The sequence below is a fragment of the Lissotriton vulgaris genome, chromosome 11, assembly GCF_964263255.1.
Source record: "Lissotriton vulgaris chromosome 11, aLisVul1.2, whole genome shotgun sequence".
NCBI classification, from domain to species: Eukaryota; Metazoa; Chordata; class Amphibia; order Caudata; family Salamandridae; genus Lissotriton; species Lissotriton vulgaris.
This window is the reverse complement of record NC_141699.1, coordinates 171,188,771-171,477,128: the sequence shown is the minus strand read 5'-3', so window position 1 is coordinate 171,477,128 and position 288,358 is coordinate 171,188,771. Positions and strand designations below refer to the sequence as shown.

The 288,358-nt window shown below is 46.2% G+C and overlaps 1 protein-coding gene across 1 annotated transcript; it reads right to left on the bottom strand.

The window, feature by feature from the left end:
- Positions 1-57,576: 57,576 nt before the first annotated feature.
- Positions 57,577-243,909, bottom strand: ALDH2 (aldehyde dehydrogenase 2 family member). The gene is made up of 13 exons (XM_086943067.1): positions 243,704-243,909; positions 189,130-189,234; positions 158,211-158,351; positions 146,477-146,556; positions 137,784-137,895; positions 129,092-129,220; positions 128,552-128,665; positions 95,159-95,261; positions 84,658-84,842; positions 83,789-83,953; positions 81,690-81,847; positions 62,455-62,569; positions 57,577-58,116 (listed from the first exon to the last, which is right to left on the bottom strand). The coding sequence occupies exons 1-13, from the start codon at positions 243,827-243,829 to the stop codon at positions 58,084-58,086; spliced, it is 1,566 nt and encodes a 521-aa protein (XP_086799193.1). The 5' UTR covers positions 243,830-243,909; the 3' UTR covers positions 57,577-58,083.
- Positions 243,910-288,358: the final 44,449 nt, after the last annotated feature.

Genomic DNA, 288,358 nt, shown 5'->3' with positions numbered 1-288,358 from the left:
CCCCATTGATAAAGAGGGAGAACAATGTCGGGGCTATCATGCAGCCCTGGCGTACCCCCCTGTTCACAGACACCCTCCCTGTTAGCTGACCCTGTCTTCCCAATCTAATCCTAGCATAGCTGTCCTCATGGAGTTGGACTATGATCTCCAGGAGGTAACGAGGGAACCCCATATCCTGTAACACCCTCCAGAGTTAGTCACGAGGTACTAAGTCGAATGCACTTTTGAGGTCTATAAAGGCCAAATAGAGATTCCCCTTCATAACAGTTACTGTTTTCCAATATATTGCCCAGAACCTAAAAACCTGGTCCATTGTTCCCACGTTTTTACGAAAGCCCGCCTGGAAGTGGGAAAGTATATTCCCCTCTTCTAGCCATCTGTCCATTCTATTTACAATGACCCTGCCAACTACTTTCTGTATAGCGTCGATTAAACTAATCAGCCTGTAGTTGCCAGGGTCCTCCCTTTCACCTTCATATGTATGGTAACCACTTCCGCACCTTTCCAGGAGTCGGGTACAGAATGACCACTGAGGATTAAATTCATAAGGGGGGCAATAAAGTCCGACCATAACTTGGGATCACGTATATATAAATCACCCAGGAGCCCATCCGGGCCTGCCGCTTTTGCGGGGGTTATATTATTATAAAGGCTTTTGTAGCGCGCTCAATTACTAAGAAAATAGTATCCTGGCGCGGAAGGGAGAGAGGGCAAAGCAGAAAGGTTCCAGGGAAAAGAAAGGAGGGAGAGCCCTACACAGTGATGTTAAAAAGGTGGGTCTTCAATCCTTTCTTAAAGACAGTGATATATTTCTAATAGCATCAAGAACTTCCAGGGTTGCAAAGGGTTCTACGGATACAGACCCCTCATTACTATGGTTATTTTGTGCCCTACAGGGTGGGCCTGCCTTATCTTCACCACAATACAGATTTGAGAAGTGTGAATGCCATTGCTGTTCAGTTATGTGGTTGGCGAGGGGCTCCATGTCTCTTTTGTCTAATTTATTTATCAGGTTCCAAAACAGAATTGGGTTTTTTAAGCCAGCTGCGACCTTAAGTTCCTTCCAATATTCCTCCTCCCAATCCCTCTTGGCCCTTTTAATACACAGATTGTATTCCCTTATAGCCAACCGTACAGCTGTAGTATCCTTTCTTCTAATAGCATTAGCTATAGCCCTTCTCCTTTCCCTACATTGTCCCGTGTACCATGGAGTTCTGGCTTTTACTGGATATTTCCTTTTTGATCCCCCTGTGTTTTTTATTGTAAAAAAGGAACCACATTTTCTTCATTAGGGTATTGTAGGAGTCTGTAAGGCTGAAATTTTGATTGGTGCGATAGACACAAATTTTAGATACAAGTTCACAGGTTTCTAATTCCACCAGATCTTTGCTACAAAGTAGACTATCTTCTTGTCACAACACCCTGTTCCATTTAAACCTGCGGTTGCAGTTGGATGGGACTAATTCTTTTGTTATCATTAATTGATCATCTGAGGATTCCCTCTCCACCCCCATTTTATTTCCATACAAAGCGGGTTGTGATCGCTATCCTGTATGATTTCCATATCAATTAGTCTGTTCCAAGAGCCAATGTCAAGCAGAATATAATCAATTTGGGATGGGCAACTAAGTTTATTGTAGGTATTCGCACCGTTTGGGTCCGCGGTTGTCCTACCGTTCAGGGCACGCAAGTTATATTCTATTGTTAGGGCATTTATTTGGATCGCTCTTGGAGTCCACTTTTTGATTGAGACTAGGGTCAAAGGCGGGATAGACTTTTTCTGTTCAAATCTGTTTTTATTGTGAACACAGCGATAAGCCTACAACCCCTGAACGGGGCCGGCCGCGCAGAAAAAAGAGAGTCAGCAGGCATAGGCAACTAGGGGAGATAGGGTCTTTAACACAGCGTACTGCCCACAACCCCCGGAGGGGTCGGCTGCGTGATTTAGGGGGAAGATAGAGCAAGAGGAAGCCATATGCTGACAATGTGTTGCTGTACGGGGGAGGCGCGCAGGGGAAAGGGAGTAGTGGTGTCACATTTTCAAAGGTCCAACAGGGACCGAACTGTCCCGAGAAGGGGCGAAAGCCAGAGTGGCAAGTAGGAAAGTAGAAAAAGTCGGAGAAGAAGGGGCAAGGGCGAGGCGTAGAGGGGCCAGGAAGAAGCGTCTGGGGGTGCCTACAGGGGGGTCAAAACACAGGATAGCACCGGGGAAAGCGATTTAAGAGCCTAGTCTGCTTGGATCTGCAGGGAGGAGGGCGTCTTCGAACAACTGCAGAGCGCGAAGCCTGGGGGGCATTTGGCGGGCATAGGTAATGGAGCACAGGTGACGTACAAGAGGTTCCCACACCGCCTTGAAGCGCACCCCCCTCAACTGTATCCGCGCTGTGAGCAGCTCCATGGTCAGGACCTGCCAGAGGCGCACGAACCAGGAAGCTATCGGCGGAGCCTCAGCCCGCTTCCAATATAGAGCAATGAGCTGCTTGGCGGCTCCTAGCATGTGAAGGGTGAGGATCCAGTCGCTGCGCGTGAGGGCTCGAAGTGTGGGGGGTCGAATGCCCAGCAGGAGTGTGCAAGCCTCTTCGGGGATGGGGAAACCCAGCACCTTCCTAATGTGGCTGAGGACCTCCTTCCAAAAGACAGCCAGGGCAGGACACGACCACCAGATATGTATGAAGTCGCCAGTCGCAGTACCACATCTCCAACACAGCGGCGAGGACGCAGGGAACATTTTGCTGAGCCGCAGGGGGGTGTAGTACCATTGCGTCAGCAGCTTATACGCGTTTTCCCTCTGTGGGATGCTGCGGTATGTTTTGGGGATGTCGTTCCAGAGCCTAGTCCACTGGGAGGGCGTGATGTCGGTGCCAGTCGCCGCCTGCCACTGCCTCTGGTACGGATGTGCGGGCGGTGTGGAGGGATGCTGCACGATGTCGTAGATTTGGGAGATGAGTCGCTTCAGACCCCCTAGGGAGCGTGCCAACTTTTCAAAAGGGGTAAAGGCCCTGGAAGCAGCTTGGTACATGTCGTCTCCCGAGAGCTAGTGGCGCAGCTGTGCATACTGTAAGCTAGCGGTTAAAGGGAGGTCAAATTCCTCCCTGCAGTCCGTCCAGGACTTAGGTGACCCACCGAGAAAGAGGTCTCCTGCAACCCTGCAGTCACCTTGCGTCCAGTTCTCAAAGGCGCGGGTCTGGGCAGCCGGGGGAAAGTGTGGGTTGCCCGCAATGGGGGTATGCGGAGAAGGGAACGTGGTTAATCCCTTAGACACCGCCACTCGGTCCCATACCTCAAGCACCGTCCTCGTGGGGACTGCCATGTATGCGCTTCTGGAACGCGCCACCCGTGGTAACCAAGGCAGGTCCCATATGGTGCGCCCCGTAACCACTCGGTCCATATGGAACCAGTGTTTGTCGCTCTCGCGCACACCCCACTCGATCACAAACCTTAGGTGTGCCGCCCAGTAGTAGTGGAGAAGATTCGGGCAGGCGAGACCACCCCTGTCTCTCGGTTCCATGAGGACTTTCTGCGAGAACCGGGGTCGCTTACCCCCCCATATGAAGGACGTGAGGTCGCGTTGAAGGGACCGGATACAGTGGATCGGGATCGGAGTGGGGAGGCACTGGAAGACATAGAGGATACGGGGGAGGATCGACATCTTGACCGCGTTGAGCCACCCCAGCCAGGATATCATCAAAGGCTTCCATTTCCGCAGGTCAGCCAGGACTTCCCTGCGGCAAGAGGCCCAGTTTCTGGAGGACCACGAGTCAAGGTGGGGTGTAATATCCAGACCCAGGTAGCGAATGTGGTCATCCGCCCAGCGGTAGGGCGTCACCCCCTTCAGAAAGGAGACTTCCTCTTCAGGGATGGTGAGGTTGAGGGCCCAAGATTTGGTGTGGTTACTTTTAAGGCCGGACGCCTGCCCAAACAGTGTGAGTGCTTCGTGCACCGCCGGGAGGGAGACCCGAGGGTTCGTGAGTGTAAGAATCAAATCGTCCGCGAACAGCGCCACCTTGTTGGAGCGTCCCCCATGGGGGATACCGTGAACGTCAGGGGCGCGCCTAATCAGCTCCGCCAGCGGCTCAACCGCCAAGGCGAACAGGAGCGGCGAGAGCGGGCACCCCTGCCGCGTGCCCCTGTGGATGGAAAGCGGCGACGTCAGTTGGCCGTTGACTCGAATTCTGGCCTGCGGTCCGAGGTAGGGGGCCATGCACCTGGATATCATGTTAGGACCAAGACCAAGTTTCTGAAGAACCGCACGGAGGAAGGTCCAATCGACTCGGTCGAAGGCCTTTTCCGCATCCAGTGAGAGGAGGCAGGCCGGGATGTTCCAGTGGTGCACTTTCCCCACGAGGTGTGCCAGTCTGCGAACATTGTCAGCCCCCTGGCGATCCCGTATAAAGCCCACCTGGTCCGGGTTCACCAATCCCGGCATGAGCGGGTCCAGTCGTTTGGCCAGGATTTTAGTGTAGATCTTGAGATCGGTGTTAAGAAGGGCGATGGGGCGATAGGAGGCACAAAGGTCAGGAGCCTTTCCCGGCTTGGGGATCAGGGCGATTTCCGCCAGACCCATATCGGGGGACGGGCCAGTGGTATCGGAGAAGGAGCTATAGAGCCGCAGCAGGTGCGGGCGAAGCTGGGTCAGGAACAGGCGATAGAAGGCCAGCGGCAGGCCGTCCGGCCCCGGGGTTTTCCCCACGGGGAGGTCTTTGACAGCCTCCGTCACTTCCTCCTCCAGCAGCGGGCCCTCCAGCGCGGCAGCGCACGCCAGGGACAGTGGGGAGCCCTCGAAATCCGCGAGGACGTCCTCCCCTGCCTCCGCAGAGGTAGGCTCTTCGGTGTACAGGGAGGTGTAATACTCGACGAACGCAGCCTGTTTGGCCTTTTCAGCGGTGGCACTGGTGCCATCCTGCCTCTTAACAGTGGCGGTGTGGGCCCTAGCGGCGCGTGCCCGCAGCCTGCCGGCCAGCAGGCATCCAACCTTGTCCCCCCCCTCGTAATACCGCTGTTTTAGCGCCAGCAGGGAGTGTTCCGCCTTGTTAGTTCGCAGAGTGCGGAGTTGTCCCCGTAGGATGGCTAGAGTCCTCTTGGACGCCCTCGATGGGGAGTCCCGGTCGCGGGCCTCCGCTAATTTGATGTCAGCCGCCAGATCGGCTTCCATCTTGAACGCTTCCTTCCTCCGCGCCGCCGCCAGGGAGGTGATGTGGCCCCTTATGGTGGCCTTGAAGGCATCCCAGACCGTGTGGAAGGGTACGTCAGGGGTGTCATTGACAGCAAAATACGAGTCTATGGCGTCGCGGATGCTGGCAACGTCGTCCGGGTCCCGAAGGATCCTCGGCGGGAGCGCCCACCTGCGTTCACGAGGGGCCCGGGACAGGGGATCCTGCAGTAAGAGCTCTACGTGAGCGTGGTCCGACAGGGAGATGTCGGACATGGCAGCAGCCAAGGAGTCTCGGGCCAGTTCAAGGGAGGCGAAAAGATAGTCGATCCGGGAGTATGTCCGATGGGAATGCGAGTAGAAGGAGTAGTCCCGGGTCCCCGGGTTGTGGTAACGCCACATATCCACAAGCCCCAGATCGGTAAGTTGCGCTCTAAGGGTAGAGGACATTGCTCCCGCACCATTGGAGGGGGCTCCCGCACGATCTAACTCGGGGTCCCACACAAGATTGAAGTCGCCGCCCAGGATTACGTTGGGGTCGGCCGGTGGGAGCTGAGCCCGAAGTAGCGCCTGGAGGTATTTGTCCTGCGACTGGTTGGGTGCATACACACATCCTAGAGTGAGCCGTGTACCTCCCATCTGCACCTCGGTGCGGAGGAAACGCCCATCCGCGCTCCTGAAGGGTTTCGCGGGTCCCCGCCTAATGCCAGCCCTGCAAAGGATTGCCACCCCCGCTGTATTGGTGTCAGAGGATGCCCAGTATTGTGTGGGGTATCTAGGGTGTGCCATGCGTGTGGTGTCCCCCCTAAGAAGGTGCGTCTCCTGGAGGAAGACAATGTCAGGGGAGTGATGCAGGAGGTAGCGCCATACTTGCCGCCGCTTGTTAGGGGAGTTGAGCCCTTTGACGTTGAGGGAGAGGACCTTCAGGGGCGCAGGGATGTTCGCCGTCATAGCACTAAGGGGGATGGGAGTCGCGCAGGACCCAGCGCAGCAGACCCCCCCCGCAGGAAGGACAGTGGCAGCCTCGTCTAGCCGCCGGCGCACCAACCCCCGCCAGGCCCACCCCACCACCCCTCCGCGAGCGCAGGGAAGGAGTAGGCAGAGAGGAAAGCGTGAGAGAAAAGTAGGAAGAGGAAAGAGAGGAAGAGGAGAAGAGGAGCAGAGAAAAAACAGAACCAAAAGAGGCCAACAGGGCCGGTGTACAATGTCCCAGGTACCGGACATCCTCTACCCGAGGGTTTGGATGGACTCAGGAATGTCACTTCCTACGGGACAAAGGGAGGGAGCAGAGAGTCTGGTAGAAAAAACTGAAGTCAGGTTGTCTCGGAATCCGCCCACCCCGCTGCCTCCAGGTAGTCCGGGGGTGTGTCGAACTGTGGGGTCCACATAGTCCACGCAAGTGTCTGTATGGCACTGGGGCTCCGTGACGCGGCACAAGGCCTGGCACAGGCAAAGGGCGCTGTCTAGTCTCTCCGGTCCCCGCCAATGAGGGTGGGGAGGACCCCATCCCCGAGAACAGTGGGGCGAGTTACTTTGGTGCGTGGGGACGGGTCGGAGGGCCCAGAGGGCCAGCGTGCATGCAGGGCAGCTTGAGTACCAGCGGCACAGGTCAGCAGCCGTCCGGGGTAGAGGGGCGATCTCCACCCTCCGAGCCAGCGGCGTTGGGCTGGGAGGTCTGCTCCTCGCGGTCGCCCTCAAGGGAGCGGATGTGGGCGATGATGTCCTGTGTGGCCTGCGAGACAGAGAGTGCGTCCACCGGAGGAGAACGTCGACTTCTGCGCACAGTGGACCATCCCGGGCGTGGAGGTGCCTTCCCTGAGCGGGGAGGACGAGCCGGGCTGTGGTCCGGGGATTCCGGCATGCCTAGTAGTTGCGCCGCCTCCCGGTAGGATCGGAGGGCCCTGCGCTTGCCCTCCCACCTGAAGATGAGCGCGAAGGGGTGACCCCACTGGTATGAAATGTTCAGGGTCCGGAGCTTCTCTGTGATCGGACGGAAGACCCTTCGCCTGTGGAGTGTGGTGGGGGCCAAATCCTGGAAAATCTGGATCTTGTGACCCTCGTACTGCAAATCAGGGTTGTCTCTAGCCGCCTTCAAGATGGCCTCCTTCTCAGTAAAATAATGCAGTCTGGTGACGATGTCGGGAAGGAGGCCCGCTTTCCCTCCCGCTCCAAAGACTCGGTGTGCGCGGTCAAGGCGCGGCGGGGGGGCGTCCTCCTCGCCCCATACCTCTTGCAGGAGTAGGGCCACGTAGGCCATGGTATTAGTCCCCTCTTCTCCGAGTGGCACACCCCGAATGCGGAGGTTGTTGCGGCGTCCTCTGTTTTCCAAGTCCTCCTGCTTGATCTGGAGCTGGATGTGCTGCTCTTCAAGGGTCGCCACTCTCTGCCAGATCTGCTCCAGGTCCTCGGTGCGGGAATCTACCGTCTTTTCCAGGCCGTCGACCCGGTCGCCAAGGTCGGTGACTTCTCTGCGTAGCTCTTTGACGCACGTGTGGACCTCCGTCCTGAGGGACCCAATCTCGCTTTTCAGATCGGCCATGAAGGAGGACATGAAGGCCTGCGTCACCGGCGGGGAGTCAGCCTGCGGTGAGGGTTTCCCCTCGGATGTCGACGGGGGGCCCCCGGAGGATGATGGCGAGCCCGCCTTGCCCCACATGGAGGCCACCGACGCCCCCCTGGCCGTCGTGGATGGGGGGTCCGGTTTGTTCCCCTTGCCGCGGGTCATGGTCCACTCAGGGCGTCGAAGGGCAGCGGGGGTCTGCGTCTGCCGCTGTGCACAACTCCTGGTCGGCGGCGTAGGGTAGTGCAGGAGAGGGTGCGCTGGCGCCTCGGTGATCAAGCCCGGGTTCCACGGTCAGTAGCACAAGACCACAGGGCTGGGGTCGGCGGTGCGCTCGCCGGCAGGGCGCGGGGCGCGTGCAAGCAATAATCGTCCAGCAGTAATCCGGGCCGTGATGGGGCTCAGCCCGGAGGACAAGGTGGCGCGTAGGTCGGGGAGGCGTCAAGGAGGCGACGGCCGCAGGTGTTCCACGGCAGGTCGGGTGCAGGTCCCACAAGCGAAGGGCCCCCAAAGGGCCGCGGCCCGGCACAGTCTCGAGGTCCCGCCTGGGCTAGGATCCACCCCCCAGCGCGATGTCCAGGCGACCGTGTCCAGGAGAGTCCCCCCGAGACGTCCAGCAGCGAAGAGCCCCGGGCCAGGGGAGGCAGAAGGCGGGGACCCCTAGTGTCCTCGCAGTTGCCCAGCCGGATCTTCAGGGCTGCAGTTCCCAAGGGTCGGACTGGAGTGGCAGGGTGGTCAGGGGTCGTGTCCAGCAAAGCCCGGGCCCCCAGGGTACAAGACTGACCCACACGCAGCTTCAGATTCTCTCTCCAGGCCACCGCCCACGCGCCCCAGGCTGCAGGGAGTGTTCAAGCAGGGGCCGCCAAAGCGCGGGAGCCGGCCCCCCACCAGAAGGGCAAAATGGCGGGCAGGTCAGTAGGCAGGCCCCGCAGGCGCCGGGCCCCCGCAGAGAGGCGGCAGGGGAGGGGGGCGTCTCACCTCGGTACACCGGGGCGTCCAGCGGTGGGCGGGGGAGCCGTGGTCCAGGCTCGCGGGCGGGGGGATCTCCAACAACCCCTCTGGTCGGGGCCCGTCGTCGCCACCAAAGCCGGGGGCTCGCGTAGGTGCGGTGCCCAGGCCGCTGATGGTGGGGGTCCCGCCGGCGATCGCCCAGCCCCGGCAGCTCCGGCGCGGCTCCGCCGGCGTCAATCAGGCTCCGCCGATGTGGTGCAGCCGCCGGAGGGGTAGGAGCGAGTCGGTGCCTCACCCAACCCGCAGCAGTGGTCCCTCTCGTGGCGGGCAGGCAGGTCAGGCGGCTCGGCAGAGGGCCCCGCTTGAAGATGGCGGCCAACAGTCGAGCGCGGGAGCCCCGGAGCTCGGAGCAGGGGCCTCGGGCGGGCTTGCAGCCGCGGTCCGCCGAGGGGGTGCAGCCACCGGAGGTGTAGGGGCGATGGAGAGCCTCACCCAGTCCGCAGCAGTGGTCCCTCTCGAGGCGGGCAGGCAGGTCAGGCGGCTCGGCAGAGGGCCCTGCTTGAAGATGGCGGCCAATAGTCGAGCGCGGGAGCCCCGGAGCTCGGAGCAGGGGCCTCGGGCGGGCTTGCAGCCGCGGTCCGCCGATGGGGTGCAGCCACCGGAGGAGTAGGGGCGATGGAGAGCCTCACCCAGTCCGCAGCAGTGGTCCCTCTCGTGGCGGGCAGGTCAGGCGGCCCGGCAGAGGGCCCTGCCGAAAGATGGCGGCCAACAGTTGAGCCCGGGAGCCCCGGAGCTCGGAGCAGGGGCCACGGGCGTGCCTGCAGCCGCGGAACGCCGCCAGAAAGAGCACCAGCAGGGTCAGGACAGCACGGGGGGTCCCCAGGAGCAGATGCCCCCCAAGAACCACGCTGGAACAGGCTGATTAATGCAGCGGGGCGACGGAGCTCGCTCGAGACACGTCAGGTTACATCGCTGTCTCGGCCACGCCCCCCGGGATAGACTTTTTACAATCATCTTCATTCATGTCCATAATATCATCTGCACTTAGGGGTTCATAGGTAGAGTTAAAGTCTCCCCCTATGATGACACTGGACAGTAAAGGAATATCTGCCAGTGCCCCCTCAAGTAAGGCTATAGTGGATGAGGTTTGACCTCCCGGGGAACCTTGGGCATACACATTAAACAGCTCAAAAGAGCTTATCGAATGGTTGACCTTAACAGAAATATACAGTATATCCTGCGATGGCAAAGAGGGAACAGTAACCACCAGGTTAAGAGCTACTTTAATCCAAATATGTAAACCCCCCGAAGGTCGACCTCTCCCTGTACTGACGGCCGGAATAAAGTGGGTAGAATAACCACACTTATATTGGGGAGATATGCTCCATGTTTCATGAAACATGCAGATATCAAACGTATCTATTAATTCGCTCCATTCAGGGTTTAACATATTTTTCTGGAGGCCGGCTATATTCCAGGAAATCAGTTTAATTGTTTTCGTGTTTGGATTAATGTTGCTGGTAATTATATCTGAAGCTATTCCTCCTACAGCTGTAGTTAGGGGCCTATCAACTATGGGCACTTCATTGGAACTTCCATCCCTAGGTGGAGTAGCCTCATCATTAACCACCCTACCCTCTTTGTCTACAATGTTTGCAGAACAGTTGGTCTGATGCTCAAGATTATGTGTATCATATTTTAGAGTTGCACTATTCAAACAATCACCCTTTGGTGGTCAATCTATATAGTTAAGGCCGGATTGATCCTCTGGCCTATAGTTAAACCATAGTGGTGCCGGTCTAATTTGAATATTGCAATTCCTGGGGGGGCAAGTCCTATGCTCCAAGGCTACTAAGTTCTCAGCAATTGTTTGATTACCAAACACGATCTCAATGCAGTCTGTTGCCGAGCTGGGCAAGGAAAGTCTTTTAACATTGATCATGTCCTCCCTAATAACTGACCTGCACCCTCTAACATGACGAAGCCAATGAATGGCCTTATTACGTAAGGAATCACTATTCTCATAATTACTGGTAGCTTCCCACTTAGTAACCACAGTCATGTAAACAGTGGCACAGGGGAATTTTGCCGCTGTGCTCATTGTAGATAGTCTATCCCTATTTCCATAGTGAGTGTCATGGCCCTGCAGGTCCCTACGTTGTAATGTTAAGTCCCTCTGTTTTGCTACTGTGGGGATTGAGCTTGAGGTGTTGTGCCTAGCTGTTGTTTTAGCAAGAGGTGATTGTGCTGGATGCATGGTACGTAAATTTCCTACAGTTTTGCCGACTGGCAGTGGGGCAGTTCGTGGTGTATGTTTAGGTGATGCCACCTCTGCAGTCTGAGTTGTTGAGATCAATCGTGGAATGGGAGCTTTAACAGGGTTAGGTACTGGCACTGAGTGTGGGGAGATTACTTTATGTGGAGCCTTCCATTTTATAAGGTCCGTCATCATTTCCTTAATTTGGGCTATGTCCCTTTCCAGGCTTTTTATTTTTCCCATTAGCCTATGATTAAAGTTCAAGCATCTAGAACATCCATCGGGACTATTCCTATCCTTCATATCCTCCCCCAACTTTTGCGTTTAAACCTCACCTATTTCCCTTGACTACCCTTCCAACACCGCAAATCGATTGGTACAAGTAATACCCACTTCCTTTTCTTTGTGGCACGGGGACCTGTCTGTGTTCTCATTTGACATTTCAGTGATAGCATTAACATTTACCCCTTTGTGTGCCTCTATAACATTTACCTCTATGGCATTAGGGGAGTTAGAGTGTGTATTATCCAGTGAACACTTAGATTTGAAATTTTTAGTGAAGATAGCTGGAATGACTTTACTCTTTCTCTGAAATAGACTTTCCACCAAAGGGTCAGAAATATCCACATTACTTGAGGCAGTAGCAGTCAATAAGATATTCTCAAAATCTTCAACAATAGTTTCAATACTTGACATTACACAGTTAGTAGCGGCATGTGATGATTTCTTAGACTTCTTCCTTTTTTTAATTGTAGTAACAGGGGCTCCCACTCCCTCCATTGCCTTTCTTTTCCCCATGATGATATAGAGATATTTTAATAAGGAAGGGGTTGGAAAAGCACACTCAAAGATGGTCCTTCAATGTATTATGCAACCGATATATGATCACTGTACCTTATTGATTTCTGATGTACAACAATGTCACTCGTTAGAGGGGGGGCCCTGCCCTGCCTCGGTCTGCCTAGGACGGCCCCGCTCTTGTCCCGCGCACGTCCCGCAATGCGGGGGCTGTGCTCAGAGTTTGTAGCGCCTCCAGACACGTGATTGGCTGCAGGTGGCTGATGTCACTGCCGCTGGGAAGTCTGGGGGAGGTAGTCCTCTCCTCCGCTCGGCGGCCGCTGTGGAGGGATAGCAGCGGCGGGAGAGAGAGTCTGGTGGCAACAAGGGGTCAGGTAGCTGTTAACTGCAAAGGATTTTCCCGCAAAAATGGCTGGTACAGTATTTCAGTTTAATCCAAACACAGAGACATTATTGGATATATAATTTGACTGAGGCTGGTTCAGATCTACTTCACACTCCAGCCCAAACAACCAGATCCACCTTACAACCATCAACCATTTTCTTTGACAATGAATGTTCTCGAAATATTAAAGGAAAAACAGACATTAGTAAGCATGAGGGAGGAAAGCAGACAATGGAACTAGCACACCCTTTGAAGTGGATAGGGAGTTGCTTTTTGTTTGAGAGTGGAGTTTGGCGGTAATAAATCCATCTGCCACCATAGATTTTTAGGGCACGATTCCAGACGGAAGAGCTCTGAACGATGGTCGGAGCCCTTCCGCCCGAATTGGAACGTGCCTGCCGGATTCTTTTCCGACTGAGCCATTCCGATGGGCTCGGTCGGAAAGGAATGCAACACAGATTTCCGGATGGCTTACGACTGGCTCAGAACATCCGGAAATCCTTCAGTACCCCCCTGGTTGCCTCTTTACGACAGAGTACGATGGCAGTTTTCCACTGCCTTTTCGTGCCGGTGTTTCTGGCATGAAAAGGCCATTATCTTTGGGGGCCTCCATGGGTGCGAGGCCGCAGAATGGTGGCCTGGGGGGCACCTATGGTGCCCCTCTGATCCCTGCACACGGCAGGCACCTTTGCGTGCAGGCCAAAGGGTGCAGGGATGAACTGCACCCCTCTATTTCACAATGCGGGCCATGCATGCCACTCTGAATGCATTCTCCCATTGTGAAACATACGAGTGCGACCGAACAGGGTTTGGTCGAATCATACTTGCAGGGCCGTAACCGAGGACAGTTGGTTGTTCGATCATGGTTCCTGCCGATGTTGGACGGACTCAGGTCCGTCAGACATCGGAATCGGGCCCCAAGTACAGAAACCGCACAAATACTTTTGAGTTATGTTATGTTATTATGGGTCTTCTATAGCGCACGGCTACTCCAAAGGAGTGTCCCGGCACTTTGTGCTCCATACCCAGGAAAAGGGGACAGATAAAACATAACAAAGAGAGATAGAAAGGCAGAACCAAAGGATGGGACTAAAAGAACTCTAGCCAGTAAAGAGCCAGGTCTTTAAACCCTTCCTGAAAGCGAATAAATTGGATGTGGACCGCAAAGACAAAGGTAGGGTGTTCCACAACTGAGGGGCCAGCAACCTGAAAGACCGTCCTCCGATACGGGCTTTCTTTATACGGGGGACTACTGCAAGTGCAAGCGACTCCGATCTTAAAGATCGTGCCGGCAGGTAAAAAGCCAGCCTCTTTTGTAAGTATTGGGCACCCGTGGCATGTAAGGCTTTGTGAGCTAGTGTCATGGCCTTGAATATTATCCGCTTCCGGATGGGGAGCCAGTGTAAGGTTTGCAGTAAATTCAAGGCACTTGTCTTAGAAACTGAATCCCATGAAAGTAAGTTTACTTGGGGGGGTATGGGGAGGGAGGAGTAATAGGATGCTAGGGAACGTTTTGTAGATTTGTTTAGGGTGAGACAAAATGGTGGTATATTTCCCTTTTAAAAACCCTTATTTGGCCCACTGACACTTCAGGACTTACTTGGAACATAGTCACATGCTTACATTTTTGTGATTATGTGTGTATGGGAGAGCGGTTACTGGAAGGAATTAATTTTGTTCAGAAGCAGTGGTTGCATGGGGGAAGGAATGGCGTGATCTGTGTGGTGATGAATGTTATGAGGTTTGTAAACAGTATGGGGCAATAGTTCAAGTACGGACAGCGGAGTCTGGGTGGTCCTACCTGCAATAAAAACAAATGAGTTACTTTCTCTGCAGAACTTATCCTGGCAACTGTCACACTATTTTTTGATTCCTTGTCACCAACATCCACAGGGGCAACAACTGGGAGCAGCTTGAAGCAGCCCGGTGTTGGAGTGTCGGTGCTGTAAATGGAAATAAAGAATTGAAGGAACTTCACTATCTAGAGTATCCATTTGCTCTTGAAAAGTGAACATACTCTATTTCAAATTAAAGTGCAGGTACTCAGTACAGGTCATTATCTGCCCATTTAAAACACGGAGTTCAGATATCCTTTGTTTGTGGTCCCTGAAACCAAAATGTGGTGTCCAGGCACAGCAGTATAATATGGTTTGGCAGATACTAGTAAAGCACACATGATGGACGGAATGTTGCACAATGGCAAAACATTCACCCCCAGTCACGAATCTTGTTTTAATCCATCATTATTTTGCTCACCAAGCCACCCCAGTTCAGACATGGCCATATGCAAATCAGTCTTGACCCTGTGCCTCGTGGGAACAGTCCAGCCTGAAATGCCAAGCCATGTCTTTCCTGGACCGGAATCAAGCATCCTAGGACCGGTTCCTGGCTATCAGCCTCTTCAGCCAGTATAGCTTGACTTCAGTGGCTTAGTGAGCAAGGGACCCACGTCTGGGCATTCAAACCCATCGTTATTTTGCTCACCAAGTCACCCCAGTTCAAACATGACCATATGCAAATCAGTCTTGACCCTGTGCCTCATGGGAACAGTCCAGCCCGAACTGCCAAGCCATGCCTTTCCTGGACTGGAATCAAGCATCCTAGGACCAGTTCCTGGCTATCAGCCGTCTTCAGCCAGGATAGCTTGACTCCAGTGGCTTAGTGAGAAAGGGACCCATGTCTGGGCATACCCTTCCCACATAGGGCGAACAGCAAAGCACACAAGATGATGGACGAAATGTTGCACAATGGCAAAACATTCACCCCCAGTCACAAATCTGGGTTTTGCTCACCAAGGCACCCCATTTCAGACATGGCCATATGCAAATCAGTCTTGACCCTGTGCCTCATGGGAACAGTCCAGCCCGAACTGCCAAGCCATGTCTTTCCTGGACTGGAATCAAGCATCCTAGGACCAGTTCCTGGCTATCAGCCGTCCTTAGCCAGGATAGCTTGACTCCAGTGGCTTAGTGAGAAAGGGACCCATGTCTGGGCATACCCTTCCCACATAGGGCGTACAGCAAAGCACACAAGATGATGGACGGAATGTTGCACAAAAGCAAAACATTCACCCAAAGTCACGAATCTGGATTTAATCCATGGTTATTTTGCTCACCAAGCCATCCCAGTTCAGAAATGGCCATATGCAAATCAGTTTTGACCCTGTGCCTCATGGGAACGGTCCATCCAGAACTGCCAAGCCATGCCTTTCTGGACCGGAATCAAGCATCCTAGGACCAGTTTCTGGCTATCAGCCGTTCTCAGCTAGGAAAGCTTCACTCCAGTGGCTTAGTGAGCAAGGGACCCACGTCTGGGCATACCCTTCCCACATAGGGTGAACAGCAAAGCACACAAGATGATGGATGGAATGTTGCACAATGGCAAAACATTCACCCCCAGTCACGAATCTGGGTTTAATCCATCGTTATTTTGCTCACCAAGCCACCCCAGTTCAGACATGGCCATATGCAAATCAGTCTTGACCCTGTGCCTCATGGGAACAGTCCAACCCGAACTGCCAAGCCATGTCTTTCCTGGACTGGAATCAAGCATCCTAGGACCATTGTTTACAAAGCAGAAGACGTTCCTGGGATTGTTGCCATGGTGGTTGATGGAGAGGACTTCAAGATTTATTTCTGAAAAGTTTGTGACAAATGAAGCTCTCATGGTTTTTATTTTTATTCATATTTTTACTAATGTGTGTTGCACGATTTTCATGTTTACTGACTCAACCTAGAGTAATATGCACCCTTCATGAACACGCGGGTATAACTATTTGTTTTCTTGTTATGTTTGTCATTTAGCTTTGATTAATATATTTACTTTGCCTTTCGTTTGTCATTTATTAACTGCAGCTGTTTTTGAAAATAATAGCATGTGCAATCTTTTAAATGTGCTTTTGTTTATGTATTGTCTCATGTGTATGTGTTTGTTATTTGTTTGTATGCAAAACTAGGTAACATAGCTAATGGGTTAATTGTAGTGGTGAGGGTGGGTAACAGAATAATTATCATTTCTTGAATTAATTATTGTCTTGTGTTTCTTTGCATACTAGACACCCTCATTGCATTGCATTCTATGCGAAAAGGCTTGAGGCCTACTTCTAAAAAGGACATCTGAAGCCTGAACAGAGTGAGCCTTGCACAGCTACGCAGAAAATATAAAAAAAATATATATCTTTCTACATTAATTCTTGGAGAGTGGTTTGCAAACAAAGGCTGTGTGGAAGCTTAGGACATTTGGTTCAGTTTGTTCCATGGTCAAGGCCGTACTTGTCGTTCGGCAGCGGAAAGACAGAAAAGCTAAGCGGACGAAGGAAGCTTTAGCTCTAATTAAATGTTACTTTCTTCGGAAGCTGCTGGTGTCATACTCTTGAACAATAGTACTCTTGAAAAGTGACTTTGGCCATGTGAGCAACGGATGATGACCGCATCGTATGACATCTAACAGCCAATGAGATTCAGTTCTGCTCGAATATTTGTATTCTTTTAGTTAGTTTTAGATGGGGAAAATACTATAAAAATTGCCCCCTTGCTAAGAGCACTGTTCGATCGATCCTGTGCTCCAGAGACGCTGCCAGATTTCCCTTTCACGTAAGACTCTGCAATTTTGCTTACTTACAGGTCTTTTCTTTTAGCTAAGTTAGGGATTTAGGCTATGGAGAAATAAATAAATAACTGTTTGAGCAATTCTCATGCTGATGTTTGGTTTTGAATTTTCATGACCGTTTTGTGCCAATAATGATTAATGTTTGAAAATAAAAATTGCTAATAAAAGTTTGAGCTTTCTTTATGAAATAAAATTAATTAAATAGGTTTTTTTAAAAAATGACAAGCTTGTCTTGATCGTTTTCTTATGTTACCATTAGTTATTCCATTGCCTTTAAATGTGGCTTAAAGTGAATAATAGATTGGATTAATTAGGTCATATGATTCAGTAGGTCAAAATACAGATTTCTGCTAAAAATGGGCCTAGTGATAATTTTATAAATAATGGTGAGTATTATGGTGTAGAGTTTATATGTATGAGACTAAATTTCTTTAGACCTGCTGGATCAAATCTCTGGTAGCAGAGTTTGGTTACTATGGTAACATACATGTTACATGGTAATTACATAGGATACATGTTTAACACATGTTAAGTTTTGTCCTGATGTCATATGTTTGTTATCGGGTTTTTCCAGCAGTGTGGAAAGCCTATGAGCCGGCCGGCAGAGTAGTGTGACAGGTGAAGTTACACAGTTCATTTATTCCGTTTCAAAATAGTGGTACAGAATTATCACTAAGTGTTGTGGACGTACAACACAAGTTTAGGGATTTAGGTTTGACAAATCGAGTTTGCATGAATAGTAAGGAATAACTATGAAATCGTAACATTGAAGTATAGGGACTTGGAGCCCGATTTAAAACTCGTTGTGAAAAGAGTAGTAGGATTTTTCCGAACTTGTGTGAAGGGTAAGATAGCCTTTTCTTACTAACGTAAGTAGGGATTCTATTGGTTGGTTAAAGTCCGACCAAAGAATTCATGTATAAATGGTTAGGTTTCTTTTTGTATGAATGCTGAAAATTTGTTTAAATGAAAATAGCGTTGTCTATTTCATGCGAATGGAATTTCTGAATGCTTGGTAAAACTATTGCTTTGTTAGCGAAACGGACAAATTGTTTGTTTAATGTAGTTATTAACTGAAACTCTTCGAAAAGAATTGTTTAAAATGGCGCTGTGAAAATATTTTATAAAGGAGGGGTGAATTTACGGAGTGACACTGACAAGCGCAGCTTCTCTGCAGCGGCAGTGTACGTCACAGGGTTCGCGCTGTGATTGGCTAACATACGTCACAGCGAGCGCACTGATTGGTTCACATGATCAAGTTGAGCTGTTAGCGGATTGGTCTTTTCTGAAAACTCGTTTCTTATTGGTTGAGCAAGGTGGTGACGTGGCTTAACCTCATTGGCTTGTTGGTGAGTTTCGCGCACATATTGGTTGGAGCAGCGGAACCACAGAAAATTATTTACGATCTTTTCTAAACTTTACGAATTTATTTTAAAACATGAGTTATTGGTATAAAGAAGAGAAGAAGCCTTCATGGGTTCAGAAAATTAAAAATGTATTTCATCCTGATAAGAAAATTAAAGCGCGTGGTGGAAAATTGCTTCATAAGTATAAAACACCCGCGGCATATATGGAAGGAGAATATGGATATCATACCGTTCTCAGGTTTAAAAATTGGATGCAATATACAAGGGGAGATGGAGTTTTAGCTTGGCTGGAGGATGGGTCATTTAATGTTAAAGTTTTAAGAAACTTGAGAGATAGAATGATGGCTCTTTCACCTAGACCCAGACCCACTCAATTTGAAGCATTAGTTGAATGGGAAATTGAAATGATGGAGCTTGATCGAGAAAATTGGGGAACACCAAGGAGTTTATATAAAGAAACTCATCAGGAAAAAGTACGTCGTTGGAGGAAAGGAGACATGCAGGAAGGATTATATCCAGTATTAGAAATGGTTTTAGAATCAGATCAAAAGAATTCTCAAGAGAAAGGTGAATTAGATCAAGAATTTGATGCAGTTTTAGAGGATATGTTAAACAGTCCTCCGCCTTATCAACAACCAGGTTGTTCTCATTCTACTCCAAGAAGATTTTCAGGCACTTCTCCTTCTGCACCAAGGGAGGAAGTTGAGGAATCACCCAGATTCATGAGACTTCCTGATAGAGAAAGATCGAAAAGCAAAACAAGGTCCCCAATGGAAAATTCTAGTTCCAGAAATAATGTTCAGAAAAATGATAAAAAGACTCTGCCTGATTTTCCAAATATTACTGATTATTTAAAAGCAAAGGGAGAATTAATTCAACAATTGACAAAGGGAATGGAAGCAGTGACAGTACCAGTTACAATTGGTCCTGTTGTGCCAGTTTTTGATGAAAATAAAACAAGCTAATAGCGAATCCTTTGAATGTGGAAATCCAGAAGGTGGCTGAAAATGTTTATTCAGACTTAACGGAGATTCATAAAGATAAACCAATGCCAAATTTAACTTTAAATCAAAGTTTGTCAAATGTTACACCATCGGTTGCAGAATCAGATTCTGGCTCTGTAAATAGGACCGAGTTAACGCAAATTCCTGAAGCAAGACAGCTTGATATTGCTAAATTAAAAGCAGATTTGGAGGAGTTGATTATTGGCACAATTGGTACGGATTGTTTGAAGCAGTATCAGGATGATGAATTGCTTTTTATATGTAAAAGCATTCAATGGAAAACTAAGAATAAATATGATCAGTTTGAAGAGGTGGCTGCTGAATTAAAAATAGATTTAACTCGTCAGAAACAATTACAAAAGTATTACAGAGTGGATTTTTCTGAAATAGACATAGAAAATCTTAACACTACAGGAAGAATAGCTCACATAAAAGAATTAATTGTGTTCTTAAAAAGATTAGGTGATATAAGTAAATGTAGAGTTAAATGGACAAAGAAGAGAGAAGAAGAAAAGGACAGGGGAGACGTTTTGGTGAATTTCCAATGAGAGAAATAGCTGGTGGAGGTTATGTTCATGTTCCTTGGACACGACAGGATATATTATTATTCACAAATGATTTTCCCAGACTCGGAGAAAAGCCAGTGGAGTGGTATCGGCAGGTAGATAGGTTTATTAAAGTCTCCAAAGTTCTGTGGGTTGATTTTGATGGCTTCTTGGACATAGTTGTTCCGTCAGATCTCTGGACAGAATGCAAAATTTCTGTGGGTTGGCCAAAAGAGGAGCCACAAAGACAGAGTAACAGGTGCTCCTTCAGACATTATCATGGATTATTATGACAAGGTAATTGTTTGGTTAAAAGACAAAATTCCTGCAAAAGAGTGGATTGGGTTCAAATTGACAGAACTAATCAGGAACCAAAAGAATCAGTTCACGCCTATTATGAAAGATTGCTTCTGGTATTTAAACAATACAGTGGCTAAGAAAAATTAAGTGAACGTGCTGGTAAATGTAAATGTGCTGGACTTGTAAAGCGCACAGCTGCCCGTAAGCGTCCCGGCGCTTGCTTAGGGAACCCGTCCTGGTATTCCCCGGTGAGAAACCACGGCAGGGTGTCCACAAGGTGAAAGCCAGGCATCCCGCCGCGAGGGGCCGTAGTGGAGGTTAAGCAAGCTATTGCCCAGAGTCGCAGAGTGTGACCCCGTGAGTTGAGTAGGCACCAGAGCGAGAATTGTCGAGTCCGTGGAATTTTGAGCCCGAGACCCGCCGAGGCGGGGAATCGAACACTGGTCCACGGTCGATCTCAGCTTCCGGGTCTGCCGTCTCTAACCACTGAGCCACGCTTGAAAGTGACTTGAGCCATTTTATTTATAGATTTGTTTATGGCCTGAGACCTGAAATAGGGGACATGATTAGAACAGGAATTGTAGGTTGGCAAGCACTTTCAGTTGATGACATCCTGAGAAAGGCAAAATATTGCAGTGATGAAATAGATGCTAAGCAAAAGAAACTGAAGGAAAAAGCAATGTGGGCACAAGTGAAGGTAGCTGAGCAGCAGATAGCAGCTTTAGAAAATAAAAGTTTTTCAGCAGAATCAGAATCCTGGCAAGTTTAAGGGAAATTTTACAAATAAGCCAAACTTTAATATAAACATTGAAGAATTGAAACAAAAGCTGCCCTGTTTTAATTGCGGGGAAATTGGACACTGGAAGCAAGAGTGTAAAAATCCGCCCAGAAATTTAAAGAATTCATCATTAAATCCACAGATGCAGAATGAGTTAAATCAGCAGCAACAGCTTCAGCGACAGTTAAATGAAATAAGTCAGCAGCAACAGCTACAGCGACAGTTAGTGAATCAGCAGCAGAATCAATTCATTCAGCAAGGCCAAATTCCACAGCCACCTTTGCCAAATTGTGGGAATTATCAGAAATTCAATCCGGAAACAGTTTTCTGTGGAGCTGAACAGGTAAAAAGATCACAAAATGTGTCAAATGTTTCTCATCAGTTTTGGTTTAAAGAAAATGAGAGCAGTGGTGTGGAAGATTACTCATGACGGTGCCTGAGAGGGGAAGAAGAGTGTGTAATTGGAGCCACTCTTGAGGTAGACCAGTCGGGTCCATTTGTAAATGGTAAAGTGAATGATAAAGATATCACTTTTCTTGTGGACACTGGTGCTACTCGTTCTACTGTTAGATCAGTGGAAATTGAAAATCTTCCTCTCTCGGGTGATACAGTCCAAGTTGTTGGTGTAGCTAATCAGCATATTAAAACCAATTTGACAAATCCTGTAGATGTAGAAATAGGAAATTACAAAGACAAACACAGATTTATCGTCTGTGACAGCAGTCCTGTTAATTTATTGGGTCGGGATTTGCTGTGTAAAATGAATTGCAAAATATACTGTTCACCTGAAGGTATTGAGCTTCAGTCTCTTGAAGAAGATGGGTTGTATACATTAACATTATTAATGGTTGATGAAGAAAATAAAATGTTTCCTGCTTTTGATAAAAATAGTTTACCGGAGGAATTGAAAGAAACAGTGAATCCAAAAATGTGGGATTTGACAGGTGATTAAATGGGTTTAATGAATGATTTTCCAAATGTCCCTCAGTACAAAATGAAACCTGAAACAATTGAAGGTGTAATTCCGGTTATTGAAAAATTCATTAAGCAAGGAGTCTTAAAAGAAATTGAGAGCAGCCCATGTAATTCACCGATTATGGGTATTAAAAAGCCAAATGGAACATATAGAATAGTTCAGGACCTGAGAAGAATTAACAAAATAGTTGTTCCTTGTTGTCCAGTTGTACCAAATCCAGCAGTAATTTTATATCAGATTCCACATGATGCAGAATGGTACTCAGTCATTGACCTGTGCAATGCGTTCTTTACGGTTCCATGGCATCCAGATAGCCAGCACATTTTTGCATTTCGGTTCCAGGATCAAATATTAGCATGGTGTCGTATCCCTCAAGGGTATACAGAGAGTCCATCTATTTTTAATCAGTTATTGAAAAAATCTCTTGAAGATTTAAAATTGCCTGGAGAATCAACATTAGTTCAGAATATTGATGACCTTCTTGTTGCAGGAAAAACAAGAGAAATTGTGTGACTGACACTATTACACTTTTGAATCGTTTGACAGAAGAAGGACATAAAGTGTCACCTGCAAAACTTCAGTTTTGCAAACAAGAGGTTAAATACCTAGGTCACAGGATTGCAAAAGGCAGACAGGTGACAATTGAAAGAATAAAAATGATTCAAGCAATACAGATACCAACAACTCAGAGACAGATCAGGATGTTTCTAGGAATGGTTGGTTATTGTAGACAATGGATTTGTGGGTTTTCAGTTATTGCAAAACCATTACAGAGATTAACAAAAGCAGACATTAAAGATTCAATCGTTTTGACAAAAACAGAACTAGAGGCTTTTGAAAAGCTAAAGAAAAGTCTTTGTGAAGCACCTGCACTGGGTATGCCAGACTATGACAAGGAATTTGAGCTTTATTGCAGTGAAAGAGAAGGTTGTGCATTGTCAGTTCTCATACAGAAACATGGGAACATGAGAAAACCTATAGCTTACTTTTCAGCTGTCCTTGATCCTGTTGCAAAAGCTTTGCCAGGTTGCTTAAAAGCAGTAGCTGCAACAAGTGCAAGTCTTGAGCAAAGTGAAGGAATCATTATGGGGTTTCCTGTAAAAGTGTATGTACCTCATTCAGTTGAAACACTTCTTACTAGAAGTAAAACACAGCACTTGTCTAGCAATAGATTAACGAAATATGAAAAAGTTATTCTGGGATCAGATAATGTATCTATTGCGAGATGTTTGAATCTCAATCCAGCCACACTTTTACCAGATGTAATTCCTGATGATGATGATGTAGAACATGAATGTCTGGATGTTCTAGAATACTGCACATTAAATATGTACCTTTACCAGAATCAGACATTGTTTACTTTGTGGATGGCTCTTGTTTAAGAACAGATGAAGGCATCCTAAGAGCAGCGTACGCAATCTGTACAGTTTCTGAAATAATTGAAGGTTCTACTCTTGAAGGAATTCGTTCTGCACAAATAGCAGAATTGGTTGCTTTAATTTGTGCCTGTGAAAGAGCTGAAGGAAAAAAGGTTACCATAGTGACGGATAGTCAGTATGGATATGGAGTGGTCCATGATTACGGACAACTCTGGTCTCAAAGAGGTTCTGACCTCTGCAGGGACTCCAATTAGAAATGCGAAATTGATTAAAAGATTAATTGATGGAATCCAATTACCAGAGAAAATAGCGGTAGTTAAATGTGGTGCGCATAAAAAGGGACAAGATTACATCACTAAAGGAAATGCTTTTGCAGATGAGACTGCATGTTACTGTGCAAAGAACAATCTTTCACTCAATCAGGAAAAGAACAATGAGCATGTAATGAATTCTCTCATGCTAATATCTGTGGTAGAAACATGGCAGGGAGTAAAAGATTTACAGGATGAGGCTGAAGATGAGGAGAAAAACATTTGGCTCAGGGAAGATTGCAGACAGCGAGAGGAAGATGGAATTTGGGTTTACAAGGATGGAAGACCTGTAATGCCTAATTGTATGATTGCTGACATGGCACGAATGTACCATGGACCAGGTCATTTGGGAAGAGACACAATGATTAGGCAGTTCAGAGAGACTTGGTATAATCCAAAATTCAGGATCATTGCAGAGTCACTTTGCCAGCGTTGTCTGATCTGTCAGCAAATCAATCCTAACAGAAAAACTGTGGTAAGCATGGCAACCATAGGTCGGGAGGGTGGTCCTTTTACCAGATTGCAAATGGATTTCATTGACATGCCTCAACAGAACAATCTCAGATATGTGTTAGTAATTGTCTGTTTGTTTTCAAGATGGGTTGAAGCTTTCCCAACTCGTCACAACGATTCAATCACTGTGGCAAAATTGCTTTTGAGGGAGATCATACCTAGATATGGGTTTCCAGTGACTATTGAAAGTGATCGCGGAAGACATTTTGAAAACAGACTAATTGAATTGATTTGTGAAGCATTTGGCATCAAACAAAAACTGCACTGTGCATATAGACCAGAAGCATCAGGTGATGTTGAGCAAATAAATGGAACAATTAAAAACAGAATTTCAAAAATGTGTCTAGCTACAGAAATTAAGTGGACGGATGCTCTTCCACTTGTTTTGATGTCATTGAGAAGCACTCCAGATAAAAAAACAGGTCTTAGCCCTCATGATATTCTTATGGGAAGAGTAATGAGACAGGTTCATGTTCCAGTTGGAAAGTTGCTAGCAATAAATGACAGTGCAATTTTAGACTACTGTAAGCAACTCTCTGACGTGGTAACCGCTGTATTCTATCAGGTGGGAACAGATGTGATTTCAAAAGAAAAGGAACAAGCTCATGATCTTTTGCCGGGAGACTGGGTGAGAACAAAAGTTCATCGAAGAAGGAACTGTTTGGTAGCCAGGTGGCAGAAAGCAAGCCAAGTAATTCTGGTAACAACTAATGCTGTTAAATGCAGGGGCCTAAAAAGATGGTTGCATCCTAGTCATACCATTCGTGTACCTGCACCAAATAATCCTGAAGACAGTGACAAGACTACATCAGATTCAGATTCTGAAGAAGAAAATCCTGAAAATCCAGATTCTGAAGATCGACACAGAAGTGGACATCTGGAAGAATCAGAAGCAAATCAAGCATCTAATGAGAAAGATCTAGACATTATAGTTGTCGATTCAGATAATGATGAAGATGTTCTAGAAAAAACAAAGGAAACTGAGTATGAAGAGATTGAAAATCAGGAGAGTATTGAAAAGCAGATTGGAAGCTCTGAAGGCAGGAACGAAAATTCTGAAACTGGGAAGTTAGAAGTAATTCCAGGAAAAGAAGAAGACGAATTACCAAGTACGAGCTACAGAGATGCTGTTCCTAACGGAGTAAAACTGCAGAGTAAAGAGGTTCCTAGATACAGTATTGAAATCTCTGAGACTGATTCAGAAAACAGTGATGAAGAATCAGAAATAAGAAAATTCAGAAAAAGAGCTTGGATAGCTGAAAATAATGAAGTAGAGCCGAAAAAGAAGCCCCTGAGAAAAGGTGATCTTTGGCCTAATGAAGATATGAAATTCAAATTGGTGAATAAGTCAAAGGAGCAAGTTGATGAAATCTTAAGTCAAAAGGGTGAGACAAACAAGAAAGATCAAGTTATAAGAAAAATTGAAGTAATAAGCAGGAAAAGCAAAAGACCATTGAAGCCTAATCAAAAGTATAAATCTCCAAAGTGGGCGTATATTATAATACTACCAGTAGTTGAGGTCAGCATCAGTAGTCAGGAAGATTTGGAAGAAAATAGTGACAATGATTGAAGTTTAAATTTCAGTTAAGGATAGGTTGATTTTATTTCTGGCATAAGGCTGAAAAAATGGTTTTAGGTGACACAAGGTCGAAGAAATTGTGTTAGCTGAATACTTTTTATGGACGTAAGGTCGAAGAAAAGCTGTTAGAAAGTGCTTTTAAAATAAATTTAAAAAAATTTAATAAGAGGAGGGTATATTTCATATTTTTTATTTTTATTTTTGGTTTTTATTAAGTAAAATGCCTAACGCTGATAACTCTAGGTGTGCTATTTTTAGAAGATGCTGCAAAATGTCTTCTATTTGTGTTATTCTGATCATTTTAGTTTGGTTAATTTTAGCAGTTATTTTCCCTTTTGGTATTGATAAAGAACATTATAGAGCTAATATAACAAGTAACGCTGAATCAAAACAAGTTAATCATGATGTTGTAGGCAAAACTAATCGAATCATTGAGCATAAACCAGATTTCCATCAGGACAGATCAGTTGGGGATTTTTCTCATGGATGTTAAAGATTGTTACGTCTGTGTTAAGCTTCCTACATCTGTTTCTGAAGGGGTTAAGTATAATATGCTTCCTCTTACTTATGGGATTACTTGCAGTGTTATATCAACCTTGTTTTATCAAACTGGACGTCTGGAATACTATTACTCAGACTATGATGAGGCATTTGCAAATTTGAAGGTTGTGAACAGTTTGAACAAAGTTAAGCCTGCAAAACAGATGAGGGAATTTTTCCTGGTTACTAATGAATTAACTTATAAATACGCGTTTAAGAACAATTTGACTTGCAAAATGAGAGATGAAGAAAAATCTTTCCTTGATCAATTTGAGGAGAGGAGAGCAATATATAAGAGAAATGAAATGCTGAAACAAACTAAATTAAAGTTTTGGCAGATAGACGATGAAAAACTGAATGGAGAAAACAGATTTGCTGCCATCCAGATTGATGAACCAGTTAGTGGAAAGCTTTGTATCAGAAGAGATAATACGTTATATGATAATTATTTTGTTGGCGCTAGTCAATGTGAAGACACCTACCGAATTATTGGGGGTTGGAGATTTAAAGGAGGCAAGGACCCAATTTTCCTGGGAATCTATTTTGTCTGTGGGAATAAAGCATATTTCAGTCTTCCTGACCATTGGTATGGCACATGTTACCTCGGTCTTGTTTTTCCTAAAATTTTCCATGTTGATAGAAATGATGAAGGATCATTTGAAATTGGCAAACACCTGAGTAGAATGAAAAGAGAAAGTTTTTCAGAAATCATGGGAGATATTTTTGGTGCAATAATTCCTATGGTGGGAATTACCCTGAATGCAATATAAATCAGAAAGGTATCAACAATTGTTGATAGGTTGTCCACTGATACTGCAAGCGGTTTCCAGTTGGTTAATACGGAGCTTATTGCTACCAGAAGCATGGTTATGCAAAACCGGCTTGCCCTTGATATCCTTTTAGCAAAAGAGGGAGGAGTCTGTGGGATTTTGCATGTTCAGCATTGCTGTACATATATCCCAGATAAAAGCCAGAATATTGAATCGTTAATTAAGAATATAACAGAATTCCATGCAGAAATTGAACCAATGGAAGATGACAGTTTTTCTGAACGTTTGGCAAAAAGATTTGGGGCAATTAAAGAATGGTTCGCTGACATTGGCAGTTCAATTATTGGCAAAGTACCTGTTATTGTTACAGTGACACTTCTGCTAAAAATCATTTGCATGATTCACAAAAGAAAGAAGCATGAGAAGGAAAAGAGAAGGATTTATAAGCTCAGAAAAGCAAATTGAGTTGGATGAGTTTCGCAAGGACTCAGAATGATAGACCAAGACAAAGACAGACTGATGAGACAGGAGTTTAGATTTACTAATACTGAGAGAAATCATTATATGACATTATGAAATTTAGTAAAAGTAAAATTTAGTTTAAATGTTTGGGTTTTGTTTGGTGATTTTAAAATCACCAGAGGAGGGAGTGGATGGAGCGGACGTTCAGATTTATTTCTGAAAAGTTTGTGACAAAGGAAGCTCTTGTGGTTTTTATTTTTATTCATATTTTTACTAATGTGTGTTGCACGATTTTCATGTTTACTGACTCAACCTAGAGTAATATGCACCCTTCATGAACACGCGGGTATAACTATTTGTGCTCTTGTTATGTTTGTCATTTAGCTTTGATTAATATATTTACTTTGTCTTTCGTTTGTCATTTATTAACTGCAGCTGTTTTTGAAAATAATAGCATGTGCAATCTTTTAAATGTGCTTTTGTTTATGTATTGTTGTCTCATGTGTATGTGTTTGTTATTTGTTTGTATGCAAAACTAGGTAACATAGCTAATGGATTAATTGTAGTGGTGAGGGTGGGTAACAGAATAATTATCATTTCTTGAATTAATTATTGTCTTGTGTTTCTTTGCATACTAGACACCCTCATTGCATTGCATTCTATGCGAAAAGGCTTGAGCCTACTTCTAAAAAGGACATCTGAAGCCTGACCAGAGTGAGACTTGCACAGCTACGCAGAAAATATAAAAAAAAATATATATATCTTTCTACATTAATTCTTGGAGAGTGGTTTGCAAACAAAGGCTGTGTGGAAGCTTAGGACATTTGGTTCAGTTTGTATCATGGTCAAGGCCGTACTTGTCGTTCGGCAGCAGAAAGACGGAAAAGCTAAGCGGACGAAGGAAGCTTTAGCTCTAATTAAATGTTACTTTCTTCGGAAGCTGCTGGTGTCATACTCTTGAACAATAGTACTCTTGAAAAGTGACTTTGGCTATGTGAGCAACGGATGATGACCGCATCGTATGACATCTAACAGCCAATGAGATTCAGTTCTGCTCGAATATTTGTATTCTTTTAGTTAGTTTTAGATAGGAAAATACGATAAAAATTGCCCCCTTGCTAAGAGCACTGTTCGATCGATCCTGTGCTCCAGACGCTGCCAGATTTCCCTTTCACGTAAGACTCTGCAATTTTGCTTACTTACAGGTCTTTTCTTTTAGCTAAGTTAGGGATTTAGGCTATGGAGAAATAAATAAATAACTGTTTGAGCAATTCTCATGCTGATGTTTGGTTTTGAATTTGCATGACCATTTTGTGCCAATAATAATTAATGTTTGAAAATAAAAATTGCTAATACAAGTTTGAGCTTTCTTTATGAAATAAAATAGTTTTTTTTTTTAATGACAATCTGGTCTTGATCGTTTTCTTATGTTACCATTAGTTAGTCCATTGCCTTTAAATGTGACTTAAAGTGAATAATAGATTGGATTAATTGGGTCATATGCTTCAGTAGGTCAAAATACAGATTTCTGCTAAAAATGGGCCTAGGGATAATTTTATAAATAATGGTATCATGGTGTAGAGTTTGAGACTAATTTTCTTTAGACCCGCTGGATCATGGTCTTCTTGGCTACGGAGAAAGGGAGTCCGAGCTGGGTTGAAGCAGCAGCTCTCAGAGGTTGAGAGGCCCAGTACACAGTGACAACGTACACCCTGCAAGTGAAAGAACAAAGGTAGTGCCATTGTCTGTGGCAATGTGGAGAGCGTGTGTGGTGTTACATGCGGACACTGTGTCTGTACATCACAGGATTGGATGCAAACCTGTTCTAGCCACTACCTGGTGGGGCACGACAGACTGTGCGACCTGAGGGAAGACACAGCATAGCCTCTTGTGTGAGCTGGGTGGTATATGTTCAAGGTGTGAAAGGCTTAGATGAGTGATCACAACTTAAGAATATAAGCAGGTACAATGTTCTAATGACCAACAAAAGCAAGCCAGTCTACGGCAACAAACTGCTTTTAACACAGACAATTCATTTGGTTCAGAGAGTTAGATTGGTACGTACCACAGGTTAAAAAGCTGTTTGAGACAATCAATCGATGAATAAGTACACTATCCAATTACAAAAAGAACAGAATTACAATACATTTTGTAATTTTGTTTGGGCCTAAATTTCACTAGAATTTTTTTTAAAGAATTGGCTACATGAAGGTTCATGCAGTCTGCCGATAACAGTTCGACTTGCTAAGTTTGGTCATTTTTTCAGGAAAACAAAATATTGTTTACTAATAGAACCTTGTAGAACACTGTTCAGTACATTTTGGTTGTCTATTTAAACTGTCGGGCACAGTCCCACCACCTTGGTTTCTTTCGGAACCTGGTGATATGTCAATTGAATAGGAGATGTGGTTGGGTTTATTGAAGGCACATGTAGAAGTCTTAGAGGGGAATATTTATCTCAGAGACGGTTATATTTGTTATAACATGGTTTGGAAGCTGTGGGATTAAGCAAATTTAAGGATTCTAGTTAAACAGTTGCAGGACCGGTAACTGAAGTAAATATTGTGCTGGAATCAGAGGTAAGAAGAATTAATCAACTAGTATGTAGCAATGTTAAGGGCCTTGGCAGTCACTTGTGATAGATCACATGAGCATGCGTTACCTGACCAAATTACACTCCGAACTAAATCAGCAAGTTGTGGGCTGGTTTTGGTACCACACTGGGTGCTATGAGCACAGAAGTATTGAAAACATATGTAAGAGATCTGCATAAGGAGACCACGAATTATGCTAATCTAATATCTCACAGTAAAAGGAGAGAGATAAGAAAGAACATAAGTATTAAAATTGTGTAGAAAACAATCATGCCAAAAGAAATATAATTGTTACAGATGTGTTGACATTTCAACCAGAAAATCCGTTCAGCAATGGATAAAGGTTACAACTCATGCAAAAGGAAGGGCCACTTTGGAAGGGTGTAGAGACAGTGGCAGATGGTAAAGTAAATGTGTGGTGGGTATGATTGGCAGAGATGAACAAACACGTGGACTTATGCGTAGGTGAATATGGTCTCAATGAATAAAGGAGCAGAGAGTACAATAATTTTGTTGTAGGCATTGATGAAGTTGAAGTCTACGTGTTGGTAGACTCATCCACAGGATACCATTATGGACAAATGTTTTTTTGAATTGTAGCAAGGAAGAACGATGTTAAACACAGTTTAGATCTTAGAAATCATGCGTGATAGAATTAAGACGGCTCATTCATATGGGCAGCTCTTAATTTCAAGGCAAGGAAGACTAGTGATAAAGTGTTTGTCGTTGTGAAGGGGAAAGGCAGTTTTGAGTTGGCCACATCAAGAGGAGTTATTATTATTTGGAATCTTGTATAGCGCGCGGTTACCCTCGGGCATCCCAGCGCTAGTTCATGACTCAAGGGTGTGGAGCTAGGAAGACAGCTTTAAGCGGGGAACAGGTGGGTCTTGAGTAACTTCCGGAACCGAATAGTACAAATCTCTGTCCGTAAATTCAAAGGCAGCGCATTCCATAAATTGGCTGCGTTCACAGAGCATCTTCTACCGCCCGTCCGGGCTCTTTTCACTCTGTCCACTTGTAACAGCAGTTTGTGGTCAGAGCGCAGGGCTCTAGTAACCTTGTAGGGGAGCACCATGTTACCCAAGATGGGAGTTGGGAATAAGACTTGATATAGAGCAGATAACCCTGTTGAATCTAGAAAATAAGTGTTTGGATGTAGAGACTACGAATGGCAAAGTAGGATTTGAGAATTAATTCCCAAACAATTGGTGGTTTTAAGGATTTAAGCATAGAATTATTGTGAAGCAGAATGGTGTACCCATAGGAAAATGTATGAGGAATGTTCCTTTGCCTTGCAAAGGGAAGTTTAATAAAAGCTTAATTACTTTTGCAAAGGATATTATAGAGCCTATAGAGAGCTCAGACTGGTTATCACCATTTATTTCTTTAAACGGCTCGGATAAACTCCGACATAGTATTGATTTATGCTCTTTAGACAATGCTATATTAGCAGGTAGCTTTCCATTAACACATCTGAAGAGGGTGTTGGCCACAGTTTCAGGTGCGACCATGTTTTCGACAATCACCTACCTAGTGCAAACTTACATTGTAGGGGAGTCACACACACATTTAACCAATGCCTAATGGCAAAGCTCTGGAAAAGCCAGTAGGTCTCACCTTTGGGACCTACTTGCTTTGCCAATGCTTTTTCAGCTTTGCTGTACGACATACCCAGTGCGGTGCAGCATGGCTAAAACTATGGTGTTGTGACACGGCAGTCGTGTCATTCTGTAGGCATGCACACCCCAAATGCACATGCCTACAAAATGACGCAAAACAAAAGGGGATGATGGACGGAGCGTTTGAGCAAATCAAACACTCACCCCCAGTCAACTGATCTGGGTTTAATCCATCACCATTCTTTAGCCCACTCAGCCACCCCAGTTCAGACATGGCCATATGCAAATCAGTCAGGGTCAGACGGATTTGCATATGGCCATGTCTGAACTGGGGTGGCGGAGTAAGCTAAAGAATGGTGATGGATTAAACCCAGATCAGCTGACGCAAGCGTGTTTTTCAATTTATCGATTTGATTGAAAAAAATTAAATTAGTGCAAATACATTTATTTTTTAAACAAGTTGGGGCAACACAGCAAGGTGGGTCCGAGAGGCGGGGAAGCAAAACAGAGTGCAGATTTGGTTAAGAAACGTGAGGGGGAAGGGGCAAAGCAACATAGAGGGCAAGGGTGCAGAGGAGAAACAACAGGCAAGAAAGAGTGAGTGGAGAGAACCAACACAGAAAACAGGCGACAGTAGACCGGTGCGAGTGGGGGAAAGAGAGGGGCAGAGAGAAGCAACATGTGACAGAGGAGGGTGACGGCAGGGGAGTAACAAACTCCCCCGCAGCCACCATGGTGCGCAGGGGCTCCCCAGTCTTAAGTATGTGAAGAGGGGCCCCCCCTCAGCTCATCGGTAGAGAGCTGAATGTCTCTTGCTCTAAGCAGCTGAAGTCTGCTCTGAGCACCTCCGCTTCACCCAGGACTGAAGAGAAACAAAGTAACAAGTTACATTATTTCTCTTCAGTCAGAGCCAGGCTGGAACAAGGATGGGGTTGGGGTCCCTCAGAGGGTTACAGAGACTTCAGCAGAGCCAATTTGCCGCACATGGTAAAGAAATTCACCGTGCATTGAAGGGTGGTTTAACAGTAGAAATCAGTTTGCACATCGTTTCTGCCAAGATCTCGTGACTTCATGGCGCTGTTCTGTAGCCAGTCTCCAAGAGTCCAATTTACGGCTGTCGGAAGCTGACACAAGAGGAGGTGACAAGGAGAGAGAGAGCTGGCCTCATGGCTGGGGGAGTGGCGGTGGGACGGGGAGCGGTGTCGCTTTAAAACCCCCACACTTCAGACAAACTTCACTGCGCTGTCTCGGTGAAACGAGTCAACTGCCACCGCTTTTCACAGACCGACAACAAAATAAAACTAGAACTACAAACAACATGAGAACATGGATTATTGACGTTTGAGGCCTGGCATCCAGATTCCCCAATGGCAGAGACGACGAAGCAGTGCAGCCGGACAGGCCACCAGTGCTCTACAAGCAGGTACTGCATTTTGGACAGATCTTAACAAAGTGTGGTTCTTTCACTGCCCCTTTTTAGGTTTTGCCTGGCGATAGCTGCGCACTGCGCAGCTTTTTCACGCAGGCGAAAACCTAATGACTATAGTATGGGGCTTGGAATCCGCCCCCGTCTTCCATTGGCTAGCTCCATAAATGGAGGCTAGCCATTAGAAGACACGTTTGTCCGTCAATGCAGGACCAGATTCGGGGGCGTTCCCAAGAATTTTTGGCTTTTGGCTACGTCACGCTACGTCAGCCGAAAGCCAATTCTCGGGAACGCCCCTGAATCTGGTCCGGCATTGCCGGCACCTGCCTTCCTGCTCTGGACGCGCTGCTATTGGCGGAATTTTGATCCTGCCGTGACTTATTCAGGTAAGTGCGACTCGTTGTAGATAGTTTGGAATGTATATATATATATTTTTTTTACGTCCGATATTAATCACTCTTTTTTTAAAAAAAAATTGTTTCCTCGTGTCGGGTCTCCGTGGCGTGTCGGGTCTCCTTCTCCGTGGCGTAAGGACTTTCCCTCCCGCTGTCCATTTGCCCGTTACCGCACTGCGCCCCCCCCTCCCCTCCCCTCCCGCTGTCCGTCCGTAAATGCTTGTTTTCCCAAGCTATGGGTTTTGTGAATCTTGTGACCTCTGCTGAAAAGAGAAGTGAATGTTCCTCCCAACTGCAATATGACTCAGCTCTGCAAAAACCGGAGTTTCAATATAAGCCAATACAAAACTTGGTCTTTCTTTTGAAAACCGAAGATTAACTTAGGTGGGCTTCAAACACCAACGTCAAATGTGGGCAATTTGAAATACGATCAAGCAGTGTAAATCAAAAGGGTGCATTTAACAGGTTAGACTGCAAACACAAGTAAGGATTTTCAACATCAACAAAACTTGCGAAACCATGTGTAATCGCAAATGTTGAGGGTGTGTTTAAATTAATCCTTGATGTACCATTCCTGCTTTGACGATCAGAGAACTAAATATTAGGAATATATGCGTGTCATCATTGGTTACGTAAATGAAAAGCGGCTCAGTCTCATATCTTTCTCTCCAGACAAAGCCATGAATTGGCTGTTTTTTTTCTTGCTTTTCTTGTGCCCGTTCCCGCCCCCCTCCCGCTGTCCGTTTCCCCGTTACTGCCCCCCCTCCCACTGTCCGTGTGCCCGTTACCCCCCCCTCCCGCTGTCCGTCCGTAAATGCTTGTTAGTTTATGTAACCTTACAATTGGTGTGTCGCGACAACGTGTTTCCTATGTGGGCACTTTACTTCTGGACCATTAGTTATTTTCTAAATGCCTATTTCGTATAATTTTTATCATTGCTCTTACAATAAATGTAATATCGCAGACCTCCGTAAAACATCTTTTGGCTGTTGGTGGCAGGCGCTGGGGCTGAAGAGAAGACGAGCTTGATCTTAAGTTTATCTTTCATTGGGAGCCTGCCTAAGTTACTAAGAGGCCAACAATTGTTAAAGGGTCGTATGTCTGCCCACCTGCACAGCTGTACCCTGAAGTTATAGATGCACATGGTATGTTCCTAATAAAATGATATACTGCTAAGTCTGTTTGCCCGTTCCCGCCCCCCCTCCCGCTGTCTGTTTGCCCGTTCCCGCCCCCCGCCTGTCAAACTCTCTTCAAAGGGGGCCCTATTTAGCCAAAGGCCAGATATGGGAGACCCGGGGGCTGCTCATCCCATTGTGCACCAAGGGGAGTAGTTAGCATGGCAGCTGCAAGTACAAAAAACCTTCACTGAGCGTTTGAAAAATAGCACACGCTGTAGTGCTGGGAATTACATTGGTGACTGCGTGTTTTACTTCCGGTTTCTTTTCACACTCAGAGCCGCAGTTCAATTGAGATGTGGCCAATTTTTGTCCCAACAGCATTAGATTATTACCAAAAAAAAAATAGAATTCAAGCAAAATATGACATTTACTTTAGCTACACATATGCTATTCTTTCTCAAAACAATCTTCAACCATAAATAGCTTGCACTTGACCCCTGCAGTGAAAAACTGCACATGTCTCGGTGATTATGTGACGGCATTGATTAATTTAAAATGCCTTATCAGCACACTGCAACGACGAGCTGAAAGAAAACTAAAATGTGTACGTTTTTAGGACTTTGAATTTTTGTTTACATAGATATTGGTCTCTTCCTACTAGTCGAAGTGCTTGAAAATAAGTCCCACGGAATCAGACAGTTGTTAGTATTTTAGTGTCATTCAAACCGTGATTGGGGGGGGGGGCTGATCCATTCCTTTTAATTTCAGTGTATTGTCGTATTTGTGAAGTCGAACTTGGAAAGCGACTACCCCGTGACAGTTCCACAAAGCACAAAAAGTAGACTTGTTATGGGTGAGCTACTGCACCATAGAAACTAATCATTTCAGAGCTGTGCATTTTGCACTGTCAGGGGATCACAATCATCACATCAGATACAGAACAGGGTCTGTGCCTCCAGGGCTGGCACGGTTGTGGGAGGAGGAACGAGACTGGGGGTCTGCTGATGTCTGTGTGGAACAAGCAGGGTTGCCTGAATGAGTGCGATCTTGCCAGGACCTATGGGAATGGGTAACCTATCCGTAGATAACTTCTTTCCATTCAGATCTTTCATTGAACACTTTCTCAGCGCTTTGTATTCACTGCAATTGATTCTGTTCGTATTAGATCAACGGCGCTTGGTATGTAGGATGGATAGTCGAACCAGTGAGCTCATGTCTAAGCGTACTTTTAAAAATGTAAACATTCATGACATTTTCGAATTCACTTGGTAGAAAAGTAATAGTTTTGGATGGGAGTAAATGTCAGACAGATACACTTACCTGCATGGTTAGTTCTTAGTTCAGGGCTCACTTCTGTCCTCAGACTGAGTACCTTTCTCCCTAGCAGTGGGACGGAGATCTTTTTCTCTAAACTTGACGCTGCTCTGTACGCCACCTTGGGTGACTTCACCTTCATCCTCACAATATCGATAGGATAAGTGCTGTCCAGTTGATATTAGCATATGATATCACTTGGTGGTGACTAGTGCGAAGAAGGAGGCGGAAAGCACAAGTTGAAATGTATTTTCAACCTATCCGTATCCATGCCATGTGTAATCTTGGGCTAAACAGTTTGTCAACTTCCTCCTATCTCAGTAACATTGGTAGTGCCAATATGGTGCTGCGAGCTATATGTACAATTGCACATCAGTTTAACAGTGAATCTATATTCGGGTAAACTCTGGTGGGTATAAAAAAAAAAAGTTCCTAGTTTTATAAAAAAGGCACGTCTTAATAAAAGTACTCCCATCGCCGGAAAGTTTATTTCCTGTAACGGGGGGGGGGGGGGGGGGCTCCCTGAGTGGAAGAGACCTCTGCTGGGGGGATTACCGTTCAGTGCAGCCGGCACTCTATGGGTGTGTGTGTGTGGCATTTGCGAGAGATTAAGCTATTGACATTGTAAATGACAATGCCATTTATTTATCTGTTTTCAAAACCAACACATAAATAAAAATGTTGTCATTTACAATGCCAATAGCTCTAACTTTTGCAAAGGCGAAACCGTTGCATTGTAAATGCTTGTTCTTGACGAATGGTTTGAATTTCAGATGTGCTCAGTTACTCGATTTGACTTTCAGGGGTGGGTGTTCTTGAATTGCAGAGTACAGTTAGGAGGCCTGTTTGTGTGTCAGGGTTGCCCCAAAAGGTAGGCCTCCCTCTCTTTCTTTCTCTCTCTCTCGCTCTGGTGATCTTGTAATTCGAAAATTCCATAATTGAGGGGGAAATACAGAATTCCTCTAATTATGGATGCTAACATATTGGAGGGCTTGAATTGTGTTGTCTTCTTTAAGTTGAAAGACATGGAAGGGATTGTTTTTGCTTCAGGCCACCCCCCCTTCCTGGGTCTGCAGTGACTCGTTTACAGGGACAGTGACTATGATGGCGTCAGGATATGTTCCACCTCCTTTGTCAATAAATGTTCAACTTCTATTTTATTTGGATGGGATGGGGCCACAGGGTCAAACCGGGCAGTGACTAGACTAGGGACAGGAGGTTAACTGACGGAGTCATATGACTTGGGACCATACAACAGACATGGAAGGAGGGGGGGGGGGGGGGAGTTTAGTTGGGGGAGGAAGGGGTAGCTGATAAGTTCGGAGACAGACCACAGTAGTTATGCATGGGATTCACAATGTAGAGGCACATGCATAGGAGAAAGGCCTCAGAGAGAACAGATGCCGATATACTGTAAATAGATTATGGACTGTTGTGCATGTTCCCTTGCTGCTCTAGAATATGTGAAAACTGAATATACCCTGATTGTTTTTAACATTTATTATAAATGCCAATAAAAGATATCTAAAAACTTCTATTTTATTTGGTTATTCGTGTATTACTCTTGGTGCGTAATAACCATGTAAACATCAACATATCTAGACAGTATAAAGTAGTACTCCGGGTATAAAACACAGGTTTGTGCACCATGTCTGGTGGGTCTTTCCTGGTGGAGTGAGGTATGATAAACAGATATTTGGGCTTCGGTATCCTCACTTTGATGGTGTGAGACTGTTGCCGCACCCACACCTACCACCATTGGTGAAGTTACCATCTCATGTTTCCAGTACCAGCTCTTGCTACCTGCACTTTTGTAAGGCTATTTGGCGCTGCCGGTGCTTCCTGTCATCGCTGCTGCACTTAATATGGTGCAGTAGGGACACTTCTCAGCAGGACCACCGTACTGAACCAGATTCTGGAACACAGCACCAGTGCCTCTCAGCTATTATTTTATTGGATGGATGCACCTCAGCTGTACACCAGCGCCGCATTATTTGCCCATTTTTCGGTGATTAATGTTTTGCACGCGCTCAGCAGAGCGGATTTGATAAGTGCCATTGAGCGCATCTGCCAATTTTAAGGCTGTTATTTCTGTTGCCTGATTTACTGGTACTAGAGTCACCAACCTTGAAAGGAGGAAGAGCTGTGTAGGCCATGCCAGCATTGGAATGACACAACTGGCGTTAATGGTTGCTATCCAATGGCGAGGGGTCAGGTCAATAGAGGATAGGGCCATGGGTTGGCATGAGAGACTGAGCGCTCTTGTGAGAGGCGATACACCTAGTCAGTTAAGGAGGGTGAAAGGGGGAGTCTGGTTCCTCTATATCATCGCTTGAGGCTGAAGTTGACTGGTGGAATTGGGGGAATCTCATCGAGCACTCGAATGATAGAGGCATGCTCCTAGGTATTTCAACTACTGCAGACGTATTTCTTATTATATGGTATTTGACACAACTAAAGCCACGAGTGAGGAATACGCAAAGCTTCCGACGCAAGAGGGAGTGTGTTGTGGGAGGGTTTAGAACATGGGTACTCACAAACTTTCTCTCGAGGGCCAAATTTACAATGTGGTTTGTGGCCAAGGGCCACATAGATGGGGGCGGGGTCAGTGGGGGGGAAGGAGGCGGGGCTAGAGCAAAAAAAAATAATTCCCGTGACCATGAGGTTGAACACAGGCCCCTGCAGCGAACGCATTCGTCCACTGTGCCACCAGACCTGGTATACACACAGATCTGTGTCTGTCTTGTCTGTCTCTCTCTCTCCCTCCCTCTCCATCACTCGGTCCGTCTCTAGCGGTCTGTCTGTCCCCGTCTCTAGCGGTCTGTCTGTCCCCGTCTCTAGCGGTCTGCCTGTCCCCGTCTCTAGCGGTCTGCCTGTCCCCGTCTCTAGCGGTCTGCCTGTCCCCGTCTCTAGCGGTCTGCCTGTCCCCGTCTCTAGCGGTCTGCCTGTCCCCGTCTCTAGCGGTCTGTCTGTCCCCGTCTCTAGCGGTCTGTCTGTCCCCGTCTCTAGCGGTCTGTCTGTCCCCGTCTCTCTCTCTCTCTCTCTCCCTCTGTCCCAGTCTCTCTCTCTCCCTCTGTCCCAGTCTCTCTCTCTCCCTCTGTCCCAGTCTCTCTCTCTCTCTCTCTCTCTCTCTGTCCCAGTCTCTCTCTCTCTCGAGGTCCCAGTCTCTCTCTCTCGCTGTCCCAGTCTCTCTTGCTGTCCCAGTCTCTCTCTCTCTCAGCTGTCCCAGTCTCTCTCTCTCAGCTGTCCCAGTCTCTCTCTCTCAGCTGTCCCAGTCTCTCTCTCTCAGCTGTCCCAGTCTCTCTCTCTCTCTCAGCTGTCCCAGTCTCTCTCTCTCTCTCAGCTGTCCCAGTCTCTCTCTCTCTCAGCTGTCCCAGTCTCTCTCTCTCTCAGCTGTCCCAGTCTCTCTCTCTCAGCTGTCCCAGTCTCTCTCTCTCTCAGCTGTCCCAGTCTCTCTCTCTCTCTCAGCTGTCCCAGTCTCTCTCTCTCAGCTGTCCCAGTCTCTCTCTCTCTCAGCTGTCCCAGTCTCTCTCTCTCAGCTGTCCCAGTCTCTCTCTCTCTCAGCTGTCCCAGTCTCTCTCTCTCTCAGCTGTCCCAGTCTCTCTCTCTCTGCCCCCATCTGTCTCTCTCTGCCCCCATCTGTCTCTCTCTGCCCCCATCTGTCTCTCTCTGCCCCCATCTGTCTCTCTCTGCCCCCATCTCTCTGCCCCCATCTGTCTCTCTCTGCCCCCATCTGTCTCTCTGCCCCATCTGTCTCTCTGCCCCCATCTGTCTCTCTGCCCCCATCTGTCTCTCTGCCCCCATCTGTCTCTCTGCCCCCATCTGCCTCTCTCTCTGCCTCTCTCTGCCTCCATCTGCCTCTCTCTGCCTCCATCTGTCTCTCTCTGCCTCCATCTGTCTCTCTCTGCCTCCATCTGTCTCTCTCTGCCTCCATCTGTCTCTCTCTGCCTCCATCTGTCTCTCTCTGCCCCCATCTGTCTCTCTCTGCCCCCATCTGTCTCTCTCTGCCCCCATCTGTCTCTCTCTGCCCCCATCTGTCTCTCTCTGCCCCCATCTGTCTCTCTCTGCCTCTCTCTGTCTCTCTCTGCCTCGGTCTCTCTGCCTCTATCCGTCTCTGTCCAAACAGGAAGCTTCCCAAAACGCCCTTTTAAAAGTCAGCTGTGAAAGCACTTACAGCTGACTTTTAAAGGGCCTTTTGGGAAGCTTTCCGAAGGTGCCCTGACGCCACAGAGGCCGACAGCAAACACAGAAGATGGCCACAGGAGGATACATAGTGAATACCTATTGAATACATATTCACTAATATGCTCCTGCGGCCATCTTCTGTGAATGCGGGCCGTGGAAACTGCAAGGCAAGGTCGTGGCGGCCAATGAAGCCCTGCCAGGCTGCTGACGGCCCGCACTAAGAGTACCACAGGTTCAGAATGTCAGACTCGCAGCTGAGGGTGGGGGTCTGTGTCATTCAAAATTGTAAACTCGGCATGTGTAAAGTATGGGCGTAGACCTCTTAATGCTCAAGTTATTTATTGGCAACTCTGCAGTCAGGGGACATCAACATCAACCTCTTCAATCCCTGACTCCTCAACCGTCTCTCTAGCCTCCCCGTACATTCCACCCTCAACACTCCAGATCCCCAGTCATGTCCCCAGTATTCTAACACAGAATACTCCGACATCACACATCTTCCCCCTTAGAAAATAAAAAAAACTATATGCATTTCCCATTTTGGTTTGCTGCCACCCTTACTTTTTACATCCATTATAAAATCACTTATTATAAATGTATCATCATCTTCTGACTCTTCTTCTTTTCTTCCTTCACATCCATCTCCTTCTTCCTTTCTAACATATTTTACCCTAGTAGTTTTTCCTCTCCTGTAACATACTCTCGCAAAATGCCCAATAAGACCACAAACAGTACACTTCTGGTCTCTCGCACTGCAGTTCTTACTATCCTCTAAATGTGTATAACTTCCACATCTGAAGCATGCCAAATTGGGTTGACTTCCTCTCCTTACGACGCCCACTTCTTCCAAAACTTCCTTTGCGGATCTGATAGATACTTCCGCCTTTCTTACTACAGCCAGAATTCCGTTTAGTGTTCCATCTCCCATAGACCATAACGTTCTTGTACTCCTTTATTATTTGTCAGCATATTGGATTTGGTCCCTTATTAACTCCTTCTTCCTGTCCCAATCTAAATTTTTCTGCCATTTTTTTGTAAATAATCATCTATCTTCTCATTCTCTTTTTTTCTTCCTCAAAAATTTCTTTGTCAACCGCTACGCAGACGGTTCTCTTTTTTTTTTTTCAAAACCGTTTTTATTAAGAGTTCAAGCAAGATTCGGTACAGCCCTCCACAGTCAGGAGGAGACTGTCAATGACACATACGTAAAGGCACAGCATTGAACCCAGAGTTTTAGAATGACATACCCCAAACCTCCCCCATCCCACCCATCCCCAATAACGCCCTCCAACCCCGTACCCAAACTACCCACCCCTTATCCCACCCTAACCCAGTGCACGTGATCACAGCTTAGCAACATGAGATGAAAAGCAAAGGCGGTGTCGGCCAGCAGCCTAGGGTACAGGATCCACATCTGGAGGCAGTACATCGTCAATGTCTATCGGAGGGTCAAGGGCCAGGCCCCTGTAGTCCGCCCACAGTTTCCAGATTTTGTAATGTTTGCGGGGACACCCCCGGGCTTCAAATACAGGCTGCTCCAGGCCCATGAGAAAGTCCAATCCTGCCTTCCATACACTAAGCGGGGGGGGCACGTTCACTCTTCCATGCCTGGGCCAGATCCCGCTTGGCCACCACCCGCCCAGCAGCAACAGGTGACGTTTGTCGATGTTACCCCCAACGTTTTCAAGGACATGAAGAAGGCCCAGCCTAGGGGTACGGGGCAGATCCCACCCCAACACCTCCGACAGGCAGTCCCAAACCCCAGCCCAGAATCTAGTCAGTCTCTCACAGGACCACACGGTATGGAAAAGCATCCCCCTTTCAGTACCACACCTCAGACACTCCGGAGCGGCTATAAGACCCGCTCGCCACAGACGGTCCCTAGTATAATATGCCCTGTGAAGGTATTTGAATTGGATAAAGCGAAGGCGAATGGCTATAGCGGCACCACAGGGAGATTCAAGGGCCTCACGCCAATCATCTTCATCCAAGGGGCCAACATCATTCTCCCAGGAGGCCTTCAATGTCGAGCGGGAAGGGGAGCAGTGCGTAACCAGGGAACAGTAGATCTGAGAGACCTTCTTGTCGCCCAGATCTCCCATAAAAAGTTTTGCCTCAATGGGACTAAAGTCGGGGAGTTGCTCCAAGCCCACCAGGCTAGGGGCAAGGGCGTGGCGGAACAGGAGGTACCGGAAGAATTGGGACCTGGGCATGTTAAATGCAGAACTAAGGTCCTGAAAGGACTTAAGCGTAGTGCCAGTGAGGACATGGCCGAGGGACGAAATCCCGATCGCATACCAGCCGCCAAACCCGGACAGAGACGCCAGCGCCATTACGCCATAACGGAGTCTCGGCCGTCAGTCTACCCCACCAACCCATACGGTGCAGGGCTTGTCGCCAGACCGCGAAGACCACCTCGGTGACCTTCGGCAGCAGGCTCCTCCGCCTGGCCGAGTACAGTAAGGTGTGGAGGGAGGCACCACCCATCAGAGAATGCTCCAGAGCATAGGCCGGATCACTACGGTCCCCATACCACCACTCGTTAAGCACTAGGAGGTGGGAGGCCTGATAATAAGACAACAAATCCGCGGACGCCAATCCACCGCAGTATGTAGAAAGAAAGCACGTGCGCAGCGCAACCCTGGAGGCACCCCCGGCCCACAGAAACCGGCCCAGCACAGAGTTAACACTTCGGAACCACTGCGGGTCGATCTTAAATGGATGGTTCTGCAGCTGGTAGAGAAGCCGAGGCAGGGCCACCATCTTGAAGATGGCCGACCGGCCATAAATATTAAGGGGCATACGCGTCCACGTCTTGACGTCCATCTGGACCCGATCCCACACCGGCTGAACGTTCCGTTCCCACGCCACCGAGGCAGAGAGGAAAACGCCCAAGTACTTCACGCCATCGACAGCTACCTGAAGGGACGCAGCCCATGGGCAGCACACTGTCACCCCCCCAACACCCATAGGGTCGACTTGCGGAGTAAGAAAGAGCCCCGACGCCTGACCAAACTCTTGCATTAACTCAAGGATACGGGGGCCCGTACGCTGCAAATCAGTCATGAAGAAGAGCACGTCATCGGCATACAAGGCTATGCGGTCCGAGTGATCTGCCCCCCACACAAAGCCTCGATAAAGCGCGTCCCGGCGCACCCGGGCGGCCAGCGGCTCCATAGCTAGCGCGAATAGGTACGGGGAGAGGGGACACCCCTGATGAGTGCCCCTAGTCACAGGAAACCGAGCGGATATCGCCCCAGAAACACACACCGAGGCGGTGACATCCGTATAAAGCAACTTTACATAGGAGACAAAGACCGGGCCCAAGTTCAGTAGCGGCAGAAGAGCAAAGAGATAGGTCCAGCTGACCGAATCAAAGGCACTGTCAATATCTGCCAGCAGAAGCGCCGCCTGATCCCCGGAAGACCCAATCGCGTCGACCGCGGCCTGCGCCCGCCGAATGTTGTGTCTCGTCGCCCGGCGCGGCATAAAGCCCACCTGATCCGGGTGGACGAGGGCCGAAATGTGTGGAAGCAGGCGGTTCGCGAGCGCTTTGGCCAGGAGCTTGACTTCAAAATTAATGAGGGATATGGGACGATAAGACTCGTGGCGATCAGGGGACCTGCCTGGCTTCTGGAATACCACGATTTCGGCATGACGCCAGTCCGGGGGGAGGCTGCCACGCTCCCGCGCCTGCTCTAACGCCCGCCTGTAATGTGGCCCAAGCTGCAGATGAAATTTCCTATAGAATTCGCTGGGGAACCCGCTCGGCCCAGGTGCCTTACCCACATTGAGTTGACCCAGTGCGTCGCCCAACTCCTCAGCCGTCAGGGGGAGATCTAAAGCATCACGCACCTCATCGGAGACAGCCAGCGGAGGGACTGCCGCAAGGTATCCCTCGATGCTGTCGGGGGAAAGGCTCTCCCGAGAGGCATACTGACGCCCATAATAGCGCGCAGAGCTCGCCGCAAGGATCGCAGGGTCCGTTCTCCACCCCGGCGTCGTCAACAAGCCCCGGCAGAGTAATTGGCTGCAAAGTCTGCTGACAAAGCCTGTGGAGCATGGTGCAAGACTTGTCACCCCACTGGTACACCCCACTGGTACACCCTACTACGCGTAGCCAACCACGCCTGGCGAGCCTCATCTAATAAGACCGAGGAGTAAGACTGCTGCGCCTGTAGAAGAAGCCGCAGCGTTATATCATCAGCCACTTCCCTGTGTTGTGCCTCTAGCTCCTCCACCCGCGCCGCAGCGGTAACAATGCTTTCCTGCCGAGTCCGGCGAGCAGAAGCGCACCAGGCGATATCTACACTCCTCAAAGTGGGCTTCATAGCCTCCCAGACCGTCACCGCGTCCACCCCCCCCCCGTAAGGTTGTCCTGCCAATAGCGGGCAATCGCACCGCGCAGATGCTGGGAGTAATCCGGACGCTGCAGGTGCCATGTAGACATCCGCCACCGGAACGGTTGGCGCGCCTTACAAAGATCAATTTGGACCGCCACGGGGGAGTGGTCAGACAGCCCGCGAGGCCGGATCGCTGCCCCTTTCACTCTGTCGAGGAAGGCCCCCAGTACAAACACACAATCAAGGCGCGAGAGGGAGCCATGCACAGCCGAGACATATGTGTATTCCCGCCTCTCCGCATGCAGGTGCCGCCAAGCATCCACCCATCCAAGACCATCAATCATGGCACCCAACCGTGTAGTGGAGGCCACAGTCGCAACCCCCTGTCCCCTCTGCCTGTCCAACGCCATGTCCACAACATCATTCCAGTCGCCACCAATCACAGCCAGGGAACGGGGGAGCTCAGTCCATAGGGCAAACAACCGCTCCGCAAGGGTCCACTGCAGCGGGGGAGGGGCATACACACTACCAAACACCACAGGCTCTACACCAATCTTCCCCTGTACAAACACAAATCGGCCCTGAGGATCGAGCCACTGACGCTCATGAGTGTAAGCCAACCGTCTGTGGATAAGAATGGCCACCCCCCTCGAGCCCCTAGTAAACCCGGCATGGAACACCTGGTGAAAGCCAAACCGCTGCAGACTCAATGCCTTAGTGCCCAACATGTGAGTTTCTTGAAGAAGGAGCACATCTGCCAGGTCCCTCTTCGCCCAGCGAAGCACAGCCCCCCGCTTAATCTTGTCCAGGAGCCCCCGAACATTCCAGCTCAGAATACGCATGGAAGCGCCAGGAGACGCTAGCCGTGGAACATCAGCCATTGTCACGATGAGCCAATTCCCGCAATCCCCAGCTTCCGACCCAGGCCTCCAACACCCCAGTTGCAAAGATCACAAAAAGCACGTGCACCCCACAGAACACAACCCCGAACCCCACAACCCCTCGCAACCAGACCCACCCCATAAGCAACCCAACATCCCAATACCCCCCCCACCCCCACCCCTATACCTCAAGAAACAATGAAGTATCCGTCGCGGCATACGGTACTTCAGGCCCAGAACATAGCGCCGAAAGCCAGCCATGCCAATGAATCCCAACTAGCCCCCCTGCAACCAACCAGACACTCCCAAAACCACCCCCCAGCCCCAACAGGAGGAGGCAGTCCATAGAACGTGCCCCAAACCCCCCCTCAAGCATACATCAAGGTCAGAAGCAATGCATCACAAAAAAAAAAAAAAACATTCGTCCGCAAGGGTCCCAAGCATTCCCCAAAGAACAAGGTAATACTGCACCAGCCAATGTCTGTTCCACCGACCAAAGTGCAGCCGCCGCAGTGCACGGCCACAGATGAAAGGCAAGGAGTAGGCAGTCAGCGGACGATGATCAGGGGTCCTTGCCAGAGTGATAGGTATCAGGCTGTGTGTCCCCCAAAAGGGGGTCTCGGGACAAGGACCTCCGTCTTGAGCGAGACTTGCGATGCAGTTTCCCTTTGTTCGGCTGATCGCTCCAGTCCGGAGATGAGCTGCGCGATGACCCGGAGTGCAACCCCGGTTGGACGTGTGGTCGAAGTCTGACCGCCTCGTCGGTCCATCTGAAGACGGCCTCCGGAGTATCGCAGAGTTGAAGATCACCCGGAGGCGGGCCGGGTAGAGCAGCGAGTATTGAATTTTCAGGCTTCGCAGCTTGGCCTTGGCTGCCAGGAAGGAATGCCTCTGCTGCTGGACCAGCCTGGTATAGGCCGGGAAAATCATGATCTTATGATTATCATAGAGCAGAGTGTCCTTAAGCCGCGCCTCATGGAGAATGATGTCCCCGCCATGGAAGTTGAGGATCCGGGCGATGATCGGGCGAGGCCGCTCCCCGGCCGGCGGCTTCTGCGACGAGGCGCGGTGCGCGCGCTCCACCACAAAGCAGCGCGACAGGGTGTCCGGAGGTAGCCAGCTCTCCAGCCACCGGGATAGGAAAGCGTCCATAGGCCCCTTCTCACAGTCCTCCGGAAAGCCAACAAAGCGCAGGTTGTTCCGCCACGCCCGCCCCTCGGCGTCTTCCACACGAAGTGCTAGGCCCCGCTGAGTCTGCTCCAGGTCGGCAACCTTCTTCTTGAGGGCGCCAACGTCTCCTTCCACCGCCGTGACCCTGGTCTCCGTTTCAGTGATGCGGGCGAACGCATTGCGAAGGTCCTGACGCAGCAGCATCACATCGGCACCCACCGCGCCGATCTTCGCATCCAGCATGTCACGGGATTGTGTAATGGCCGTCAGCAGCGCCGCGTTGTCCGGTCCAGCATTCTGGCCCCCACCGGCCGCCCCGGCACCTCCTCCAGAGCCAGTGAATTTATCAATAGGTCCCGTCTTAGTGGCGGCTGTGCCACCCCCGCCTCTAGTCATGGCGGCGGCAGCAGCAGAGACAGCCAGGCAACACGCGCCTGTAGCAGGGTCGCCCCGCGCGACTTTCTACCACTTAGGCCCCGGCCGGGGCGTCCGGAGCACACCAAGCCACTCGGTATCCACACGCCACCAGTCCGCCAAAACACAGGCCGGGACCCAGGCAATGTCACTCCTCCAAGGCGCAGTAGTCGCCAATCACAAGCCCAGAACGGGGCTGCCGAAATGGCGCCGCCAGTCTATCCGCTCCAGTCGGCTCAGCAAGCCCCTCGACGCCGTAGAGCAGTATGAACAGGGCGATTGTCGGATCCGCACTGTCGCCTCGTCGGGACACCACTCCGCCGGACGCAGCAGCAGGGCGCGTCGTCCCTCCACCTCCGGTGACTCCGTCCCGACCTCGGCTCACCCTCCAACTGACGCGCCAATGGAGGCCCGGAGCTCCAACGACCACACCACCGTGCTCCACCGGCCACCAGCAAGCACCTCAACAGCAGTAGGTGAAGGAAGAGGGCTCAGGGCAAGGATAAATTAGCGGATAGTGATCGGGCCGGCAGGAGCTCTACAGAGCCGCGTCCGCCATCTTCGCCCTCGAAGCCACGCCCCCGTTCTCTTTTTTTAACTTGCAAGAAATCCCGTGATGTTGCTGAAAAGCTTCTTTTAATGCCCCCTGGATTCCGTTACGTTCAGCTAAATAAGATCAATTGTCAATTTCTTCCAAAATGGCGTTATGCATTGCACGCAGTACCGGATGGTTCTCCTCACGCACCGCTGATAACACGTGTATCAGCAGTGACTCACGTGCCACTGAAGACTGTCAAGTAAGTAGCGTGTGTTGTTTTCCTTTTAAAATGTCAACTGTTAGGGTTTTCTAAAGCACACCCTCTGCTTTTCCTCAAATTAATTATCCTCAGTGCATCCGCTTTTCTCCTAATAACAAACGTGTTCCTCTCACCGTCTAATAGTAACGGTTGTATTTATTTCCTTTTCACCCTCATGGCATTGACATTTGCTCCGCTCATATGACATTGTACACACTCTCTAGCATGTCTATGCTTCTCACTCTTAAAGCATTTTCAATTGCTCCGCCCATACAGCATTCTTCCCTCAGCCGTCTTTCTACAAATTTTTTAAACTTGTTGCTTTGCTCATCTACAGAAATAACTGCAGTTCTTTCTTTGTCACTGTTTCCATCTCTTTCCACCCTGCGATAAATCACATGCTTTAATAGCGCGTTGTTCACTTTTGAAAAGGCAGACTTGTGCTCTCCTTCACGCTTCACTACACAGTGTGTTTACATAGAAAGTGAATACTCTTCCTTGCCTTTGCGCTCCATTGCACGCAACGTGTATACTAAACTCGAGCTGCCTCTCGCCTTCACTGCGCACAGAATATTTCCTTTAAAACAACTGTCTCGAGCTGCAGTTCGCGCTCCCTTCACGCACTTTATTTATATTCAGTTAACAATGCCGCCGACTTTCCTCCTCTTCCTGCTGCTTGCCTCGCGCAGTTGCACATGCGTTCTTCCTTCTAACTCAGATACGTCATAATGCCTTTGTCCACAGCCGCTCCGCTCCGCCGCACTGCTTGCACTTCCTCACGCGCCTGGCTCACGCTCGCAGGTATTTTTAAATTATAATAAATTCCTTCTGCCTCCAGCTCTCACCTTTTCCAGTCAAAGTTCATCTTTTCTCAGCTACGTCAGATACGTCTCCTCCACCGCTCCTCTGCTCAGCTCGTACTTCCTCACGCGCTTGGCTCACGCTCACGGAAAACTTGTCACTATTCAAATTCAACTTGCCACTCTCACCTCTTCTAGCCAAAGTTCATCTTCTCTTGGCAACTTCATTCGACAAACTCCTCTGCCGATACTTCACAATGCTCACTTCCTTCTCCGCCTCACCCCGGTGCTTTGAATCAGACTTTAAGCTCCGTGGTCTTCTCACAAAGTCCGTGGGTCCTCACACAGAGTTGCCGATCCTCCGTCGCCAACTTGTAAAGTATGGGCGTAGACTTCTTAATGCTCAAGTTATTTATTGGCAACTCTGCAGTCAGGGGACAACAACATCAACCTCTTCGATCCCTGACTCCTCAACCGTCTCTCTAGCCTCCCCGTACATTCCACCCTCAACACTCCAGATCCCCAGTGATGTCCCCAGTATTCTAACACAGAATACTCCGACATCACAGCATGAACTGTGTGTGGCGTGTGCTGTCCCAGCCCCGCACTGAGTGCACTGACTCTTACTAGTCCACAGTGGAAACTAATACCAGGGAGACGCGCAATGAACATGTGGGAGATGAGTCACCCTCACGCCCGCCTGTGTTATGCGTTAATACGTTATTCTGAAGAAAAAACACTTCAGAAAATATGAGCCAACAGTTAAGATTGTAGCCTGCGGGTCTGTGGAGGAAGCCAGCAGCGCTGTCGAACAGCCCTCCCGCCGACGTGCAATCAGAGCACAGTGAGTGTATCGCAGTATAAACTCAATTGCTTGCGAAGCGTGATGCAGGTGCAGTAGCTGAGCAGGTTGAGTGCCAGCTGCGGAGATAACTCAGGGGCTCTAAACCTCTTACATTCACTCTACTGCAGTTCATAAAATTATCATCTTTTATTTAATTGAAACATATACTGAAACACCGACCATCACACTATTGTGTCTATCTTCTCTACCCCTGCTCAGTGCTTTGGGATGATAGCTAGTGACATGGAAGAGAGTATTGTTAGACCTGTGACCTTTTTGAATGGTCTCCCCCTATTTTGGTCCCTTTCTGCCTCCTATTATTTTTTTCCACCAACCCTTTTTGTGTGGCCTTAGGTCTCCGGTAGCCCAACCACTGCTACCCAGTGCTGAGGTACAGGTGCTCCTTCCTAAAATGGTGGATAGAGGGTTCCTAAGATGGACGTCTGCTAGAGTTACCTCAGAGCTCTGGCCCATAGGATAACAGAGGGTTCCAGCACCTTCCAGTCCACTCTAATGACCCAGGCCTAGGCTATATAAGGGAGGACACTGGGCGGCCATTTTGTTCATGACTGGGCTGGCTGGAGTGCAGACTAGTAGGGGGATTGTGACTCAGGCTGATTTGATTGCTCTTAGGGGCTGCTACTTAGTGGTGATCGCTTCCCTCCTTTCTACTGATCTGGCCCTGCCTGTGGAAAGTTGCCAGAGCTAAGCTCTACTGTGGCCACTCTTAAAAAGGAACAACATTTCTTTAGCATCCGATGAGTAACCTGGCCCCGACCCTGGAATTCTGGAAGGGTGGTACTGTGGGATATAGAGGCCACGTGGAAGGAGAAGACTTCTAACCTGATCTCTGGAATAAGGTGAAATCTGGAGTGGTGACTAGGGTTGTTGATTGACCTGTATTGAGAGCGTCAACCTTCCTCGAGGTCGTAACAGCCCAACTCATTCATAGTTGTTAATTGTGCCCGTGATAAACCCCCCCCCCCGCCCCCTCTTTCTCAACCTACGCAACCTGGCTGAGGCGCTGGGCGCCAAGGTAGCCGGCGTCACTGCGCCCGAAATCAGATGTGGAGATCGCCCAACTAAATTCCGTGCCATGCTTGAGGAGAAGGTGCGTCGCCGGCTTGAGGAAAGAGATGCAGGGCGGGGTCGCTTGGCAACCAGACTCCCGACCGGCGCGTCTCCATACTCCCTCAAGCCGGAATTTCCTGGTGTGTGAGAGTCTGCTGCGGCCCTGTAGAAGGCCGGGTCGTCCTCGGGAAGGCCAAGGGCAGAAGAGCCTCCGGGAAAGCACATCCTGCGGATCGGCAGTAGCCTCTTCCCGCCTCAGGCATAGTGCCAGTCCTGAGCAGGAGGGGGAAGATCGGCCCGCGGACAGCCCCAGAATCGCTTAGCGCAAGTGCCGGTCGACCTGAGGTATTCGGGAACCGGGGAGGGCTGAGAAGGGATTATATTGGAGCAGAGAATTCAAGAGCTAGTCCCCCAAGGCAGACCCCTCCTCAAGCCAACTTGACACTCTTAAATGAAGGACGTGGGTGACAACCTTATTCTCCCCCCCGCCCCCCGCTCTTTGGAAATAAGATCTCCTGAGTAATGATTCAGGCCCAGGAGTAAAGAAGAGTCAGCACCCTTTGACTCAGTAGCCTTCTGATGTTTAACAAATGCCTTTCTGAGCTTATTTAAGTTGATGAAGAAGTCAACTACACTAGAATATCAGTTTATCTCTGAATGAACTAAGGGACCAATTGTATGTACTACAGTAACCTTTGATGTAGTTACCGGTTTAAGTTAACTGGAATTCGGTCACAAATTAACTAGGAGTGTTATTTCTACCTATTGTCTACCAAGTTAAATGTAATTGAAAACCAGGTGGCTAAACAACCATTGTGGAGAAATGTAATGAGCTGTGTGGCTAATGGATGTAAATCCCAAAAGGGAATGTTCAAAGAATTAATTTCTTAAGCAAGATGTTTTCACTCATTTTTCCTGTATTCATTTACCACATATAGAGATAAAGCTAATCTATTCTCTATTTTACAGATGGTGTGGTGTCATTTTTGGTGGGTATGCGCTGGGGTGTTGTAGTGTGTGTGATGCAAGCATGTCACGTATGCCTTCTAGATTTAGCCTTCCAGCTAGTGCCATGCTAGCGTAAGTGGGCCGGCAGCCCCGTTTCCAACAAGTATTGTAAAAGTAAACAGATCAAAAACAATACATTTCGGTAATAATATCGCTACAAGCCCAATATAACTGGTATGTTATTTCAATCCATTTCACCGGGTCTGCACCGCAGCAATGCCTGGCAAGTAACATATGAAGGACTGTGCTGTGCCTGGCTCGAATAGAATGTCATGCTGTGGTCTTGGAATCGATTATGCCATGTTCCCTTCACACCGAAGTAAAAATTGTTTATCACTTTGCAACTTCCCCTCACACCCTTCCACCAGAAAAAAGCGGACTCGTAGGTCTTGCCTCCTAGAGACAGTGCATGTACTGCCTGTTATGAGACATACTATGGGCCTACCAAGAACATGCAGGTGCCTGGAGTCCACCTGTTGCTTACCATTGGTTGGCTTTACTGTCACTCATTTGCCTGCTTCTTGTCCCAGTTTGTCTATTTTGTGTTTGTCCCTCCAGTGCAGCCTAGCCTCTTTTCCAACTCTTTGGTTGGTTGGCTTCTAAGCATCCACTGCTTGCTTTTAATGCAATACTTTTTCTTTTAGGTTCAGCACTTAATGGCAGTGCATGTATTTTTCAGCAGTTTCCCTCAGAATTCCGTGTTGCTCTCAGGCTCCATGTGCTTCTGTCCACCTCCCACCTCCATGTTACGTTTAACCTCATGTACCGCCTCCTTGCTTTCTCGTTCAAGTGCTTCTCTCCTGCCCACTTCAAGTTGCTCTATTTCACCTGTTTGTTCCTCCCGTGCTCAACTTTGCTTTTTGTGTCATCTACTTTCCCTCACCCAACCTCTGGGTTCCTTCTGCCCTAGTTGGATGCATTGGGGTTTATGACTTGGACACATTTATACAGCAATTGAGTTTTTATTGATAAAATGGATGTATAAAGTTGAGAATGTATGATAATGAGAGAAACTCTAATGATTTATAAAACAGAAGGAAAACATAAAATCTAAAAATAATTACATTGGATACACTCTTGTTTATTTGGGTTAACCTCTTTCGATGCTCATGACGGCTCCCGGCTGTCATGAGTCACGGTGGGCGTGTGCTGATGACGGCCGGGAGCCGTCATGACCACGCCCGCAACCGGAATGCTCAGCACTGCGGCTGAATTTGTGCCGAAGTGATGAGGTTGAAGTGCCCTTCTGAGGCAGTACTAGCCTGTGCACTTGAAGACAACACTTGAGGAAATACAGTGATTGTGCATAGACAACTAGTAAATACATGCGCTTAAAATGAGTGCTTAACCCAAAAGAAAAAAAAAATAGTCCTTAAAAAGCAAGGTGTGGAAGCATTGAAGCCAACCAATGAAAATAGATGGTAAAGAGGAACCACCCCATCAATGTTCCCTCTAATTTTTTTCCTGTGTGTGCGGCAGTGGAGGGTCTCTGTGCGCTGCAACCATGGCTATGTGCACCAGGAACCAGACCACCCGCGTGTGCAGTGCCAAATGGCACTCCAAACGTTTACTTAAAAAGGTGAAAAGATGGTGCATTTTCACACATACAGAACCACGTTAAGGGCTTTAAGGTTTCTTTCTTTCTTTTTTGAAACCATGACTGGTTTTAAGGTTTATTTATGATCATGTGCATTGTAATGTTCTCATCAACTGTTTTTTGTCAATTGTGTTAATGTACATTCACTGTTTGAATTGTGATGTCTCCCCTTGTTCTGAACATATGTGAATAACTATGCTCAATAAAAAATATTGAATAATTGAGTAGATAAATACTCCAAACCATATGATTGTTTCTTGGTTTGCCATATCATAATTGCATAACATGAATGTGATGACTAGATCCTCTTTGTTTTTCTAATAGTAGGCCCTTTCTAGTTGTCGATAAGGGCCATACCCCCTTTGATATAAATACTTTCTAAAACTGGCAATTTCAGAGTTGTGACGTAAAATATGAATTTACCATTGAAGAGTATTTCAAATTACAATTATGCAGACACCAAACAAGGCATTCCTACCTGCTCCAAAACAAAATAAATCATTTATTAAATATAATTAGGTAGTCCAATGTTATCCTCTGGGAGAGGTTGGCCTTCAAATAGTGAACATTGGATTTGGAATTTTTTCACTACCTGGGTATAAGCAGATTGTGAGGCCTAAGATTCTATTTAATTTCAGTTCAATAATCCGGTTACTTCCTTTGTACACTTGACTCGCCAAAGAGAGCAAAATCAAGCAGAGAAGGCTTACCTCAGGGTGCAGGAGAGGGATCACGATTCAGATAGAGCATAATACAGTACTATCAAATGTGTGACTCCTCTAGAAACTAGGAGCATGGTTTAGAGGGCAGTATAGATTGAAACTCTCAAAATAACTCCATACCTCACTGCCCATACCATGTACATGCCTCGTTTCCTGTATGCCCACCTTACACTCACCCCTCCTATCACCACCCTGATGGCCTCAATGCTGCCCTCGGTCACACCAGACTATTCATTTTGGCCCCTAGTAAAACATTTGCGACTACACATAGTGTACACTAAATAAGCTCTTGTTGTACCATGGGTACATTTACCCTATAAAAGTATAAAACATACATTGCACTGGGGCCTGACAGAGACTGAACTAATAGTATTTTCACTCATAAGGAGTGCAGCCACATTACCACTAGGGGATGTGAAATCAAGCCGAACATCTGGCAAAGTTGTGTATTGTATCCCTTGGGAAAGATGACGATGAAGGTCTAGCAATCATAAAATTTTGTCATTGACCAGAAAAAAGATGATTGTCTACATTATGGTGGTCTGCAGTGGTTGTAATTCAAATCCTTAGGAGAACAGAGACACAACACAATCCCAGGTAACATAAAAAGATCATAGCTATGTCTCCATTCATGCACAAGCATTATTAAAGCGGGAAGCACTATTGGGGTTGGGTCTCGATATTAGGCAAGAACAGCTGACTGTATGCACTTATGGTTATAATTTACACATAGTGTAGTGTTTGTGTGTGTGAATTCCTTGGTATGCAAACCTCACACAGCCGCATGATAAGCAGATGCATGCTTTAATACAATCCTGCACATGCGATTTTAGGCACTGCCATCACGTGTGTGGTAATGGAGAGCACTCTTGCACTGTGCAGATTAGCATGGCTATATTCATCCCAGACAGGAAGTTGTTTTGGGACTCCAAGTCCGTTGTGCTGCATGTCATGATTTATGCTTATAACACTTTATCCAAAAAAACTGTGCATGCTTATGATAATGTAGGGATGCAAATCGCATCTCATCTTTTCTGGTAATGGCAGTATCATTCATGCCCATGGTAAGGCTTCCCAGCTCGACACGCTGATGTGGATCACCATGGCTTCATGGCTCAAGCCCCCTGAGTGCCTACATTATCCTCCACAAGCCATGTGCAACCAACCCAGCTGGCAACTGGTCCAGCAGTGCTGGCACACATTTCACAGTCAGTGCACAAGCCTCCGCCTTGTTCCAGTCACTCTCTCTGTGATAAAGGCCTTCAGGACCAAAACCCCTCATATGTTTTTTTTATTTTAGTTGAAAGGTTTTATATAGCGCAGGCTAGACCCGGAGGTATCAGAGCGCTTTACAGGAGTATCAGACCATAGTTGTAGGTAACATCGTTACAAAGGTTATATAGTTATTAGAGCATAGCAACATAGTTACATGCTCGGTCGAGGCAAACAACAAGGGCATATGAGTAAGGGAAAAAGTAGGCAAGGGGAGCGATTCAGGGGGGGGCGGGGAGGGGGGGAGTGGTAGGAGCAGGGGAAGTAGACAGTGTATAAAGGAGGGAAAGAGGAGGGGGAGGGTGAGGTTGAGAGACACAACATGAAAGAAGAGGGGGAGGGTGACAGGGGCACAACCTGGTAGACGAGTAAACGCTGCGTCCAAAGTCCAGTAAGCTGTGATCCATGGGGAAGTGATATCATTCCCCCAACTCAGATGCGAGTTCCCGGCCCTAACGGCCGTCTGGCATGGATATCTCTGCTGTGCTCTGGGGCAGCACACTCAGTACAAGCCGACAGCCTCACCGAGGCGTGACACAGACTAACAGCGTGGGGGCTTGTGTGCCTTTTAACAGTGGGTAGTCCTGCTCCCTATGACAGAACCCCCTTACTTGCAACACTCGACCAGCACATACCAAAAAGGTTTAGCTTCAGCGCACCCCAATCCACACAATCCCTAGGGTATTCCCCTGGCGCCAGCATCGCTGCCAGGGAAACACCTGGTGTAAACCAAGCTTTTAACAGAGCCAGGAGAGGGCATGCAGGAATGAAAACCTTACATAAATACGAACATATTCTTAGCAAGGGCACCTACATGGCAAGCAGCGGTCTAGAACTGCAGCAAGCAAAGATGTTTAAAAGAGGAAAGATGGGAAAGGGTACCTTCCAGCCGGCGGAGCTGTTACTGTCCCCTTTATCTTTGAAGAAGGGCACGGACTTCACCATCCACTCGTAGATCTGGGACAGGGTGAGCCGCTTCTCCGGGGAGTTCTCGGTGACCTGGCTGATCAGCTTGGCATACGACTGATTGCCCAAGGCGTTGCGCTGAGAGCCGCCCTTCCGAGGGGTCGTTCCCCCAACCCCTGCCATGCCTCTGCCACGGCCCTGCTTTCCAAATTATTCTGCGGGTAGAAATCAGCCTCTTGGCCATCGCACCAAGCTTCGTGCACTGGGATCCCTTCGGACGGAGGTTCCTGCTTCACAATGGACAAGTCCGGCCTCGGCAGAGGCCATGTACAGGACCTGGGCCGGCTCTGAGGCTCGAAGTCAGGTTCAATGTCCACCTCGCCCTGCTCCAGGGCTTCCTCTTGAGAGAACGTCAGTGAAACCAAGGGTGCAACAAGTGCTTGTTTTCAGCTCGATACTCACCGCCCCGTTAACTTCACCGATGGCAGGTGGCTGGGCCCACCATGGCAGCAGAGAGGAAACTTCAGTCCACTTGAGGCAGGAGGCAAATTAAATCCTGCTAGCCTGCCTTCGAAAGCATGCTCACAAAGTTGTAGCCGTTCACAGATTTCAGCTTTCCAGGTGTATTGCAATCATACTGAAGAATAACTTCAGAAACTACACAAAGAAAGCAAGTTACTGTAGATGGCGAGCACAGGACGGATGACGTCACCAACAGATAATCCTTACGGTGGCCGAACGCTGTCAGACAAAATAAAGCACATGCATCCATGTTAATTCCAGCCTGTTTCATTAGGAACGCGAGGCTGCGGGGGAGATTGCCTGTCTCTATCTCAGTATCCATTTCAATTGCAGCCCCCTCACGAGGTGCGACCAACATGGGCACCCAAACAAAAGCCCTCAATCACCCCCGCAGCCTCGCCCCACTACCAAACCATTGTATTGTTCTGATAGTAAAGCGAGGCCGCGGGGGAGACCGAGTGCCCTCATTCAAACATCCATGTTAATCGCAGCTCGCGAAGGGGCCGCAATTAACATGGACACCTAAACAACGGGAGACAATCTCCCCCGCAGCCTAGCGCTCCCAATAAAACATTACAACAATAGAAAAAGCACACGCAAGTGGCCCAAAAATACTTACCTCCGCAATCTGGAAATGCCCGTTCTTCGCACCACGCGCCTTTTAAAAGCGGCGGCGGCGCGAATATTCTCACGGGATGTGCCCTCTGTGCGCGCTCCACACATGGCACTGCGCGCTCGGGGGTAGAGAAGTGCGCGGCCGCGCGGCTTATTGGGAACATTGCACCCCATGGGAGGGACAAACAAGACTGGCAAGATAAAACACAAAAAAGAAGGCCAATGAAAGACAGGAAAGCACACCATGGGTGGGGCTCCAGGCCACTAAGTTCTTGGTAAGGTTACAATATGTCTCGCCAACACAATGCATGCCAGTCTAGTGGGCTCAACCTAAAAACTGTCCTATGCTTTTGGCGAAGGGAGCCAATGCAGAATATGCATATGAATGTAAACATTTGATTTATTGGGAGACCTGTATGTGGTTTTCCTAGTTATGGCAAAGTTACAGGCTTATCACCCGCATGATGAAACACGTTTTGGCAGGGCAGAAGTACATTTTAAAGGAATAAAGCTTGGAATTAAAGGCTGCAATGATGAATCTCTGACCTATATGCCATTTATGAGAAAGATTTTGGTGCGCAAACATTCGTATGCATTATTAAAATGTATTTGTTTGTCACATAGGGATTCATTTTAGTGTATGAAGCGATAGGAGGAGAGGATGGATACACATTTGTGTGCTCTATATAGACCCTTTGCCACATTTCCCACAGAAAGTACCAGTGCCACAGTTTTGTAGCAACACCTTTATTGTCGTACACAAATAAAAAAAGTTCTTATGTTACAATCAACAATCAGAAGTTTGCCACAAGCGTGACAATCAACTGTGGCGCTGTCCTTGTTGGCAACTTGTGCAATTTCTTGGACAGATCAGCACACCGCTTGAACCAAAACTGGTTTTAAACATAAAGCACAGAACAGCACTCTCCCATCCCTTCCTCTGTATGCATCCCCTCTCAAACCCGATTTAGAAATCTAAAGGCCAAGTTGTTAAAACAGTCACATGATTAATAACATTGGTGTGAAAGATATAAAATAGATGGAACCATGGGAATAACAAGTTGGAAGATACAAAAAAAATCTTTAGAACGAATAGAATATATAATTGCTCTTCAGTAAGTGCTTCTTTCTTTGTACATGGACTGGTCTTGCATGTTCGTCCATCTTTTGTCCACATCCTACACCGTTGCATGTACTCAACAATTCAAATTAGTATAGGACAACAATCGACCTTCCATCTAGGAGTTCTTCTGTAAAACCTTTGTCGTAACCTGCACAGAAAATGACAGAATTACTCCAATCCTAACTTTACACGGAACCTTTGAAAGACATCACCAAATTGTAAATACAGGTCTCCATAAAATAGAAGAAAAAAAAAAGGTAGGCAAAGTACTGTTTTGAATCTATCAGAGTGAGCTGCAGACTCCAGCAATAGCACAGTTGTGTCAGTTATGGCGTGGAGTCCTTTTCGTCCAAAGGCCTGCTTGATTTTCTCAAAAGTTGGGTGGGTATGAAATTACAAGATCGTGTGCTAAACTATAGCTTAAAATAATGCTAACTACTTAAATAGGTTTTTGATATATTTTGTAACCTCAGCACTAAGCATGCTTGAGTCTTCTAAAGGGATAAGGTACACTGAGTCAATTCACAAGTGGATTTCCATAACCTCATAAGGTACTTCTTCCAGTAAACGGACTATCCGGATGCAAGAGCAGCACTGATCTCAGTTTGGATGGTCAACGCACCACAGGTTCTTAGTGGCTCTTTCTAAATGGGACCTTGCTAAGTAGTGAATAGTAAAACCACCTTTGAGTAACACATTCTGGATGCTAGCACTCTCCTCATTGCAGGGGCTCTTTGACTGTATAATGCTTCAACAATGAGGCATGTAAATAAAAGGAAGAATCTTTGAATGTCTGCCCACTGCAACAAACTCCATCCGTATTGTAACAGGTTCATTGCGACCCTACTATAATACCAATTGGTTACCTTTATAGGACACATCACTTAAAGGCTATTTACATAGAGTAAAACAAAACAGAATGGTGGAATGCTTGAATTGTTAATTTCAACCATTGGTAATTATCTTTGGACACATTCCAGTAGATCATTTTCTGCCCACTGTCATCTAAGGCACAACCAGTCATATGAAAATAAGCTTGGAATCTAATCCAATTGCTGAGAAGGGACGGATTTGGAACAGGCTGCCAATCTATCCTTCTTAAATGTAATCTCCCACACAAATGCACACTTACCCCACTAATCTACGCACTCCATGGACCAATCTCTACATTAGCTGTTAAGAATAAATCACAAGCACTTTGATAGGCTATGTCATTGTTACATGGGTTGCATCACCTGCTCAGTTTTGTACTGTTACGTCCCTCTTAGGGGAGCGGAACGTTTGATCCTAACATATACTGCTGTAATGTGACCATCAAGGAAACAATCAATAAAATAGGTTTAAAAACAGACTGATCACAAGCATGATCTTAAAAACCAATGCCTTCCTACCAACTTCAGCAACTCTATGAAGCTTGGCCAAACAAATCATCAGCTGGTACAAACATTCACAAACTAACACCTCCAGAAGCTCAATATGGAATCCATTCTCATGGAGCCTGCAAGCTAAAGGTATTATTTTCACCACTCTGCTCAGCACCATTCCAGCAACCCTGGAATCCTCAATCATTGTAGAGGAGAGACTTGTAATCCTCTTTCACATACCTTTTGCTCACACTGTCCCAGGTAGCCAGGAAGAGTTTTGTAGCTTTCTTTATTTGCCTCTGATTCAAGATATTAAATATGTACAAAAGTCCAATAGTATAATAATCCTTAGAATCCAGTCCTTACTCCAGCCCCACCAGGAGCAGACTGCCTGCTGCTCAGCCCATCTCCAGCTGTCACCACTCATCCACACAGGCACCCAGGCATTCCACGCATCACAGGCACACCAACATTCCAATAGCAACTCTCAAACTGGCCTTAAAATTTTACAGACTGCATTAAAAAATTGGGGGTTCATGAGGAAGATATTCAATATTCCCTATTACCACACACACTCCCCGATATGGGACTCTCCTGGTACACCTCAATGCCTCCAGGATCAACTGTCACGACCCTTGAAAACAGCTGGCTTTAAAAAAATGGGGAGATCTCTGGGTAGATTTGGGCCTAATGAGTTGGAACTATGTTGGTACAGTTTACAGAGGGACAGTTGACTAGGTTTAAGTACTACCAGTTGTCTGCCTGGTGGTCCAGTCAAAACATGCAAAGGGAGGAAGATACAGATATTCTTGATGCAATCGGCAGAAGGGGGAAATGGGTAAAAGAGTTATCATTTTGGTACAATTTAATGATCAAAGAAGAGGAGAGTAAACTGTACATGGAGATAATAAAGTTATGGGGAAACTGTATAGCTGAGCCCCCTGAAGAAGTCTGTAAGGCATGGTTAGACTCTTTCTCCCTTTCACAGAGGCTAATTAAACCTGCTAATTTAAGGCGCAACCACCTGTTTACGGCTCAGAGTCTATAGTACTCCGGCCAAACTGCATAAGATAACTCGAAACAACTATTATTGTCCCCGTTGTAATTATAACGCCGCTGATGATATCCACATTTTTCTGGAATGTCCAGCCATTCAAAACTACTGGAAAGCGATAATGGATTTTTTGGGAGATGTACTTTCCATAACTATTACATGTTCTCGCAGATTAGTCTTCTTTCGTTTACCGGAAGAATACAATATCAAGAATTTGGATACTCAATTCATTTTTTACACAATAGTTATCGCAAGGAGACAAATCTGCATGGAGTGGAAGTCAGCGGCTCCCCCTAGATTTGCAGTATGTTTGAAGTATTTAATGGAGGTGTGTAAAATGGATCAGGCTGGCCGTAGCGAGAATTCGGAGAATGTCTGGTCTAAACTGATGGTCTGGGTAAATAGGTGAGTAGTCCTGTGATTATGCCAGAGGTTGTGTCGGTCCTGTCCTCCACCAGGCCTGGGGTGCCTAAAACAGGCCTGGAGGAGTAGGATAAGGAAAGCAGCCTACCTCTGGGAACCCCTGTCTGCTATGATACCGTTTTCCATGGCGGACTCGAAAAACAACAGTATAAGAGGCAACAGCGAGACCCATCTAGAGCATATATATTCTGGTGGCATATATGAGGACAAATATTAACGAATTTAAAAAAAAAAAAAAAAAAAAAAAAAAAAAAAAAGTCCAATAGTATGATAATCCTTAGAATCCAGTCCTTACTCCAGCCCCACCAGGAGCAGACTGCCTGCTGCTCAGCCCATCTCCAACTGTCACCACTCATCCACACAGGCACCCAGGCATTCCACGCATCACAGGCACACCAACATTCCAATAGCAACTCTCAAACTGGCTGAGCAGCAGGGAGACAGCTAGGCTGGGTAACATGCATTAACACAAAGAGGATAAAACAGACTTCTTTTCACCACTCTGCTCAGCACCATTCCAGCAACCCTGGAATCCTATATCATTGTAGAGGAGAGACATTTAATCCTCTTTCACAAACCTTTCGCTCCCACTGTGTCCCTTCTACCACATCCCACTTGTCCACCAGCAGTCCACCTTTGTAGACCATATGCATCTACAAACTCCACAGGGTTCAGATCCAGCTCTATCCAGAGACTGAACCAACCTCCACTTTCTCAACGTCTTCAAATGCATCACATTCCAACCACCAAAAATACCTCAAGCTGGAAAACTAGCTAAAAAAAAAAACATAAATGCATGCCCCAATGATAGAAAATTATTTACTACCTGAACACCTCCAAAAATACAATATGCTTAAGTTATTGATTGTTTCAAAGGGGAACCTAACTTGTACCACTTCAGCTGAACTTCAACCATCCTAACATTGCTCTGGCCAAAACTTAAGAAATGCGCCAATCACCACCATACTATTCAAAATCTTCCTAATTCTCAGTTGAAGGCAGTACACAATATCACACCACCTCTACCCGAAGGTATTGTCCCGCTTTACATGAGCACCAGTTGCATTACACACAGACCCATTCATTTGTTTTTTTAGGCAATGGGAGATTTCGCGATTTTACTAGAATCACGTATGATTCGTGAGCCTTCCTCCAGTCCTGCACCTGGTTCCACAGCTTCAAATTTGGCCGCTCTGGCCGTTAAGCCACAGCCTTCTGGAAAGCTCTCAACACTGGACTCTTCCTGTGAGCTGCTTTGTGAACATGCAACATTACTAGAAACCTACGTGTCCAGATTTGTGGCCAGTTGACTTCTAAGCACTTTTATATATAAAAGAACATGACAGCAGCTTTGTTGCAAAACATTAAAAAAAACACTGAAAGCAGTGATCATCCAAAACTTCTGATATGCCAGTTTTGTATTTTACATACTGTTTAAAGTGAGTTTCATCTACTTTTGATAACGGTTATTCCCAGGATTCTTTCTACATCTGAGAAAGTTATAGTCAGTTACATAAGAGCTCTAAAACACTGCAAGATTTGGGAGACCAGGCAGGACTATCAACTTTAGCCAATGACTATGGTAAAATAAAAAAAAAGAATGGTATAAAGCTGTGACACGAAGAGAATATGAGGATATACTTACGGTTTTTACTTCTGTGTAAGCCTCCAGGCCATACTGTCCGAGCTCGCGTCCAGTTCCTGAAGCCTTATATCCACCAAAGGGGACTTGAGCACCAAAGACATCATAACAGTTAATCCTGCAAAACATTTTTAAAAATGTTAATGTGAACCTGGATAAGTGGATTAGAATAGTCCAGTAGTGCTATGCCTGTATGCTCATCCAGCCGCACACTAAAGATGTTGGCTACATGAAGACTGCCAAGGAACAGTGCGCCAAAATGCAGTGCTGCATGGTCTGGATGAAAATGCCAGTCACCAGGTAGTGCCTCCGGTGAAGACTGATCACCACACCAGTGTAGTTCTGAAAGTGGTATGGCAAATATAGCATCCCCTTCTTCCCTTCCATCCTTTAAAGACATCAACAGAGTAGGCTGGCTGATCGTGCTTCCTTCTGGCCCTCCTCGGCATTCAGCAGAGGTGGCTAAGTAAGGGAGGGAAGCCAGCCCACAGCATATCTAGGTAGCACTGGAGGCAGCTAGGTATGCTTCCTAAAACTGAATAGTCTGCTCACTTTTCCAGATGTGTGGGGGGCAGAACTAGGAGGGCCCTTCCCCCATGTCCCTCAAAGATGCTCTACCAGATTCCATTAATCAAGAAGAGCTAGCTAAGCCCAAAATAATCAAATATACCTCACCCTATTGCAGCTGAAGACCCTTGCCAAAAAAGAAAACGTTTCTCTGGACAAGCTAAACAAGATTCTGGAAGCCACCTCAGCCACTAGGGGGGCACTTGGAATTAAAGTGGGCTCAGTGGCTGTGGACTTGGGGATCCTCAGGGAAGCCAAAAAAACTGAATGTTCCCTTGACCCACTATATTATAATGTTGGCATGCAATGAACCATATACCGATAAAAAAAACTTACATTTTATTATCACAAAAGCAATTATTTTAGAGCTCATTATACATCAGACATTTAAAAAATGCTTACACAGTATTAACAATAAAAACGATATTATAATCAAAGAATAAAATCTAAATCACAACAATACAAGCAGTTCCTCAGGGAAAGACCTATGTGGGCTAACTGAAAGACTGACTGAAACAGACTCTCCTGAAAGTACTGCAGCCCAAGATGAATGGCCTACAGAAACTGGTTCACACTTCCCCCCCCCCCCAATGCTTTGAGGAGGCGATTTAACAGTGTCTCGAATGTCGAACAGGGCTACTCCAATTCATTATTCCCACACTTCAACTTGCATGACAGCGATGACGCTAAAAGATGGTCTGGTTTGCTGGTCACTGCTGGATTCCTGGTGCTGCGGAAAACGTACAGCGAGAAAGTTGTAATATTTAATCTAGGTCTCTTTTCCCTGGCTGGGATTTCCCTGTGGCTCACAAGGTATCACTGCTAGAATGCTTGGTGACATCGTGGAATGTTGGGGGGGCTTGGCCTGTGTCTCAACTGGCAGTTGGTACCAGGCAGGCTGAGTGACAGGGAGGTCACTCCTGGTGGGGTTTTGTTTTTCCATCTTCATAACTTGACCTGCAACTCAACTTGAATAAAAGTAACCTGATTATACACCTGGCTCAAGGACTTCTATTTACAACATTTTGGCGACAGTTTTGGAGAACCTACAGCGTGCAAGAAAGAGCCTATGTACAAGAGAACTAAGGAACAAGAGAACTAAGGAACCTACAAGAAGGAAAAACTTCAACCTAATGGGAAATTAAAAGAAACTGGACAGTAACAGAGGACTCTTAAACAAAAAAAAACAAAGGTACATTACTCTAAAATTTAAAGATTTGCTTAATTTTTGGCACCATAAAGCCCCACCAGTGACCCCGAAATCGGTCACCCTAAACATTAAGAGTGCCAGATTAAGCATACATGTTCAAGGTGAAAGTCATCTTTACTGGCGTTATGAACAGAGAAGTGCGATTTTTTTTTCTGCTGCCTGCTCGTGTTTGAACTGGAGCTGTGCTGAGGAGTGGAGCTGCAAGCTGTTACTGAGAGCAGCGCAAAGAAGTGCGATGTGGCAGAGAGGAGCTGAGAAGAGGGAGGCCTTTGATTGCTGGAGCATAGATCGGCTGTTAGTGGCTAAGGAACAGCTGTGTCGAGGTGAGGAGCCTGCTGTCAGCTGTGTCGAGGTGAGGAGCCTGCTGTCAGCATGTGTGCTTTCATCGACGTTTATCTGATCTACGATGAGGTGAGGAGCCGGCTCTGGTGGTTCCCTGCTCTGATTACCCTCGATCAATTGTAGGTGAGGAGTATAACTTCAGGGTGCATTTTGGTACCTCTTATTTTTTAAATTGAAATTTAAACTGTCACCTACATGCAACGGTCTCTCCCCGCTCATGGGCTCTGGTGCGAGCCCTGTCTTCTGCTCGTGGAATGTTCTACTGCCCATGCTTTGGCCCAGATCTTTGTACTGGGGTGAATGTAAGACATTGTTCTGCATTCTGTCCATCAACTGTGTTTTTTGCAATTTTCACCCCGAGTGGGCTGGGTATGCTCAGACGTGAGTCCCAGGCTCTCCACATCACTGGAGTCAAGCTATCCAGGCTGAAGAAGGCGGATAGCCAGAAACCGGTCCTTGGATGCTTGATTCCGGTCTAGGAAAGACATGGCTTGGTAGTTCGGGCAGGACTGTTCCCATGAGGCACAGGGTCAAGGCTGATTTGCATATAGCCATTGTCTGACCTAGGGTGGTGTGGAGTGCAAAAAAACGATGGATTTAGGCCCAGATCTCTGTACTGGGGTGAATGTAAGACATTGTTCTGCATTCTGTCCATCAACTGTGTGTTTCATGCTTTGTTGAGCACACATGCCTGAAGCCACCCGGTACGATCTTGATGTACGTGCCATCAGTGTGATGTCATCTTCATTACGGGCTCTAGCTGGATGGTGTTGGATATTTTCCCTCAGCTGTGTGTTTGTGATTCATTAAGAGTTTATACTTTACATTCCGAGTCAGCATTGGAGAAGATGCACCAGCTGCGTTTTCCGATGTCCTGTTTTTCAAGAATTTTCACAGTTCGTGTTTTTGGTTTGAGTAAGTAGTAATTCTGGGGGGATGCATGATTGAGCGCTGAGGCGGACGTGAGAACACAGGGGAATTGTAATTAAGGGGAACAGGCAATCGGGAACCACGCAAAAACGCCCATCGAGACGGTTAGAGGCTGCACCCCTGCTGCTCTGCCATGCACGATCATTATCCAGCAACCTGCTATGCACACGGAGGATGTTTACACTCTGGCTAGTCATGTGATAGATAACCTTACTATCAACATCGACGTGCTTGCTGAGTAGCACCCACAAATAAGGTATTTATTCTCCCCATTCGCTTGCACACATTTTTGAAAAACTTCCTTTGTTCAAAATGGCTGGAGCCATAAAACTGTAGTCATAAATCCCATCCTGTACCTTCTTTTGGTCACGAGGCTCCGCAATTTAACTCCCCCACACAAGACCTCCATAGCAGAGATAAGACTCCCTCCAGCAAGCTAGGGACTGGACTTGCTTGAATAGAAACTGAAACTGCACTTCCCTGCTCTCAAAGCAAAACAACAAAAAGAGGACTAACTATCTATCTTCACTATTTGGTGGCCATTTTAGATTGGTCTCTCTCCCTCTTGGGCGGCCATTTTGGACTAGTCATTCTCTCTATCCGACCATTCCCTAAGACCTGGCCTTGTTAGATAGCACACTTTACATAGCTTTGTATTTAAACCCTCATGTGACTAAGAGTCTACCTTTTATTGCAGTACTATACCTCTACTTGTATTTTGTACATTTTGTGTAACCTGCACAAACCTCACTCTTCTTACTAGTAATGTACAGTTCGCTACCTCAATTATTTCTGGCTGCTCGCTAATGTCATTTCTGCTTCATGCAGCTTTTGGTTGCACCGGTACCTTGTATCAGTATATCATTCTTTGATTTGTTTATTGTACATTTTGTAAGCTGCACCTATTTCACTTTTATGCCTGGAATGCAACGACTGATACCTCACATATACCATCATGCAGCTTCTTGGTTGCACCGGTATCCTGTTCTCAGCACATCATTAGTACCATTCTTGTAGTTGTCTATTGTACATTTTTGTAAGCTGCACCTATCTCACCTTTATCCTGGAATTTCTCACTTTTATCCCGGAATGCACCGATTGATACCTCATATATTTACGTAGATTTTTGTACATTGTGTTAACTGTATCGTGTGCTACCTCATATACACTTGCACCTTGTACTTTGTAATTCACCGTATGCTACTATTGTGTATCAAGTGCACTTGCACCTATTGACACTATGGTTTTAGGGCATGTGAGTCCCCATCCGAAATGGCCAGCTGGACTAGGAGTCTGCAAGACTTGTAGGGCGCCAGGCCAGTAGATATTTGTTGGTGTTGGAAATCGCTATGCATATAGTATATTCTCCGCACCCTGCCCTGAGGGCCTCTACTGATACTCTTAAGATGTTGAGGCTGGTTTGCACACCTAGGCTTTGCTAGTCCCAAACGGCACATTAGCTCTGATATCCTCACCTTAACGTCCGGACTATGTGCCCCCTTTATGCCCTTCTATTTCTCTTCTCCACCGCTTTCCCAGTAACACCTTCCGCTTATCCCCCCCACACTCCTTCGCCACTTTTCACCATCATGGCCACCCCCCGAGTTAAGGCTGGAACTAATTGCTACAAAATCATTTATCCTCCTAGCCTGTCTAAAGCCGCAACTAAACGATAGAAACATAACACTATTGAACGTTTCCCAGATTCCCTTTTTGTGGATCAATTTTACAACAGTCGTTTTGGGAGGCTAAAAAATGATTTCATTTTCTTTACTCATGACATCCCCTCCTGGTCCAACAGTTTTTACTATTCCCTCAACGTCACCTCCTCCTCCTCTATTCCCCCATGGCAAAAAACTAAAAATTTCCCCCTCTGCTTGCTTCAAAGGTAACCTCACTATCTCACTCTACAACAATGGTACTGTCCTGATCCAAGGCACAGACAACTGCCTCTCGCTCTTGGACTGCCTCTTCCCCTCCTTACTCCCCTCCTCTGCAACCGGATTCCGCCATCACTCTCCTTCCAGCTCCACCCATTACTCCCTTTCTCCTCCGCAGACCCCACCTCACTCCAATTGGCGGCTCCCTCGAGGAGCACAGGTCGGCCCCCTTCCCTCCCTCCCCCCCTTGTGACCTCCCCTCCTATTCCTCCCCCCTCACAGTATATCCCTTCACACATCATTTCAACCTTACCACAAGCCAATACGCTCCTCGTCCCATCTGCACCATCCCGTTTCTCCAATCTCTTCTCCTCCCCCATCTTCCTTCCCATTACCCCCCTTTTTAGCCCACCTCTCCTCCGTCCCTCTCCCCAAGTGTACTTTCCTTATGCTCCCCTCACCCCTTCCATCCCTCCCCCTTATCCCCTCCTCCCCTCGTTATTCACCCCGTCCTCTCCTCAATCCCACCGCATCTCTCTCCTCCCTCCTACTCCGCCAGGAATGCTGCACTACTCCCCTTCCCCGCCCGGTAACCCCCTCCACTTCCCTCCCTCGGGCCCAGCAGAACCACTTCCTCTCTTCAACTCCCCTTTCTCCCAACACTCCTCACTCTCCCTGATGCCCGTTCCCTCGCAGCCACCTCTCCTAGCTGACAGGTCCTCCACAACCACCTCACCTCTTTTCCTCCCAAACCTCCTACATTCTCATGACGCCACACAGGCCTCCCCTCTCATTCTACCCAACTGCCGAGTTCCGCACACCTCTCCCCCTAAATTGGTCCTTAATTCCTCTCCCTCTTGCAACACCAACATAGACAACTCTCCCTTAACCTCCGTTTCACTAACTCCCGCTCTCACCCACTACCCTTCCCCACTTATGAACCCCACACCCAAAATTACCTCCTTTCCTGCCACCTCTCCCTGCCTGCCACCACCCACTCCACCCCCCCTTGTTTCAATAGAGCCACCCAACCTTCCCCAACCCAACCTTCCGTGCTCTGCCCCATTCTCACTGGAAAACACACTAGGCTCTCTTATCACCTCCATCTCCCAGCTTACAGCTGCCATTTCACTTTTATGCTCTAAGATGGTCACCCCTTCTTGCACCGCTACTCCTTCCCAACTTCCCACGAGATGCACCTCGCCCCCTCACCCCAGTACAGCCAAGCTTAACCTATCATCGGGAAACTCTGTTAACTCACTCAAGCCCTTGAGCGCCACCCCTCCTCAACCGACATACCCTAGCAACCCCACTATCTACGCCATTTCGATCATCACCTCTGTCAGAACAAAGCATCCACCTAAACCCCCCCCCCCGAGCACCCCCTCATAAGTACAATATCCCGATCACCCTTCAGAGCCCTAGTGCCCCCGTCACCAAAACAGTCTTGACAGAGCTGCGCTGCATGCTTCACAACTGCAGATCTGCAGTAAAACACAAACTTGAAATCTCCGATACCATCACCCTTCATAATATTGACATGCTCTTCCTCACAGAGACCTGGTTCAAAGATACATCTCGCTCTATATTTGATCTCCTATTACCCACAGGCTACTCTTTACTTAGGAGAGGCCTTGAGTTGGAGGGTGTTTCTAAAGATGACTGCAACACCTCCCCCCGTGTTGTCAGTTCTGTCATTCCTAACAGCTCCTCCAAAACCTTTGAATGCCTTTCTCTTGAGCTTCAATTACAACACCGTTCACCCCTCAGATTCCATGCCATTTACCGCCCGCCTCGTAGTGGCCCTTCGTTTATGGATGAACTCACCGGCTTCATCAGCGACCAATACTCGCGAAGTGACAATCAGACCTTCGTGGGTGACTTCAATCTCCACTGGGGAGTACCGCAAGACTCCTCTGCGAACTCACTGGCCACTTTCCTATCTACTAACGATCTTATCCAACACTGCACTGAATCAACCCATTCTAAGGGCGCAATCCTGGACCTTGTTATATCTAAAGCAGGCATGCTTTCTACCACTACCCCAATTCATGTAGATTGGTCTGACCACCTCCTCATCCCATTCTCTCTTCAACTTTCACACTCTATAACTCTTGGCCAACCCAAGAGGGCCATCTCATGGTTCCGGGATGCTAAAAATATTGATGTCGGTCCCCTCTGTGAATCAGCTTTGCTATCCCTTCCAAGGCTCGACCCGAACCTAGATGTTGACGAACTCACCTCTCAAAGCCTCACAGTTCTTGCAGCTGAAATTAATAAAGTCGCTCCACTCAAAAGCAAAAGGTTAAGGCCCACTCCCTCAGCACCTTGGTTCAACAAATCCCTTTATGAGGAAAGGAAGCAGCTAAGATCCCTGGAGAAACAATGGAGGCAAGTGCCCTCCTCCGACAATTTGGCCAAGCTTCGCTCAGCAAGATCCAAGTACCACAAGCACATCTTCCTTGGGAAAGCGACACTTCAAAACCCTCCTCGACTCCGCCAAAAATAGACCCAAAAAACTATTTGATCTCATCAAAATGCCTAACTGCTCTCCCCCAACCTCCAAGGTGGATGATTCTACAAAGAGAGCAGCGGATTTTGCTATTTTCTTTGATGAAAAAGTGAAATCACTTGTGGATCAGGTCGCTCATCCTACCCCTCCAGAGGAGCGCAAATCCTTAGCCATTTGGCAGAGCTTTGACCCTATATCTGAAGATGCCCTTCTCAAGTGCATACGAGAAACGAAGCCATCCAACCATTCTCTTGACCCTATCCCCAGTGCCATTGCCATTGACTTCTATACCCATTCCCTCTCCTATTGGACCACTCTGATCAACCTCTCCCTCTGGCAAGGCTCCCTTCCTGCCTCCTTCAAAACTGGGCAGGTCACCCCTCTTCTGAAAAAACCCACTGCTGATGCGAATGACCTCAACAACTTCCGCCCCATCACTAACCTTCCCTTTCTGGCGAAGATCACAGAAAGATGTGTAGCAAAACAACTCTCCTGTCATATCAAGGACAATGACCTTCTAGACCACTGTCAGTCCGGCTTCATCCAAAACTGCAGCACTGAAACAGCCCTACAGCAAGTGGTTGATGACGCGTTGAGGATACTCGATTCAGGGGGGTCCTGTCTGCTAATTCTCCTTGACCTTTCCGCAGCCTTTGACACTGTCAATCACAATACCCTCCTCAATATTCTTCAACAGAGAATGGGCATGGAGGGCACTGTGCTTAAATGGTTTGCATCCTTCCTTTCTGGCAGATCCCAAATGATCAAAATAGCGAACAGTCTTTCACCTCCTGTGGCGGTAGGTCAAGGTGTTCCCCAAGGCTCGATACTTGCTCCCACACTGTTCAATCTCTATTTAGAACCACTGGGAAATCTCCTAAGTAAATCCGGGATTCACTATCATCTTTATGCTGACGACACTCAACTCTACCTCAAGATTGCCTCTACTCACGATCTTTCCATCCTAAGCTCCACTCTCGACTCCATTCAAAACTGGATGTCAACTCATCAACTGATTCTGAATCCCTCCAAAACTGAATTCCTCCTCTTCTCCTCCTCACTCTCTCCTCCCCCGGTTCAATCATGGATGGATCAGATGAATCTACTAAACAATAAACCCATCATTGTCGACAGCACCAAATCCCTTGGTGTCATACTAGACAAAAAACTTAATCTAATTCCCCACATCAATTCCATTGCGAAATCAGCTCTATACCAACTGCGCCTTCTTTGGGGAATCCGTTGCTTCTTCGCAGAGCGGGACCTTATAACCCTGGTGCAAGCACTGGTCCTCTCCAGACTCGTCTACTGCAATTCTCTTCTTACTGGCCTCCCCAAATCCCACGTGTCCCCACTTAAGTCTGTTTTCCACTCAGCAACTCGTCTCATTTATGGGGCCAAAAGAAGCGATCACATCACACCGATGTTATCTACCCTCCGCTGGCTTCCCTTTGAGGCTAGAGCTATCTACAAGACCGCTTGTATCACCCACAAAGCCCTGCACTCCTCTTCTCCTCTCTACCTGGCGAATAAACTGAAACTCTCTGGAGGTTCTAGACCTTCACGCAATGCGGAGAATCTACTGCTTGAACCTCCCACTTTCAAGAAGGAAAGAACTATGGCCCAATCATTTTCAGGCAACGCAGTGAGAATCTGGAACTCATTGCCGCCTCAGCTCCGGACCACAGCCTCCTCCCAGGCCTTTAAAAGAGACCTCAAAGCTCTCCTCCTCCAGAGACACCTCCAAAAGTAACTCTTCTGTCTGAAGGAAGATCTCCCACTACTGACAATTTCTACTTCTCATGTCCATGGAAGTGCCTTCCCAGTGTGTTCTTGCGGTTAGAGTGTTTGCCTTTAATTGCAGTATTATCCATGTACTTGTGTTTGGTACCCTCTTGCAACTTGCACTCACCACTTTGCCCCTGTAACACACGGTTTGCTTCCGCTCACAGGTTTTTTACCTTTGATACTTGCACAAGTGCCACTTTTGCCTACGTAATCGTTTGTTCTTGTGCTTGAGTGTGTAACATATATTGCAGTATTATACCACAAATTATACTCCATTTTCTCTTGTAGCCTGCACACTTCTCATTTCCCTCCTGAGCACTTTTTACTACCTCATGTATTTTTGGTAGCCCACATTTTTACTACCTCATGTATTTTGTTTGCTCACAAGTGTCACAATTACCTTGTCTACCTCATGTATTTTTGGTTTCTCACAATTTTTACTACCTCATGTATTCTTGGTTGCTCACAATTATCACTTTACCGTATGTAACATAACGAATGCCTCTGCAATCTGTTGCTCGTGTAACGTTCTCAGTTTGTATCTATTTTCTGTTCCTATTGTGAAGCGCTCTGACACCTTCGGGTAAAGTCCGCGCTATATAAAATTGCATAAATAAATAAATACAACAGTGCCATCTTGAGGCTATTTGGCGTCATTGCTCCTCAACAAGAAAAACAAAGGCTCACTCGTAAATGTCTTTCTTTGTGAAGTTTGCCTGATATGTTGAGAAGTGACCGTCATGGGCATGTCACCAAGTTGACTCCAAGAGAAAGGAAAATAGACAAGACAAGGGAGATTTATTCCAAATTAATTTAGGGAGAGCTGCTGTGAGCCACTTTGTTTCTTGAGGTGTTCGGTTTCGATGATTTTCTTCTTGGCACAAAACGAACTGAACATTTTAGAGAGACCCAGATGACTATTTTTATGGTGTTTTCTCAGATCGGAGTCCATGCTCTACATCACCTTGGATCCCAGCTGCCACAGGAGCTTTGATGTTCCCATCGGGTGAGAGATCGCTCAACGGAGCAAGACACATTCTATTTCTTATTTATTTCCAATTCTTTTGTTGTGATATTGTGTTGTGGTGTGACTGCAGGGTTTTAAGTTTGTCATTAGGGAGGTATTATGTCCTCATTATTTGTATCCTGCGCTTTCCATACTCAAATTGTGTCTGCTGTCTGGTAACCTGTTATGGCTATGTTGGGCGCTAACTTTCCCTAGTTGTTGCATGATAATGTTTCATTGAGTGGCGATTACCTGTTCTTTTTGGTTATGGGGCAGTTTGTGTCCCAATATTGGTTCACAGGATGATAAGTATCCTGTTATATATTGGTTATGGTGTGATAAGTGCTCCAATTAAGTTCACAGGGTGATGTGTACCCAGTTACATATTTCTTTAAATAAGGTGAGCCTCTGTTGCTTCCCTCCTCCTATTTACAAGTTACTTTCTTTTTCTTTGTTATATATTTCAGTCTTTTGTACTGTGCATGATTATGGTTATCATATTATCAAGATGATTGATCAGTACCTTGTATTATTCTAATACTATTGTTCACTACTCTTATTCAAGCATGTGAATCCATGAAAGACCCCCCTATACTTGAAAAGAACAAAAGTTACTTACCTGTAAACTGTGGTTCTCCAGTATTGGTGTCTTTCATAGATTCACATGCGACTCACCCTCCTCCCCTCAGAGGCGCTCTCTCTCTATCTCCTGGCTCTATATTACTCTGTGCTATGAAAATCTGAGGGCCTGAGCCTCTGGGGAGAACATTCTAAGAGGGTGCTGGCGCCCGATGGCCGGAATTTTGACCAAAACATAATGACTAAGACATATCATAGAAGTGATATGTTGTCGATCTAGGAAAAACTATGGTTTTTGCTTTCTCTATGTATATAGACCTGTGTTATGGCTACATTGCTATGTTATTTACCGTGGGACTCCCACTTAGACGACGGGGAATATTCAAGCATGTAAAACTATGAAAGACATCAATACTTGAGAACCACAGTTTACAGGTAAGGAACTTTTGTTCTTATGCGTGTTTACACGTAGGTTGGTGGGAGGAGCAGGTCGTGGGTCGCGCCCTAGGCTGCAATGGAAACGAAGGCACTGGGATCATTCACTTATGGTGTTTCATTAGCGATGTGTTTTTAATCTGGCAAGGGTCTAGAGAAACTGCGGAACAATTTGTGAGCAATATCAACAACAATATGCTCAATTTAGAATTTACGGCTACCATTAGCAATGAGAGACTTTAATTTTTGGATGTGGAAGTATATATTTCGGAGAAGGTCATTCCATTGCTCGTCAGCCAAACTGAGTCAACAACCTTCCCATGAGATCAGGCTTGCGCCGGGAGCTGAACCCTGTATCCCAGTTAAAACCGTGCGCAATTTAGGGGTACTGTTTGATGCGGATCTCCAAATGACCTCTCAGACCAATAAAACCATCAGTGTCTCCTTTGGATTGTTGAAAGCACTCAGACAGATTTTGCCCCTTCTGCCTGATGAGTCAAGGCCGCTAGTAGTTAGGAGTGTGATCCTGGCCAGACTGGACTACTGTAACTCTATATCTAGGGGCCCCCCTATACATCCTACAGGGGCTCCAGAGGGTCCAGTCTATAGCGGCCAAGCTGGCACTTAAAAGACCTCGCAGTTCCTCCACTACGTTGGCGCTAAGAGATCTACATTGGCTGCCAATCGGGAGTAGAGTTGTTTTTAAATCCCTATGTATTGTGTACAGAGCCCTGCACAACATGGGACCTATCCCTCTACAGGAAAGGCTTTCCTGGTATAGGCCCTCCAGATCCCTTCGCTCCTCTAGCCAGAGTCTGGCAGCTACTACCAGGATCAGGAGGTCGAGGATGGGAGGCAGAGCCTTTTGCATCTCTGCCTCTAGGCTGTGGAACGAGCTTCCCCAGAACATCAGACAAATTGGCACCCTACTGGGTTTCAGAAAGAGCCTGAAAACATGGCTATTCGCCAAAGTCTAATCCCCGTGACTTTATTTAATAGATCCGGCGGCTGTTCTATATGTCTTGACAGCTAATGTAGTGTAGTACCATCTGACTACTTCCTGTTGGGTGCCAGGATACCCGTAGGGTGACAGTTGCGCGTTACAAATAAGAAATACATACATACATGCTAAGCTACATAGGAAAAGTACTGCTGGCAATTCAACTCTATGCTTCTTGTGCCCATCCCCGCCATTTGATTAAGAGCATACCCTATGGGGAGTTTTTAAGAATCCAACATATTTGCAGCAATGAGAGTGATTTGGAATTTTGTTTAAATTGATTGTTCCAAAGATTTTTGGTTCGTAGTTAGAGAGATTGATCTTAAGAGTGCATTGAAGAAAATGGTTTTAACTACTAAAGATTCCCCTCAGATGAATACTGGAATTGTGCCTCCTACTAGTGAAGTGGTTCCTAAAAATGAGGATATGACGATCAGACTGATTACTACTTCTAGTAGTTATGATAAAAAAAAAAAACAGATTCGTAATTCCTCAATTCTAACTTGCCGATCCTAAGGACAGATATCACCTTGGCACCACTATTAAGTGAGGTTCCCTGAATTACAGGAGAGCTCCCTCTATGAGGGATGCTTTGGTTAAGACTAGTCCAGACGTATTTTACAAGGTTTCCAAGGTATTAAAACAGTCGACCATTTAGCTACTCAATACACAATAAACAGCAGCTATATACAATAATACGAGCTGATGGTTTGCTGTCTTTTGGCAACAAAAGAAAGCGAACCATTAACAGCACGTATTATTGTATATAGTTGCTGTATATTGTATACGAGTTGCTAAATGGTCGACTTTTTGAATACCTTGGAAACCTTGTAAAATACGGTCACAATTAGGTCACCAATATTTTAGGTTCTTCTTTCTCACTGGGACACTACACACATTTTTATTTTTCATTGTATATATAATTGTTTGTGAAATATAAAATACGATTGTATCAAACCAAAATCATAGGTATATGTGGTTTCTTCGCCCTCTGACATTTTAACCCTTCCATTGCGATTGTGTATCTTATTATCTATATATGAATCAATCCACAGGAACCACTGTTTTTGACAATAATTTACCCACCTAGGTTCCTTAGTGAGTTGGGTTCCCTTGTCCTTTTCTTGGCAGTGATAGTTTAGAGCAGATGACAGTAAACAAGTGCACCACCCGTGGAACACGTTTATCAAGAGCTAACTGCTGTGGCTCCCCAGCCACAGAGATACCTGTAAGCTAGTGCCCACTGCCTGGAAGGGCGCGCACGACCATGCAGAACCTGTGGACGTGTGACCCACTGGGTTAGAGGCGCACTAATCCCCTACCGCGACAGCAGCCGTCCTCTGCCCTGATCTCACTAACCTCCTACAGACACTCGCTGCCCAGCACTCCTCAATACCGTCGCTCCCCAGGTAGTCGGCACCCTCCTTTACTCATGCCCCCTTGCTGTACCATGGCTTCCAGCCTCCACCCGCTCCGTATGCCCCATGCATTGCTGTCTGTGGTGCCAACTTCGCCCTGCTGTAATCTAGTACAAGGGCATCACGAGACGTGGCAATAGGTGTCTCTGGGCTTTGCGGTCAGTTTTCCATTAACACTTTTAAGTGGTTCAGTGTCACTTATTTGGTCGCAGGGACGCTTCCCTTCCAGACACCCCACTGTCCGCGCGCTAGTCGTGCTGGGTGCTTCAGTGCCTCGCTAGGGGTGGTAAGATCTTTATTAATGCCCATACCATAATGAGCTGGTGTCAATCTGAGAAAAACCGAATTCCCACTGAACAACTACACAGTAGAAAAGTCTCCCTTTTTTGCCCACACTGGATGCTGCGCACCTGATCATGTTTGTAGTTCTTGCTTTACTGAACCGGTCGAACACAAGGGCTAGTCTGAGGTGGTAGGGGCAAGTGGGACTTCTTGGCGCTAGCTAATATGCAGCATATGGTGAACAGTGTACAGGAGTCGGCATGGCTCTTTCCTTGCCTGGAGTAGCACGGTGTTACTGCATGTGATCTGGCCATAGTAGAGGGGGTCTCTTCAGCAACAGGCAAAGATTAACAGGCAGGCCCGCACATTCTGTGGAAGGGGTATTCTAACAGTGAACCCTTATCCCTTTACGGGGCGCTCCCCTCCTTTTATATAAAGAAAGTAAAAAAAGGTAAAATGGTTCAGGCCCTGGGAGATGGGGTCTCCGGAGGGCGGGGGCAAAAGGGTCAAGGGGGCCACACAGCGCCCTTCCTAAAATAAAAAAATTAAGTAAATAAACCAGCAACTCACTGGAGGCCCCACCCCTCCCTGCACAACTCTGCAAAAACACTCCTCTGGCGTGCTCTGGGTTGGGGGGGATTACGTCCCCTTCAATCTTAAGAGTCCTTAGGGGCCAACTAGCCCAGCAGGTACCTCTAGTAAGCCCCCACACAGTGGGACTGCTGAGTGGTAGTAGGAAGCCACGCCCCTTTTTACACCACTCTGCAAACACGCTTCTTGGCGCACTGCTGATGGGGGGGATGAGGTCCCCTGGTGTCCTGAGGACCTCAGGACTAAAGTGGACTTCATCCCACAACCAGCAGTGCACCAGGAGGCGCGTTTGCAGAGGGGTGTAAAAAGGGGGCATGACGTCGGACCACTTTCAGCAATCCAGCTGTGTGGAGCTTACTGGAGGTAACAGGTAGGCTAGTTGGCCCCTAAGGACCCCCAGCAGCGAAGGGTACTTCAATCCCCATCCAAGAGCGCACCAGAGAGTGCGTTTGCAGAGTGGTGGGGAAAAGAGGCGTGCCCTGCAATGAGAACTGAGCAATCCCGCTGTGTGGGACTTACTGGCGGTAAAAGGAGGGGTAGTTGGCCCCCCAAGGATGTCCTTTGGGGCCAACTACCCCTCCTGTTACTTCCAGTAAGTCCAACACAGTGGGATTGCTAAGAGTTCTTCGGAGGCCAGGCCCCCCTCTCTCCACCACTCTGCAAATGTGCCTCCTGGCACACTACTGGTTGGGGATGAAATCCACTTCACTGCCGAGGGACCTTGGGGGCCACGAAGCCCTCCTGGAACCTCCTGTAAGTGCTATGCATCAGAATTCCTGAACGATGGTCAGATGCCAGGCCTCCTTTCTCCATCACTTCGCAAACGCTACTAGTTAAAGAAGCATTTAAAATGTAATAGCTCTTGCATTTGAATAAGTTAGGGCTATTGGCGTTGTAAATGTAAAACATTTTTACTAATGTTTTTGGGAGTGAATGTACGTTGTGTGTAGTGGAATTATGTGGTATGTTGTGGGTAGGGAAATCATGTGGATAGAAAGTATGTGGTATTTAGTGTATAGGAATTCTGTAGAGTGGTACTATGTAATGGAGAGTAATTATGTGGTATGGTATTCTGTGTTGTGGAATGGTAACCTCAGGTTTTAGTCTTCCTGGTTTCCATAGAAGCTAAACTACAAACTTCATGAGACAAAAAAAGAGAAGGAGCCAATGAGGAGCACTTCTGAACCTAGTCTGAGGTATGAGCAGTGACACTGGAATTATTAGACTGTTTGGCTGCACCGATTTTCGCATAATTAGACATTGACTGCATTGCCACATAATCTATCATCTGATCTATAATCTGCAGATAACAAAAAAATAGTGCCAATTATGTAAGGAAATCAGGCAACACAGCTCAAGCATACAGTGCTTGCCAGGGCTGTGAGTCTTCCTGAAAGATATTAACCATGAAATGGCTCTGGTGATCGCTGCAAAAATAGTCATGGCACTGGTGTCTCTTGCATAAGCTCAGCAAATCACTGTCACTGCTTTGTCCTACCTGCCTCTTACAAATCCTACAAATAGCTGATCTACTGTTGTGTGTGGTGAATGTAGCAGACACTACAAGCCTGGAGTCCAAATTGTGGAGTAGTTCCTCCTCTTTTATGAGACGAGAAGTAGGAAGGAAAAATGAAAGAATGATGGACTGGTCCATGTGAAAGGCAGATACCACTTTCAGTAAGAATAAGACAGCTACAAAGGACCAAAATAAGATTCAAATCGAACTGAGGAAAAATATATAAAATGTGAAGAAAGAAGAATAGTCAATATTTCAGAAATCAATAATGGTGACAAACAAATAAGAAAGGTGGACATGACATTTTACAGTAGGCACTTCAAGGCAAGATACAGACTATGTGTATACTATTAGCAAGGTGTGATAGAAGAGTTTAGATCTCCATCTACTGAACAGACTTGTTGTAATGACCCTAAAAAATTATTTTTTGTGCCGATTTCCTGGCAGCGAAAATTATGTCTGCTACTTTAAACAAGCAGAAGGACTCTGGTTGGTACAGTTTAATTTCCACGTGTGGGGCCACTTTGCTTGCAATCTAGCTATGTTACCCAGTAGTCCCTGGTGATTGCCTCCTAATCAGTGGTGAAATTGAACACTGGTGGTGTTGGAACTCGTGAGGGTTTTGAGGCTGCTTGCAAAGTACAACCAGCAGATAACAGAAGAGTCCGAAGCTGCTGCTGTTGGTGCCGATGACGCATATGGCTCCGCCCTTGCCCCCAAAGGAGCAAAACAGTTGCAGGGGTATTTGGATCATATAGGAAGGTGGTCAATGCCGGGGTGATTGTGCCATAATCTTGAAATTATCTGTACAACTGGTGTATTTGCTTAGCTGTGGAAGCCAGGCCCAGTAAGGAATATCAGACGTTACAACACACACCAATACATTGAAATACAACTTTTAAACAGCGGTGTACCTTTACAAAGCGTTGTTTGGCCATGTCCTACTTTACATCGCAAAAATGCTCATAAAACTAACTATCTCTCCCTTAAAAACTAATTTCTACCCCCTTTAACTAATCCATTCCTAAACCCTGAATTGCCTTACAACCCTTTACCTCTACCCATCCCTTAAACACCAAACACCCCTTATTATTCCTTACCCTACCCACCCCAAAAACCGAAAATCCAATACCACCCTTTACTCAAAACCTCCCTTAAACCAAAACAAACCCTTAGTACCCTTGACTCCTATCCATACCAGTACTTAAAAAACCCTTCCCTACTACCCAGTCGCCACTGTGTAGTTATAGTTAAGTCAGTTCCCATATGAAGAGTGTTTTTTAGTTTTGCTAATAACTTTTGTGCCATTTGACAGATCTTCATTAAACCTACAAATAAAAGTTCATCCACCTCAGCATCTTCCTGGAAAGTTCCATCAAACAGGGGCTTAGAAAAATGGGGTTTCCAAAACAGGTTTACACAACGCAAATTCTCATAGGAAGTTTAAGAAGCAATAGAGAAAAAAATGGCAGACCAAAAATACTCTAAATGTGGCAGAAAAGTAGATGTTTACTCAGAAAGTGTGCTTTTCATTATTTTGTGTAATCTGTTTAGTTATTTTTGAGAAATTAAGCTTAAAAGAAATCGAGCATAAGTGGACATAAACAGTCCAGCTATCACTATGATTGGCAACTTTAAAGGAGATTAGCCATCCTGATTGACTGATCACAACCTGAACAATATGTTCTGACATGGTCCCTGTGTCCTGAAACTGAAGTACGACAACATATATAGGTAGCAGGGTGAGCACACTTTGACCCCCAAAGAGCATGTGAGGTGGTCCCTAATTGACCCTCCAAACCCCTTGATTGGCTGGCCAGAACATAGTATGGCAGCCATTACTGGACTCTGGGACATGGTACCCATTGAAATGCATTGTAGTTAAATAATGTTTTGAGGATCACAAAAAAGATCACATACAGAAGGGGGTTAACAGATTTTATGCATAATATAAATTTGTTGGAGGCACCATATTCATTTTAGGCATTGTAGTGTTCAGAGGCGATTTTACCCGGTGTAAAATGCTGATCCTCTGCTGTGATTTTATGAACTTTGATAGAAAACTGCTTTCTCTCCTGATTTAAGAGTTTACGGAAGGTGCTCGAGAAGCCAATATGGCAGCACACTTTCTGTGACTTCATACTATTTTCTCAGTCAGGTAAGGATAAAGTCTGATAGGAGTAAAATATGTACTTACAACAGCAGCATGTCAGTCGATTCGCCAGTGTTCCACTACAGCCTCCCTACAGTGTTCTAATGAACAGGTAGGACACCGAAATTCTTATTTATGACATTGAAGCGATCTTGATTTAATCAAAGCTAAAACATTTCTTCAAGAATGAACAAATGAGGCTTCATTCTGTCATTTATGGTTTGTGCTGTAGAAAGCACAATTGGAACACATTTTCTATTAGTTCTCAGATGGGAGGGGCACAGGGAAACAAGCCAACCACAGGGAAAAAACTGGAGGAGCAGTGGCAGCACATCAGACCACATAGGGCAGGAGATAGGGGGCAGATGGATGGAATCTGACAGCAGAGGAGAGGGAGAGAGTAGAAAAGGGCACCACGATTAGCACAGAGGATAGCATGAGGGCAGTGGCAGCACAAAAGCCCATGCAGGAGGGAGGGAGCAAGGCACAGACTTTGGCAACGGCAGGCAGGGAGGAGGGTGCAGGGGCAAACACACAAAGAACAATGGTCAGGGAGAAGGGGGCAGCAGCTGACCACATACAGAAAGCCAACATGGGAAGTAAGCGGTCTACAGAATGCTGGTGAGAGGGGTAGGGGCAGGGTCCCCGTCACTTCTTTATGCATATACCATTCCAAGTCTTACAACTGTTCTGTTCAAACCTTTTCATTGAGCGTTTGGACATATATCAACTGCATAGTAAGAACAGCATAAACCAATGGAAAAAACACTAGTAATAAGTGGACTTGCCACCTACAAAACAAACCTGGACACACACAAATACACACAGTATATTAGGTTTAGTATCCTTTATATATGCAGAAAGCTCTAGACATTTCGAAAGTTGCTTCAAGGTTACAGCTATTTTGGGGGATGATCACTTGTCTGATCAACGCTTCAAGTCAGCTCTTCTAAAATGAAGTCATACACGCCATGTTATTTTCATAATATATTATTGTAAGTACAGTTCTCGGACTCCTATCAATCCTTACCATACAGTTCCAGCTCTCACTCCTTGCGCAACGTAGTTGGCCTTATCGAGATCCTTTGTAAACACAGCTGCCGCCAGGCCATATATGCTCTTATTTGCCCTCTTAACAACCTCCTCAATGGACTTGAACTTTAAGATAGACATCACGGGCCCAAATATCTATTGGAAATAAAACAGAGCCTTCAAAGCATTGCTTCCGGAACCTGCATTGGAATTTTTAGGATTTCTCCTAATAAAAGAAATTCTTATAAGTTATTTCACCAACAACACTGACCTCTTTAGTTTGAATCAGAACATTTTACTTCTGAGCACATCACAAAGCAGCATGAAAAGAATTAAACAGACAACATTTCTATAAGATAGCTTACTTATTCAATTGAGTTAATGTGTCAATCGAAATTTTAAAAAAATTTAGTGACAGAGTTCCTTGAATTTGCATAATTCATATAAATATCAGTGTAATATACATCAATGACCTCACAATAGCCGGACAATTATTTTTAGTTGCAGTTTTTTTTTTTAAGTTCAATAATTCATAATTTTCTATTTTTATCCTACTTTTTTTTTTTTAAGTTGACAGAGTTTCAAAGTAATAATAGTGGCTTGGTGTCTGGCGAGTAAGTGAGTAATAAGTAGGCCTGGGCGGTAAATTCCGTTCCGCTCGCGGAATTGGGGTAATTTCGCGTTCCGCTAAATTGCCAAAAATTCTGCGATCTGCAGAATTTTTTGCTTGTTCGCGCTTTCAAAATGCGAACAGGAAAAAAGCAACGCGAACGGGCGGAACAAGCAATTCTGCATGTTCGCAGAACTATTGCGTGCAGAGATTTTTTACCATTTCGCGGCGCTTTGCGTAGTGAGACTACACAAATTCGGCCCACCCCTAGTAATAAACCCTCTTGAGTAACACATTGGTGTCCACAGAGACATTAGAGGAATGAATATACAAGTAAAAAACATGGGGGACATGCCCACCAAGAAGGAGATCGAGTGAAGGGAGTGCTCAAGATAAACTAGGTTCCATAAAGATAATATTCCAGTGCAGAGTGCCTTATGTAGGTCCCAGAAGCAGATTCTCAGTATAGTCACATTAAATACATACACATTTAATGAACAGAACTGAAATAATTTGCATTATTTAGAGTTATCCTGAATTCTGGCACATTGGCCTTTGGGAACCTCATGGTGCCAGGTGTCTATAAAACATGTAATCAAATTCTTTCAATTTTCACTTGGTATAAAAATAATTTATCTTCAGATTTCTTTTAATCTGGATTTCTTAAAGAACAGTTCAAATTTCTAATTCTAATGTAACAAACATTGTATACCCATCAATGCAATTTTGGGCACCCTCGGTTTATTTCTTTAAGGACGGTGGTGGGGAAGTGCATGAAAACAGTATATTAAACACAGGGATTATTAATTCTCACAACACCAAACTCCTCAAGAGTCTTCGGAGCAGTGTCCTATACAATGGAACGGATATCTAGGTTATATGTTAGCGCTGTATAACAGAACAGTACATCACCGGGCATGAATCATCGACTCCGCTTCTGTGGTAGTACTGGGAGCTCTGAGATTTGAAGAATGTAATGTTTTTTTCACTATGTATGGCGCAAGAGATAGAGAATAAACCAACAATGTACGTTTTTGTACCTATAGTCACACACAAGTCTTCTCTCACTCCTTGGAAAAGCGAACCCATAAAGCTTTGAGCTCACGAACCGATAAGTAGGAAGACCAGAATGTCCATCAGCCTTGACAGATACATTACCCAAGGGAGACGTTTTAGCAATTGACTTGGTGGGGACACGACTCAATACTTGTGTGCAGGATGAAGAGAACCATAAAAAACTCAAACTTGACTCATGACCGCATTCCAGTGCTAGACTACTCAAAGTCGTCAAAGCTGAAGAATAAGTGTGGTCATCCAGCATCTCCCAATTATCGAATTGCCAAAATACTACAAGGTTAGCAACATGTCCCAACACCCATATACAACTTAGTATATAATAAGGTCTTCTAGCAATTTGTAAATTGGATGCTTCAAATTAACCCCATATCAGACAATACCATACTGAAGGTCCGCGAGGGGTCACATACCTCTTCCGAAGCAATGGTCATGTCATCTTTCACATTTCCAAACACTGTGGGCTGGATGAAGTATCCTCTGTCTGCTGCCACCCCTCCACCATGAAGCAACTGAGCGCCTTCTTTTTTCCCAATGTTGATGTAACCTAAGATCTTTTTAAACTGTTCCTCATCCACCTGTAGAGAAGACACAGCTGCAATGATGTAGAGTAGTGGGATGGCGTGACACTCATGCAAAACATTGGTCAAAGCTTTACAGTACGGCTGGGCAAAGAGCAGATTCTTCTTCGAGAAAAAATGAACAGAACTGTTTCATCTCCTTGCTTGGTATTAGATATATAAATGCATCTTAAAAATTAGTTAACAGCCTGTTCTTGCAAGGTAGATTATTTCTCAATAGGAAAACCAGATGGACATGGCATTCATATTTTTAATTTGTGTCTGCAGTTGCTGCTATGACCAGCTGTTTATCTTTTGATAATTTACCGACTCAGAGTTGTCATTTAACTCTGCAGATTGAAATTTACAAATATGTTTTCAAGTCGTGAAAATCAGATTAAGCAGAAGGAAAATGTTATAACAAAAGGGGAGGCCAATTTGGACAGAGAATCCCATGTAATGATTTTATATGTAAAAGTATTAAGCCGTGCTCTTAGGCTTCAGCTGTTCCAGAGCACTCAACTACAGCATAATAAAAATCAAGGCTAATCACTACTAATAAAGAAAGCTTCAATTGCCACTTAATTTAAGGCACTACAGGCAACAGGATTCATAAACGAAAAATGAAGTGCCCCAGCTGGACAGCCAAAGACCTTGTCTTGAATTACAAATCAAAGGACTAAAAGCTTTGTGAGAACATATAGGTTCCACTTGAGGCAAACCTGAGGTCCTTGCTCAGTTTTGAAGTCAAATGGATTCCCAACCACTCTTTGCTTTGCTCTTTCAATGCTTCTCTCCACAAATTCCTGATAGATGTCTTCCTGAACAAAGGTTCTGGATCCAGCGCAGCAACACTGCCCTTGGTTGAAAAACAAGGCAAAATGGGATTGCTCAACTGCCAACTCCACTGCAAAGGATCAGAAAAAAAAAAATTACTTTCCATTGCAGCAGTTTTAAAAGCAAGCACTTTTAAAATAATTAATGTGTGCTCCCCTAAAAGTCTCCATTATCAGTGCTAGAAAGTTTAATGCTACCAAACGAGACATCTTTTCAACTGAAATTGTGATTTAATTTTGGGAGAATTTCACTTCTTTACCCTCATTATCATGAACCACTCAAAAATAATTTTAACAAGAAATCTATTGCACATACGAGATATGCTGAGGATACCACCAATCCACGCTTGACTATCCATTCTGATTGCTTTGCTGAGAATTGGCACAATAGGTATCGGTATGTGCAACAACCCTTCAACCTCCAGTTAAGCAAACCTTAATAAAGAAAGAGAGAGCGGAGCGAGAGAGGAAGGCGAGCAGAGAGGAAGGCAAGAGAGCAAGAGCCGAGAGAGGAAGGATAGAGAGCAGAGAGGAAGGCAAGAGGAGAGAGAGAAAGCTGGGAGAGAAAGGCGAGAGGAGAGAGAGAGAGAGCCGAGAGAGGATGGTGAGAGAGCAGAGAGAGAGTGCCAAGAGGAAGGCGAGAGAGCAGAGAGGAAGGCGAGAGAGACACAGCCGAGGGAGGAAGGCGGGAGTAGAGACCCAGTGCACTAGGGAGAGAGTGTGTGTGTGTGTGTGTGTGTGTGTCTCTCCAGGTGAGATGCTAGAGTGGATTCACTAGCGGGTTATGGAGTGTTTATCTACAGTTAGTTCTAGATAGGAGAATCAAGAGGAGAGAAGGGTTCAAAGTGTACAGGGTTTCCACAAGTGACCTCAGAGCAGTGTACAGGTTTGCATTGGAGAATTTCAAAAATATTTTTGCAAGACATGGGATGTACATGTGCTACTAGGGTGGGGCTATGGCTGCACAGCATGTATGTTTACAAGTAGTAAGTGGGACATTCAAGTTAGCATGATTTGCATAGCTCTATTCAGAGGCATGTCAGCGACTACAGTTGAAGTTTGGCCAACTGGAAATGAGGGAGGCCTTACATATTGACTTTGCAATGGAGTAGCCTCTATGCCAAACTGTAAATCAGCCCCCGAGGCTGACATGCATATGGTTGCTTCCGTTCTGAGGAGGCACAGTGGTAACACAAATATAATGGACTAACTTTTTCCCTAGCGACGAACAGTGCTCGAGAACTCCACAAGCATTCACCTTGTTATTGTTTTAATGAGATGCCAACCTATAAAACACTAAATACAATGGTTGTGTCGGAAACATTTGTAGGTGGTCATGGAGGAGGATCAGTCAATTGCAATACGAGGAATGACACACTTTTCTCCCTCTATTTCAGCAATATCATCACACTCTTCTAAAGGTCTTTGCACCTCAGGAAGAAAACCAGTAGCAGAAGGATGACGTACACAGAATCTCAACAAAGTAGACTATCTGGTCAATCGAAATTTCGCATGGAGTTCTTTTCCAAATGAGACCAAATGTGTTTGGTGTCCCAACAATGCTAAGTGGACAAAAGCAAGACACTTTGAAACACTTGTCTTTTACTAGACCAATGCAATTTCACCAATGCATCTTTACAAAAATGCCCCCCCTCTAGCTCACCTAAGACAATGCCTCAGTGTACCAATAACTCACATCTTCAATCAAGAGGTCCAGAAAGCAGCAGCACAACTCATCACTCGCTCGTCCCAACCAATGCCAGCAATGCTGAGAAATTCACAACACATTTCCCCCTGTGCAAAATGCTATACACCTAACTTCACAACAAAACATTTTTCGGGGCATAATTCTAACTCTGCCTGCTGCAACAATCAGTCGCTTGTTTTTGTTTTTCGTTACCTCACCAAGTTACTAAGAGGAGGTTTTCATTTCATTGTGGCTAGATGACAGTAATACAATCTACTTGGATCTTCCAAAAAGATGAATTGTTAAACTGCACCTACTACACAGTACCTCCCTCAATGACAGCAGCACATGCTGAACAGAGCCAACACAGACTCATAGGAGCAAGAAGTCTGGGGCAGTTTCAGACGAGTTGGTAACTACTTCACAAGCTCCTGTCACCAAGTTCTTTGCTGTACCCTCGAAGTTCAGTTTTGGCTTCACAGTACTTTGATTTCACTTAGCAATGGCCCAGTTCAGCTATTTGCATGCCTTAATAACATTTATAACCCAATGCAAGTGATATTGATATAAAGGACAACACTAAACATAGGCATTCAAATGTCATAATAATAAGATTCTATTGCAAAACCAGGACCATTGAGTTTCATGATTGTCATACTATAGAAATGGCAGAGAGAAACTGTAGGGTTGAGCTACTGTGCTCTTAAAAGGAAGAGTGAAACAGATAAGTTCAAGAACCAGCTAGGAGAAAAACAGGGAGTAAGTATGTAACTTTTATAGTCTGATTAATAAAAATCTTTAAAATATATGTGAAACCGTTAGCACAGAACTTCACGCTGCTATACTTTGCTCACGGTCAGAGCAAAAAAGTGATTGCCTATAACCATTTGCAATTCAATAAAACATTTCAATCTATAAACAAAATCTATCACTGTGCAGAAATTGGTGCAAGGTAACGCTAAAGTGCCTTAATAATTCTAATCTATATTAAAAATAAATATCCATCATTGATTAAAGATTAGTGCAAAATAACACTAAAGTGCTTTAAGAATTACAATCCATACTAAAATATTAGACAATGGAGAGTCATTGCTTATTCCACTTATACCGCCATTTGTTAGATTTCGAGATTACTAAAAATTTTAGATCCAGGTTCAACCTTGCTTAGTCCACTCATCCTGCCACTATTTGTTACATATTTCGAAATTACAGATGAGAAAAATTCATCAGTTCTTACAAATCATCAAATCGTCCTTAATAAAACGGATACATTTCATTATGTGTAGCACTAAGGTGATGTACTTCTACTCCGTGGTTATCTATGAAGATTAGACTAATTTCAACATATTATCCACCAACAACAAGTACTTGATAAATGGACAGATCAGAGGAATAGATTTTACAGATAAACACTGTAATGGCTTGACGACCTGTTCTCACACCAAGTTCAATGAGCAATAGTTTCAACAAAGTTAGTCGTACTTGGAGTAGACAAGGGCAAACAGACTATATGCAATAAAGATTCTTTTGGATAACATCAAAGTCTACAACAGTTTGTTGGTCATTGTTGCACCCACCTTGGGGTGTCATCCTTGGCTGCGTACCTGCCAAGTCTTAACCTGAGAAATAAATCTCTATGTGGTGGGAGGGGTGCCCGTGAATAAGGCTGGACCTAAAGTTTTCCAAATGATTTGATAATAGTCCAAGCATGCTTCTTTGCCGCTAAGATAAGACATTACTAGCGCGATTGAGAAGAATCTTCAGAGGCTTTATTTATTCCAGAGAACCCTGATGGTTGGTAGTTGGAGGTATGCAGGCACTCAGATAAGTAAGATCTCCAAACACTTTTAAAATAACGATTTGTAAGTTCTTGCCAGCACACATTAGTCAAGGAGCCAGCCAGGTTCAGATAAAAGAAGGCTATGTAAACTTTTTTTTAAAGGCTGCCTGTCTCAAAAAAATTTGGCTTTGTAGGCCGAACTCCAACCGAATTTCTGCATGGCTTATGCTCTTTGGGATCTTGAAGATAGACTTGAAAGCTTTAATTTGTAGCTGGTCCAATAGTTTGGCATCAAGACCACAAAAAGATCAGAGCCATACGCTAATTCAGGAACCAGCTTAGCCATTATGATTTTGACTAAATTCTCATGACTAGGCTGTAAGATGGAGTCCCGGAGCCCCCTATCCTACGAACACTCCCACACACCTGTATCAGCTTCCTTCCCGCCAGGACTGCGGCGCCGCGACCATTTCCCCATGACAGTAACGAACATAGGCGCTACAACCATGTCCAACGGAACTCCGCCTTCCTCTCTCTTGCAGGAGCCAATCAGTGACTTTCGACCACAGGAAGGACAATCCTCTAACCCCGGAAGTTCCAACCCAGTGGCAGCGTCGGAACAGGTAAAAGCCGAGAGCTGGCAGACGACCGACGGAGTATCGTGGCAGGACACTCGAACCGGAGCTGGAGACGGAGACGAGGCAACCGAAGAAGACGTGTGGACGGAGGATTGGTGGAGACCCGAGGAGGTGGCTGAAGAGCGGCCGTGACTCAGCGGAGAGTCACGGCGGACCGTGTGAGTACCGTAATTCCACCTGAGAGCTCGCTAGGTGCTCGTTGTATATACTGTATGTATAGACTATCCCCTAGCCACTTCGTCGCACTGTATATTAGTTGTATAGCACCTCACTGTGTGAAACCCCTGCCCGTCACGATTTCACTTGACTCGCTCTCACCCTACCTCCCTTCTGGACACCGCCCCCCCCCCCCCCCCCCCCCCTTTACCTCACAGTCATTCCTTTCTCTCCCTCACTACCCGGTTGACGGTGGAAGCATTGTATAGAGTTACCGACCAGACTAACAGGTCCTTTCTTTGTCTCTTATTGCCCTCCGAGGTACCTCCCCGACGAAGGACCCAGAGACGAACCTGAAGAAAGGAACCGGACACAAGCCCTCTACCCGACCTCGGATCCCTTACCTGGACTATGTTATGTGGCCCGTACCTTGTTGGTTACCTTGTTTTTGAATAAACAACAACATCGCCCACTATATTCGGCCTCCACGCTTGCTTTTCCAGCCTGCAGTCCGCCCACAATCACATAGGCCAATAGAACTTGTTCTGCAAAGTTCAAAAGGCAACAATGAGGGACTGTCTTTTAGCCCTTAAGATACTGAAATGGCCCTTAAACAACATGGCGTGAGCATGTAACCTTGCTTCAAATCACTAAATGTGTGAAATCACCGGGTCAAGCTGTTGCCATCTCCCAGTTTCACCTGGACATGTGTTGGTATGTAGGAGGATAACCATATTAAGACATTTATGCGGCACACCCCAGGTAGCTAGCTTTGACCATAGCAACTTGCGTGGCACAGTATCAAAAAAAGCTTTTAAATCAACAAAGCAGATGTACACTTTTTGCCTTTTGTAAATTGCTTGTTCTGACATCAAAGTAAGAAGCAATAAATTTGTAGTGGTTGACTGGCCTTTTCAGAATCCAGATTGGTAAATTATTATTACGTAGGTCGATACTGCCCACCTTGAGACCCATAAGTCGGCATGACGCAAAAATCTTCGCCTCAACATCTGTTATGGCTATAAGCGGATAGTTTCATGGATTTTCCAGGGTGTTGGTCTTCTAGTTTTTAAAATACTCCCTTGCCATGATTCCGGGACAAGTCTAGTCACTAGAGCCCGATTACGATGGCGGTGGGAACACCCCAGTCAGGTAATCAGTAGTGGTCCCACCACCATCAGCCCCTGCAGGTCCGTCCGCTGCATTACAATGTGGCAGGCAGAGGCATCTGGCTCAAGGACCTTCCACCTCACATCAGACGGGATCAAGGAGCCTGTAGGACCGTCGGAGGGACGGTAATCTCTACAGGTGGGTGGTGCCTACTCAGGCACCGCCATGGGGATTACAATGTCCCTTTCAGTCTGCCATTTCATGGTGGTTGGCCTTGCCTGCTGGATGTTCCAGCGCCGTGACCTGTACTACGTGGTGCAGCGCCACACCTAATCTACGTGTGCGGAGGGTAGAATATCTGATCTGGAGGATGGCACAGCCCAGACTGCGAAGAAGTATGAGAGGATAGAAAAGCTCCTTAAGTCTGTAGCCATCAAGAACAAAGACTTGGAAGCTCGGGCGGAGGAACAACTTTCATATAATGGGTGCCCAAATCCACCAACGCTGAGCACCTGGATTGCTTTGTGGAAACACTTTTAACGGATATGCTTGGCTGAGAGTCCTTTCCAACCACCTTTGTCGTCGAGCAGGCATACCGTATTTTGGGGCCATGGCACAACCCAGGGTGCCCACCTAGACCGATCATAGCCAGTCTCCTCAACTTTCAGAGACAGGTACACAGCCCTACAACTGGCACAAGAGAAGGGCCAGCTGATGTGGCAGGGCTCAAACATTTCCCTGTACCTGGATTACACCGCCATGGTCCAAGACGCCCGCGGACAAATACACAGGAGTGAAGGCTGCCCTGCGCAAGTTGGGTTACCTTTATGGGAAGTTGTACCCAGCACGACTGAAGGCGGACGTCGATGGCAGGTCCCGAGTGATTGAATCCCCGCACAATGCTCAAGAGTTTTGCCAGAAGTACTCCCAACACTGCCAAGTAGAAAGGCACGCATTCACCGCAGGGCACTCAGGATATACCAGACTCTGGTGCAAGTGCGGACCTCTTTTCTGCCTCCTAGCCGTGCTGCACCTGTTTCAGTGTAGTAATTATGGAACATTCCTTTGCAATTTTTGGGTCGCACCGCTAATGTACTGTGCCTTTGGCACGCTAGTACGCCCTATGGAGGCACCTGTGCCAATGTCATGGGATGTGGCGGGTTGCCTGGTGCCTCATCTTATAGATATGTGCCAGGATGCCATTGACGTCGGATCGTTCCACCCATTCGGACAGAAGCGGTTATAATTTTGTTGCCCAAACCCGGGAAAGATGCTCTCAAATGTAATTCGTATTGTCCCTCTTGAACTTAGATAACAAACTCTTAACAAAAGTGCTAGTTACCAGACTTGCCTTGATCGTGGAGAAATTGATTTCTCCGGCACAGTCGGGGTTTATTCCCCTTAAATCCGCAGCTCTGAATACCTGTACGCTTTTTGCCACATTGAATAGGATCTCAGTCGGTCACTGCGACCGCTGTCCTATTAGACGCGTCAGGGATGCCCCTTGTCCCCATTATTGTTTGTGATTGCGCTCAACCTGCTGGTGCGCCATCTGTTCAAAAAGCATAGCCACAGAGGGTTACAGTTTAACACCGGGCCCTTGCTACTTACGCTCTACGCGGATGATATAATTATTTATGGGCGGCACCCGGATGATAACTTAACGTTGCTCCGGGAGGTGACAAGGTATGGCACCAACTCTGGTCTCCATATAAATTGGGAGAAGTCTGAGGTGCTCCAGTTGACTGATGCAGCCTGTGCAAGAACGGTTGACTACTCATTGACCTGGTGCAACGACTCTGTGAAGTAGTTGGGTGTCCACATTCATAGGGATTGCATTTTGAGTTGAATTGGGCTGCGATTGCCCCATCAATGGCTGGGAGGATAGCCATCATTAAAATGGTGGTGCTGGTGCAGTTTCTGTATCTCTTCCTAAACATCCCCATACCACTGTCTAACAGCTTTTTCTCCAATCTGCACACGTTGACGCACTTGGTGGTGGGGGCGAGGAGGGTACACAGGTTTGCATTGGCGGGGACACCTTAGTACTCCCATATGAGAGGGGTTGCTGTACCTAATCTGCAGATCTTTTATATGGTGGCACAGGTGAGGTTCGCGCAACACCAGTATGGGCCGGGGGAGATCTTTAGGGAATTTAACCTCCGTAGAATTATTTGCATCATATTTTGCCAGGAAAGAGATCTGCTGATTTAAGGGAATTATTCATAGAATTACTCATAGAATCCGGATTCTCGCCCTCAGAAGGGCCTAGTTCGGTCACAAAATGGTCAAAGTTTAATTTCAGCAGAGTAAGAGTTGGTTTTAAATCAATTAAAGAGACTGGAATAAAGGGATCTGTTTGGGCTTGTCCTTTGGCTATTTATTTATTAAATTTTGTGCCTCCTGAGCAATATTGACACTCCTTATAATCTAATCAACCAGTTCCAACTTTAACGGCGGCATCCTCGGTGTCATCAATGAAGGTGAGAGTACCTGTTGGCTTAGGTTTGAATCCGTGCTGAATGATAGATTAATAACAGTGTTTGTACTCTAATCCGGATTTATTTCATCTTAGTCGACAAGCATATGGACTTCTTTCAGTAGCTCTTTCTGCGGTTTTTGTTGGTTCAGCTTAACAATGCAACTCTTGACTGAGAAGGAGTTAAAGGGCAAGAACTTTGTTTGAAATAACTTGGGTATTTATAGTCATTGAACGGTAGCCCAACTCAAATTCTGATGTTGCAACAATTTCAGCCTTATTTAAAAACCCTCCATCCACTTTAGGTGGTTTTTCAGTGTATTTAAAGTAATCCACAATGGTTGGTTGAATATCAGCACTGGTGCTATGCTTCGGTGAGCCTCCCATGGCTTCGAACAAAGCAGGGCCCTGCATGGACCTTGAAGAGGAATTGCCAGACAGAGGAGAAATATATAAATTGGTAGAAATGCAAATGTGTCCATTTTCGGTTTTCACCATTTTATTTGTGGGTGTAGGGGCCCTCAAGAGCGTCCAGACCTCATTGTGAATCCAAAGGTGGTACTTTGTGGTACCCCTTTTTTACGGCAATAGAAACGAAGATTAAGGCGGGAGCTCACGTGGGGCCTGCAAACAGCACTTTGACCTAGCCAGGTCGTCTCTTCTAAACCACGGCTCAACCCTATGGTGAATTTAACTAATCTGCACCACACCTTAGTTATTCCCTCGATGTTGTACCTCTATTAGATCCAATGGCCTTTGGATTTAATCATTCAGCTGATATTACTCCACTGTGGCAGACTATTGCATTTTGATGTCGTAAACCTGGCGCATGGGCGTAATGGATTCTTGATGAATCCTTAAAAGGCTCATATGTCCCTCTAGGTTTCTCCCTTTTCCCTCCTTTTTCTTGTTGAATGTAGTTGCCCTGCCCTGCCTTTGCTTGTGCCGCCTTCTCCCCGAGGCTGCCGAGAGGGCTTGTCCAAATGAGACGCAGAAACTCGGGGAGGCACAAGCACACCAACAGCTCTCAACCACTAGCCACCTGTCCCTATTCTGCGACGATTTACTGGTCACTATCTCCTTTGGGCGATTTAAGTATTCAGATGGTGTTTGCGGGCCCAGTGACTAAACACAAACGGGTGGGGTAGGTCGAATCAGGCACTGCTGATGGCAGTCCACCACCGACCCCAGAAAGCCATGAAGACCTCTTCTACTGGACAGGGGGAGTCCACCAGCACCTAGCGTAAGAATAAGAATCTGCCTTTTCCCTAGGTTCTTTTGGCCTTCTAGGCTCCTTTTAGTCAGCATTATGCATGTCCAGTAGGCCTGGCTGGAAGGTATGCAAATCCTAGGTGAACATGCTCAATGCAGAGGCACGATGCACACAGAACACAGGTGGCAGGCAGGTAGCGAGTGGATGGAGCGAGACTACCCTGGCTCACCTCTTTGATCGAGCCTGGTAGATCAGGCAGATGTTGTTCGGTCGCTGAAGCTGCTGGCTCCCAGACTTTCCTCCAGATCACAGTGCCCAGCAGCAACCACCACTGCTGCTACTATGGCTACCAGCACTGACCCCAGAACAGTCCTCGAGTATGGTGTACCACTGGGGCACGGCATGCCAACCTGAAGATTGGTGTCCTGGAGCCCAGCATGTATCGTCCCACTGCTCTGCCTCAGCCGCTCACTCCGCCCCCACCTCCTCACTTTCATAGCTTTGCAATGTCAACCACAGCCAAAGTTTGAGACTTCTTCTCCCAGGCTTAAAAATCCAAGTGAGTAAGTCGGCTATCGCCGATTTGGGCACTAACTTTGCTTGCCATACCCAGGACTTGACAATTACATTACAAGTGGGCAGTCACACAGATTGGAGCCTTCTTTTCCACAAACAAACATTTGCTCTGTGTTCTCTGAAGCCAGGACTTTCATTTGCCTTCATACCAAATATAGGCAAACATAAAAAAATATTTTGCATGAACAAGGCCTACATAATAAAAAGGCACCTTTGGATCATGAAGTGGACAAAAGTAGCGCAAGCAAAATACTAAAAGCTTCACAGTTAAACCTTTTCATGTGTCATGCCATCACCAACAGCTAGTTTTTCCAGCCAACATTACTTTCTATGCTAAGATACATATTTTCACTATGAACGTTGTAGGTATGGGCTCAAGCATCCCAGTATGCAAGATTCCACTGGTTAATAAGCAAGGATGGGTGAAGGTGTGGTACATCGTAGGCTGCCGCTTGACAGATTTGAGGGAGCAGTCCAGAATGTAGTAATTTAAGGTTAGAGTGGGAAGAGTTCATGGAGAGATTTACTGGCAACATAAATATAGGGGGATGTGTGAAAGAGGCTAAATGTGGAAAAGCAAAGGAAATTCCAACATTAAATCATAACATAACTCAAAAAATAGGATTTTAATATTTGTAAGATGTGCTTTTATCTAAAGCCTCAAGGTGCTTTTGCAACTTAAAATCGTACGTCACCATTTCAGTATTCACTTTGGACTACTCAAATTTGATAGTAAAATGGCTCTTACTGTCAGCATCAGACAAGATTATGTTTGGGCTCTTTCCACCAAGTTCAAGGGTCACTTTTTTCAAATTGCTGTTTCCTGCAGCCTGCTGGACCAGCTTACCCACCTATGCCAAACAAAGAATTAGTTAAGTAATTTCATTCTTAACACCCAGAGTTCATGATAAGCGCATTTATGAACCCTGTCCGGACAGTTATCTAGATACTGGTGGCAGACCTGGGGAACTGGGCAGTGCCAGTGAAAGCACAGATGGTTATTTCTGAGCACCAGGAGCTGTGTCCATTGTGCTGATCACTGCACACCAAAAACCTGCCATTTGTGCTTTGACTTTAAGTGAGAGCAAAGTCCAGCAGTAAGAGATTCATTAAGATCTCTATTTTGGAAGTCATACCTGAAAACACAAATAACATGCAATAATATATAAATAAGTTTCCCCAGTTTCCAGGAAATCATGTTAGCTTAATGCTTGTGCAAAGATGGCAAGAAGTCTTCATTCACGCAGAGGCACACCCAATCTTTCCCAAATATTTCAATGTATCCAGTTTTATATAATGGACTGAGCTTGACAAGGCCATCACACGGATGTACCAATAGCAGTGTACATTACGAGAAGTTTAAGGCTGAATATACAGAAATAGTAGTACATTTTAAAGAGTTTTATATAGTGCCCTGTCACTCTGGAGCAGTTGGGTGCTGTACACATAGAAAAACAGATTACATATGCATGTATTAGCAACAATGAACAGGTTACTTACCTTTGGTAACGCTCTTTCTAGTGGATACTCTATCCAACCACAGATTCCTCATCTTGTGAATATCCCCAGGCGCCAAACTGGATCTGGAGATTTTGCTCAGCCTTTCCCTCACGCGCCAGTGTTGTGTGGCTCTGTGACGACTCTGTCCTACCACGGAAAGGACATTGTAGCTACATATAGCTGCAAACCTGCATGCTGAAGTCAGTTTCTTTCTTGACTCTGCCTACGTATTAAATCTAGTGCTCTGGTAAATTAATAAGTAACTGCTTTATTCCAGACCCACCTTCCGTACTACTCTGTGTCTTTCCTCAGTGTTTTTCCAATACACCTAACCTCCAAATCCTGAAGATCTCCTTATGCCAGTCATTGTTCATGCTCATACACGCGCTATACCCTTCCATCCACTCCACTAAAATATAACACAGCTACCCCTGTTCTTCACAACACAACAAAAACGTATTAAATAAGAATGATTACCAAACACAAGTAATTAAATTATAGATTTATACGTAGTACTCTCAATCCAGGGCTCCTTCTAGACCAATTTTATTTTCGATCCTACTTGTGATACCTTCCATACTCCAAATTGTCCAATGTTTCTTCGAGCCACAGCACTATTTTTTCCAAAGATCTTGGTACGCAGAAATCTGGATTCATCTCATTAGATGCCGAATCATCCTTAAATAGAATGATTTCACTTTTACTCCGTCATCTATTTGATGCTACCAGGATTGCTGAAGAGACTTCTACTTCTTTGGGTGACCAAACTTGGGTTCACCTTTCACTCTCAACCAGTTCGGTAACCTCTCTTAATCTACATCCCACCATTACCTCAAATTTCTTCACATGCTTCAATTTGTCGTACTTCAATTTATTTGCAAATTGTACTCGGAGTTATTCTAAATCATTTTGGAAACACACCCTGAACACATTCCTTCTTTCACCACACCTATCCATGCAGGAACTAATTCTAAAACACCCTTGCATCTCCTCAAGGCATAAACAGGGTGCTTCCCATAGCAGGATGCGTAGTATTGAGATACACCAGCAATGTTTCTCTAATAGCATCCACTTTATCAAAGAAAAAGTCGGCTATCTACTGAACAAGCGGATGTTACTGGCATGTGGAAAACTGTTTAAGAGTTAGAAGACAGAGTAGCTAGGCATTGACGCAAATGGACTGCTGATCAAGAATGTTTATAAGAAATTAAGGTCCCACCATTGCATCACAAAAGATTTGGATGGAAACATGTGGATTAGCCCCTTCAAACACATCACAACAGGGGATTTAAAAATCTATCAGATAACTGCAGAAAGGCCAAAAGATCTGACAAATAACCATTGACCGTCGTCACTGCAAGTCCTTGCTCTGCTAGAGAAAGAGCAAACACCACCACAACGGATAACTGGGCGTTCAAAAGGTTGGATGTGCTGAGAAGCACACCAATTAAACAATTGGTCCCGGCGTCCAGCAGAGTTGGTTTTTGTAGATTGACACCTAGATGACAAAATATTCCTCTACGACCACGGAAAGGAGATCAAAAGCTCTTAACTGTGGCCACACTCAATCTTCACACACAGGATTGTTGGCTGAGCAGGCTCAGATGCAGCCTGCCATTCTGCGGTGACAGAAGATCCTCCTGAATGGTCATGCGGATCGTAGGACAAATGCTCATGGCCAAAAGATCTGGGTACCCAAATCTTTTTTGGTCAAATCTGTTTATTAGCATTTTTAGAGATATTACATTACATAGGCCTTTCAACAACATCAACTCAGCAAACTGGGCATGTCAGATGAACGTCCATGCACATTATAGCGGTACAATTAAGGAACACTATGCCACAGGTACAGTAAGTCATAAGGAAAGGACGACCGCCCAATGCCGGCGAGAGCGTGGGGTGACGGGAGGGCTGCCCCCGAGTTAGTCCATGACTGTCCACTCCCTACGCTTAGTGCATTACCAGAGTTTAGGGTGGATCCTACCCACGCAGACTTGTGCACAAAGATGACTTTTATACAAGTGGTGAAGTGTGGCTCACTGGTTAGAGGAGGCATACCCTGAAGCAGAGGTCAGACCAGGGACCAGGGTTCAATTCCCGACGCGGCAGGGTCCTGAGCCCAATTGTCCACGGACTCGATAATTCTCGCTTCGGTGCCTGCTCGAATCACGGGCTCACACTCTGCAACTCTGGGCAATAGCTTGCTTAATCTCCACAACGGCCCCCCGCGGCGGGATGCCTGGCTTTCACCTTGGGGATACCCAGTACGGGTTATCTCACAGGGAAAAGCCAGGACGGGTTGCCAATGCAAGCGCCGAGATGCCCTAGGGTAAGTCGAGCGCTATATAAGAACATACATACAACTGGAAAGAAGCAAAGAGAAGAAAACAGCAGCAAAACTACAGACACATATTAGTCCCTTTCACTCCTCCCTCCCCCCTCCCCCAGCCCCCCGCGTGCGCACCCCAGCCGGGCCTGAACCTGAAAACTTGCATGACTCCAAGAGCCAAAAGCAGTATCTAACTGATTTAGACAAGGGAACAGTCCACGGTACACTCCGACCCCCGAAGGTGCCGCCTAACTCTCTACAGCTTCCACACCCCCAGCCCCACCTGGTGAGTGCAATGTGTTGAGCATGTGTTCCCAGCGCTCCGCCATTGGTTCTATGCGGAGCCCCACCGTTTCCCCTCTACATATGGCTGTCCACTTCGCCCAGCCCTGAAAGGAGGAGGTCCACGCCTGTACAATTGGTGGGTCACGTGCCTTCCATCAAATCATAAGGAGGCGTGTAGCCACCACCATCCCCAGATCTAAAAAACGGGACAACACCTGGTCTTTGGGCGGCCGCCTGAAATGGTGCAAAATGTATTCCAGCCAGTCAAAGGGTATGATACGACCCGTGCATTCCCGGAGCAGCTCACCTATTTCAATCCAGTAAGTGCCCAGCCTAGGGCAACTCCACAAAAGGTGGAGGAGCCCCGCGTCCACCTAACCGCACCTGGGGCAGGACGTGTCGGGGCAATGGAAATATTTGTTGATGAGCTCCGGCGTGAGGTAGGCCCTGTGAACAGAGTTGTTACTGACGGACGTGCACATTTCTGGGAATGCGTACCGGGCTTTTAAGGAATTCTTTCCCACTCCTTATCGGATAGTAACCTGCCTAGGTCACGCTCCCATTTACCCCTGAGTGGGGCCAGGCTAGTCCCCGTGTGGATCCTTAACGACCCAGGAAACCAGCGGACCAGGTACGTTCCCCTCCCCATTACGTGAAGGTACTGCATAGTTAAATGCTGTTCGGGCTCCGTTGCCACCTCTCCCCACCTGGCCGTCATCTTCGCCACAATGGAGCGATGGAGCAGGAACCCCCCAAGTGGAAGCCCGTCCTCCGAGATCAGCATCTCATAAGCCACTAACGCACCGTCTCTCAAGAGGTCGCCAAGTGTCTGGATATCCGCCTCTCTCCATTGCTCCAGCATGGGACGTGTGAGGGCCCCCTCACCTCTCGGGAAACCCTCCAGGGGCACCGCAGGCGCGTACAGGAGCACCCTTTGAGTGAGGAAGAGAGCTCTGCAAAAGCACTTATACGCCACTGCCATCAGCAGCGGAGTGGGTCTCGCAGGTGCCGCCAGAGGGTGGAAAAGCTCGATGACACGCTCCAGTGAGTACGGTGGCTCAACCGTAGCGGTATCTTCTCTGCCCCCATCTGCCAACCAGCGGGCAATCCATTGGAGGTGCCCAGCCAGATCGTAATGTTCGAAACAGGGGGCAGACAGCCCTCCACTATCCGTTGGCAAGAATAGTTTCACTAACGCCAATTGGTTCCGAGACGTACCCCAAATAAAGTCCTGCAGGACGTGTTAAGCGATGAAAAGAAAGAGGCTGGTATAAGGAGAGGCAAATTAACAAGATACAGGAGTCGGGGGGAGCATGACCATCTTGGCAAGAGCCACTCTACTCGTAGTGGTCAGCAGGAGGGAGGACCAAAAGGGTATCTGGGATCGAAGCGCAGTCACCGCCCGTCCCAGGTTGTCAAAGAGATCAGCCGGTTGCCGGTAGATCTGAATCCCTAGGTATCAGCCTTCCATTAGACTCTCGTGCCTTCGAGACAATAACCCGGTTACTCCATCCCAGCGCTAAACTCAGAGGCAGGACTTGCCCGCGTTCACCTGGAGCCCCGAGAAAACCGCAAACTGGCTCAGCAAGTGGGCTAGTTCCTCCGGTATACGTGTCACATCCCTCACAAACACCAGCAGGTCATCAGCATAATGCGATACCTGGTGGAGCGCGTCTCCCAGGGGAATTCTGTCTCTAGAGTGCCGCCGCCAGGGGCTCCACAGCCAACGCGAACAGCAGCGGGGACAAAGGGTATCCCTGCCGGGTGCCCTGGCCCACCGGCCCAGCCGCACCCGTACCGCAGGGTTTATGTCGAGGAGCCCAACCATCTGTAGGAAGCCTGAGTCGAGGTCTTAACGTGATCGCACTGCAGACAGGTACCCCCACTCCAGGCAATCAAAGGCTTTTTCCATGTCTATTATCAGGATCCTGCCCTAGGCCATTCCCTTGTCACTTCAGCCGCCACTGTAAAAAAAAACCTCCTGAGATTCAGGGACGTGGATCTCGCTGGCATGCCCATTTTGATCAGAGTGTACTAGGTGAGGGACCCCCAGTGCAAACCGCTCTGCAAGAGTTTTCGCAAAAACGTTATAGACCACATTAAGCATTGCTAGCGGTCTGTACGAGCTCAAAGCAGTGGTGTCAGGCTTGGGCAATGAGACCAGAAATGCTTCCCGCATGAACGGGGAAGAGTCTTGTCGCTTATAGCTGTATTATACCACTGAGGAGCAGGGGCGTGAGAAGGTCTGTTTTCCTTATAGTATTCAGCGGGTAGGCCATCCGGCCCAGGAGTTTTCCCAGTCGCCATTACCCGAATTGCGTCTCCCACCTCCTCCAGTGTGAGGGGGGCATTAAGAACATCTGTGTTCCTCCGATGCCACAGGCAAGGCGACAGTATCCAGGAACGCTTCCAACGCATTCCTAGGGCCAGTGCTGCGAGATTTGTATAACTGCTTATAGTGATCGGTCAGAACACTATGGATTTCTCGTTGTGTCTACACCATCTGCCCCTCCGCTGTGCACAGAGCTCTTATCGGGGCTCCGCGCCCTTCTCTCTGCACCAACCAGGCTAGCAACTGGCAGACTGTCCGCCTTGGCATGCGTTCTGCCCGTATGTGTCGCATAGTCGTGACAGCGCAACTGTTCCATCAGGGATGCATGCCTAGTGCGCAGTTCGCTCAGTGTGCGCGAGTGCCCACCCGTCCCCTCCCCCTTCCTCTCATATCGTAGGAGCTCCGTCTCCAAGCGCGTCAGGGAGGTGGACATTGTTCTGCGTATATTCCATGTGGCCCACATGCAGTGCCCACAAATAGCTACTTTATGTGCATCCCACTCCACCAAGTCGCTGCTCGCAGTCCCTTCATTGGCCTCAAAGTACGCTAAGACGGTCAAGCCCAGCGATGAGCGGAACTCGGCATCTGTGCGCAGCAGGCTGCAGCCGCTACGTAGGTACGGGTGGGCGATCAGTCTCCCAACTGATTTGGAACCATAGGGGGTGTGATCGGAATGTGTTCTCCCTAGGTAGTCTGATTTGGTAAGGAGCAGTGACCAGGTGCCGATTATCCGATCCAACCGGACATGCAGATCGTGGACTGAAGAGTAGTAAGAATACACTATCTATGGGGTGCTGCACGCGCCAGGGGTCAAGCACCTCCCCGTACGAAAGCCAATCCCTAAACGCTTGTGCATTGGACGGCACTGCCGCAGCTCGGAGGAGAGGGAAGGATCGGTCCAGGCGCACGTCTAGCATCATGTTAAAGTCCCCTCCAATCAACCAAGGGAGACCAGCGTATGAGTGAAGGATGTGGTTCAAGCTCTCAATGTAGGACGACTGATCTGTGTACGGGGCATAAAGGGACCCTAACAGGATTTCCTGGCCATTCAACTGCCCACGCACTAGGGAGTACTTTCCCTCCTGGTCCACCAGCACTTCCTGACGGGTAAAGGGGACACCTGCCCTCGCCCATATCAGAGTGCCGCACGCATGTGCAAGGAAGGTTGTGCTAAAAATCTGCCCCGCCAGCGCCTGCAGAGTTTATCAAGCTCAATCTGTGTCATATGTGGCAGTCTCAAGATTGTGGAATTCTTTCCCCCTTTTGCATCAAAAAAAGTCCAACCTTGATATTTCGAAAACAAACAAAAACCTGGCTTTTTAATCAGTAAACATCACTAGCACATCTTCAGCCTGTCTCAGCGCCGAGACACCTCTGGGTATTTGTGCGCTATATAAATTGCATAAATAAAATAAATAAATGTGTGTCTCCTGGAGGAGAGCAATCCCCACCCCATGCCACTGCAGGTAGGAAAAGACCAAGTAGCGGCGTGACTGGGTGTGCATACCGCGGATGTTCCAGGTCAGTATGTTAGTGTGCGTTCATGTGCCTGGACGCTTCGCACCCGCGCAGGGCCAGGGGAACACCTCGGAGGGAGCTTACGAACACCAGCAGGGAGAGGAGTGTCAGTGTGCCGCAACTGTAACATGAGAACAATCACAAACAGTGTAACAAAAAGGGCGAGTCCCCAAGAGGGCATACGCTCAAACCTAAACAAGATCCACCAAACAAGAATGTGTTAGCCCAGCGCAATGGCTGTCTGAGGGAGTGTGCTGCAAACAATCGCACTACGCTACGCCCCTAAATCAGACCACCCGGATGTTCAAGAGGAGTTTGTGGAATCTAGGGCCCGTAAATGCACCGGGCCGGTGCGGGACGCCAGCAGGAGAGCCCGCGAGTGCAGTGAATACTCAGTACCCCCCCAGCTCCGAGCCTGCCAAGACACCCACAGTCAATAAGCCGCATAGCTTTCCATAGCAGCGCAATCATGTTTGGAGAGAACAAACATAGCACAGCAGCGCACACAGCAATATTATCAGAAGGTTATCACAAGTAATCGCAAAGTCAAAGACAGGGACCTCTGCATGTCGGCCACAGGTCACATCACATAGGAGATCAGCTGTTTGGGGTGTTACCACTGGCATGCACATATCTTCGGAAAGTACTGTAGATGGTGATGAGCCACTCATGTCCGTTTAGCTATAGAGCTGGGAAGCCACTCGGGCAGCACCATTCGCAGCTCCCAGGGTCGCAACCGCTTCAAGCGCTTCCTACCTTTGAAGTCGCATTTTCTCCGGACTGGGTGCAGCTGGACCAGTGCCTGGGCCGCGGCGGGCCCTCCTTATTCTGCGCCTTCTCGATCTCTGCACCTGCCACTCACCCTCCTCCGGGCCCTCAGGTCGTGCACCCTTCCACTGTCCCGTCTCCTCTAGCCAGTCCCAGACGTCAGATGGTGCATTGAAGAAGCGGGCACCCTCTTTGGTGAGCACGCGGAGGCGAGAGAGGAACAGCAAAGTACGGCAGTCCTAGTTCCCTCAGCTGCTTTTTCACCTGCAGATACGTGCTCCTCCTTCTCTGTACTGCTGCCGTATAGTCTGGAAAGAACATCACACGGCTGTTCCCCACTGTCAGATCATCTAGCTGTCTGGTTTCGCGTAGCACTGCATCCCGGTCACTGTAGTTGAGCAGCTTGAAGAGGAAACAGGCGGACCGGGCTCCGGGCCGAGGCTTCTGCGCCGGCACCCTGTGCGCTCTTTCTACCACAAAGTGCGGGGACAACATTCCCGAAGGTAGGAGTTCCCGCAGCCAATTCTCGGTGTACCGCTCCGGGTCTTTCCCTTCTTCGCCCTCCGGGAGCCAGACCACCCGAACATTGTTGGACCGGGAGCGTCCTTCCACATCCTCAATGCGATCCTCCAGCACATGGATCCTGTCTATGATGTCTTGAAGCGCCGAAGCATAATTCTGCACCACAGGCTGCAACTCCTGAAGCGACTGACGCCGCCCAGCAACAGACTCAGACAGCTTGCTGTGGTCAGCGTGAAGAAGAGTGAAGTCAGATGTGACATTATCAATCCGGGCCTCCAGAGATACCTTAGTCTGGTCCAGGGTGGCACCTATGCGCTCCACCGCTGCCAGCACGAGTCCATTTTGGCCGCCGCCGGTCCCATATTGTCACACTGTTGTCTGCATGAGGAGCTCGGCCCGTCAGCTACCTGCTGCTTCTGTAGGGACTTATCCCTGAGCCTGCCCATCATCAGCTGCTGCGCAGAAGGCATCCACAACTGCCGACAGCCGCCAGTCGCCCAGCACCAGGATCCCACCAGAGTCTTGGAGGAGAAACCGCCTCACCAGGCCAGTGGCACCAGTTGCAACGAGAGGTACTGCCCACACGTGTTGGGCGCCAGCTCCGTCAGGACCGCGGCACCAAATAGCAGATGTCGACCCCGGGGGTGACTGGCGATTGTCCGACTGACCTAGTCTGTCAGCAGGGATGCCCCCTCACTTTCACAAGGGGCCTCTTCGCTTATGCCCCCTCCTCAGCAAATTGCACCAACTTCACCACGGTGTCCCCAGGCAGTAGGGCCCACAGCGTCGCAATGGGTGGCTCCAAATCGCCCAGCCCAGTCCCAGACGCCCGGCTCCTTCCCAGTGCGTGGCGCTGATCGCGCACCACAGGTGGGTCCCTCAAGGAACAGCAGCTGCTAAGATGGCGCCAACACCAAAATGGCGCCCAGGTCACAGTATGCCAGTCCGCAGGTACGCAACCAGTTCCAGAAGGTCGCGACTAGGGGGCACAGATTGGGCCGCTCGGCTGAGCCACAAATGCTTCCAGCGGCGGGCCGTCGCCTTAACCTACACTGCGCCTTGCTCCTCCGCTAGGCCGGGCAGGATATCGCCGACTCATGGCCAGGCCCAGGGACGAACACCTCGGACCGTCTCCGTCGCCTGGACGGTCTCTCCCCAGTCTCCACCACGGCAGCCTCAAGCTCCAGCCTCACCCCCCCCCCCCGACGTGAGACAGGCCAGGCTCAGTCCCAGGTCACTCCTCGCTGTCAGTTCAGGGGCAGTGGGCCCACAGTCCAGTATTGCAGGATTCAGATTCTTGGTTCCCAGCCCGCAGCCTCTGCCTCAACGCCGCATCTTGCAGCAGCACCAGCACCTCCGCGGGGCTCCCCCCGTCCGTCACGGTTCCCGGTCCTCACCGTGTGGGGCTGAGTCCCGCGGCCACCCAGCAGTGCACCTGGAGAAGTGTGGCTCACTGGTTAGAGCGGCAGACTCTGAAGCAGAGATCAGGCCCGGGACCAGGGTTCAAATCCTGACGTGGCAGGGTCTTGAGCTCAATGTCCGCGGACTTGATAATTCTTGCCTCGGCACCGACTCAAATCATGGGTCCCACGTTGCAACTCTGGGCAATAGCTTGCTTAATCTCCACGATGGCCCCTACAACACTGGGATGCCTGGCTTCACCTTGGGGGTGCTCAGGAAGGGCATCTCACAGGGTGAGCCAGGAAGGGTTCCACAGCGTTATACAGCACCGGGACGCCCCATTGTGGCAACTGTGTGCTTTACAAAATACACTACATTTACTACAATCTCTTGGCTGAGTCCAGGGCCACTGAGCGAACTTGGGCCCGGCCCTCCCTGATTCTCAGAACTCTGGACAGGAGAGGTATAAGTGGGAAGGAGTACAGGAGTCAGTTCCAGACCAGACACCCTGCGCCACTTCCTAACGTTGAAGTAATTGGTCATCCGTTAGGAACACTGGCCAAGTTTAGGATTCTGCCAGGCGTTGTATGATTAGGGAAATGCTTAAATGACCCAGCCAGTTCCAGAGCTATAAAGTCTTCTGACACAGGGTCCACAACCCCACCAATTCCTGCTTGTGGCAGTAACACATTGTTGTAGTGTTGTTGGTAAGGACCTGACCCCATTGCGCCTTGATGGATTGGAGAAAGTCTTTTAGTGCCAAGTGAATGGTTTGCAACTCTGGCAGACTGCTCTCAGGTGAAGACCAGGGCTCTACATCAGAGTCCTCTGAATTCCACTTCTCCCAGCTGGCACCCCCAGTGCAGCAACAATGCATTGGTTACACCAGTTACCTCGGGGTGGGGTAGGCAGATGGGTTTGCCAGTGGTCCAATAGCAGTCTAGCAACCTTCAATGCAGATATTTTGCAGTCTCCTAGGACACCTGCATGAAATCAGATAGGTTATCTTGGTCCTGAGCTCACTGACTCTTCTGAACCCACTGCAGAGCTTGCATGTGCCATCTGGCGTGCTCCGCTAGCAGGATGCAGGAGGCCAAAAGCCACGCTCACTAAGACCCAGGCCAGAGGGTGAAACATCAGGATCACAGCCCGAATACCCAGACTCATTGAGGTGGAGGGAAGGCACAAAACTGCATTGTCTATAGAATGGTTCAGATGAAGGGAAGCCTCTGAGGAGTCAGATGCGACTTTGAAGGTTGATGGAAAACCCAAAAGGAGGTCAGGAGGTTTGCCTTAGTCTGGATGTGGTCCATGACTGACTAAGGTGAGCCTGCCTTCAACAGCAAGCCATGGAGGTATGGGAAGACTAGTATTCCCAACCTCCGAAGATGTACAGCATCCACTACCTTCACTTTCGAAAACACTCTAGGGGCACTGGTGAGGTCAAAGGGGAGCACAGAGAACTGAAAATACTTGTGGCCCACTTCAAGCTTTGTTACGATGTAATTGTAAAAATTGTTTTTGAATAGAGAAAGCTTGAATCTCACTTACTCTTCTAAGAGAGGTAATAGCTTCAAGGAAAGCGGTTTTCCATGTTAGGAATTGCAATTGACATTTTTGTAAAGGTTCAAAAGGGGGTCCCATGAGCCTGGTAAGAACAAGGTTTAGGTTTCACACTTGAGGGTGGTAACCTAGGAGGAATGATTCTTTTCAACTTTTCCATAAATGCTTTAATTGCAGGCACTCTAAATAGTGACAAATGCGGTCTATTTTGTAAGTATGCAAGGGCTGCAAGATGTAGACGTATAGATGAATAAGCTAGATTACAAGTGTAGAAGATAGCAAATTATATTCTGGATGGAAGCATCCAGGGGATTAATGTGATTATTGGTGCAGTAAATGGCAAATCTTTTCCATTTTGCAGCATGGCAAGCTCTAGTAGTAGGTCACCTGGCTTCCCTAATGATGTTTATACAGTCTGGTGGCAGGCTAAGGTAACCAAACTCTAAGACTTCAGGAGCTAGATCGCCAGATTCAGTTGACTTGGATCTGGATGTCTGCTCTCTCCATGATTCTGCGTTAACATGGATGGGGACAGGCACAGTCTTTGGTGTGGAACTAGAGAGAGTTCCAGCAGCGTTGAGAACCACGGTTGGCGCGCCCATGTGGGAGCTACTAAGATTAGTTTGAGAGGCTGTTGTCGGAGCTTGCGCACTACTGGTGGGATTAGTGGAAGTGGCGGAAAAGCGTACTCAAATCTGCCTGACCAGTTCATCCATATTGCATTGCCTTTTGACAACGGGTGTAGAAACCTGGCGGCGAAGGTTGGGCATTTTGTGTGGCAAACCGATCTAGGTCTGGTTGGCCCCACTTGCGAAAGAATGGTAAAAGAACTTGCGGATGTAGTTCGTGAATCTGTTGTGTCGGTCGACAAATCTGCAATCTGATTGTGAAGTCCTGGAAGGTGTTCGGCTAGTAGATATATTCTTTGTGGAATGGCCCTTCTCCAAATGTTCTTTGAAAGCTGGGACATTTGCAGAGAATGTGTGTCTCCTTGTTTTTGGATGTAGTACATGGCTGTCATGTTGTCCGTCCAGATCAAGACAGCGTTCTGTATATGTACTTGGAAGGATTTTAGAGCTAGGAATATTGCTAGCAACTCTAGGCGATTGATGTGGAGCACTTTTTGTTGAGTGGTCCATCTTCCCCGAGTTGTATGGTCTAGGAGATGGGCTCCCCATCCTGTCAGAGATGAGTCTGTTGTAAGTATTATCTGTGGAACAGGTTCGAGGAACGGCTGCCCTCTGGACAAATTTTTGGTGTTCCAACACTGCAGAGAACGATGTGTGCGGCTGTCCACCAACAACAGGTGTTCAAGTTGTCCTTGAGCCAGAAACCACAGATGTCTAGACATTCTTGTAATGGAGGCATTTGAAGTCTTGCATATGGTACAATAAAAATGCAAGATGCCATCATGCCTATAAGTTGCATGAACACTCTGGCTGGGAGAGTGTGTTGGTCTTGAAATCTTGTGACTAAGACTTGAATGCTCTGCATCCTGGCTGGACTGGAATAAGCCAGAGCTGTAGAGGTGTCTATCGTAGCTCCTAGATATTGATGCATATGAGAGGGCTGGAGATGCGACTTGGTGTAGTGGATTGTAAACCTCAAGTTGTCAATGTTTGAATTGTCTGACGAGTGTGTTGGACACGCTGATTGAATGACCTGGCTTTTATCAGCCAGTCGTCTAGATATGGGAAGACATGGATGTGTTGTCTTCTGAGATGTGCTGCTACTACTGCTAGGCACTTTGTAAACACTCTTGGTGCAGTTGTGATCCTGAATGGAAGGACTTTGAACGGATAGTGTTTTCCTTCTAGTACAAACCTCAGATAATTCCGGTGAGAAGGATATATGGGAATGTGGAAGTAGGCGTCCTTGAGTTCTAGTGTAGTAAGGAAATCAATGGGACCACTTGTTGTAAAGTGATCATGTGAAAATGATCCGAGTGTATATACAGGTTGAGGGGCCTGAGATCGAGAATCGGTCTTAGTGTCCAGTCTTTCTTGGTTATTAGGAAATACAGCAAATAAACCTCTGTTCCTTGAGGTTGTAAGGGAACTAACTATTGCGTCTTTTTGAAGCAATGAGAGAACTTCTTGTTTGAGAAGCGTTAGATGTTCTGTGGACATGGGACGCTGCCTGGGTGGTATATGTGGAGGGGTAGCTTAAAGTTCTAGGCAGTAACCATACTGGATAATTTGTCTCACTCACCTGTCTGTTGTGATGGAATTCCAGACAGGTAGGAACTGTGTTAGTCTCCCCCCGACAGGAGTAGAATGCTGTTGGGGTAGCGGAAGTAGTCACTGTTTTTTGGTGGAAGAGGTTCTATTCTTATTACCTCAACCTCTTCCCTTGTTGTTTCCTCTGTAGCCTCCTCTAAAATATCCTCTATTGGGGGATGTTTGTGTATTGGCTTTAAAGGAAGCTGAAATGTCTGTTGCAGTCTGTTTGGAGGCTCCTCTGTAGAAGGAGCGATGATGAAAGGAGCCTCGTGTTTGTGGGGACTGTATAGCTCCCATAGATTTGGCAGTGTCAGTGTCCTTTTTCATCTTTTCAAGTGCTGAGTCTACAGTAACCATACCAGACTGCTTAATCACTGCACCAAATGGCCCCTTAAAGCTAACTGCATATCTTCTCTCTTATTGCTGCTAACAATTAACTGATTATACAATAGTCCCGCTCTCTTACTTTGAAAATTGAGTGCTGCCTTCTTAATTTACAGACTGTAAATATTTACTGACAACTGCTCTGTGCTGGTTATACAATTCAAGAAGGTTTCATGTTTTATCTAAAAGGTTTTAGAATATGAACTGTTGCTGCCCTGTGTATGTCAATATAATTCATGACAGTTTTAAATGTTCAATTTAAATGGTTTTAGAATATGAATGGAGTGTTTTTTTCAAGTTTAAGTGGCGGAGCAAACTTACCCGTTGCCATTAGGGGAACGGCTCAACAGGATTACTTTGGGGCTGCTGTCATTCCGCCGTGAGGGGAACGGCTCGATGCGCCGCACCTGTACCATCGCCGCCGCAGGGACTCCAATTCCCAGGTGCCCTGGCGGTTGTGGCGCACGAGTGACGCCAGCAGAGCGCACGGAGGCGCGTTGAGAGAGGAACTCCTCTTGCCCCGCAAGTCGTGCCCGGGCAAAGCCCGTGCTTAGGGCGGGCCCGTTTAAGCCCGTTAAAAAAGGCCGAGTCGGGCAATCCCCCTTTCATCTACCGCACAGCTTACCCCTGTGAGTACCTTGCATATGTACATTGTTGTTGTTTATTGGGAATTCTGCAATGCCTCCTAAGGAGGTTAAGGGGAGAACGGACACTGCCAATTTCACGGGAGCCATGGACCAGTTCATAACGAGGATGAACTGTGTTGTTGATGAGGGGATTACAATAATGGAGCGACGTGTCTCAGGAATTGGCTATTGCAAGAAGGTCTTCAATGGGACACATTGTGAATGTGCAGACTCCTGTTAACCTAAATGCTAATAGTGGTTTAAGTGTTTCCCCAATTTTAGAACTCCCCACCCCACAGCTCCCAATTTGCTTTTTTTCACAGGCTTCACTTAGCAGTCAATCCACAGCTTCAGAATCATTGTTGTTATCCCCCCAAAGGTTTCCTTCTGTGCCTAACACAGTTAAAGTGCACACTACCAGGCAACAGTGTGGGAGAGACCCGGGGGCAATCCCAAAAAATAAGCAAGGGCTAGTAAATAACATTGGTGGGAGAAAAAGTAAAGCCCGAAAAGTTATGAAAGGAAATTCAGCCACCCTGGAGCAGCCTGCTGCAAACCCTGCCCCGGGCTTAGCCGATTCTTCCCTGCTGTGCAAGGTGAGCCAGGTAACAGGCGGTTTGCCTAGTCAAGGGGAACGGGAGGGGGTGCTGGAGGCTGAGTCAAACGCCATCTACGAGACTCTCAGGCTCCTTTTAGCACCATTAGAGGATAGGCTGAGCAAGATCGAGGTCCATTTAAAAAGGATTGAGCGTGACATCAAGGGAATTGTAGAACCCACCATAAGGGATAATCTTTCCACACTTACTAAATCATTAGTTAAAACCCACAAGGAAAAAAGCTGCTGCTCCAGCCACCCATAAAGAAACAATAGTATCAAATACAGCCCATCTGGTTTCACCTGCACCCCTTATTAAGGACATAGCATCTACCAATATAAATAGCTCATGTCAGCAAAAACATAATCCACTACAAAACTTTGGAATAGGGTTGTACATTGGCTAAATACGAATAGACCCCTGCCCCCACATCTTGTTGGTAAATTACTTATGATCCGGAGGGTACCATGGGTTGGTCATCTGGCCAAAAATATAAGGGGCGATTGTACTTTGATTAATTTTAACAACCCTAGAATTGTTGATTATATTTGTAACTGGAGATACCCTAGTACAGGAACGACTATTCACTCACTCCCATTGACCTACTTTTATCCCCCAGGTTATTTTACCCCACAGCTAGATGGTTGGACATTGGTACAGCGGCGCGTGAGGGGACCACCTCAGGGGGGTTGGCATATGCCCTCCCCTTCACGTGGAGACTTTCCTCAGTCACAACCGCTTCGATTGTCTGGAGGCTGTTGATTGACTCGATGATGGAGCAAGAGAATTGAATAATCCCCCTTCCCCCTCGGGTGGTTGCTCTCCAGACTCATCTACATCACGACAGTCCGTGGGGCACGAGTCCTCAAATTTAGCCCTGGACATTTTGAGAAACTCTAATATTGTACCTAGCCAGGACCTAGGTGAAATTTCATGTGTCTCAATTTCCGATAAGGTTTATATTAATAATCTCAAACTTGTTTCGTGGAATGTGGCAGGTCTGCGAAACAAGCTTTCATTACCGGACTGGAATAATTTTATTGATGGGTATGACATATGTATGTTTCAGGAGACATGGAGCCTTGAACCTCTTTATAAGCAGGGATTTTCTTGTTTTTATGTACCTGCTACTACGGTGCGGCGTTGTCGTCCCTCTGGAGGGCTTATGGTATGGGTAAGGGTTGATTTTAATCTTAAGATAACTCACCACACTTGTTCATCTCTGGATGTCATAAGACTCTCCATTGGGGGTACGAATGGTGTTCCCACTTGGGAATTCTTCAATGTATACGCTTGAGGTACCCAAGGGGGGCGGCCAAATCCTCTACTATTGATATTTCAACTGATCTGCTAAATTGTGTTCTCCTGACTCTGTAATTTTGGTTGCTGGGGACTGCTCGTTTGAACCTTTGGCAGTAGATGACATTCTTGGAGTGCATGAAGACGATGCCCAATGGGGCGTTTCGCCCCTTTCCCTCTCGCCTGTGAGGAGATGGTCTCCAGTAGTAATTCAATTGAAAGCTCTAATGATTGAAACAGAGCTAAGAGCTGTGAATGGTCGTACCATCTCCGATGCTCAGGGGGAAAACACATACAACAGAGTATCGTGTGAGAGTAGAATTGACTACATAATGGTAGACAGTAGAGCTTGGAAGTCAGTGGTGGTTATGGTCATTATACCATCTATGGAGAGTGACCATAACCCCTTGTCCCTCACACTGGTGGATTTGTGGCAGAGAAGGAACATACCTCATTAAATAGCGCGAGGCTAATAACTAAGCGAATTATACCATCCAATTGCAATAGATTCCTCAAGTGGCCTAAGTTTAGTATGGATGAAACCAGAGTGAGTGCGCTGGATGGAATCTTTAGCGAGCAGTCCCTAAGGATTTCTGCAGTATGTAATGGCGCGCGGGGCCTGTAGAGGTAGAAGCCATCCACACTGTCACTATGTATCAGATTGGTAAACTGTTTATAGTTCCAGGGAAAAAGTGTTTGACAACTGTCAAACCAGTGCGTGCAGAAATGGTTTGATAGCAACTGCAGAATGATGAAAAATAAATTAATCCTCGCAATTAAATCATGTAATCCAGTAGCTGTTCGGCTGGCCAGACTGCATTATAGGCAAGCTATAACAGCTAAAAGGGAGTGGGAAGAATCCCATTGGGAAAGCCTTAGAGATGCAAGTAAAACCAAGAATGCTGACCTATTTTGGGCCTTAGTCAGAAGATCGAATGGTTGTGATCCGGATCAAATCCCCAACCATATTACAGTTAGCGAGTGGTTTGAGCACTTTAGTAAACTCTATGGTGGTAATGAACTGTCCGGAGCCCCAGGGCATTTGAGCGGTGCCCTGGATGTTGGTTCTGGACAGGTTCCTCTCATTAGAGTTGATAAAAAAAAAAAAAAAAAAAAAAAAAAAAAAGTGGTCTTGGCTGCAATAGCTAAAATTGTACCTGCTAAAGCTCCAGGGCAGGACGGCGACCTTTTTAAAGCCAATCCTGACGGTTGGGCCATTTACTTTGTAAACCTGACAAATGCACTGCTGGAAGGTTCTCCTGTTCCAAATTCATGGAAGGCGGCCGAGGTGATCCTATTTACAAGAAGGGCCCGAGGGAGGACCCTGCCAACTATCGCCCAATTAGTCTTATAGATGCGGGGCAGAAATTGGTTGGCAGGGTACCCTTGGAGAGGACTCTTTCTTGGGCTGAGGAGAATAACATCATCTCACCCTTTCAGGCAGGCTTTAGGGCTTGTACAGGCACGGTAGATCAAGCGTTTAGGCTGGTGCTCTTACACTGGAAGGTGGTTACCATTGGCAAAGGCGGTCTTTATTTAGCATTTATTAACTTGAAGACCGCCTTTGACCTGGTGCCCCGAGACCGCCTCTGGCTGATCTTGGAGGAGATGGGGATCCCTTTACCAATCTTGAATCTCCTGGCACGCATGCATGTGATCCCCATCTAATACGGGCGTAGGTACCAAGAGCAAAAAAAAGATAGAATCCCTGTGAATCGAGGGGTACGCCAGGGCTGCGTGTTAGCCCCGACACTTTTCACGTTATTTGTGAATGGCGTACTCTTTTTTGCTCGAAATAAAATCGGATTCCCCGGTACTGGTGGGTGACAAAGTCCCCGCTCTCCTCTTTGCGGACGATACGTGGTATCAAAAACTCCTGCAGGATTGCAGAAGTTGCTGGACCATTTGTCTGTTTTGTAAGCTCAGGGGTCTTGTCATAAACACCTCGAAAACTAAGCTCTTTATCTTAACCAAGGAAGTCATCCAGATCCACCCTTTCCTTGGATGGGGAGTCACTGGAACGCGTAAAAGAATTTGACTACTAGGGATTAGAATTTCGGATAAATTGAAGTGGCAGCCTCACATTGATAAAATGGCATTAAACCATAAAAGGGTAGGAGCATTAGGGCGAGAACATCGTACATCCATCTCTAAGCCCATTGCTCCTGCTTTGGATATCTACGCTGCAAAAGCTGTAGGCTGTGCCCTTTATTGTGCAGAGATGTGGGGCTTTGAGTGTGTGGATGCCCTGGTCACTTCAGAGAATACGTTTTTTTAGGGAGCTGGTATCGCTTCCAAGGGGTACTCCCATTAAACCACTATTGAGGGATATGGGTCGCTGCTCTATTAAGGAACTAGCCAGGTTACGCCCTCTTATATATTGGGCTCGGCTATGGCGGACTCCGGAGCTCTCAAGGTACCTAGACGGATTGAGAGAAGTTATGAATCTCCATGGTGCTCACAAAATTAGCTGGATTCGTGATATAAAGAAGCTCTTGCTCGAATCTGGCTTGCCAAATGACTGGGAGCCTGGGCTCTCTTTATTCAAGACTGAAACTAAGCGAGCCTACTGGACATGGGTCGATGATCAAGAACATAGTGACTCAAACCAAGGTAGGCTAACAGGCATTTAGACAGCATAAATTAAAGCCTCGCTTGGAGCACTACTTGGATTTCATTAAGAAACCAAGAGATAGATCCCTTTACATCCAGTTTAGGTTGGGAACACTCTCCCCTCCGCGATTACACCTGCAAGTGGAAGCCCCCGTACCAAACCTCTTCCGACTGCCCAATCTGTGAAGGTGTCACTGAAAACATCCCTCACGTCTTCTTTGTATGCCCAGCCTACGCAAAACCCAGGCAGAAATGGCTCAAACCTGTGTGTGTTGCTTGGAACCAGGGACCACTCCTCTGCACTCAGAATACTCAAGGCTGACATTAGTACAACCTTAGTGTGTGGGGTGGCCAAATTTCTTAGTTGGGCCTGGCTGATTAGATTGAAGGCTATTAGATGACTTTAGTTTTAGCTGAATCTTTTTAAATATTCACAAAGCTGTTAAAGTTTAATAGGTTTTTAAAATATTGACTGAAATATGAATGGTCTTTTATTATAATTTATTTAAAAAAATGTAATGCTAATGAATTGTGGTTTTATATTTATTTGCTTTTATGATATTCTGTATATCGAAATAAAGCTTTGATGATGATTATGATATGAATTTTGTTGCTATTATGTTTTTTTATAAGGAAATTGTAAAGGTTTTAATTAAACAAACAAAAAAAAATTACTTTACTTACTGTCTACAGCGGGCCCAAAAAGCTGCTGTTGGTTAAATGGCTGGTTTAAGATAGTAATCTGGACCTCTTGTTTAAAGCCTGAGATGCGTAGCCATGAATGGCGTCTAAGGAGGATGCTAGTGTTTATTGCTCGAGATGCAGGGTCTACTGCATCAAGTGCGCATTTGATTGATGCATTGGAGATTAGCTTACACTGTTGGATAAGATCATTTGCTTGTGCTTTATATTGGTCAGGTACATGCTGTAGAAGTGTTTCTAACTGATCATCATGAGCCCTGTCATATCTTGCGAGGAGCTTGTTAGCTATGCGCCAGGTATTGCTAGCTTAGGTAGCTATTCTTTTACCTGAAGCGTCTATCATTTTAGATTCTTCATCAGGAGGCGGCGCTTCACCCGAGGTTTGGGAAGTAGCATGCTTTCTAACGTTGGAAACGACTATGGAATCTAACGGGTAGCTGTCCATTAATATAGGCAGGATCTGCAGGGGAAGGCCTATATTTCTTTTCTATTCTGGGGTTTAGGATCCTAGCACGTCAGGATCTTTAAACACTTCGGAGGCATGCTTAATGATGGGTGGTATTTGAACTGACTTTTGGTATTGTTCAAAAGTATCTAGTAAAAAGTCTTCCTCTGCCTCATCTGAGTGCATTGTGACACCATGATAGAAGGCAGTTCTATTGAATAAGTGTCCAAACCCAATATTATCTTCCGGAGGAGATGGTTTGGAGGGGTATGGATGTGGATCTGGGATGTCTGTTACATCTTGTGGGACCGGGTACTCCCAATCAGGTGGATCATTTGGGTAGGTAAAAGGGTCATTTGGGTCATCCCCTTCCTCCATGATATCATCATTATCATTATGAGGAGGTGTACGAGGTGGTGAAAAATGAGGAGAATTTTGAGGTGGTTTAGGAAGAGGAGGTGGAATAGAAGGAGCTATAGGAGAAGGGTGCATAGGCGATGTGGCAGAGTCCTTCTTCCAGGCACTGGAGGAGCAGGTGCTGTGTCTACCTTCCTCTTTCTATATGTGCAGTGATAAAACATGTCCTGTCTCTGGATCAATATAGATCTTTTTCTGCTTAGGATCAGAATGAAAAAGCTCTTCTTCTGGGGGAACTGCTGTCGGCGCCGATTTTTTTCGGTTCAGAGCGTAGTTCTTCTTTATCTTTAGCCTTAGGAGGCGTGACAGAGTCCTTTGGCGTAGGTTTTGGCTCCGAGGATCTTGGTTTTGGAGCCGAAGCTGGTTTTGTCGGTATGGAAGCATTCGAAGCTGGCTTGTGTACGGACTTGGGTGTTTACGGGCCTGTTTTATCCTTCAAAGTCGACGGTTTTGGAACGGGTTTTGGAACTGGACTTCTTTCGGTGCCGAGGGAGCGGGTGGTATCGCACGTCAGTTTGCTCGGTTCCGAGCTACCTGAAGACTTTTGGATTTTCTTCGGGGCTGGGCTCGAAGGCGGGGCTTCTGAAGTAAGTTTTCAGTCGTGACTGGGCCCAGGAGGCGGAGTGTGACCTTTGCCGTCGATTTCGGTGGGGGGTGGGGGGGGGGGGTGGGGTAGGGGCAGTATTGATGGAGCAAGGATTCGCACGTAATGCGACTTGCTTGAATTCAAGAACCTCGCATAATCAATAACGTTATTAATATTGCACTTTCACACATCACGCGGGTGTCCCAGAGACGCTTTCTTATGTGTTTTCTAATCCTAACAAAGCTTGCACACTGACTGGTCGCTGCTATGCGGGATTTCAGTCTGCGCATGCGTCGGTCATACCCATGTGATGTGACGCACTCGTAGTTCTGGAGGGATTTTTAGCTCATGCGCATTATTGAAAACATGGCCGCTTTGTTTTTTAACATGCATCTTGCTTGCTACCGCTGCTATTGCACAAATGTCTATTTCTGCATAACACCTAATGCTATAGATATTGTAAGGGATGTAGTATAGTCAATCACAGAATACAGTGTATTCATTTTTTCCTGTGATTCTAATTAGTTTTCGCTTACTTTTCATGTACCGCGCATATGTGGGACTGGGAGCAGGGAGCCTCTCCATCTTAGAAGTCTGAGTGGAACTGACCACGTGATAAGAGAACCTAGTCTTGCAGCAGTGGAACTCAGCCAGCTGGCTGCCGAAGCTGAGATGCTCCTGGGAACCTGCACTCTGACCCAGCGAGAAGAAGCTGAACTACACCTGAAAATGATACAAAATTGTTAGTCCACTGTGTGTCCTATTGTTCTCTTTTACACGTATACCATGGGAACTGGAATGTAAGGGGTGGGTACGAAAAATAAATATTAATTGTGGGAACACTAAATTCTAGGTGATGACAATGACCTAACCACCTCTTGTCCAATCCAAAGTTGGGGATCCTGTTACTTGCAACATATGTGGGTGGTCTGCTGACCCGAAAACAGTATAACTAGCCTAGATTTAGCTAGAGAAATTGTCCGACTTGTCCGAGTAGCTGACCTGTCACCGACCCTACGAACTCTATAGGTGATTGATACAGAGAGCTGCGGAGCACTGTCCGTAAATTCCACAAACTCACTGGGGTGGAATAGTCTTAAGTGCTGGCGAAGAACTTTGCACGGAATCTGCCAATAACCCCGATTGGGTTTTTCGAATCTCCCAGCAGAGAGGGAGTAGCGCAGGCGTTTCATCTGAAGCTACAGGTGTTGGTCGTACCCTTTGAGGAGCCCAGTCCTGAGGAGTATCCTGTCCTGACTGTCCATGAGCTGTACCTGCTTGCCTACTGGCATCCTAAGTCCTTGAGGGTCCTTGTCCTCGCCTTTTTTCCCCAACTGACCCGTGGCCAGGGTTAGTCCTCATTCCCGTCCTAGGTAAATATATATCTGTGGGTGTTTGTCTACCTATACGCTTTCCTCTCCTCCTTTTAATAAAGCATCATTGCCTATGTTATTTTCCCTGTCTCTTTCCAAAGGATTTTACTTGCAAACTGGTTTAGTAGTTATGTTCCCCTTTTGCCCTTACCTTTAGGAAAATATTGAATCGTTTGCTTATTCAGTGTGTTCCATTCTTACCTTTAGAATCTAAGCCTTCATATTTAGAAAAATAGCATAAGTTCCATCTCATATAAATCACTGATGAATTCTAGAGCTCTGCTTTTATAGTATGTTCTTTTCCACTTTACCTGCCTTAGTATAAGCCTGAAAACTGAATAGCATGTTCCCGGTTTCCCTTCTTTAGTTTTCTGACATTCAATGGTGCTCACTCTCATCCATAGCTACATTATAGTCCTGATCTTAATCATTGATGCTCTAATCTGTGTAAATTCTATTCTCTTGGCATATGGAAATTAACTTTTTATGACTAGATAAAGTCTTGAAAACCCTTCAGGTGTCTGTGGTTATTACAAACGTATACATTGTTATTCAAATGTGCAAGATATTTTTGGTTAGTCTTATCTCCTACCCCTGCTAGCTCCTGATTCGTCGGGAACATAGGTACCTGTGACAAGGTGGTAAGTCAGGTACACTGGAACTAATAGTAAGGAAAACTCAAGAATTACCGATAGTGATTCGTAAGCTCACCCGATTCACAAAAGTACAGTGTTAAACACGTTATGGGCCCAAGTGCGTACATTTTGGTGAAATAAAGAGTCGGGCGACCTGCGCGCTCTATCAGTAGTACTCACATATTGACCCGGAGTGATGGAGTCATCTGCCTCAGATAAGATTTCGAGATCTTCTGGGGCATCTGGACCCTCGAAGATGTCCACCGGTTCCGGAGCGGATCTCTGCATGATATGTCAATGGGCCCTTCAATCTCGAATGGTCTTCTTGGATTGAAAGGATGCGCAGGCTGGACAGCTGGACTCATCGTGTTCAGGTGCTAAGCACAGGTTACAGACCTTGTGATGGTCGCGGTGCGGGAACTTTGCTCCACACTGGGGGCATTTCTTGAACGGCGTCCTTTCCATGAGCTGTAGGTCTCCTGGTGTGGGTAGTCCCAACGGCACTCGTCGACGACCGGAATCGAGCTGATTAAGTTGAGTCGATGGTTGAGATGTTGAGCTATTTGGAAGAATTTAACTACGTTTTTTCGCGTCGAACTACTTAGAAAGTAGATTTCGAACCGGAGGGAAAAAAGTTAAATCCGAACCCAGCGGTGGGAAAAAAAACAATCCAAGGATGAGTCGATGCCCATGCACACTATCGTCCAAGGGAGGAGTCACCTATCTCGTGACTACAAAGACTTCTTCCAAGACGACAACAACGTGCAATCATCCAAGCCCAACACCAGGTGGCGATCTAATGCTCAGTGTGATAATCTGCAGCTCATATGCCTCGAATATCTATTTTTGGACCTTAAAGTTAGGAATGGTCATCCCAGTCAACAGCATAATTGGGTTCTGGATCCGAAATATGTGTTCGTAGAGGCAGTGTCTCAGAGTCCGAACGAGGCTGCATGAACTGTGTCTGAGGTCGAAGTAGGTGTGACAGTTTGTGGTGGATCCTCTTCTGAAAGGACAATTAGTTATTTCTTCTCGTTAAACCCAGTGGTTTCCAACTGGCAGGTGTGAGAAGTTGGCCCGATATGCAACGTTCGCTACTCTAGCGACCGCTATGTATCGTTCCAACGACCCTTATGGTGTTTGGTTGTAAGTCAACCTATAGACCAGCTATCCTAGTAGCGTGGATACGAGCAGTCTAAGGCTAAAGACTCGAGAGGGCGTGTTAAGCCAGCTGTTTACCACACATGTACCCCTTGAACACCCAGTGAAAGGACACCACACAAGTGTTATGAAAATAAACAGTATATTTATTAAGAATCACAACAGCCCTGTACTCTTTGTGAGGACAGGGTACTAAGCACAAACCAAATCTCTTAGGCAAATACTTCAAGTGCACAATTAAAACAAGTGTCCGAGGACACGGAAAGTTTAAGGTCTCGGGCGGACCCGATAAGGCAAGTCGGAAGCGAGGGACTCGGGACCCTAGAGTAAAGAGGCTATGCAGGCACCGAAATGCCGAGTTACCTAGCCACGAGGGCTGCGGCTGCACAAGTCTTACAGGCGTCGGGGTCTTCGCTGACAAGCCAGGAGCCGGAAGGAAAGGAGTTGCTGGCCGGCGACCAGTGATGAATAGTTCGTAGAGATCCAAGCCTGGATCAGAGATCGTTGACACCTGAAAGCAGAGGGGACCAAGTTCGTACTACTAGCCAGTAGTCAGAGGGTACCAGGAGGGCACAGGTTGGCCGTCACCTCGACTAGGTGAGTGGGCGACGCTAGGCTCTGCAGTCTCACGGACCAGGAGGCGTTGTCGGCGACCACGGTGGAGGTGCGAGCTGTCCCACGAAGGATGATGCTGTCGGCGTCGCTGGGCCCAGGATGGGGCAACAAGCCTTGGCAAATCTCAGGGCCACGTGGTGGGCCTAAGATGGCGTCTTGAGTGGACCAGGAGGGTCCGGGGTGCTTCTCGCAAAGATGGAAGCAAGGGCCAGTCTGGAGCAACCAGACCAGCAGAGTTGTTTGTCGGTCGTCGTCAAGGACGGGCACAAGCCAGCGGCTAGTGACCAGACAACGTGCTGAGCAGCGAGCAGAAGGGCCCCACGCAGATCGTGGAGATGCTGGGAGACTGCACTTCGGTGCTGGAGCGGCTCAGGGTCGGGGCTTCTCGGACCCCAGAGCACTCACCAGAGAGTTACCTCGATGGTCGTGCTGGTTTAAGAGCGTGCAGGTTCTGATGATGGCCGGTCCCTCGAGGTCTCGTCGCACCCACAGATCACAGCTGAGCTGATGACGTGGGTAGAGGTCAGAGGTGCCAAGGAAGCCGGTTCTCGTCGAGCTGGGCCGTCGGATCCTTGAGGAAGGACTTGCAGCAAACCGCAGAGTTCTTAGATGGTGCCCGCTGATGCAGGGTGACTACTCCTTAGTCACAAGGGAGAAATCTTGAGAAGAGTCTTGAAGTCCTTTCGTAGAAAGTATTCTTGATTCAAAGATGATCTAATTTGGAAGGGTCCCCGCTCCGGCCTTTATTCTAAAGAAAGGGGTGGGTACATGACTAGGTCCTGCCCTAAGGGTGGGACCAGGAAGGGGGGTAGTTACACCCCTCTCCCCTGCCGGACTTTCCCCAGGCCCGGGCTGTCGCCCCTGGAACTGGTTCTAACCGGCAGATGCGTAGTGAGCACCGGGGTGCCACTCCGCAGTCACCTTCTCGCAAAAGCCCTACCTACCCAGAATACACAAACCCTGTCTGGGACGGTGCGAACACCGCCCTCGACAGGAAACCCTTTGTCCAAGCTCTCCTCGCTGGAAGGACTCCCAGCAGCAGGAGGTCAGACTCGTGTCTGTGGTGGCAGCACCCATTTTGTGGAGCTGAGGCTTTAGTTAACTTTAACCGGGGTTCACAGTTACGTACATGTCGTGTCCCTCTAGAAGGGTGGAATGCTAACCTCATCGCCAGTATTGGTGAGAGGGCAGCACCCCGATTCGTATGACACCTTACTCGACATGCCTTGATAACGCGACACCGAAGTTACCGATATGGTACGCGTTATCATGGAACAGCCATTGGGTCTTGATTCCGCAAGCTGCAACCGGGCTCGGCTCGGGCCTGAACCTAGCTCACACGAGCCCACGCACTCTGCCTTCAGGATTGTTAAGGCCTGCTATAGGAGTGACTGATAGGAACTCGGGTGTCCATTGTATGGTTAGATATAGAACTACTATACCTAAAGCGAAGGGTGCTTACACGACTTCGCCCCAGCTGTCGTGCAGCCAGTTGTGTCAAATTTAGGAGGCCAGCCAGGGGTGGCATAATACATGCTGCAGCCCCTGGCGGCCCTGGGTACACCTATGCCCTGCGTTACGGGGTCTGATAAGGTGGCCCAGTACCAATTGGAAATGTACCTAGGGTACATGGAATCCATTTTAAAGAGAGAGCAGTAGGCCTGGGGTCCTGATTGGCAGGGTCCCAGGTCGACTATGTCAAAAACCAGCTAAAACACAGGGCAAAAAGTTGGGGGCAACCATAGTCAGGAGGTACCTTCCTACACAGGGACACATCGAAGCCAGTCAGAATCCACTGCTCTAGACAGAATAGAATGAGTGCTATACAGGTGTCTGATAACCTGTGCCCACCCTTAGGTAGCTAGGCACCAAGCAGTCACCACATCGTAGGTATAAAACACTTGTCTTTGTAACACAAACACACACACATTGTATATAAACACTTTACAGTTCTAAGCAAATGGTTTCTGAAAGTGGGTTTCTGTTGCACACACTTTTTGCCTGGCTTTTGATTCAATTTTGACTGCAGACTCCTGGGTGCCTGCTAACCAGGTTCCCAGTACCAGTGTACTTTCCCTAAAACTATACAACAATTGGCACCACTTCAGTTACCCCTTTAAGTCCCCTGGAAGTTGTACCCCTGGTACCTAGGGCATGTGTACTGAAGAGGGTCCCCTGGGGCTGCAGCGCTGGTTGTGCCACCACAGGGATCCCTCATCAAGGCTGTGATCTCTGCCAATGCAGGCTGCATGTCTTGGTGCAGAGAAAACTGAAGAGTCAACATGTCACACATCCCTGTGTGCCATGCCAATAAACACAGCATGAGATACCTATAGCAGGCCTTAGCCCTAAGGTAGTGTGCACTATATCTCCTGTGATAGCATATCTGCATGAGTAGATATGCCCCTGCAATATCCTTGTTGATTCCTGGATATTGCAAGTGACTAGGGAACCCATAGTAAGTACATGGGCAGGACTCTGGTCATTAAGAGTTTCCCAGCTCCATGATGGATTCACTGAAATATGGGAAGTTTGGGTCCAAACATCTGAGCATAATAAACCGGCATGGATTTCAGGGTTAGATTTATTAACAAGTGTCCACTGAGGACCCCCTTAGAGGGGTCCCCTGAAACCTACCAATCCTTAGTGTGGTCACAGAGTGGCCTGAGCCAGCCTGCTACCACCAGACAGTGTTCTGACCTCATGGGGAGAGTGCATGTGCACACTGAGGCCGAGAACACCTCCGCCTGGTCATGAACAGCCATCAGTGGCGGAAAGCTTCCGAGGCCTGGCTGCCTTTTTAATGCGACACTAGCCTCTCTTGTTAGAGAGCAGGCCCCCTTCCTGTCTTCACCCTCTTTTTGGTGGGAGGACAGGTGGAAAAACTTAGAAAGAATAGTAGGTGTGCCGACCTTGGACAAATCCACCCATTAGGTGCTGGAGGACAGGTGAAGTGCACTTTTCAGTGCCCGCCATCTTGAAGACGGGCTAGGTCTATGTCCCTCCTCCCACAAGAAGTGGGCATAACAGAGGGTGTAGACACCCCAAGTAAGGGGCCCTCTGGTCACTACCTGCCACTCCCTTGTAACGCCCCTAAATCTAGAATTTAGGTGGCATCCCCAATCCCTGAACTTCAGTTCCCGATGACCTAAGAAGAGCCAGACACTACAGAGTCAGAGTCACATCAGCAGAGAAGACTGCAGACACCAACTGACTTGGGCCAAGTCCTACCTGCCCGTCTGCATCCCACGACGATCCTGCACCAAAAGACGACCAGTCTTGCAGCCCAGCGACCTTCAAAAGCCTCTGGAGGACTGCCTGCCTTCGACAAAGATCAAGACTCCAGAGAACAGCAGACCTGTTCACCAAGCAACCATCTTCAAAGTAAAGGACTCTGACCTGAAGAACCGGAAAGCCTTCCCCAGTTTTCAGCTCTGTACTTGAGCCCTCCGGCCCAAGTCCAAGTGGCCCACCAGTTCCGGTAAGGTTCCCCAGCACTCCAGAGCCAGAGTTCACCATGAATAGACTCAGACGTCAACTGTAGCATCTGCATGGAGATCCCCCCCCCCCCCCCCCCAACCTGACTTTCTCAGGTAAGCAGTTTCCGAAACCGAAAGGCACCCCTGCACCTGTCCAACTATGGCCTTGATGAAGAGGACAAAAGAGGTCCCTACGTCCCAGAGCATTGCAACTTACCTCTGCAGGTGTTGGTTTCCTGTGATCAGCTTCCTAGCCGGAGCCTGCAGCCCTTGTTCAATCTGCATGTTCACTACTGCCTTGCATTGGGCCCAGACAATGTGTTGGCACCCTGCCGCTACTGTGCTGCTGGTGGTGGTGTAGTGTTGTTGCTGCCTTGGGTCCCGTCCAGTGCAGTGGCTGCTTCAACCCCTGGACACTGCCCCCCCCCCCACCCCAAAGTCGCTGCTACTTACTTGTAAGCAGATTATGACCGATTGACCACAATCCCCAATGATCTGTATTGGCTGCCCGAATCAAACTTGCACCTGGCCGCTCATGTGCCACTGGTGGTGCTGAACTTAACCTTGCCCAATACTTACCTTAACTTCCAAAGACTGGTCTTGTAAGTCGATGTTGTCCCTTTTACGCTGAATGTTTTCTAACTCACATAGGTTAACATTGCATAGTCAAAAGAGTGTCCATTTTTGAAACTGAAAAGTATTTCTATCGAAAAAAGTATTTACCTATGATGAAGTTCAGTGGTTCTACAAAATATATAGACAAGTATTTTTATAAATTGGTCTGGGATTTATTCATAGAGTGTGTCTCATGTATTGCCACTGTGTTCATCTAATGCTTAACAATACCCTCTGATAAGCATAACTGCTTGTCCACAGTACCACAAAAGAGATAATTCGTATTATCTACTTTAGCCTCTGCAAAACCTCTGGGGATTCACTAGAGTCTCTGCACACTATACCTCATTTTGGTATAGTATATATGGAGATACAGCTTCCTACATCGACTTTCCCCATTAGCAGAAAGGTCAAAGAGTCGTAGGTTTTTAACTACGCCTTGTGACCCAGCCCCTCAGTCTTCAACTACACCAGCCAACAATACATGTAGCCACGGGTGGAAATAAATAGTTACTTAGTTTTGTTAATCCGGATTAGTCCTCCAGGCAGGAGTATGGGACTGCGCTCCCGCCACCCCCCCATATACAGTACAAAAGGGGGTGGTGATGGACAGAGCATCTGAATCAATCAAACACTCCCACCCAGTCAAAAGATCTGGTGGTGATGGACAGAGCATCTGAATCAAACACTCCCACCCAGTCAAAAGATCTGGGTTTAATCCATCACCGTTCTTTAGCCCACTCTGCCACCCCAGTTCAGACATGGCTATATGCAAATCAGTCTGACCCTGTGCCTGGGTGTGAGTGTTTGAATGATTCAGATGCCCCGTCCATCACCACCCCCTTTTGTACCGCTTTTGGCCGCCATAAGTGTGGCAGGGTATGCTCAGACGTGAGTCCCTTGCTCACTTTGCCACTGGATTCAAGCAAGCCGGGCTGAAGACGGCTGGAATGCCAGAAACCAGTCCTCGGAAGCTTGTTTCCGGTCCAGGGAAAACATGGCTTGGCAGTTCGGGCTGGACTGTTCCCATGAGGCACAGGGTCAGACTGATTTGCATATAGCCATGTCTGAACTGGGGTGGCAGAGTGGGCTAAAGAACTGTGATGGATTAAACCCAGATCTTTTGACTGGGTGTGAGTGTTTGAATGATTCAGATGCTCCGTCCATCACCCCCCCCCCATATAGGCAAAAGGTTGTGACCCAGAAAGCTTGCACGCTTCCAAGTCTGGAGAAATGTATACCTTCAGGCGGAGGTGTGTAAACCGCTGTAACTTCCGCAAGTCACCTGCATGTGCCAACAAGGCACACAAACCCTTCAGGCTTCGTCACAATGTTCTCCACAACAAAGTACCTTGCGGGTCCAGGGAGAGGTAAAGGGAGCCAACGACCTTTGACAGAAGCCATAATGTCAGGCACTGTCGCCCTACCGATCTGGAGGTCGAAGACAGTTTTGGTTACCAGCCCAGGTTTAATCAACACCCCTCGGACACCACATGCTCTAGAGCACAACCTAGCACAGGTCCCCTTGGTTGCAAGCATGGGTCCCTCGGACTAATTTTGCACTTTGCTGCAGGCAAGCAACATCCAGGCAAAATCCACCCAGTGATAGTCCCCTTCCTGGAGCATGACAAGCCCCAGGCCACCACATGTCTGTGGATAATCCACTTGCAGTCTCTTGCCTTAAGGGTCCCTCGTGTCGATGTCCCATGATCGAACCAGCCTAGTATGGTTTCAAATCCAAAAGCATCTAGGCTGTGGAGGCCAGAGTCCCAGTAGTTATATCCACGAGGGCCTTAGAAGATGCAATCAGTTCAAGAGGCCACCTTTGAAATGCATAGGGCCTCTCTAAATTCTGTCCGGTCTGCCATCCTACCACAGGAGGTACAATCATTATCTTTAGTGGGGCCAAGACCCTGGCCCTTGGAATGAGATGGCCACTCCACCCCAACGTAATCATCCCAAGAAGGCCCCTTTGAGTCAGGGGTCTGCAGTTTGAGACCCTAGTTTATGGCCTTCAGGAATAACCAGATGTAACTGTCCCCCTGGCACCCAGATTTGAATTGGGGACAGGCCGACAGACACACAGACAGAGCCAGGAGCATCAAAATGCCCATGTTCCCAAAAGTGACATTTCCACACACGTAATGTCAAATCCATTCACACTACTGGAGAGGATTCGCCATTACAAACTCATCAATATCAAACATGATACTGATACTATTGTGCCCATAGGAAATACTGCTCAAGCGCCTTTCCCTAAATTTCCCCATCTAATCCAATGTGAGAAGCAGGCCCAGTCTAACCAAACGCACCACCCGGTGCCATTCACAACCTCTGCATATAACGCACAAACGCACAAGCTCTACCTTTTCCGAAACACCACACCCTGTCACTGGGGAGAACTCCAATATAGCAAGAGACCTGCAGAACATTGGCACATAGCTGTTTAAATGCCAACCCGAGTACCCATAAACTGTGCACACAGGCCCCACCAGGGCAAACCTGTGACACAATCAATGAGTTACCGCAACAGATGAACAGCCAGTGCTGCAGACCCACGGAGGAGCATTTGAGATGCATTCCCTGGGTATGTGTCTTAGCCCTTGAAAGCGACTTACAGCTAACTCAAATCAGCCAATCATGTGTATGAAGAGCACAGCCCTTTGACCACATTGGACACTGCAATCCAGTGCCAAAGTCCTATGGTTCACTTTCAGATCAGTGGAAAACTGGGAAGAAGAAAAGCAAAATGTCAAGGGAAAGCACCTTACAAAGAGCCATTTCTAACACTCCTACATCTGTGTCAGATGAGAAGTCAGGACAGGCATTAGCCCTGGAGTCAGTTTGGGCCCTGCAGCATGGTCACGAGGCACAGTCAGGGACAGATCTGCCCAACTGGAGGCCTTTTCGAATCCTTGATGTGGATAGGCGCACCAGAAGTAACCAATATGGTGCTGAATATGTGCAACATTGCCTCTTTGAAGACATCAATCTGTTGCGAATTTGCCAAAGGACCTGGAAATTCAGGTTGGTTTGGAACAAGCAGATTGATTGCTTCCACAGCGGAGGACCATGACCGAGATAGGGAGGCACTCTGCAGTTAATGTGCCTTCTCTTGACCAGTGTGACAAGGGAAATAACATTTAGAATTATGTTTGTCTTGCACTTCAAATTACCTGATGACTTGGAGTGAGGGGGAGGAACTCTTGAGAATGGTCTTGTGAGTGAGAACGCATCCTTGACTTCGAACAAGAGCAGCCCATAGGCACTTTCCAACAGTATTCAACAAAGTAGAGCTTGGCCTTGTGGTCTCAGATGCCCTTAAGAGTTCATTCTGTTGCAGTTGTCACACCATTCTAAGTTGCATGAGGAACCCAGACACCAGAGGCATACTGGTGGGGTCCATCAGAGACATCTGCTTATGGCAGTCCTTGAAAGGTTTGAAGCCTGTAGTTGTATGAGGGAGACATGCCTCTTGTACACTATAAAGATTTTGGCACAGTAAGTTCTGTAAAATGGCAGAAAAAGTGGGAGCGAGTTCCAGATCTTCGTCGGAAGGGGAGGAAAACTAATAAACAGATGTAAGTGCACAATGGTAGCAGCTATATGTAGCTCCAATGTCAATTCCAGGGCAGGACGGACTCGAAGCAGAGCTGCACGACCCCACCTTCCGGCGCACAAGTAAATTGCAAAGAAAATGTTCCTGATGCAGTCTGGTGACTGGGGATATTCACAATGAGAGGAATAAACAGCTAAACTAGAAAGGGATGCAATCCAGGTGGAATGATCTCAAATATAACCAATTCAACACGCACTGGAAAATTCAACCAATATGAGTAATGTGCTCATAAAAGCCCAACAAGAAATGGAAGGCGTAATGTCTTAAGAGTTTCCTTGCCATTGATACAGTCCTGTTTAGTTTCTATTTCAACTACCGTTTGGATAGCAGGGAGCCTTCGTTCATGCATGGGAGTGCATCCTACCATTTGGAAGTTATCGTGTGTGGGTATATTACTAAGTATATTGAGATCATAAACGTTAATACTTTCCTAATCCTTTTGTAATAGCATCTCCCTTAATTAGATTTGGGACAGTCGTCTTGTGTTGCTATAAATAACAATTAATTTCAAAGCCAAATGTTGCGTGCAAGCTTACCTCAGTCGAGCCGGTGAAAGCCACCTTATCCACATCCATGTGATTGGAAATTGCAGCGCCTGCCGTGGGCCCCATGCCAGGAATGATGTTGACAACGCCGGGAGGGAATCCTGCCTGAAGAGCGGCAGCAAACAAAAGCCAACATGGGTTATTTGAGAAATTACAGGTACACAATGTGGCTGCCTGTTGCTGAAAGAATGGATCTTTCAAAACATCCGGCAGCATGACCAGTGACCAAATAAAAACACTGATTACCAACATAAAATGTCCCGCACACCTTCCAGACCCAACACAAGATGCTAGTTTAGGAGTGACAATCCATTAGCACTATATCTAGCTTATCAAAAATGTAACATGTACATGCATACATGCGAAATGCTATTTTTGCATTGGAAGATATACATATGCTTTGTGAACTTCACATGCCCCCAACCAATGTGATGATGCTGATCATACAAAAGGCACTGTATACTTCTATCATCAAAGTTCCCTTTAGCCACAGCATTTTACAAGGCCCGACTCAGAGCAAAGTCCCCCTACCTCTTTGACAAGGCTGGCCACATGGAGCGCACTAAGTGGTGTTTGTTCTGCCACCTTCATCACAACCACATTCCCAGTGGCTAAAGCTGGTCCAAATTTCCAGGCCAGCATTAATAACGGGAAGTTCCACTGCAAAAAACCCAAAAAAAACAGTAGTAATAAAAACATATTTGAAAGAAACATGTAAATCACACATAAATATAATCGTATGGGTAATGAATATTCCAATTTAACAACGAGAAAAGATTTCTTGGAGGAATTTTCAAACAAGTCACACTCCACTACTTTCACAACCAAATACTTCTCCCTATCAGTCTTAAAAGGACCCAAAAGGCAATTATGCAAAATCTGTTTTAATAAAACATATAATCAAAACAATTATAGAAATCATCTTCAACCAGATATTTAAATAAAAAAAATCCACAAATCTTGTTAAAATCTTATATCAAGAGAGACATCACAAACAAGACATACATATTAGTCATCCAAATGCTAGTTAATTTGAAGGAATCAACTATCTGTAATATCTAAAAACTCTTTTATGTAAAATAGTTTGTTGTTCCTCAAATTTAACAATGGGAGAGCATCAATGTGTTTCGGTGAATAACAGTTGAAAACCACCTTCTCCAGACAACAATTTTTATCTCTAGTCCGGTATATAATATTCACCAACTTTCTGTAATTGTAGTCAGTGAGGTATACTATTAATTTTCAAACCCGCAAGGTCGTAATAAACATAAAAAACTCTTGTTAGTATGGTGGTGCTTACATGGATACTTGAGGCCTGACCCGATACCGTTAAAATCCTAAATGATAATTACAGGGATGTTTCAAGGGTGCATCGTCCCGGGTTCCTATGCTCAAATGCGAAGTTCCGAGAGGTCTACCAGTATGGTTGCTGAAACGCATTAAAAGAATCCTCTATTAAAATTAAAATTCAAGGATCTGATTCCGAGGTATAGAGTTTGGGACTAACCAGCCCTTCAGGCGTCCCTGGAAGTTAATACCACACCAATCCCATTTTCCTCTGTTGTGGTGTTCTCGTACCACTCGTTCCTGCATCCCACTTGTTCCTTGCGTTTGCAGTCGGAAAAAAAATGATGCGAAGTCTCTTGATATAAGATTAAGAATATTTGTAGAATGTATTTTTATGAAATTTCTGGATTTAGATTATTTCTATAATTGTATAATATTTGTTATCATATTTTATTAAAACAGGTTTTGCATAATTGCCTCTTGGGTCCTTTTAAGACTAATAGTGAAAAGTATTTGGTTGTAAAAGTAGTGGAGTGTGACTTGTTTGAATATTAATTCCTCCATGAAATCTCTTCTCGTTGTTCCATTGCTGTATAGGGAACCCTGTTTCTTGGAGTAGTGGGGCCGCTCTTCTGTTTGAGCTAATTATTATTACAGCAATGGGAGCAATTTTACAGAGAAATGCGATGTAGCTGTTGGTTCCATCTTGTCACTAGAAGACAGAATTGATGGGATGAACGTTCCAACTGACGTACTCAAATGGCTTTCTGAACCCGGAGGTGGGACTTGAACCTCCAGAGTTCTTTGTATCTGTTCAGCACGGTGTGCTAGATAAATTAAGCAAGTCTCTACAACTGAGATGGCATGCTTTCAGAAATACAAGCTTTAGGTCTCAGCAGTTCTGGAAAAGGGACAGGAGCACACTGCCTTTCTGGTTTGAGTTAACCAATGTGAGGCAGAGTGACAGAAGGATCAGTAACAAGCACTGAAAATAGCCAAAATACAAAAGGCAATTTCAATTGGGAGGAGTTTTAGGACTTCTTCAATGTTGTTCAATTCAAGACGAATACAACTTGCTGCCTTCTCATGTAATCTCCACCCCAGGACAGGCGCAGGATATTGTCGCTGTGGAGGCAGGGTAAGTATGGCAGGTAGGTAGGTAGGGTGGCAGGTGTAAAGTTGTGGTGTTTAGAAGGAAGCAAAGAGAATTGTCCCAGGTATTAAAATAATTCCTTATTCTCGTCTTGAGGCGGAAATCACAGGAGTGAGTCTCTCCTTAGCGAAGATCAGAGTGCATCTGGTTGTTGAATGCATTCTGAATTTGTTAAGGAGAAACTGCAGCACGATGTATACATTTTAACTGTAAACAGTTTATTGCAAGCCACACTAGAACTAATAGATGTAACAGAACATTATAGAACATAGAAGACACACTGAGAATCGGGACTTCACAAGTATCATTGATGGAGCAAGGATTCGCACGTAAAGCGACTTGCTCTCATTCATGAACCTCGTTAACTTGTAATAGTATTAATCAATCCTGTTTGTCATTAATATTTCACTTTTACAGTACACGCGGGTGTCCCAGAGACGCTTGCCTAGGTGTCTATTAATCCTAATCATGCTTGCATACTACAGAATGGCCGCTTCGCAGAAATCCAGTCTGCGCATGCGTCCGTCATAACCATGTGATGTGACGCACTCGCAGTTTTGGAGGGATATTTAGCTCATGCGCATTGTAGCTAATATGGCCGCTTGTCTTTAAACACGCTCTCTGCTTGCCCATGCTGCTTTGCAGTTCTATCTATTTCTGCTTAACCCTTAACCGCTATAGTTATTATGAAGTAAGGGGTGCAGTGGAGATTATCATGGTGTACAGTGTATTCATTTTTTCTGTGTTTCTAATTTGTTTTCGCGTACTTTTCATGTACCGCGTATCTGGGGGCCTGGGAGTGGGGAGTCGCTCCATCTTTGAAACCCCTTACGACTCAATCATGTGATGAGGGAGAAGTCAAACTGCGCAGAAGCAAAACCCCGCCAGTTGGCTGCTGAGGCTGGGATGCTCATGAGAAACTGAACTGTGACCCGGCAAGGGGAGCCGAGCTGTACCTGAACTCGAAACATATTGATACTTTTCTGTGTGCTCTATTGTCCTCTTCTACACGTATGCCTGGGAACAGGAATGTAAGGGGTGGGTACTGAAATATAAATATTAATTATGGGAACCCAGAATTTTAGGTGGTGACAATGACCTAACCACCTCTCCTGACCAATAGTAAGTTGGGACCCTGTCACTTGCAACATTTGTGGGTGGTCTAGGGACCCGAAAAGGGTATAACTAGCCTAAGTTTAGTTAGAGAAATTGTCCGACTTGTCCGAATAGCTGACCGGTCACCGACTCCACGACTCTATAGGTGATTGATACAGAGAGCTGCGGAGCAATCTGTCCGAATTTCCACAAACTCCAAGGGGTGGAAATAGTCCTAAGTGCTGGCGGAGCACTTTACTGGGGAGATTCGAGAACCCAATCGGGGTTACTGGCGGATTCCGTGCAGTGAGGGGGTAGCGCAGGCGTTGCATCCGAAGCTGCAGGTGTTGGTCGTGCCCTTTGGTGAGCCCAGTCCTGACCCAAAGTCCTGAGGGGTATCCTGTCCTGGTTTTCCGTGAGCTGTACTTGCTCACCTACTGGCATCCTAAATCCTTGAGGGTCCTTGTCCTAGTCTTCTCAAACTGACCCGTGGCCAGGGTTAGTCCTCCTTCCTGTCCTAGGTAAATATAATTGTGGGTGTTTGTTTACTATCCCTTTCCTTCCTGATCTTTAATAAAGCCTCTATGCCCATGATATTCTCTCTGTTCTCTCAAAATGTCGCATATGCATACTGTTTATTAGTATGTTCCATTTTTCCCCTTCCTGTAGGGCATATTGAAACTGCTTTTGCTTGAATAGTGTGATGAACATTATTGATGTTTAGGATCTACGTTTAGGTTAATAGATAGACTAAGATTAGGGTTTGAATCACTTATAGGGTTTTTAGTAATTCACTGACTAATGTGTTTTATTCACTGACTAAGGTATTTTAAAAACTTACCTTCCCTAGTATAAGCCTGAAACTGAATAGCATGTTCCCGGTTACCCTTACCCAGTAGGATTTTCCACTCACACTCAAATGGTGCTCGCCCTTATCCATAGCTATATTATTGTTGTAATCTTGATCATGGATGTTCTGATTTGCATCAGTCTTATTCTCTTGTCACTTTGAATTTTACTTACTACATAAAATCCTTAAACCCCCCCAGGTGTCTGTGGTCATTGAAGAATTACAAAGTGTTATTGAATGAATAGAGTAATTTTAGGATTTTCGTGTCTCCTGTCTACAACTAGCTCCTGATTCATTGTGAGGATAGGTACCGGTGGTAAGTCAGGTGCCATGGTAATAGTGTTAACGAAGACATATAGAAAGTACTGATAGTGGTGTGTAAACTCGCCCGACTCACAAAATTAGTGTCATAATCACGTCATGGGCCCAAGTGCGTGAAAATCTGGTAAACTCATAGCCGGGTGACCTGCGCGCTCTATCATTACATCAGGTATGTAATGATACCAAAGTAATGCAGGTTGGTATCTATGGGGGATTATGTATAGTATGTATGGCAACTTAGGCATTGACTAAGGATAAGTTACTTACCTGTAATCCTAGTTCTCTTCCAGGGGTATACGCATCAAAGTCATAAGCACTGAATAGTCCTGCCCACCTACAGGGACCCCGGAGCAATAACAAAAATTATATATATATATATATATATATATATATATATATATATATATATATATATATAAATAATCTATTTCTATATATCACATTCCCACAGTCAAATATATACACAAACACACACACACACACACACACACACACACACACACACACACATACATACATACATACATACATACATACATATTCCGGCCGACGAAAGAGTCGCAAGTTATTCAAACTTGGGGTAACTAGTTAACTATCTGACACCTACTGGGAAAACATCATATAAAATCCGGCAGCTGTGGCGAAGGACATGGGCCATTGGAGTGGCGGTACAATGAATTTGACATGGGTCTAACGGAACATCAGACCCCCCCAATTGGCCCGGTAACAACCAATGGCAGAAGTGGACACAGTATAACTGTTCAATCACACACTCTACCATGGACAAGCTTCACAGCATTGAGAAGGCGATGAACATCGAAAGGTGTGTGCTGTTAATAAATAAAGCTAGAAATGATCCTGCAAGTGCTCCAAACTGTGTTCAAGTTGCTGTGCAGCAAGAGTGAGGTCCCACCCTTACCATAAGGAGCCAGCACCCGCCCTGTGTTCGGAGTTTGAGGTGGGAGTGGTGCCCTCCGATTTTCTCCGTCGTTTGTTAGTGTTGCCGACGCGTTTCAGGGCTCATGGCCCCTTCTTTCTGGGCTGATAAACCACAAATGGTGTATATGTATATATACACATTACATATATACACACACACACACATATATATATATATATATACACATATACACATATACATACACACACATATATATATATACATATACACATACACATACATACATATACACACACACACATACACAAATATACACAAATATGAAGCCTGAAAAAATATTACTAGGCTCAAACTGCCACAATTGCATTGTAGATTGTTACTTTTACGTTTGAGAAAATGAAACTTTCATCATGATATTTTCACGATACAGATAAAGAAAACTGCTTTCAGTTTGAAAATAAAGGTTGTGTTTTGCAAAGGTAACAAGGCAAGATCATGGAGGCAGATTAGCCTGGAGAGGCTGTATATAGAACAATTGGAAAAATTGTCGCCGTGCCTTTAAGACCTCGAGGAACACCCAGGCTCTCATCATGTACCGTAGGTGACAGTTAAGTCAGTTCTTTTGGACGGCGTATAACAGTGTAAACATACCATGGGTAACAGATACATATAAATTGCCATGGCATTCATCCGGGGAGGAAGGAGGGTAGCTTATGACTTTGATGAGTATACCCCTGTATGAAAACTAGGATTACAGGTAAGTAACTTATCCTTCTCTTCCAGGGGATACTCATCAATAGTCATAAGCACTGAATAGAGTAGCAAGCCCATCTCCATACACTGGACGAATACCAGCATATCATAACCTGTTTGAAAACATATTACCCAAACGAATTTCTCAAGGATGCATGACCAAATTGAGCATCTGTCAGAATCAAGGCAGTAATAGCATGCGAAAGTGTGAACCGAACGCCATGTGGCTGCTTCATAAATTTCCCGAATAGGTACATTTCGAAGCATCGCTACCATAGCAGCTTTTCCTCTTGTATAATGAGCTCTCTGCTTGCCCGGGAGCAGTTTGTGTGCCAGCTGATAGGATAACATGATACAAGACACTATCCATCTAGCAATGGACCTTTTAAATGGTCCTTTTAGAGGCAGGAAAACCAGTGTTTAATGGACCATAATTAACAAACAACCTGTCCGCCTTTAGTATACTCTTGGTTTTATCTAGATAACGTTTTAACACTCTTTTTAGATCTAGAGTGCAACGTACTCTCAGCAGGAGTGACATGGTTCGCAAAGAAGGTAGGAAGAGTGATTGACTGGTTGATGTGAAACTTCGAGACTACCTTAGGAAGGAACCTCGGGTGAGTTCTAAGCACGACTCTATTCGCATGAAAAACGAGATAAGGCTCTGATGAGCACAAGGCTTTTATCTCGCTCACCCTGTGAGCAGATGGGATTGCCACGAGAAAAGCAGTCTTCCATAAAAGATGTTGCAGGGAGGCTTTGTGGATAGGCTAAATGGTGGAGCCAACAACTTCGAGAGAACAACATTGAGCTCCCAGGAAGGAGATAAGACCTAACTGGTGGGTAGACCTTTTTTAGACACTCCAAGAAGTCCTTAACAACTGGCATCTGAAAGAAAGAAGCCTGAGTGAGAGACTTTTTATATGCTATTATCGCTGCCAGGTGAACCTTTATGGAGGAATATTGCAAACCTGCTTTGGGCAAATACAATAAGTATGGTAACAGTACCTGTTCCTGAACTTGAATAGGGTCATGACCCTCAGCAGTGCACCACATGTAAAAACGCTTCCACTTAAAAGCGGAAGACTTGCTCGTAGAAGGTCCGAGCCTCCTTCAAGCTGGGGTGTTGGATCAAGTGGAGTGGGGGTCCCTGCGGGGGGAGCCTTCTGGCTAGCCACAAGCGCTTGGCGCAGGTGCTCAAAAGTGTCAGTATCTACTCCGGGTTGCTAGGAGCATTTCGCAGGCGGAGGGTCAGAGGGATATGGGGCCGAAGGGGTAGTAGTGGAGGGCCCCGCCGCTAAGTGTTGCTCAAGTCGCGAAAACGCCTGGTTAATTTGCGGGGACAGTCTATTTTCCAAGGGGGAAATAGCCTGATCTACTGCTTGGTAGATAGAGGAATCCACCGCCTCGTAAAAGACATCACCCCAGGGTAAGTCTGCGAGGGGGTCAGCCTCCTCACAGTAATCATTGTAGTACTCCATAATGGTAATAATGGAAGTGATAGTGTGGCTGGGGGGGTGGAAATAAATAGAGAGCACTATCAATAAGGCTGGGTGTCAGCCTGCGCGTTAGGGCGGCAGAAACCGCAGATTAGTATGGGGAGTGTGCCCGGACAAGTGCTGGCAAAGATAGAATACAACCAAAACTCGTGACCCCCACAGTCAAGGGTCTTCCACTGGTCTGGAGCTTTTCCCCAAAGTAGGCCTCATCAGGTCAGTACAAGACCTCTACTAGCGAGGCGTTATGTGAAAAAAACATTACAGGACTCCAAATCCTTCCCCAATACCCGAGCAGGACGCGGAGCGTAAGCAGTGCAAAAATGGCAAAATGCGCACTTATATATTTGCGTTACGGACCCCCAACAGGGCGTTCAGTCTCTGACCAGGGCTCCAGTTAATGGCGGACGCGTGCGCGGTTCTTGAATCCCTGAGGAAACTTCAAACACCGCGTCGCGTCCGATCCAGCATCCTGCGCCACCTATCTGCGGGAGGACCTAGGAGCCAGCCAGCCGGAGCCGCGTAGGGACGGGGAAACGGATCCCAGTGCCCGCAGCGTCAAAGAACATGCAGGGAGAGAACTCGCACCGCCACAAACAAAAGAACCGGCGGCAACGTCCGTTAAACCTTAATAAAACGGAAAACAACGGAATTAGAGAACAGCGCCACGCTAATAATAAAAAAAAATTTAAAAAACACATTTTGGAATACTTCCAAGCACAGTCGCAATTAATTAACTCCTAACAATGGATACACATTGGAATCAAATACATCAAAACCAAGCGCTAGACAGTAAAAAACTGAGGAGCACTTATCGGAGGCTGCTGAGCAGCGAAGAAGGAAGAGGGGGATCATGTCAGAGGACTTTGTTGGAGTACCCGACTCCTTATTGGGCATTAGGAAGGCACCTTAGAGCAGGGTTCCACTGATCTTTATCACATGGTGTTTTGATTCAGTCTTTGGAATAAAACATGCTTGCCAATCATGGTCATGGCTAAAAATTAAAGTATGTAAAGGGTGTCAACGGACTCAAAAGAACACAGTAAATGTGATCCTTTGATTTCTTTATATCCTCAACAATTCACAAACATACTACCATGCGCAAGATTTTCAGACCACAAAAAAGCAAGCTTCACTGATGTTTGTTCAAAACCTTCTTCAGCTCCCTTGCAGCATGACATAGAAACAGTGCAGAGTGTGCGCAGAACTCAGTCATGCGCTAAATCAGGCACAAAATAGTGCTATATGGGGCATCAGTGAGATAGACACTGTACACTTGCGCCACTTAATTTATGCAAAGATAGAAAACAGCACTAGGTTTTTCTGGCTCTACAATGGCTTCTTTACGGAAGAGCAATTCACCTTACCGGAATGATCTGCCCACATACTCCCACTGGTTCGTGCCTAGTGTAGGAAAAGTAGTCTCCATCTATTGGGACGGTTTGTCCATGCCACTTGTCCGCCCAGCCAGCATAGTACCTATTGAAAAGAGAAGTGTTCATTAATATGTAGTTCTAACTCCCCCTCCTCCCCCCCACACCCCATGAGTATACAATAATGTTCTCAGAACGTCTAGCAAGGAGATGATTTGGTCATTTAACACAAATACACTACACAGTTAGGGTCCAGGAAACTTAAATCTGGAATTTTGTGGCTGGATGGATAACCAAGATGGTAGCATATTGTTGGGTCTCCTGAAAAGGCCCATCATTTACAAATTGAGATGGCCACCTCATATACTATAACTGAAGACGAGAAGTGAAGGGTAATCCTAGGAGCGTGCTTAGAAGGGCTGTGCAACTCACCACGCTTCTATGAAATTTGTTGTGGATGATCCCCTTGCAACTTCTCTTTACTGTGCATTCTTCTGGTTGTAAGGGTGGGAATCAGGCCCATATCGTTCATGTATGTTCTCCTTCCCACAGCTTACAGCCAATGTCTGGCCTTATGATCATTCAGTGCAGGATTGATACCATTGAAGGATTTCACAGTCACCAACTTGGATCCGTTTCCTAGAGGCTGGGTTTCAAGCCACGATTCAAGCGGAGGGTGAAACCGATACGTGCAGTCAACATTGGCAGGAGGAGGAGGAGGGAACCCTTTCAGGATTACCACAACAGTGATTTTCAAGTGGGTGTTATTTAAGGTGGGTGGAATCAGGAAACACCTTTGGGTACAGTAAAGAGGATGCAGTTGAGAAGGACGTTTTGCATGAAAGGGCCTGGGGAATGGTAGTGTGCCCATGACGGGCTAGTACTAAATGGAGGACTACCAGGAGCCCGTGGAGGACTGTCTCTGGGGCTAAAAAAGCAGCAGAGAGGTGGGACTTTTTCCCCACCCAAGCAGCATGTAGCCTCTCCAGAGGGCCCCACTAGAGCCCATTCCATAACGAAATTATGGCCATGCTTTAGAGTATTCACAGGAGCACTTCGAGAACCGATGCTACACTAGTTACAAATGAGGGAAGCTTTGCACAAACTTTGTCAACAGGTTGGTCCGGTTTAATAAGTCCAATAGCTACAGTTTTAGTCAATGGTGGAACAATATAGTATAGAAGGTGGTGCCACTTCTGAAGTTTTTTTTTTTAGAGGGCACAGCTGTTGCTTTCCCTTCTCACCCCACCACCAAAGAATGTGATTGGATTCAGTGGAAGGCTTTCAGAATGGCTGGCCCCCGAGCTTTACACTGAAAGACAGAGGAGGGCTTGAAGGAAAGAGCTGGTAAGGATGTTATTGCAGTGAATAAGAAAAGAGAAGCAATCATCTGTGGCGCTACATGTTAAACAAGCACAGATTATCCGAGACCTGCATATCAGCTTGTAAGTGGAGCAGAGACAAAGGAGCAATTGTGACCCTTTTTGTACAGCTCTTTTTTTGTCAAAGGCACTATCATCTTACACAAAAGTTTGCAGCTCTCAAACGCAAACTTTTAAGTTTAACAAACCGTAGTTCATCATGGCTTACCCATATTTTTGATCATGCATCGGACATAACCCTCCCGAGTGCTGCTCTTAGTCCCTTACCTAACCCTCAGAAGGAAGGCCAATTTGACTCTTGCCTAGTTACTGCATGAGTATAATCACAAGTTCCACTGGCATACTCACAACAGCATTATTAACAAGGTCCTTTAGACTCGTGAATAAGGGCTAATTGCATTTGGAGGTTGGCACAAGTGTAACTCACAACAGTGTTTGGTTGGGCAGTTACCACCAGGTTCTGCCTGGTGAAAAATGCTCATGCAAACCGGTCTGCAATGGTTCTACCAAAAGGCAAATAGACAGCACACATTATTCACCATTAATTAGCACAGAGGTGTATATCAGGGAAAAGTATCAAATGTTCAGAGAATATGTTACTGAAATCAGTAGAGGTAAGGCCTTCGTCATAGGTCAAACAGAAAGGTTGGTGTTCAGGCCGCTCTGGAAAGTCTTTTCGAGTCTTGGGTGTGCAAGCACAGGCCTCCATAGTGAAGATCCTTGTTCATAGACAGAGCTAGCCCAAAATTTGCAATATTTGTATAAATGAGGCACAAAGTTAAGGTTAGCTGAACTCCGCTCAGAGTGAGCAAGACTAAGATCCTCAAAGTAATCCTCATGCATAGTCGAGCAAGGCCACATGGATCAAGCGTAACATTAGTACAAAGGTCTTTATGTTGTAGGAGGCCAGTGTAATGATCAGAGCGCTGGCATGCTATGGTCCAGTTCTCTCAGGTTCAGTAGGAAACCTTATAAATTATTTTAGGATTTCTTTTCCAGAGTTTTAGATTACGCGAACTTGCCCCGAAGGTATAGGGTTTCAGAGCGCTTTATACCAGCACCAGTTGCGTTTGCATGAGGACACATTCAATTCAATTCAATAAACTTTATTCGGAAACATGTCCATAAAAGTACATACATACAAAACATGTTAAAAGAAAAATATTCGTGACAATCGCAATCCGCTAAAAAAATACAGTATGGTACATATAACGAATCAAGTAACGCACTTAAAAAGATTTAGAATAAATAAGATGTTATAAAAAATTTTATATTTGTTTTTTTTTAAAAATCATGCTTTTCCTATAGCTGATGGCCCTAAGTAGATAACTAGCCGTATAAAAACAGATGTCAGGATGATGCAAGTTAAAAAGTAATTTCATTGCCGCTTTAACAGTTCTAGCTCCAAATTTGATAAATAAAGGTTTTAAAAAGAATTTGCGACATTCACTATACAGGTTACATATAAGTAGAAAGTGCTCTGTGCTTTGTTCTGAAATGTTGTCGCACCGACATGGACCTGTGGGGCGCATCTTAATCTCAGGGAATGCAACCAATAGGTGGACCGTACCCATCCTCATCCTGGTGAGAACAAACCGGTGTTGCCCTTTAGTTACCTGGAGGAGGTAAGGATGTAGGCCCACAAATTCGTTCAAAAGGTTATAACGTACACAGGTGGAAAGTTTAAGATCATCCGTGGCTCGTCTTTCTGCACAATGATTTAGGAAAATTGATTTCAGACTCTTTAGAGAGATCCGAAGCAGAACAGTGATCTAATGTAACGTTAAACCCGAACACATTAGAGAAGGATTCAATTATGTATTTAATCCATGGGATTTTGAGAAAATAGTCTAGACGTAGACAATCCTCAATGATGGCCCTATTAAATGAGGTTTCGTCTTTCATCCAGACCGAACGCCACAAAATCAGAGGTCTCAATAATAATAGATCATTTAGATGACATAGTCCTAATTCTTTATGGACCAAGCTATTAGCAGTAGAGGTCGGGAGACACAGTAATTTTTTCAGAAATGTATTCTCTTCTACCTGTAGAGATTCTGCCCTGGAAACCCCCCATACCCCTGCTCCGTAGAGGGCAGCAGAGAGACACCTAGCTTCAAAAATCTTAAGCATTGCTTTAGGTCTTCTACCTAATTTACTTGCAAAAGCAAATATTCCATTGGCACTCCTGATCATTTTGTCGCGCACCACCTTGTGCTCGACGTCCCAGCGACCATTTTTGGAAAAGTTAACCCCCAGGTAGCAAAAATTTTCCACACACTGCACCACTTGGCCATCGATGAGATACCTATAAGGCTTTTTAGTTTTGACTTTACTAGCTCCACACTCCATCACATATGTCTTACTCTTATTAATGACCAGCTTTCTGTTTTCAATAAAGGCCACAAATTTATCCATCAAAAGCTGTAGACCCCGGGGGGTCCTAGAGAGCAACACAGCGTCGTCCGCATAGAGTAACACGGGGATGGTACTTGTGTTTACTCTAGGGGCGTCCGCTGGTGCCTTCTTTAGGATCGAGTCTATTTCATTAATAAACAGAGTGAAAAGCAAGGGTGCCAAAACACACCCTTGTCTAATACCTCTCCTGACCCTGAATTTGTCTGTGCATTCGCCCGAAGGCCCGTAACGGACACTCGAGCTAAGCCTCTCGTATAAACGGGCCAGAAAATATATGATTTCCCTAGGTGCTCCCATTTCTAGCAAGGTAGTCCATAGTATGGCGTGATCCACCAGGTCAAAAGCGCTGCTCAAATCAGCGAAACAGAGGTAGAGTGAACCATTTTTAGCTCGGGTATATTTCCCTATCAGGAGTTCCAGGTTTAAGCATTGTTCAATGCAACCTCTTCCTTTCCTGAACCCGTATTGGCAGTCTGTCATTATCTGATTAGACTCTGCCCACTCTTCTAATCGGACGAGGAGTACACGGCTCATAATCTTGACGGACGAATCCAGCAATGAGATTGGCCGGTAATTTTTAGCGTTTCCTCGGTCCCCTTTCTTGTGAATCGGAACTATTATGGATTCAGACCAGGTGCACGGAAAAGTATAGCGAACAGCAGCGTTAAAAACTTTGACTAGTACTGGCCCCCAAGTCTCAGGTGCAAATTTGTACATATCAACTGGGACACCATCGGGTCCCTGGGCCTTACCGCCCTTACTAGCCCTGATACTACTTAGGACCTCCTGTAAGGTGATATCTAGGTTAAGTACTGGCCAAGAGCAACTTATCGGCAACGTTACCGTGTTAGAGTTAAAAATACCAGAAAAGTGCTGTACCCATGATTCCTTACCCACGTTTGAGGTTAACACGGGAAGTTTATCATCTTTTAGAAGGGGGCTATTTACTACTGCCCAAAAAAAGAGTACAATTGTTCGATACAGCCGCTAGATCCAGTCGCTCCCAAGCTTCCTCACGTAATTCAGCTTTCCTTTGCTTAAGAGCTAAATTATAGTCGGATCTAAGCTTAGCTACGACTGTTTTGTCTCTAGGTTTAATGGATAATGCATTTTTTAGTGTCTTCAGTGCCACAGTACATGCATTATTAAACCATCCCCTTGCTTTGTTATTAGGATTTCCAGCCGACCTAGTAAACTTACCACTAATAAAAACATTGATTTTCGTAAAGTGAAGGATACAGGCCTCCAGGTTTGGTTTCTCATCAATAATTGATGTAATATCATTTAAGCAGCATGAGGTAATGCAATTAGAAGTTACTTCTGCTTTATCCCCTGCCCACCTTATTCTAAATCCATTCGGCCTATGTACCTCAATGTTTATAATAGGGCTACTATCTGGAATTATACAAACTTTCCAAAACCTAGTTTCAATAACAAGACAGTTATGGTCACTGACCATGTAATCAACAACCTTGACATCGGAGCTAAAATGAGCTAATTCGGAAGACATGCAAATAAAATCAATTACAGTGTTTGCCCCTCTCCCCACAAAGGTTGGCAAACTATCACGGAAGGAGTTCAGAGTTTCTCCATATGTATTGTGTTGGAAATGCGTAGCTGGCTCTCCAACACGGTTCAAAGTGCCACACAACTTTTGGTTAGAGAGAGGACAAACAGAAATGTTAAAATCTCCAACATATATGAACTCAAAAACTGTATTAGAAGCTTTCATCAATTGTTTGATTGCGATGTCTAATTCTAAAATGACCGTGTATCTGCTGGCATCAAAAACATTATTATACATATTAATCAACAGAATGTTTTTGTCTGCCTCATCAGCTAGCCACAGCAGTTGGGAATTGTTGCCCACAGTGATATGCTCCTTCACCCTAATTCGCATTTTCACAGAGATCAGAATTAGCAAACCACCTTTGGCCCTCCCTGAGGTAGTTGCCATTGCTGGTAACTCGTATGCTACAAAACCATCAAGGCCCTTAAAATTTAGGCACCAGGTCTCTTGTAAACATAAGATATCAAATGTTCTAATAAGTTCTAACCACCCTAATACTTCTAATTTAGAAACTAGTCCTGCAATATTCCAACTGGCAATAAGGCAAGTTGTTGATGCCCCCTCTAAGGTATTGCAAGATGAACCCACATACTTAGGCTGTATACTACCAGTAGTGTTTGGGGACTGATGTAAATCTACTCCTGCACCCACTTCGGCAAGCTCGTGTCTGACCTCTTGTCAATCGCAGTTATTAAGACCAGACAAGGCATCATATCTATTGTGTAATAGCATGCTTGGTACTAGGGGGGATGCCCAGCGATTATGCATATTCAAGTTGTTATCCCATCCTAGTGCTGGCGTTTTTGGTAGAGTTACATTTTGCTGTTCCCCATAGAAGAATTTTAATGTTAGGGGTACCACCGTACCTCTTCTACGCTGAGGTGGGAGAATATGTGTTAGGACATTAGGAAGTACATCGGGGTGGGCAAATGTTACCGCCACACAGTCCCCTTTAAATCTTTTGGGGCGATTCCCTATCCAGGGAACACGTTTAACTGCTTTGATATCATGCGCCAGTTGCTGTGACCCACCAGGCGCTAACCTCATATTACCAGAGAGCCAGTGAAGGGCCTTACTACTCAGAGAGCTGGATGACTCGGTAATACCGTCATCCAGCAGGGGTACATTAGCTAACACCAGACCGACAGGTGAGGCTTCCTCAATAAACTGCAGTGGGTCTGTTCCGTGGACTTGTGCTTGGGGTAAGTTTTCTATCGACGGACGCCCTTCTGCAGTTGCTATATTGTGATTAACTTTCGGGGCCGGCATATGGACTAAATTAGTCGGCACACCAGATGACCCTTCCCCGGCTTGATTAACCCCTTCGGTAGTATCTCTTGTTATTAGTAAAGTGTTAAGACTACCTATTTCCTCCGTCAACTTTGTTTGCACACCTCCAAGTCTTTTTACTTCCGCCTGTAATTTATCTATTTTGGAGATCAGAGGTTTTACAATTTCAAAAAGTTTACCCTCTACAACCTCAAGCAGTTTAGTAAACATTTCGTCATCTCCTCTGTTTCTTATAGTCCCTTCCCCTACAGCCTTTTGTGGAGCTCTAGAGGAGCCTGGGGATAATGTTCTTTTCCTTTTCACTCTTGGCCTTTGACCGCCCTGTTTCCGCTGATTCTTTACACAGGCGCGCACAGGCCGGGGTGTATGCTCAATCAGTGGTAGATCATCCTCCACAGGACCAGATACAGTTTCTGGGTCTGAATCAATAACATTATCAGAGCCTACATCCAGAGTGACAGGAGATGCTAGCGTAATCAATGGCTGGCTATCAGTCTCAATCATAGGTGATACATTTGGTGAGACCCTATTTTCCACCAACACGAAGGGGCTATCCTCAGCTGATAGAGGTAAAGTAGGGCTTAACCTGCGCAAATCTGGTGACTGGCTTAGCCCAAGTGATTCCCTCCTTTGTTCATTTATTTTCTTTACTGTTTGCACAACATAATTATCCATGGTATTTGCGGGCAGAGCAGCAGGTTTCTTTTTAGTCGCCATTTATATATCACACGGTTCACAAACAACACAGCAACAGAGTCTTACTTGTAGACGCGTCTCTGATGGACCAGGGGGTTGGGCACTGCCCCTGCCTCCTCGTGCCGATGAGGGCCGTAGAGGGCCCGCCCTTTGCCAGGGCTTCGCCCCGGGCGTCCCGCGGAGCGGACCTCTGCTCCGGTTTAAGCGCCTCCGGGCGCTGGTGTGAGGTCACTGGTGCGCGCCGCCGCTGAGGCTTCCGGGAACTGTGGTCCCGGGGCGGCGGCGCGATAGAATACCTTGGTTGACTCTCTGGCGGTGGAAACGGCGTTCGTGGACCCCCTCGCTGCTTTCAGGTAGGTCTAGTCTGGCGTGGTCCCCAAGCTCCGCCGACCTCTGCTCCGGTTTAAGCGCCTCCGGGCGCTGGTGTGAGGTCACTGGTGCGCACCGCCGCTGAGGCTTCCGGGAACTGTGGTCCCGGGGCGGCGGCGCGATAGAATACCTTGGTTGACTCTCTGGCGGTGGAAACAGCGTTCGTGGACCCCCTCGCTGCTTTCAGGTAGGTCTAGTCTGGCGTGGTCCCCAAGCTCCGCCGACCTCTGCTCCGGTTTAAGCGCCTCCGGGCGCTGGTGTGAGGTCACTGGTGCGCGCCGCCGCTGAGGCTTCCGGGAACTGTGGTCCCGGGGCGGCGGCGCGATAGAATACCTTGGTTGACTCTCTGGCGGTGGAAACGGCGTTCGTGGACCCCCTCGCTGCTTTCAGGTAGGTCTAGTCTGGCGTGGTCCCCAAGCTCCGCCGACCTCTGCTCCGGTTTAAGCGCCTCCGGGCGCTGGTGTGAGGTCACTGGTGCGCGCCGCCGCTGAGGCTTCCGGGAACTGTGGTCCCGGGGCGGCGGCGCGATAGAATACCTTGGTTGACTCTCTGGCGGTGGAAACGGCGTTCGTGGACCCCCTCGCTGCTTTCAGGTAGGTCTAGTCTGGCATTTTCGTTAGACATGTGGAGATTAATTGATTTGCTCAGAATCACAGGATGTTGTCGTCCTTGCAGAGGCTCGAACCCGGTTCCCCAGATTTGAGGTCAACGCCCGTAGCAGTTAGGCCAACTCCTCCCCCTTCAAGTCTTGCTAGATCTTGGTTTCACAGTCCAGTGAACTTTGTGTGGGTTGAGGTCATTATGAAGTTAAGCAGTCTCAACTGATAGTTTATTATCAAAACGACATTCCAATTTACATATTCTCTTCTTGCAGCAGCTTAATGATCAAGAGACATGAGTGTATCCAACAAAACACTTTTTTCCAGGTTAAATTAACATTTGTGAAAATGTATTTCACATACCTTAAACATTTTATTGTCATCGGCAGATCCACTGCATATGATATTGTAAAAGGTTTTCCATTATCCAATGTTTCCAGAGTCTATAAAAAAAAAAAAAACACCATGATATTGTCCACAACAAAAGCGGATAGCATGCATTGTTCTTATAAGATCTTCCTTCAAATTCGCTATTCCATTCTAATATCTAACATGTGTAGGACTAAAACCCTTGACTGGGTATCCGCGCACTATTGACAGCCTCATAACAATAAAGATACATGGTTTCATAGCTTTAGAATATTTCCAAATGTGAACCATTTTGCAAATCCACCAGTACTGTTCCCCCCCCCCTTTCCAGAAGTACTCATTTAACCTGTATCTATTGTGTCACTGCTCTAGTTCTCCTATCCTTATGTTAAATCCTTCGGAAACATCCACGATCCAAAAACTAGACCTTTCCCAAAACAAATAGAGAAAATGCTGTCTCACTATCGCCCGACTGGCTGTTGAGGTCGAGTTCAGTTGGCAGACTCGAAAGGGTCTAAAATATCTGTTGCAACACACGAGTGGAGCACTCAAGACATAGGAGACATTTCTGGATTATGTACCAGGTAGACATGATTTGCAAAAGATGGCAGAGGCTAGACTGGAGAGGAAAAGCCAACGTTTAGGAAGTGCACGAATTGCAGAAAAATAATTTCAAAAGCCATCCAAAGAGCAACCAGAGCTGGTGCTCATATGGCACGCTGCTTTATGCCAACTGCAAAGCAACAATTCAACAACTGTTAGGAAGGTCCTACACTCCACTGCAAAATCTGTATAGGACGACGTCGTTATGGTATTTATAAACTATGTGACAGCTCCTAACCTTGTGAGGTGGGTGCTTTATAAAGTTTTGACTGGAGGTTTCGGGAAGGCTAGGAAGAGGAGTTCAAGGTGGGGAGAGTGAAAGCAGTACAATCTCCCAGTTCAATGGACATTCCAATACCCATGCTTCACACAGAAACATTAGAGGTATCCTCAGGCAAGCCGACCTCCTACAGTTATTTATGGAATCTGGATTCTTCCTTGTGCAGTAGCATTCAATTGCTGTAGAGTCAGAGCCATCACAATGTTCTGGTTTATCAGCTTTAACCCCACATAAAAGAGCCACTGAATACAAAACCGGACCAGGAGCTTCTTTTCGTGAGAGACACGTGTTAGTGTTATACAAAGCTTCACTGGTCAAATTGGACACACACCAAGAATTACCGGCTGAGAGTGTTTTAGTCAGATGGTGCAATTGGCTTTATTAAACGGAAACTAAAACCATAGCCTACTAAGATTGAGTTGTGACCAGGGCCAGGCAAAATATCATAAGACACTGCTTGCAAGCTTCAAACGCGAAACTAAATCTATAAACCATACTAAGTATTGAATACAACAGTTCGGACAGACAGGAAAGGTTAAAAAAAAATGTAAAAAGCAAAGAACAAACTGAGGCGAGTGGGACAGAGGGAACAAGCAGACAGACAGGAGGGACTCTGATCGAACCATTGCCCGGCACTGAGACCAGGCACCTAAAGCAGACCGAGAAAAGTGGAGAAATTGAACGCATCACAGGTTAGACTGAGCACAGGGAAACATGCAGTTTCACTTTTAACATTGTTTTCAGCAATATCCTTAGTCCAATATTTCATAGTGCTTTGATGACGACTAACACCAGACAAACCTTTGTAAACTGGTAGAAACTGTTCTGGAAAGAAACGCAGAGAATTGCAGAGATTGTTAGTCTCCCTCAGCCTTCCACCGGACACTCGTGGCATAGTTGTGTAGTCAATTTTTTAATCCGGCCAGGAAGGGAACTGAAAATTTGGGATGTGCAACAGTGGGAAAGCATCGGAGGTTACAATCACTGGAGAGTAACTGTTCCTAAGAGAAAAGCAGGCCTATTAGGTCGCTGAAAGAACTCTTTTAAAGGGTAGGTTGGATATGATAATCTCAGAGGGGGAATTCCTCCTTGTTGAAGAAGCGCCCTCACACACCCAAGTGGATGTCATGCTTCATTGGGCGTGCCTCCTCGTGGGGTGGCGCTGCTGTCCCAAGGCCCCGTGACAGGGCTCTTTAGAGATCTTTTGGAGGCATGCCACAGTGGTGAGAGCGGGTTTGTGGAGAGTGAGGCGAGTGAGTTAAAAATACCGCACTGGTACCCTTTGAAAGCTTTATTCAGGGATCCGTGTGGTATGGTTAAAAACTGGAGCCAAGAAGAATACTCTTGCTCCAAGTCAAAAGTGTGAGTATTTTCCTTCTGCTAATCTTGGCGCTAGCAGTGATGAAAGTTAGTGCTTCTAGGTGGACATGTTTCACGCCTCTAGATATCCCTAGTGGATCCTATGGCGTTTCTTCAGGACCGTGTAAAGTGTACGGAGTGAAGTACGGTGGTCTCAGACGGCAACACTCGGTACACCCTGTAATACCTATATTCAGGTGTGGTCATGGCGACTAGGCACCAGCAAATCATATCCAACCAACCCTTTAGAGTCCCTTTCACCAGTCCTTTCTGCAGCCTAATAGGCCTGCTTTTCTCTTAGGAAGAGTTACCTTCCAGTGATTGTAACGTTAACTTTGGGAGCCCGGGTACTGGTCCTTTCTTTCCATTTGCTCCTAGTCACCCCTCTTTTCTGTGTGTCTTTAAGCATCAGAGGTGTCATCACACAACAATCAAATGCAGCAGTATGACAAAATGAGTGAGACTCTAACCTGAAAGGTCCGCATGGGGGTCTAGGGTCTTTTATTTATGTGAGTCTCTACGCAATGCATCCCTGTCTTCCTTCCATCAATACTTCTCTGGATCCTGAATCTTTTAAGTCATTTGTCACAATGTATATACTTAGTTTTTTGCTTTAGCCTTTTTAGGTTTCGACTGCACAGCGCTTGCCTAGTGTTGTGAAATCTCTTGCATTTAATAGATCTTAAAAAAGGGGCTCTTATCAGTTCCCATTTCCGAATTACTGTGTTCATTCGCTGTTGTGTGGAACTTCATTTAACTTCCCCTGGCTGCACACATTTGAGACTTCTACGTAAAGCTCATAACGCTGTTTAAGCCCCATTCTCTGTCAAGATAAGATCTTTGCACAGAAAAAGCAGACCGTTTCTCCTGCTCGCTTTTTGCTCACTTCGCTTTGTCTCTCCTTTCCTCTTCTGTCTCTACCACTCTTTGGGCTCTTGTGCCCTGTTGGGTTAATTGTTGCGTCTGGGCTAGTTGCTTGTTTGTTACGAAGGTGGGCTTAAGGGTCTTGCCTCCCCACAGGACCAGCTGCTATTACATTCTGCACCATGGAACGCGGCCGTCCCCTCGTGGGTTGTAGGCGCAACGCTGTGTACAATCTAACTTTCTGCATAGATTCCTAGCAAAGTTAACACAGTTCTTGTTCACGCGGCCGGCCCTTGATAGGGTTGTAGGCTTACCACTGTGTATCCAACACTCCTGTGGGGTGTGTTTCACAGAAAATAAAAAAAAGGATTTGAAACAAAAGCGATACCTCTTTAACAAGTCATCACCCAAATAATAAAAAAGTAGTGTGCAAGCAGAGAACAGAGAAATGAAAAGTGCGTCCGCCATTGTTGAAGGCAAACGCGGTAATACGAATAAAATAGTGCTTAGCCGCTAATTAAGAGACACTGTCTCCAGTCGCAAGTAAAAGATCAAATCCCGGTGGGCAGGGCCAAAAGTGGACAGGGAGGCAACCCTCAGTGTAATGATTGCCTCTGGTGCAATTACACTGCGTTTTGCATCATCCATGACGCAAAAACACGCACCAATCAAAATTGGAGGCGGAGCCGCAACACGACTTATGGAATAGTATCGATTCCAAGAAGCCCTCGCATGGCAAGAGCGGCGCATGGGCTGCTTTCGTCAGGCCGAGACCTAAAAAGCAGCTTATTAATCAGATAAGCATTGGTAAATGCATTAGGTTTTGCCTATCATGTTTGTGTGCTATTTGTACATATTTGTACCTATTCTGTTTCTTGCTTGCTCATTTTTATGTCTAACTTGTTTGCTATTTGTACAGCACTCTGATACCTGGACGGGTCCTGTTTGCGCCATATAAAACTCCTCCCACAAACAAACCGACAAACTTTGTATATCTCTATGCCAGAGAGAAGAAAATCACGGATTTAACCTGGTTTAAAAACTTTAGTACGTTGGTAGAGTTCAACTTTGCACAGCAAGTGCATGGTTACAAGAAAGATTACCATACTACGTGGCATCTGTCTCACCGGATTAAAGCCTTAGGACAGAGCACCTTCATCTTTGTACCTGAACTAGTCTTGAAGGCACCCACGCTCCTTCTACCACCACCACAAAATGGTTATAAAATTATAACTGCAGAAGTTACAGAGAGTGCTTTCCACCCTCACAGTGGTGAAGCGACAGAATTAAGTGGCTTTGATGACCTACTACAGATAAGAAAACAAGTTACTTACCTGTAACTTTGGTTCCCCAGTATTGGTAACTTTCATAGATTCCCATGCTTTGTATCATTCCCCGTCGTCGGAATGGGAGCCTCGGTAAATAATAAAAAACTATAGTAGTAAGCACAAAGTGAAAAATAGGCCTAGGCCTCATCTCATTTTGTAGCTTATCCACCTCTTTTTGTAAAAGAGACCAAATTTCTGCAGCAGCCAATCAGAGCAGCCTCACCCCATAGAACCTTCCTGAGAGAAGCTCAGAGCCTCAGATTTTCGTAGCCGTTGTATACAGCTATCCACCAAGATCAGAAGAGTGAGCTTTCCCAGGGGAGGCGGGTGGGCGCATGGGAATCTATGAAAGTTACCAATACTGGGGAACCAAAGTTACAGGTAAGTAACTTGTTTTCTTGCCCCAGTATTGGAACTTTCATAGATTCCCATGCTTTGTATCAGAGTACCTAGCAGTAAAGAAAAACATATTTTGCCATACCTGAACCTGAAAATGTGACACATATCTGTAAACAGCAGAACACATAGGATCATGAAATATGACAATAATGCAGTATACAAAATATGCAATAGGAAGGCGGGAAAGAAGGAAAGCTCACCGACTTATTGGAAAAGATTCCTCAGGACTGCTTGGCCCACTGCTGCATCCTCCTTCACAGAAGAATCCAGACAATAGTGGCGGGTAAAGGTGTGGACACTGCTCCATGTTGCCGCCCTGCAAATGTCCGAGAGGGACACCTGCGAATAACGCCGCAGAGGAAGCCATGGATCTGGTAGAGTGAGCACGAACTGCTCGCTGCAGAGGTTTCCCAGCCGCCTGGTGACAAAATTGTATAGCACTGGAAATCCAACGGGAAATACAAGCCTTAGAAACTGCACAACCTTTGCGTGGAGCACTGAAGGAAACAAAGAGCTGTGAAGATTTCCTGAAATGCTTCGTCCGCTCCAGGTAGAATTTCAGGCATCTGTGAATGTCCAGAGAGTGCAAAGTTCTTTCCGCAGGTGAAGAAGGCTTTGGAAAAAATGGTTTCAAGACCACGGGCTCATTCAGGTGGAATTCCGAAGGTACCTTCGGGATAAACTTAGGATTCGTCCGTAGAATCAGCACATTATTCTTAAACTGGAGAAATGGTTCCTCAATCGTGAAAGCCTGGATCTCACTTACTCTGCGAGCCGATGTCAGGGCCAAGAGAAGAGCCACTTTCCAGGAAAGAAACTTAAGGTCAGACTTATGCACAGGTTCAAAAGGGGCTTTCATGAGAGATGACAAAACTAGATTCAAATGCCAGGCCGGAGGTGGCGGCCGGACTGGAGGAAAGACCCTGAACAAACCCTTCAGGAATTGCTTGACAATCCTTGCCGACCATAGGGAAGGACCTGAAGATGAACGTCGGAATCTAGAGATGGCTGCCAGATGGACCTTTATCGAAGATGGAGCCAATCCAGATTTTGCCAGTGAAAGTATGTAAGGCAAGAGTTTGTGCGGAGAAGAAGTATATGGGTGTAAACCTTCCTTCTGGCACCAAACACAGAATCTCTTCCATTTGGCTCGATAGGTCTTGTTGGTACTAGGGGCTCGAGCCTGAGCTAGAATGTCTCTACATTCCCTTGAAAGATCTAAACCCTGGAACTCTCTGAACTCAGGAGCCACGCTGTCAATCGCAGGGACTTCAAGTCCGGATGTAGAACCTGACCGTGAGACATTGTTAGCAAAGTTGGAACAGGATGAAGGAGAACTGGCTGGTCCTGGGAGAGGAGAAGAAGCTCCGAGTACCAAACTTGTCTGGGCCATGCTGGAGCGATCAGAATCATCCTGCACGGTTCCACCTTGAGTTTGCTGATCAACTTCGGAATCAGTGGAATGGGAGGAAAGGCGTAAACAAAGGCGCCTGACCAGGCAATCAAAAGCGCATTCCCCAAGGATTCCCGATGGTGAACCCTGCTTGCGAAGGACAGGCATTTGGCGTTCTGGGGAGTTGCAAACAGGTCGATGGATGGTGTCCCCCATCGAGCAAAGAGTTCCTCCAGAACGGTCTGATCCAGTTCCCACTCGTGAGAGACTGTCCTCTGACGACTCAAAGCGTCCGCCTTGACATTGAGTGTCCCCGCTAGATGTTCCGCAGAGAGGGAGACGTTGTTCTGTATTAACCAATTCCATAGCGTTTGGGCTTCCTTGGAGAGGGTGGAGGATCTTGTGCTACCCTGTTTGTTTATGTAGTGCATGGCCGTAGTGTTGTCCGTACGAACCAGCACTGCCCTGTTTTGAACCCTCGGAAGAAAAGCTTGAAGAGCCAAGCGGATAGCGAGAAGTTCCAGGAGGTTGATATGGAACTTGCGTTGCCCTGGACTCCAGTGACCGCTGACCTTTAGCTCCTGGAGGACCGCTCCCCATCCTTCCATGGAAGCATCCGTTGTTACAATCAGGGGAGATGGAGGCAGGAGGAACGATAAGCCCTTGGAAAGATTGTCTTTTTTCAGCCACCAGCTGCCTGCTTTTCTCATTTCTTTGGTGACGACAACCTTGTCGTCGAAGGATCCTGTGACTTGCCGCCACTGTCTGTCCAGTTGCTCTTGTAGTGGACGCATCCTGAGCCTGCAGTGCGGAACTAAAGGAATGCAAGATGAAATCGATCCGAGAAGTGATTTGTACTTGCGAACTGTCAGTGTCTTTCGAGATTGGAGAAGACGAGCTGAACACATTAGTTTGGTCTGGCGTTCCTCCGATGGAAGGGCTAAGCAGCTGTCCGTGTTCAGGATGGCTCCTAGGAACCTTGCTGATCTGGATGGGTATAGAACCGATTTCTCTCTGTTGAGTCGAAGACCTAGTCGCTCGAACAGATCCTTGCATGTCCGGACTGCACTGGGCGCTTTTTGAACAGATGGAGCTTTCAGCAGCCAATCGTCCAGGTATGGAAACACCTGAATAGCTTGTTTTCTGAGAAAAGCTGCCACGGGAGCTAGAACCTTTGTGAAGATCCGTGGGGCAGACCGGAGACCAAATGGCAGAACCTTGAATTGAAAGTGACTCTTGCCCACTGTAAATCGCAGATATTGCCTGTGAGCTGGATGAATAGGAACGTGGAAGTAGGCGTCCTCCAAATCGAGGGTCGCCATACAATCCCCCGGATTGAGCAGACGAAGGATGTCCTGAAGAGTGACCATCCTGAAGGACAACTTCACGAGATAAGTGTTGAGCTGCCGTAGATCTAAAATTGGACGCCACTTGTCCTTTGTCTTCCGAACCAGGAAGAACCTGGAATAGAACCCTTTCCCCTTCTGCGAAAGGGGTACAGGCTCTACCGCCCCCTTGGTGAAAAGTTGGTGGGCTTCGAGATGAAGGAGCCTGAGATGTTTTGGAGGGAAGGCATCCGGCGCTCTTGTTGGAGGAAGGTCTTGAAACTCCAATGTGTGTCCTTCTCTGACAATCTGGAGGACCCACTGATCCGATGTAATAATCATCCAGTTGTGTAGGCAATGGGAAATCCTGCCCCCCACAGATGTGAATGAGGGAACAGGAACAGTGGAAAGAGCCACCTGGCCGCTATTGTTTCCTGGTGTTGTCTCTCCTTTGCTGCCCCTGACGTCCTTTAGGCTGCTGGCGAGAGAAAGAACCCCTTTGCGAGTACTGTGGTTTATACGTCTGGTTGGACTGAGATCCAGAAGAATAGCGATTTTGATTGCCTCCACGATAAGAAGAAAAACCTCTACCTCTAGCTCCTCTGAAGGGCACCTTACGATACTGCAATGTACCCAAGGACTTAGCTGTATCCGTGTCCTTCTTGATTCCTTGCAGGGCCTCATCGACGTGCTTGCCAAATAGCATCTCACCGTCATATGGTAGATCCAAGATCTTATTCTGCACCTCCTGCCTGAACCATGTGGCCTTTAACCACCCTTGGCGTCGCAGAACCGCCGAGCCGGCTAGTGCTCGGAATGCGGTGGTTGCAATATCCATTGCCACATCAATGACCTCCGAAGAGGCCCGTTCGCCTTCGAGCAAAATCTTCTTCACCTCCTCCTTAGACGAATCCTGCAGTTCGTCTACAAATGGAGCAAGATCGCACCACATTTGTCGATCATAGCGTCCCAGAATCGCTAAGGCATTGGCTGCCCTAACCAGGAGACTGGCCATAGCTGAAAACCTCTTGCCCACATTGTCTAGGCGCCTGCCCTCCTTATCCGGCGGCGTAGTCATCGGCGTAGAAGGATTCTTGGACTTGCTCTGGGCAGCCTGCGAAATGACCGAATCCGGTTTCGGTTGGCCAAGTAAACATGCCGGACTGCCATCCGGTGCCTTATACTTCTTTTCTAGTCTCGGAAGTACCGGGAGGACTGTGGCCGGATTATGCATAGCCTTCAAGCCCTCAGACCAGACATGCTCAATAATTGGGATGGACCTCACTGACTTTCTGAATGGTTCCTTAAAGTCATACAAAAAGCAATCCGATTGAACTGTGGTCACTGGGAGACCAAATCTTTTGGATGCCCTGTCCATTAAGTTGTGAAACCCTCCAACGTCCGCTGGAGGCGAAGTAATATTATCCGGGTCGGTGTTGTCCGGATCTATAGGGTCAGCAGTATTCCATTGCGCCTGGTGATCTTGATCAGGATCCGCTTGCTGGTCTGCATCTGAAGACGCAGCGTCATCATCATCAGTATCTTGCACCTGTACTACCTCTTGAGGGCGCACTTCCAGCGCAGTGGCACGCTCTCTTGGGGGCAAAGAATGGTCTGCCACAGGACGTAATGTTTGAGGTGGAGGTGTCGGGGGGCGCACTTGTTGGGCTTCCGAAGGCGCCGGGAAACGTTGCTTGTAGTCCCGCAACATAAGTTGTAAATCCGCCACTAAAGTGGATGGTATTGCCACCATACCCTCAGGTAACGGACGCATAGGTTGTTGTGGAGGCACGTGCCTGGTAGCAGTGCGTTCCTCCTCATAATAATGCTCTGGAGCATAGTGCTGTCGTTCCATCTGCTCCTCTTCAGAGCTAAATTCCTGCACCTTAACCTGAAGGTCAGAAGGGCTATAGGCCTGCCCAAATTCACTGAAAGTCTCTTCCTCAGAGTCATCTTCCAAGAGAAGGGTTGGTGGTAACTTCTGAACCTGGCGAGGAGACGTCATCTCTGGCGTGATCTGTTTTCTTTTCCGCGAAAAAACATGTTTATCCGACATATCCATCGTCGACGAGGTCGTCGTCGACGAGGCCGTCGTCGATGAGGCCGTCGTCGATGGGAAGGTCTTCTGGGTCTGCGACAGTGGAAGTGTAGACATAGATACTGTCTTCGTCGTCGAGGATAGCGTCGTCGACGAGGTGAAGCTCATCGTCGACGATGAAGGTATCGTCGACGGGACCGTCGACGAGCTCGTCGTCATCAACATAGCAACCGGCGTCGTCGACATGGTCGTCGAAGTCGTTCTCGTCGACGACACCGCCGTCGACGGCAGCTTTGCAGACATTGTCGTCGACGTGGAGGTGGTCACCCTCGTCGACGACGAGCAGGATTCCGGAGCCTTGAAAACAGTCGACGGTGTAGGCGTCGACGCAGCCGTCGTCGACGAGCCCGTCGACGAGGCAACCCTGGTAGAGCTGTCCTTTTTAACACTCGTAGACGACGTACCTGGGAGCTTAGTCGTCGACGGTTTCTGCTTCTTGTCTGAAGCGACCTCTTGAGCCGGGGTTGAAGGCTTTTTGACCCCACGATCTTTCTCTGAGGAAGGTGAAGAGACTGTAGAAGCCTTTCTCACCTTTTTTGAGGCCAGTTGTTCCTCAGGCTTACCCTGCCTCTCCTTTTCACCTCGGTGAGGAGATTTTTGGGCAGCCGGCCTGTCGGACCTGTCAGAGGTCCCTGGTAAGGCCTTGTGACGGGACTCGTCTGAAGCAGAAAGGGGGGACCTACCCCTTTTTAGAGACCTTCTGGACGACACCATAGACGAGGAGCCCTCACTGTCCGAAGAGATAATGTCCTTCCGGTCCTTCATCTTCTGAAGCCATGTGAGGAGACGTCCTTCCCTGTCCCTCAAGGTCTTGGCTGAGAAGGATCTGCAAATCGGACAGCCTGTTGGTTTATGGTCCGGATACAAACAGTAGATACAATCCTCATGTTTGTCCTCGACAAACAACCTCTTTTTAGAGCAGGTGGCACAGGCTCTAAAAAGGGCTTTCCTCTCCGACATGCTGAGAAAAAATCCAAGTAGTTGAAGAAAAAACTGAAGAAAACTGAGCAGAGCTCAATGGAGACTCCCTTGCACAACGTGCGGTAGAAAATCTGAGGCTCTGAGCTTCTCTCAGGAAGGTTCTATGGGGTGAGGCTGCTCTGATTGGCTGCTGCAGAAATTTGGTCTCTTTTACAAAAAGAGGTGGATAAGCTACAAAATGAGATGAGGCCTAGGCCTATTTTTCACTTTGTGCTTACTACTATAGTTTTTTATTATTTACCGAGGCTCCCATTCCGACGACGGGGAATGATACAAAGCATGGGAATCTATGAAAGTTCCAATACTGGGGCAAGAGATGTTACTGTCCACTTCCGCATAACCCTTCATGCAGCGACATGGGAAGACATATCTATCCCCAATCTGTCCCCTTCTTTCTCAAGCCAACACAGAGCCCCCCCCCCCCCCCCCACCACTGTTCTCCGCTAGGCATGCTGTATTCTCGTTTTCTCCCGCTGGCCTCAACAGTCATGAGAAGATAAACGTCTGCATGGATTAATTAGAGGGGTACTGGCAATCTCTACAATTCTTTACTTCAGTGCCACAGAGACCAAGCTAGAACTTTTTTCCAATCTGCAAACTTGTCTTCACATTCTAAATGATATCTTAAAGCATTGTGGTACTCTACATTAGATATGTGGTCACTGTTTCGTTGTGAACGAACCCTTGTTACACCTGGATATTCTGTACATTTATTACTCGGACTTCTCTGCAGCCTATCAGGCCTCCCCGCCTATATGCTATCTTCACATAGACAAAAGTCTGGTTTCCAATCAGGGGGGTATGCTCATCTTCTACACCACAATATATCATTTTCATGCAGTCTTCACAACCCACCAAGACACCCATTTCCCAAGACCTCTTCTACTCTCTCCCATGGACTAATATCAAGCTGGGACAATTGTCAACAGTAACACAACCATCACAAAAATCACATAAATTAGGGTAAATGTAACTGTTGTTTTAAGAAAACCATAACAAATGAACAGCAGCCAAGCCTTTAAGGATGTTGTGCACAGGAACATGAAGACATTTATTAGAGCCAATGGAGAGAAAAATAAGGGAGGATAAAATACTCACTGCCAATTGTGTTTTGTCTCTTTCCATCAAGTCTGCCAATCGATTCATCAGCAAACCCCGGTCAGAGGCATCCATTCTTCTCCAGACTGAGCCCAACTCAAAGGCCTCCCTCGCTGCTTTCACTGCCTTGTCCACATCTGCCTGACAATAAATCATTCAACAATTAATAGTCAAACATTATATCAGTACAAATAGCAGAGTCTTCATACGCACTACCAAGCCCACCCTTAGTACAAGTATGAGGGTATTTGGTATAGCAAAGCATTAGCCTAATTCTTAATAAATAACATTTTGCTGAGAAAGTATCATATATGGATGACTCTATAGTCATGTACAAGTAAACCAGGTAAGTCTCTAATCTCCAATAGAAATCATCATATCAGATAGAGTCTCTGGTTTTAAATGCCACTTATTAAAATTCCTCATTGAATGAATCTTCCAGTGCTTCATGTGTACCAATGTTTGCAGATGGTGGGAGTCGGAAATCATTTTTGGCAACCAAGACCTATTTTTCATTATTAGACTTTCATGCATAGCAAAATAAAGAGACGGTCAGAAAAAAGAAACAAAGAAAAAAAGAAAAAACACACACACACACACACACACAGAGGAGAACAGTAACTAAGAGAAAGCAGGGATGAAAACAATTCTATAAAACAGAGTTAGGTTAAGAGACAGGTAATGTAGGGTAGCAGATGAAAAAGGCATGATGTTGAATCAATAACTCTGGCATTTGACGTAGGTGGTGGCGTATCCCAAGACAAAATGTAGACCCAGTACTTACGATTTTTTAAGCACTGGGAGTTCTTCGATATTAAAATAGGGACAATTTAACAAAGTTCTAAAGTAATTTTGTTGAGGGGCAAATTTATCAAATGGATCAAAGCAGACTTGAGCATGGCGCATCAAATGCCCTATCCCATTGAAAGGGGTACATCAAAAAGCTATTCATCCCTAGGAATATCATCAGCATCCAAGGTCACAGACTTCTATTATCATCAGCTGTCGTTAGAAAGAACGCTGGCTTTGCAATTATTATTAAGAGAGCAAAGTGCCTTGAGTTCAAGCGCTGATCTTCCATCATTGACAATGACTTACTCCAAATCCAATGTTGGCAGATTTTTCAATAAATATCTGGTGCTACTGGCTATGAAATCATATCTTAAACCAACTTTAGATCAACCTGCGTGCCCATTATACCACACAAACAGTGCTTGAATGCATCACACACAGAATGCGGAGACTGAACATAAAGTTACATAATGTTATTACTAGTAAAATTTGAAAATAAGTCCCTGGCATGTCCATTAATGCTATTGTGTCTCAGGCAGCATCTTCGGTCTTGCTTACAGACAGATTTTAGCTGTTTGCCTACTGTATCTAATATCAATACACAGTGGGCTAATTGCTTATCATTTGTTTTCCTTATCAATCTTATTTGCATGCTTCTTATTTGATGGCTTATCTTCGACTTTTGTGTTTGTCCCTTCCCTAGAGCATAGCTTCTTTACAATCTTTTTGATTGCATAACTTGTATCCTTCCACGGGTCACATCAGGGAACTGCTGTTTTCTTGGAGCACTCCATGGGTTTGCGTGCGTTTTATTATCCTCCTACCCATCTGCTGCTTCTTTCCTTAAATACCACCCCAATGGTCTCCATGTTGGTCCCTAACCCTACCAGTCCGACTTTAAAAGCACTGCAATAGCTATGTTTTGCATAGACTTCACTAAAGAGCAGACTGTATTGGGGTTTGTTACATCTCCTCATTCCACATGTGGCATGAAAGCCCAGCCCTTGGAAGGAAAAAAAGAAATTTAAAAATGCTGCACATTTTGGGGGGTGGGAAACTGCACTTGCACAACCAGAATTTGAGGAAGATGGACTGAATATGACTGTTGGAAGAGGGTCCAGAGGATCTTCTTCCGAAAGTCCATATATCTGTTAACAGAGCTGCTGCAGAGTACAAAATTGCCAGAGGATTCATTACATTGCCCAGTTTTAATGTGTTACCCCCAACACAATCTGAAAAAGCAATAAGAGAATGTAAGGCCAGATCACCGGTGGACCCCTATCCTCCTAGGGTGTTGGAGAAGGCCACTGAGGTCTTTAACCAAGTGATAAATGTCTGTTTAATAATCCCTTGATTGCAGCAACAGTGCCATCACTCTAGAAAAACGACATTATTTAAACAAAGTCTGCTAATGTAGTGGTATTAGCCTATTTTCGATCCAGTTTCCTACTACCAGCCTTATCCAAGATGTTGGCAAACTGGGCAATTCCCAGTTGTCTGATTATTTAGAAACAGGAGGACTGCAAGATCACTTGCAGTCAGGCTTTAGGCCGAAATTCAGTTCTGAATCGGCCTTTTTAGAAGTCTGTGTACTTTTAGGTCTCCTTTGATAGTGGTGCAAATGCTGCCCTTATTCTATTAGATTAAGCTGCAGCATTTCATACCGTATACCACTCCCTTCTGCTTCAAAGGCTGACAGAGGTTGGAGTAAGTGGCCAAGTGTTGAAATGAGTGCAATATTTTCTACTGGATAGACACCAATCGTTTGTGATGTGCTAGGACCCCTCAGAGAACAAAGAGCCTCAGTATGATGTCCATCGGGTCTCCTTCCAGAGTCTGCGGTGTTTTTAATGTCTATATGGCACCTGAATTCAAACAACAACGAACGAACTTGCCAATACTTTGATCGGCCACAAGTGAAGAACTCAATGTGACCCAGAAACCTCAGTTTCAATATTATTATATTAATAGATTTTTCTTATTTCTTTTTTGCTCCAACTACAAGGTTTTTTTCAAATTTTTCATGACACCACAACCACAATTCAAGAAACACTTATGATACAATATCACAAATTTTGAATGAAAATCCCAGTTAAACAAAACTTTTCAAAAACATAACATTTTTGGACATATAATCCAAGACAAGACATTTAACACATACAAAACCACGTGACAAAGAATTTGTTTGGAATACACTTATCCTTATCAACAAGTGGATTTCTTCTCTCGTTCAGAATCACGGAGGTTCCTCAGAGATTAGAGGAGGTCAAGAAATAAATGTATTTCCTTCTCAGATAAGTCTTCTTCCTCTGGAGGAGAAACAGATAATAGTGAAGGACGTTTTAACATCAATCAATCATTGGGGAAACAATCAACAACCGGGAGTGCCTTTTTTTTAGGCAGAGGTAAACCGAGGCCACGTTGAAAGAACAATACTACACACTAACCGTGTGAGATGACGGACAGGCGGCAGTACTACAAAACCTAGCTCCGTCCCCCATTTAAAACTTATCTAACCGACCTCGAACTGCAGCAGAGGATAGCATTTTAAGGAAAGGGTTGTCTTTCGTTCCGGCAAAAAAACTGATTTTGTAAAAAATGAGATCTGAAGTAACTGAATTTTGTCAGAAGATTCGGTTAAAAACAATTTTCAGAAAATATAATTCCTATAAACGCAGAGGTCACTGGACATAGAAATTAGTCAACAATTTCTCCTCCTAGTAAAATACCAAATGAAGTGATCACGTTTGAGAGGACAGTGCTTTCGGCCATTACGAACATGGAAAGGAAGAAAAAGAAAAAAAAAAAAAAGCACAAAAAGGTGATCGTCAGATGAAAGAATGATCTGTCTAATTATAAAACAAGCGAAAAACGGGGGCTCCATTGTGGTTTGGAGCACCCCTGAATATATTTCAGAAGTTGAAAAACAATTGAGCAACGGAGAATGTCACCGCAAAATCAGCAGAGATACGACGGCGGAAATACAATACAAAATGAAGTATTGGCAATCCTAAAAGATGCACATGACCAAGGAATTGTGGGACAAAAAGAGTTTGAGTTTCTGCATAAGAAACATCCAAGAATTCCATTATTGTATATTCTCATAAAGGTGAAACCCATCCACCAGGGAGACCAATTGTGTCAGGGTGCGAGTCTGTAATGGAACTAATATCCAAGTCATAGACTACTTTTTTAAACCGTTTTTAGAAGAGGTTCTTTCATATCTTCGTGATACAACAGACTTTAAACAAGATTGAATCATTGGATTTTGAGACAGGAGCGAACATGTTAGTTACATTAGACGTGGTGTCATTGTACACTCAGATACCACAAGAGGTCGGTTATCAGCAATTAAGACCTTTTTGGAAGAAAGATCAAAACCAGCTACGGTCCCAACTGAATTTATTATGCGTTTGGCGAACTTTGCCCTTCGAACAAACTACTTCAAATTTGGTGAGGACTTATTTTCAGATAAAAGTGACAGCAATGGGTTGTCCCTTTGCTCCTTAGCTGGCTTTGTTGTATATGGTTAAAGTCAAACAGAAATACATCCACAACTCATTCGGAGAATATATCTCAAATTGGGTCCGCTATGTGGACAACATTTTCATGGTATGGACTGGAAACCGATTACTTGCTTCATTTTCATGGATGGCTTAATGCAAGGACAGCCAACATCTAATTTAGTCTTAATTACAATTCTTAAAGAATGACTTTTTTGGACGCTGAAGTATATGTTTGACGGAAGTTTGGTCACTACGTTACACAAAAAGCCAACCGACAGGAATAGGGCCCTTCATAATACCAGCCACCATCCCAGAAACTTAAGCGATAATTTACCCTATGGTCAATTTTTAAGGATCAAAAGAAACTGTTCTCACAAAAATGAATACGCCACTCATGCTAACTTTTTGATCGACAGATTGAAATACAGAGTGTATCCAAGAAAACTGTTAAAGAATGCCATGAAGAGGGCATGGTGGACACCACGGGAAACCCTCTTAGATGAGTGAGAAAGAAGCCAGTATTAGATTAAACAGTCTGTGTACCACAGTCTGTGTACCACATTCTGTCCAAACCCGAACCTCCTGAAGAGAGTAATCCACCAAAACTGGCATCTGAGAAAATCTGGACCCGGAAAGCAGTATAGCGAATAAAATAGTCTGTACTGCATTATCTAAAGTTTAAACAAAGAATACATTTCACAAACAACTATGTTTACCACCAGTCACAGGACACCACAAGTTTGTTGTGATCAAACGATTGAAGGTACATTGTTTTCACATAAGAATGTTAACTGGAAACACCACACGTTCATCAACTGTAAAACAAAGAACATAGTCTATGGGATCTTGTGTCCTTGTCCCAAACTCTATATTGGGAAAACTAATCAAGAGGTACGCCACAGGATCACACAACATAAATCTAGGGTCCGGACAAAAGGTGCAGACCGCCCCTTTAGTAAACCATTGGACGAACCACAATCATTCAGAAAAAGATCCCTCTTGGACTGTAATATCTAAGATAGCCCAAGACCCCGAGGGGGTGACTTGGACCGCAGACTTATTCAAAGAGAAGCCATGTTAATAGTTACATTTAACACAGCAGTTGATAGTTCATTGAGTCTATCGGAAAAGCATAAATTATAGAGATGTTGCTAAAACTAAGACTTCCTCAATTTAAGTTCACATTTTCACTGCCTATTTTTTCAAACCATAGAGCCTGCACAGGCAGCTCGACAAATAGCGCTAAATAGATTAGTTCTATTGCAAAGGCAGTCAATTCTAGCATAAAGAACCTCTGGTTCCTGAGGAAATTCATTTCATTTTGGGTGTCAGAACAATTTTTAGAATAAAAAAAAAAACTCGACAGAGTCCATACTTTTTCTGGTGGACACCATATTCCAATTTTGTAATAAGGTCCCGGTAATTTCTAAACGTAAAATAGTACCATATTGCAACAGGTTCGATTGAATTCATATTCATCTCACCAACACTATAAAAGAATCCATTTGGACTAGATCCCAAATATTTTTTACTCAAATAAGTCAATACCACAAGACTTCGGCTTCGTGTGAATCCTGTGGGTATTGCAAGCACGAGAAACAGCAGGATAAAGTAAAAAAAACTACAACTCCCAGAAATCAATGAGTCACGCCCATTGACGTGGGTCATGCGACCTCAATAGCAAGATAACTCGGACAGCTAACATAGTACGCGAACAGACAGCTGCAATCACGATCGCCGGGTGGAAAGGAAGGACGCCGCAAAAGGTGGAACAGCGGAGACGGAGGTAACTATTTTTGTCAGGGGGCGTTTATTAGTAATGGTATCAGTACAACAGAGAAACTCTAGGTGGTCTGATGGGAGTGCTGACATTAAACGATTGAAACAATGTGAAATAAGGGTTGCATAGCGCACAAGATGAAAAAATGGCGGGATTTAATGACTGATATAAGCAATGGAATCTGGACGATTACAAAACAGGAAACTGTAAGGCATTTGCGACACTTAAGAGCTGTTTTTTCATTAAAGCTCCACGAAGGAAGATCTTTGGGGCCATGTGATCATTACATGAAAGAGGGACTAACACCACAGATGGTATTTATCTATTAAGCACAAATGAGCCAGTTTGTTTTAATCTCACATTTATATCTTTCCCCGTGTAGATGCGCATGTCGAACAAACACGGCGGTATCCACCGGTTTTAAAGTGTTAAACGAGGTATGTGATCTTTGAAAACAATTCGGATGACCTTGCATTCAATGATAAGCTAGGCACAGCTTCCCCAACCAATGGGATTCTCTTTTCTTAAAGATACTGGTCCAAGACCCATCATCTTAATCGACTTCTTGAAGGAATGGTTATCTTGTAAGTTACATGTAAGTCAACACACAGCAATAGGATTTTCTTTTTTTATAAAGAACAAACTAAGGACTGACTTTCTTTTGGTTTTCTGCTCCTCTTTTTTCTGTTTTAAGATTTTGGTAATTGATTGAATAGAATATGGAAAAGATTCTCCGATTTGCTACGGAACAGAGGAAATCGGCTGATCAAACTAGGTAATTTCTCTTCTGTTAGAGATTATGAGATTGGTGTTGAAACTGGCTCAAAAATATGGTGTCCATGAGTTCTTGAAAGGGACCTAATAATTACGGTAGCAACAGGAGCTTAATTCTCCTTTCTTCTTAGTTTTCTGGTCCTGAAGAGAACCCCTGAGATGTAAGATTCGAAACATGTAAACCGTATTTTTTTCAAACAAGTAACACAAGAAGTGATCATCCTGAACGGTTTTCAAAGATTGATATAAAAACAAATGTAAACTTTTAAACAGTTTAAGGATTTTTGTAAAAATTTCACTGTTTGACCAGCCCGAAACATAAGGTTATAAAACTGAATAATGTCATATTTGTCTGGGCTTGTATGTCATGTGATTCGTAGGTGTTAAATGTCTAGTCTTGGTCTGCATTATATGTCATATAATGTTTTTCAAAAAGGTTTTATTAAACTGTGGGATTTTCATTCCACATTTGTGATATTGTATCATAAGTGTTTCTTGGATTGTGGTGTCTTGTAATATTTAAAAACAACTGTATAATTGAAGAAAAAAAAAATATTTTATAAACAGAATAAAAGAATATCGAAACAGAGGTTTCTGGGTCACATTGAGTTCTTCACTTGAGCCCCATCAAAGAATTGGATTAGAGAATGATCAGTATTGGCAAGTTGGTTGTTTGAATATTGGGCTCAGCCTTACTGATAAGAGCCAGAACCCGTGGTTGTTAAGAGATATATGGCACCTGTAGCAGCGCTGAGCAAATCTTTTGGGATTTAAGCAGTAACCTATGCAGTTGACACTCAGCTCAACCCATTGTAGGACAGAGCTATATCGAGTTTGTCAAAAGCAACTTTAAAGAGCTGCTAACAGGTCATTCAATGGATGCAACAGAGTTACTTGAAATGTAACTCCATAAAGAAAGGATATGCTAGCTCGGAATAAAGTGAATAAATTTACTTCCAATGAATGCTGGCAATTGGTTTTCCAACTTCCCTCTCTTCCCCCCAGCCCACCCCCCCCACCCACACCCGGCAACTGAGGTTAAAAAAAAATAAAAACTAACTAGTGGGCTAAATTTGAAAACAAGTTGTCTATTCACCAGCACATTCTTAGCAATACTGGCACCTGTTTTGTTCTTTTACAGACCAACATTTTTTTTTAGATCTCACCTCTGGAGCACATAAAATAGTCATGCATGCTTTAATCACCTTGCGTATTGATTATGCCAACAGTCTCTCATTCTCCGTAAAATTCTCATTAATAAACTCCAGGAATTGGAGATCGCTGCAGCACATATGATTTTAAAGCTGCCAAGTTGTTCAACAATATAAATTCATCTTGAAGAGATACACTGGCTGCCTGTACAAAAACGTATTCATTTTAAATATTTGAACCTGGTACACCGCCTACACCAAGCTACTGGTCCAAAATACAAGAGACAGATTTCAGCATTATATTCTGGCTAGAAACCTGAAATCAAGTAGAGCAAGGCTGCTACAGCTGCCCATCTTCAGACTGAGAAAATGGAAGGCAAAGCCTTTTCATATTAAGCAGCGAAACTATGGAATAATATTCCGTTAATTGCGGGAGGTGGATGATGAATCTCAATTAGGGAGAAGGCTAAAAACTAGGTTGTTTTCCGCTCATTAGTTTTGGTGTTGAATGCATAATGGTTCCTGCTCTGTTGGCTTAGCGGCAGGACGCCTGTTTGGGCAGCTGTACGTGCTCTATATGAATCCTATCATTCATGTCATTTGAAAAATAAATTAAGCTTTGGCAAGTGATTTCCTTTAAATTGTATTATTTCTTGATTTACGCCTTAAACAGATAATAGATATGCAAAAAGCAGGGAAGCTAGCTATAAAACAATTTAAGTGTGGGGCTAGGTTACAAAGAAAAAGGCAGGTAATTAGATACAAGAGTACAATCATCAGAATTGGGTCTCATTCTTTGTGTTTGATTGGGCATCCCCTTGCCTGCTAGATTATCTCTTCTGTTCAATCACAGTAGTCCATACCCCTCAACCACTGTGTAAGGAGGGAAGAGTCTTTGCGATGTCAAGTTTAGAATTCCATGCCCAACTAAGACTCGTGATGGATCCATTCACTCAAAGATGCCCAGGACACCCACTCTAGATACAAGTTCCACAGGACATTGGAAAACCTTGGAGCCTGCTTTATTAACCTGTTGCTAATAGACCAGGGTTATAGGTTATGTCCAGATCAGGTGAAAGAATCCCTCTAGCTTCTGGTGACATCCGACAGGTTGGGGAGTGTCAGATGCTCCAGGCAGGTCACAGCACAACAACACCTGTTGTGCCAGTGTTCCTGTGCTTGCCGCTGCCCCTCCTGACGAGAGTTCGAGGCCCTTCTCCACCTGCAGGCTACCACGTGCGCCTCATCCCTGGTGACCCAGTGGTGGGCAGTAGGTTCGGTTTACTCGCACTGCCCTTTTTCGGTCTGCCTCTGTTGCGTTCCTGCATGTTAATTATTGTATCTGTGATATTCTTCTGGTTCTCCCGTATTGTACTGGTTTTGTGCCCTTCTGCCTGTTGCCCGCCCGTTCTGCTTCCCGTTCCCGCCGCTGCTGCTGCATCCCCTGTGGCCTGGCTCGCCCATTTGTCCCGCTCCCAGCTGCTCCTTCCTCCCACCTCCCCTTCTTATGGCGGCCGCAGCGTGATGAGGAGAGTGACCCTGACCCTGCTCCAGGGAGGTCGCTCCCCACACCACATAGCATCACCTGTTGTGCCCGTGTTCTGTGCTCGCCGCTGCCGCTCTGGACGCGAGTTCGAGGCTCTCCTCCACCCGCAGGCTACCACCTGCACCCCATCCCTGGTGACCCAGTGGTGGGCAGTAGGTTCTGTATACTCGCACTGCCCTTTTTCCTGTCTGCCTCCGTTACGTTCCTGCATTTTAGTTAGTTCTTGCATCTCTGTGATGTTGTTTTGTTTCTCCCTTATTGTACTGGTTTTGTGCCCTGCTGCCTGTTCCCCCGCTGTTCTGTTCTGTCCCGTTCCGTTCCGTTCCGTTCCGTTCCCGCCGCTGCATCCCCTGCAGCCCAGTTCGCCCATTCGGCCTGCTCCCCGCAGTTCCTCCCTCCCACCTCCCCTTCTTATGACGGCCGCACTTCGACGCGCCATAGGCAAGCCAGTCTGCGCCAGTGATCCCCTGGACTGCGCCCGATCCCCTGGCCCCCGCGAACGCCACGACTCCGGACACCGATACGACGCCAGTACCCTCCATGCTCTCAACGTCAGCCAATCACACACCTGCGTCTGGGCCACCCCGAAGCGCACCCAAGGACCATTCTCCTGCTGGAACTGCACCTACACCAGCCTCCAAACCACCAAAACGTCCACCGGGGTAGAAAGCAACAACATCCAGTGCATTCTACTCAACACCCGCTCCGCCCACAAGCACGCCATTGAACTCTGGGACCTACTCAACTCCTCCTCCCCGGACGTCGCCTTCCTGACGGAAGGCTGGATGAACCCCTCCTCGGAACCGGACATAACCATAGCCGTCCCCGATTGCTACAAGATCACCCGCAGGGACCACACCAATGGAACAGGCGGAGGAATCGCCATAGTCTGTAGAAACACCCTCAGAATCTCGACCAGCACAGACGACACCCTCAGCGCTGCCAAACACCTTCACTTCCAGATCCACACCGACCCCAGCACCACCCTAATCTGCAGACTCGTCGACTTAGTCAGCATGCACGCCCTTGCATCCATGGACTACATTCTCCTTGGAGACCTGAACTTCCACCTTGAGAACACCAACGACAGCAACTCTACCACCCTGCTCCACAACCTCCAACTCAAACAGCTCATCACGACTCCCACTCTCCGCCGGACACACGCTTGACCCCATCTTCTCCACCTGCAACCACGTCACCTTCAGCCACACCACCGAACTCCACTGGATCGACCACCTCTGCGTCCACTTCACCTATGAGAAGCCCACCACGCACCACCGCACACAACAGAACCCCCGGCTTCAGCTGGAGCAAAGTCACAGAAGACCAGCTACTCACCCTCGCCCGAGACCAACCAACTGACACCACTGACTCCGCTGCCCACAACCTCAGGCAATGGATCGACGACTGGGCCAACTTTACTTTGTGGATTTATTGAGCGCATACGAATCATCCCCAAAGGGATCTCTCGGTGCTGTGCGAAGAGGGAGATAGTGAGGATGTATATCTAAAAGAGCAAGGTCTTTAATAGTCTCTTAAACACTCTCGCCCCGATCAAGAATCCCTCGAACAGATGCACCGACAGAAAAGTAATCTGGTTCACCGCCGACCTCCAGGCCTGCCGTAGGCTTGAGAAGTGGCATCACGAACAGACTCCAGACAGCAACGCAGCCTTCAAGAGTGCCAACACCAATGCATCCAAACCGCCAAAAGCTCCTCCTTCAAAGAGCGCATCGACAACAATGCACACAACAGCAAAGAGCTCTTAAACATCGTGAAGGAACTCTCCAACCCAAGCTCCAACTCCAACGACATCCCGCCATCGCAAGACCTCTGCGACTCCCTAGCCACCTTCTTCCAAAGCAAGATCGCAGACATCCACGATACCTTCAACAAGCAGGCCCCCCCGACAGACGCCGACACCTCAGACTCACTGCACAGCCACATTAACCTCCTGCCTTCGTGGACCCATGTCGACGAAGACACCATCAAAATCATGAACACCATCAAAATCAAGAACACCATCAAAATCAAGAACACCATCAAAATCAAGAACACCATCCACTCCGGCTCACCATCCGACCCCTGCCCGCACCACATCTTCAACAAAGCAAGCTCCACCATCGCACCCCACCTCCGCAAGGTCAAACAGCTCCTTCGAGACCGCCACCTTCCCAGAGAGCTGGAAGCACACCGAGATCAATGCTTTACTCAAGAAACCCAAGGCGGAGCCCAAGGACCTCAAGAACTTCCGGCCCATCTCCCTACTTCCGTTCCAAGCGAAAGTCATAGACAAGATTGTCAACAAGCAACTGACCTTCCTCGAACAGAACATCCTGGACCCATTCCAATCCATATGCCGCAGCAACCACAGCACCGAAACGGTCCTCATCGCCGCAACGGGCGACATCAAGGCCATGCTGGACAACGGAGAAACCGCTGACCTAATCCTCCTGGACCTTTCGGCCGCCTTCGACACAGTCTGCCACCAAACCCTTCACACACCTCCACATCACAGGGATCCGCGACAAAGTCCTAGACTGGACCACCTCCTTTCTCACCGGCAGAACCCAGAGTGTCCGCCTCTCCCCATTCCGCTCTAAAGACACCAAGATCATCTGCGGCGTACCTCAAGGCTCGTCCCTCAGCCAGACACTCTTCAACGTCTACATTGCACCGCTAGCCAACATCATCCGATCACACGACCTCAACATCATCTCATGTGCCCACGACACCCAGCTGATGCTCTCCCTCACCAAGGGCCCTACCACCGCCAAATCCAACCTCCACGAAGGAATGAAGGCCATCGCCGATTGGATGATGAATAGCAGCCTGAAACTGAACTCAGACAAGGTCCTCATCATCGGATCCATCACCTCCCCCTGAGATGACTCATGGTGGCTAGCCGCACTGGGAGCTGCCCACTGACCACGCACGCAACCTGGGGGTCATTCTGGACTCAGCGTTGTCAATGACCCAGCAAGTAAACACTGTCTCCTCCTCCTGCTTCAACACCTTTCTTATGCTCCGCAAGATCTACAGATGTATCCGCACCGATACCAGAAGGACAGTCACCCATGCCCTGATCATCAGCAGGCTTGACTGCGGCCACGCTCTATGCAGGAACCTGAGCCAAACTCAAGAAACGACTACAATGCATACAGAATGCCTCTGCACGCCTCATCCTGGACACCCCCCGCCACAGCCACATCACAGCCAACCTGAAAGACCTGCACTGGCTCCCCGTCAATAAGTGGATCTCCTTCAAGCTCCTCACCCATGCTCACAAAGCGCTCCACAACACCAGACCAGCGTACCTCAACGAACGACTCACTTTCTACACCCGGAACAGCCAGCTTCGCTCCGCCGACATCACCCTCCCTACCATCCCCCGCATCAGACGAGCGACCGCAGGCGTCCGATCATTCTCCCACCTCGCCACTAAGACCTCGAACACCCTCCCTATCCGCATGCGACAGACCCAGGACCAACTGACCTTCAGGAAACCACAAGACCTGACTGTTCGAGCAGTAACAGCACCACACACCGCGCCTTGAGACCCTCAGGGGTGAGTTGTGCGCTCTACAAATGTACTGATTGATTCGTATATTTTCCAGAGCTTCCATGGGGCGTCTTAAGTTTGATGCAGGAAACCAAATTGGATTAAGCACAAACAGGCTGAAACTTTGTTGCTTTGTGGTATCATCTTGGCTATCCTCCAAGCCTCCTCCTCTAGCTTCCCAAATGGTCCTCCCAGGAAGCCTGCAGGTGCGCAAGATGGTCCAGTGCAGTGACTATCAGGTAGTGTTAGACACAAGATATACCTTGTTAGCCTAAAGGGCCAATCGCTACTTTTGCTCCATGTGACTGAATTCCTTTGACGATGGTCAGTTTGTTTGACAGCGTTTTATATCATACCAGAACTGTACATAGCGCAAAAATTGGGAAGTGTGAAGTCAGAACTCATATGTCAGCACATCAAAAGAGTAAATTTGGCAACTTCCCCAAACATACCCCAGAACAGCGATTCTGATAAGGTCCCAGGCTTGAAAGCCTCACAGTTCAGCTGTCTAACCAGGGCTGGTTCTAGGGTGGTGCGACCGGTACCACCGCACCAGGGCTGACTCTTACAGGGGGCTTCCCCGTTTGGAAGTATTTTATGGCTTTAAAAGCACCAGCTGCATTGCTGGCCTCTGCAATTTTCAAACAAAAATAAATTGTCAAGATAACTCGGGGATTAATGTTCTTCCTTGCGAACAAAGGAGTTTGTCAAGTGGAAGTTTTAACTCATTTTATGGTAGCACAGAGGGTTAATTTGCCTGCTGCAAAGAATGTGTACCATGCAGATCACAAAGTGCATATAGGTTAAAAAGATCAGTGATTTTGTCAGAGATCCTTTTCTTACTAGCAGTTTAGATGTAAAAATCCTAACATGGAACAATGAGCAATAACTGTCAAAGAGCTGCATGCAAACTTTAAGGTATAGTTTGGAGCATTATGATGTCTTCCTCCGTCTTTCATTCTTAATGTTTTAAAAAGGGTACATTTCGGTTATAAAAAATCCTTATTATTAAAAAGGTCACCAACAACCATGGGGCTACGTTTAAAATTGTTAGTTTGTGCTTCTCAAGAATAAGCCTTCTTAAACTATACTATATGAATGACGTGTGACTCGCCTTTTAGTCTTCTGGCTTATGTAACATGTCCTATACACTGATTTACACACATGATTGATTCTCTAGTGCAATGTGTGTGTGATGTAAAGTGCTCCGACACCCTACACTGGTATAGGTGGCACTATATAAATAATGAAATACACCTCAGAGAGAGTGGTTATGGAGACTTGAAAGGCACTGTACTGAGTGGTCGCTCCCCAGTGTCCTGCTGTGTCACTGGTATCGTTGCTGCTGCTTTGCTTATTCTTTCTGCCATATATTGCTAGCGCTGTCTGCCTGGTTGACGCTGTATTTAATCTGCACTTTACATTGGTGAAATCGCCGCTTTTCCTGCTTGTGCGCATCTCCACTGTGCTCCCCCCTCCGCCTCCATTTTGCCTGATTGTTGTTTTGGTCATCTGTAGCCCGCCCCGCCTCCCAGCTGAGACGCCCTCGCCCCTCCCCTTCCACCATCCATATATGACAGTAGCTCCCGCGCGAAGCGTTCACGCGCAGCGACCGCGCCAAAGGTAAGCCTGTCTACGTCCGTCCGCGCCTGGACCGCGCCCAGCGCCAGACCCCCTGCCCCTCGCTCTGCCCAGCCCCCCCGCACTACCTACGCTGCCGCCACCCTCCTAGCCCTTAACCCCGGTCGTGCCCCCAACTGCGTCCAAGCCGCTCCTGGACGCACCCATGGACCGTTCTCCTGCTTCTCCTGCAAATTTAGCGGCACCGACAACATCTCCGCTACGACCACACCACAGATTCCCGACCCCAACCACCTACAATGCATCCTTCTCAACACCCGCTCGGTCCACAGGCACGCCATTGACCTTTGGAACCTACTAGACACCATCTCTCCTGACGTCGCCTTCCTAACGGAAACATGGATGAACGCTTCCTCCGCCCCTGACATCGCCATCGCTATCCCTGATGACTATAAGATCACACGCAAGGACCGCACCGACCATACAGGAGGAGGAATCGCTATCGTCCATAAGAAATCCATCCGCATCTCTACCAGCTCCGACGCCAACCTCGCTAACTCCGAACACCTTCACTTCCAGATCCACATCGACCCCAAGACAACTCTCAGAGGCACCCTCCTCTACAGACCACCAGGACCCCGCGCAAAATTCAGTGAAGACATCACGGAATTCATCACCCCACACGCGCTCCCCTCCAAAGACTACATCCTTCTGGGAGACCTCAACTTTCACCTTGAAAAGATCAACGACCGCAACACCTCCACCCTCTTGGACAACCTCGGGCTTAAACAACTGGTCACTTCCCCCACCCACATCGCAGGTCACACACTCGACCCCATCTTCACCTCCAGCAACCATGTCTCCTTCAGCCACACTACGGATCTCCTCTGGACTGACCACAGCTGCGTTCACTTCACCTACAACAAGCCAAAACCCATCATCCACCTCCAACCAACTCTACAAAGAAACTGGAACAAAATCACCTGTGATCAGATCTCCACATCGCTCCTTCGAACCTCCCCAGCCCTCTCTTCTAACGCCAACGAAGCCGCCTCCAACCTCACCCTTTGGTTATCCAACACCGCCGACACCTTAGCACCACTGAAAAAACGTCAACACAAACTTGGCAACAAGAAGGCCTCATGGTTCAACGATGATCTCAAGAAGTCCAAGAAACTGTGCCGCTCCCTTGAAAAGGCCTGGAAAAAAGACCCATCCACCAGCAACAAGGACGCCTTCAAAAGCGCCACCCGTACTCACCACCAACTGATCCGAAAAACCAAGAAAACAGCATTCAAGGATCGACTTGACAACAACGCCCACAACAGCAAGGAACTTTTCAACATAGTCAAGGAATTTTCCAACCCCTCGGCCAACTCCAACGACATCACCCCCTCTCAAACCCTCTGCGACTCCCTAGCCTTTTTTTTCCACAACAAGATTGCTGACATCCACAACAGCTTTGACAACCAACCCGGAAGCCAACCCACCCTACCATCTGCTGACCATCTTCCCCCCGTAAACACCCTTAACGCCTGGAACCCAATCTCCACTGAGGACACCATCCGCCTGATGAATTCCATCCACTCTGGATCCCCCACAGACCCATGCCCTCACCACATCTTCAACAAAGCAGACTCCGTCATAGCTCCGCACCTCCGAGACGTCATCAACTGCTCCTTCAACTCCGCTACCTTCCCAGAAGACTGGAAACACGCTGAACTCACCGCTCTTCTGAAAAAACCAACAGCAGACCCCACCGAACTCAAAAACTACCGCCCCATCTCGCTTCTTCCATTCCCGGCCAAAGTCATCGAGAAAGCCGTCAACAACCAGCTCGCCGCCTTCCTCGAAGCCAACAAATCACTCGACCCCTCACAATCTGGCTTCCGAGCCAAACACAGCACTGAGACCGCCCTCAACACAGCAACAGACGACATTCGAACTCTACTGGACAATGGAGACACAGTCGCCCTCATCCTCCTCGACCTCTCTGCAGCCTTCGACACAGTCTGCCACAGCACCCTTTTACAACGCCTCAAAAACATCGGAATCCAAGGAAAAGCACTGGAATGGATCACCTCGTTCCTCACCGGAAGAACACAGAGAGTCCGCCTCCCACCATTCAAGTCCGAGGCCTCTGAAATCATCTGCGGCGTACCTCAAGGATCCTCACTCAGTCCCACCCTCTTCAACGTATACATGAGCCCCCTCGCGGCCATCGCCCGCCAACACAACCTCAACATCATCTCTTACGCGGACGACACTCAACTGATCCTTTCTCTCACCAAGGACCCCAGCACCGCCAAAACTAACCTACACGAAGGAATGAAAGAAGTCGCCGAATGGATGAAACAAAGCCGTCTGAAACTGAACTCAGATAAAACAGAAGTCCTCATCTTAGGTACATCCCACTCTGCATGGGACGACTCCTGGTGGCCGGAAGCCCTCGGAAAAGCACCCATCCCGACAGACCACGCACGGAACCATGGCGTCATCCTGGATTCTTCACTCTCAATGAACAGACAAGTCAGCGCCGTATCCTCTTCCTGCTTTAACATTCTTCGCATGCTCAGAAAAACATTTCGCTGGATCCCCTCCGAAACAAGGAAAACAGTCACCCACGCTCTAGTCACGAGCCGACTGGACTACGGAAACACCCTCTACGCAGGTACCAACGCTAAACTCCAGAAGAAACTACAACGAATCCAAAACGCCTCAGCCAGGCTCATTTTAGACATCCCACGCAACGAACACATCTCTGGTCACCTTAAAGACCTCCACTGGCTACCCGTCAATAAGAGGATCACTTTCCGACTGCTTACCCACGCACACAAATCACTCTACGACATCGGACCAGATTGCCTCAACTCTCGACTGTCCTTCTACACCCCCTCCCGCCAACTTCGCTCTTCCAGCCAAGCCAAGCCACTGTACCTCGCATCAACAAGACCACCATGGGAGGCAGATCCTTTTCATACCTGGCTGCCAAAACATGGAACTCACTCCCCGCTTACCTTCGCCTCACCCAGAATCACCTAGCGTTCAGAAAGCAGCTTAAAACGTGGATATTTGACAAATAATCCTCCTCCCCTTCCTAAGCGCCTTGAAACCCTCTGGGTATGTAGTGCGCTATACAAATTTTATGACTTGACTTGAGGGAGCCGGGGGGGGGGGGGGGGGGGGGTGCACCATCAATCATTGTCGCACAGGGCGCCACCAGCGCTAAAGCTGGCCCTGTCTCTAACAGCCAGGAGCATAGCCATAGGCAGGGTTAATTGCGTCAGTCTGCACTCCTGCAACAGTTCTGCAGTTCTGCAGTGGTGTTCAAGCAGCCAGGGCCAAGGAAGGTGATCTCGGACAACCGCAGAGCTAAAACAGAGCAGTTACCACAGGCAGCTAGCTGAGCAGCCCATTAGTATAGGTGCATGTAGGTCAATCCAAGGCAACCATCATAAACTGATCGAGTAAACTGGTTCATTGAGACCCGAGGTTGCTTACTGGCCCAAAACAACAATTGGGAGAGGGTTCCCACTGTATTGAAGAGACTCACTGAGATTTCGTAAGGGTAGTTCTGATAGCTTATCATGCGTACTGTAAAAAGCGCTACATATTAGATTTGCCATTGCTTGTCTGCATTCTGCAAATCCAAAGAATCTACCTTAAGTAGCCTAAATAAACAAACAGAATATGATTACCCAAAGCAAAGTTCATGATGGAGACAAATCGTACAAGTTGTGCAACCTTAAGGAAGGGGAAGTGTTTGGTTTCTTGGCACTGCCTTCTGCATAAGAGATGAAGTGTTCACTGTCGGACTGAATACTCTGCAATATTAAAACCTTCTGATGGTTTACATTCATGCTCCACAGCTGGACAAACTGGTCCGAGAAGTATAGGGGGTGTAATAGAATCCTTATTCAAAAAACTAAGAACAGAGCCTTCTGACAAGAAAGGAGGCGGTTACGGAAGAAACTGCTCAAGGCTACTGGGTAAGAAGCATACAGCGCGTGACACTTCACCCCCTTCCAAAAAGGACTCACGCGGGGCTCATCCCGCAGTAGGGGCTTTAGGGTTCAGCGTGCAATCACCGGGATAGCGGCGTGAAAACACCAGCGGTACCCTCTCTCCCCAGAGGAGCAGCTTAAAAGGACTGTCGGGGACATCGCACTGCCACTCCGGAAGGGGTTTACCACCTGCTGGCATAACGTTGCCTCCCGCTCTGGTAGAGAGAGGTTAACATGAAATATATATGTAATAAGGGCTATGGTATTGTGTCCATCTCCCTCAAATGTCAAAATACATTTGGTGTTCAGTCTCTTTCTCGGCCTCCTACAACGCCCCCTTCCCTCGTTATCCCATGATCCGCACAGGTCGTGGGAACCATGCAGTACATGGAAAGCAATGAATGCATGGATTTAAACAGGTTGCAAATAAATGGTGCACTTTCTAAAAATCGTCGTGAACTAAAAACTGACCTCACCACGAAGTCCAAGTAATTTAGATTTACAGTACCCAAATACAAGCAACTAGTAAATGCTAAAAGCCTCGCCGCTGGGTTTGAGCTACAATACTTTCATACATGTGCCCTTATATCCAACCTCGAAATAGCCTTAGAGACATCACAAAATGGTTAGAAGGGTTTTACAAAAAAGTCCAAAATAAAATGTGAGCGTCCCGGAGGCAATAATAATACATTACTCAAAATTCATAAACAACTCCTCGCCAGTAACTTTTTGTTATCGCGGTCTTTGGGAGCGCCCCCTTGACCCTACCAGGTAGGTCACTCTCCCCCCCCCCCCCTCCTCCTTCTCCTCCTCGCTGCAGCACCACCAGTGCTCCTGCCGTCTGTGCCCACTAACCACTGTTGTCTCACTCCCCTCTGTGTCCCTTTGTGTTTGTGTTCTTTCGTTCCTTTTGCCTCTTGCTGTTTTGTGCACTCGTGTCCCTCTTGCCACTTGCGTCCCTTGTGCCGTCGTATCCATCTTTCGCCTTCCCTCGTGGCCATTCTCCTTCCCAACAGTTCCGCCCCCGCTGCTGCCCCCGCCCCCACATGCCCATTCACTGCCCCCTGCCTCCCAGCTGCTCCTCCCTCCCACCTCCCCTTATAATGGCGGCAGCTGGGCGGCCACGCCAAAGGCAAGCCCGTCTGCGCCCGTCCACTCCTGGACCGTGCCGAGCGCCAGAACCTCTGGACCCCGCAATCGCCACAACACCAGACTCTACTACGACGCCAGCAGCCTCCACGCACTCAACGCCACCCGAAACCACACCTGCTTCCCGGCCGCCCCGAAATGGTCCCACGGACCCTACTCCTGCCGCACCTGCAGCTTCACCTACGACAGAACCACCAAACCCCCAAGGACTGGACCCAATCACCTCCGACACATACTCCTCAACACCCGCTCCGCACGCAAACATGCCGTCGAGCTCTGGGATCTGCTCGACACCTCTGCCGCCGACGTGGCCTTCCTGACCGAGACCTGGTGGAACGACTCCTCAGCGCCCGACATCGCCATAGCCATCCCGGACGGCTACAAGATCACCCGCAGGGATAAGAACAATTGTTACTTACCTGTAAACAGGTGGTTCTCCAGTATTGGTGTCTTTCATAGATTCACATGCTTGAATATTCCCCATCGTCGGAGTGGGAGTCCCACGGTAAATAAAATAGCAATAAATGCTAAATATATAATAATATACAATAAATATATATATATATATATATATATATATATATATATATACACACAATAAATATATATATATATATATATATATATACACATAATAAGGAAAAACCCAAAAAATGCATACAATAACCATCTGGTACCTAACCAAGAGTTTCCACATAGGAATGCATGGGGAAAAAGAAGTTCCAATGCAGCCTATCCTTGTCATTATGTTAGTCCAAACTGCAGCCAATCAGGCGCCAGCAGCCCTCTAGAACCTTCTCCTCAGAGCTCAAGCCCTCAGATTTTCGTAGCACAAGAGTGACCACAGAGTCTATGAGGAGAAGCGAGCCTCTGAGGGGAGGATGGGAGGGTCGCATGTGAATCTATGAAAGACACCAATACTGGAGAACCACCTGTTTACAGGTAAGTAACAATTGTTCTTCTCCAGTATTGGGGTGTCTTTCATAGATTCACATGCTTGAATATAGAATAGTAAGCAGTCCGTATCCGAACACAAAGTTTCCAGGATGCAATGTATACACAAAAAGGTTGGAATCAACAGGTGTAAATCCATGTCATAGAAGTTATAAAACTATATGTATACATAGAGAAGACATGCATAAGACTGGAAACCATAGGAGGAGGGTAGAACAGAGGCTCACTTTATTGAAAAAGATTACGGAGCACAGCTTGTCCCACTGCGGTATCCCCTTCGGCCATGGCACCCAGATTGTAGTGCTTCGTGAACGTGTGCCTGCTGGACCACGTTGCAGCTCTGCAAATCTGATGCAATGGAACTCCGGCAAAGAGTGCAGTCGAAGAGGCCACAGACCTGGTAGAGTGGGCTCTCACTGTAGACTGTAAAGGCTTTCCCGCTTTCTGATGGCAGAAAGCAATCGCCGAAGCCACCCAGCGGGCTACTGTAGGTTTGGTGACTGGTCGCCCTTTTTGAAAACGGCCATAGGCCACGAAGAGCTGATCTGATTTTCGGAACTGGGCCGTTCTGCTGATGTAGAACTTTAAACATCTTTTAATGTCCAAAGAGTGCAGGCGTTGTTCCGCAGGTGATTGCGGATTGGCAAAGAAAGACTTCAGTATAACAGGTTCATTAATATGGAAGTCTGACGGCACTTTTGGAAGGAAAGTAGGGTTAGTGCGTAAAAGCACAGAATCCGGTTTGAACTGTAGAAATGGTTGTTTAATCGTGAAAGCATGCATATCACTCACTCGACGTGAGGACGTCAGTGCAAGTAAAAGCGCAACCTTCCAGGTGACATACTTGAGATCTGCGCTATGGATTGGCTCAAACGGAGCAGTCATTAATTGTGAGAGGACAATGTTGAGGCGCCACTCTGGAGGAGGACGCCGAACTGGTGGAAAAGTCCGAAGAAGTCCTTTGAAGAATTGACGTATCAATCTGGATGAGCATAAGGAGGCGGAGCCATCATGGCGGAAGCGTGAGATTGCCGCCAGAAAAACTCTTAAAGTTGCATGTGACAAACCCGACTGAGCCAGATGGAGAAAGAAAGGGAGGAGCTCAGCGGGCGTGGCACGCAAAGGATGTACCCCGGCGTCTGCACACCAGTGGCAAAAGCGTTTCCACTTCAACTTATAGGTTTTTATAGTTGATGGAGCCCTGGCCTGAGCGAGGATGTTACGACACTCCTGAGGGATGCTTAGATGTGCAAATTCACAGTGCTCAGGTTCCAGGCTGACAAGCTCAGGGAAGAGGGGTCCGGATGGTAGATTTGACCCCTGTTCATGGAGAGAAGATCCATTCGAGGATGAAGAAGAATGGGTTTGCATTGAGACAGGAGTAGCAGCTCTGAGAACCACGCCTGTCGTGGCCACCTGGGAGCAATCAGAAGGATGCGACAAGGCTCTCTCCGCATCTTCCAAAGTACGCGAGGCACTAGAGGGATCGGAGGAAAAGCGTAGGCGAAGAGACTCGACCAATCCATCAGAAGGGCATTGCCTTGGGACCCTTTGTGGGGATGCCAGCTTGCGTAAGCGGGGCATTTGCGGTTCTCTGGAGTCGCAAAGAGGTCGATTGCAGGGAATCCCCAACGGTGAAAGACCATATCGAGTGTTGGCTGGTGGAGTTCCCACTCGTGGTTGGATGATCGGGATCTGCTTATGGAGTCCGCCAGGAGGTTGGACAACCCCGGAAGATGTACTGCAGTGATTTGGATTTGATGATTGATGGACCAGTCCCAAATCGCTTCTGCCAGGCGGGATAACACCAGAGACTTCGTTCCGCCCTGCTTGTTTATATAATGCATGCAGGTCGTGTTGTCCGTTTGTATGAGAACTGACTCTCCCTGCAGCACTGGTTGAAATGATTTCAGGGCCAGAAAGATAGCCATCAGCTCCAACTTGTTGATGTGCCAGGTCTTTTGATGGAAAGTCCATTTCCCTTTCATGGACAGGTCTTGGAGGTGAGCTCCCCAGCCCTCCAGGGAGGCATCCGTCGTCAGTATTAGATCTGGGGTGTTGGACAGAAAAGACGTGCCTGCTGCTAGCTGGTGTGGTTGTGCCCACCATCCGAGCACCTTCTTCATGGGAATGGTGATGGAGACCTGATCGTTGAAGGAACCGGTGACCTGATGCCACTGCTTGTCCAGAGCCTGTTGGATAGGTCGCGCTCTTAGTCGGCAATGAGGGACAAGAGCGATGCATGACGAAGCCATCCCCAAAAAAGACTTCAACAAGCGGACTGAAACGCACTTCTTTGCGAGAAGTAGCGACACTAGCCGGAGGATCCTCTGTTGACGTTCCCGGGAGACAAATGCTTTGGCTAGGTTGGTGTCCAACGTTGCTCCTAGGAAATCTTTGCAAGTTGTTGGCTGCAATTGAGATTTCTCCAGATTGATGGACAGACCCAAGGAACGGAATACTGTCTGGCAGATTGCAGTATGATGTAGAAGTTGTGCGCGGGATTGTGATTTTAGAAGGCAGTCGTCGAGATATGGGAATATCTGGATGCCTTGAAGACGAAGAAAAGCCATGACCGGAGCCAACATTTTTGTAAAGACTCAGGGGGCTGAACGGAGGCCAAATGGAAGGACCCTGAATTGGAAATGAAGGTGCCCCACCTTGAAGCGCAGGAACTTGCGATGAGCCGCTAGAATTGGGACATGGAAGTAGGCGTCCCGGAGATCGATGGTAGTCATGAAATCTCCGACTGAGAGCAAACGCAAGATCTCTGTAAGCGTGAGCATACGGAAGGTCTGGTCCTTGAGATAATGATTGAGTGCCCTCAAGTCCAGTATTGGTCTCCATTCTCCGTTCTTTTTGATGACGAGGAAAAAACGGGAATAAAACCCCTTCCCTCTCTGCGACTTTGGCACAACTTCCACCGCACCCTTTTGAAGGAGAAGGCGAACCTGATGAAATAGTTCTTTGAGGTGCGGAGGTGGTGGTCCGGAAGGTGGCGTTGGAGGAGGTACCTCGACAAATTCCAATGCATGGCCTCTCTTCACAATGTCGAGTGCCCAACGGTCCGTAGTAATGGAGGACCATTGAGAACCAAACAGAGAGATTTGACCTCCAATTCTCCGTTCGACAGAGGAGTCATTGACGTTTGTTGGATTGACCTCTGAAATTAGACTTCCCTCTGTAAGTTCTGGCAGGCTGCTGACGGGAAGACTGCTGGCGGTTACCGGTGTAACGCTGGTTACCTTGGTTGAAGGACCGGTATTGACTGCTTCCTCCACGAAAAGTGGACGTAGTGCCACGTCCTCGAGCACCCCGAAAGGGCTGCTTCTTAAACTGAAGGGTACCCAAAGCACGTGCAGTGTCCGTGTCCTTTTTAATGGATTGTAGCGCTTCATCAATAAGCGCTCCAAATAATGACTCGCCGTCATATGGCATATCTAGGATTCGTGCCTGAACTTCCTGCTGAAACGAAGTCGAGCGTAACCAACCCTGGCGACGCAGAACGGCTGCTCCAGCGAGCTGGCGAAAACCGGTGCAGGCTACATCCACTGCACAATCTATAAGTTCTTCTGCCGTCCTCTCTCCTTCTTGCAGAATTTTCTGTGCTTCTGCCTTGGAAGCATCTGGGAGTAACGCTATGTAGGCGGCCATGTCAGCCCAAGCCTGACGATCATAACGGCCTAAAATGGCCATTGCGTTAGCTACTCGAACTGTTGTAGAGGACATGGAGGAAAATTTTCGCCCAATAGCATCCAGGCGACGGCCCTCACGGTCCGGAGGAGCAGTGATTGTAGATGCCGGATTCTTTGAACCCCGTTGAGCTGCCTGCGTGACGACAGAGTCGGGCTTAGGTTGACCTGTAAGGCATGCTGGAGATCCTATAGGAGCTTTGTATTTCTTTTCTAACCTTGGCAGCTGTGCTGGTAAAGAGTTTGGCGTCTTCATTATTTTCTCCCCTTCAGACCAGATGAAATCTATAATCGGGACTGTGTGGATCTGTTTCGAGGGCTGGTTTTTGAAATCGTATAGGAAACAATCTTCCTCTTGGTGTGCTCGTGGCAATTTGAATCGCTGTGCTGCCCTATCCATTAACTGGTGGAAGCCCGCGATGTCTACTGGAGGAGAATCCGCTGCAGGCACCTGAGAAGGAGATGGTGTTTGAGCACGATAGTCATCCCACTCCGCCAAATGTTCCTCACCATCCTCATCTACTTCAGAAACTTCACCATCTTCACGCTCTGGAGGATTCTCGTCATCATCATCCTCTGGATAGATGGTAGTGTGAACACAAACTGATGTAGTTCGGTGAACAGTTACAGGCGACGCTGGTTGAGGAGGAGCCAGAGCCGGGTTAGAAACTGGATTTATTACTGATGGGACCGTTGTAACCTGTGGCGTTGGTGGGAAACGCCGATTGTAGTCTTCCAACATACTTTGGAGGTTTGATATCATGGAGATAGGCAACATCGCAGTTGGAATCTGAGTGTGAGTTGTTTGATGTTGGCCATAAACATCTTCCTCGTCGTTACTGAAGTCTTGGCACTTAATATTGAGATCCGAAAGACTGAGCTTGGCCATCAGACTCTTGATCAGAATCAGTCGCAAACAGCGGAGATGGAGGATTAATCATCTCTTGCTCTGTAAGAGTCTCGAACTGTGGTTTGCTGGACTGCAAGGGCAAAAGAGGCATAGTAGCAAAAGAAGAGGCCGGCGTCGAAATAGTGTCCTGCCTACGCGTCGACGGCATGACATCAATTGACTTCTGCGATGGGATCGACTTGGATGCCATCGTCGACGAGGAGACCGTCGACGGAGCAGTCTTCAACGGTATCGATGGAGTCATCGTCGACGGAACCTTCACTTTCAATGTCTTCGTCGACGGAGTCATGGTAGACGGAATCATCGTCGACGGAGTCATCGTCGACGAAGCGGTCGTCGACGGAACGGTCGTCGACGGAGCAGGTCCCCTCGTCGACGGGATAGCCGTCGACGGTGCGCTCGTCGACGAGAGCGTAGACGGAGTCAAAGCCTTCACACCTCTAGTCGACGACGACCGGGTCGTCGACGAGTGAGCTTTTTTTCGTCGATGAAGATGAAATAGGAATCACAGAAGACAGTCTTAGAGCTGAGAACCACTCTCATCGACGATGAAGACGTCGACGCTAAAGCCGACGACGATCCAGAGGCCATCGTCGTTGTGACTGTCGTCGATTTGGAACCAGAGACAGCCATTCTCGTCGACGGAGTAGAAACTCCCGTCGTCGACGGCAAATCAGTTTTCCTCACAGAAAAACTGGACTTTGAAGCAGAAGGAGCCTGAGAGCTTTGTCTCGTGGGCCCAGACGTGGTAGGCAAAGGTGAAGACACCGCAGGGGTCATTGTGAGGGAAACTTTCCTCTTTTTAAGAAACGGTGAAGGCACCTCCTGCACACTACCACGTTTAGAAGCTGCTTGAGAACGGCCTGACCCAAGACTTTCAGCTTCAGAAATTACATTATCTTTGTCTTTAAGCCTCTGAAGCCAGACAAGTAAACAGCCTTCTCTTTCCTTTTGAGTTTTCTCTGAGAATTTTCTACAGAGTTTACAGGTACCCACTTCATGGTCCGGGTAAAGGCAGTAAATACACTTACTGTGTGGGTCATCATGAAATAATCTCAGCTTTCCACATGAGGAACACGCTCTGAAGAGAGACTTCTTACTTGAAGACATTTTGGAAGAAACTGGAACACTTGAAGAAGAAACTGAGCAGAGCTCAGGGAGACTCCCTTACACACGACGTGCGGTAGAAAATCTGAGGGCTTGAGCTCTGAGGAGAAGGTTCTAGAGGGCTGCTGGCGCCTGATTGGCTGCAGTTTGGACTAACATAATGACAAGGATAGGCTGCATTGGAACTTCTTTTTCCCCATGCATTCCTATGTGGAAACTCTTGGTTAGGTACCAGATGGTTATTGTATGCATTTTTTGGGTTTTTCCTTATTATGTATATATATATTTATTGTATATTATTATATATTTAGCATTTATTGCTATTTTATTTACCGTGGGACTCCCACTCCGACGACGGGGAATATTCAAGCATGTGAATCTATGAAAGACACCCCAATACTGGAGAACCATCGTTCACAAGTCCACCCTCAAGGTTGCCACCAACGCGGACGACACCCTCAACACCGCCAAACACCTGCACTTCCGGATCCACACAGACCCAAACACCACCCTCAGAGGAACACTCATCTCCAGACTCTCCGGAACCCGGGCTCAGTTCAGCGACTCCATCGCCGACATAGCCAGCAACCACGCACTCGCCTCCACAGACTAAATCCTCCTCGGGGACCTGAATTTCCACCTCGAGAACACCGACGCCAACTCTGCCACCCTGATAGACAACCTCGCCAACCTCTGCCTCAGACAACTCGTCACCACTCCCACCCACGCCACACGCTGGACCCAGTCTTCTCCACAGGCCCCCACGTCGCCTTCGAATACTTCACCGAACTCCACTGGACTGACCAACCAACTACGCACCACCGCACCAAACAGCAGCCTCACCGCTGCTGGAGCAAAGTCACAGAAAACCAGCTGATCACCACCCTCGCCCAGAACCCACCCACCAACCCAGACACTGCAGCCCGCATCCTCAGACAGTGGATGCGGCTGCGCCAACACCCTCGCCCCGCTCAAGAAACCCTCAGCCACACCAGCAAGAGAGCCACCTGGTTCACCGATGAGCTCCAGACCTCCAAACGCGCATGCCGGAAACTGGAGAAGATATGGCTCCACAAACGCACACCGAACAACCACGAAGCCCACAAGGACGCCACCCGCAGACACCTCAGACTAGCCAAGATATCCTCCTTCAAAGACTGCTTGGATAAAAACGCACACAACAGCAAAGAGTTCTTCAGCATCGTTCAGAAACTCTCCAACCCCAGCGCCAACGACATCCCGCCGTCACAAGAACAATGCGATTCACTAGCCATCTTCTTCCATAGCAAGATCTCAGACATCCATGACCGCTTCAACACCACGACCGCCCAGACTACGCCAGACCCCACCCCTTCCTGTGAACATCAGCATCAACCGTCTGACCTCCTGGTCCAACGTCAACGAGACACACAAGGTCATGAACTCCATCCACTCAGGATCTCAGTTAGACCCGTGCCCACACCACGTATTCCACAAAGCAGACGCAGCCATCGCACCCATTCTACGGAAGGTCATCAACATCTCCTTCGAAACAGCGAGATTCCCGGAAAGCTGGAAGCACACACCCCCAAAACCAACCTCCACAAGGGTTGAAAGCAGTTGCTGACTGGATGAGGAGCAGCCATCTGAAGCTGAACTCTGACAAGACCGAGATCCTCATCCTCGGACCCACCCCCTCAGCCGACTCCTGGTGGTCAACCACACTGGGAAATGCACCAACACCCTCCAACCATGCACGCAACCTAGGATTCATCCTAGACTCCCCCCTCTCCATGACTAAACAGGTCAACGCAGTCTCCTCCTCCTGCTACAACACCCTCCGCAGGATATACAAGTGGCTCCCTACTGAAACAAGAAGAACAGTGACAGAGGCCCTCGTCAGCAGCAGACTGGACTACGGCAGCGCATTCTACGCAGGAATTCCAGCCAAACACCGACGACTACAACGCATCCAAAACGCCTCCGGCCGACTGATCGTCAACATCTAACGCCGCAGCCACATCAATCCCCCACCTGAGAAACCTACACTGGCTCCTCGTCGACAAGAGGATCCCCTTAAAGCTCCTCACCCACGCATGCACACAAAGCACTCCACAACGCCGGACCAGCCTACCTGAACAGCAGACTCAGCTTCCACACCCCCACCCGCCAGCTCGGCTCCGCCAGCCTCACCCTTGCAACCGTCCCCTGCATCCAACGAATGACCTCCGGCGGCAGATACTTCTCCTACCTCGTCGCCAAGACCTGGAACACCCTCCCTACCCACCCACATACGGCAGACCCAAGACCTACTCGCCTTCAGAAGACCCCTCAAGACCTGACTCTTAAAACAGTAGCAGCACCCCCCCCCCTACTCTCAGCGCCTTGAGACCCTCACGGGTAAGTAGCGCGCTCTACAAGTTCTATGGTAGATTGATAGACAAACAGTTAATACGTCCAACAGATTCGCAATTGTTTTTTTAAATAATTCTTGCCAAGGAGAAACCGAGACAATTTCAGTCACCGAAACAGCTAACTTGCTTTTCAAGAAGGTGCCACGCCCAGTTTGCAGCAACAATTATTCTGCTAACACATATAATGTAAAAGCACATTTTAGCATCCACCAGACAATTGAGTGGACCCAAACAGAAGAGTTCAGCAAAGCCAGTGTTCAGGAATTATCCGACACCGAGGGAGAGTAGGGCATGGAGACAAAGGTGCCACTGAAATGATAAAGCCGGAGAATTGATCACGGCAGCTCCCATCACAGGTGAAGACAGACCCTAGCTAAAAGGGAGATGAAAGGGCCTCTTGTGCTTCTGGTAGGGCCATCGAGTGAGCGGCACCAGACCTACACATATTTTAGAAAGAAGGCCTGGGATACATTAAATACATTCAAGGATATCATTCACATGACAAGCCTAAAACCATATTGCTTAAAGTTGGGTCAAAACAATTAGAAGGCATGAAGTCTGAAGACTGACCCTTGGCTAAAAGCATGGTGGGAGCCACTAGGCAGCTCATCGCATTCTTCTGAAAAAAGAAAGACCAGCTACCATAGCCAGAGCCGGACTGGGAAACAAAACCGGCCCCGGCAAAGTGCTGGGCCAGCCCCCTCAACCCCAGGGTGGGGGGGGATGGAGGTGCGACCGCGCTCTTTGCCAGGGACGGTTTTCAGCCGATTTTGTTACAGGGCTGTTTTTTGCAGCAACACTTCAAAAACGGCCCTATAACAAAAACAGCCCCCAGGGGCCCCAAACCGGCCCCCACCTTTGCGGCGCACCGGGGGATTGCCTGGTGCCCGCAACGGCCAGTCCGGGCCTGCCCATAGCCCAATGGTTCAATAGACTATGGCAAGTTTAGTAACGAAGCAGATCGCATATAACCTCAGGCACTCCTACAACAGATTTAGAGCACAGTGGCACCCTCTAATTAGATTTCTTGAGGTTGAAATACATATGTTTCAACCCTTCACGTGTTAGAGCCTTGCAACTCTTTGATGAACCCAAATTAACCAAATAAGTAGTACCAGACAAGGTACTGAGAAGAAGCTAATGCTCAACCTGTCCTCCCAAGCCATCCAGCATCTATGTTCCCACTCTTACCAAGGAGACCGCCCAGGATCGTGCCAACTAGCTTTACGTAACTCCAGACAGATTATGAGAGCCCTTGGCAAAGTATACAGACTTTGATAAAGTAGATATCAGCCACTAGCTTCAATTTCCCTTGCTCACTCTTGAATTCTAAAAGTTAAGTTGGGCTGGTGAAGAGGATCAAGGAAGGATTTTTCAAATGTTTTCTGTTTTATCTCAGTTACTGTCGCCAATGATTATTCTGTAATAGGACAACCCTACAAAGTATGAAACGTACATATTTTAAATGGGTTTAGGTGGACTATGCTTGTGTATCACTCAAACATAACAATAAAATGAGTTTGAAGTAAAAAGACAAAGGTGAGGGCAAAAATGGAAAAACAAACTATGCACAGAATAACTCCCACAGGTGGACTTATTAGGCCTGGGCTGTAAATTCGGTTCAGTTTGCGGAATGTGGGTAATTTCGCATTCCGCGGAGAATGCGAAATTGCCCAAATTCTGTGTTCCGCGACTTCGCAAATTTTTTTGCTTGTTCGCTTTCTCAAATGCGTGTTCAAGAGATATTTCCCCACGATCCCGCAAACAGCGATTGTGAACAGTAAAAATGCATGGCGAACAAGCAATTCTGCATGTTCGCAGAATTTGTTTATGCAAATTCCGCCTACCTTTCATATACTAATTGGAAGAAATATCCAACATGCTGATGCTTTTGAAAGTGTGCCAGGATGGGGATAGAATCAGTACATGCCTTTCTAGGAAGCAACCCAATCAAGAGACCGCCATGTCCCATCGCAGACTACCCTCTTCTGTTTAAATTCACTTATGGGTCTACTTACTTTATCAGCCTCTGCAACCTGACAGATGACATCTCCAGTGGTTGGGTTGATTGTGGGGAAGGTCTTCTTGCTGACTGCATCGTGCCATTCATTGTTTATAAAAAGCTGCAAAGAGAAATCCCAAAGTCATTGTGGAAATAACGTGGTACAGGACATTACTGGCCAATTCACCCAAAAACACACACACGGTAAAAAATGTTTTAAGAAGGTAGTCGGCATATCCAACCAAGTTGCTCAATTCACTACCTAATACCAGAATTGGGCATCATTTTTTTCACAAACCCATATATCATCACCCAATAGCTCTCACTGGCTGGTGAACAAAAAGCTGATTAAATACCAACGTGTTGTTATAAGGGTCTAGAACTGGTTATTTTATGAACATGTCCTTAGTCCAGATTTCAGCTGTAACATGAAAATACTCACCCCCTCCGCAGTAATTTGGCTGTGGGCATTATGCTGCCACCAACATGCTGACTCAGGCCCAGGTCTCCTTCGCCACCTAGGAAACTGGAAGTAGGGTGGCTGCTATGCTTGTGGTCGGATCACGTATTACACCACCAACAGGGAGGAAGAACGTGCAAGGGAGGACCACATCGCATCACTGTTCCCAGGGCCGGACTGGTCGTTGCGGGCACAGGGCAATCCACCGGTGCGCCGCACGGGTGGGGGCCGGTTTTAGGCCCCTGGGGGTCGTTTTTAGGTCTCGCCTGTCGATGCGCATGCGCATCGAGCTTGCGAGACTATGGGGGCTTATCCACTCTTGAACCAACTTGAAAGGAATCGTGGCGATTCCTTGCAGTGCCCGTGACTTTTAAGCTCAATGCGCATGCGCATTGAGCTTAAAAGCGCGTGCACATCAGTTCCCTCATTCGCACGTCGCATTTCTCCTCCCCAGCTCCCCCCCCAGCTCCGCCCCCTCACTGCTTGATTGCACGGCCACTAGACCGTGCCTCCCCTACTCTCCTCCCCCCTCCTCCTCCTACTCTGCCTGCCGTGTCGCACCTCTCCCCTCTCCCCGCTCCGCCCCCTGCACACTGGCCTGAATTGTACCGAAGACTGGCAGTGTCGCACCTCTCCCCTCTCCCCGCTCCGCCACCTGCACACTGGCCTGAATTGTACCGAAGACTGGACCTCGTATGCCCTCAATCCATATTGTGGATCCCTTGGCTCCAGTTCCCTCAAGAGGGCCGCCGCAGACGCTCTGCATGCACCTATGGTCTGTCCATATATTGTTTCATTACACTCCCAACCCAAAATGGCCGACACTTTCTGCCGCGCGCCCATTGGTCATTTGCTTCCATGTGACCGCGAGCGTTTTTCTTATTATGACAACACATTGCTGAGGGCGTATCGTGAAGATCTCTCTCGCCTAGCAAGGACCCCCATTGCGGACCTGCAATTCTTCCTGTGGGGTAAGCCCTTATAGATGCGCGACATATTCGAGGCTCCAGACATGCTTTATTTATTTGAACCCGCCTTCAATTTTTATGTGTCAATTGTTTATGTGCACTTTCCCTTCCCACAGATTATCCATCAAGGGCACTGTTCCCGCTGGTAAGCTTGTTTATTAGAGCACCCTTTTTTCACTGCACACTCGGTAATTGATACCCCAGTTCTCTCTCCCCACAGAAGTCTTCAATACTCCCCTTGGCCCCACCTCGTGGTAAGTTTTTTCCGCAATAATGGCAGCCCCTTTTTTGGGCAATATGACCGTAATTAACTGTCTAATTCCTTTCCCCTTAGACACTTGTTATACTTTGCATACAGCGCTGAACTCCTCTCAGCTTCATTCCACCGGTAAGCCTCTCTCACGGTCCCTTACTCCTGCACTCCTTTAGAGTCCTTCACTTATGGCTAGCAATGTTGCATTCCAAATGCTATAGGTGTCACATTCGCAAAAGTTATAACTATTGGCATTGTAAATGACAAAGCTATCAATTTAGCCATTTTAAAAACCAACAAATAAATAAAATATTTGTCATTTACAAGACCAATAGCTCCAACTTTTCTAATGCGAGACCTATTGCATTTCCAATGCTTGTTGTTTCAGGGCCGTTCACGCAGCATAGCTGCAAAATCGGCCCTGCAACAAAATCATCCGAAAACCGGCCCCGGCAAAGAGTTCAGACTTCTCCCCGGGGGCCGTCCGAGCACTTTGCCGGAGACAGTTTTTGGTTCCCAGTCCGGCCCAGACTGTTCCACAATTAGTCTCCCTCTAAAGTGGTTACAGAAAAACCTGTCTGTCATGGCCAATGACAGACTTGCAAATGGGTCTTTGTCTTACAAAGGCGGGTAGGGACCCGAATAGCATACCATGGGTGAAACGCAATAGGGTCTGAGGTGTAGTACGCTCTTTCACAAACATTCCCATTTATCTTTAGGCCACTTTGCCGCAGTACAAAATTTGCTTGCGATTATTCTAGTTAGTTTAATTTTAAAAAAACCAATGCAAAACTTTACAATTAACACACCTCACGCAAAAAAGCCTCAAGAAAATATGACAAACTTGCCTAATGTATAGTCCATCTCACAAGCCACCCTCACTGCCAGAACGAAGATAAGAAAAAAAAGCTAAAAATCCCAAGGAGAGAACCATGAACTTCAACCTCTGCTGAATGGAAACAGCCTCCACTTTTAGGTGATTAGGAATGCAGTTGCACATTTATTTGCTTGGCTCAATCTTCCTTTGGTCACTGGTATTCGATTGATCCCCATTATAACTTGGATTTGGACAACAGGTATATTATTATGCCCTGGCTTCAAGTTCGGTTATTTAGAGTTTGAGACCTCGTTAGAGGCACCACTCAAGCAAGCATAGAGATGCCATCTGCAAAATGTTTCAGAAACCTCTGGCAACCAAATCGCTGGGTCTTTTGATAAATGCTTTATCATGCAAGTTTAAAATACATTCTTGGGTGATACCAGGATTTGTGTATCACAAGGTCGCTCCTGGGTGTTGCAGGTGGAAAATTAGAGCAAGGCTCCGATTAGCCGCATCACCCTAGCACCTCCATCTGGAAGTTGGCTGGCAGCCTTAGCAGAGGCAAGGTCGGCACGAGATTTCCTGTTCTTGCGTTCCAGCACACTGAGCCAGCAGTTGTCAGAGGGGCTAATCAATTTGGAGAAACAGCAAGCAAACAGAAATGACGGGATTCTCGCCCCAAACAACTGCCACTGATGAGTCACCAGAGCACATCCCACTCTTACGAATTCTACTCTGCCCATATCAAGAGCCTGATGTTCCTCTGTGTACAATGCATTAGAGCAGACAATACACTGGTAGTGAGAAAGCTTGAGCCTTGGCAGCCTGAAAACTGCTGGCAGGCAAATAGTATGTCAAGGGGCTAGGAAGCTTTAAGTAAGTCACAGATTATTCGCTGGCATAATATCCTTGAAAACAAATATTCTCCAGCATCAGTCTCTCTAAAACGTACTACTAATGGGCCCACTCAGTTTCTAGGCGCTATAATGCAATGGCACTCAAGGGAGTGGCCAGAAATTTAAAATATCACCCACTATGAACTAAAGTGCTTATAGCACTAAGCAAATGACGCAAATCACAACCTTCCACAGAAATCTCCCTTGGCCCTTCCATCCAAGCATCTATCCTTTTATCCTTCCACTCATCAATCCGCTCATATTCACAATTTCACGTGCTGATCCTTCCTTCCACTAATTCATACATCATTTTGCTCGCCCATCCATCTTTACACTCCGTTCATCCTATTGCTCCATCCATCCATCCGCCTGACCTCACTTTCATTCATTCTTTCACTCAGCCATTCATTCTTTCACTCAGCCATTCATCCTTTCAATTACACACCCTTTTGCTCATCCTCCATCCATCCATCCATCCTTTTATTCATCCACCCTCCTTTTCATCGATACATCCATTCTTTCACTGATTCATCCATCCTTTTATCCATCCACCCATCTATTCACTTTTCTACCCATTCGTTCAATCAGTCAGCCATCTTTTACCTCACTCATCCATCCATCCATCCAATCTTTCTGCAATCCACCCACTCATCAATCCTTGCATCCATCCTTTTACCATTTCCTCCACCTATCTACATATCATCCATCCTTTCACTCACCCATCCATCCATCCGCTCACTCACTCACCTTTGTGTTCAAAACTGCGGATGGAGAAGATCCATCAAAAACCTCCACCCCTACAGTAGCTACTAAAGTTGGGCATTCACAACGTCCCACCACCGATCCTTTCACTCCGCCATCCATCCTTTCACTCATTCATCCACCCACCCTTTCATTCATCCATCCATCCATCCATCCATCCTTTTACTCATCTATTAGTTTACTCATCCATCCACCCTACCTTTCACTTATACATCGATTCTTTCACTCATCCATCCTTTTACTCATTCAATTATCCTTCTGCCCAACCACCCTTTCACTCACGCACCCATCCATCCATCCATCCTTTCAAGTAGTCAGTTTCATGTCATTTATGACATTTGTCCGCGGACCTGCAGATAGAAGAGGCCATCAAGAACTCCGCCCCGCTGTAGCCGTTAAAGCGAGGAGGTTCACCAAGCCCCTGATGGCACTGAAATTGCATAACTCGGAAGGATAGAATGTTGAGTTGGCCATGCTTGGATTTAACTTATGACCTGCAGATCAGTGGATATATCAGCAGTCACCATTTGGCGCATAGTCACCGTCTCAGTATTAACTCTGTTTTAGGTTTCACCTGCACAGCACTTGTGCTGTGCTTAAAAATCCAATGGTTTTTAATTTAACCAAAAAGGGCCTTACATCCAGCCTCCCCCCTTTCCTGGCTTCTCATTGGTTCCTGTGCTGGACACTTACTGTTCCTCCATTTCCATTGGCTATAGCATATTTTCCTGCATTTACCAATGCTTGTTACTTGTATGCTTTTCTTAGTTTCCTGTTGACGAAATACTGTCAATATTCTCTTTGATGGAACTATATTTTCATAAAGTTTTGCCTTCTACTATTGTAGCATATTTATATAAAAATGTATCACCTGGAGAGATTGTGATTTGCATAGAATCGCAGAATGTTGCACGGTGCCACAGAGACTCGAACCGCGATCCCCAGCTCTCGAGTCAGCAGCTCTGGCCGCTGCACCACATCTTCTCCACTCCCGTGTTATCTGTCAGGGAGCCCTTTCCTTCTCCCGGACGATGATTGATGAAAACAGCTCTTTATTCATTAGATAGGTGAAACCGATGCATTACCAATACTTCTTAATTTTGCTTGATGGAACAGAAAAACAACCCATCCAAAATAGTCTTTGAAAACACTGGTTCCTAATAACGGCACATCTGTGGGCACCTTCCTTGGTCTGAACCGATATCTCTTCTCTTAGCGGCTCCAATTCTCCACTGTTCCTGGAGGTCCAATCCTCACATAAGACAGCCAATCACAAAATCAGGATCTTTTTGCAACAGTTCTAAGAGAGCCATAGTAGAACTTTGTTTTTAAAAAAAGTTAAAATTCTGTCCGGATAACAGTCTCTGAAAACATGTTTTAGTTTTAAAATTGAAGGTTTTTGACGAAACCACAATCTGCTACCCAATCATAAACCTCTGCCCTTTCTGGCTCCATCTTCCAGTGATGCTAGCTCTGTCTCCCAGTTCTTGGTCCTACACTGATAACATCTATTATCTTTCCAGTGGCAGAGTCACATACTAGAAGACATAATGGAGCGACTCTGCATAGGGAAATAACCAGGAAACATAATTTATGAGTTCTGCTCTCCATGGTACCCGCCATTAGTCTGTTCTTAGTACCCATTCTTATTCAGAGATCTGCTTCTAGGCTTTGCCCATTTCTCTTAGATGGGTAATGGTAACATTTCAGGCTTTCCTTCAGTGAGCGGTTCCTATCATCAACCTTCATAGCTCCACTTTTTTGGACCAACTCCTTCTCTTGGTGTTTTACCTTCTGCATCTGGGAATGTGGATAGACTGCCTAACTCTACTTGAATCTGCTGAGCTCCATCTAATCCCTCGCCATTATTCTTTCTCCCTCACACACCTTTCACTCTTTTGAACTATAGACAGTTGGAGGTTTTGAAAGTGCTACAAGACACCTCTTTGTTACTTAAAAGTGAAGGGGGGAAAAAAAGGGGGTAGAGGACCCGAGCCTATCAGTTGACCTCTACTTCACAGTCATACAGTCACAGATCTTTCCACAAATTCTGTGTAGTTTATAATTTGAAGCAGCAACTCTTCATTCCATCCAGACACCCATTTTCATTTAAGGGTCAGTCGGGAATAGAACCTCTTTAACAGCATCTACTTCAAGCCCATAATAGTGATAAAGACTCCACCGATTAACAGTAAAAAGCAGTCTGTGGTGCCGCAGAAATGAGAGATGTATGCTCAAAATGTAAAGAGCACTGCACTAAGAATTATTTGCAATAACTCTTTAAAACTAAGATAATACTTTTGCTGGAGCCAATAGGGAATAATCCACCCCCTCACACGGGTCCTAGGTGATTCCAGAAATCTGAGCGGCCTAACCATCCCACATCTAAATCTTAAAAGATTAGAAAAACATTCATGATGAAGCAAGTTAACTTCAGCAAAGCGAGTAAAATCTGGTTCTCCCTCCCCACCATCAACGCCTTTACAATATTCAAAACCAACTGAAGGAAACCCCTCCTGAAGTCCAGCTAGTCACAGCACAAGGCCCACATTAGTGTCCGAGTAACTACTTTTAGGATTTTGTAATGCCTTGTACTGCCAAATTGATATTTGAGGTGCTATATAATTATGTTTTGCTTATTGATCTTGCTTTGCCTTGATTCACAATTGTCCTTCGATGCTACTTTGTGAAAATATGCCACCGTTTGTTCTAAATCTACTTTTGTACAGCTGTTTCTTGTTGAAAGGTGATGACACCCTATAGGAGGTCGAACTAGTGAATCAAATAAATGTCAACAAAAATAGGTTGAAGTTTGACCAAGAATAAATCTTGGATTTAATCAATGATGGCTATTATAACCGGAGACTACTGTACACCATACATATCGGAGATGTATGTTGGGAAGCAGAAAATAGTTTTACAACGTGTGTACCTCCTGACTGGTGTGGTAGGTGTGCCTAATCAATGTGATCCACAGTGGAGTTAATAACGGTCCCCAAATTAACCCACAACTTCCTACACAGACGCTGAACTGTCCTCCCGCCCCTCCACAAAATGAACGAGTGGAGTGTAAGGGACAGTCAGCTGCCAGAGTAAGAATGGAAACTAGGCTAGGCATAGTATCCTCTCACAAATATACAAGCATTTGCAAATTGTTTACTTGGTGCAGTAGAGCAACAACGTACTATGAGACATGGCAGGTTGAACTGATCTCCGTGTTCCTACATTAAGGTAGCAGTAAAAGGTGAAAAACAGTTGTAAAGGCATGCCTCCTGTAATCTGCATCTTTGCAGCGCTGTAAAGTTAGTCAGTCCTCTACAATCCACAAAATCTATTCTGTATAGCAGTTAATTGCACTTTGTCAAATATCAGTAAAATTGTGCAATCTGGCAAATAAAGGGGACAATTCTTAGGGCTTTGGTAGGTCCAACGTACAAGCCCTAGAAACACTTAGTACGAAGTTCCTTGGTGATGTGGTAATCACACAGAGAATGTCATAGCTAATGAAGTCTGACAATATATTACAGGAGGTCAAGGAGGGGCATACCTCCTTTCGGAACTAGGGCTCTCACACACCCAGCAAACTAGGTGTCATGCTTCATCATTTGAGCCTGCTCCTCGTCGGGTTGGCGCTGCAATGCCCGACAGGCACCGTTAAAGGGGCTTTTGTCGGAGGGACCTAGTTCGGTGTAGATGTGTATTGGTGATTTTAAAACCGGTGAGGGAATCCTCTATTTCTAGCTTTATTCTGAGAGGGACCCTGCCCGAGTAAAATGATAGGGGAGGGGTAGCTTGTATTGTTCTAATGTGACAAACTGCATACTCTACTTCTAGATGGTCAACATGTTTCTCGCCCTATACTAGTCATGCAATGATCCAAGTGGCGATACTTCAGGTACCGTGAAAAAAAAAAATAAATTAAGAAAAAACTATCTACAAGTGGGTGGTAAGGTGCTCTGCTACCTGCCACTGGCTATGCCCTAGGAAATTGTCCATTAGGGGAATCAGGTAACCAGTCAGGGAATCAGTCTAGTATTAAGCCTCATCAGGTGCAGCGGATATGGACACCCAAAGGTGGTGTCTCTTGTTTTGCGTTGGGAACCAGTCTGCCGACCTATCCTGCTCCGCTGCTCCCAGGAAGGTGATTTTACTGATAACCAGGCCTAATCATGAACTGTAACAACAAATGTCTGTTAGTCACCTGATAAAAGTAGAAATACTGTCGCAATATGCGGGGAGGATTGTGTACAAGTTGGTGTACTGAAGCAGAGATATGCTGCTTTTCAACACTCTATCAAGACCTCCAAAGGGTTTTGTTCTTTTTGAAATATGCAGGTCTCACAAAACTTTAAGTGTTATTAGCTTAATCAAATCTAAATTGCTCTGACGAATGTAGCGTAATATTTAAGGATTTATTCTCCGTCAGGCAACCTTTTAGGCATATGCTGATGATGTACTAGCAATATGTCCAAAAAAACTGAATTGAATTTATGGTTGAGCGCAGCCAACTGAATTCAGTTTGATAAAATGTGTCAGTGGTGACAAAAAAAAAATAAAAAATAATAAGGAAAATAGAGTTGCAAAAATAGTCTGTTACATACCCGTAGCATTTTCACTAGTCACAATTTCATGCTTTACGTTGTTGCAGTTGTACTGCAGGGATATAAGGTGTACTACTTCCTTTTGCAAAGAAAAAAAAATAAGTGGAGGAGCACACACACCACCAAGAGGATGGTACCTCCATGAGCAATCCTGCCGCAAACAACAAAGGTCAAAGAATTCTTACTATAATCATTTGGTCAGTAAAGTTACAATATACAGTGGGGGCCCTTCAAGGACAACAACTCCATGGACAAAAAGCTCTTCACTCACCTACTCAATGTATCAATGCTCATCTATCAACAACTTAAATGATAACAGAGGCTCAGACAACACACCATCTGCACACCCACTCCAGATATCCCAATAATAATCCCAGCAGAAATTGCACATAAATTGTCAACCTTCAACATCTCATTTGGAAAAAATCTTGAAAGTTTTTTCTAGCTTGCGATGGTCACATCATAAGAAGATCGCATCTAATCTTCAACTGAAAGGAGAGAAACTGATACTAATTGATGCTTCCAGCTTGCGATGGTCACATCATAAGAAGATCGCATCTAATCTTCAACTGAAAGGAGAGAAACTGATACTAATTGATGCTTCCAGCTTGCGATGGTCACATCATAAGAAGATCGCATCTAATCTTCAACTGAAAGGAGAGAAACTGATACTAATTGATGCTTCCCTTCTACAAGTCAGCTTCCAAAATCACAAATCTTGTACTTCCGGAAGTCAATCCTCGATCAGAGTGACCTCATTAACTACAACCCATCACACACTTGACACTTTTGGGGGAAAGAAAAACAAATACTGATAAGGGGATTACAAGCCAGCTCAGTGAGAAAATCAAGAGTCTGGTTTACGAGGGGCTGGCTGCTCGTTCTTCTGCGTTTTCGTAGCAAGCGGACTGACCTCTCTCCAGTGTGGGGCCTAGACATCCTGGGATCTCGCTGCGATGAGCAAGGATAGGCCCACCCAAACTACTACATTACAGTCCCGCACAGATCAATAAACTACTGGACCCACCATGGTGCCTCAAGGCCCTCCAGTGGGAGACAAAGGAGTTTGTCCGCCTAATGACCTCGCTACTATTGAGACATCGCAGGCTGCAGTGGAGGCGAAAATAGGAGAGGTGAGAATGGACGTGGCACTAATTCGCCAGGATCTTCGGAACGCTACTGCGCGCATCACAGAAGCTGAATATCCAATCTCCACGGTTGAAGATACCTCTCAAGGTCCAGGTATCTATTGTGCTCACTCGGACGATGGAGCTTCTTAGAGGCGCAGAGGACACTTGAGACCGCTTCCCGGAGAACAGTGTGCATAATTGGTATTACTGAGGGTACAGAGAGCAGTGCACTGCAAATGGTGACAGACTTTCTAGAACAATGGATGAAATCCTGAATACCCTCCGAGAGTTTGTCCTCCTGGTTCACCATAGAAAGGGCACTCTGAGCACTTACTTTCAAACCACCTCCCGAGTCTCCCCCAGGCCGATCATTGCACGTATCCTTAACTACAGGGCTAGAGATGCTATCCTCGGAGAGGCCCGGGTACAAAAGGATATCTGGTGTTGCAACACGTAAGTTCTCCTTTTCCCGGACTACACCTGGGAGGTGCGACAGCGACGATGCTCCTACACAGAGGTCAAGCAGAAGCTCAGGGCCAAGGGGGCTCCAATACGGTTGGTTATTTCAAGCTAGACTCAGTGTCCTCCATGCCAACACATTTTTAGGACAATACGGAGTCTGTTTGGCAGTGGCTTACTGAAAACCATTTACTCAGTGTCTCTATTAATTCCTGGTCAAGCCAATTGGGGTGTACAAGACTGCAAGGTCCCGTATTGTAGCCTAACCCCCGCAGGCGATGCACTCGCTCCTCACGTCGGAGGAAGATCAAGAGACTGGTGCGGGTGTATATATTTCTCAGCCCACGTACCCGACGGCTACTTTCTCCTGGGCGTTCCACCCCCTAGGATCTTGTAAAGTGGTGGGGAATCATGTATAGTGTGCCCGCTACCTTCGAGAGGCTCGTAGAATTATCAGCAGAATATTGGGGCCTTCCCCAGTGTGCACAAGTATAATTTACGCCTGATCATTGTAATGGAGAACTGCAGCCCCCGTCCTTGCCTAGTATATTTATCTTTATCGTACCTTAGAAAATAGGATCTCTGGACTTTGTATAGCAATGGGCTATTTTTGAACTAGCCCGATCTAACTATTTTGGACAGTGCATTATATATTGTTCATCATAATCAAGATATAGTCACGGAAATGTTGCTCTAAAGGTATTATGTTTTTTGAAAATATTCAAGTAATCCTCTACCTGGAAGAAACAAATTTACACAAATTGGCCCTCTTTGCGCCCTGACGAAGGAACTTTTGGACATATTGTCCTTTCCAAAACGTGCGTCGCGCATGGTCTGTTTGTAGTTTTTTTTTTAGAACTGTGGTCTTTTGACTATCTTGTCTTGTAGTGTATGACGTTGCGATTGTGAATGGCTGAGACTATGTCCGAAAGTGTGAATTTGTTGGGGGGCTAGATGTTGTGTTTATTTGATTAACTTGAATTGTATATTTATATCTTTTATGAATTTCTGCTTTCTGATGGATTTGAAATAATAAATTTACATGTTTTTCTTATAAAATTCTCTTGTGTGGGACAATGATGTTATATAAAAATTGATGGATATATTACCTATTGTTATAGAAGGTTCTAGGAGAGGTTATTTTTCGTTTTTTGGACTCGCTCCCAGAGGAGACCCAACAGCCCGCTTCAAATCACTCCAGCAATCTTCTCGGATGCACCCATCATCCCCAGCCGTACCTGCTTTGCATCCCACCTCTGAAGGAGAGGAAAGGGGACCGAATGAAGATGGCCCTTTGGACTCACCTTTGTCCACACTGGCAGCTCCACAAACAGATACTAAACTTTCTCGTAGCACCACAATTTGACTGGCTTTGGGTTCTTGATGGACGCATGGCTTCAATTTCTGCAATGTTTTTTTTATTCTCTTGGGGGTAATCTTGCTTAACTACCTGCTGTTTATATGCCTTTCTTACAGAGGCCCCACCAAGCAGAATGGCAGCTACTCTCTTATCACTAATGGAGATGGGTTTGGTCTGATTATTCTACACGGTTGTATATATTGTTTTCCTTAAGGATTCTTTTCAGGGCGACATACTTCTGGGGTAGAAATGTGGGATGGGGACTTCTTTACGGAATGTTGATTTTTCAGTATTTTGATGTGCATTGTATGTATGTTCACATTTTTAGATTTTGACACCTCTGTAAGGTTCACAACTGTGATTTTCTAGTCAGGACTTCATGTGGGGCTTTATTGGCTCACTTTATGCTCTGCTGCTGGACTCTGACGGACCCCTTCTCCACTTTGCCCATGGTGCTCGATTACACCCGATCCCCATAATGGTGCATTTCCGAGAACTGTCTTGGAATGTTAATGGGCTCCTAGATCATGTGAAACGCGCAGCAGTTATCTTTGCCAAAGTCACCTCCATGAGGTTCTCCCTGTTCAAGAATTTCATCTTATGGGGTAATCACTGCCCTTTCCTAGTGCATAAATGGTATGACAGGGTCTTCCATGCGGGATATACCCATGGGTCCTGAGAAGTTGCTATCGTGCAGCGACATTGCTTTAATCCTACTGTTTTCCGTGTTACATGTGCCCTGTCAGGAACCTTAGAGGGCCAGGCGATCACCTTAGTATGAGGCTATGCACCGCCTGCAGTCCTTATTGTTTCCCTCCTGGATATTTCCAAACTCATTTGGAATTTTTTAAAGAAGCCTACATTGCTAGGAGATGAATTTAACGATTTGCAGGACTCCGAGATTTATACCATCAGGAAACTCACCAACTCTAGACGTGCCAGGCACGTCACCTCACAGATTGGACCACCTCTTGGCCTCTGATTGGGGGTGTGGCACCCAAGGTTTTGAAAATCCACCCATACTTTTCAGCTGCCGGTCATACTCAATCACGATTAGACTGAATTATTTTTTTTACCTGCCACCAGCTGTCAAGCGCTCACACAAATTCAAATACGACCTCGCGGGATATCAGATCACTCCTGCATCTTGGACCTTCCAGATCCAGCCATCTCAGATCCAGCCATCTTAATGCCTAGTAACTACAGGATAAAACCGTTGTTCACGCCCTGCTGAACTCCAAGCCTACTTCTGAGATAATCTGGGGTCAGTGGCGAGGGTCAGCAAGCAAGGCAACTAAGAAGGCTTTGCTAGGGGGGGGGAGCATATAGAGCTCAGCAGTGTGCTTGCTCCTCCCACATCACTCAGTTGCAAACTGAGCCCTTAACTTGGAAAGGTGCCTAGTGTATAATCCCCAGGAGAACATTACCTGACAACTGGTCTCCTCCATGAAGAAGTCAGTCATCACCCCCTTCAAAGCAGGCAACCCCCTTTGGCAAGGCCACAGCTGCCCAGACTTAAGGCTACGGGGTGGGGGTGGGGGGGGGGGGGGGCTTTTTCCTGGTTAGACACCCTGCCAGCTGGTGAATAGAATTCTACCTGAAATTGACTAAAGCGGTCACCCATATCATACTCTTTCTGAGATTGCTTATAATAACAGGCGAAAGCTTGCACAATGCATGCAGCTCCCACTGGGAGAGATGGTTTTTCCTGTTCACTTCCTTCATACAGTCCCTCTCCCTTGCTTGTCTCCTGCTGAAACTTGCATGCTTGATGAACCGTTCATAGCAGAGCTCAGCAGTGTGATTGCTCCTCCCATACCACTCAGTTGCAAACTGAGCCCTTAACTTGGAAAGGTGCCTAGTGTATAATCCCCAGGAGAACATTACCTGACAACTGGTCTCCTCCATGAAGAAGTCAGCCATCACCCCCTTCAAAGCAGGCAAACCCCTTTGGCAAAGCCACAACTGCCCAGACTTATGGCTACGGGGTGGGGAGTGGGGGGGCCTTTTTCCTGGATAGACACCCTGCCAGCTGGTGAATAGAATTCTACCTGAAATTGACTAAAGCAGTCACCCATATCATACTCTTTCTGAGATTGCTTATAATAACAGGCGAAAGCTTGCACAATGTATGCAGCTCCCACTGGGAGAGACATGGTTTTTCATGATCACTTCCTTCATGCAGTCCCTCTCCCTTGCTTGTCTCCTGCTGAAACTTGAATGCTTGATGAACCGTTCATAGCAGAGGAGGTTGTAAAAGCCTGGTCTGGGTTGGACGTGGGGAAAACTCTCGGACCAGATGGCTTCACTACAGAATATTATACCACAATCTGTGACACTCTTCCCCCACCTCCTATCCTTTCAAAAGGAGCGGTGCCACAAAGGCACCTTTCCTCCAGAACAGGACTTGGCCACTATAGTGGTAATCTCTAAGACAACCCCTTTCCACGTCATGTATGGACTGCCGTTCAATATCACTCCTGGAGAGGTTAAAATGTTCGCTACTATGCCGACTACCCAGCTCAAGCATGCCCTCGCTCTTTTGATCCAGATCAACGCAGCTTTATGCCGACCTGAAGAATGACACAAAAATTGCCGCCCCACTTATTCCGTTAGCCCTTGGTTATAGGCAACACATCAACTTTGGTTGGATATGTTAGGTATTTTATTTACCTTTGTTTTCAAATCTTTTTATGAAAAAATCATAACTTCTCATGACAGAAGGAACACTGCACGTATAACACATAAGTACATCAACTGTAATAAAACATTTATCAAATGAAAAAAATCACAAAGTGAAACATACAAAACAACTGTACCAGTTTCAGACTGTTCAAAAAAGGCAAGTCAAATTTACAAGCCTCAATAACCACCACGCGTTTCGAACTCCTGTTTGGAGTTCGAAACGCGTCGGCATGAAAGGAGATGAAATTCATGATCATTGAGAGCTTTAGACTCATATCATTTGTGCACTGTGATATCTCCTTGTTAATGTGATTCTGTCTAATACTGTTCTTAAGATTTCGTTCATTGATGGTTATTGAGGCTTGTAAATTTGACTTGCCTTTTTTGAACAGTCTGAAACTGGTACAGTTGTTTTGTATGTTTCACTTTGTGATTTTTTCATTTGATAAATGTTTTATTACAGTTGATGTACTTATGTGTTATACGTGCAGTGTTCCTTCTCTGTCATGAGAAGTTATGATTTTTTCATAAAAAGATTTGAAAACAAAGGTAAATAAAATACCTAACATATCCAACCAAAGTTGATGTGTTGCCTATAACCAAGGGCTAACGGAATAAGTGGGGCGGCAATTTTTGTGTCAAAAGTATTTACAAGGTCCAGCCTTCCCCATTTCCTAAGGACCTAACTCCTTTCTCTTTTAAAAATTGAGAGCGGGTGTATACTCGCGAGAGTAGAATACGGGCATTACGAGTCACGCCCTAACTACCCATCATAATAATTGTGGGGGGATCTTGAGGTCTTCCCAAGGTGATGGCAGAGAAATACACTTTATCCTTCTCTGAAGCACATATTCAGAACCTATGTGCCTCATCTGCTTTTGATAATATTACCTTGAGTACCTCCGCTCAACAGAACGAGTCAGACAAACTTATCAGACTCAAGAAAAAACATATCCGAACCGAACTTCACGGACATTTTCTCCTGAAACACCTCAGGGGTGGGACCATCCCATGGGGCCTTCAGGTTAAAAACGTCCCTGTTATATTTACGGAGGACAGTGAATATAAAAAAGGTTTTAGCTGCATCAACACTAAGTGTAGCCGGGACCTGATGGTCCATACCATCGAAACGGCTCAAAGACTATGCGCGAAGGAATTAGAAGAAATCGAGGTTCTTACTAAAAGTCTTCAGGAAAGCCCAGCGGTTTCTGATGCCAAAGCACTGCTCGAAAAAATTGAGAAAGATATTCAAACCTTTAGAGACATAACTATAATCTCTAAATCTGCACAATACGAGAGGGATTCAAAAGCGTTTACACTAGAGAGGGCCTACCCATTCCTCAAGGAGGATTATTACACTCAAACAGTCACGTGGAGCCCTATACAATTTCCAGGGTCGATCAAGAAATCGCTATAAAACATTCTCTGATACATCATCCTCCTCAAATTCATCAGGACCTGAGGAGAGAGGGAATAATCCAAACAAGAAAGGGCCTTTTTTTAGACAAAGGCCCACAGGCAAAAACTCGGTTCAAACCACAATGGGAAATGCGCACCCGCAGGAACTTTTACAAGTCCTAGAACCCACACCATCGACAATAGTGAACCTTTCCACCAAAGTACTTACTAGAGATGAGGAAGCTGTCCTTAACCTTGGTCTGAAATTTGTCCCCAGCCAGCGAACAGACCTCACCAGACTTAAACTAGACACCATTGCCTTTTGTAGGAAGATCCGGCTGCGAGCCTTTTTTGCAAATAAACCACCAAGTACGGACACAGAGGTAACAGGCTTGAGGAACAAATCCACTTTTGTTCCCTACCACAGGTAATGCTCTCAGCAATCAATAAACTAGAAAAGAATAAGAAATATACTAAACCAACCATCACCAAAGGCCAACGCATAGCCATTAAAAACTTGAAATGTGACCCGTCGGTCATTATCAAACCCGCGGATAAGGGCGGAGCGGTGGTGATCTGGTCCAAGGATAAATATCTCAAGGAAGGTGCGACACAGGTTAACAACTCCGAATGGTACAGAGAACTCCCAGAGGACCCGATGCGGGCCATCCAGGGACAAATCTGTGAAATAATAAAATGTGGTGTGGAAGATGGATTTGTGGGACCAAAAGAAAGAGAGTTCTTGATAAAGAAATTTCCCAGAACGCCGATTTTATATTTTTTACCCAAAATCCACAAGAACCCGGAGGAGCCCCCAGGACGACCAATTGTCTCCGGGTGCGAGTCGTGCTTGGAAATACATTGATTTCTTTTTGAAGCCCTTCATCGGTGATGTAAAATCGTATCTGAAGGATACCACCGACTTTTTACTAAAAGTTGAGGGATCACAATTTGACCCAATGACGGAATTTATGGTGACAATGGACGTGACATCCTTGTACACCCAAATTCCTCAAGATGAAGCACTAGAAGTGCTAGAATTATACCTTGAGAAAAGAGACAGGCCCCACCAGGTCCCCACCTCGTTTATCCTGAAATTAGCTGAACTAACGCTTAAAAAGAATTACTTCAGGTTCAATTACCAATTTTTTATGCAGATCAAAGGTACGGCCATGGGCTGTCCGTATGCGCCGGAGATGGCCATACTGTACATGGCGGAGTACGAGAATAGATTTATCTACTCCAACAACCCCTTCAGCAAACACATTAAACAATGGTTGAGGTACATCGACGACGTGTGGCTCCTGTGGCAGGGGAGCCGCGCAGAGTTGGTGGACTTCCACCTTTGGATTAATGGTAGACATCGCGATATCAAGTTTTCACTGGAGTCCAGCAATGAGAAAATGACATTCTTAGACCTTGAGATAAGTTGCACGGATGGGCTTTTGAAGTCTTCTCTTTTTCGAAAGAAGACGGACAAAAATACTATCCTCCACCACCGTAGTGCACATCCAAGAAGCTTGAGAGACAATCTGCCCTACGGGCAGTTGCTTCGGATACGGAGAAACTGCTCGGAGGTGACAGAATATGAAAAACATGCAACTCGTTTCTGCAATGAGATGAAGAATCGGGGTTACCCTAAGAGACTACTAAATAATTCTAAGAAAAGGGCACAGTATACCCCCCAGGAGTGCTTACTTGAGAGAACGGTTAAGCAAGACATGGACCGGCTGGTCTGTGTGACAACGTTCGGACCAGACACACATAAAGTAAGACAAATGGTCCTGAGAAACTGGCATCTACTTGAAGGACTTGAATGCCCCTTTCCGCGACCGTTGTTCGCATATAAGAAAAACAAAAGTATTGGCCAGGACGTCATTAGAGCAGACGTGTCAACCCCAAAGCCCAAAAGCGATTTACTATCAATATGGGGCCTTAAGCCAATTGAAGGACACCACAAGTGTGGAAATTGCATATCATGTGACTCCACAATTGAAGGGTCCGAGTTTGACCATAGGGGAGTCAAATGTAAACATGCCAGTTTTTCTAATTGTAAAACACGAAATGTGGTATACGCGATCATTTGCGACTGCCAGAAGATCTATATAGGCAAAACTACCCAACAGGTCAACAGCCGGGTCACTCAACACAGATCAAGAATCAAGAGGAAAGTTGTAAGCGCTCCTATGGTCCAACATTTCCTGGATTTAAACCACAGTGAAATGGACTTTAAATGGACTGTACTCTGGACAATAGCGCCAAGTGGCAATAAAGGTCCAATTGACGTTGAAGAAACACTTCTTAGGAAAGAGGCATACCTCATTCTAAAATTCAACAGCACACAAAATGGATTAAACTCACTTTCCGAAGTGTCCAGGTTATAATGCCATAATTGCGTGGGGCTCCACGGGGGTGTTATGGCCCCCTTGACTGAAGGGTAGAACATCGGGGACGTTAGAATAATGCTTTCGTAATCTGCTGTACTTGGCGCATTCCCATTGAACTACATATCCCAGAACACCCACGGTCCTGGAATTGCTTTTAGTCACTAGGCAACCAGGCCGCCGCCTTCCATAGCGAACGGAGTCCGAGTGAGAGCAAGTCGCGGCAAACGAGGTGAGCTGAATAGAGGGTTTTATATACAAATGCTTCCCGCTACAGGGACACAAACTCATTCCCCTGTTTTTTAACAGTGCGCGACTCGAGAGGATAATACGGGACTAAACACGGGATCCGTCTAAACAGAACCCGAGCGCAAACAGCTGACAACGGAGCCAGTGGCTCCCTAAGCTCGCGGTGTACGCGAATAAGGTAGGATTGTTTTCACAATCTTCTATACCCAGTGAGATTACGATAGAAGCACAATGATAGTAACCCTATCCCCGCCTTCCCCCTAGGTTCAAAAACTTCACCGCACCATAGGGATGGCCCATACACGGACCAAAAAATATTGAAAGGTACGTCCAGCAGTGTTTTGGTACGAGGTTACCGCAGAGCTAGCGTTGAACGCTACTTGAAAATGACAATTTGATTTTAATTTCCTTTAGACGGCAGTTCCAAAGATGCACAAACACCCATAGGATAACTACAGCTACAAATAAGGTACTACGGTATTTGAATGTGGTATACCACTAGCAGTATAAAACAAGGAGGCCATAGCCAATTACACTTACACACTGTTACCTTTCTCTTATATACATACAGACAGAAAGTGACAAGGCCCTGAAGAGAACCCATAACTACTGTTTGGAGTTCGAAACGCGTCGGCATGAAAGGAGATGAAGTGAATTTACAAGGTCCAGCCTTCCCCATTTCCTAAGGACCTAACTCCTTTCTCTTTTAAAAAAAGACCTGAAGAATGAGGCACTGCCTTCGTCAACTTCACTTGGCCCTGGCTCACCGCCATCGATTACCAGATGATCTGGCCCTCCTTTTTATTGACTTTGAAAAAGCTTTTGATAAGGTGGACTGGGGTGATCTTCAAATAGTGCTGACACAGGCCGCCATAGGTCCTAAATTTTGTGGTATGGTTTGTGCGCTCTACTCCAATCCCACCACACAGGTCCAGATTAATAGGGTCCTGTTCGCACCCTTCCACTCTAGGTGAGGGGCTAGACAGGGATGTCCCCCATCACTCTTCCTCTTTGTGCTTTCAATTGATCCTTTGACTCAGTTAGTTTGTGTGGACACCCAGTTCAGGGGATGGAGTTGGTGCGTTGGCCACGAAGACCTCTTTTTATATTGTGCGGACCCCGCAATTAGTGACCCACCTTGTGTTCATCTACTGAAATGCTCAGAGGCCTTCGGACGTAGGATTGCACCTCCCCCCACCTCTCAACCAGCCGGGGATATTCATTCCACTGCGGACAGAGCGGAGCTCTGGGCCCGGGGAGGGAGATAGAGCTGAGCCCAAGAGGAGCCGGGCCAGCAGGGAGATGATAGGGACAGCGGGAAGATGGAAGAACAGGGACAGCACAGTGATGAGGGACAGGGACAGCACAGTGATGAGGGACAGGGACAGCACAGTGATGAGAGACAGGAACAGCACAGTGATGGGAGACAGGAACAGCACAGTGATGGGAGACAGGAACAGCAGGGAGATAGAGACAGGGCCGGCAGCAGAGCGGTAAAGGGACAGAAGGGAGATAAAGGGACAGCAGAGAAGCGGAGTGACTGAGAGATGAAGGAACAGCAGAGGGACAGGGACAGTGGAGAGATAAAGGGGCAGGGACAACACAGAGGCGAAGGGACATGAGCAGCACAGTAAGAGACAGAACAGCGGGGAGCTAAAGGGACAGTAGAGAGATAAAGGGTCAGGCGCAGCAGAGAGGAGAAGGGACAAGAACATCCGAGACATACAGTGCGATAAACAGACAGCGGGGAGATAAACAAACCGGTCCAGCAGGGATATAGAGAGTTAAAGGTAGGCACGAGCCAAGCATGGCGGACGTGCTTTGAGTTAGCTCCGTCCTCTGCCCCGAATACTAGCTGATTATCCTGATTACACACATCCCTTGGACGCCCACTCGAACCTCAGGAACGCTGTTGGTGCAGCGAACCAACAGAAACAGGCTGCGGGTCCCGCAACCTCCCGGGAGAGAAAGCAGCAGGAGACGCTGATGAGGCCTAACTCCCCGAAACGAGCCGCGGCCTAAAGTTGGAAGGTGCGCCGGGATCGGCGTGACACGCTGGGGCCAGCGGAGAGGAGCCGTGCCCTGCTGCGGCGAAGCAACCGGAGTGAAGCCGCATCGACGCCGTAATTCCATACGCGGTATGAGTGTGTGCAACGCGGAGTGGCCGTGCTTTTTGGGCTGAAAACAGAGGCATCCTGGAAGCGCGCAAGCTCGATACTCAGAGCACCGGCGCAGGGGGAGACTGCAGCCGCGCGGACGTCCTGGGAGAGCTGCTATATCAATGAAGATTGGCCCGGGTGTCCCAATGATTGCTCGAAGGTATGTGCAGACCTAAGTGTGAGCCCCATGACTGAACTAGAGGGGGTACACACCATTGCAGACGGACCGAAGCGGCGCCATTTTGAGATTGCTGTGGCGGCCACCATTACACGGCTGGGACCGTGGTGTCCTCCCTGGGGCCGGTGTGGTAGCGTACCGCAGCATTATTGAACGTATTGTCGCGGTGACGCGGCGGAGGGCACGGTCATATTGCCACACAAGGTGAAGCGCGACTGATGCGCTCCGCTCCGGACCTCCAGTAACCATTGCGGAGGTACTCTGATCGAGAGGCGGCAATAGGGGTGAAGCACGGGATAACGGCCACCTGCTTACACATCGCACAGATCCCTGGAGTGTGGGGAGTGGCAATTGACTAATTCCCGGAGGCTGTGGCACGTAGGATCCAGAGGGGGAGAACTGCGTAGGGCCCAGCGAACACCGAACAGTGGCACTACCGGGGCCTGGTATTTGGACTGCATAGGCTTCCAGAGCTGTGGTGCACCTAGTCCATTGCATGCACGGAAACCCGAGGGTGTGACTGTGGTTAGTAAGGGTGCGACAACCGAAGACACTCACTAAATACCTTGGCATAAAGTGAGCAAGTGGGACCCTTTCACCGCCATCCTGCAGACGAGAGCCATGGGGAAAAACAGGCCAAAGGTGCAAGATCAAGGAACAAATGCGGACATTCAATCCACTGGATCGGAAGACCCGCTGGCCTCCTCCAACATGGAGATAATACCGCCAACGGGCAAATGCACGCAAGACGCTAAACCAGACCTCATACTGGCAGAAATCAAGGCATCCAGGGAGGCGCTGGAACTGCGTATGGACAACATGGCGACTGGCTTGTCGCTCCTCAGGGCAGAACACAAAAAACTTGCTGAAAAGGTCTCGAAGCATAAGATCGCGCTCGATGATCTAATTCCGCAGCAGACGGACCACTCCACAAAACTTGAGAACAAGAAACAGATTAAACTGCTCTGGGACAAGATGGATGATGCGGAAGGGCAGGCCCGCCGCAACAATATGAGAATACCAGAGCGCAGTGAAGGGAGGAACCCCATGCAGGTAGTTGAGGACTGGCTGAAGAAGATTGTGGGACCGCAAGAGCTTACCCCATTGTACAGTGTTGAAAGAGCGCACAGAATGCCAGCGAAGCCACCTAGACCAGGCGCGCCGCAGCGACCATTGATAGCCCGCCTCCTTCACTACAAAGACAGAGACTCAGTGTTAAGAGTGGCGAGGGAAAAAGCACTGCTAAGATATGAGGATAAGACCATCTCATTATACCCAGACTTCACCCCAGTGATGCAGAGGGCCAGGTCGACATTTCTGGGGGTAAGGCGCAAACTACGGGATAGAAACCTGAAATATGCACGGCTATTCCTTACCCGCCTCAATATAATACACGAGAACAAATCTTATTTCTTTGACACGCCTGAGGAGGTGGCGGAGTGGCTGGAGGTGGCTCTGACACCGCTGAATACACAGGACCAGATTGAAGAGGAACAGAGTGGAGGACCATCACACCAAAGGGAGCAACAGCGGGCTGACACGAGCGAGGACCACGCGAAGGGGTCAACGGCAAGTGGAGGGATGACGTCGGCACGTTCTGGGAAGAAAATTAAAATAACCCAGCTGACGGAAGCTGCACTGGCTGCACACGACGCAAGAGGCAAATCGGACATAGGCAGCACCACAGGCACGCACACCGAGGGGTCAGGCTCAGCTGACAGCCTGCAGCTCTTTCCCAAAATCACATCGCAAGTGGCGAACGATTTCTGATTGCCACCTTTGAAGACTACGTTTGGTAATGTATGAGACTTGCACAGGGGCGAGAGTGGGCTGTAGGGGATGGCAGAGTGGGCTGTAGGGGATGGCAGGGCCGGCTCTAGGCTCATGGTGGCACTGTGCAGGGAGCGTAGGTGGGGGCGCCGGAAGAGGGGGTCCGGAAGGGGCGGAGCTCAGGAAGGTGTTTTAATAATACGTCCAGAAAAGTCATTAGATGATTGACCAGTACCTGCGGCTGCTCCTACCCTTCCGAATTCCCGCTGCAACCAGTGCCAAGGGTGCACGGCCACAAGTGGTTCGGGATGATGTTTGCATCTGACCAGATCCCTTATTGCATTTCCTGACTGCACTGGATCACCACAAAATGTATAGGCGCTGCAGAGAAGATTAACGTGCCATGAGACAAAAAACTGTGTGGTAAAGCGAGATGCAGTGGGTGGCAGGGAGTATACTTGGGTCAGGAGTAAGAGATGTGTCTCTCCATGTGCGTGAAGGGAGGCCGGATGAAAGCATCCAGCAAGTACACTGATTCCACGTCTGAGTACGCAAAGTTGGAATTTTGATACAGTGTATCCAATCTCAAGTATTTGCACATTTGAACTAGGGTCACTAACACTGAATGCCAAAAGCGAAGGAGTCGCGGCGGGCCCTGATGACATTTGTGGAAATCTTTTCTATTTTGTTTACCTGCTGTAACAAATGTGAGTTTGGAAATATAGGTTGTATTTTTGTATCAACTGTGAAAAAAAAAAAATGTTCCACATCTGCACAAATGTTTTGTTGGTGATAGGTGGTTTTGACGACTAGCCTACAACAACCCAGTGCCCACAGAGTGCCTTGAAGACTCAGCTGTTCCAGCCGGTGCCAACCTGTGAAAACTCCACGAAATCCAATTATCTGTAACTCCACAACTACTTAACAGTTTCCTCTCAGTAATTATACTCGACTTGTCAGGACAAATGGGCCTTTTGTCCTCGGAAGCTATTTCATTCTTACAGTTGAGCCTTTTACGTGTAATTTCCGTGTCTTGCAAGTTTGCAGCTTCATTTAATTAAAGTTAACAGGCGTGCGGTTCCTTTTGTTTCCCTGTTGTGAGGTCCCACCCCCTCCTCCCGGTCAGCAAACACAAAGATTTTAATGTTGTGATGTACAATGGAATTACTAACACAGTGTAATTTTAATCTTCAAACATGGTTTTAAAAGTCGTCGGTTTCAAAAGAAGTTTAATACAAATTGACTTTTTTTTTTTTACAAAACTCACCAGGTTTGCCTTTAGGTCTCGGGACCGTTAAGCTGCGAAGCAGCTTCCGGTCCGGAGAATTATTGTGACTTAGTAGGGCTTCAGAACCCGCCTCCCTGCTCTGTCTCTCCACCATTGGCTGGCTTCCTAAACAGAGGCCAGCCATTGGGAGGAGAGAGCCGTCCCTCCAAAGAAGCCCCGTCTTTTTCGGATTTGGGGGCGTCATTTTTGCTGTTCTTTAGACAGTGACGTCGTCCGTCACTCAGAACAGCAAAACACGCCCCCAATCCGAAATTTTTCAGAAGTTTTTGGCCGCCATTGTTGCCTGTCCACTGCCGAGTCTTGAAGTGCAGAGAGCCTCCTCCTAGAGTCGCCTGCGAGCCTGAAGGCAGCACCGCAGTGAAGGTGAGCCGTTTTCCTACCTACTCCGGCCTTTGCAAACAGCGCTTGAGCCCGCGACGCGCAAAGTGCTCCTCGTGCCCCCCGCACCCCCCGCCGTTCAGGTCTGCGCCGTGCGAAGCTACTTGAGCTCCGAGGCCCGCATGACACTGTTCCTTGCTGCTGCTCCCGACTTTTGACCCAGATGTCCCTGTTTCCTTGCTGCTCCTCGCTGTTTCTTATCATTAGCATCCAGCCTGATCCCGAGTTTCTGTCTATCTCCCCAACCCCCCTCCTTCGTCTCTAGTCGCACACCCCTCCCCCCAGTTTCCGCTGCTCACCTCCCCCGACTCTCTCCCCACGGAGCTCCCATCTCTCTCGTCTACTTAGCTCTGAAGGACACTCCAGCAGTCGCGACACCGTGGAGCACACACCTCAGCCCCAGGACGCAGAGAAGCCTCCGCGAGCCAGGGTAGGGTCTGACCTGGCCTGCCCCGGATCAGGGTCCAAGCCCTGAGGCGCAACGGTGAACGCGAGTTTGAAGTCCTATCCCCTGGGTAAGTTCAGAGTGTGCTGTTGTGATTGCATCTTGGCGCGTCACTCCGAGTTTTGTTGACACTTTGCTGGTGCGTGCAACCTCGAGCTTGGCGCAGTGAAAGGCGGACTAAAAAGTTAGATGCAGCGTTTTAAACTCTTTTGCTGGCTGCTGTATTCTGTGAACTGTATGCATTGCTCGTATTTGTGTGGGGGATTCTTTGCCCCCAGGCTTTCTAATCAGAAACCCTGCATCCGCCCCAGGCATATTGCCATTTTGCCGACTTTTGACCCAGATGTCCCGGTTTCCTTGCTGCTCCTCGCTGTTTCTTACCACTAGCATACAGCCTGATCCCGAGTTTCTGTCTCTCTTCCCCCCCTTCCCTCTGCCCGCAGCTCTCCTTGGTCTCTCGTCGCCCCCCCCGCCCCCCTTCGTCTCTCCTCTCCCCCCATCCTTCTGCCCGCAGCTCTCCTTGGTCTCAAAAGTTACATGCAGCGTTTTAAACTCTTTTGCTGGCTGCTGTATTCTGTGAACTGTACACCATGACGCCCAGTGCTTAATTTTAGCCGGTGGCTAGAGACGCTCATTTTTGTAGACCAGGGCATTTTTTATCGTCAGACTTTGGTTGGTCTAAGCTGGAAAGGCAGAAAAGGTGGAAGACAAGGATGAAGAGAAAGATAAGCAAAAGGTGACAAAGGGAGAAACATTGGCGAAAATACTGCAAGATTAAGATAAAGAGACAGGGAGTGTAGGGTGGTGTGAAAAAAGGTTTGCTTGAAGTGGAATCAACTTAATCTGCAACCCCGGCATTTGGCAACAACACGACTCTAAGGAAACTTTGAGCCTCTGCACTTTTGTTTAGACAAATTCCATGCTAATTTGTTCCTGCATTATTATTTACGTTTGAGCTTTTGTATAGCATTGCAAATAATGTGTGTTTTTTGCAGATTAAACAGACTCATGGCAGTTATCCAGCCAATAAATATTCATTAACTATCAGAGCTTTGTAGCTGGCTAGATGTGTGCCAGGTTGAGGTAATATGTGCTTACATAATAACAAAATAAGGTAAGACGTGGTAAAAGTGAACAGATTGGCAGGTCTCCCACCCCAGCACTCTAACACTAATCCTAGGACTGTATGTGTAAAGTTAACGCCGCACCTGAGATCACCTATTATGCTGCACAGTTGATTCCCACAACACTAAAATGAGTTTCAAGGGGTGAAATGTTAGACATTGCTCAAACCGATGAACATTCCTTCAGACTATCTAAATTTTGTGATAATATATGGATGAGTTGTAGCAGAAGTGAATTTCTTTTAATGACCTGTAAATGCGTTTTTTGTGCCGGGTAAACCGCTGTGCTGTTTATCATTTTAATATAATTATAGTTATCACAGAGCTCACTGGGACTATGTCTTCTACAGTGGAAATATGAAAAACTGGACCATTCTGACAGACCTGACAGAGTGAGTGGCTCGATAAGATAGCAGGACTCTCCCCGGGCCGGACAGGGCGACACTGCTGGTAGGGTGCCTTGGAAGCATGCGCACTTGTAATCACGCCATTATTATTTTTGTAGTGTGCTGCCTCCTAGGACATTTGAAGGGTTTTGTTTGCAACAAAATGGGGAAAACGTACATTACCTGCAGGGAGGCGTTAATGCAGAGTAGAGAGTGCAGAGTAGAGAGTGCAGGGTGCAGAGTAGAGAGTGCAGTGAGTGTGTGCAGAGTGGTGTGAATTCCAGATTCCCCAACAGGTGCCAATTGTTCAGCACAGTTTTCCTCAATTTGAGTGTCTGGTCCAAAAGTAGTGACTCAGACTAACCTGTCAAGTGCTGGTTTTGAACGCACTTGTAACAGGGTTTCTCGAGGGGTGAAGCGCGCTCTTTTACCCAACAGGCAGATTCATTGCTCCCTGATGAGATTCCGGGAAACCACTACCTGGAATCGAAACGCGTCGGCCAGTTAACAAAGAATTACTATGATCTGTTCCTGTACACCAGCTTTTGTTGGTTGCAAAAAGAGTTACAAACTGTATTTGCTTCATTGCTAATTTCTTTGCTTTTTTTCTTACTCTTTTTGGGCACTGAACCCATTTCTTACTTTGTGTAAATTCACTGTTTTATACTGCACATGCCTAAATCATTCTGTTTTTTTAAATCATTTGTCATTTATGCTTGAATACCCTTTATTTGACCAAAATTTGTTTGTTTAATGACTAGTCCATTCATTCTTGGTGTAAATATGTATTGTTGATAACTGTCTTTGTGTGTTCTCATTCGTGTTTTTTGACAAACTTTGTTTAATTGATAAAAAAGTTGGTAAAAATAAAAATACCTAGTTGATTACGACAATTTGCGTGGTTAACTCTCCTCAAGTTTGGATTCAAATGTAGGTAGTGAGGCACTCTATTTGTGTGTTTATTTAAGAAGGCCCTGCCTCCTCACCTGTCCACCCGGGCCTGGCTCCCTCCTTGTTTCCTAGTAAAATAAATACCAGCAGTTAAAGCATCGATCTCGCCTTGGAGTGCTGATTTTGCAGTCTGCGTACCCTTCAGTGCACGAAGCACTTTGGTGACTGGTATATATATATATATATATATTTTTTTTTTTAAACTGTGGGCCATGACACCACAATATGTGCCCAGAGGTATGCTATCTTGCAAGGATATAAGGAGCTGCTTTATAATGTAAAAGATTTATCGGGGTTGTTTAATCTCACAGTACAGCACTTTGCAAACTGGACTGAGACATGTCTCCGTACCTTCTGACGGTCACCGTCACTGACCTCATTTTGCGTGTCTGTGAAAGAGACATCTCAGCCTAATAACATGTGTGACGGTTCACAGTAATTAAATGCACCATTGCTTTACCAGGAAAGTCTGCGTGTGGAGCGCTGGGCTCCTCATTCTCATGCGACATTGCACAAGCTCCTCTTCCTGTTTTGTTCTTTCGAAAGGAAGGTGCTCATTTCAGTGACTGTTCCCACTCGAGGCCTGCACATTTGCACAACAGTGCCTGTAATATTCACTCACAGATTGAAATTAATCTAGCTTTGTCGTGTCTATACCTGCAGGCTGCAGTCCGCTGTCCGCGGAGACTCTCACCACCGTGACGCGTCACAGCGCGGCTTAGCGCACAGCGCGGGGGCTGTCACGTCATTGGTAGTGCTAAGATTGACGGCCCTGGGACCCAAACTGCTGGCTTGACTGGGCAAGTGAAACAAACAACAACGCTGCCATTGCTAGCCGGGTCGGAGGCCGCCAAATCCTGCCAGGGGCTGCCAGTGCCACAAATGATCCTTCCGATCCTAGTCGTCGCGGCCCCTGGGGTTTGGCGGCCCTATGCACATGCACACTTTGCACATGCCTAGGGCTGGCCCTGGGGATATGGGGGGGGTCACACTAGCTTGGGGCACGCTGTGATACCACCAACAGGTTCCAGGCAGGTGTGAGAGGATTCCACCCCCCCCCCCTCCTCCCCCCACTCCTCCCCCCACGCATAGACACGTTCTGGTTTGACTTTTGCCCACGTTGGGCAATAATGTTCGGACCTTGGGTTTTTTCACTTGGGGACCTTAAAGCTAGGGGTTTATATGTTCTGAAAGCACCAGGGTCACTACTTATCCTGCATACAATCTTTCTGGTACAGAACCTGTTGAAAACACCAATCACGAACCACAATGGGGACACTGCATCTGATTTATCACCTGCCGTGCAGAATGATGTGCTTTGAGTATGTGAAGCTCCCCAAATAATCAATGCCACCCCATGCTCCGATGAGTCGTTCTAGGTGCCAAAATGGAGACCACATATGTATTATACTGTATATAGTCCCCTACAGGTTTGTGCTGGGATAATAGTCATGAATGAAGCTGTGCTAAGTTGGGTCATGTACCGTAAATGACAAATGTGACTAATATTGAGTGCCGAGGGAGGGTATGGGTGGGAGGTATACGTTTATAATAGTTGGGGGCATACAAAATGAAAATGTTTAATTAAACACATTGAAATGCCGAATATGTAAGAACTACAAAATTTAGAAACTATTCTTGTAATTGAATTACTGTATATGTTTTTTACTCATACAAATAAACATTTTCAAAAAAAAAAAACTAACTACGGTCCTCTAACGGCTCCTTTGAGACCTTTAGTCATTCCTGAAGCTACTATTTTCAGATGTGCTAATAGGTGAAGATAAACTGTATGATTGTACTGCTAATATCAAAGTAATGAATCGGGGGATAGCACAAGTCAGGGGGGCTTTCATAGAGTCTCAGCTATGGACCACAGTCAGACCTATGTGGATACACAACTTCAAGGGCAAGATCAGGGACGATGGCTAATGAAGGTACCTCTATCAAGCCACATGGATTTTGGTCTGGTCTTGCAAGTATCCATTCTGACTCCATGTTTTCTTTAGGAATGATAGTACATGTTATATGCAAATAGGTCATGACATGTACTACTATAACCAGAGTGGTCCCCTAGTAAGACTTAATATATTATTTGTAAATTAGTAAACTGTGAACGAAACTGATTGAATTGGAAAGCACTCCGACACCCAGGATTGGGTCATGTTTGCGCTATAAAATAAGCTTGTGGAAGAATGAAGGTAGCATGAAAAGAATTGACCCAAAAGGGATCAAAGAAGCCAGATAGGAGGTTACTTTCTCCAGTTGATCCTGCCCTACAAGAAGAAATCGAAATACATTTTAGGCTTGAACAGGTCAATGTATTTTCACAGCAAGATTCATAATCACTTTGAAATCTCTTTAAAAATATGGGAGTTATCCTTTGCCTCAGGTTTGCAGCATAAAATGTGCACCTGGAACGTACGTGGTATGGGGTCCATCCGCAAGAGACAGACTTTTGGCACAACTTAATCGGAGGAAGGTCATGGTAGCTTGCCTTCAGGAAACTCACCTGAACAGTGCAGGTTTGCAGCATAGGGATTCAAAGCCAAGACATTGTGCTTGGATTCTTAAGGTTTCCAACATATTCAGTTTGTTGGACAGACTGCCTTATTCTGTGCTTCATCAGTGAATGGATGTTATGTAGCTGGATAGCCACACTCTTGAGTTTGAATATCTTTAGCACTGCAGTACTTGAGCTGAATTTGTGCTCCCAAACCAACACCATCAATTATAATAGTTCAATATAGTTAGCAAAAATTAGTGGGGTGAGCAGGCAACCCTGGTGAAAAGTTTCAATTTTAAGTGATGGGGAAACCTGACTATTTGAACTGTACAGAGTCAAATATCTTTTGACATAGTCACAGACGAGCAACTTGCTACCGAAAATTGCCACAATAAAAAGAGTAAAGTGGCACCATACCTGTCATTTCACCCACTTTTGGCATTTTACTTCTAATTCCCCGGCTGACAAACAGAATGCTTCTATAGACGTTAATGGGGCCACCTGCCTTTTAAACCTATCACCCTTCAAAACAAGCATTTGCAATGCAATGGTCTCGGCATCATTAAAGGTAGAGCTATTGGCATTGCTCATGACATTTCTTTTTTTTTTCTTTAAAATCATAAATAAATGGCATTGTCATTTACATTGCCAGCACTCTACACTCAAAAGCACTCTGCACTCTGCACTCTGCACACTGCACTCACTACTCTGCACACTGCACTCACTACTCTGCACACTGCACTCACTACTCACACACAGATCCACAGTCAAATGAGCCACCCAAGTTTTTAGCAGAATTTAACACTGTGAGCACGAGCAACACTACTATAACATCTGGCAAGCGAATAACATACCAGCCTAAACGTTTTATTTTTCATGATCAAGCACAAAAGACGTGATCGCATCTGCAGTAAGTTTTTTTAGGTTTAAAGCCAAAAAAATCCTTACTCGTGAACCTTGAACTGTTTAGTCACAATTAAAGTAATGGTTCTGTGCAAATACTCTTTAAAATAGTACATATGTAATTGTGCCATTGACAATCATTCTTGTAATCACATCTGTAGCGTGTGTATGCTTTTTCATAACCACTGCCATGCCTCCCACACACACTGAGTGAGGGTGTCTTCCTGCACTAGAGCCTGTCAATAGCGACTGTTACTTTTCTCTAGCTATTTGGGAAGAAGCTGCACCCGCCCCTCGGAAATCTACCTGAAAGAAGAGTACAGGTGGATGAGGAACTTGCCGAACGCTTTAATATGCCACCTCTCACGATAGACGGCCCCATGGCTCCGGCCTATGCAGGCCGAGACCTAATTCAGGAATTCATAACATCGGCCTCTTTGCTTTGTTCTCTTGTACAGCTCTAAACCGGACTTCAGTACAAGGATATTTCCTTCCAGCAGATAACACACTTTGCTTTTAGGATGCATTTCCCCTTTTAATAAGAATTTGTTGAAAGTGCGGCGTACCAATCTCCGGCCGGTCAAACCACACATTATCTGGGGCACATGTGCATACTTCACCCGATTAAGCTGCATCTGTGCATACTTCACAATAAAACGCTTTCAGAAGGAAATGAAACAGAGGCATAGAAGGTGTGCAGTGCCAGGCGGTGACTGGTGCCTTAACTGGGCTCCGGGTTCAAAGTCCTCGCCGCGGCGCGCACCGCTCCCTATCGTCTCTGGTGTCAGGCCGAGAACCAAAGTGACAGAGCGAAAGAAAGATGACGCATCTTATACTTCAATCGAAAGCAAGACCGAAATAGGGATGGGCGCAAATTTGTTTTGAGCAAAGGTTGCAAATGCCCGTTTCTTTGAAGTTTATGAAGTTTCCCAACTTTCGTTTTTCTTTGCCTGTGCAAACTTATGCTGCTTATTGCATGATAATTTTCACAATACTGCAGATAATTACCATTGTACTAAAACCCAGCCAGATAAAAAACCAGTGCAAGCTGAGAGAGCATCCTAAATGCCCCCGGAATCCCGCCGCGGCCGCCCCGGAAGTCAGGCACGGTCGCCTGTGACGGGGGCGGGGCCACGTCCAGACCGGAAGAGGAGGCAGGCGGAGTCAAATGCGTCTTGCGCCCAGGGCTCCTGTGAGCGGTGTGGAGCCCCGGGGCCGCGCCACGTGCTGAGAGCAGAGTCCCCGACATTGGCCAGGTAAGTTCCAAAAGGCTGGGGGGGCTTGGTGCACTTGTGTGTGTGTGTGTGTGTATGCTCGTGTGTGTGTATGTATGTGTGCGCCGGTGACGGCGGGGGAGGGAGGGCCTCGGTGCACTTGTGTGTGTGCGCGTGTGTCAGGGGGGGGGTGTCTCTGTATGTATGTATGTGCGTGCATGGGCGCTTGTGTGTGTGTATGCGCATGCGTGTGTGGTTCTTGAGCTTCCCAGGAGACAGCGCCTGGCCACAGCGCGCGTTCCAGTTTCAAATCGGCTCCAAGGATGCGCATGGCCGAAACTGTCTCCTGGGAAGCACACTCGCTAACAAAAGATCTCGGCGGAGACGCGCTTCCGCGCGTTTAGCCGAGACCTAAAAAATTGTTCAATATGATAACTTTCCTAAGAGCCTCACTTCACCTGCATTTTTTTACATTTAAATTAAGAGGTTTGAGAGGTATGTGGACCACTTAGTACATGTCAAACAATCAAATACAGAAATGTGTTTTTTTAAAGACAAAGGGGCCAATTCCAATGTCGGATAGGCCGGAGTCCATCCGACATAGGACAGAAACTGGAACCGAAAGATCTATTGTTGTTGGTTCCAGATCTGCAATCCTATACTTAACAATGGGAGCATGCATTCCGAACGGAATGCATGCTTGCATTGTTAAGAACAGAGGTGCAGTTCATTCCTGCACCCAAGATGCCTGCCACTGGGAGCAGGGATCAGCAAGGGGGCACCATAGGTGCACCCGGTCTGCCATTCAGCAGCCTCACACACATAGGGGACCTGCTGGGGACCCCCATAGACAGTTTACCACTGCCTTTCTGTGTCGGAAAGGCTGACACAAAAAGGCAGTGGGAAACTGAAGGGATTCCGAATGGGGTACGGGCTCTGTGAGCCAGTCGGAAGCCATCCGGAAAACCGAGTCCGAGTCCTTGCCAACCGCGCCCATCAGAATGGCTCGGTCGGAAAGGAGTCCGAACAGCGCATTCCGATGCTGGCAGGAGGGCTCTGACCAACTGTCGGAGCCCTTCCTGCCCGCATCGAAATCAGCCCCAAGGTGTTTACTAATGTGGAATTTTGAAATATAGCTTTAGTGTAACTAAAAGAAGCAGCTCTCTTCATTCTCAATACTAAACCACGATACAGAGTTCTGCAGGGTCATTTTTAGGTCGAAGCCTGCATTGCCCTGCTGCAGGCAAAGACCTATTGTGAACAGGAGAATTTCAGTACTGCGTGAAACCACGCCCCCTTTTTCCATTGGCAGGCCTCGCGAAATGGAGGCCTGCTATTGGAAAAAGCTCCTGTTTAGCAGATTTGTCTGCTCTGGATCCCGCCTCTCGAGGACTCCATGACCTGCCTTACGGTAGAACGACAATATTTTCAGAAATATTGCCTTGGCAGCCATGAGGCAGGTCAGGGAGTCCTGGAGGGGCGGGATTCAGTATCCTGTTTCCTCGGCGGTGGACAGGTAGGGGAGCGGCGGTGCTTGTTAAAACAGAACTCAGTGTTTTGTTTCTTTAAGTCGCAGCAGCCTCTACAATGAGAGCCCGAGCCTGTAACTTCGTAGTAAGATCAATTACTTTCAGACCTACCTCGTTGTTCCAGTTTCTGTTCCAGCTCTGGTGGCCTCTGCCCCGTCCCCTTTCACCAGCCGATGCCCGATACAAAAGGGATGACTCCATTCTTGGTCACTGAGAGGGTGAAGGGGCATCGTGGTTTCCTCCGCGCGCACACAGCAGTCGGCCGTGCCGGAGGTGCAGGTGAAAGAGGGCTTCTCTTGCTCACAGGAAACAATGGAACCATTCTGAACCTGGCGGAAGTCATTCATGGCTGCGCGTTTCCCCACCGGCGTAGCTAAAGGGGGGCAGTCCGCCCCGGGTGGCATCATTTTTAAGGCGGCCGCAGCCCGGCACTGGAGGCCCATTGCAGCCGCGGCGGCAGTCCTGTCAAGTAGGCGTGACACAAATACATTTCAGTGTGGTAATCTGCATTACCGCACTAAAATGCATTGTCACGTATAACTACTGGGACTCTGAAAGCACAAACTGTTGTGGACTGCGTGCGCTGTGACAACAGCTGCCTCACCTCACTCAGCTTCACTAGGGCTTCAAAAGTATCACAATTTATTATTGGGAACATTCACCCGCGGCACGGCTCTGACGCCTGACGTAATGAACCAAAGACTAGAATGGCGGTCCCAGTCAGGTTGTGCTTGTACTTTGCAGCACATCCTGCTGCTGGAGCGTGGAGTTTGACGAAGGTCCCGCCCCTCCCTGCTGGCTGTTTTGCTGGTGGCGCCGCAAATTGAATCATGGCGCCGTTCACAATACTGCTGCAGGCACCTCGCACTGACCCGGGCTGTCGCCTTGCCTGTTGATCAGTTGTTAATTTATTCCCCGCCGAATTATTGCAGCCGCCCTTACTATTTCTAAACTATAAACTAAATACGGCCTCATTCAGACAAGCTACTGGAGCGTCGAGGACCTGGTATCGCTGACCCTGCAGCTACGTGCAGTTTTACTTCACCTCTCAAACTACATGAGTACATAATTTACATTTTTTCAGTGTTCCCCAATGTTCTGTGCCACCCAAGTTTTTCACGAGACAAATAGTGTGAAGGAGGTTCCACTATTCAGCCAGGGTTCCACACATACTGGAAAGTTTGTCCCAGGGAGTGCTTTCTTTTGCAGTTTTTTTTTTTAAATATGGCGCGAAGGTGACCCGATGGTATAATTGAAGGGTTATTGTTGCACCACCATTTCATTACAAGGTCAAGTTCATTAGCTGTTTGGCACGTTGAAATTAAATTATTTTCCCAGAATCACAATATTTTGGGCCGGTTAGTCGAGATTGGAACCTGGCTCCCAGTGCCAAAGTCAGCAGCCATTGATCATTTTTTCATGACCAACGGTTTACCGGACCCTCATTGGGGTCCACTCGAGTTGGTCCATTCCAGAGCTAATTGCTGTCTTTGTGTCAGGGTGCCTCTGCCTTTCCACCATGTAAAGCCTCTAGGTTTTGTCCAGGCCCTCCACACGTTGCTTCAAGATCCCCCCTCTCTTGCTTTCACGAGTCTGACTTCCTGTGCCTTTCAGTGCTCCGTTTTTTCAAGTCCATCTCCCACCAGTAACAGGCGGGAGTCGTTCTTGTTGAATAAGCAGCAGCCAAGGATGGGTGGGGGGGCGGGAGAGACTACAGATGAAAACTCCATGCAAACCCTGTAGAAATATCTCACATGGACAACGACGGTGCCCCCAAAAGACCTGGGAGTGGCGAAAAAAATGAAGGGTTAGCCGTGTATATGAATGAGACTTCCCGAGCTCTGCCAACATCATCAGGGTCCTAGTGTGACATGCATGACTTTTGTATCAGATGTTTCAACCTTTGAGAGGCAGGGCCCTTCCAAACAGGACACTCAACCAGTGGCACGGGCCACCGATTTTAATGTCTCTCCATCCACGCAGGTGATCTTTCAGAATGTTATTTCACAGGTGCGCATAGATGTGAGGTGGCGTCCCCGCGGCCCCACAATGGAGGCCGCCCTCCCCCGCACATACCTCCTTCGAATCCACCGGGACGGCGACCTCGCAAACCAAACCCCATGGCGATGACAGGACTCGGCAAACCAGCCATAACCCACGGATCCCCGCCCTTCTTTCTCCCGCAGGGACCAACCAGAGCAACGAGTCCGGAGGAAGCATATCCCTCTGACCCCGGAAGTCCCGCCCCAGGGGCAGCGCCAGCACAGGATAAAACCGAGACTCGAGAAGAGAACCCCGTCGGAGCATCGTGGCAGGACACTCTGACTGGAGGTGGAGAAGGAGAGCAGACGTGTGACGAAGAGGTGTGGACCGAAGAGTGGTGGAGTCCTCAGGAGGTGGCTGAAGAGCGGCCGTAACTCACTTGGAATGTTACGGCGGACCAGGTGAGTGTCTTAAGCCTTCCTTTCCCCTGCTCGCTAGGAGTCCTTGTAAAGCCCCTGTAAATTCTCCCCCCCTCTGTAGCATCACGTACCCTGCACTGTAACATATGTGTATAGCACCCTCACATCATAACGCCGACCGTTTCCCCACCCCTGCACGTCCAGACTCGACACCCTTTCTATCATCCGACCTGTGTTCCTACCTCCCTATACCTCCCTTTCCTCACGATCTCTTTTCTCTCCCCCCCCTCACTGCCCGGGTGACGGTGTTCGGTATCTAGCGCCTGATAACCAGGATAAGACTAACGGTCCTTTGTTTTTTCTCTCTTACTGCCCTCCGTGGACCTCCCCTACATCGGAGCCGTCGTTGGAGTATCCGAGGACCAGGACTGCAACACAAGACCCGGAGCGGACTGCGACCCTGGACCCTTCCTGGTTTTCCTTTCGTTGTGACGTTTCTTTCTGCCAACTTGTACAATAAACATCCAGTATAGCCCACTATATACGGCCTCCTCGCCTGCTTTTCCAGCCCGCAGCACACCCACCATCACAATATACCAGAAGGTTCTCGACCCCTGAAAGAACCGTCAAGTGCAGTTATCCCCGCAGAAAGTGAGGCGTGTTCCGATCTTCCACTTTAAAGACTGAAATACTTGGTATTCTCAAAGAACAGGGCAGGGACATTAAATTGTTGTTACCGTTCTCATATTTATATGGATAGTACTCTTACAATGGGTGCTTATGGCTTTGTGGGGCCAGCTTTAAAACATTATAAGCAGAGATCTTAGGTTCAAGTCTGTTCCTGGCTGGATTTGGGCAATAGAGAGCATAGGCAGCTGTCGATTCACTTGTCTAAGGTCTCCTCTCCCTCTGTGATGACATTTTTACCTGTTGCATTTTTAATTGTTTACATTCATTTTTTTTGCCTCTCATGTCTGTTAGTTGTTACTATAATTTGGTTAGCTTGATTCCATGTTTGTGGCAGCCATGCAAATTGTTAGCATTCCCTTATCTGTTACTAATATATGGGTTACAGTAATTGAATTTGCTTATGTCACGTCTTATTTTCGTCACGTCCTCGGAAGGCTGAAGATGGGAGGGAGCCAACGTTTTTGGTGTGATTTCTGGTCTCTTCATTTGCAAGTCAGCTCAGCTGGTTGAGGCCGCCTGCAGAGATCTGGGTGAGGCTTATGGGTCACAGCTTACATTATTATCAGGGAGACTTTCACCACCATAAGGCTCAAGCTGATGTTGTGAATGCTGTGGGTAGGCAGCCTGTTAGTAATAGGTGCGCAGAAGAAGTTGTCATTACTGCTACATTGTACCTTGTTCTAATTATGTTCTTTGATTCAGTGGCTTGCCTTCAGGACTATTAAACTGTTAAGGAATGTGGCCATTGACAGAAGATGCCATACAGATTCATCTCAGTCATAATAGCAGTAGTCACCTGTTCCTGTATAGTCCATTTCATATGAAGCAGCCATACTGCTCATGCTCCCTCCCAGAAAAAAACGAGATCGAGTCTTGCTTTGATCTCTCTCCCCCACATCAACCGCTAGTGAAAGTCAGTGTTTTTGTAATTAATCATGGCATCATAATAACTACATGAGCCCAATGTCTTCTTGCCACAACTATATAATCAGACTGATAAGACTGGTAATGATTCTTGATGCCTTTTTTGGGGGGAAAATTTTGATCATCCTCAGCCTTTCTTCGTAATACTTTGGATTTGATGTTACCGTTTAAATCGCTTTATTGGCATTTTCATATGAAGATGGCAACAGGTAGAGGGCAGCACTGCTGAGTCCCGGCCTCCGTCTCATCTCGGACCCCGACCATCGCCGGAGACTCGACCTCCGGCGCACTCACCCGCCTGTCACCTCTGAGTCAGAGCGCACTCTGCTGTCACCGTCCCTGCACTCTCGTCTCAGTGTCAGACCTCTCTCACTCTCGTCTCAGTGTGTGGCAGACCTCCCCCCCTTACTCTCCGCTCTCATCTCTGTCAGATCTCTCTTCCTTCCCTCTTCCTTCCCTCTTCCTTCCCTCTTCCTTCCCTCTTCCTTCCCTCTTCCTTCCCTCTTCCTTCCCTCTTCCTTCCCTCTTCCTTGCCACTCGCCACTCACACCATCACCCTCTCACACCATCACCCCCTCACACCATCACCCCCTCACACCATCACCCCCTCACACCATCACCCCCTCACACATAGTCCACCCTCACACATAGTCCACCCTCACACATAGTCCACCCTCACACCTCCTCATCACATCCTCTCACCCTCACACCCCCTCACCCACCCTCACACCCCCTCCCCCTCACTCATCCCCACAACCCACACCGCCTCACGCCCCCTCACGCCCCCTCACACCCCCTCTCATCCTCCCTCACACCCTCAGACCCACTCACCCCCCTCACACAGCCTCACTCACCCACCCCCTCAGCCTCACTCACCCTCTCACCCACCCTTTCACCCTCACACAACGTCTCACACACACCCTTACCCTCACACAAACCCCCTCTCCCACACACCCCCACACCCCCACACTCGCTCTCACACACCCCCTCACTCGCTCTCACACACCCTCGCTCACACACCCTCGCTCTCACACACCCTCACACATACCTCTACCACTCTACCGCCCTCACTCTACCACTCTATTGCCCTCCCTCTATATCGATAGCCCTCACTCCCTCCCTCCATCTATCGCCCTCACTCCCTCCCTCCCTCTATCGCCCTCCCTCCCTCCCTCTATCGCCCTCACTCCCTCCATCTATCGCCCTCACTCCCTCCCTCCATCTATCGCCCTCACTCCCTCCCTCCATCTATCGCCCTCACTCCCTCCCTCCATCTATCGCCCTCACTCCCTCCCTCCATCTATCGCCCTCACTCCCTCCCTCCATCTATCGCCCTCACTCCCTCCCTCCATCTATCGCCCTCACTCCCTCCCTCCATCTATCGCCCTCACTCCCTCCCTCCATCTATCGCCCTCACTCCCTCCCTCCATCTATCGCCCTCACTCCCTCCCTCCATCTATCGCCCTCACTCCCTCCCTCCATCTATCGCCCTCCCTCCCTCCCTCCATCCATCGCCCTCCCTCCCTCCCTCTATCGCCCTCCCTCCCTCCCTCCATCTATCGCCCTCACTCCCTCCCTCCATCTATCGCCCTCACTCCCTCCCTCCATCTATCGCACTCCCTCCCTCCATCTATCGCCCTCCCTCCCTCCATCTATCGCCCTCCCTCCCTCCCTCCATCGCCCTCACTCCCTCCCTCCATCGCCCTCACTCCCTCCCTCCATCGCCCTCACTCCCTCCCTCCATCCATCGCCCTCACTCCCTCCCTCCATCCATCGCCCTCACTCCCTCCCTCCATCTATCGCCCTCCCTCCCTCTATCGCCCTCACTCCCTCCCTCCATCTATCGCCCTCACTCCCTCCCTCCATCTATCGCCCTCACTCCCTCCCTCCATCTATCGCCCTCACTCCCTCCCTCCATCTATCGCCCTCACTCCCTCCCTCCATCCATCGCCCTCACTCCCTCCCTCCATCTATCGCCCTCACTCCCTCCCTCCCTCTATCGCCCTCACTCCCTCCCTCCATCTATCGCCCTCACTCCCTCCCTCCATCTATCGCCCTCACTCCCTCCCTCCATCTATCGCCCTCACTCCCTCCCTCCATCTATCGCCCTCACTCCCTCCCTCCATCTATCGCCCTCACTCCCTCCCTCCATCTATCGCCCTCACTCCCTCCCTCCATCTATCGCCCTCACTCCCTCCCTCCATCTATCGCCCTCACTCCCTCCCTCCATCTATCGCCCTCACTCCCTCCCTCCATCTATCGCCCTCACTCCCTCCCTCCATCTATCGCCCTCACTCCCTCCCTCCATCTATCGCCCTCACTCCCTCCCTCCATCTATCGCCCTCACTCCCTCCCTCCATCTATCGCCCTCACTCCCTCCCTCCATCTATCGCCCTCACTCCCTCCCTCCATCTATCGCCCTCACTCCCTCCCTCCATCTATCGCCCTCACTCCCTCCATCTATCGCCCTCACTCCCTCCCTCCATCTATCGCCCTCACTCCCTCTATCGCCCTCACTCCCTCTATCGCCCTCACTCCCTCTATCGCCCTCACTCCCTCTATCTATCGCCCTCACTCCCTCTATCTATCGCCCTCACTCCCTCTATCTATCGCCCTCACTCCCTCTATCTATCGCCCTCACTCCCTCTATCTATCGCCCTCACTCCCTCTATATAGCGCACTACCACAGCATCATTCAGGGGTACCACAGCATCACTCAGCACCACCACAGCATCACTCAGGGGCACCACAACATCAATATGCGCTACCACAGCACCACTGAACGCCACAGCATTACTCGTCGCCACCACAGTATCAATCGGTGCAACCATTCAACATCAACTGGTTCAAATATGTTCTCTCAATGTTTCAAGCTTTATTACAAATGTCACAAAGATGTTAATATTGCCATTATAAATTACAATAACTTTTATTTAAGTATTATGTATTTAAAAAAATTAAAAGCCATTGTTATTTCAATACATCTAAGTCACGTAAATACAAAACATGTTGCATTACAAATGCTATAGGTGTCACATTTGCAAAAGATAAAAGTATTGGCATTGTAAATGGCAAAGCTATTAATTTCGCTATTTTCAAAACCAACACAAAAATAAAAAAATTGTCATTTACAAGACCATTAGCTCAAACTTTCATAATGCGAGACCTATTGCATTGCAAATGCTGGTTATGTCTGGCATCAAATGCTTAAATAGCTTCCGAAGCTCTGAAAATTTACATTTCTTTCAGTTTTGTCAAGTGCTCTCCGCCAGAGTCCTGTGTATGAAAACAAATTTAGGGTCTGCATTTTTTTTTAAATATCTATTAATCTAAGGTATGAGTGCTTCAGAAAACTTCTTGTCCTGTATAAAAAAAAAAAAGTCCACTTGTCCCAGTTAGTGCCATGGAGTGCGGTGATAGACTACTGCAGTGTTCTCACTAGATCGAAGTTCTGAAAAGACCAACTCAGATTATGCCAAGACTCATTATTGCTTTATTTGGATTCTAGCAAATACCACATTCCAACAAATTTACATATAGAGGCTACAAGAAAAAGGGAATTGGTAAATCAGAGGTAAAATGTGCTGCAGGTGTGAGCAAAAACACATGTTTAATGGTATTCAACTACCCCTATTCAATCTCTTCTTAAACTGAAAAAGGTCAGAAATATTCTCCTTCTAAGGGCAGGAGTAAAACGTTTTCCCCAGTGGAGGACAAAATGTGGGGGTGTAGAGAAGGGAGTTTCTCCCTGTGAAGGTTTTAACAAGTGAATCTGAAATCACTCAGCAGATTTTCCATATGAGCAAATATTGATGTGTATTTGCTAAAACCTTAAATGAAGTAATGCAAGCGGAGTTAATAGCTCGCTACATTTCCTTAAAGAACTCTTCCTAACAGTAAAGGACTAGCATTAATATTAATGAATCACATAAAATGATTAAAATGTATAAAGCTAGGGGGTCTTACAACAGCTACATTTGGGGGAGGCCTGTGGGGTTACACACTCAGTAAACCCCTTCAGGTGGAAGAGATCCGCTTCCTTAAATGTCTGTTGCGTGCACGTAGATCAGAGTCATCCTTTATAGTACACAAGGAGGCAGAGTTACATTTTATAGAGTATAAATAAAACGCAGCACGCGTCCCCCTCTCATTCCATCCGCGGGAGAGGACGTGTCGATCGCTACGGCATCCGTGATTACGTGGTAAGGGGCCAGGCACTTCTGGGGAGGGTGCGCACGCTCGACAGACTATTGTTGAGCAAGGCTTATCGACCAATAGCAATGCAATGGAACTCCCATTTGTAAATCAATACACTTTTAGAGTTCCATTAAAAAATGACTTCTAAATTCATTTGTCATTCCCCTGTATTTGGTAAAAGGAGTTGTCCCAAGGGAGGGAGGTTTGAATAAATATATCAAATCCATAAACCCTAATTAGGCATGAGATGTCTGGCTACACAGAGTTAGTAGCTAAGTTAAGAATGGAGATTAATTTAAACTAGTGGGCTCCAAATTTAGGCGGTAGCTCATTTAATAACGACTATTACAAAAACAATGTTGTACAAATACAGGCACAAGGGAATCACAGTATATTGATACCAATATTCTTATCCAGGATACGCTGCAAAAGAAGTACAGAGGCATCCGGGTACTAGGGTATGAAACTAAATTATTACCAAGACGAAAGGATAATCCGTCTCCAAGTACCAATCAAATCTGAAGGTATGTGGTGAACCAGTGTTTTGCTGACAATATAAAAAAATATATATAAGAAAGATGCATAAATATGAATGCTCTTTTTGCAGACTGAGCCGCAATCAATAAATTCCATATGACCCGGCGCCGATTTAAAGCCGCAAATCTGAAAAAAAAGACACAAATGATATTATTCTACCAGTTCAAAGTAAGTGTAACGGGTTAGAATCCAGCTATGTAGCCTTAAAATTCCAACTTGTCATACTCAACTGACCAAGGCATTTCTCTATTCTTAGAGAATCCGATTAAAAAGAAACATTACACAGAGGATATAAAGACATCCCGTCCTCCAGTGTGTGGAATCCCATAAGATATAAAGATCCACAAGAACACATTAGCAAGTAAGACAATCTCTCTTTGCTGATACCGTGACACGGGGGCAACCATGCGCACTAATGTAATGTATTTTGTACTCACAGAAATATATGATATTAATTGTATGCATTTGTTTTTAGATTGAAGAAATTTGGTTTTTAATTAAAAGTCTGTCCTGAAGAAGGTGTTAGAACTGTTTAAGGCACCGAAACGCGTCGACAAAGGACTTTCTTCTGTTTTTATGTCATGTTTTGTTAAAATTTCTTCATATGTGAATAGTACTTTGCTTTGATTGTTTTTAATTGTAGTAAATTTACTTAAACTGTATACATTAGATAAACTTTGATTGATGTAATGTTTCTTAGAAAATGCTATGTAACAAATGAATTCACGTTTTAATATAATTAAAATAAACTTTGTGAGACAAAAAGATACCTTAGTTTTGTGCAGATATAACCATCCGTGTCACGTTACAACACTAAAAAGGTCATTAGTGTGTAGACCTTTGGGCCACAAACAAAAAGCTAGTTACACAGAAAGGAATTCTCTCTTTTTTGTCTACATTTTATAGAGGACATATTAGCCTTAAATCCCCTACTGCTTTGGCTGTCTATAAGTCGAAAGTAGAAACACATTTTCCCAAGTCAATTATATCCGACTGCCCAGCCCTCGACCATGTAATGAAAATACCTTGGCTATTTTATACAAAAAAATATTTAAACTGCGGTTTGTTTCATACATACTGACCAACCCCGCAAGCTGCTCCTCTTTGGAGAAAAGCATAATAACGAGTACTTTACTGAACTAAAGAAAGGAGCTTAGAACGTTTGAAGAATGTAAGAAACATATCGTACCTTCTTCTGTATCAAATGATTTGTTGGAGAGATGTCAACATTACCTGATTTGGATGACTAACACCCAGCATTGCTTTGAATGAACTAAACTACGATTCTGTACTGTCCGCCACATTGTTGCTTTCCCTGAAATGAAAAGCACCCACCAGTCATGATGCCCTATCATTGTGACAGCCCAAAGCACACTGCACTTAATTTTATTCTGTGATGTTACGGAGGGTTTAAGAAGATATTAATTAAATCCACTATTCCTCTAGGGCAATATTAGGGGATTATAGGGATGCTTTGAATGAGAGAATCATTTGGTTTGCGTTAGAACTGCCCTCTATATATGGGGTGCTATACATTTTAAGAAAGGTATTGTAATGTATTTTTATGTGGGAGACTTAAGACGTTTTTTATTCATTGTTTTTTTCTCTTTTAATACTGCTGGGTATTCATGGAGGATTTATGATGAGGTTTTCTTTTTATGCACTTCTATCCTGGTGCCGAATGAATATTTTAATCAAACTGCATATACAATTTCGAACACCTTGCACATATGGATACAAATCTTGCCTTGATTACAGACCGTCCTCCTTCCCACAACTATAATATGGTACTGTAAACTGCCTTGCACAGCAGGGGTTTGGGCCTACTTGTCCAATGGAGAATAGTAATATGAAAACTAGTTATCCTTATCTTAAACAATATGTCCTAGACACGGATGATAAGTGTTGCACCCCCCCTGTGTTCTAACCTCATAGAATGCCAAGATAGCCCCTAGTAACCTGGCTCTGTAATCAGAAACTAGGTTTATTTTTTTGGGGGGGTGGGGGGGGGGGGGGGGAGTATTCTTCAGATCGCAATTTTTCATATTGCCGTCCATCGCGGGAAAATAACTGTTTAAGTCTTATTCACAACATGGCGGTACCATGTGATTGTCTCCACATAACACTTCAAATGTCCACGATAAAAAAAAAATTATAATAAATAAAAAGAAGTGGTTATGGGCCCGACCGCAATAAAAAATAAAAATTTTAAAAAGATAAAAATAAATTTAAAAAATGTTTTTTTTTTTTTAAATCAGCAATAAGCTGTGCCAGGCCTGCAATTGTCACGTCAGGCAGGAAAATCACTTTAACTCATTCGCTGCACCCGTCAGCCAACGGCTGTCGCAAGCACTACCTCCGTAGTGCTGCGCATGTCTGTTGGCCGACACAGCCCTGCCCGTGCAAGAAAATCACCCGCACCGTGGCGGAATTTACGACGCGGTTAACGGGTTAAAAGCAGGAGAAAAAAAAAGACAAACAAAACAACTGCGAAGTACAATGGAGGTAGCCGGAGCAAGTACAGAAGACAACCAGAACCCCACAAGCCCCACAGAGGACCTGCCTGGGACCTCGGGGTCAGGGAAGGAGAAGAGGAAGACGTGGTTCAGTCCGCAAGAAAACAGGATCCTGATAACAAGGTAAAAGAACAACGTCAACTACTGTTAGTCACCTCCACTGTGTCCTTGACAACAAAAAATGGAATATGGGAGTCCATCGTGGACAAGGTGAATGCAGTAGGAGGGCTGAGGAGGACAATGGAAGAGGTTAAGAAACGCTGGAATGATGTGAAGCGCAAAACCAAGGAGAAACGCGGCAAGAACCAGAAGGCAGCAATGCAGACTGGAGGTGGGAGTCCAGCGCCACAGGAGGAGCTGGATTAGATGGAGGAAACGGTGTCCACAGTCATCAGTGGACACCGGAAGCTCGTTTCCTTTCCAGTATAAGAATTGGCTTGGTAGTTTGGTCTGCCCTGTTCCCATGATGCACTGGGCCAGAGACAGACTAATTTGCATGTAGCCAGGTTCTGAGCTGGGATGGTGCAGTGAGCTAAAAAACGGTGATGGATCAAGCCCTGATCAGTTGACTGGGTAGGAGTGTTCTGCTTAATTCAGAGACTCTGTCCATCACCACTCCCTTTTCTGATTCATTTTGTTCACCATAAGCGTGGAAGGGTATGCTCAGATGCGAGTCCCTTGCTCACTGCACCATCAGGATTCAAGCAAGCCGGGCCGAAGACGGCTGTAATGCCAGAAACCGGTCCCCGGAAGCTTGTTTCCTTTCTAGTATAAGAATTGGCTTGGTAGTTTGGTCTGCCCCGTTCCCATGATGCACTGGGCCAGGGACAGACTAATTTACATGTAGCCAGGTTCTGAGTTGGGATGGTGCAGTGAGCTAAAAAACGGTGATGGATCAAGCCCTGATCTTTAGACTGGGTAAGAGTGGTCTGCTTAATTCAGAGACTCTGTCCATCACCACCCCCTTTTCTGAATCATGTAGCGCCACTTTGGCAACAATTCATATTTTCCTCCATTATTATTCCTTTTTTGACCACGTTATGACGTTTTGTTTAACCCCTTCCATGCGGCCGCGATTCCCCTGGTGTGCTGTAAACAACACGAACAGGGGTGGGCCGTGACGAACCCCAGCCGTCATCAGCACACGAGCACCGTAGTGCATGACGGCTGGGGTTCGTCATCAGCATGGAAAGGGTTAAGCCTTTCTTTTCATTAAACCTTTTAAATCCACACGCGGGATATTGTACCATTTTCAAGTTTTTCATGTTGAAGCTGTGCCCATTCGGGTCTCTCGCTAAAACACAACAAATGCAGGAGTTCGTCCAAAGCATAGTTTATTTTTAAAACCCAATTGATTTCGGGCCGCAAGTGCCCTTCGTCACTATAAATAACAATAAAACAAATATCCATTACCACAATGACCATTAATCAACATGTTACATCATCAACGTGAATTAATATTAAGTTTAAACCATTGTGTCTCAACTCTTCAATTCCTATAGTGAACACCTTCATAAGCAATGTGATACCCCTCTGTTCATGGCAAATCGATCTTCCTGTCAGGTAAATTAAATTGGATCCTTGCATCCCTCTATTCTGCCAAACAAACATCTATCCCTCCTTTGTGCCAATAGGAGGCTAGTTCACATCCTTACTTACCCCTCAGCATTCACGCTGTATTTACCTGCTGCATTAATTTAACACAGACCCCCATAGGCCCCTTGCCTTTTACCCCTTCTCACTGTGCTCTCATTCCATCTCCATTAGTTCCACACACGCCCTCCTACTCCCCTTACAAATCCAATCCCCACTCATGTTGCTCAGTCCGCTCCGTTCCCTTCTCTAGTGATTTATTCGTTGTTACTCACACGTCACTACCCATCTTCAAACACTTTTATTTCTGTTTAATTCTTCTCACCCCCAATTACTGCTCATAACTTGCATCCGTTCAGTCATTCATGTTTTATAGCAATCAAAGCAAACACTCAAACAAGTCAATTGCCATCTCCGTTTCCGTGAATGTTTGTTAACCCCTTAGTTCCACCCTTCTTTAACCCCTGCATCCCTGGCCCAACTCTCCTGATTGGCCCACTACTTAACTTTTTCCCGCCATGAAAAAGATAGGACAGTAGCTTTCAAACAAAGTAAACCACATTGCCCACAATGCAGTGTGCTCAAACATTAAATCATGATCTGCATTTTCGAGTTACTCCTACACCATTTAAAAGCAATTGATATCGTGACAAACATTATTGAATTATGCTGATACTACATGAATTAAAATGGTTTTAAAGTCCTTTCCATCTCGTTTTAACACCACTTTTTTCTTGAACCCAGATGTTGCTCCGTTCGTGTGGATAGTTGCAATGTTCTCTATTCCCCCATTTCTCCTTTTTGATCTAGTGGCTGCTTTGGACGAACTCCTGCATTTGTTGTGTTTTAGCAAGAGGCCCGGATGGGCACAGCTTCAACATGAAAAACTTGAACAGCACAATATCCCGCGTGTGGATTTAAGAAAAAGTTTAATGAAAAGAAAGGCTGAAACAAAATGGCATAACAGTCAAAAAAGGAATAATAATGGAGGAAAATATGAATTGTTGCCAAAGTGGCGCTAGATAGCTGTGGAGTCGGTCTGGGGCAAGATGATGCCCCATTCACTTAAGTTGTAGTTCATCTAGGTGCCATTTGGGCATGGCACCCGACTGATGTGCAGGCACTTTCGGATCATTATGGACAAGATTGAAAGAATTAGCGAAAAAGGTGTGCACCCTACCACTTCAATTGAATATACACAATGCCTTGCAACAAGTTCACAACACAGAGGACAACTGCTGCCGCTTGCGTGTAGAAACTGGCCTATCACATTTGGCATAGCATGGAAATGTAAGATTATAATGTATTTATTTATTTCTAAACTTATAAAGCGCAAACAAATACCCTGAATGGTGTCTCGGCGCTGAGCAGACAGAGGCACCTCCTGTGCATTATTGAATGAATAGCCAGGTCTTCACTTGCTTCCTGAAAATCAGTGAAGAGCTGCTTTCTATATGGTGGGCAAGGTATTCCAGAGCTTCGAGGCGGCCACCAAGAAGCATCTGTCTCCCCATGTAACTGTTCTCACCCGTTGAATGCATAGGGATGCGGATGAGGCAGATCTTAACGCTCTCTTGGGGACATACAGCTGCAGTGATTCCCTAAAAAAAGTCAGGTCCTTGGCTATTCAGTGCTTTGTATATAATACATAAAGCCTTGAATTTGGTTCTCTTTTTTACTGGGAGCCAGTGTAGTTGGTAAACGATGGAGGAGATAGGTGCGAACTTGGGAGTTTTGGTCAAAATTCGTGCAGCGGCATTCTGTACCATTTGTAACTTTTTAAAGACCTGCTCCTGAGCATTCAGCAGAAGCCCTTTACAGTAGTCCACCTTGGATAACACCAAGGAGGACATAAGGGTTTTCCCTGCAGACAGGGGAAGGTAAGGTAGCAGCTTTTTCACTTTTCGTAGCGTGAAAAAGGAAGAGGAGACTACTGCATTGGCATGATTGGTGAAACTTAGTTTGTTGTCGAACAACACTCCTAGGTTTCTGACCTTTGAAACTGGGGTGGGTGGATTGCCCATTTCCGGTGGCCACCAGATCGGAGACCAAGATGGTTTTAGGTCTCCAAACACCATTACCTCGGTCTTATCGGTGTTTAGTTTTAGACAATTACTGTCCATCCAGTGACTGATGGCTCTCATGCCCGTCTGAAAGTTGGCTGCCACTTCGATCCCATTTTTATGCACTGCTAACACCAACTGAGTGTCGTCGGCGTACGAAGTCACTCCCATTCCATGGGTTTTAATGACCCTCGCCAAGTCCGACACATAGATGTTGAAAAGTGTCGGACTTAGCGAGGATCCCTGGGGGACTCCGCAAGGCAGCACAAACGTAGGTGAATAGAATTTCCCCATCTTTACCGACTGTTCTCTGTTAGACAGGAAGGAAGCCAGGAGCTCCGCAGCTTTGCCCTGTATGCCCATAGCTGTGACACGGTCGATCAGGATGTTATGATCGACCGTGTCAAAGGCCGCTGAGAGATCCAGCAAGATCAGAACAGCCGTGCCACCCTGGTCCATGATCGGTCTGATCTCTTCAGAAGCCTTGATGAACGCCGTCTCCGTTCCATGTCCTCTCCTAAACCCAAACTGAGTGTTATCTAACAGGTTGTTATGATCAATGTAGCTAGCCAGCTGTTTGTTTATAACTTTTTCAAGTATTTTAGATGGAAAAGGAAGGGCTGCTATAGGGCGATAACTTTTTAATTCCAAGGTGTTAAGGGTGGGTTTCTTTAGAAGTGGCTTTATTATAGCAGTTTTCCATCTTTGAGGATAGTTTCCTGATTCGCAGACGGTACTGCAGATGTTCTCCAGGATTGGAGCTACCACATCAGATGTTAATTTAATGATGGTCGGTGGGCAAGGATCCAGAGGGGAACCCGACATTGTTGTTTTAATGATATCTTTTATTTCTGACAGTGATGGAGGGAGAAATTCATTCAGAGAGGAGGATGTGAGTTGTGCGTTCTTAAAGCTATTTGATGGTTCCCCAGTCGTGAGGTTATTGAATTTGTCAAAGATTTGTGACCTTGGTCCTGAAAATGTCAGCCATTTGATTTCAGAAATCTTGGGTAGTCTCAGTAGTATTGGCTGCTGGTATAGTTGTTAGTGTTGCCACTACCTGATATAGTTGCTTACTGGAGTTCTGTGCTTTTTCTATCTGTTCACAAAAATATTTGCTTTTTTCCAATCTTAACATCTACCTGTAGCCTGATAGCGCTTGTTTGTATCTTTCTTTGTCGTTGTTGTCATACTTAACTCGCCAGCACCTTTCTAGATTGCGGCATTTCGGTCTTTCCAATCTTAGCGGTTCAGAGAACCAAGGGGCTGATGGTGTTGCACGATTTGGGCGCACTCTTTAGAGGCGCTACTTGATTAAAGGTGTCTGAGCCATTGGTTGTAGTTATTTGCTGCTAGTTGAGGGTCTGAAACTTTGGATGGTTTATTATTGTCTAGTTTCTCAGATAATGTATTCATATCTATGTTTTTCCAATCCCTGCAAGACCTATGTTGCTTTTTTGCCGAGTGTTGATTTTTGTGTTTTTTGACACGGGCATAGAAGACCACCACTGCATGATCTGACCATACAATAAGAGTAACAGTAGGGGGGGGTAATGGCCGGATTATTCGTGAATAATCCGTCAAGAACATGACCTGCTTTGTGCGTAGGTGAGGTAACTAGCTGATTTAGGCCAACGGCCTTGAAATCCTCAATAAGGCTCAGTGTATCTTTGTCTGTTGTGTTTTCTAAATGAAAGTTAAAATCTCCAAGTATTGTAAAGTCGGAGGCTTCTGGCACTGTTTCTAATAAAGTACTAATGGATTGGAGAAAAGGCGCTCGGGCCGCTGGGGGACGATAGAGCAGAACTCCATTGAACATTTGGATGGGGGATAAAGTGATAGAAAAAGATAAAGATAGTGTTTCTGCAGGAATGTTGTCTGAAGTTCCGGTTTTTACTGCTAGGTCTAGCCGTAAAATTATGGCAAGGCCGCCCCCTTTTTTCCCTGCCGGTCTATCTTGTCTGACGATATAGTAGCCCTCAGGGACGGCTGTCACAAGATCGGGGTCGGAAGCCAAGTTGGCCCATGTCTCTGTTATAAACAGAATATCTAGTTTGTGTGCTGATATTAATTCAGCCACATCTGCTCTATGTTTACACATAGATCTAGCGTTCACCAGTGCGCATTTAATGCGTGTGGCCTCATTACAAGATGCCTCTGGAATTAGTGGTATCTGAGTAAGGGAGCGAGTGAATTTAAAATTGCAGTTTGGGCAGGCTATATGAGTCACGTTAGAAGACTCTTCTAAGTTGAAGTGTGGGCAATCCTGCCGAAAAATGGTGTTTTTAATATCTAACAGATCGGAGGAAGAGTATTTCAGTAACTTACTAGGATGGCGTGGTAGCCGGCCAGGGAATTGGGCGCTGGGCGCGGGTCTGGCGCGGACTGGCGCAGACTGGCACCCCTTTGGCGCGACTTCGGCGCCCCCGCTGCGCTCGTCCGCTGCGCTTCCGGCATAGACTCATGCTTTTATAGTGGGAGCTCGGGCGTCGGAGGGGGGCGTTGCCAGCAGAGATGGGCGCGTCTCTAGGCTCCCTCGCTCGTGGTAATGGCGGCAGAGAAACGAGCGTTTTTGCCGAATACAGCAAGTAAATCAGCTGATCGGCGAAGCTGGGGTGGGTGTCAGGGTAATATGCAAAAAGCGGTATTAAAAATCACAGCATACAATGATTAAAAGCGATAGTTTCAGTTTCTAAAGCTCCCGGCTTTTCGCCTCAGGAGTGACTCTGTCAATAATGTACAAGTACAAACACACATCCGTGATGTTGACAAATTGTCCACTGTCCCGCATTAAATAGGCAGCTACTCCCAAACCGTACCAATGTACATTGTCATACAGTTTGTATGTAAACTTGTACAATGCGTCAACATACATGTGAACACAGTGTTAAGGATCAAACATGGATCGAGTGCAGGCGGAAAGAATGGCTGCACACCATTGTGATGTAGCTGGGATCTACCATGCCTTGCAGATCCTGGTTGTGGCATTGCTGCCACAAGTCCTGGTGCGGATAAATGCTGCTGCTTCGGCATCCACATATCCGCCCCCTGATGTGTCAGTAAAGTCAAGTGTACCGTTATTACAGCCAACATGTCACAAAAAGTGCAGGATTATGTAACATAAAAAAAATGTTTTTAAAAGAATAAAATAACAGGAAAGCATATGGTGTATACATTTTGGAAATATTTAAAACATAATTAAAAAGATAAAATCAGAATTGTAACTTCCTCCCCAAATCTTTACATAGCAGCATGAGATTTAATTACAAAGTGCCAAGCGCATTATACTAAAATTATTAGCATTTAGTTTCCCCCTTGTTGAACTTTTCCGTCTGGCCACGACTAGATAGTAGAAATGAAGACGCAATGGCTAATTCTTTACTGCCAAGACGTTTGGAGGTTTAAGAAAAATCCTTCTTGTGCACCACATTGAGAAAAGAAACCCAGCCACAGAATACACAATTGGGGTGCTGGGGTCACATTTCAATATCCTAAATGTTTCAGCACAGGACCCCCTACCTAAATTCTTACAAATCTGGGCTAGCCATCTCCTTCTCATTTCACAATACCCCGGACATGCAAAAAAGACATGGAGCTCAGATTCCCCAGGGTGGTCACAAGCAGGGCATCTAGACTCATTTTGCGGATTCCATTTGGAGGTCAGGCAAAGCAAGGGTAGAACTCCAAATCTGGACTGCAGATAGAGTTTTCTAGCTGCCGGGGGTTTAATTAAGTCAAGAACTCACACAGTGCTGGAGACAGAACACCACCACCCACATGTGAGGCACATGAAACATCAGGACGAAGTTGCGGATGATTCTGCCCTACTGGTAAGAAGGAAGCAGTAGCATTCAACCCCGCCATATGGCCCGTTTCTGCCCTCTGCATAATCACTTTCCACTGTCCCCCGATGCACTCTGCGATACTCACCTTGGACCTCGACATAGACTGCTATATTCAGACTGCTATATTCGGTTTGGTCACCAATGAAACAGACTGTGGACTGTACTCTTCTGATGTACTTGTCATTCCCTGAAGGACGCTAGCTGGCCCTCAACGGACCAACAATGTAAAGTGGGGTTTGCATGGCCCTGTACTGCTCCAGCTACAACACTCCACTGAATAAATGTTAAACATTCAAATTCACACAGATGTATCATGTATATGATCATTCAAGTGTGAAAGTATGGATGAATGTAGGGTCAGTGATTCCCCCTTATGTCCATGTTCCTCATGTTGTGGGTCTTGAGTCACTGCAAGAGAACCACTGAACTCATAAGCTCTAACCCTGTAGATGCCTCTGCACCCTTCGACCGATTTTTTTCCTATACATCTTGTTCTTGCTCCAAAGAACCATACTTTTATCGGAAAGAAGCTTTTGCTAACAACTTTCCTCAACATTGCCCTTGTCACGTTGCAGACCCTCTTCTTTCCTGGCCAGCTGTCTTTGCTGCAAGCCTTGTTCGGCTCAATGATTAGCTCTGCTTAGAGGGCTCATGTGGCCTACCCCTGCTCATTTTAGGGACACTGCCAGGCTCCAAAAACATATATATATAGTCTCTGGGGTTAGGAGGAGAGGGCGAGGCACTTCATATCCCTGTGGAATCATTGGAGAGCTGGGGAGGGGGCTAGGATGGTTTCAAGCAGTAAGCACCAAGCAAGAGACACGCGACCTGTTAATACCACATGAAATATTTTCCAAGAACTTGACGTGCTGGAACTAGTTTGCATAACACCCTATGCTCTTTTCTGAAAGATGCAGGACTTGGAATTGTGAATGTCCCACGCTAGATCGGGTAATACTACAGACTCTGTACCGAGCCGGGATATTTTAAATATACCAACCAGTCCTCGGGACCTCAAAGCCCCATGCGCAGAAATCCTCCTGCAGTTTCTACTAAGTTTTGGCCGGGTGACACGTATGGGAAAGCAGCCAACTTCTAACACTGAACAACAAAGGGAGACACAGAGCAAGGGGGATTGCTAGTAGCAGGATCGGCCTCATATGACTTCAGAAGTCAAAGCCAACAGGCACCCAGCCAACAGTAGGCAAGCAGCCTCTTGAGGCCCTAGTTCGGCAGAAGCAAATACACACAAGAGTTTAGGAGTAATTCAGTGTAGTGTGTCATTAAAAAAATTAACTTCGGAGTTCTGCTGAGGTAATATAGCGAGCGCGCACTGCATAAAATTTGCCCGGTAGGAGATACTCACCGCCTAACGAATTATCTACCCATCGCGGGCGCATAGGAAGACGATTATCTCATGGGCAACACCTCCAGCACGGTTATTTATGCTATTAAAACATGTTTGCCAAGAGTCACTGCGGTTTAAGAAAAAAACTTTTCTGAGCAACTAGGGGAAAAAACGTAATAAAAAAATAAGTGTTTGGCTTACTGTACGTCAGATATGTAACGCCAGTAAACAGCTTGGTCACGCTCATCAACAGTGACCAGTTCGGCACAAGATCAGACCACGCGCCAGGCCATCGGCATCACACTCACTCATCCATCTAATCCAATATAAGACATTCATCAACAGACATGCAACCATACACACGGATATGTCCACAATCGCACAGCACAGTTGGAGTACTAGAAAAACATACAAACTAGCAATGTCGTGCTAAATAACTAAACATAGAGAGAAGGTCTGGACTACCGGTTAGTGCTACTTGTGTGATCAAAAAAGACTGGATATTTCTTTGCGACTTCTAAGAGTCTGGCTCATAGCATCAAAAGCTGCAACTCTCCGTAAACTACCACGATGGTCTTTATGCGCAGCAATGAACTTCATAGGAGGCAACATGTGTTTATTGATAGACTAGCATCAGTTAAAAAACCTTCAAAAGCGAAGACACGTCGCCCCCTAGAGATAGGAACGATGTCGTGCAAAACTGGGAGAGCCGGAGGGCGACTACAACTCACAGAGGAAGCCAATTAGCGCGCGTGTTTGCCAAGGGGGTACCATCACAGAAGGAAAGGTGGTGCAATTACAGGCAGCACATCTGACCCGAAAGGACCATGCATATGCACGACACTCCAACTGGGGGCTCCTTAAACAGCGCAGAGAAGACCATAAAGCACTTTAAGTCGAACCCACACAACTGTGAGCTGCACATGGACACCGCCGAGAACCCCTGCACACTGGATGCAGCACCCTGCATTACAGCGTAGCAACATCAGCTGGGGGCGAACATACAGGGGCCTCACAACCCTTGAGTGGGGTTCCCATTCAACCCCGAATATCTGTGAGCTACTGAAGAATATGGCCCCCTCCTTACTCTCTGCACGGGTGCCAGCTGCGTCACGTCGCCACCCCTACATCTCCGACGAAGGTTGCCACATACTTGGGCGCCGTCAAGCGACCCCTGGCAGCGCCCACTGGGGGCTCTGGACCTACAACTCAGCCTCACCTTGTTGTACTCAATGTCCGGCTCCTGGTTTGGCACCGGGAAGGCCGCTGCAGCCGAGTAGCTGCGGACTGGGTGGGGCAGACGGGAAGCCCTGGAGCACAGTCCCGCGAGGCCTGCGCGGAGCATGGTCGCGGCGGAGGAGCGGTACGGCTTCGGTTGTTGACGACAGACTGGACTCTGGACGGGGAGTAAAATAAGAAACGTCAAGGCCACTGGGCGTGGCAGCTGACAATCACAGGTGGGGAGGGGCGAATGAACTTGAAAACCAATAAAATCAAGAAGGGGCGGGGACAACACGGGAGTTTGAGCTTAATCAGCAGCTTGACCAAACACGTAATGAGATTTAGAGTAGAACCTGAAAACTACGAGGAGTGATGCGTGTTAAACCAATGCACAGGGGGCATAATTAAAATGGAAGTCAATTTTCTTTTCTTTTTACATTTTAGGTACCATAGGAATAAAGCAAAAAAAAAACGACCTGCACAAGTTTGAGGTTTACATTGAGACTGCTGAGTAAAACATAAGTGGTGGTGGGGGCTGGAGCCTATCTATCTATCTATCTATCTATCTATCTATCTATCTATCTATCTATCTATCTATCTATCTATCTATCTATCTATCTATCTATCTATCTATCTATCTATCTATCTATCTATCTATCTATCTATCCAGGGCTCGAGTCGGGGTATCATGCGGGTGGACGACGCCCCTCCACTTATTTTACCGGGTGGACGCCATCCCCCCTGCCAAACGGCTGGACTTCACTCTTTGGCCTCTCTGGGACGAGATCGGAGCTCACAGCACGCTGCTCACGCGCTGACTTCTCAGATGCAATCGCATCTAAGGGGTGAGCGAGGGGAGGCAATGAGCCCGATGGTGCAAGCTACCTTTCGTGACGGCACTTCCTGTCATGACGTCACTTCCGGTGACAGCGTTCCCCTACTTCTTTTTTTAGGACTTGTGCCTGTATCTATCTATTACAATTTTATATAGCGCAAAATGTACCCAAAGGTGTCAGAGCACTTTACAATAGAACCAAGTAAGTTACATAGGTGTAGGGAGAAGGCATAACTGCAAATATTTTTCATATGCACATGTGCAAAGTGTGCATGTGCACAGGGCCGCCAAACCCCAGGGGCCGCCACGACGAGGATCGGATCGGAAGGATCGTTCGTGGCACTGGCGACCCCTGGCAGGATTTGGCGGCCTCCGGCTCCGACTCTGGCTAGCAATGGCAGCGTTGTTGTTTGTTTCACTTGCCCAGTCAAGCCAGTAGTTTGGGTCCCAGGGCCGTCAATCTTAGCACTACCAATGACGTGACAGCCCTGGGACAGCCCCCGCGCGCTGTGCACTAAGCCGCGCTGTGACGCGTCACGGTGGTGGTCACGCTCCCGGCGCCAGGGAGAGTCCGTGCGTCGTCATCAGTTATCATCGTGTGAGAATAAAGAGCGCGCCACCGACAATCAGAGAACACCTCTGTCCGACTCCGGCATCTCGAATCTTCCCCGACCCTATTTGGAACGGTGAGAGTCTCCGCGGACAGCGGACTGCAGCCTGCAGGTATAGACACGACAAAGCTAGATTAATTTCAATCTGTGAGTGAATATTACAGGCACTGTTGTGCAAATGTGCAGGCCTCGAGTGGGAACAGTTATGTTATGTTATGTTATGTTATGTTAATTGGGCTCTTCTATAGCGCAACGGCTACTCCAGTCGGAGTGTCCCGGCGCTTTGACGAAGAAGTCCTTTAATGGAAAGGAACATAACTGCAAAAAAGGAACAGCAAAATAAACTAGTAAAAAGCCAGGTTTTTAATGCCTTTCTAAAAGACAACAGACTGGGGGCCTGTCTAAGAACAATAGGAAGTTCATTCCAAGCGCGCGGAGCCAGGTAGTGGAAGGAACGCCCTCCTTGTCTGGTTCGCTTGATGGATGGAACGACCATTTTAGACAAGGAGGCAGATCGCAGAGCTCTGCTCGGCTTGTAAAAAGCAAGGCGCTTTCTAATATACCTAGGGCCTGAGTCATGAAGAGCCTTATAGGTTAACGTCAGGCTTTTGAAGAGAACCCTCTTGGCTATAGGGAGCCAGTGCAGTTCCTTCAACAAGTTAGAGGCACTAGTTCGTCTGGGGAGTCCATAAATGGCCCTAGCGGCTGAATTTTGGACTACCTGCAGTCTCCTTATCAAATATTTTGAGAGTCCCAGATAGAAGGCATTTGCATAGTCCAAACGCGACCCGACAAGTGCTTGGACTATGACCCTTCGATGGTTCACCGAAATCAAGGGGAGAAATTTCCTGAGCATCCGCAGGATTCCAAAGCAATTCCCCGAAAGACACGCAATTTGAGGCCCAAAGGTTAACTCATTGTCAACAAAGATACCCAGGTTTTTAGCCTTGGTACTAGCATTGGCAGGAGGAAACAGATCTTGTGGCCACCAACTTTTCCAGTTTGGTTCAGAGACACATCCGAAGAACAGCAGCTCCGATTTATCGGAGTTGCATTTCAAACCGTGTCTTTTGAACCAATCAAAGACTGCCTCTAAGCAGCCTCTGATACGGATCCCATCAAACACCTCGTTCTTGTTATAAGTAAACAAGAGCTGGGTGTCGTCAGCGTAAGACACGATCTGAGCGCCAAACGACTCCGCAACCTCTGCAAGGGGGGCCATAAAGATGTTAAAAAGCAGGGGGCTAAGAATAGACCCCTGAGGGACCCCCACTTCCAGGGCTGCCATAGCTGCGGAGTGAGGTGGCGCCCAGATCGTTTGTCGACGGCTGGCTAGAAATGATTTAAGCCAGTTCCACACCGTCCCCCTGAGGCCACAATTCCAGAGTCGAGTTAGGAGGGTATCATGGGGAACGGTGTCGAACGCCGCCGACAGGTCTAACATGACCAACATGGCCTTTCCTCCAGTATCTAAAACCTCTCTAATGGCAGTGGTGACTTTAAGTAATGCGGTCTCTGTGCTGTAATTCGCACGAAACCCAGATTGAGTAGTGTGCAACAAGTTGTTATTCTCGATAAAGTCAGAGATAGATCTGTGCACGTGTCTTTCCGCCACCTTCGCCAGAGCGGGGAGGAGAGAGATAGGCCTATAGCTGGCATGTATGATGGGATCCAGAGTTGGTTTTTTTATTAATGGAAGGATGAGAGCGCTCTTCCAGGCCTGAGGGACTATGCCAGAAGACAATGAGGAGTTGAGAATGGAATTGATGGGGCCATTTAGCAGAGGGGCTATTTTGTTGAGGCAAGAGACCGGGCAGGGATCTAAAGGAGAGCCCGATTTCAAGCCTGTCAGATGGTCTAATGAGGCAACAAGGCTTAGCTGTGGAAATTCCCAGAGGGTGGTTTGTAAGGAGGAGGGGGCATCAAGATCAGCCGTCTGAGGCTGTTTGGAATAAGTAGCAAGAGAGGCTTGGATGGATGTTATTTTGTCTACAAAATAATGTGCGAGTTCATTCAGCCAAAGTTCTGAGTGAGACTGAGCCGAGATGCCTAGGGATGGAGAAGTGAAGTCCTTAACAATTTAAAAAATTTCCTTACAGGAATTATCAGATTCGTCTATCCGACGTTCAAGATAGGATTTTTTTCCACTCCAAATCATCTTGTGGTAGGATTTAGTTAGGTTTTTAAACTTTTCTTTCTCAAGAGGATTGTAGTCTTTCCGCCAGGTTCTTTCTGCTCTCTTGCAGTTTTGCCGGGCTTCTCTAAGCTGAGATGTGAACCAAGGAGCGGAAGGACGTTTGTTTCCGAGTTTGGCGGCATTCTCGGGCACGAGATCCGCCAATATAGTTGAGAGCCATTCCGTGTAGCGAGCTAGATCGATTTCCACATTACCTGACAAAGTGCAAGGTGAACGTGCCATGGCCTGTAGTAGCGTCTCATTAGATAACAGATGAAAAGGCCTGGAAAGACGTTTAGTAGGGATAGTGGGATTAGATCTAAGAGGCGGGGCGCTTGATAGGCTAAAAGTGATTAAGTAATGATCCGACCATAATACCGGTTGAGGAGCAAGTACGTTGATCGGAACGGTGGAAAAAACTTGGTCTAGAATATGGCCCTTATTGTGCGTAGAATCATGGATGAAAGGTGTGAGTCCTAATGTTGCTGTGACCTCCATGAGTTTCACAGTCCCTGAAATGAGCACCTTCCTTCCAAAAGAACAAAACAGGAAGAGGAGCTTGTGCAATGTCGCATGAGAATGAGGAGCCCAGCGCTTCACACGCAGTCTTTCCTGGTAAAGCAATGGTGCATTTAATTACTGTGAACCGGCATACGTGTTATTACGCTGAGATGTTCCTGGTAAAGCAATGGTGCATTTAATTACTGTGAGCCGTCACACATGTTATTACGCTGAGATGTCTCTTTCACAGACACGCAAAATGAGGTCAGTGACGGTGACCATCAGAAGGTACGGAGACATGTCTCAGTCCAGTTTGCAAAGTGCTGTACTGTGAGATTAAACAACCCCGATAAATCTTTTAGATTATAAAGCAGCTCCTTATATCCTTGCAAGATAGCATACCTCTGGGCACATATTGTGGTGTCATGGCCCACAGTTTAAAAAAAAAAAAATATATATATATATATATATATATATATATATATATATATATATATATATATATACACAAGATAATAATTTAGCTTACAAAAAGGTTTCGACCTGCATTGCTGCACATATCATCCCAACTTCAAGTGTAACGTATTTCATAGTGCATAAAACAAATGGAATGGTACTTATTTTAATGTTATACTAAGGCAGTCATTTTCAAATGATCCCCGACCTCATACTTGTAGATAAAAAAACAAGCATTTACAATGCAATGGTCTCGGCATCATTAAAGGTAGAGCTATTGGCATTGCTCATGACATTTCTTTTTTTTTTCTTTAAATCATAAATAAATGGCATTGTCATTTACATTGCCAAGACACAGCACTCTGCACCTGCACTCACTACTCTGCACCTGCACTCACTACTCTGCACCTGCACTCACTACTCTGCACCTGCACACACCACTCTGTACACACTCGCAGCTCTGCACTCAACAGCACACACCACTCTGCACGCACTCGCAGCTCTGCACTCAACAGCACACACCACTCTGCACCTGCAATTGCAGCTCTGCACCTGCACTCACTATTCTGCACACACTCACACTCTGCACTCAACAGCACACACCACTCTGCACCTGCACTCGCAGCTCTGCACTCAACAGCACACAACACTCTGCACCTGCACTCGCAGCTCTGCACTCAACAGCACACAACACTCTGCACCTGCACTCGCAGCTCTGCACTCAACAGCACACACCACTCTGCACACACTCACACACTGCACTCAACAGCACACACCACTCTGCACACACTCACACTCTGCACTCAACAGCACACACCACTCTGCACACACTCACCCTGCACTCTGCACCTGCACTCACTACTCTGCACTCTGCACCTGCACTCACTACTCTGCACACACTCTGCACTCTGCACCTGCACTCACTACTCTGCACACACTCCCACTCTGCACACACTGCACACAACAGCACACACCACTCTGCACACACCACTCTGCACACACTCACCCTGCACTCGCAGCTCTGCACTCACAGCTCTGCACTCTCTACTCTGCACTCTCTACTCTGCACTCTCTACTCTGCACTCTCTACTCTGAATTAACGCCTCCCTGCAGGTAATGTACGTTTTCCCCATTTTGTTGCAAACAAAACCCTTCAAATGTCCTAGGAGGCAGCGCACTACAAAAATAATAATGGCGTGATTACAAGTGCGCATGCTTCCAAGGCACCCTACCAGCAGTGTGTCGCCCTGTCCGGCCCGGGGAGAGTCCTGCTATCTTATCGAGCCACTCACTCTGTCAGGTCTGTAAGAATGGTCCAGTTTTTCATATTTCCACTGTAGAAGACATAGTCCCAGTGAGCTCTGTGATAACTATAATTATACTAAAATGATAAACAGCACAGCGGTTTACCCGGCACAAAAAACGCATTTACAGGTCATTAAAAGAAATTCACTTCTGCTACAATTCATCCATATATTATCACAAAATTTAGATAGTCTGAAGGAATGTTCATCGTTTTGAGCAATGTCTAACATTTCACCCCTTGAAACTCATTTTAGTGTTGTGGGAATCAACTGTGCAGCATAATAGTTGATCTCAGGTGCGGCGTTAACTTTACACATACAGTCCTAGGATTAGTGTTAGAGTGCTGGGGTGGGAGACCTGCCAATCTAAGTAATTCTGTTCACTTTTACCACGTCTTACCTTATTTTGTTATTATGTAAGCACATATTGCCTCAACCTGGCACACATCTAGCCAGCTACAAAGCTCTGATAGTTAATGAATATTTATTGGCTGGATAACTGCCATGAGTCTGTTTAATCTGCAAAAAACACACATTATTTGCAATGCTATACAAAAGCTCAAAGTTCAAACGTAAATATTAATGCAGGAACAAATTGGCATGGAATTTGTCTAAACAAAAGTGCAGAGGCTCAAAGTTTCCTTAGAGTCGTGTTGTTGCCAAATGCCGGGGTTGCAGATTAAGTTGATTCCACTTCAAGCAAACCTTATTTTACACCACCCTACACTCCCTGTCTCTTTATCTTAATCTTGCAGTATTTTCGCCAATGTTTCTCCCTTTGTCACCTTTTGCTTATCTTTCTCTTCATCCTTGTCTTCCACCTTTTCTGCCTTTCCAGCTTAGACCAACCAAAGTCTGACAATAAAAAATGCCCTGGTCTACAAAAATGAGCGTCTCTAGCCACCGGCTAAAATTAAGCACTGGGCGTCATGGTGTACAGTTCACAGAATACAGCAGCCAGCAAAAGAGTTTAAAACGCTGCATGTAACTTTTGAGACCAAGGAGAGCTGCGGGCAGAAGGAAGGGGGGGAGAGGAGAGACGAAGGGGGGTGGGGGGTGCGACGAGAGACGAAGGAGAGCTGCGGGCAGAGGGAAGGGGGGGGGGGAGAGACCGAAACTCGGGATCAAGCTGTATGCTAATGGTAAGAAACAGCGAGGAGCAGCAAGGAAACAGGGACATCTGGATCAAAAGTCGGCAAAATGGCAATATGCCCGGGGCGGATGCAGGGTTTCTGATTAGAAAGCCTGGGGGCAAAGAATCCCCCCACACAAATACGAGCAATGCATACAGTTCACAGAATACAGCAGCCAGCAAAAGAGTTTAAAACGCTGCATGTAACTTTTAGTCCACCTTCAACTGCGCCAAGCTCGAGGTTGCACGCGCCAGCAAAGTGTCAACAAAACTCGGAGTGACGCCCCAAGATGCAATCACAACAGCACACTCTGAACTTAACCAGGGGATAGGACTTCAAACTCGCGTTCACCGTTGCGCCTCAGGGCTCGGACCCTGATCCGGGGCAGGCCAGGTCAGACCCTACCCTGGCTCGGGGAGGCTTCTCTGCGTCCTGGGGCTAAGGTGTGTGCTCCACGGCGTCGCGACTGCTGGAGTGTCCTTCAGAGCTAAGTAGACGAGAGAGATGGGAGCTCCGTGGGTAGAGAGTCGGGCGAGGTGAGTAGCGGAAACGGGGGGGGCGAGGAGAGACGAGGGGGGGGTGTGCGACGAGAGACGAAGGAGGGAAGGGGGGTTGGGGGAGATAGACCGAAACTCGGGATCAGGCTGTATGCTAATGGTAAGAAACAGCGAGGAGCAGCAAGGAAACAGGGACATCTGGGTCAAAAGTCGGGAGCAGCAGCAAGGGAACAGTGTCATGCGGGCCTCGGACCTCGAGTAGCTTCGCACGGCGCAGACCTGAACGGCGGGGGGGGTATGGGGCGGGGGGCACGAGGAGCACTTTGTGCGTCGCGGGCTCAAGCGCTGTTTGCAAAGGCCGGGGTAGGCAGGAAAACGGCTCACCTTCACTGCGGTGCTGCCTTCAGGCCCGCGGGCGACTCGAGGAGGAGGCTCTCTGCACTTCAACACTCGGCGGTGGACAGGCAACAATGGCGGCCAAAAACTTCTGAAAAATTTCGGATTGGGGGCGTGTTTTGCTGTTCTGAGTGACGGACGACGTCACTGTCTAAAGAACAGCAAAAATGACGCCCCCAAATACGAAAAAGACGGGGCTTCTTTGGAGGGACGGCTCTCTCCTCCAATGGCTGGCCTCTGTTTAGGAAGCCAGCCAATGGTGGAGAGACAGAGCAGGGAGGCGGGTTCTGAAGCCCTACTAAGTCACATTAATTCTCCGGACCGGAAGCTGCTTCGCATCTTAACGGTCCCGAGACCTAAAGGCAAACCTGGTGAGTTTTGTAAAAAAAAAGTCAATTTGTATTAAACTTCTTTTAAAACAGACGACTTTTAAAACCATGTTTGGAGATTAAAATTACACTGTGTTAGTAATTCCATTGTACATCACAAAATTAAAATCTTTGTGTTTGCTGACCGGGGGGAGGGGGTGGGACCTCACAACAGGGAAACAAAAGGAACCGCACGCCTGTTAACTTTAATTAAATGAAGCTGCAAACTTGCAAGACACGGAAATTACACTTAAAAGGCTCAACTGTAAGAATGAAATAGCTTCCGAGGACAAAAGGCCCATTTGTCCTGACAAGTCCAGTATAATTACTGAGAGGAAACTGTTAAGTAGTTGTGGAGTTACAGATAATTGGATTTTGTGGAGTTTTCACAGGTTGGCACCGGCTGGAACAGCTGAGTCTTCAAGGCACTCTGTGGACACGGGGGTGCTGTAGGCTAGTCGTCAAAACCACTTATCACCAACAAAACATTTGTGCAGATGTGGAACATTTTTTTTCACAGCTGATACAAAAATACAACCTATATTTCCAAACTCACATTTGTTACAGCAGGTAAACAAAATAGAAAAGATTTCCACAAATGTCATCAGGGCCTGCCGCGACTACTTCGCTTTTGGCATTCAGTGTTAGTGACCCTAGTTCAGATGTGCAAATACTTGAGATTGGATACACTGTATCAAAATTCCAACTTTGCATACTCAGACGTGGAATCAGTTTACTTGCTGGATGCTTTCATCCGGCCTCCCTTCACGCACATGGAGAGACACATCTTACTCCTGACCCAAGTATACTCACTTCCTTCCCACTGCATCTCGATTTTACCACACAGTTTTTTGTCTCATGGCACGTTAATCTTCTCTGCAGCGCCTATACATTTTGTGGTGATCCAGTGCAGTCAGGAAATGCAATAAGGGATCTGGTCAGATGCAAACATCATCCCGAACCACTTGTGGCCGTGCACCCTTGGCACTGGTTGCAGCGGGAATTTGGAAGGGTAGGAGCAGCCGCAGGTACTGGTCAATCATCTAATGACTTTTCTGGACGTATTATTAAAACACCTTCCTGAGCTCCGCCCCGTCCGGACACCCTCTTCCGGGGCCCCCACCTACGCTCCCTGCACAGGGCCACCATGAGCCTAGAGCCGGCCCTGGTATGCATACGTCTTATTTTTAAGTTTCCTTCATCAGAGGTCGTCTCTGTTCTTCCTTGTGCTCTTTTGTTCTATTGTACAATAAGACAAGCATTGGCATAGCCAATAGGTCTCGCCTTCGGGACCTTATAAGTGTTAAGCCAGAGATATTGTGTGGTGTCCTAGTATCCTGTCCATGTTAATGTTACACCATTTTCACCACCTGCTCAGTCAGTGGAATGTTGCAGTGACGATGGCTTAGGAATGTTGGGAGTCTGTGAGGATAAGTTACAGTTGAGATGGGGCTCAGCAGCATGGCTGCTAGGGCCGGCGCTAGGCATGGGCAGTGTGGGCAGCTGCCCGGGCTTGGCTGAAAGACAGGGGGCCCCCAACGCTTCCCTTTGAAAGGCCACACTTTCACAGATTGCCCACCTGCTCCTCCAGGGCTCCCTCCCCACACAATCACAATACACATGGAAAACGTCTCGAGTCGACCTTGCTGATCAGGGCGTGTTGGCATTCCTGGGGGTGCAGGGGTGGGAGGAAGGCACAGCAGCCGGCCAGCATCACAGTGTCATGGGCGGGGGAGCACCTGTGTTAAGTACCGGCCATTCCCTCTCTGCATTTTGTTGCCATGTGACAGAAGGCCCCTTTGTTTCCAGGACCAGCCGGACACAGGTAAGGGAGCTGGATGAGGGGAGGAGGGAGCAGCCAGATCAACTGGCTTTTGTTACCTTAATGTATGTAGAACTGCTAGTGCTAGGGCAGTGTTTTACAAAATGCCTCACTGCTTCAAAGGCTCAGGGGAGGGGCCCCCGTTTCCCTGGGCCTCTAAGCACTATAGAAAGCTGCAAGGTCCAGGTGTGGTGGCCCCCTTCCTTGGGCCTTGTAGCCAGTACTCCCTCTTTCCTTTCCTTTATTTGTTCTCCAGTGAAATGAATCAAAACAATAAAAACACTTTTGCTGGAAAGGTCGTCTTTTTCTGACATTTTTCACTTCCAACGTGCAGCCTTGGGATGGAGAGAAATAAAAGGTTCAAAATGTAAAAAATAACTAATGCAAGACAGAGTGGGTTGAAAAGGAGCCATATTGATTTTATTCACACCCAAAACACATTAGTGCCACTTTACAGAGTTTGCCAGTGAAGCACTACTTTTGTTTTCTTGTCTTTCTCTGAACAGCATTGTTTTCCCCGGGTAAGGAAGTGCACCATTCCAGGATGTACTACAATACCTGCTTGATGGGGCATTGGAAAACAAAATCCATGCCAAGGCTCTGTATTCACAAATGTGGTCTTTTAAAACTATATTGCTTACGTTTTGTAAGTATATAAGCAATGGACATTGAAACTGGCCCCTTCCGGCCCTGTAGTCATGGCCTTAACTTTTCATGCAAAAGCACTCATTGTTTTCTGAATAATAAGTGTCAAAGCATTAAGGTAATCATGTTGTTCCTGCTTAAATTTCACATGCTGTTAATTAATCTTACATTCTTTATGAGTGTTTGCTTTTTCCAGGATGTTGTCACTTTTTTTAGGCAGCATATTGTTCTTGTCTAGTGCCTAATTTGATTTGAGTCACCTCCAGGTGTTTATAGCGGGGCACAATTGGGTTGTAGTTGAAGGCAGTGCGAGTTTCTACCAGTGGGCAGTGTGGTGTTCAATGGGGGAGAGGATGTGTCACTATGGTCAGTGCTGCCGTATTTGGAACTGGGGAACCCGGTTCAGCCTTCACGACCAGTACACCAGACCACTCTCCTAAGAGAGCACATTTCCATGCTAGACCTTAGAAGGCCCGAAAGACCTTAGAAGAATTGTGTCTGAGCACCAGCAGGTGGACCATAGCGGTGGCAAGTGTGGGTTAACCTTGAAGGCCTGTCCCCTACAACCATTATTGAAGCTCAACTTGAGTCTTTTGGGCAGGCCTTCGAAGCAGCACTCCCTAGGGACTCTGTCATTGTCATTAAGGTCACAGGACCCTAGAGCAGGAAGGCTCTAGGGCGGTTTGACCTATGAGATCGCACTGACTGCTGACTTCGGGTGGGGGCGTCATGTTTGCGAGTATATTATGTCAAGCAATTTTGGCAACAATAAAAATGTCACGAATCCTCCGGTGATTAATGTTTTTCCTAGAGAGAGATGGAGTTTTTTCAAGTAAAAGTTTTAACTTCTTTAAAGGTAGCGCAGAGGGTTAATGAGCCTGCTGCAAAGAACATGTACCAAGGATCTCACTAAGTCCACATAATTTAAATAGGCCTATGGGTTAATGCTTTTGTTAGAGAGATCCTATTGCTACTTGCAGTTTATAAGTCAAAATCCTAACATTGAACAACGAGATAGTAACTGTTATCTAAGAGCTGCATGCAAACTGCAAGGTATAAATTACAACGTTATGGTTTTTTCCCCAGTCTTTGATTATCCCAATGTTGCAAAAAGGGTTAATTTGGACAGAAATCAATTCTAGTTATTAAATAGAACCCCCAACCATGGTATTACATTCTAAATTCAGAGTTTGTGTTTTTCCAGATCAATCACTAATAAACTATACTGCCTACTAATATGATTGTAATGTGACTCCTAGTCCTTTGTCTTATATAACATAACCTAATGTGATTTACACAAGTAGGATTGATTGTCTCCGTGTAATGTGTGATATAAAGTTCTCTGACACCCTAAACTGGTATCAGTGGTGCTGTAAATCAAATTAAATGCATCTGAGCGAGAATGTGGTAATGGAGACTTGAGTGGCGCTGTTGAAGGGTGGTAGAGAGGGAATCCGTGGCAGAGCGTGTCATTGGGGGGCACCAACATTGTCGCACAGGGCTTCACCAGCGCTAAAGGCAGCCACTTCTACTTCCTACAGTTCTATCACCAAATCAAAAACACTGATTTGAAAACCTCTTGAATCTGAAGTGCACCTTCAAGTCAATGTATGATTTAGTAGTGGTCTAGGTTGTTTCAAGTCTTTTTTTATTTATTTACAATATTTATTTGTTTGCAATGGTATCTTGTAAATTTGTAGTATGTGTTGTGTTTTTGCAGTTAACATAATTTTGGCAAGTAAAGAGCCCACACACAAAAAAGATTCTCCTACATCTCTTAGCATGTATATGTGGGATACTGGTGAGAGGATTTATGTTAAAACAAATTACGAAGTATTAATGTCATCCTAAGGTAGCACAATAATGGCACAGAAATATAAGGAAGCCTTTTCAAATTTGCAATTATATCCATGGTGTGAGAGATTTTCTCTTGTGTCATTTTATATTTTGAATGATCCCGCCCCTCATTACCTCAACAAGATCTCCCCCCTTTATTAGGAAGAACAGGAAATTGAATCATGCACTCATCTGGAAACAATCAGTTAACGAGGAGTAAATAATATACATTTTTGTGAGACCTGCACCTAGCTTTTCCATCCAATGTGACAAATGTAATCCATTTAATACAGTTTTAAAATATATGGACTTATTTTATTTGTATATTTATCTTTTTGTCCATGTTACTGATATCCACGTTAGGTCTCTTCTGGGATGACAAATAAGAACAATTGTCCTGCGATGTCAATTTCTGTGATGTCACTTCTTGTGATGTTACCAAGGGCGGCTCCTCCACTAGGGCGGAGGAGCGTCGCCCTACTGCTTTCTCACAGTTCGAGAAGCAGAAACACAAAATTCTAAAACTACCATTTTATGTTTGTGCTTGTTGCACTGCGAGAAAGCAGAAGTGTTTGGTTGGGGGCAGGCAGGCCTGCTTTAGGGTAGGGGAGGAATGCCTTGCCCACTGCTAAGGCGCTGACAGTTTGGTCAGCCCTCCGGGGCCGACCAAATCAGTCATGGGCACTCTGGCCTTTCTCCATGTAGGCTGCAATGCACCCTACATGGAGAAAATGGCCTCCCCATAGGCGCCTGGCTGGTCAGCGTACCGACAATCACAATGCTGCCATTGCAGCCTTGTGATTGGCTTAGGGGAGGGAGGCTGACTGCTTCCTGTTCCTGCCAGAGGCAGAAAAGCAGGAGAGCAGGTCAGAAGCAGAGACGACGCGAGACCTGGGAAGGTAATTTTTTTTTTTAATCACCCCGTGTGCGAACCCCTACGAGACCCCCTACCGCGCATCATGTCGGCCGCGACTGGATGTTACATGCAAATTAGAGTGGCCTCACATCTTCCCTTTCGCCCGGGCCCCTGAAGTTCTAGGACCGGCCCTGATGCCTGCTCCTGGTGCGGCTGATCTACAGATCTTGTAACCTACTACAATCTTGTAACCTACTACAATAAATCACCTGCTTTTCTCTGCCAAATGCCAAAACGCTTGTCCGCACCACAGGACCTCAAGGCCCAGCAGTCTTCGTGGCAAGAACCGCATGTAGCAGCGGGAATCGCCTGAAGGCGCTATTTAAACCAGCGTGGGACCCACTTTTCTCTGCCAAACACCTAAAAGCTTGCCCGCACCACAGGACCTCAAGGCCCAGCGGTCTTCCCGGCAGGAGCCTCGTGAATCAGCGGGAAGCGTCTGCAGGTGCTATTTAAACAAGCATAGGCTCCCGCCAAGGGCAGGTCCATATGCACCCGTCTTAGCCCGGAAGAGGCTGGGCAGGGCCCATTCACTTGGCCTTTTACCAGATATATTTTCTATATACCCAGAGGAGCACCGCTGATTTTCCCGTACTGTTACAGACTCTTCAGTAATAGCTGCAGGGATCAAGGCGAAGGTAGGAAGGCGCCTGGCCTGCTTTTTAATAATGACGTTACTTCTAGGATTGCTGGTCAACGATTGTTTCTGTGCCTTTGTGTCTTGGGTACCACGAAGTTGCTTCCTGTCATACCGCCAATTTAGGCCTTAACAATCGACAACTTCATACAAGTAACAGTATTATCTAGCGCCAGCCACATGTTGAAACCGCTAACAACAAACTCACTATGGTCAGATGCAAAGCGACAGTAGCCTCTGGAAGGGCCGCAGCTGGCACTACTGCCCCAGTAACAACCATGGATTCATTTCTTCAGTGTGCCGCAGCCGTCCTGGATAAGGAGATTGAGCTGGTTAATCGTCGCCTTTCTAGGTCACAGGCTACTGCTTCATCTACTACGTATAAACATACACCCATGATAATGACCAGCATGAATAACGATACATCTAATCTTTTAAACATTACAGGAACGCAGTGGGGGCATTCTTCATTCTTCAGTCAAACAACGACCTCTCTCTCGAGCCGTCATTATCAATAAATATGGGGGCACTGAAGCCAAATCAAATCGAGCGGGTGGAATCTATTCTTAGCTTACCCGGGGCACGACCAGATGCACCCACGCAAGGGAACATTCCCCCAACAGAGCTCGGAGGTACAGGGGCAGGGTTCGAAACCAAAAGGAAATCCCAAACATCTGGGGGTAAAGCCAAAAGGCTAAAACTCAATCAGTCCCCAAAGCCCCAACCACTGTTACATCTATGCTGTCCAAGTCCGACATGATGTGTGTTCTGGAATCCATGAAGGTAACAATGGAGAACTTATTGGACTCAAAGTTGGTCCTGATATTCCAACGTCTGGCAGCCGGTACACAGTCAAAATATCGAGTATGAAATATCGATGTACCAAAATATCGTGTCAGTAATTTCGAAGGTGCAGAATATCGAAGACAAGAAAATCGTTGGACAGAATATCGACCCTAAGGTAAGTAATATCGAAATACTTAATATCGATGTAAGTAATATCGAAGTTAGTAATATCGATAGCATATATATCGATATTACTCATTTCGATTACACTAATATCGATATTTGTATTATTTCTGTTGTTTTTTATTATGTATGTGTTATATGTTTTACTTAAGTAATTAAAATAAGTAATATTATATGTGTATTACATATATATATTAATACATTTATTTATAAGTAAATGATATGTTTTAGTACCGGAGCGGGTTGTGGGTTTATAGGGGAATAGGGTGGGAAGTAATTTAATTATGTTAAATTGATTATTAATTAGTAGGATTTATTAATAAATTGTAATTAATTGGTAATTATTTTTAATTATTTGGAATATAATTTTAATTAATTGATTAATTGATAAATATGTTCTGTAGCGGATTATGGGCTCATAGGGAAATAGGGTGGGAAGTAATATAAATATGTTAAATTAATTAATAATTAGTAGTTAATATTAATTAATTATAAATAATTGGTAATTAAATTTAATTAATTGGTAAATCATTTTAATTAATTGATTAATTGATAAATATGTTCTATAGCGGGTTGTGGGTTTATAGGGGAATAGGGTGGGTAGTAATTTAATTATGTTAAATTAAAAAATAATTAGTAGTTATTAAATAATTTTAAATAATTGGTAAATACATTTAATTAATGGTTATCTCATTATAAATAATTGATTAATTGATATATATATGTTCTGTAGCGGGTTGTGGCTTTATAGGGGAATAGGGTGGGAAGTTATTTAATTATGTATAATTAATTATTAATTAGTAGGAATTATAAATTAATTTTAAATAATTGGTAAATAATTTTAATTAATTGGTAATTAATTTTAATTGATTGGTAAATAATTTTAATAATTGATAAATAGATAAATGTGCTCGGTTGTGGGTAGAGGGTTTATAGGGGAATATGGTGGGAAGTAATGTAAATGTAATTAAGTAATAATTTTTTTTAAATGATTTTTTTGAAAATAATATAATTGTTAAATAATTATTAATTGGTAATTAAATATTATAAAATTGTATTTTTTAATATTTATTTTTGGTTAAATATATTTAGGTAATCATGTTTTTATAATTATGTATAGGTATTGTATATGGTTTAAATTTTTTTAATACTTTATATCATTTTTTAAATAAAAAGCTTTTATTTATAAGTATGTTATTTTAACCCCTACGCTATCCAACATTTTCCCTACTGTTGCACTCTCTGGAGTAGGAATAGTAATTTTTACTCCTACGCTATGCAAGCCTTTCCCTACTTTTGCACTCTCTGGAGTGGGAATAGTAATTTTTACCCCTACGCTATCCAACGCTTTCCCTACTGTTGCACTCTCTGGAGTGGGAATAGTAATTGTTACCCCTATGCTATCCAACGCTTTCCCTACTGTTGCACTCTCTGGAGTGGGAATAGTAATTTTTACTCCTACGCTATCCATTGCTTTCCCTACTGTTGCACTCTCTGGATTTGGAATAGTAATTTTTACCCCTACGCTATCCAATGCTTTCCCTACTGTTGCACTCTCTGGAGTGGGAATAGTAATTTTTACCCCTACGCTATCCAACGCTTTCCCTACTGTTGCACTCTCTGGAGTGGGAATAGTATTTTTTACTCCTACGCTATCCAACTCTTTCCCTACTGATGCACTCTCTGGAGTGGGAATAGTAATTTATATTCCTACGCTATCCAACGCTTTCCCTACTGTTGCACTCTCTGTAGTGGGAATAGTAATTTTTACCTCTACGCTATCCAAAGCTTTCCCTACTGTTGCACTCTCTGGAGTGGAAATAGTAAATTTTACCCCTACGCTATCCAACATTTTATATAATTAATTGTAAAAATATTAAAAGTATATTTAATTTTTTATGTTTTGTACATTTTATTTATGTTATTATTTTATGTTTGTAAATGTATTTGTAAATTAGAATATATTTTAATAATTTATAAGTTAGTAAAATAATTATTACAACATATTGTTCAGAACATATATATTATATATTTACAGTATATATTTAATTAATGTATTATTATTATATATGTATTATTTATTAATTTTAAACATTATTAGATAATTATAACTATGTATATTATATTTATTAGTGTTATGTAATTTATTTTACAATGATATTTTAAAAGAAAAATAACGATATTTTTAACATCGATATTTTTAACATCTATATTATTTTTTCGATATTTTTGTACTTACCATGTTGTAGATAGGATGTCGATATTCTTGCCCTCGATATTTTAGACTCGATATTTCTGTAGGTCGATATTTTGGAGGTCGAAATTTTGTCAGTGATCCGCCCATTGAAAAGAATCTATTGGATCTCAAATGCTCTCCTCCATTCGCACCAACCTAAGGCTCAGTCGTCCAACCTGTACAAAGCTCTCTACCAGACCCCCCAATTCAGACCGCCCACAACATTTTGACAGGGGTCAATTACAGTGACAGGGCAGACAAGATATCGAAAGTGACTGACTGCTGATGCAGAGTGGATCCTATCACCCTAGCAACAGTCCGTCTCTGCAGCTACAGCTCCAGTCTCAGGCAGAGATTCATCCTACAGGGGCACGGGTACAGAGGGGAGAGGAAGCTCATCCCCAAGATTTACCAGTAATACACCTGCCCGCGGAATCCACTCCATATGTTGTGGTACTGAGGAATGTGCTAATCCTCATAGGGGGCAGGAAGGAGGACTTTTCCCAGCTGAAGAACAAAGTCTTACATTGGCTATCATATAATACACATCTGGGAACAAGGGTGGAAAAAAACATTATCATGGTGCGAAGAGTGAGGTGGATTGGTAATTCCCACAAACCACTATCGGGGGACTGTTTATCGTAAACTTTAACAGGCCACATTTAGCAGAAAGTGTTCTATTTTCACGATCACATTCTGATCCTTCACACTCAGAGTTGGCCATCGTGGCCCTGCCACTCTGGTTTTTCTATAAACCTGACTTTGCAGGGAGTATACATACAAATCCTGTTGGCACAGCTCCATCTGTTGTCCCGTTGCAGAGAACACTACCCACCAGGAATGTTTCTTCAAATCCGTTCGTTAGAACAGCATACCCTGACGAGACGCCTCTGTGCCGGCAGGGTTTTAGTCTATCATCCCTGGAGCTGTCAAATAGATTCACCCTTCTGTCTAGATTGGATACATGTGATTGAATTGGTAGCTCCCCACTAACGGACCCGGTGAATCCTACAGCTCGGCGGGACTCTCCAGAGCAAAACCAGGAGAGCATGTGTGGACATGATACTAATGTTATATCCTAGAACGTCGCAGGACTGGCTAATAAGTTCTCCGACCCAATGTGGGTAGCATTTATGAAACATTTTTTGTTTACAGGAAATGTGGTTGGTAGATTGCAGTTTATTTTGGAGGGCTATGATTCTCTATTGTCTTTGTTCTCTGTTTAAAGTATGAACGGGGGTGTAACATTAATCTCTTTGGTTCCTTTATAAGGCACCATTGTATAACTGAACAAGAAAACCTCATGATTACAGGGGACTTTAATATACATCTTTATGGTGATCCCATGGCTACTAGATTGGGTGAACTGGGTTGCCCGCGTGCTAGGGGGCAGCATTTTGCTCGTCACTAGGTGACCCTTGTAGTAAGGCAGTCGTTCCTTCCTTTAAAGGAAGAGGGTGTGGTACAATTATTGATTTTATGTTAATTTAATCATTCTTGCAATTTTCTTTCCGTGGTTTTATGAAAGCGCTTACAGCGATCTTAACCCCCTGTGTGTTAAATTGCGAGGACCATTACTATCATGTAAAAGGGGAACTGTGGAAAAAGGGGTCAATAAGACCAATAGATGGTGAATGAAGGCTTAAATGGACACAGATTTCTCCAGATGCCTTTTATAATTCGGTCACAGAACAATGTGCTAGTGAACTGGCCATATGTATCTCGCCGCATACATCACCAGGGGGATCATTAGTGGCTTCAACATTATTTCCGCCAGAGTAAAAGATCTTTTAAGTGCCCCAGCCTGCAAAATAGTCCCCCCCACCCCAGGTGGTTTGATTCTTCCTGCTCGAAGGCAGCAAGAACACTGCAGGAAGCGCTTAATAGGAGGCCAAGAAATCAGACCATAGTCAAAGCTTGCCCCAAAGATTATAAGATGAAATTGGCGAAACGTAAGTCTACACTAAAGGAGGAGGCCTGGCTGGAGGGAGCTGATAGAGGCTAGTACCCTGAAGAATAGCTCAAGATTTTGGAGTATCATCAACAACCCCTTCCTTGAGCATGCTGAAGGTAGCGCCATATGCGCACACATTCCGAAGGCTGACTGGGTGTCACATTTTAAAGCGATGTTTGAGAGCCCCCGAGTTGACTAGGGAGTCAGGCCGAGAAGTAGCTTCCACCATATTGACTTTCGGGTTAGAGGAGATTGTGGGAGGCATCACTGGGGTGACAAGTAACAAAGCCCCAGGTCCTGACGGTACCCCCGGGACCTTTTTAAATCTTATCCCTCGTTCTGGACCCCGGTACACACCGCCGTAATTAATGCGGCGCCAAGGACGGGTTGCCCCGAGTCCTGGGCCACCTCGACTATTGTGCCAGTCTTCAAGAATGGGGACCGTGATAACACTCATTGTTACAGACTGATATCGTTGCTGGATTTGGTGGTCAAGATGGTGGGTTGTGTCCTTTTGAGATAGATTGACCAGCTGGGCAGAGGAACATGATATTTTATCTATTGTCCAATACAGGTTCCGCCCTGGCCGGTCTACCGTGGCCCAGTAACTTAACCTTACCATGATCCTTAGCAAGTATACTTCGCACGCCCTGGTACCATCTATTTAGCTTTCATGGACTTATCTTCCGCGTTTGATTGCGTGAATAGGACACAGCTGTGGCAGTCCATGAAAGACATAGGGGTAGATAGTAACATCGTTCACTTTCTTGAAGACCTCCATTACTCAAATAAGGCCAACGTCAGATTCTTGCAAGACCTACATGTGTCTCGTGATTTTTATATCAAAAGTGGCGTCTGTCAAGGGTGAATTTCTTCTTTAATTTATATATTAATGACCTAGACAAAGCTCTTTTGTCTACAGGGGTGGATTATCTGCACGTAGGTCAATGTGGCCTCCCTGTATTACTTTATGCGGAGGACACAGTCCTTATATCTAGGAATGCAAGGGGGCTACAGACCCTACTTGATGCTTTTTCCACTTTTTTAGGGGGGGATCAGGACTTATCGATCAATGATTCTAATTCTTTTGTCATGCAAGTGGGGATACAACCCAAAAAATTGTTTCAATTTCGGTTTGAACTGGCCAAGGTACCATGCACAGATGTCTTCTCATATTTGGGGGACGTCTTGGATGCGCATGGAAATTGGGGCCCATTGAAACTAAGAAAGAAGGGGGATCTGATGTGGGTGAACGCAGCTATTTTTATCTATCAAAGATAGGAAAGAGTCCCTTTGCAGCCCTGTTGAAGATTTATCAAGCAGCAATAGCTTCCTACGGAAGCGAAATATGGGGGCATGTTTCCACAGATGTCCTTCAGGTAGTTGAGAATAGTTTTCTGGAACGCTTAATGGGTGTTCCCCATGGCACATCTAACATGGTGGTACACGAAGAACTGGGGGTCCCTTTTCTAAATGTTATTTTGGCTCTCCGTCCCTTAACGTTTTGGTTAAAATCGTGGTTGAATAAGGAATTAACTCTAAGCCACATGATTTTAATAGAGTGTATGACCTTCGATCACACGCTCGACATCCCGATATATCAAGGGCAGCTTCGAAAGGTTAGGCCGATGCGAACTGTACACTAACCCTGATTTAATAACCAAACAGGATGTAGGGAAAATAGGGTAGTCCTTTGGCAATCTCATTAAACTGGAGAGGGAAGAGCGGGAATTGTGTAAAGCCAGTGTACGTAAATTTATAATGTTAAAGACAACATTATTAACCGAGCCTTACCTCCTGGGGGCTTTTACTATTCATGAAAGTTTTTTATTGACCAGGTTTAGACTGGATCTCTTTCACCTCCTGCTAGCCGTACCAAGGGAGAGCAGTAGAGAGCAAGTGTAAGCGCCCCGGGGCTGCGACAGAGAGCAGTAGAAGGCAAGTGTTAGTACCCTGTGGTTGTGACGGAGAGTCTCCACAGAATTTGCTACACTTTGTATTACTTTGTAGATTTTATGAGGTTCCCCGGAAGTTTTTTATTGTGTCGATTTTGAAGAGGATGGATTTTATACAGGCTTGCCCAGCTCTCCTGTGGCAAAATCTAGGGCCTGTCTTGATTAAATATTAAAATATGTGTTAGGGTTTAAGTGCTGTTTTTAAATTTAATTAAAGGTCTTGGATGGTCTTGGATGGTGCAACCCAGCTTGCATGGTTTTTAACGGATGGCTTATGCTTATTGGTATACGAATCTCGTATTTTAAACCACTGATTTTGGATGGAATGTTGCGGAATGTGTTTTATCTGTGATAGAAAAATGCTATTTTATGTAATTTCATGTGATAACCTTTATGGTTTTGAAACCGAATAAAGTTGAAATTGATTGATTGATTTATTGATTACAATAAATCATCCTGAACTACATCAACCTGTCTGGACTTCAATACTACACATTGGCTTTGCCAATGTCTTTAAGCTATGTTGTAGAGGATTGTTGTTACTATGCAGCATGTTGAAAAGTTATAATAAACAAGTGTTATAAGCATTTTTTGTTACCATATATATATATATATGGTAAATTGTGCTCATGCCATGTTGTCGAGTTTGCGCTATATAATATTGCAAGGAAAAATAAAGTAGGGAAACTCGAGTTCGCACACTACTGAACGCGCACTCTTAAGTGCATCAGCAGTGCACTGTGAATCGGAGTGTTTCACAGGCCTGTCACAGATAAGAAATGCTATCAAAACAAAATCCTACAAAACAATATACTACTGGCCGGCAGCAATTCATACCCGCACAACGTCGGGACGGGCTGCTAATATATATATATATATATATATATATATATATATATATATATATATATATATATATATATATATATATATATATATATATATATATATATATATATATATATATATATATATATATATATATATATATATATATATATATATATATATATATATATATATATATATATATATATATATATATATATATATATATATATATATATATATATATATATATATATCATTCAGTAAAGCTCCTGCTGCAACCCTTCGCCTTCGTGGGTGTGGAAGTCTCCAAATGGTGGGAGGCAACATCATTACAGGATTACCTGGATAAGAACATGGTACCCAGAGGACTGAGAATCTATCTGATCCCATCATATGACTCTTTAGACCCACAGATGCTTGAAGATTGGGCTGATAACGCCACAAACAGCTCCAGGGTAATGATGCAAATTCTAATAAAATATGCATGGTCTGACAGAACCAAAATCAAGAAAGAAATTGAAGAAATAGCGGAAGAATTAAACAAACATGAGGAACAGGAAATCATTACTAAATTCCTTGAAGAAATGAAAAAACGCTTAAAGACTTTGGAGGATGACATCAAGAAGAGGAAACAATATAAGCTACATAGAGACTGTGGTGACTATGAATCTGGGAGGATACTCACACACAGTAAGAAATATGACCATCTCTATGCAAATCAATCGCAAAATGACCAGATTTCACCTACCCCGGAGGAAACTGCAACAGAGGATGAGGAAAATGCAGACTCACTGACGGATATGTCAGAATTAACGGTGAGCTCAGAGAGCATCAAGTCAACGGAGGAAACAAGACCAAAAAAGAGCAATTTTTTATTACAATACCGGTTCATGAAACAGAACCGGGAAGGGACAAGATCATCAACAAGACTACAAGAAAAGAACCAAGTACAAGCGCAGAGCACAAGAGGCAGACCAAGAAATACCAGGCAAAGAGGAGGAAGAAACGGAAACAGAGGAACAAGCAGTTCAGGAAATCAGAGGCCAGTGGGAATAAGAAGGGCCCAACAAAAGAGGAAATGAAGATGGATGACAACCAGGTAAACAAAACTATAATTAATTTATCTGACAGACAAATTAGCATGAAAGTCAAAAGAACACTATGTTTAGGTCTATCATTTTGTCCCACGGTAACCATGAATTACGTTGAAGACAAGATTGACATCTTCAAATTTTGCAGGAAATTGAAACTCAAGAAATGGCACAAAATGAAACCGAAAAAAAGCAAAAGACAACATACAAATGATCAGGACATAGACAATGAACATATGATCATAGGCGATATAGATAACCTAGTGGCCATTGATGAGCTCAATACTGCTGAAGATGAACTCAATCTTAGTACCGAAGCCAGGAGAATACTGGATGCCTTAGAAATTCAACACAATCAAGCAGCCAATACTGATTTTAAACCCAAGTCCACATTCACCCCCAAGATGAACCACGATAACATAGACTCATTCCAAGACCAGATAGGCAACGAGCTGTTCGAACTCAGCCGATGCAACCAGGCTAACAGCAGAAAGAAGAAAGTCAAATATAACCTCTCGGTTGCCCAGAAAAAGGACATCCAAGACTTAGCCAATGACCCCAGCATCCTCATTCGACCAGCAGACAAAGGGGGGAACATTGTAATAATGCCTAGAGAGATGTACGTTGCAGAAGCGGAAAGACAACTGCATGATGGACATACGTACAAAAAATCTAACCGGACGGAATACAGCAACAGTATTAAAAACTTGTGGGACAAATTGAGTGAATGGAAGGATAGAGGTTGGCTAGAATGGGAAGAGTACTGTTTCCTTAAAAGGGATTACCCCCTACTACCCATCCTGTACCTCCTCCCCAAGGTGCACAAATGTATTGACAACCCCCCTGGAAGACCCATCATCTCCTCCAGGGGATGTGTTTTGGAAAATGTCTCACGCTACATTGACCACTTCCTGAGGGATTTTGTCATGGATCTCCCCACGTATGTGAGAGATACTAAGGATTTCCTTGACAAGATCAATCAGGTTAAGAGCAATAAGGGATGTCTACTTATAACTATGGATGTAAATGCCCTTTACACCATCATCGAACACAGTCAGGGGTTGGAAGCCTGTGCGAGATATCTCAAACAAAGGGATATCAAATTTCTTGGACACACTACCATGTTACTTGACATGATCAAACACTGCCTAGAGAACAATTTCTTCTGCTTTAATGATGAGGTCTTTTTGCAAACCCACGGCACCGCGATGGGTACTTCTTTTGCGCCGAGCCTGGCGAACCTCTTCATGGGAGCATGGGAGGCAGACATCAGAAACGATACTGAACTGAAAAATGACTTTAAGAAAGTCAAACTATGGCTTCGGTTTATTGATGACATTTTTGTCATTTGGTCAGGGAGTAAATCCGAGGCCAATGACTTCATCAATAAACTGCATAATAACAACCGAAATATCAAACTCACGAGCAACATCAGTGACAGAGAGGTAGAATATCTTGACACCAAGGTTCAGATCACAGGCAATACCATCAAAACGCTGTTATTCAGAAAAAGTACGGCAGGCAACTCTCTGCTTCACGCAGATAGCAACCATCCAGACAATCTGAAATGGAGTATCCCCTATGGGGAACTCCTGAGAGCAAAAAGAAATTGCAGTAATCATAAGGACTATCTGGCAGAAGAAAAAACAATGACACAGAGATTCCTCCAACGAGGCTATCCCCTGTGGGTGATCAAGAATGCTAGCAAAAAGGTATCTGAGATTGAGAGAAAAGACCTACTCATAACGAAGAAAGACGAAAGGGAAGAAAGCGAGAATATCACTAGAGTAATTCTCACATACAATGGTAACTCCAAACAAATACAAAAAAGTTTGGTAAAAAATTGGAATCTTCTAACTTCTGATCCAATAATAGGAGACAGTTTACCTAAACGCCCCAGCATAACATACAAGAGAGGACCTACTCTCAGAGATTTGCTGGTCCAAAATGATGTCAGTAACACCAGTGTCCCAAGGGGCATAGATTTGCAGGGCTTCTATCCATGTGGCCATTGCAAAGCCTGTGCTAATAGCCACATGAAGAAAGAATTCTGGAATCCCAGCAGAAATAAGATGCAACAAATTCAACAATTCCTTACATGCACTACTCCCTTTGTCATTTACGCATTAACCTGTCCATGCAATCTAATATATATAGGGAGCACGACACACATGGCGAAAAAAAGAGTGTTGGAACACACCAGAGCTATCAGCAATTTAGATCAGCAATACCCGATAGCACGCCACTTCGAGAGTCATCATTTTTCTGATCCCAAAAAACTAACTTATTTTGTGGTGGAACAGGTCAACATAGGCCCCAGGGGAGGTAATTGTTTACTGAAATTAAGGCAAAAAGAATCTAAATACATAATTAGCCTTTGTACACGTTACCCGAAGGGGCACAACATGGATGAGGAGTACAATATCCATTTACAAGAATGAATTGTGTAATGTTTTGACTTTGTAAGGTTATATCTTGTAATGTATCTGTGTAAATGGTAACACAAAACTGCTGTTTTACTCTAGCTTCATCCGCTTCCCACGTAGATCTATTCTTTACATCCCTGTTCTCTCTCTATCTCTCTACAGATAACCTCACGAGGGAGACGTCAGACTTAGAAAGTCAACTTAAACCTGTGCAGCTGTGGTCCCCTCTTCTCCTCATCTCAATTCGAAAAGTAGAATTTTAACTCATTCATATTGCACTGGAGTCAATAATCATAGCTGCATACTAGTATATTAGTATAGTCAACGCAACACCTGTCTTCACCTATTTTCTAACTGGGACTCTATAGGGCTCCACATCCTCACACATAGAGGATTAGCTCCATGCCATTAAATAGGAGGAATAGTATCTATGACTAAACTAACCACAGTCATAGTAGATCTGTGTCTCGTTGCTTCCCTTATCTCACTAACCAGAGGGTCAAACTTCCTACGCATTGAGGACGCACTACGTTTCACTAAGGAGATTGTACACAATCTCCTCGAGTAACACCCATACGTTTCTCACTAACAAGAGAATCACTATGCGCCAATTTTGTTTCAGTTCACGTAGCCATGACTACGGTCCTAACAAGACGCCCGACGGGGAGGAGTCCCGTACTTCTAACCAATAGGATGTCCCATCCAGTGTACTCGGTCCTGGGCCTTTTATTTTAAGTCACTACTTATGAGGACAATAATAACATAATAATTATCCACACGGGACCTTTAGTCACATTAATTCTAGTGTGGACACGCATTGTTCCCATCCACCACGCGTAGCCACAACTACGGGGGAGCCAGACACATTGATGGGAGGAATCCCGACAGGAGATCCCTTTAACATTACCTAACATGTACCTATACTTAACGAGGCCTGTCAATTATAAGATTGTTTTGTTTCCGGATATGGATCTATAAAGTTATTATTTGCTCAAAGTTTAAACTGTTCGTAATTCATGAACGAAACAGACGGGAATATGTAACCATATTGCATAGTACCAATGTGAATATTTATGAACAACAATGACCCGGCAAGGAGTGGTGTTAACTCTAACCCGTTTATTTTGAAATGGTATCACATAAGATATACACCAGACCAATATGGCCTCCAAAGTTAGGTATACTTGCAGGACTGTTGTGAATCATGAGTCCTTTCTTGATGTTTATACGGTGTAACTGACATAAAGGATGTTATTGACCTTATGCAAATTGTGTGATCAAGCACTCTTTGGAGTGCGAAACGCGTCACGGACGAGATTTATGAAGAAATAAATCTTTCAGCTTGGTAATCCTGTGGTGTGCTGTGTGTTCCTTCGCCGAGTGCTCGTGAGGAACGCCGCTATTTTTGGGATATATATATATATATATATATATATATATATATATATATATATATATATATATATATATATATATATATTTATATATATATATAACCAAGAAGACAATATGTACAACTCAATGACCCAATAAAAAAAAAAGTAACTTAAAAAAGATATTCTAGTTAAGTGAATCTCCTCAAAATGAGCGGGTGACAGTCCGATGCATCTTATAGGTCCATTGTTGGCTCGTACATACAGCTGTCTTCGTAAATAATGTGTGCCAGCAATTTGAGCCCTTTAGCTCCGTTATGAAGATCTGAGAGGAACAAGCAAAAGTGAAAGCACGGTGCGTTGTGTAGAGCTGTGGACATCTTGTAATGCATGTTTACTGTGCCCTCAGGGGCACGCTCAGGATTGTACCCATATTCATTGAATAGCTGTTGCGGTATAACAGCCTGAGCTGTGGACTTCAAAACTGAGGAACAAGGTCTGAGTCTCAGCTTCAGCTCAACATCCTGTGATCCTGGGCAAATCACTTAATTTCCCTGTGCCAGTCTTCTCAGAAAAAATGAACGTGAACGTGTGTAATAGAACTGGAACTTATGTAAACCACTCGGATACAATCGAGTAGAGTTAGCGCTATAAAAAAACTGCAAAAACAAATAAATACATGCAAGCGCATTCTGATTCAGGATAAGGACTTTTGAAAGCCAAAACACAGCTTTATTGTCGATTTTCATAGTGCCTACTGCCCCTGACAAGGCGCTGAAATGTCAGTGATCGAAAAGCGCCCCCCTTTCTTTTTTTAACGACTTTATTGAGAAGTTGACAAGAGATTACAGGACACCAGCAAAATCTTTACAATAAAGTGTATCTCCTCAAAACGAGCGGGTGACAGTCCGGTGCATCCTACCGGTCCATTGTTGGCTCGTACATTCAGCCGTGTTCATAAATAATGTGTGCCAGCAATTTGAGCCCTGTAGCTCCATAGTGAAGATCTGATAGAAACAAGCAAAAGTGAAAGCACGGTGCGTTGTGTAGAGCTTGTGGACATCTTGTAATGCATGTTTACTGTGCCCTCAGGGACACGCTCAGGGTTGTACCCATATTCATTGAATAGCTGTTGCGGTGTAATGGCCTGAGCTGTGGACTTCAAAACTGAGGAACAAGGTCTGAGTCTCAGCTTCAGCTCAACATCCTGTGATCCTGGGCAAATCACTTAATTTCCCTGTGCCGGCCTTCCTCCGAAAAAATGAACGTGACCATGTGTAATAGAACTGGAACTTATGTAAACCACTAAGATACCGTCGGGTAGAGTTAGCGCTATAAAAAAACAGCAAAAACAAATAAATACATGCGAGCGCATTCTGATTCAGGAAAAAAACATTTAAAAGCCAAAACACAGCTTTATTGTAAATTTTCATAGCGCTTACTGCCCCTGACAAGGCGCTGAAATGTCAGTGATCGAAAAGCGCCCCCCTTTCTTTTTTTAACGACTTTATTGAGAAGTTGACAAGAGATTACAGGACACCAGCAAAATCTTTACAATAAAGTGAATCTCCTCAAAACGAGCGGGTGATAGTCCGGTGCATCTTACAGGTCCATTGTTGGCTTGTGCATTCAGCCATGTTGATAAATAATGTGTGCCTGCAATTTGAGCCCTGTTGCTCCGTAGAGAAGATCTGATAGAAACAAGCAAAAGCAAAAGCACGGGGTGTTGTGTGTAACCTGACCCACGAAGAGTGCAGCTGCCACCCTACGTGCCCCTGCTCAAACCCAAGAGCGAAAAGCTGTGGAAGGTGGGACATGCACCCAACGTTAGCCATTTGGGTGCTTTCATTAGTGAAAGACACAAGCAAAAGCCAATCCTATGGCAGGGGCGGTGGGTGACATTTGAAAGTGGTGGGGCGCAAAGTGATTTGCATACAGCACCGTAGCGACTGAGCGCAGCGAGCGTGCCTGAACCCCAAAAGGGGGTTTTGGGGGATTACACCCCCCAAGAAAATTTTGAAGAAAAATCGTGCATTTTCAAGCAAATTTGAGAAAGCAGGAAGGTTAATAAAGCAATTGTGAAAGTGCAGTTATTACATTAATAGATGGCATAACATAGGTAGCTCCTCCGCGGCTTCCCCCCTCCTTCACTCGGACTCTGCTCCATCCTCCCTCATATGCTAGCCTGCCCTGCCCATGCCCACAAGCGACCTGCACCTGCTAATTAGACCTTAATACACTTTTAGCAAAATATTAATTAGCCTCATCGGTGTCATAATGAAGACTAGACTAGAAGCCGAATGTACAAGGTGCTGTTGAGTTTGTATGCCCTCTTGAATATAGTTTACCTACAGACGTTTGTCATGTACTCACACTACATGCACTAGGATGTTGGTGTTGGCCAACATACACAGACCCGTTTCAAATGGAACGCATGAATGAATTTGCTCAGCATGGTCTTCAACAGGACACATTCCAGTCCGCACTGACACAATATAATAGGAATGGTCAGTTCATCATTTCTTCAGTCTCACACCTGAAAAGGAGGGTGCAGGGAATGGCCCCGGCAGACAGTGCTCATGGAGCTGTATTTTTTTGCTTTTTTTACAGTTTCATATAACGCGAACTTGACCCGAATTGGGTATCAGAGCGCTTTACATAGCACCAGTTACATTACACATTCATTTTATTTGTTAGGCACAGGGAGATTAAGTGATTTGTCCAAAATCACAGGATGTTCAACTCATTGTCGAGACTCGAACCAAGTTCCGCAGATTCGAGGGCCACCACCCTAGACGTTAGGCCAACTCCTCTCCCCTTGCAACTTACACAACAGCCGGTGATTCCTACCAATACGGTCCGGTCACCAATGTCATTAAACATAGATGATTTGGGCATGACGCAGTAACGCCGCACAATTATGCATGACAAATGAAAAATTCAGGTGCTCGATATATTCTGGAAGGGGAGGGGCATTATCCAGCATCGTGTCCTCCCGTTAGCCAGCTTAACGCTATTACTTTTGTAATTACATCTATATAGCGCGGGAGGTGAAGACCGCTCTTGGGCAGCCGAAACTATCTCTACCTAATTCAGCATAGGTGTGTTTTCGATAATCTTACTTAATTCATGTTTCTGTTGTAAAGGAGTGAAATTCCTCAGGCTTTGGGGTATTGCCACAGCTTGTGCCTCCCCTTTTATGTTTGCTAATATTATAGCTGATACCTGGGCAAAATTACCTAATAATTTCATCCCTAAGATCAGAGCAGGTTCTGCTCCATAAAGAACCAAAGCACTAGAAGCAACAGCGGGCCCTCGATGCCGCACCTCACACCAGGTCTAGAATTGTTCAAGTCGGTATACAATCAACCCCTATGCCAGCTGCTGAATGGCGCAACTGTGCTCCAGATCAAGAAATAATTATACTAAATTGGGGGTGCACGGCTCACAAAGTCCAGGAGGCCAAAAGTATATGAAAATTCGAATACAGGAGCACAGACGGGCTGTGCTGAAAAGTGACCACAGATATCCCCTCACTGAGCACTTCTTGAAAGTAAATGTGGGAAAGCCTGAATTTTGGTTTCATGCCTAGAGCATGTGGAGGCGCCCTCAAGGGGCGGTGAACGTGAGCTCCTACTTAGACAAAGGGAGGCCAAATGGATTTGTAAATTATGTAGCATCACGCATGGCTTTAACACCGACCATAAGATGCATTATTTTCTAATGTGAACTATATCCAACCTGTCTGTTTTTATCTATATGCATACTTCTCTCAACATGTGCTCTCAACACACCACAAATGAGAGAGTTTTTTTCATGAGATGCTTTCGGGGAATTGCTGGTTTTATAGAGTTCAATGTCAATGTTTTTTTTTTTTTTTAAATTTTTTATCACTGTCAATGTTATATGGTATTATTGTGATTGTTGCTAAATGTGTCGCAATTTTATTGCATGAATATTAAGATTCCTGTTAAAATACATGTTAGGCAATTCCAATAGCATCTTTTGATTTTTTTAGATGCTTTGTATATTGTCTTAAACCTGTGTGTCTTTTCTAGTGTTTTAAAAAAAACTGTATACGTGCTGTTTAGGTCTGTCATTTTTCATGTAGTGTTATGTTTTTTTGTGTGTTGTTGTAGAGTTCTGACCACATTTTTTCCATTTTCTAAATGGATTCAATTCTGTATTATGTTTTGTTTTTGTGCCATTTTTTCATTTGCATTTTTTCTGTGATGTTTGTATTTGTTATTTATACATTTCTATATGTCAATTTTGGTTTCAGCCCTAAGGAAGCTCCCAATGTGGGAGCGAAACGCGTTGGCTGATAACTTTATTCGATTGGTCGCTAATTTGAAATAATTTTCCAATAAAGAAGTGACATTTTCATATACTTTTGGCCTCCTGGACTTTGTGAGCTGTGCACCTCCAATTTAGTATAACAGGTTCTGCTCCGTACTCATTCTGTATTTGTCTTAATACATCTGGTATTACTGCTAATAAAGGGATATCATGAGTTCTGGTATATATGGCAGCGAAAACTGTATCCCAAGAGGTACAATCCTCTATCTGGGGAGTTATCCCCATTGGCAAGCAGATTGTTAGCATTCTGTGTTTTTCTTGAGGGCGAATGTGTTGAAATACTGCCTCTTGCTGTGATATTTTTTGAGCTATCCAGAATGGCATTTGCTCACGTTTACTGGGCATTTTACCCATAACTGCGTGTAGCGTTTGTGGTGTAATTTTAGCTGTAAATTCCTGAATTTGTCCTGTTTGTGTTGCCCCTGGTGGCTGAAGTGTGAGTGTTCTCATCACAAACTGTGTCAGGTTTCTGTAAAGTTTTATTATGTCTTTATGAAGTGGAAGTAAGTTTGCTACTGACATTGTGTCAATGTCTGGATGTGCTGTGTAGGCCACTAGGACTGGCCCAGTTGCTCCATCTCTTCGGAGCGGACTGAGTCTCACTTTTTATTTTGTGTGTGGGAGGGCGCCTTTAAGCCAGTTTATTTGCTCCAGGTAGGTGAGCGGAACTTCCATGTCCTCATACAGACAGTATTCATCGGGTGTTTCATCTTCAGTGTAGGAATGAAATGTATTTGATTGTGCATCTGTTTGTGAGAATTTCACCCATGAATAGAATACCTCTGTTCTATATGATTTGTGTGCCTCAATCACAAATGTGACCGTCCCACCCTTAGCTGTAACTCCATAGTCTACAAGTTTTAAAGTAAGGGCAGTTCTAACATTTTCTGCAATGTTGATTTCACCTTGTTGTTCCTTCCTTGCTGCAACTGCACATTGCACTGCCGCGTCTTTGTCAGCCATTATTTTGAAGAAGGAAAATGTTTCAAGGAAACAGAGATAAGGTTTTATGCACCATAGGAACTGTTTGTCCTTCAAGCTTGATAAACCTACAGCCAATACAAAGGATATGCCTACTCAGCTGTGGCCGACAGTTCCCTTCCCACACCAGAAGTCTCGAGTGCACAGCTTTCCAAACTGTGTGGCGCGACACGTTACTGTGTCGCGCCCCATGCGTAGGTGTGTCACGCGATGCGATGCAATGACGTCAGGGGCTATGAACTGGGTCTGTGCGCTCAAGTATCAAAGACACTCTCTTTCAGTGAGCTGAATCATAAATCATAAAGCAGATTATTTGATAGGAGACTGTACCTCAGACAAAACATCACTCGAGAGCCCCGCTTCTGATCAAGGTAACTTTTGTTTGCCTCGGTTAATGTAGGAGTTGTTTGTCTCGAAAAGGGCAGAACCCCCACCCCCCCGTAGAAGCATTACAAGGTCAGCAGCTAAACCACAGGAAGAAGACGGATATAAACCCAGAGGAAACACCAATGGAGCTCTGGCCATTTAATGAAAAATGCTCACAGTGCCACAAAAGCACAACTCACACACGAGAACAAACAGGCTTCTATGACGGAGTGAGATTGTGCCTGCTAGGCTGATCGAGAGAAGTATTAAATATGCTCTCACGATGGACGCTGTGTGATGGTGATCTGATCGCGTGCTGATGGCGGGGATCTCTGCCCAATATGATGCTATTATGTTCCGAGTGGGGTTAAGTGAAGAAGACCACAGCGGAGATTATTAAAACTTACATGTTCTGTGCCGTGTAGGGGACCACGTTTGCAAACAAAGCATCAATTGGCATCAATCACACAACTTGAGAGACAAGACGCCAGAATCCATTGGGAATGTCACCCAGAGTAGTCTCCCGTCGGATGCACAGCATAATTAATTAATACCCTAATGCACAGACACACTGCACACCCAGGTGATATTTAGGGGTAAAAAAGGTGCCCACTGCATGAGCCTCAGAATATGCAGTCAGTTACACCCACTGATGGAACTTAATGTGGAAAATCCACAAGTATACAATTTTCATAGTTGTAAATTCAGAGTTGCTTTATAGGCAGTGCTTAAAATTGAACAATAGGACTGCAGGTACTGTGTATCAGAGTACCTGCTTGTTTCTGAGAAGTGATGGTACTCTCCAATTTAAAGTATTACCTCTCTTGAGAAACGCAGGTACTCTCCCTCTGAAAATAAAACAAGCATTGGCGTAGCCAATAGGTCTCGCCTTTGGGACCGAGGCAGCCACTACCCCATGTACGCCTCCCTCCCCGCCCCTTACCTCTGCTGAGGCTTGCAGTAGAGACTGCGCTTTGATGGTGGGGCAGGCAGATGGCGGGCCAAGTGGCAGCACTGATGATAAATAACTCCATCATGCCATGACTCAGATATGGGCGGGAGGTCTTATAGTGCGCCATGCTGCAGGCACATGTGGAATTCAGAGTAACGACAGGGGTGTGGGGGAGGTAGAGGCAGGGTGCTGGGCAGAATGGTGGAGGCAGTGTGCAGAAAAGGCGCAAATATATGCCCCGCTGTTTTCCCCTTTTCCAGAGTCACAGCTTCCTATATTCTCTGAGGGAAGAACAGATTCAGAGTGGTGGGGTGTGTGTGGGGTTGTGTGTGTGGGGTGTATGTGTGGTGTGTGTGTGTGAGTGTGTGTGTGTGGGGTGTGTGTGGGGGGTGTGAGGTGTGTGGGGTTGTGTGTGTGGGGGGTTGTGTGGGGTGGTGTGTCTGTGGGGTGGTGTGTGTGGGGTGGGGTGTGTGTGTGTGTGGGTTGTGAGGCCCAAACCCACCATAGGTGGTTCGGGCTCGCTCGCTGCGCTTCCTCGTGTTACCGTGTCCCTGAATTTTTTTTAACAAAAAGGTGTGTCACCAACATGAAAAGTTTGGAAAGCTGTGCTCTAGGGAAATGTGAGTAGGGGTCTCTGGGAACATACGACTGAACTACTCAGATCTGACGGTAAACAAGTCCCAAGCAAACGCTGGCGGCGCCATCTTGTGTAGTCCCTATAAACCTATATAGGATCTCCACATTTAGACAACATATACTGTTGGATTGGTGTCCAGACTGTTCTTAGACACCCTAAACAGGTATGTTAGCCTGTATACCAGCTAGTTCACAGTTCCTCTTGAAACCTCTCTTACCAAGGAGAGCATAGTTTTTGGCAACTATCAAACATGATAACTCTGTCCCATCAGGGATCGTGGAAAGAGTGCGATACTTTTCGCTCAGTCACTGGTACTTATGTTGTCTCAGAGAGATATACAGAATAAATGTTTTCCAATAAGCATTTATTGAAACAGCGCCATTCTACTGTGAAATAGGCAAGCTGAAACAACCACTAGACAGAAACAGATACAAGTGATTAGAAGCACCAACAGAGTAAAAGATTGTAGATTTCTACCATCGTGCTAAACCAATTATTACAGGCAAGTATATAAAATACATGACAGTAATAAATGTGTACTCCTACAATGCAACCCTGACTAGATGTACCTAAGTGTACCTAGCATGTATGTAGGTGTAAAACCAAGAATCCCTCTAGGATAAAGTCAACCCTATTACATAAAGTGAGAGACTGTGGGACCCCGTCTTGGTCTTGAGATGGACAACCCTCAAGGGATGTCAGAACACTGCAAGCTGGAGTGTCTGCGTGCAGGAACCTCAGCAACTTGCCTCAGTGTGTCAGCATGGAAGTCCTTTTCTCCTCTGCCTTCCCCAGATGAAAGGTTAGGTGACTACCTGAGGCTATATTGGGGTACCTGTATGAAACATGACAATATATGTCCACGTCCTGATGATTATCCCGGCGACTTCTGTGATCGAAACATCTCCGACTCCTTAACAGTCTGACACTGTCATAAGTATAATTGAATTGTGCTAAGGTGTTTACCTTAATTTGTGCTTGATAATCTTCTGATTTCTTTCAAGCACCAAGAAATGTCTGAGTTTCCTTTCTTGTTTCAATTGTTGCAGGGTTTGTGTTTCCACTTCATTGTCTTGTTTTCTTTGTGAATATCTAAAATATTATATATTTTTGTCCGGCTTGACAACACAATATAGATCTCTTTGTATTTCTATATTCATTTTCTATCCTTATCCTTCTTATGAGGGACTACTCTTCATATAAAATACCAATACCCAAGGTCCCTAACCTATCCAATTGGGTTCCCTTGTCTACATATAATAAAATAATTAGTGAGTATAATAATATTCTATGGAATATTTTCCCAATTTTATGTGTTTGTGGTATGACAGTTTCCTGATAGAAATGTAATTTTGTACAAACTGAAAGAAATGATTAAGGCACACAATATCTGCAGGGGAATCGAACCCAAATCAGATGTGATAGAAGCTATCAAAAACACTTCCAGATCTATTTGCAAAGATTTGCTTAGGTCATTTTTAGGCCTAAGTGAATACTACGCATGTTTTGTGCACAAATATGCTTTCTCTGTTGTAACTTTAAGGACACTGTTATGGCGGTAAAACTATACCTTTTTTGAGGAGTATAAAATTCAATAAAAAAGATTATGTAAGTGATGGTATTGGTATTTCTGAAGTGCAAATAATGCTCGTATAATTTAGTTTGGAGGTAGAGATAGTCAATGTGTCTCCGATGCAGATTCCTCCATGGAAAATAATTACAACAAAGATATTGATATGTCTAAATCTTTTAGGGGTGGTAGTGAATCTCAAAAGAGGGCAGTAAAAAGCCAGCAAAACTTAATGAAATGTTCTGTACAGATCTTTTATCTGTTTCACCTTAGCGTATACGTTTCATTTTTAATTTTGTATTCATTATATTTTGTTTTAGTGATGGAAGAAATGTTATATTGTGTCTGTACTTTATTTGTAACCCTGTTATTCTTATGGATTTTGGAGCTTCCTTCTGTTCCATCTATGGTCAGGAACGTAGTACAGCTATTGCGTTCCGGAGAGCTCTGGTGGAAGTTCATCCCTGTTCTCTTTGTGGACTTTTGTACTATTGTACCATAAATACTTTTAAAGTGTCTAATTTCTCCGGTTTTCCTCTTGTCTCCTTCATTTGTATCACCTGACACAACAGCCTCCTTTCACTATTCTGGGCCAATTTATAATCAGAGGGGAGAGAGTGGTGGGTGGAGTAATCTCTCTGGACAATATGTTGTTCATTGAGATTTTTTAAACACACAAGGCCAGTGATAATGATCTTAGCATAACAGGACTTATTAACATTTACAGGAAGTGTTAGACTCTCCCCTAAGGACATTGATTAAGATGAATGGCAAGCATTGCATTTTAAAATACATTGGACCAATAAACCTGGAAGGATGCAGAATTTCTGTTTCAGGTGTTTGATATTATAAGTGAGAATGTGTATAATTTTAAACACACTATGTAATTTCATTGGCCTTAGCCTAATAGACCCTTACAAGTATGTGGACGTCCTCCTCACAAAATCATTTTTGTTAAAAGCGCTGACAAATTCTACAGTGTAAACAAAAGCAATTCTTTATTGTTTTGTACATAGTGCATTTACCAGCATATAAAACATTTATATTACTTACATGATGGGATGTTATAACAGGAGAAAACTCTCTTGTTGTCATGGCTGAATGATGTCTCAAGTGCCTGCACCAGAACAGAGAGACTGTGGAATATGTACTCCAAGGTATGAATAGTGACACTGAGTTCAAACTTTCATCGAAAATTCTTAGTTTTGATAGGATTTGTCCTTCCAGCTTGAAATTTGAGAAAACTTTGAAATGATGTTGGCTATTAAAAAACATGCATAAAACAGAAACAAAGAGCAAAGTGTGAGCACAAAAACTATACCCAAACTTATAACATGAACACTAGCAAAACCAGAACATCAAATAGTAATGCCCTAGATGAAAATAACTGGCAGCAGAGCATGAAGAATAATTTGGGTACCAGGTGCAACTGTTGTTGAGTTTCTATAGGTGCTTCAACAGATAGAAAATACTGCAAGTGTTGTTTCTATAAAAATATTTTTTTGGGTTAATATATCATTCATGAACCAGACTTCCTGGGGATTTTCTCAGTAGTAGCATAACAAAGGCCTTGCCGAAGCCGTGGTGTATTGTAAACAGCTCCGAAAAACGGATTTGGACAAACTGGAGCAACCAGTGTGAGGAAAGGAGTGAGTTTTTGAGATACCAGGGCCTACTCTGTTGCAACAGGATAGGCAGAACATGCAAACCTATTGCCAACTTCGCTTGATTTCCAGAGGTAGAGTTCTGAGTGGGAAGCATGTACTGCAATAGATGGCATACAAAGTGCACTCTGCCTCTCCCCCCAATGCATGCATCAACGAGAGGCCCCCTTCAACAATTAAACTCGGGAGTCTTGCTTGATTTTCTGCAGTGTGTATGTTTATTAAAAAGTTCACAGGTCAATTACTTCATTGACCCCCATTTCTTTATTTATAGTACAAATTATTTTTCACATCACAGCATTAAAAACTCACACTTATATACATATATACTCTTTTACCGCCCATTCTCCAATGGGCATTTGGTTTAACTTCAGGGCTGCGCCAGCAGGCCACAACCCAGATAGCCTGCTCTCTTTACGTTAACCCCCTTCCGGTCAACAGAGCCGCAGGTGAATAATATGCCACCACTTGGGCAACCAGCGGCTTCCGGGGTAGGGCTGGAGAAGCCAAGGCCACCAGCAGGTCAGCCCTAACTCTCCCGCCAGCCCGGAGTCCATGATGATTTCGAAAACCTGTTCAGAGGTAAAAACTGTCACTGGACAAGAAGTTCCCGTGTTATTCTTGTCCGGAACCCCGCTACTGCCCTGCCAGACGACCTAATTTTAGGGATGGGTGGGTGGGTGCCTTCTTCACGCGACGTCCGACTCCTGGGCGGCCAGCGAACAAAAGAGGGAGCCCTAAGATGGACGCAGGCTTTTAAGCCTCGCGCCCTATTATTACTTCCGGGTCGTCAATAAGCCCTGATTCTATTGGCCTTCGCCTACTTTACACTTCCGGGTCGGCTGACCCGGAAGTGAACCTCTGCTGGGTCGGCCCTTTGGCTGCCACTAACGACGCCACTCCCCGAAGGGGGGTGGCGCCTTGCAATCTGTCAATACATGCATGGGATATTATCCATTTAAAGCACTGCCCTCCTGCTAATTCAATCCTTTCCCTGTGACCACTGTAAACCCTGGTTAAATATTTTACTTCTCTAGCCATCATAGTACCAAGTTAACTCTCCCTCAGCTGAATTGTCTGTTAAGAATAGAATCTCCATGCGCAGCAGGTGGACAGTCTGCTGCCTCTGAATTGCTCTCAAGAACATGCCGGAGTATATCGTGAACAGCTCACTAAGTTGTCAAACCCTCTGTTGTCCTCCGATTCTTCTCACAATCACCAGACATGCCAAGGTCCGTCTCTCTCTTGTGTCCTACTGTCCTCTCCTGTTTCTCATTACCTCCTTTTCTGTCATTTCTTCCCCCTTGATGGGGCACTTAAGGGTGGCTCTTCATAAAGTATAATTCCTCTGTGAGAAACCAGTGTCCTGGGGAGGACCACTCCATACACAAGCTTTCCTTCTTCATTCCCTCTATCTGATCTCCTCCTTTCCTGTCTTCTGGCTCCTCTTTTCTCTCTTCTGTCTCACCTTTGCCTCACCTCTAGCTACTCTTTTACACTCCTATCTCTCCTGCCCCTTATCTTTTCTTTTTCTCACTCTACCTCTACCTTTCTGTCTTGATCTCTTCCTCTATGGGTCTCACTAGTTTTTTTAGGTCTTGGCTGTCGTAAGCAGCGCATGCGTTGCTCTCGGCATCAAGAGCTTCTTGGAATCAATACAGATTCCGAAGCTATCGGAGGCGGAGTTGAAGCCCCGCCCATCTTTCTAATTGGTTTGCGTCATGTAGTATGCAAAACGTAGGCTTTTCATTGTAAAGGAGGCTTCTTAGTCCCTCCTTGTTGCCGCCTTGTCTCCTTTTACCGGTGGTGTGACACTCTCTCCGTCATTAGCAGGGACGCACTATGCCTTCCACACGATGCCAATAGCTTTTTGTTGAAGGGCAGTCAAACCAATATGTACCTTGTTTTTTACTGTATTTTGGAGCACGCCGCCCGCTTCAGGCACACCGCGCTCCTTTTATTTACTTATTTGCCTGGAGGACTTGTGGCTGCGCGGTGGGGGAGGGGGGCTCGCCACACCAGGCAGACAGAATCCATAGTATCAATATGCATGTCTTTCTCTCTTTCTTCCGCACATTCCTTTGACGTGGAGCTCGTTTTACAGGCGCGAGCGATTGAGAGAGAGAGGAGAGGAACATCGGGAGTAGGAGAGCGCCAGTTGCTTTGTCCAGAAACAGAGTTGCCTCTGGCAGCGTAAAAGAAACAAACTAGAATCCAGGCTAACTATTATCAGTGAAAATGTAGTGCTGAAGCCGCAGGTGCAACCCCCTAGTTTAGGCCGACCTTTTGGGTCAGTCAGTAGCAATGAGTGGATAAAGTGACTGGTGAAAGGTGCTTTTTCCGCATATTAACAACGAGGAATGCTCCACACTATAGGTTGAAGCTAGTGCCTACCGCTGTTGTAAAAACTGTTCCTACCACCGTCCGCCACTTTAGGACCCAACCCCAGGTATTTCTCCACAAAGAGTGAGTGTTACTAAATGCCTAAGCCGGTAAGTGCAGGAGGGCGGTGAAGTGGGCATGGGGGAGAACTGAAGCACTACTGCTGAACTTTATTCGTGTTTTTATTTACAATTTACAAGTTTACATTGCTTGTGTTTTTAGACAGATATGACCCCTCTCACTGCTTGGACGAGTTAGAGTGAGGGATGGGACTCGAGGGCTTCTCACATACACTCTTGTTTGTTTTCTTTCTCTTAAGCGAAGCTGTTCTCTTGCCAAGAAGGAAGAGTTTATCGTGTGTAAACCTGTTCTCGGTGCACTTATGCGCTGTAGAGACAGTTGTGGTTACCTAAAAGGGCGGGCTGGTGTTCTGGAACTGCATCGTGCCTAACTTGGCCTGCTGGAAACAGCAGTGTCTCCGAAATAGCCTCTAAAGGGGGAAGGGCTGGAGGGGAGGGAACCTATGTAATGGTGCATATTGAGAGTCACTTTAGGTCTTCGCTGAGTTTTTTCCTCCGCGTCTAAGCTAATAATACTCTTAACAAGCATTGGCATAGCCAATAGGTCTCGCATTTGGGACCTTTTAAGTGTTTAGCCATGCAACAGTTGGTGTTGTTGCACCAAGGATATTCTGCTGCATAACTAAATACTTACAAGGTCCCAAAAGCGAGACCTATTGACTATGCCAATGCTTGTTATGGCATATTTATAGAGCAAAATGTTCACCCACATGGGGTATTTTGGCCATAAAAAAAACATATCAGCCATCCAGTGTGGAACTAGAAGGAAAAATATCAGAGAGAAAATCTAATTAGGTAGAAGAAAACACCAACGTTTTCAAAAGTTTGGTTAATTTAATAAAGTTTGATTTCTGCCAGAGGAATACACGTAATGTTCAAACTTGTGGCAGCTGCCACCAAGAAGTCCAGGCCCCCATTAGCTTTTAGGAAAACCTATGGGATTTCAAGATTGCATTTACCTTTGGATTTCAGAAGCTAGTGGGGTTGACACCAATGAAAGCTATGACTAAGATGAGGATGTAGGCTTGAACAGGCCTTTTCAAATCAAATAGATTAATTTGAAAACTATCCACCCCTTAACAGGCAACCAGAGATGTGACAACCGTACTTGCATAACATCATTGGTGGGACAAAAATACAGGCAAAATATAGTTTCAACTACAGTGTTGACCGGCGAGGTCATTGTTAAAACAGGGTAAACCTGAAAGCCTGTTTTTCACAAATGTGTAATTTGGAAACTCAAGAACTTTCCTGTGATATGTGATGCTGACTACACAGCTTCAGACCCCAGTAACGACAAGGAAATTTGTCACCCAAGCAGATGTGGTGCCACTGCAAAGAGCTAGCTGCTTCCAAAGCAAGCGGAAGATTAGAAAATAACACAGTTTTATAACATTGTTTATTAAGATACTGTTTGAGCATAGCCTCATATTGCAATCTATGATCTTCCAATGTATCTTGCAAATAAATTCAATCCTAGCCAGAATTCCCTTGAAATCCTCAGCTTGTACGATTAGGCAACAGCAGCCAATACAACCAGTAGGAAAACAGACTACATCTGTAAGTTACAAGTAAATCCCTCCAGATATATTACAAACATTAAGGATCCCCAGGTAATTATGTTAGCAAATATTCAATACGGAATTCGGATGGGGCAACTGCATAGCAAAATACTCCTGCCACGATTGTCATATACGATTTAGAGAATTTTATTTAATGCACTTCGAAACCGGGATGCGTTTTTTTCAAATGGTGCTCAAAATGGAAACTTTTAACTGTGTAATGTATTTTCAACGGCTTCCCTTCTGTGTGATAGCACACCTGCATGCACCTCTTCATGTTAGGTGATGAACGCATAAAAAAAAAATCTATATAGAGTAAATTCAAAGTCAAACTAAATCGAGTATATATGTGCTAAGTTTTGCTATGACCGCATCAAACTGGACACAGAAGAAAACAGAAATTCAAACATTCCTTAGCGTTAGAGGAATGTTATTAGCATTAGAAATGTTCAGATGTCAGACAGGCTGGAACTTATGAAGAATATCATGCCACGACGATTAGCATGGCACACTAAAAAGGAACAAACTATATCCACGCTCTCACATCTCCCTCTAGATCAAATAGTGTATGTAGTTCACAATACACTTTCCTTGCGGGGACCCCCCTTACATATGTACCACATAGCGCCCAGGTCCCCGTGACTGCATGGGTTCAACCCCCCCTATTTTGTAACACGACGATTAGCATAGCACACTAAAAAGGAACAAACTATATCCAAGCTCTCACATCTCCCTCTAGATCAAAGTTAATACGAGTATCCCTGAACAAAAACATACCCTGTCAGCATAGTTACTAATGCCAAAGTACAGAGAGTAACAGATATGACTGCATGAGTAATAAAACACAAGTGTACAGAACGCAACGTGCATCAGTTGTCAGATGAACAGCAAAGGATAGCTTACTGAGTTCAATGAGCCACACCCACATCACTAGCAGTCACCTAAAACTGCTGCCATGCCCTTTTGGTTAAACTGAAGCAAGGAACAACAAGTATTGACCGATAAAAAGACAGCCTCTCTCAAATAAAAATAAACATACTAATGTTATGTTCTCATTCTGGTTATTTGCTATGCAAGTATTCTAGCAAGAAATTCATTTCCGATATCAAATTAGTTTATTTTGCATATGAAAAAAACATGCTGCTCCGTACATTACATGTCATTTGAAAAGACAAGGGGAACCCAATGGGTAGCTAGGGACCATGGGTATCAAGTATTATAAAGGAAACAAAAGGTCCTCAGCATAAAGAAATTAGTGCAAGAATATTATATAGACCACAATAGGCTACTATATATTTCTGTCCCTTGTCCAGCCGGACAGGGAATTTAATAATCAAGCAAATCGTTAAGGGTAAGGGTACATTTTAGCAGCAAAGCATTATAAATACAGTAGGGCACAGTCCTGTACCGTACAAGGGAGAAGAAAAAAGACACACTGATAATTTTGATTCAAGACAGTGGCCTGATAGCTCACCCTGTTTGCCGGATATTCTTTCATTCTATTACTTTCCCACTTTCTTCTCCCTTGTACGGTACAGGACTGTGCCCTACTGTATTTATAATACTTTGCTGCTAAAATGTACCCTTACCCTTAACGATTTGCTTGATTATTAAATTCCCTGTCCGGCTGGACAAGGGACAGAAATATATAGTGGCCTATTGTGGTCTATATAATATTCTTGCACTAATTCCTTTATGCTGAGGACCTTTTGTTTCCTTTATAATTACCGTACATTACATGTAACATGCTGAGCATCACAAAAAAACCTTACCACCGCAATTTAAAATGGTAAAATAGTCCTGTAAATCCAATAAATACAACACTCTACAACATTGAAGGACAGATTCAGCCACCATTAGTTGGTGCTGGCATGGTTCTAAATATCATGTGCCAATAAGCAGTGGTGAGACGGGGCACCCCTGATTTTCGCATGGTCACTATTATTGGGTCTTTTAAAGCCCCCATAGGTTTATTACTGTTCTCTAAATTTCAGCCTAACTGACACTAGAGGAATGGCTACACTGTGTCCAATAGAATCTTCCCCAATTGTAGCTTTTCCACTCGGTCTGTGAAACATTGGAACAGCTTATTTCATATGAGTGTTTGCATCCTTAGCTGAAACAAAGCCATGTTGGCTTTTAAATTGTATTAACCTATAAATATTGATGGGAACTGCTTGATCCTTAAGGGTGATTTTATTAAACACATTTACCATAATAAATGCATGCATTTGATCTACAATTGCAAGAGGCGTAAGAACTCGATTTTAGGACCACGTGGAGACTTGGGTTTATATTTAGCGTACAGTTCCTGGGGTAACATAATAAAGGATGTTATTCAGAATCCAAAGTGTGGATTAAAAGAGCGAGAAGTGGATGGGTCAGGCGAGACCTAAAAACTGCCCAGTCACATCTCAATGTTTGACTTGAATGAAAACTCAATTATGTTGAGTTCAGTGTAGGCCATAGCAGTGTGTGAGATGCAGAGCTGCGACCAAGTATAAATCGCATTGCAAACAAGCATTTGCGTAGTCAATAGTTCTCGCCTTTAGGGCCGTATACGTTTTTAGCCATGCAACAGTTAATGTTGTTGCACCAATGATATTGTGCTGCATAACTAAATACTTATAACGTACCAAAAGCTAGACCTATTGACTATGGCAATGCTTGTTATTAAGTGTCACTAGTGGTGTCCTACGAGGGACCCAAATGTCACAGACATAGATATATAAATGTACACTACCACATTGGAAAGTATACCGAGAAGGCTCGACCGTCTAAACATGCTCTTAAAGCTACAGCTCTGCTGCTTCTCATGTACCAAACCTGGCGGACGTACACACCTCCACCTGGATCTGGCTGTCGATGTGCTCTGAGAGGATGCTCATCCGTTTGGCCTACTCGTTGTACTTAACATCGAGGTCTGTCAGGTCCAGCCCCTGAGGCAGAGGCCGGGGCGCCCCGCTGACTTTGACAAACCCCCTGTCCCCATCTGGGTAGGTAACAGGGTCCAGAGCCTGCACCCGCACGTGGCAAGGCAGCTCCACCAGCAGGCGGCCAACGGGACTGACGACCAGTGGCCACTGTTACAGGGGCAGGTTCTTGGGGAAGCTGGCATGCAGCCTGCAGGGC

What these genes read in the sequence shown, in the direction of transcription:
- ALDH2 (XM_086943067.1), bottom strand. Translation starts at nt 243,829, where the DNA reads ATGCTCCGCGCAGGCCTCGCGGGACTGTGCTCCAGGGCTTCCCGTCTG. An exon ending in CTTTCACCGGCTCGACTGAG is followed by an intron (nt 95,262 to 128,551) that starts GTAAGCTTGCAC and finishes TGTTTGGCATAG; the next exon opens with GTGGGTAAGCTGGTCCAGCA. An exon ending in CTTACACAGAAGTAAAAACC is followed by an intron (nt 58,117 to 62,454) that starts GTAAGTATATCC and finishes TTTTCTGTGCAG; the next exon opens with GTTACGACAAAGGTTTTACA.